The sequence below is a fragment of the Falco punctatus genome (genome assembly GCF_963210335.1).
Source record: "Falco punctatus genome assembly, chromosome: 6".
NCBI lineage: Eukaryota > Metazoa > Chordata > Aves > Falconiformes > Falconidae > Falco > Falco punctatus.
This window is the reverse complement of record NC_137585.1, coordinates 911969-1153423: the sequence shown is the minus strand read 5'-3', so window position 1 is coordinate 1153423 and position 241455 is coordinate 911969. Positions and strand designations below refer to the sequence as shown.

Below are 241455 nucleotides of genomic sequence, written 5' to 3'. Positions count from 1 at the left end.
TGTTCTAAACTCCTTTGTAACAGATGTCAGTCACAAACCGCAGCCTCTGGGCTGACTGGAGCTCGGTAGGGCAGTGCTCACAGAACGAGGGCATTTCATCAAAACCCGAGCTGCCTGCCCTCAGGCAACGGTGCACAGCACTGCTGAAACAAATCCTGTTACTCACTCTTCTGAGCTGAAGGTAATTGCCTACTACAGGGCGGCTAACTTACCTCCGTGTATTATCTTACTATAGGAGTGTCATCTTCTGGTGGGAGTTCTTCTCAAACGTTCCTAGAAGGAACGGCAGTACTGGGTTATACTTCACTGCGTAAGATTTGAAAAGGCGGCCATCAAAACCCTGAAGCTGTAGTCAAATGAAAATAGAAGAAAAACTCATAACTAGTAGCAAATTAAATGGAAGAGCCTTAAAAAAGAAAAAAAAAAAAAGAAAAAAGGCAGACTGAGACAAGAAGCTGCCCAAGGGCAGTAAGACGGTGTGGGAGCCGGCGGGAGGCTGGGACTGGGGCAGGGAGGTCAAGCCGATGTTTTGCCATCAGAGGAGCTTCGGGGTATTCCCGGAGATTTTCCTCAGCGGTGACGGGACAGAGCCATGGTTGCGAACTGAAGTGCCGGGACCTGAGATGGCATCTGTGCCGTGAGGAGCAGTGACCCCTTGGTGCTGGGTTTGCTCAGTGCCGGGTTCGCTCGGGTGGGCTCAGCACCAAAAGGTTGAGCAGGTACCTGTGCTGGCAGTAAGGAAACATCACACCTGCCCCCCCCCCCCCAGTGAAAAGCAACCAGGTTTAGCCAAAAGCAGACTGGCAAAACTTTTCCAAGCCCCTGAACTGCCCCAGGACAGGGAAGACCACCCTCTCCGGGCTGAAAAACCAGTGGGGAGGCTGGTGGTGGCTGAGAGAGGGTGCAAGCCGGCCAAGCGCCTGGGGACATCTGCCCTGGGGTCGTTCCCATCCAGCACCTTGGAGCATGGGGCGCAAAGTTTGTTCGTTATGCAAAACGACGATGCGGGATGCTTGGCACTGCGCCGGCCTGTGGAAAGGGGCGGGAGGACCTTGTGACCAAGTGGCTGGGTTATTGAAACGGTGGGTGCAATTCAAGGGTGCTAAATGAGAATTAATGCGTGGGAGGGGACATGCACAACTCTGACGTGGCAGAGCTCAAAGCCCTCTGTAATGTTGCCCAGCTCTTCACCAAACAAGTGAGCAACCTTAATCTGCCTTGCTCTGAGCCCTGGGACAATTTTAAAAAAAAAGGTGGCTTGTAATCTCTAGCTTTTTAGCTACCAGGTTAGGCACGGGTTTACGTGCTGGACCTCAAGCAGACACGGAACGCTCACTGAATGGCCTCCAGCTTCCCCATCTCCTCAGACCCCTAGTACGCCTCCTCTGACCCCTAGTACACCTTTCTCAGCCTAAAACTGCCATCCAGACCAGCAATACAAAGTGACATTAGGCAATGGCCAAAAATGCTTACTCACTTTTTTTTTTTTTTTTTTTTTTAAAGAAGTAAACCTACTACACTTTTCGCATTCAAAACATTTTTCTCCAGCCTGGAACCACAGTCAGGAGTCTTTGCTCCATCTACTCCAACTTGTGATGCGAAGGAGGACAAAGCACAGCAATGTCACATGGGGATAAAAGACATTTAGGGCTGCCCTCGGCTTCAGCACCCGGCTGGGCAGTCACCCGAGGCTGCCCGCGAGCCCTGCTCACCGAGTCTTCCCAGCCCTCCTGCCGCCCTGGAGATGGTTGGTTAGTCACTATTTCGTACTCTTAGATGCACCCATTGCCAGCTTAAATATGTACGGCAACAGAACTGACATTTTGACTCTATTTAAAAATATATCTTAATGCCTCCTTGGCATGTTTGGCTGAGGTATTTACTCCTTTTGGGAGCCTCTATCCTTTCTACATATAAAAAGGTTTCATCTGTCCATTTGTCTCATCCCTCCATAAGTCTGTGCGGATTTTTTCCCGTTGCTCCGTGATTCCCATCCTCCTCCCCTCTCCATGGTTTCTCATTGGTGTCCCTACGTGGCCTGTCAGATTAGTCACTGACGTCACCCGCTCACCCCTCCACCCCATCTTTTTTAAGTGCCCTCCCCAGCACATCTGAAAATTGACATCAGCAAACCCTGGATCCCAGCAGCCAATGCTTTTCCAGCACCGCTGAGGCCAGGGAGCTTGGCCGAGCACTGTCTGCGGGCGACTGCGCTGTGCTTTGCCCCCCCAGCATCACTCGCTCTGTCTCCCCAGGCAGCTTCAGGCTTCGTGCGCGCCCCAGCACCTCCCTGCCTCAGCGCGCCCCAGCACCTCCCTGCCTCAGCGCGCCCTGGGTCCCCTCGCCTGGAAAAGCCAAAGTGTTGATTCTGAAAAGATCCTGTCAAGGATCCTCCTTAATTGCTCGTGGCCTGGACAGTGCTTCGTCACCCCCCTCTGACCACATTCTGCTCTTTCCCGATACAGAACAAACATATCTGGTGAGTACTTCTCTTTTTTTGCTGCATTTGGATCATTTTTTTTCCCAATTCCAGTCAAGCAAAAAGGCTTATATTACTGCTAGAATTGATTTTTCTTTAAATAGAACAAGAACAACCTGTTAGTGTCCTCAGCCATCTAGCTATTATTTTTTTCTTGAGGTGGTGTGAGTAGCTGAAGACCATTTTTATACAGCTGAATTTTTCTGTTGTCCTTCTATTCCTTTTCCCTCACCCACAGCTGCTGGAGTTGTTGCAAGGGTTTTTATTAATTAGGGTCAGGCTTTCTTATTATTTTTATTAGTTATTCTAAGTACTAGTGTCACATGGCCACTTATTCAAGGAAGCAGTTTACTGAAAGCTATCTTCTCATCCATACTAAATCACAGCTTTTTGGATGACTGGAAAAACTCTCCTCTTTCCCAAGGTTTCCCACTTTGAATCGTACTTTTTTAACACTTCCCCTGAACAATTTCATGGTGAGAAAAGGCTACGTAACACCAAGCTGTTATCTGTTATGGCATCTGTCCTGGGTGGTGTCCTGACGTGTATCTCAGCTGATCCCTCACCTTTAGGCACCCATCCATCCCATCCCAACCTTCGTCTGTTGCAAGGACACAGAAGGCCATTGCCACCCACGGACACGCCGATGCCACCATTTCTACGTGGATCAGAAACTCTTCTGGCACAGCAGATCCTTCGGCACCCCCGGCCAAAGTCTCCCACCACGACATAATTTTCCTTTTTGCACAGAGCACGGAGGTACTTAAAGCAAATCCCTGTGCTTTGTGATTTGGGGATACAAAAGACCCTTCGATGCCTTCATGAAATTGCGCGTCAGAGCACGTCGCTTTGCTGTTAGCTCTAGAGGGAACGTGATCTTTAGCGCAGCTTGCAGCCCCCAGTCACAACTGCTCTCGCCTGTCCCACCGCTACCCGAGGGGTTGGACTGGTGAGCTAGTTCTGCGACAAGGCTGCGGGTGTTAAAAATATCCATTAACCACGTTTCTTCCTACCCTGAGGATTTGTACTGGCTCTTGCCCCCTGACCAGGCACAGTCTGCTGTCCAAGCTGATAACGCTGCCCCTTCCCATCCCTCGCCGTACTGCTTCAGCTCGATTGGGGTGCCTTTTGGTGGCCCCTTGAGCGCCTTTTCCTTAGTGTTCCCTTAGCACCTTCCCAGCTCTCACAGCTGCTCCCCAAGCTGTGAAATCTATACCCTTTTTGGGCAGAGGACCGACAGCATCCTCTCCTTGTTCCCATCCCAGCAGAAAGTGGCCCAAGCACGTAGAAGATTCCTAAAACACCTCTCACAGTCTCATACATCCACTGGAAGATTCCCAGTGCTGACTGGGCATCCCTAAAGCTGTCGGCAGCCCATCTAGTCTCGGTGCTGTCTCACAGTCACTCCAGCACTAATCGCCATGTGTAGGGGCTTGGCAGACGTTTCCAGGAGCCTGTCCATGCATCATCCAGGCGCACCTCCAGGGAGGCAGCACTCTGCCGTGTCCTGCGTTAATTGTGACCTCTCCTCTCGAAGGGTTTCTTACCTGTAACCATAACCAGAGTGTTTGACGCACTTGATCATCATGTGCAAGTTCTGAGACGCTGTGCCACAGGTACCCGAGAAGCGACAGCCATAACGAGCAATGACCTTCTCAAGAACTAACGAAGCTTTTCTAGCAGAGGTACGAGGCTTAGGAAAGCAAATCCCTCAACTCAAATCCAGAAATGAGACCAGCTTCCTATGCAGCTTTGATCTCTCCTACCTCTTGGCTAAGAAACAAGATTAAACGGAATAATAAACAGGTTATCAGGGAATCAAAAGTTGCTCCAGCAAAGGCTGTCAGAGTAATGTTTAGGTCCATCTAAGGCCTCCTGGAACGGGGAAGAGCTGACTCACGGAAAGCCATGTGGGACAGGTGCCCCAGCAGAACCTTCCTTCCAGCAGAAGGGTGCTGGGTGGGAATACAGCACCTCAGCTGAACGGGCCGACAAGTCGGGCTCTTTCGGCTCCGAGATACAATCTAAACTGGACAGGATCCAGGAATGAGAGAAGGGAGGGTGCAGGCTTGCTGAACACAGGGAAGATCTGGGCTACGTCGTGGTTACTTCTAGAGCCAGTAAGAGCATCCCACCCCAGGCGGCAAGGTGCGAGGAGGGCGATGCTCCCCAGCCTCTCCGTGAGAAGGTCTGGGAGTTTCCATCAAGAACCGCAGTGGGCTGGTCTGAGAGCTGCCTTGCCAGACGGGGTCTCGGAGGATGAGGTGACTCCTAGGGAACATCACCAGGGAAGGGGCAGGGAAGCCACTCTGCGTGCCACAGCAGCGTTCAGCAGGGAGCCAGGGCTCGCTTCTGCAAAGCCCCTGGCACTGTCTCTTGACAGCCCTTGCCCAGAGGCTGATCTCAGCGCTGGGAGCATGGGGCACAGCGGCCACGGCAGGGAACCACATCTCGCAGCACAGCTCGAAGGCTGATCACATCCCTCAGTGCCTCGTGGAGTGGGTCTGTCCCACCCAGGGACAGCTCTTGCCTCAAGGGATGGGTTTTGTGCCAGCCCCACTGCTGGTCTAAAAGCTGTGCCTGCCCTCACCTAGACACAACAGCCCAGATGCTGGGCAGGGAGAAGCCAGAGCGATCACCAGCACATTTCCAGACTGCCCAGGTCAGTCTCCAACAAGACGGATTGCTGCAGGGTGGGGAGGCTGAACCAGCCCACCTACATATCCCATGGGAGGACCTCACTGCCAAGCCAGAGAGACATGATCCTAAAAGGATGGTCTTGGACAAACGTTTGTGGAGGTCAGCAGACAGCAGCCACAGTCCCGAGATGGATGAGGGACCACCCAGATGCATCCTGCCATGGGACTCCATGCAGTAAGACACATCCGTGCTTGGACCGTACTTGGGTAAGAAACTTTGACATTAATGCACAGACACCAAGTGAGACAGGACTCTCTCCCCTGCCTGCCACGGTTCGCTCTGGCGCACTAAGGACCATACCAGACTTGGCTGCGACACGCTCACGGGTGAGCACGGGCTGCTGGGAAGCACAACTGACCCACTCTGCCAAAGCTCGTTTCACCAACTCATCATCTTGGTCAAGAGTAGAAGGCCCACTCCATCCATGGCCAAGCTGCCCTGAAAGCAAGTCTTTCAGAAAGCTTAGGCCAAACAAAGATTTTTTTAAATGGGCTGGGGTCTGAGGGTGATCAGGATACGATTGTTCCCAGTGAGATGAACACAGACCAGCAGATGTGCAGAAAGCTCAAGCAGCCAAGACCTGGGTCTTTGCTAGACAATTTCTTCCGACGTTGCTTCCTGAGCAGACACGGCCAGGAGGTATCCTGGACAGTGAAGGGAGCCAGGGGCACGGGAAGCAGCACAGCACCGAGACACCACAGTTCCCAGCAGGGCTCATGGTGGAGAAAAGCAGGCTAGATGCTCCCCAAAGAACGGATGGAAGTGCACAGGGAAGGGTTAAGCAAAGGGAAGGTTCATGCCTCCTCCTATCCAGCACCAAAGACCCGGGGTCACCACTGATGGACAGGCAGGTGCAGGGCAGACGGGCTGACCCTGGGCTGTGCTCCCACACTGAGGAATTGCTGAGGCAAAGGATCGGCATTGTGTGTCCTGCCAGTGAGACCCTGGGGCCGTCCCACCGGTGGGGGAACAGAACCTACTGCTGGTGATGAGGCTCACCAGAGAGCAGCACCTTGCGCACGTGGGCAGGGAGATCTCAGTTTCACTGCAAACAATGTCAGCGTGGGACTGGGGTCCCCACGTGTCCTGGCACGTGGGTGTCTGGCAGCACCAGCTGCTGCCCGGGGCAGGGCGGTTGGTCCTTCTGTGCTTCACGCTGGAAACCTCTCAGGGCAGATGCTCTGCAGTCCTGTGGGTTTCCAAAGCAGCTCCAAGAGGCCAAGGTACACGTCATGGATTATTCACGGGGGAAGCCGGACTTAGCCAGCCACTCAGAGATCTCTGCAGCAGAGAAAGAGCAGCAAATGCCACAAAGACACACATGGAAAAGGGGGTTTGCACGAACCAGAGGAGCCTTCAGGCAGGGCAGAAAGTGATCCCTGATCTGCTGGAGTGTGAGGCAACATCACTTGAAAGAAAAAGCCCAGATTAAAATATTTCCTCAGGCTTTAGCTCTTTTAGGAAGAAAACCAAAAAGGCAGGAGGGAAAGAAACTGCAACAGGCACTCCAGGGGAGAGCCCTGTCTCATGGCAGGCACGGAGGCACGCACCGGCCAGGCCGGGAGCACACTCTGCTGTCCCGCTGCTCTGCCCCCCCCGGGGGTGCCCCCCGGCTCCCCTCTGCCAAGCAAAGCCCGTGCTCACCCATCGGGGCCCAGCCGCCCAGAGCATCACCCGAGGAGCTGCCATGGCCCAGCAGCCGAGCCCCGGCTGTGCCCCGGCCCTGAGCTTTCCCGGCTGCTTTCTCCTGCCGTGCGCACGGCCTCGCCTCCCCCTGCACCAACCGGCCAGCCTGGCCCCCGCCAACACGCCAGCGCACGCTTCTGCAGGCACGGGCAGCACACCCCCCCCCCCCTCAAATGCGGACCCTCTGCACCACGGGGCACGGGTGCGCTCACAGCTCCGGTGCATGGCAGCATTAGCGACCCAAAACAAACCCACCAACACAGTAAGCTGTTGCATCCCCCAGCCCCTGTTCTATCTACCTTACCTAATCTTAGAGATGATCCGAAAAACTCTACTGCAATCTACTTTCTCTTCCCTCCAGATGCTTTTGCGAGAAGCATTTTTCCCTGGAGCATCACCTGCTTGGCTGTGCTGCCAGGGTCTGCTGCTCAGCAGCTGCCTCTGCAAACACTGCCCCTGGGCAGGCTTCTCGCCCCCCCAGCCTCCCATCGCTGCAGCAGCACCGGTGACAGCCAGCAGGCAAACGCTGGGACAGGGGGATGGGGGAACCCCCGCTGTGGTTACGCCGAGGTTGGCTGTGGGGCTGAGAGCAGGCGAGAAGATGCTCTGGGATGTCCTGGTGCAGCAGAGGAGACCAGGCACTGGGAGGGGATGGCCCACAAGTCGCGAGCCACGTCGCTTTGTTTCCGATTCCTCAGCACCAACGATGCTCCAGGTTAAGAACAAGCCAGCCCATGCAGCACCGACACCACACACAGCCTGTCGAGGGCCAGTGGATCCCAGAACAGGGATCTCCCACCATTGTCCCACCCACCACGCCCCCAGGGGACGGGAGTGTCCCGTGGGAGGCCCCCATTGTGGGCTTGGGGGTCCGGTGGAGGGCACCCCCTGCCTCAAGCCGTGCGATGCCTGCGGCAGCACAGGGAGAGCGCACACCCAGCGCAGCTGTAGAAAAGGAACCTGTCCCATTTAATGACCCCTTGGCCCCCGCAGCACAGAGGAGCGCAGTGCCAGCATGCGGCAGAGCAAGGTGCACAGTGAGCGGGACTCAGCCCCTGCCCTGGGCAAGGCGGGGGGGGGGGCGGGGGTCAGGTTGCCCCGGTGTGGCATGGGGACCAGCCAGGTGCCGGGCCAGCAGCAAGGACAGAGAGAGCCCAGGGCTCAGTCCAGTTGGCACCAGTGTCAGGTCCAGTTTGCAGGGAGGTACAGCTCTCGGTCGGCTCCGCGTGGCACGGGGAGGGCAGGGGGCAGGCCAAGAGTTCCAGGACGGAGGCTGGAGGAGGTGAGCCTGGGGGGGCTGCGGGACAGTCCTGGAGAACGCTGCCGTGGCAGGTTTGGAGCCTCCCTGCCCGAACCGCAGTTTAACCAAAGCAGGGGAAGGGAACAGAGAAGGGGCTGGAGGCTGAGCGGCCCAGGCAGGGACCCTCAGCTCTATCTAGCTATTCCCACTTGCAAGGTATCTGGTGCTGTAGGGGGGTGGGATCTGCCAAGCACCCCAAAACGGGAGTGAGCCTGGGTGACAGATGTTTACCAGCAGCTCCACGTCCCCAAGTCTCTCTTAGGTGTGGCTCAGGCAGCCCCGTGCCAGGAAGGGGGTCCAAGGGAGCGGGGCTTCCCCTCATTATCTGATGGAAGCGTCGCTGGGGGGGTCACGGTCAGACTCCTCGCTCTCCTCGTTCAGGGCCGACTCGCTGTTGGAGGCTGGGGTGAAGGCAGGAGACTTTCTGCTGAGAAGAGCAAAGGGCAGCGGTCACAGCACTGCACCGGGTGAGTGGAAGGACCTGGTTCAGCGCGGCAAAGAGGAGAGAAGCTGAAGTGCCCCTCTCGCTGCCCTGGGATCCACGAAAATCCTTGGGAGCTGGGGAGGGTGTCCCAGAGAACCCAGCTGAGAGGTCCAGGGATGGAGCAGCGCCGGGGGAGACGCCCAGAGCAGGACCCTGCCCAGGCATGCGGGGCTGAGGGTGGGTGGAAGCCCACCCCAGAGGTCCCCAGCCTGGAGTCCCTACGCAATGGCAGCTCCTCTCTCCGTCAGGGGTGTTGAGCTCCACCAATCAAACCCGCCTCCTCCTGTGCGCGGCGGCGGAGGCTGGTCACCAGGAGAGCCCAGCCGCCTCTGGGAACTGCCCCCCCCCGCCAGGCAGGGCAGGGCCATGATCCATCCCACCATCCATCCCACCTTCAGCTCCCGCTGCCTGCGGCTCGCTCCTTGCCCAGCGCGCGCCACCCCGGGCCTCCTGCCGAAGCTCACCTGTCCCCAGACTGGGTGATGAGCCGCCGGCAAGTCTCCATCTGCACGTCCAAGCCTCGCTTCATGCTGCACATTTCCATGTACTCGTGCAAGTGCCGGTTCATGTCGTTCTTGGCTGTGGCCAGCTCCAGCTGCACGAGGGAAATGGTGCAGAGATGGGTACAGAGCACGGCCAGCCCCGAGGCGGCCACCCCCCTGTCACCACCCCCCTGCTCCAGCACGGTGCCTCCCTCCCGCAGGTTCCCCATTTCACCCTCTTCTGTGCCACGTCGGCCCCGCTTCCCCCTCCTCCCACCTCTATTTGGTCGATGGTTTCCTGGTACTCCTTCTCACGGCTCTTGAACAGCGACTCCGTGTCCTTAATCACCTTCTCCAGGCTGTCGTCCTGCTGTTGGGAAGAGCAGATGGCATGTTTAGAGGCAGGGAGGCACCAAAGATGAGGAACCAAAGGCACACGATAAGAGAAATTAGAGAAAGAACGGGCAGCACTGGGTAAAAAGAGGAAGAAACAGAAGCCCTGTAGTATAAATAAGGCACAAGTCAGTCCTGCCAACAAGGGCGGAGAGACCCAGGACTGGGCACTGAGCACATCAGCCCAGGACAAGCTCAGCAACGCACAGAAGCTTTGACAGGCACAGTCCACCCCCAAGCACGACACATCCCCAGGGAACTGCTGAGGGTCAAAGCTGCAGCTGGCGAGGGCTTTGGCCACAGAGGACACTGTTTGGGCAGTGCTGCTGTGCAGCAGGCAGGTGGGCTGCAGAGCCTGAGCAAGGGACCCCCAGAGACCAGCCCAGCCAGAGGAGGTCTTCTCCATCATCCCAGAGGAGATGTGATGCCCTCAGCACATCTTTCAGGCTACAGGTCCCCAGTCTGTCTAACAAGACCTTCACAAGGATGCAGTAACGTATTCCTGTGGAGAAGATGGAAGCATCTGCACAGGCCTGCAAGGGCTGGAGGTGCTGAAGTCTGGTCTTTGAGGGAGCATCTTCCCAGTGGCAGGCAGGACGGAGTGTCCCAACCCACGGCTGGATCCCAGAGGGGACCTGACACCACCGTTACCTCCCCCTGCACCTCTGCGGCTGCAATGGCGTATCCGGAGAAGTCCTCCCAGAGCAGCAGTGTTTCTTCTGTCTCCTCCCACGTAAGGCTGTCACAGTCATCCTCAAAGTCATATTCCCTCCTGGGGACAAGGGAACAGCGTGTCAGGACAACCCCAGCGGGCAGGGGGCCGCGGCAGCACCAGAAGTCTTGCCCCTGCTCACAGGCAGGGCTGTGGCTCTGGGGGATCTGGCCAGGGTGGGCTCACATGTGCTCAGACCCAGCAGCTGGTGGGGAAGGGGCTGCCTTCGTGTTCAGGAGCCCTGGCAAACCCAGGCAGGGACCCCCCAAAAGCAGGAGCAGGGGGCAAGAGGAACGGGCACTGGACCCACTCCCACCCACGGCACGGGTGGGCTCAGGTCTCCGGGGAGGTCAGTCCCCCCCATGCTGCAGAGCGGGGGGTGTACGTACCCCGCAGCTGCACCCCCACCTCACCCTCCCCTGGGAAAGAGGAGCTGCAGCCCCCCCCGCCCCTCCCCATCCCAGGCGCCGGCGGGGAGCCGGGTGCCAGAGCCTGGCTCGACGCCGGCAGCAGCGGTGCGGAGCGGCCGCACTCACAGCTGGTTCAGCATCCTCTGCATCTCCTCATTGATACTCATGGCCGTGGTCTCGTCCTCCTCCTCCTCTTCGGGTTTTCGGGAGGCGTCGCTCTCCGACAGCGAGGTGTCTTCGTCGCTGACCTGCTTGCGCTCCCGCTTCCGCCCCACCGAGGCTGGGACCTTAACGGGAGACAAGTGCAGAGACTACAGAAACGAGGCCGGGTCCGAGGTCAGGAGCGGGTAGTTGGGAGGAGATGGAGGGGAAAGGGATGGCAGAGGGACAGGAAGGCAGGGGGGAGAGAGAGAGAGAGACAGAGAGAAAGGAAGGAAAGCGAGAGAGAGGGAGAGAGAGAGAGAGATGGGCTCATTATGGTCAGGTTAAAGATGGTGCAATGGATAAAAAACATGGGTTTAGCATTTTCTAAAATTAAAACTAAGCAACTGAAGATGGTGTCTATGAATCTGATGAGAAAAAACAACGTGGTTTTACTGCAGAAAAACTCAAATCGCCCACCACCCCAGTCCAGAGACAGGGAAACACAGCAGTGACAGAAACAGGAAAAAAGAGACAAGAGTCTGAAAAAAGTGAAATATGTCAATATTTACAGTTCGACCTGATTTACAGAAAGCTTAAAATTTGTACTCTTTCCCAACTGAATGGAACTAACCAATTGCTTCTGTAGGGACAAAGAGAGCGAGACAGAAAGGCAGCGACATCCAGAAAGAGAAAAAGAGACAGAGAAGAGAAGAGAGACAGAGAGAAGATGACGGAGAGGGGAAGGGGAAGGAGAGAGATGGAGTTAGAGACAGACACTCGAGTAACTCATCTCCCTCCTGCAGCTGCTCCCCTACCAACTGCGGGGTCCCAGGGCCCGACACAACAGGTCAGTGAGAGGTTGAGGGGACTCTTGATGCCCAAAGCAACATCTGGAGCTTTCCACCTCCTCTCCATGCCCTTTCACCTGGTCCTCCAGAGAGAGACAGAGAGCGAGGGACTGCACAGAGCAAGGGTGAGGGTGACTAAGCGTCTCCCCTAGCAGGGGGGCTGGTGTTGTCTCTTCTACCTCCTTCAGGAACTCTCCTCCCCAGAGCCAGCGGCCAAGTGTGGAGCAGCAGCAGGTGCTCCTCACCTGAAACATCTTGATCATGTCCTCGCAGTTCCGCTGCTGCGCCACGTCGCACAGCTTGGCAGTGATGTCGATGCGCCGGCAGATGTCCATGTCCACCTTCATGGCCTTCTCCTGGATCTTGGTGTCCAGCTCCGTGATGTTCTGAACCCACGACGCCACAGGAGGGGGATAAATCAGAGGGGCAATCAGAGCCCCCAGGTTCCCCACCACCCCATGCTGCAGGACTGCATCCACACCCCTGCTCTGCTCACTGCACCCTGGGCCAACCCTGCCCCAGACTGCCATGACGTGTCCCACCAAGGAACTGGTTTTCTACGCAGCCCCACTGCTCGGGCAGGACACCGCTGCCGGGTCGGAGAGGGGTCAGGGACTCACATTGCTCATCAGTCCCTTGAAGACAACAAGCTCTGCCTTGAGCTGCTCCACCTTCATGGCCAGCTCCTCCTGGCAGGCTTCAGCCTCCTGGGCTTCCTGCCCCGGGCAGAGGGAGATGCGCAAATCAGCGTCAGCGCAGGGCAGCGGGGCTGCAGGGGAAGGGGGGGATGGTGATGCTCACCTCCTGCAGCTCGGTTACGCGGTCCTGAAGCTGGACACGAACCGTGTACTCCTCTTCCCATCTAGGGAGACAAACACGCCGCTCAGATCCCGCCGGCCTTGCCGGCTGCCAAAGGGAGAGGAGGGAGCAGCAGCTGCTCACCCCAAAGCTATCCAAGAGGGGGTGATGACGGCACCGGGGCGGGAAGGAGAACGTGCCCAGGAATGCATCACTGCTTGCTTCCAGACGCCCAGCAGCTGCCGAGCCTGGCAGCGCCCCCAGCCACGAGCCCTGCCCCACCAGGCTCTCCGCCGTCCCTGCTCACCGCGGGGGGAGCTGGGGACACCAACCACGGGCTCTGCATGGCAGCGGCACTGCACAGCCTGCCACGCTGGGGCTGGTGGCTACGCCCCGACGCAGCCCCCCGGCCCCTCCACCTGCCCCCTCGCCCCTTGCCCTCAGGCCACGCTAGGCTCAGCTCCAAGGCTCAGGACGGGGCTTGCAGATCTCGCAGAGCTGCCCCATCAGCATCGTATTTACGACCACATTTGTGCCTCTGCAGCGCTGCAGTCCGGGCTGTGCAGAAGCACAAAACCCAAAGCGATGCTGAGCCGTGGCGCGAGGGGCCGTGACGTGCGCCGACGCGAAGGGCCGCTCTTCAGCCCGCAGCGGTGCAGAGGCTGCCCCGCGCCCCAGCACGGCGCCCGGCCAGTGGCACGAGCCTCCTTGGCCATACTGGCGCGTAACACATTGGATTAAAGAAGGTTGCTTCACCCTACAAGGAAGCGGGACAGATTCTCCCAGTTATGCCAGGGTGGCTGGTGGGCGCTGTATTAGGCTCCACAGCTTGGCCAGAGGCTGAGCCGCAAAGGTGCCCAGCCGCGCCACACAAAGGCGCATCGCCGAGCTATTATATTATATTTCGCTGCATGAGATCATCGTCTTGGGCCATGCTGCGGTGCTGGCCTGGCCCACGGTCTGTCGGGAGGCCAGCCGGCCGTGCTGCGCTTCGCTACGTGGCCGTCACGTCCAGCAGCCGGGCTGGCACACGCCGCGGTGCGGCACGGGGCAGGGCTGCTGCATCCTCACCCGGCTCTGCTGGGAGAGCCAGATTTCTCTGAGAAAGCGGGATTTCTCCAGGAAAGCAAGCGGAGTGGGCCCCTGCCTGGTGCAGCCAGCTCCCGTTGCTGTTTAGCGCTTGCAAACGCAGAGACAGGCACTGCCACCCTGCAGGAGGACCTGAAGAAACGTCTCCTCTCCCTTACTCCCACCAAGTTTGAAAAAGAAATCCTAAGGTCTAGGGGACCAGATAGCATGTGAAAAGCGCTCTCGGGGTTATCTCAGGGTATCAGGACAATGTCCCGGCGTGGGAGAGTCCTGGCTTAAGAATTTCTAAGCTCTTAAGGCTGGCAACGCTGCTCCTTACTCAAGCAAGGACAGAGCGTGCAGTGCTCGTGCTGGAGTGAGCTCCACACCGCAGCTACAGGGAGTCAAAGGGGGTTCCCGTCCCTTTGGGAGAAGAGGGAGACAAAGAGAGAGGGAAGGAGAAAGTTAAAAGGTAGAATTGCCCTTATACGGGAACTGTTCAACCAAGGCCTCCCTCCCCAGGGAGAAAAACGCCTTCCAACATCAGAAAAAAATTTCAGCATCTTTCTCAGCATGGTGCTGCCTCCTTTTCGGTCCCTGCCTCCCTCCGGGTGTCTCTCAAGCCTCCCGGACTCACTGGGGACGTAAGGCACAGCTGCAGACCCCGGGCAGAACCCGCTTCACGCCAAGGCTAAGGGAGAGAGCGCAGATCAGATAAAAAACGATTTAAAGGCAGGAGGAACAGCGATTGGCCCTGCGAGTGATGAATCCGCAGGAACCTCTCTCCCGCTCACCTCCTGCCTGGCTCCTTCCCTGCTCCCTCCTGCAATGCACCACTCCTAATAATAACCTGCCTGCGGCGCGGCACCCCCGGCCCTGCACGGCCGGCGGGCGCTGCCAGCTGGACCCACGGCTGCCCCACACCACCGGGGTCCCTCCCGCACCGCCACACGGCAGCGACCTGCCCAACGGCTGGAACAGAGGCAGAACGCCAGGGCAGGAGGGTCCCAGAAGCAGACAGACCTAGCCACCTCCTTGCCAGCCCTCTCAAAGCTGGGAAGGCAGCGAGATGCAGCGCCATCCCCACCGCCTGCCCCCCCCAGAAGGTTGGTGAGCAAAACAACCAGCCATGCACATCTTTAAAAAACCCTGTTCGCTGCAAGAAGCACCGGGGCGCCGCAGCCGGTGCTGCACGGCCCGCAGATGCTGTGGGGCAGCCTTCGGGCCGCTTGGGGCACGAAGCTGCGCGTGTGCCTCTCTTGCCATCTTCCAACTGTTGGAGCTTTACCTTAACGGCGAGGGCTCTGCAGCCAGCTGCACCCCCTCGCAGGGCAATCGCAGTAACAGACCTTCTTGTGGCCTCTCGATACATAAAGGGGGCTTATAAGAAAGACGGAGAGGCAATTTACTGTGGCCTGTAGTGCCAGGGCAAGGGAGAACGGTTTGAAACTGGAAGAGGGTAGGTACACTTAGATCAGAGATAAGGAAGAACTTTTTTATGATGACAGTGCTGAGACACTGGAGCAGGTTGCCCCAAGAAGTTGTGGACGCCCCATCCCTGGAAGTGTCCAAGGTCAGGGCTTTGAGCAACCTGATCTAGCGAAAGCACACAGCGGGGGTTGGACTAGATGGTCCTCAAAGGTCCCTTCCGACCCATTCTGCGATTCTAACGCACACTGTGCCGTAACACTACGCATCCCACACCTCTAGCACGTCCTTGCAGCATCCAAGATAAAAACTACTTGGGAATACAGGTACAGCAGACGGCACTAACCCGGTGAGACTCAGATCCCCCATGCTTGGTGGGTCTGTATGACACCTGCAGGCACCTTCTGCCCCTCTCCAGGCCACCTAGCCTCAGCCTGCTCCTTCAAACGCAGAACTTGCGAGCCCCTCTCCTGCTGCTGTGGCTCCTCTCATCCCTCCCTATTGCCCCCACACCCCTCCTAGATTCCAGGCTTGAATTTCAGGCCCTGTATATCCAGAGAGAAGCTCCTGCTGCACCGCTCCGAGTGCCGTGGGGTGCACGGTGGCAACGCTGCCCTGAAGCAAGCACGAGCTCAAGCCATGGCCAAGGAACCGAGAAGTCCCATGTTAACACGGTCTCTTCCCTCGGCCTCCAGGCAGGTGGCAAATGGATGACACTGTCCCCACAGCAGATCAGAGCCCAGCGCGGCAGGGAGCTCTCTGCTCCCGGGGGATGTCAGCCCTTAGCATGGGGAAGGGTGTGGAAATGGGATCCTCCTGTCCCATTCCCCTGTTTGGGATCCGGCTGTACCCGTCAGAGTTCCCGGTGCTGGAAAGGGTCTGGGGGTGGGGTCTGCTTTCCCCCAGCTCCTGGTAACACAGTCCAAAAATAGATCCCACCACCAACATTGGCCCGCAGTGGCTTGTGGTGCCCCCCTCCCCGCCTCCCCAGCGTCCCTGCTACCTCCATCGCCCCCCAGCCTGCCCCAAAGCCCACTTGCCAGAGCGAGACCACCCCGGAACCCCCTCCTTTCTCCCAAAGTTTCGGCAGCACCGACAAACCCGAGGTGAAAACACAAAGTAAGGAGAGCTGCCCGCCCGCAGAAGGAGCCGGAGCCCAACGCCTGGCTTAATGATAAAAGGCCTTAGGTACGGGCAGCGGTAGGTGGGAAAGGAGAGGTGCCAGCTCTTCCTTTCCGCCTGCCTTGCCTGGTGCCCTCGGAGCATCCAGCCGGCACGCGTGCTCAGCCGCAGCCTTATAAAGCCAAGCCCGTAAGGGTCATCTTGGATCCCCAGCCTCGGATCTCGGCACCAGAGCCCGCAGCTGCAGAGTGCAGGTTAGCGGCACGGCTCCTGCGGGTAGAGCACACTTTTGCTCGTTTGGGCACATAATCACTGACTTTCTAATTCCTTCTAAAGCACCACAAAGTGACTTCTGGGGGAAAAAAAACACAAAACAAAACAAAAAGAAAGATAAAAATCAGTTGCTTGAGTGGCATCAGTCCCCAGCACTGGCCACACGCTGCCCGGCGCCATGACCCAGCGACGCCAGCCCCTGCCTGATCTCATCCTACGTGCGGAGCCGAGAGCGACCTCGGGAACTGGCCTGAACCACAAGTGCCGCCGGTGCGATGCGGGAGCTGCGGCTGCCCCGCACGGCAAAGAACGGGCCGAGAGATCAGCCCTGCATGCTGCTTCGCCCTTCTCCCAGGCACATGCCAAGCCGCAGCTATTTTGGGTCGGCAGGAAAGCCCCCTAGGAGCGGGGTGCTCCCAAAGCCCCCGAGGAGCGGGGTGCTCCCACACCACTCGCTGCTGGGAAGGCAGCGGGGAGGGAAAGGGCCGGGGCAGCTGGCTGGCTTCTGGGCACCTTCCAACGGACCCAGGGAGCCCTCCTCCTCACCATCCTCCTCACCATCCTCCTCACCATCCTCCTCACCATCCTCCTCCTCCCAGCAGCCTTTCCCAACCCAAACACGCTTGCTGCACATTCACCTTCCTCACCTACTTTCCTGCTGCTCCTCCTTCGCAAGTGTTTCCAGATCCCCTCCCGTTTAAAGCACCAGCTCCTGCAGTCATGTTATTTCCGTCCCTGCTCAGAAAGGCCTTCCCAGTCTGTCACGCCACGTCGGTAAGACGGAAAAACCCTCAGCGAGCATCCCGGGAGGGTTCGAACACCGGGAGGCCGGCAAGGAGACCCCGGCGCAGCCAAACGCGCTGAGGGGCCCGGGATTTTTGCCTCGTGGGACCCACCCCCCGCCAGCTGGAGCCCCCCCGCTCCCGGGCAGCCAGGCCAGGGCTGCCCCCCCTGCTCAGCGGGCCCCGCAGCCACCCTGGGGGGCCCCTGGGGGGCTGCAGCCCGGAGCCCTGCTCCCCCCTGCCCCTCCTCACCTCCGCTTGTACTCGTCGCGCTCCCGCTTCACCTTGGCCAGCACGTTGTAGAGGGCCCGGATCTCGGGGGTGATGGTGTCGATCTGCACGCCCACCCCGTCCGGGTGGACCCAGGAGACCCCCGGGCCCTGCACCAGGGTGGTCTCCGGCCCCGGGCCCAGCCGTCGGGCTTGCGAGAAGGACCAGATGGTGCCGGGCATGAAGCGGGAGGCGGTGGGGAAGGTGGGGGGCGGCTGCCCGGGGGAGCCCAGCGCCCGGGCCGGCCCCAGCCCCAGCCCCAGCCCCAGGGTCCGGATGGGCCCCACGAAGCCGGTCTGCACTGCCTGGTCCCGGCGCGGGGGTCCGCGGCCCCGGCCGCCCCCCTCCTCCAGCGCCTGCTGCAGCTGCTTCTCCAGCTGCCGGTTGCGCCGCTCCAGCTCGTGCACCTTGGCCAGGAAGCAGCGGAACCGCAGGTTCAGCGTCTTGAGGACGCTGATGTTGGAGCCCAGGTCGTTGCGGAGCGCCATGGCGGCGGGCGGCGCGGGGAAGGGGCCGGCGGGCGGCGGCGCGGCCAGCTCGCCCCCGAGGGGCTCGGCGGGGCGGGCGGCGGGGGGCTCGGGGCCCGGCAGCCCCTGCTGCTCCGGCGGCAGCAGGAAGAGGTTGGGGCCGAAGAGCGGGTTCATGGCGGCGGCGGGGGAGAGCCCAAGCAGGGCCCCGGCGGGGCGGGCTGAGCCCGGGGGCTGCGCCGGGCCGGCCCCGCGGTGCGGCTTCCGCTGCGGCGGGATGCGGCGGGGCCGGGAGCCGCTCCCCGCCGGGGCCCCGGGCGGAGCGAGCAGGGGAGGGGACGCGGCGGGGACGGGAGGGGACGCGGCGGACGCCGCCCTCCTCTGCCCGCCCCCCCGCCGCGGAACGGGGGGGCTCGGGGCCCCGCGCCGGCGGGTTGGGCGCTCCGGAGGGGGTCGCGGGCGCCCCTGTCCTTGTTGCTGTTACCGTTAGCGCAGCCCCCAGCGTCGCCCCACTCAGACCCCCGGAACGCTCCCTCCGCACCCCCGATGCGCCCTCGTTACCCTCACTCGAGCCCCCCCATCACCAGCCCAGGGCGCCTGTGCTTATTATTGTTGTTATTGTTGCTGTTATTGTTATTATTATCGTTAGCACAGCCTTCAGCGCCTTCCCCAGCGCTGCCCCCCTTCGACCCCTCATAACTTTCCCTCTGCATCCCCAAAGCCCCTCGTTACCCTCACTCGAGCCCCCATCACCGGCCCAGGGGGCCTGTGTTTTCTATTATTATTGTTATTGTTGTTTATTATTTTATATGTTTAATATTGTTATTGTATTATTCTTATTATTGTTAGCACAGCCTTCGGTGCCTTCCCCAGTGCTGCCCCTCTTTAAAACCCTCATAATGTTCCCTCTGCACCCTTGAAGCCCGCTAGTTACCCTCACTCAAGCCCCCCCATCACCAGCCCCGGGTGCCTGTGCTTTCTATTATTATTATTATCGTTGTTGTTGATACTGTTATTGTTGCTGTTGTTGTTGTTAATATTCTTATTATTATTGTTAGCACAGCCTTCAGTGCCTTCCCCAGCGCTGCCACCCTTCAAACCTTCGCAACTTTCCCTCTGCACCCCTGAAGCCCCGTTACCCTCACTCGAGCCCCCCATCACCAGCCCAAGGTGCCTGTGCTTTCTATTGTTATTGTTATTGTTGTTGTTACTGCTGTTATTGTTAGCACAGCCTTCAGTGCCTTCCCCAGTGCTGCCCCCCTCTAGAGCCTCACAACGTTCCCGCCGCACCCCCGAAGCCCCCCGTTACCCTCACTCGAGCCCCCCGAAGGCAGCCGGGCCCCTGGGAGCCGCCAGCACGAGCCGCGGGTGCAGGAGGTCGCAGGAGCCAGCCGGCCTCAGCCTTGCAACACCCTGCGCTCGGCTCGCTCCGCCGCTGTGTGCCCGGCGGCCTCGGCTCTGCCCTCCTGCTCCCTACCTGCTCCCTCGGTAGGTCTTTTCCTACAGTCTGTCCCCCTGGCCCTGCCCTCAGCCCCAGGCCACTGCTGCAAAATGCTCTCCACGCTCCCTTGCCCTGCTGTCCGGCGGGAGGGGACTGCATGGATGGATGCGGATGTGGACACACACCTGTGTCACATGCTGCCATCGCGGCCCATTCCCCGGGGTGTCCACGGCCCGGCTGAGTGCCCTCCGAGATCCCAGCTGAGCGGTCGGCAAAGGGGGAGCAAGCAATGGCTTTGAATTGAAGGAAATGCCCGGCCTCCACGGCAGACAGGCGCTGGTGGGGGAGGGTGCTGCAGAGCCCTTCCCTTGGGATCTGACATACGGCTCAGTCCATGCATCCAGAAACTTCCCAGACCCACCGAAGATGGCCAGCTTTGCTAGTCTTGACCGAGAACCTGCCTATTGCATTTTCTCTGCTGCTTCTCCTGCAGGCCTACAGGGCTCCTCCGTCCCTCTCCTGCCTTCCTTGCCTGGGAGCAGACCAAATCAAATTTGTTCCCCTCTCCTGCCATGCTGTGTCCAGCATCACCTCTGCCCCGTGACCTGCCTGTCTCCCCTACCCTGCCCCCAGTGCTGGGCTCCCTGCAGCAGCCCCCATTCGCACTGATAATACCTCCTCTCCCACCAGAAACGGGGCAGCATCCTCCCCGGCACACCCGTGGCTGCTGGAAGCTGTAACTGGATTTCAGTCCCTCCCATGTGGGCTTAGGGTAGGAAACGAAGCGAGCTTTCCTTCTTCTGTCACCTCTTAACACTCTTTCTCTGAAGCAGCGGTTCCCTTGCTCTGCTTCTGACCAGAGAGGCTGAGCCATGGCCAGCAGCGCTTTTGCCAAGGGAGAGGCAGGTGAGAAGGTGTTCCTCACTGGCGGGTGCAGGACCATCTCCCAAAAACCCTCGCTGCAACAGCAGCCGGCAGGGAGCCACGCACCCAGCAGCAAATACCACCAAATAAACAGCCAGGGAAAAGGGAAGGACAGATGGACAAAAGGGATTCCCAGTCAAGAAGCTTGTTTTGAAGCAGCAGTGGCAGCTCCAGCACGGAGACCTCCCAACACGTGCCCTGGAAGTCATCACTGACTCCCTCCTGCCACGTCCCTTCACCCGCCCCGCACGCTGCTGCAGCCTGCCCACACACGCGGCAGCCCCCCTTTTCCACCAGCACCCCGTCCCCTCGCACACCCCGGATTTTACCCCCCGTCCCTGCCAGCCCGTCCGCAGTCCCCTCCAGTCGCGCGCAGGCGAGTGGGGCTGGGCAGCAGGGAGATCCGCTGCTCCTGCGGCCAGCGGGGAGCATGGCCAAGAGCAACGGCTACAAACGTGGAGCAAGCGCTTTCCCAGGCTCCGCTTGGCCTGCTCCTGTCCTGCTGGGGAAACCCGGCACAAAATCAGCCAGGGCTGATTAATGAAACGCCAGCAGAGGAAGGTGTCGCCATCCATCAGGAAAAGCTGTTTTGCCGGGAGGCCAGCGCAGCGCTGGAGCAGGTGCGGGAGCTCCATCCTTGGTGGCTCTCAGGGCTCAGCCACAGCGACATGACCTAGTGCCGGGACAGTCCTGCTGACAGCGGGGGGCTGGGCTACAGACCCCCAGAGCCTCTTCCCACCAGCACTCCAGCTGTCTCCTGGAGAGGACAGGGCAGTGTGGAGCCTCCTTATTTTTTTTTTTCCTGGCTTCTCCTGCTCAAGCTACTTGCTGGGGTAAAGGATTCCTCCTGACACAGAAGATGGCTGGGGCAAAGGGCCAACTTCTTCTAGCTGCTCCTGAGGAAGCCCAGAGACAACCCTGCTGCCCAGGGAAGCACAACGCTCCTCTACCCCAGCACAACAGCTCCTCCTCCTCATCTTCCCTTCTTGGTTCACCAAAACCCCCGGCACTTCTCCCGACCCTCCAACAGCTCCTGCCCTGAGTTTGCCAGCTCAGGCTCAGCAGTGGCGCTGCTGGACCCCACCAGCTGACGTGCAGAGCTCCTCACTGCAGCGCTTCAAATTTGTGCCCGTAGCCAACGTAAAAACAGACACTTATTCACAAACATGATGCTATTTATCTTGCACAGATTTTTAGGCTGAGAAAGCACTATTGCATTTTCTTACCCTGTGCAAAACACACGGTGGAAATTTCTGCAGCTCAAGTCAGGTACTCACGTGGGACTGTGTCTCTGCTGACCGCACGGTGAAGGGACTGAGCCTCTGCCATTGCCCTTCATAGACAAATCGAGGCAGATTTGCCAGGTGGCTGATCACCTAATAAAATCCCAGACCTTGCCTTGCCTCCCGCGTGAGTTTGCCCAGCTTTAACATCCATTGCCAGTTTGAGGTGCTTCCCCCTCTCCCAGGTCACAGAACCTCTTACTAGCTAATGCATCCTCCTTGCAGCGGTGCTTCGTAGGTGAAACCTGTTCAAATTAGCTCTACAGCTTTCCTCGAGGCTCTGGTTTTTAAGGCATGGGTCACGCTAGCGTGTATATACCCCATCTCCCCGCTCTCCATCCCTCTGAGTGCCCCCCATGCTACCTCCTCCCTTGCACCTCACTGCTGGAGCATTTCACTGTGAACCCTCCGAGTCTTCCAACTTCCAGGATGCTCCACTAAAACCCCAAAACTGGGGAGCAATTGGCACCGAGGAGCAGCTGCCAACAGAAGCTGAGCCATCACCACCCAAACCAACGCCCAGAAACGTCCCTGTCCCACAGCAAAGGAGGGAACGGCTTTGCTTTTTAAAGACCCTGAACACCAGTCCCCAGGAGGGAGTTTTGCAGCCAGGTGGTGCACGTGAAGGCGGTTCTGGGCACTGCAGCCGAGCACCAGGGGCCTCACAGACCTTGCTCCACGCAGCATCCCCCACTGACTCCAGCAGCAGGGCAGGGAGCTGCAGACAGCCCCTCCTCAGGGCTCTCCAACCCTCCCTAGCAGGGATGGACAGCTCAGGGGAGCAAAACCTACCGACCTGGGCTCGGTCATTTATGGATTCAGCCCCTACAAAAGCATGTACATCTCTGTAGGGTTACACGCAACAGCGCACGTGCTCCAGGATCTACTTTTCATACCCCAGCCCCTGAAGCACGCGGCGCAGGATTCACTCCCTTCCCCCGGCTGCAGCCGGACACGAGGCCCCGCGACCGCAGGCTGCCTACCCGGCACAGAACAGGCGTTCCAGCACGTGACACCACTGGAATTAGTGACCGACCCACATTGCTGCCGGAGTCTCTTTCCATGATGCACCGTTGTCCCCGGAAGCCTCCGGTTTCCTCCCCCCACACACCGAGGGCACCTCCCGGGTGGCAGGGGGGAGCTGGTGGCATTCCCGAGGCTGCAGCCAGCATCCTCAGCGTACCCCAGGAGGGCTTCTCCAACAGACTTGCCTCGCCGTGGAGAGGCGTTCGAAGAATCCCCACCAGAATCAAGAACTTACAACGCGCGTGGTGGTTTCGTCCACCGCACTGGCAGCCCTTAGCAGCGAACCTCCCCTCTCCCGCACACCGGCTGCGCCTCACATTGGCCTTCTTTAGCCTAAATAACTTCTACTTAAGTAAGTTGTCAAAATCAATAAGTTCTAATAACAGAACTGCTTGCCCATTTTTTTTTTCTCCAAGTCATTAAATGCCACCCCAGTAACATCTGTGTACAGCGCAGTATCACGACTTCTCTCAACCAGCTTTTAATTTGTAACAGCATTTTTACTCCTCAGACCTGCTTTCAACCCTTGCTTTGCCTCAGTTCTTCCTTCACTTCGCTCTGCTCAGCTCTCACAAACCACATTACCGGCAGCTCCCAGATAAACTACATTAAAGGTACTGGACAATGGCCCAATCGTCACATTTTCCAAAAATCTCAGCTTTCAGGTAACAAAAGATGCCCAGTGCAAGGCGGCAGCTGCAGACACAAGCCCAGTGTGACCAGCAGCCTCGCACCAGAATGCAGAGGGAAGCCACCAACTCGATGGCAGCATTTCACCGCCCCCCTCAACATTCCCTGAGCAGTGCTATGCAGCGGCTGAAATAAAGAGCAGAAGGGGAGCAAGCACCAAGGAGGGCTGAAAGCCGCCTCTGCCTCTCCCCAGCTGTAACAGCAGGTTTGCAGCAAGCAAAGCGTGCAGAATGACGTACAGCAACAGAGGGAAGTTCTGCTGAGGTGGTTAAAGCAGCATCTATTCCCACCTCTCAGAGGGGACCGACATAATTTGCAGATCCATTAGGAACCAGGCAATTACACTGGGATCCCAACCAAGAACATCCTATCCCTGCTGCCGGGGTTATCAAGATAAATGGGTTATCCAGCGCGGTGGGACCCAGTTAGCGTCGCTAACAGGACAGGTTAGCCTCGCTCCCCAAAGGACGGGCTCACGGCTTGCCAGAAGCAAAAGCCCTGCCCGGTGCAAGCCACCCTACAGCTGGAAGATCGCCACACGGCTCCACTTTTGAATTGTACACTACAGTCCTGTATTGCATCCCTCCTAGGGGAACCTCCTAGAACTGGAAAAGAAATGAGGCTGGAGGAGCAGAGGCAGGGCTCAGCCTGCCCCGGAGCCGCTGCTGCCACAAGCCATGCGAGCCTGGTGCAGCGAGGACCCAGCTGAGGGAAACGAGGTGCTGGGCAGAGCTCAGGACTCACCTCGCGAGCACTAAGGGGCAGGCGCAGCAGTGGGACCACCTCCCAGCAACACCAGAACCGCTCAGGTCTGCAGGTCACAGCAACGGTCCGTCTATGCCCAGGAACCAGTTTCCAGCACAGGACGAGGACAGAGGGTTTGTGACCCGGGCGAGCGGGCAGCGGTCGCCCCTCGCAGCACTCCCAGCCAGTTACACCTTGTGGATCTCCTCAGGCAGCTGTGTTTAGCAGCCCTTCCAAGAAATATTTTCCCCTCGTGAATACAGCTGGCTTCTCAACCCGCCTAAGCTTCTAGCACCCACCACACCCTGCAGAAAGGAGGGTCGCAGCTACCCCCACCCCTGGTGTGTTTGACGGGCCCCAGGGTTTTTGTTTACTGGAAAAGAGCAAGAAGTTGCTCCCTGTTCATCTTCTCCATGCCATTAACGATGTCACACATGCTGTAACACTTCTTTCCCAGGCTCCAAGAGGCCTAGGCTCGAGCTGTTCCTCCCACAGAAGCCACCCCCTAACTTCGGGTGTGTTTGTCCTCCCCGATTGCTTCCCAGTGCTACAGCCCTTACTCAGAGAGGGCACCAGCAACACGGGGCTGAAGCGCGCATACAGGGAGGCAATTTTACACAGGGAGGGAACAGTTGTCTCCATTCTGTTATCCAGCAATTCCTTTCCGAATGGCACCCAATATTTAATTAATTTTTCTGAAAGACCCCAGAAAACTTCCTTTGGGTCCTGTATGTCAGGCAACCCAGAGACCTCACCACACAAGCGTGGGATGGGACGGTCGCATTCAGAGGCTCCTCCCTGCCCCGCTTCACTGGGAAGCGTGGGGAAAAAGTGATTGTCAACTATAAGGACATTTAATTAATAGCTGTTCAACACAAAAAGACAAAGTCAAAACCAGAGTTATAAAACACACAGATACATAAGCCCCAAAAAGCGGAAGATAAGACAAGCTGTAACAAAGGCCAAGGGCTCCCGAGATGGTGACAGATCAGACGACTACAGGAACCACTCAAGTGCAACCTCAAAGAGCTTCAGCTGGAAACTTCACTACCAGTAAGAAAGTAAAATTCTTCATGGGGAAGAGCAAATCTCTCACAGGATGTTTGAGGGGAATTGTGGCGTAAAGTTTATCATGCAGTGTTTAAGGAAGATTATGGGAGAAAAACTTACTGTGGGATGTTCAGGGGAAGGATCAAATGAGGGGAGAGGGAGGCATTGAGCTACGTCAGAGAGAAGCGAGCACAGGAAACGGAGAGGAGGGATGAACAGAAGGGGCCAGTCACACAGACACTGGCTGCTGGTCAGCGTGCCTGCCTGCCTGAGCCCCGCACCCGATTCCCACCATCTGTCCTGGCCTCGTTATTAAACTAATCCCTGCCGGCTCCTCTGCACGCACGCACGTGTGCGACCTGCCAGCAAGCCGCACGCTGGCCTAGCCCACAAGTAGGGCAAGAGATGCGAGAGCCGGGTACCGGGCAGGGCACAAGCCTGAGGAGCTGCTGCCAGCGAAACACACACACACAACCCACCAGCACGCTCTCGGTGTGACGGGCCAGGCAAGAGCAGGATTTGGCCTTTTTTGCCATTCCTGTTTGGCGAGTCCCATTTGTGGTTTCCTGGGCACCCGCCACAGCGCTTTTCTTCAGTTTCTGCTAATCGGTCCGTGTCTGGTTGCATCAGCAGCGCGTGTGCGTGTCTCAGGGAGTTCCTGGAGTTCACGCTCAGCCTCACCACTTGCTGAAGCTCATCACATGGGAAAGCAGCAGCCTCATGCGTAGCGGACCAGGACAAAGGATTCCCGAGATCCTACAGTCCACTGCGTTCATCTGTTCTCAACAACAAACACGGGAATAGCGCATCAACTTCTCCCACGAACCCAGAGCCTGGCAAGGAAAACAAAGCAAGGCAAAGCCTCAGGTGAGCTGAGCTAGCAAGACAATTACAGAAACAAGATTTATGCCTCAGGTCCGTCACACACCCAACTTCACACACACTGTGGTGGAACAGAAGCTGGAGAGGGTGCTTGGTAGAAAGTTTATTAACGAAGTGTCTCTAGAGATTTATTCACTAGATGGCAGAACCAAAGAAGAGAATAATCAACTCACACTGGCAAAGGAAAGGGACCTGGGCTGACATTTAAACAAAAGCAGCCCAGACCACTGCCCGTTACGTCTTAAGGAGGAGCAACCCCCTCTAGGTGAACAAAAAGGCCGAAGGAAATAGTGACCATAAGCTCCAGTGGCAATCGTAAGTCATAAGACCAGTGGCAATCCCTGCTGCAGTCTGGGAGGTCAAGAACCAGGAGACTGCTGGGGACCAGCACAAGGCTCAGTCACAGCGGTGGACTGGATCAGCACAGTGACCGCAGGGAACTAGGGACCAGCACAGGCCCACGGGCCCAGGAGGGAGATCCAGCCCTGCCCCAACAAAGCCCTCTGCTCTCCGGCACCACAAACACAGCCCGCACCCCCGCAGCCAGGATTTCAGCTCTCACTGCTTCTTCACAAAGAGAAGCACAGCAGGGCACAAGAACCAAAACCGCCAGAGCGTCAGACAGGAGTGGAAGGGGTTTCTGTTGCAGAGGAGTAAGGGGACGTGGCAGAACTCTGTATTCAGCGTTCCAAGGGAAAAGGCCAAGACTTGAGCAAGAGTATAAAACCTTTAATGTGTCAGTGCACCAGTCCTTGATGCAGAGGGAAAGGAGCAAACAGGCCTATAGCTGTCCCAGGCGTGCAGCGCTGCAGAGGTTCTCTGCACAGAGCAGCAAAGACAGGCGGTACACGCAAAGCTGTGGCAGCCTTTGCGCTCAAAGGAGGGGGCCAACACCTGGGAAAGCAGTTCCTCTCACGCTCTGTTCTGTTTCATCCTATGCCTCTTCTTGGCAGGGGCTTGAGGACGCATCATTTTGGGAGAAGGCCGGCCAGCCTTCAAGGGTCTCCTCTGTGCCTGCAATGAATGTCTCTTCTTCAAAGCAGGCTGTGGTGGCTTCTGCTCTTTGTCAGCTTTTGATCCCTCAAGTTTCTTCTTTTTTGGCTGAGGCTCCACAATGGTATCAGGGACAGTGGATGGAGGTGCTGCTTCCACAGCAGGCTCTTCATCTGAAACAACAGAGAAAGGAGCTGTAAGAAGAACCTGCCTGGCTTCCGCAGGGGAAGCAGCCTGGCAAGAACAGGCCCAGCAGCTCAGCCGAGCTCCAGCACCGGGTTACCTGTCTGTGCCTGGGGGATGGCGTTAGAGAATTTCTTGAACTTGGCAATGAAGAACCCATCCATATTGTGCGTGTGGGGATAGAAACGCCTCGTAGACTTGAGGGAGGGGTGGAAGCGACGGTCTTTGAACCTGGAGGAGGAAGCAGGGTGAGAAATGATAGAACACCTCTGCTCAAACCTGGCCACCAAGGAGCCTGCGCAGCTTGTGACCCGGCACACACCTAGTGAAGCCTTCCTTGCCAAAGTCCAGGCCTGTGGCCACCAAACGAACGTTGCGTTTCTTCAGTGCATAATCCACAACCCACTCATTCTCCTCCACCTGCCAGAAATTAAGCATTAGGATCCGAAGCTCAGCAGTCCTCTGAGTGGGAGATGACCACAGCAGAACGTGGAAAGGACTTACCATGATAGAGCAAGTGCAATAGACAATGTAGCCCCCTGTCTCTGAGGCAGCATTGACTGAATCTATTGCGCTAAGAATCAGCTCCTTCTGCAGATGAGCACAGCGCAGGATGTCTTTCTCATCCTGAAAGAGAAAGATAGGTTAGTGTGCCAGAGGGGCACAGGGAAGCACTCCAGGCCTCTGCTGTGGACGGAGGGATGACAGGAGAGGAAAGCACGCATGATATAGAAGGTTCCAAAGTCTTCTGCAAAACTAATCTCAAAAAAAACTGGCTCTGGTACAACATGCAAAATAGGAAAGAGAAGGAAAAATATATCAGTGTCTCCACTGCAAGCATCTCTGAGAACAAAGCTGTCCCAAAGTCCTTCCTCTTGTGACTCATACTTAAGTCCCCATCTTGTGTCCCCACTGGCCACTCACCTTGTTGGTTTTGACAGCAGGATCCTTAGAAATGACACCTGTTCCACTACAAGGAGCATCAAGCAAGACACGGTCGAACCCTCCAAGCACCTACAGGAAGACGTACGTTTGGAATTACACTCACAGGCAGGGACTCAGAATAAGACTAAGACTAGAAGGGGAACCAGAAGACTAGGAAGGCAGCAAGGATCCCTTGCTCCTCCCTGTCCACCTTCCTGTCTCCCTGTCAAGTAACAAACACACTCCTCAGCAGCTTTGCTCATCCTCTTGTGACAAGTGGCTTTGGAGAACACCCATTTAACTAACGGGACAGCACAGCAGCTCTAGGTAAGCAGGATAAGGACACCCCAGCACAGGCAGGAACGTACCTTGGGGAACTGGCGTCCATCACAGTTACTCACTACAGCATTGGTGACTCCCAGCCGATGCAAGTTCCCTACCACACTATGCAGCCGCTCGGCATTGCTGTCATTGGCCAAGATCATACCCGTGTTCTTCATTAGCTGAGCTGCCAGAGGGCAAAACACATCAGCAAGGGGCGGCAAACCCCCTGCACTTTTGTCCGCAGGGAGAGCCACCCCTCTCCTTTCCCCAGGTTCAGTCCCTGCCTCTGTCACCCCTTTCTGTATAGACGAGTGAACTCGTCGCTTCACAGGGCACCCCTCCCAGCCTCCCCACCAGGGGCTGCAGGGCGGTACCTATGTAGCTGGTCTTGCCTCCTGGGGCACAGCACATATCCAGGATGCGTTCGTTCTCCTGTGGAGCCAGAGCCATGACTGGGAGGAGACTGGAGGCTCCTTGCAGCATGTAGTGCCCAGCCAGATACTCAGGGGTGGCACCTAGGCAGGGAAGGCAGAACAAAGTGCGATGACACGCAAAAAAATGGGAGTCAGGAGTGGGTCAATGGAGCCCTACAACACGAAGGGTGATCTCACCAATGGGCACAGAGGAGTCATAAATAACAAGCCCCGTTTTCGACCACTTCCCCAAGGGGTCGAGATTCACACCACGGTTGATTAGAGCCTGCAAGACAAGGAGATGGGACTGAGATGCTGTCCCGTATGACAGGCGGTGCAGGAGACAACCACAGGCTCCTGCTCACCTGTGCCAGGTCCCGTCGCCGCGTCTTGAGTGTGTTGGTGCGAATGGTCACAGGGCGGGGAACCTCATTAGCTTCCAGGAAGTTTACCAGCTGGGTGGAAGACAGGACAGAGAACAGAGATAAAAACGAAGGCCCAGGAAGGCAGCTAAATCCTCATCAGTCAGCAAAGATACAGGCAGGGCAGGATCCTACCTCAGGGAGTGGGAAAATGTCCATAAGCTTCATGAGCAAGAAGTCGCTGTAGGAATAATAGGCAGCCATGTCCCGGCGCAGCAATGCAAGGTACTCTTGTCGCGTGTGTCCTTCCTCCCGCTTCGCCCCAAAGTCCTGCAGCACCTCCATGTTGCCCTTGATGCGCTGGTGAATGATGTGCAGGTCAGGCGGCTCAGCAGGTAGAAAGACCATTAAGGAACCACGAACAGCCAACAAACTTGCACACGCACAAGCTCTTCGCAAGCACAATCAGTCATGCAGGACTCCTGCATCACAGCACCCGCACCAGAAAGGCTCTGTTGGAACAGACTGTCATCAGACCTCAGCAGAGTGGGGATTCACAGGATGGGACCGGACAAAAAAAGTTCACAAGGCAGGAGCTACAAGGTATTTACAAGAATTTGTTTAGTTACTTTAGATAAACAGAAAAAACTAGGAAAAAGACAACAAAAAACATCTTCTAATGCTGAAAACAATACCTGTGGCAGAAAAGAGACTAGAAGTTCCCCAAGGGCAACTACGGGGTACAGAGGAGAAGGAGAAGAGGCAGGATTAGATGTACTGGGGGGAGGAAATCAAAATCACTAAAGCCCAAGAGCAAGTACTTTGGGTGCTGGAATTGCTGTCATCAGAGGCTCTAGCAACGGGTTAGACAAACACCTACCAGGAAAATCAGGGTACAGAGGAACAAACTACTGATAAGATACCCACATGCACTCAGGGCTAGAAAGGAAACCGGGGCAGGCTCCAAGCTCTGTACAGGGCCCAACAGATTTCCTAACTGCGCTGTACAGAAGCACAGCATTGTATACTATCTATTTGGGCAGCTCATCTAAAATACCTCATCGCGCACAGAATGCTCTTGCTGAGCAACACTCATGATGAAGTCCAAAGGAAGCCCTTTAGTTGTATCCAGGCCCCGTGCTGCTGCAGGCACATGGCTTATGGATGTCACAAATAAAAAGGATATCCTCTCTCTCAATCTGTTCATTAGTTGGCAGTTTAAACTGCTCATCTATATCCAGGTTGAGCTGCAGATCTGGGCCCTCTTCCTCCTTCTGTCCCGTTTTCTGCCCCCTTGCCGCCTCTGCCATCTCCTCTTCCTCCTCCTCTTCACTGTCATCTTCACCAAGGCTTCCCCTAAGGACAAAGAACAGGACAGATGTTTTACAGAAGAACAGCATCACACAGGTACTTCACAACTACCATTTCTTAGATGGCAAAAAGGACAGAAGAACAGACAACACATGCTCCTTGTCTAACCAGGAAAGACACTGCAGGCTGGCAGTATTATCAAAGCCTTACCTATCAGAATTCTGCTTCAGGGCAGCTTTTTCAATAGGCAGCAACTAAAGAGAGACAAAAGAATAATGAAGCAATATCCCCAGGTACCCCCTTACTTCCCAGCATCTGTGAAATTTATCTGTTCTGTTTAAAAAAGCAACAAACAAAAGCACCAAATATTATCCTGGGATCAGCTGCTAAACTGGAAATTGTTATTGTGAAGGGAAGAAGGGGAAAGCTCTCTGCCACCTCACCATCCACCCACCCCTTAGTAAAGTCACTCTTGTTTCCCCAGGCCTGACGGGTCTTTTCAGCCAGCAAAGCCAAGTATTTCTTGCATAATTAAGGGTAAAAAGCTCCTACCTCTTCCTCCTCTGATGATGAAGTCACACCATAATCATCCACCATCTCATCGCTGCTCCCATCCTCCTCCTCCATCTCCCAGCTGCCTCCTTCCACCTCACCATCGCTGGATAACTCCACATTGTTTCCTTTAGATGGGATTTTCTTGGCTTTGGCTGGAGCCAGCCATTTTGAGTTGCCATCACTGAAGCCAAAGCGGCCACGAGTGGTTTGTCCCGCTGCCTTTACAGCACGTTTCTCCTTCTGCGGGGATATCTGCTCTTCAGCTACAGGCAGATGCAGCGGTTAAAAGTTAGGCGTTATTCTCAGAAGCAGCTGCCCTGTTTTTTCAGTTGTGATACAAGAGACCTTCACCCTAGGGCTGAGCTGCCTGGCCAAGAGAAGGGATTCCTTGCTTTCCACTTCGGTTTTCTCAATCGTAAACAAGGGCATGTTACCACCTCTACTCCAACAAAGCTTTAAAGAGAACTAACTAGAGTTACCAAAGAAAAACGTGGCCACAAAGTTCTTATAGTGTTTGCCCTGACGTGTTACGGTACCCCCCTTCCCAAATCTATTGTCCATCCTTCCCTCCTCCTGCTGTGACACCTTCCTATGCGCCGTGGCCTGAAAGGCCTCAGCCGCCCAACCTGCCTGCGACAGCAGCGGCGACCCGGGAGCGGCACCATGGACCGGAGCGTCCTGCCGGCCTGTCCCGCGGGCAGCACCGCCGCCTGGCACGGCGGGTCTGGCAAGCAGGAAAAATTCGTTTAAAATAATAAACCCCCCCACCTGTCTCGAGTCATATAAAAAAAAAGGGGGGTGGGGGGGTGGTCTGGGGGGCAGCAGGACAGGCTGTCTGCGGGAACGCCCCACCCCGGCCGGTACTCACCTGCTGGCTCCTGGCCCGCTGCTCCTCCTCCTCCTCCTGCTGCCCCCCGGCGCCCCCCGACCGGCGCGGCGCTGCCCGCTCCCAGCCGCCTCTTCGCAGCCCTGCGGCGAGAGGGGAAGCGGCAGTGAGCTCCGCCCCGGCCCCCCCGGCCCCCCCGGCCCCCGGCCTCACCTCCTCCGCCCGTGGCTGGAGAGCTTCTTCCTGCCGGGCTCCGGCTCTGCGGAAAGACACGCGGCCGTCAGGCGGCCCGAACCGGCAGCGCGGCGCCGGGCCGGGCCGGGCGGGGCCGGACTCACCTGGCGGCAGGAAGCGGGCCAGCTCCACCTCCGCCCCGCACTGCTTGCGGGCCTTGCGCCCGGGGCCGCGCTTCTCCTTCCTGCTGGGGTCCAGCCTGCGGCCCATGGCGGCGCGGCCCCTCCGGCGGCCCCGGGCCCGCCGCCACACGTGCGGGCCGCCTCTGGCCCCGCGCATGCGCCCGCCGCCGGGCCCGCCTCCGCCGCGCTCCCATTGGCTACCGCCGCCTCTTCTGCTCGCTGAGTGGATGCGCCCGGTGACGTCAGCCGCCCGGAGGCCGCCCCCAGGGCCCGGGCCCGGCCGGCCTGAGCGGGGAGCGGGCGGGGCGCAGCCGGCAGCCCCAGGTGCCCCCCGGGCCGGGGCCTGGGCATCCCCCCCTCCTCCCCGGGGGTCTGACTCCCCGGGGAGGGGCGCAACACACCAAAGCGGGGAGCAGGGAAGGGGCTTAGGGCACGTGCCCGAGTTCAGGGGGGTGCAGGGCCCCCCAAGACCGGCTGCAGTACAGGCCAAGGACACGACTGACCCCTCCGCGCTGCAGGGGAGGCACGTGCTCTCTTCTGCTAAACAGAGGTAACAAAATAAAATACAAGGAAACTTTATTTTTCAGTTTTACCAAGGTTTTGCTCTGTTTTTTAACTTTTTTGTTTTGTTTTATGTCTTCAAGCTGTTTATTAGTGGACAAGTCCGGTCAGTTTTTGTATTAAAAAGGATATTGATGGAGGTAGCTTTGTCTCTGTCCTGGCTTTTGCTTGGTCTTGCCTGCACACTCATCTCAGTAAACAAACTCAAAATAAAATTAAAAACAAAAAACTGGAATTCCAGGTGGAGGCAGCAAGCAATGCAGCCAGGTTCTCCGTGTAACAGACATGGCGCTGTGGCCTCCAGTCACTATATACAGAGTCCATCATACATCCCCCTCTCTCCTAAGCACACTCCTTGCTCCAACGGGCTGGCTGCAGCGGAAGGAGTTTCTTTTCCTCCCAGAGACCTGCACAGCAGCTTCCACGGAGGGAAACAGCACCCAGTCAGGAATGTCAGGCAGAGGGGTAGAGTCTGAACAGGGGAGGGGGGTGGGTGGGGGGTCACTTCAGCTTGGCCGAAAGGTCAACAGCACTGGGCCAGGGACTCACTGCTGCTGGGCCACCTGCAGGGCGAGAGAAGATCATCTGAGACTCAATGGGCTGGTCAATGGTCCCTGGCTCCCCCCAGGGAGCCCCCCCCCGAGGTACCAGAGGGGGTACATACTTGTTGGGGAGGTGGTGGTGGAGGGGGCTCGCTGCTGCGGTTGGCCAGCCGGCTGAGGATGTTGCGTTCTGACATCTGGAGGCGCACTGCTACAGGTGGGATACGGGCAATGGTGGCAGGCAAACGAGTCACATCTGCCTTCATGTCACTCAAAAGCTCCTCCAGCTGCTTCAGAACTGGCAGAGAAAGGGACATCTGTTCTGAGGAGAAAGGGATGCCCCAGAGGGCGGAGACCACAGGGGACAGAGATGCTAAACACCTACCCCACCCCTGTTTAACACAGGGCGTTACCTTTGTGCAGCACAGCATTGGCTGGTTTATTCCCAGCCATTGACTCCTTGGATAGGTGCTGGTGGCTCTCAGCCAGGCATTCCACCTCCGCAAAGCGCGTGTTCAGAGCCATAGATGGGTGAGATGGGTCTTCTGACATGTTCAGATAGGCAGCTCGCCGCAGCTGCTCCTCTATCACCAGTGCTTGCTCCAGGAGCTGCAAGATAGGGCAGTAATGAGAGCAAGTCTTTCATCAGTTGCCTGAAAACCAGCCTGTTTGCACCCCCAGTCTCCCCTTGATCCAGTTCTCCACTATCTCATGAGGTGAGATTCTGCAGCTAAGCCTCCTTCCACCAGCTTCTGTTTATACTGAGTAAAGCCTAAAGAGCCCAAAACAATTAAGGGCTCCAATTAAGCTAGGCCAGGTACACAAGAAAACCAGGCTACATCTAGTTTAACAGACTACCACAAATCCTCTAGGATTCTCATTCCTCCTCAGGTTCTTTTTAAAGACCAAGCTGTCTGCTATTTTACTCTGCCTTTATGGAGCAAAGCAGGTGGAGTTTTTTCTTTGAACCCGAGTGAGAAGTATCCCATGCTACTTCTAAGGAAGTCTAAAAACTGTTAAGCCTGTCAGGGAAATTTGGAGAAAACAGTCTGAGTGCTGTTAGTGCAGGACTGATCAGCTGAATTGCCCCACCACACTGAACTGCCCCAAGACTGAGAACAACGTGGCTTGTTTTAGGGTTGGTCTTAAATGGCTCCCAGAACTAAGCCCCCAAACAGGCCGAGGCAGAGACTGAAGGCAATGCATTCACCGCTCCTTACAGCATTTCTGACCACGCCAGTGGGGCTGGCGCACACCAAGCAGATGTTGCAACAGAAACAGCCACTTGACCCTTAAGCCTCCTGCAAACCAGTTGTTCAATAAACACCTGGAGAAAGCACTGAACCAAGCTCCGCAGCACCATCTCCAGAGCAAAGGGAGCTCCTATCACACAGCTACTGCATGATCCCAGGAAATAAGTGCTCCCCCCACCAAAAAGCACTGCAGAAGCCTTTGCTTTTTTATCAGAAACTCAAGACAGCAAGCTCTTGTTCTCAGAGGTCCAGCTGGCTGAAAAGGCACTTATCACACTGAAGAGAAATCCTTACCTTAAATCTCCTTGCCAAGAATTTATTCTTTATTTCCAGGAAGTTACCCCTGTTCATCTCACCCTTGAAGGGTTCATTGAGGATGGCGTAACGTGGATCATTCTGAATATCCTGCCAACGGGCATAGCCATGACTGAGATGGGATGAGCTCAGGCAAACAAAGGCAGCGAGAACAAGGGAATACACAGCCCAGGCAGATACAGTTCTCAAGAGGGGGTGGGGAAAGGGGGTGCAGAGAGGGGAGGAACAGAAGCCAAGGAAGAGGAATGACAACTATGTCCTGCTAAGTCTTAACTATGCTGGCAGGAAACTCCTCCTCCCACCATCACTTTCACTCTTGTGAAAGGAGATAAAGCACTCTCTCAGTTAATGTACTCCAGTCAGACCCAGGACTGTCACCTTCACCATAAGTTCATGTACAAGGGGGGAGAACTGGTCCATCAGGGTAAGGATACTTGATAATCCCAGCAAGAAGCCAGTAGTCGTGACGCCGATGCCAGATCTCGTAGGTCTTCTTTGTGACAGTTGCAGCCCGCTCTTCATTCTGCCACAGGGAGTGGAGTTCTGGAAAGGCAAGACACCCCGTAACAGTTGAAAGTTATTTCACAAACACAAGCAGGGGCACATAAAGAAGCTCAAACATACAGATTTCTCATACCAGTGAAACCGCCATCTGCTATGTTGAACATGAAGCGCTGCTTTACTGCCTTCTTGTGCCTTTCATCTACTGACTCTTTCAGCATCTCTCCATTCTGCAGCATCACCACATCTCTCTTATCGTCATCCTTTTTCTCATCTGTACACACAGGAAATTTTTAGAAAGGACATGGCAGACACCCCAGCAAGCTGGACAGACATGGGATCCTTGCAGGAGAGGGGTTAAGGAAGAGAATGGAATTATCGTGACTCGCCTTTTTCATCCAGAGTGATTATAGGAGGTTCAGGGGCATTCTCAATAGGTGCTCTGTCTTCCACTTTCTCCACGTCAGCTGCAGGAGAGAAGGGGAACATGAGACATAGGGGAACATGGCAAATCCAAGGTCTTGTTCTTCAGCCTGTGAAATTTAATACCATTCCCTAACTCCCTGTTCAAAGTCCTGGAAGAGCCCCACTGGTTATCTACATTTACATCTGTTTCTTCAGGATGAATTGCCGAAGCAAAGACAATGCAACTTTAGGAAAGCTTGAGGGGGAGGGGCACATATCACCGTTTAAGGTGTTAAACAACCTCCCCCAGAGATACCTTTGCTTTCTACTTCCATTGGCTCGTCTGGTCTTTCCTTCACTTCTGGCTCCTCTACTTTTTTTTCATCTGCTTCTGCAGGGTTCACCGGGGATTTTGCTTCCTGTGGCGGTGTCTCCACAGGCTGGGTGCACTGCTGAGGACAGAAATCAATGAGAAGCGAGGTAAAGCAGTGCCTGGAAAAAGATGATAGTCACAACAGTTTGGAAAGCAAAAATGCACAAAACTGTCAGGCCAATTCTGAGAACCAGAGAGTTATCTTTAACTATCATTCCAAGAACTCACCTCTGTCTCAGCTGCTGAACAACACGAAGAGGGGGCAGAAACAGAGACATTTGCATGAGGCAAACAAGCATCCCAACACTCACCTCCATCGGGACCTCTGTTTCAGTAGCAGAGGCACCAAGCTCTTTCTCCGGTTCAGATGACTCTCCTTGCTCCTTAGCACTGGCACCTTCTTCTACCTTTACTCCTTCTTCTGTGTATTCCCCATCCCAGAGCAGCACAGAAGGCAAAAAGAAGAGAAGCTATCAGTAAGGTCTTCCCACACTGTTGCCAAGCACACCTCTCCTCTGCTCCCAGAGATTAAGGCCATCAAAGTATGACCAACATCACTCTCTCAAGATGACCTCACTTTCCCTGCCCACTACAAATGCTAGGTGCTTCTCAACGATGTCAGCTCATCCGAGGAAAGCTAGTGTCCTCTCTTGCCTTTAAGGGCTTGCACATGTCTTTGGCAGCCCTCCTAACACGAGAGTAAGTTGATCTGCGTCCACCCCCAGACCCCACCACCACAGATCCGGTGAGGGGAAGAGCCAGGATGAGGTCAGGACGCAGAACTGTACAAGAGGGGAGCTCTCACCAGCTGGAGGGACAGGGGCAGGCGTATTGGGCTGCGTGTCCCCTGGTGTTGAAGGAGTTGGAGTTTTCGGAGACGGCGAGCTTGGCTGTGAAAGTTTCTTGTTCTCTTCTATCTCTGCCAGCTCTGGCATACTCCAGCGGCCATTCACATGCTCAAATTCCTGCACCTACACGAGGAGGCGAGAAAGACTTTAACACTGCAGGAGTCGTACAACGCTTGTCCTCAAACCAGAAGAGACAGACCACTTGACATGCAACAAAGGCGTGAAAGGAGAGGTACCTCACTAGTTCAGGACCCTGGTTCAGCTCAGCACTACAAGTTGTACAGAGAGCAAAACCCACATCGCTCTGCTAGGCACCTACCTTTTTGCGTATAAGTGACATGACCCCAATGCGAGTAAGGACATGCTGTCGAGAAAGACCTTCCCGTGGGACCCCATCTGCAAAGGTCTCTGCACCATCAGCTCCAGGTTCACATAAGTGGCGCATGAACAGCGAGACATAAGCCCTGGAGCAGTTAACAGACAAGCAATTAAACTATAAACTGGCTTAGCTGGAGACATGTTATCAGAGCCCTTCCAGTAACATAAGGGAAGTCACCCCAAGACTCCTAACCCACAGGAACACAAGCCCTGGGGTTCCAGGCTGCATCAAGGGAGTTTCCCAACAGAATTACTAGGTGTATAAAGGACACACAGCTGACTCAGGCTTGAGCCCAAAACAACCATAAGCCCAAAAAGGACTCTGGGAGAGTATTCATAACTTGCTTGCATGGCCATGCTACTCCTCTAACAGCATTTGCTTTTTATGACCGATGGGTCAAGTCCAAGGAAGAACAGCTAGGAACAACACCCTGGTCTCTCCCAGCTTATACATCAGCCCCTCACTAAAAAATTGAACTAATACATTAAGGAAACGTAGTCTCTAAGGAAGTGCCAGAAAAAGCCCCATTCTTACTCTTCCCCAAAGAGTCTACATGTTGCCCATCTTCCATCCCTGCCTAACGCAGACTCACTTGAACTCTTTCTCTGACTTGCCACGGAGGTCCCGAACAAGCCACTGAGTGGTGAAGGCATCCTGAGGTGGCATTCCATAGCGCATGATAGCATTGAGGAAGGCTTTCCGCTGGCGGGCATTGAAACCCAAGACCTAGAATGGAGAAGACAGATACGGCAAGAGCCATACAGAAGCAGCTGGGATGCAAACACCTACCCTGGTACTACCTACCTCAATGTTCCCTCCCACACGGGCAAGTAAGGGAGGCAGAGGCTTATCCTTATCATTTCTCAGGCCTTTGCGGCTAGGCCGACGAGCTGCTGAAGAGAGAAATGCAGCTAAGGAGGAGAGACAATGCACAGCATATTGTTGTGTGAATATTTCCCTTGCAGAACAGCACCACAAAGTGTATAAATCCCCAAATCAAGCCCCACCTGTTCCCACGCTCAGAGAAAGTGACCCAGGAACTCTGGCTTCACCAGAACTTACCTTCAGACCTCTCATCAAAGTCCTCGTCTCCTTCTTCAGAAGCAACTGAATAGTCTGACTGATTATCTGACTGGTCATCCTGCCAGTCTGAAAGAAAAACAGCACGTGAGCCTGAGACGCTACTCCGTCACTTCCCAGCAACACATACTTACACCTATTTCTCCCTCAGGTTCCTGTGGATTTGTACCTCTATCCTCCTGCGAGCCATCGTTGTAGTTAACTTGCTTGCGAATACGCTTGCCCTTGCCCAGATTCCTAGCCAGATCCTCCTGCTGCTGTTCATAATGGTGACGCAGCAGTTTCTCCCAGTAATCAGGATCCACCGATTCCTCCTGCTTAATGATCTCCCGTTCAACCTCCTCTTCCTCCTGTCAGACAGGTCACAAATTTCAGAGCCCTACGCTCCAAATCCCAACCTGTCTGAGCAGATATATGCCTGCTTGCCCTTAAAAACATCAGAGCTCAGTTTACTTAACTGATCCTACTTTGTTCACCAGAAGATGCTAGCTGACATCTACCTCATACTCACCCCCATCTCCTCTTCACGAACCACATACTGGGCCACCTTGAAGGAGCTGAGATACTCATTCATGCCCTGAAGTTCTGTATCTTCTGTTTCATCCTGGTTCCGATCCAACAGACGCTCAATTGCTTTGTCATCGTAGTGGATGACACTGCTGTCCTCACCTTCTTTGTTATCCCCTGAGGGAAGAGCACAGGCACAGCTGCTGTGTGGATCTCGAGGGACTAGGGAAGGGAAAGCCACCCTAGACCTCTTCGTAGACCTATAGTCAGCACTGTGCCTACAGCCACTTGCTAAACATGGAGACAGACCTCCCCACCTCCTTCAGTTCTACTCCCAGGCACTCACCCCCCTCAGTAGCCTCATCCTTGAAGAGCTCTTCAGTGCCAAATTTGAGAATGTCATCAAGTTCCTGTTTGGACATGGAGCCTGTCTTGGAGCCCAACCCTGGTCTCACTACCAGATGAGTTAGCATCATTTTCTTCTTGGCCACCTGAGTGATACGCTCCTCCACTGAGGCCCTTGTCACAAAGCGGTATATCATCACTTTCTTGTTCTGTCCAATTCTGTGTGCACGACTGAAGGCCTAAAAGAGAGATGTGCTCTGAACAGTCTAGAGTTACACAAGTAGTAGTCTGATACACTCCACCTACCTCCACAAGTTTCCCAGACACCCTCATGTTGACTCTTAACATTAGCAAAGGCTGGGCCCTGGAAGAACCCTCCACTACTTCACTTCCCATCTCTACCCATCCTCACTGCTCTAGTTTTGCGTATTTCTAGAGGGGAAGTCTCACATTCCTTCACTCCTCATGATAGTTTCATTTCCTCTCTTCCTCAGGATTACTCCATAGTGAGTGGTCTCATTCAGACTCACCTGGATATCATTGTGGGGGTTCCAGTCTGAATCGTAGATAATCACAGTATCTGCTGTGGCCAAGTTAATGCCAAGACCCCCAGCTCGAGTCGAAAGCAGAAAGCAGAACTGCTGAGCACCAGGAGCTTAGGTAAAAAGGAGAGAATAAAAGTAATCAAGGGAGAGTGCATTACTCAAACGAGGCTTTGTGTCAGACCCACATCACCTGACAGAGAATCACTACTAATTTAAGATTCCAGGACAGCAACAATAGACTTGGGCCACGACAATTCCGTGTCAACTGCTAAGCACATACAAGCCAAGTTCTCCGTTTTGCAAAGAAAGTAGGAGACTCCATACCATTGAAGCGATCAATAGCCTCCTGACGCATGTTCCCTGTGATTCCTCCATCAATCCGCTCATATTTGTACCCTTCATGTTCCAAAAAATCTTCTAGAAGGTCCAACATTTTAGTCATCTGCGTAACAGAAAAACACCCCACAGAAGAGTGAGGGTCAAGGGGATACCAGATCAACAAGCTCTTCTCAAAAAAGAATGCCTAGTCTCAAGGTTTTCCTCCCATATACCTGAGAGAATATGAGTACCCTGTGACCTCCTTCCTTGAGGTTCTTCAACATCTTCTGGAGCAGCAACAGCTTTCCAGAGGCTCGAATAAGAGCACTACCGTCATACATGCCATTTGGCATTTTTGGAGCTTCCTGAAAAGAGAAAAGAAAAGGTGTGAAAGGGGTGGGGTGGGATGAGAAAACAGCTTGAAGGGATGTAGCTTGGTCTTAGTCCCTAGCTGCATTGATCAGATGCTGACTCACATCTGGTCATTTAGCTTGGCACAACTGTGCAGCACTAGTTACAGGAAAACATCAGTGCTACCCTGTGCCTCTTTTCTCTTGCAATTTGACTCCTAGACTCCCTCTTCTTTCTCATGACTCAGTCCCTACTCTTACTGTCTTCACCATCTTGCATGAGTCACAAGATAGCTCCTACCTGTCACACAAAGGTACTGGAACAGCCTTCCAGCATGTTGGGTTTACATAAAAAACAGGACGAAAGAAAAACAGAAGCAGAAAGAAAGGGAACCCCTCCATGCTTTGCTAGGGAGCTAACTAGCCCCCTGATAACAGCCAGCAGGGAATTTGTTTGTACAGAGTAAGTGACTGGACATACCATAGCAGCTACAGGGAAGAGGTAGGGGTGGTTACAGCATTTCTTCAGATCCATAACAACATTGAGCAAGGAGACTTGGTTACCACCACCCCGTGCATTCAGTGCCTCAAAGTTTCTTGTCAAAATGTATTTATAATATTTCCTGAAAAGAAAAAAACCAAACAAACAACTCAGACACCCCTCACGAGAATGACTAACATACTCTCTTGCTAAACTCTGCACAGCTCCTGGCACTACCTGCCAGCTACCCAGGCTCTGCCAGTGGCATTCACCATCTCTTCCTCCCTTACACCAAAGCACAGGAATTAGTCCTCCCTCTGCTACAGTGGCAGCAGGAAAACTTCCTCCAACCCACTGTGCAGAAAGCCCTATAGTGAGGATGAGGCTGTTTCAGCATCCCCTTTGAAAGAGCAGGACAGAGCAACATCAGTTCAACAGCAGGTGCTCTCTTCAACCTCACACTCACTTCTGCATGGGGCTCAACTCCACTCTGACAATGAGTTCAGTCTTAGATGGCATATTCTTGAAAACATCAGCTTTGAGACGCCTCAGCATGTGTGGGCCCAGCATGTCATGCAGCTTCTTGATCTGATCTTCCTTGGCAATATCTGCAAACTCTTCTAGGAAGCCCTCCAAGTTACTGCAGAGAAACAGACACTCAGCAAAAGCCACAAAGGAAAAAGAGCAAAAACAACACTGAAGGGGGTAGGAGTGACAAGACAGACAGGCTGACTTGCACTGCAAGACATACTGGAATCTCTCTGGCGTCAGGAAGTTCAGCAGGTGGAACAGTTCTTCCAGGTTGTTCTGCAGGGGAGTTCCTGTAAGCAGCAGCTTGTGCTGGAGGGAGTAACCATTCAGCACACGGAAGAACTGGGAAGTAGAAAGCAGGGAAGAAGTGGTGGAGAAAAACAAACAACACACAAACATGTCAAAGGCTTATTAAGTCATAGGCCTACAAAAAAAATTAACTTATCCTAGGGGAAAAAAAAGCTGACACCAAGCTAGGGTTCAATTTAGATCACATCAGCTGTTTGGACAAGAGCTCCAAGTATTCACATTCCAGTCAGGGTCACTAGACTGATCTCATTTGGATCATTGCTCTGCATAGCTAAAACACAACTACAGCACATCCTGCCAGCACCTGATGATGGCTTGTAGGTTTCCTCTGCTCTTCTAAGTTACAAGCTTTTTCAAGACCACCAATCATTTCCAGTCTGCTATACTATGTATTTTTTCTTGCTAAATTAGCGTTCCACATTCCTACAACTACTCTGCCTTGAGAATTCTAGAAATAGCTAAGTCACTCTTCCTATTCATATCAATCCTGGCAATCTTCCAGAGCTGGGAGCAAGCTGAGGAGAAAGAAAGCTTAGGGTTTGCCAGTGTGCCTTTAAGATAATTTGTGCTGGTTTTCACAACAATGAAGTAATTCCAGGCAGAGGGAGTGAACAGTTAAAAGTACTGAATTGAAAGACACAAACGTACCATGTTCACCAGCACAAACTGACAATAAAGCGGTAATTTATTTGTGAGCTCAGCGATTTCTTTGCTTATTTTACACTTAACATGACACCAGGTCAAACTTAATGGAAGTAGCTTTTACTATATGACAAACAAGAAAAAACAAACACAAAACATATGAGAAACCCACCATGAGTTATGGCTTGGCTATCACACCAGAAGGATCCTTCTAGTGGCCTGCATAGGGATTTATCTCTACTTTGTTACAGGCAGAAAAACATTCTCAGTTTGAAATCAAATATGGAAGTTAGTAATTATATCTGCAAAACTTTAGTAGATAACCAGAATCTGTCAAGAAGCATCTGACCCTTCTTCCAGCTAAACACCTGAACTGTCCTTACAAGACAGGAAGCTGCTCTAGAAAAAGGCACATTTAATGGTCTTGGTGGATAACTGATTGTAACTGTTAGTCATAGTGTAACCTTCAGCCTTTACATCCTTTTTCAATTAATAGTAAGCACTCATTACTACTTCCAATAATGTCAACACCGAGCATAGAACGGCATCCAGTCTTAGTGCCTACATTAAGAAGAGATCTGCAAACTGGACTACAAGCACAGCCGTAATGTCATGGAAAGATGCCTCATACAAAGACACAAAAAGCTTTAAAAAAAAGAAATCAAGAGACAATTTTGTCTTGCGCAGTCTCCAAGGACCTATAAAACAAGGATTTCCAGTAACAATTGTTTTTAGTGTACCAACCACTAGAACCCAGCTGAAGACAGACAAATCAATACCTGAATTAAGGCAGCACAAGGGCTTAAGGAGGAGCTGGATTAAGAAAGTACAGTCAACTCTACTGAATTCAAACAGGCTTAGTTAAGGTGCAGCCTCAATATAAAAGCAGCTATGTGGCTTTCAGCATCTACCCAGGTGTTTTTGAACACCTCTGCCCACCTCTCCCATTTCTGCGAGTTCTGCTACAGAGCTGGGCGAATACAGAGCAAGCCTACTCTGGAAGCAGGGCAATTTTTGCTCGTGTAGCTTGTTTTATGCTCAGTACGGTAAACCTTTCCAGAACAGAGGTGGTGCAGATATATGATCTGCTTTCAGAGAAGCCAGGTTCTATTTGAGAGCAACAACAACCACCAGGTTTTTCTGTTTTCCAGTGTACACCAATTGCCAATTCACCCAGAGAGAAAGCCATTTTAACCAGTGACATGTATAAAAGTGAAGTCGTTGCCAGTGATAATCAATCTCCAAGTGAAGGCTGTTTATATTTTTTTTCCCCAATAACAAATCAAATTTACTATTGAACAAATGACTAAGAGTTGGCAGACAAACTCATGTGCTTAGGAGCTGCTATCTGAACACTCTCTGTCCATTCCCCCCTGCAACACATGCCACACCTAGAAACCACCGATGCTTCTCTGTACCTTCGACTGATTGTTCTTCAGTCTGTGAGCTTCATCCACAATGAGACAGGCCCAGTCGATAGAGCCTAGTATGGCCATATCAATTGTGATTAGTTCATAGGAGGTGAGAAGCACGTGGAACTTCACAGCTGCCTCCTTCTGCAAAGGAAAAGGATGAACAGGGTAACAGGATAGGGGAATGCCACAGGACAAAAGCAGAAGATACATCAAGTTATTCTGACGAGCCCTGGTCAAACAGCACATCAAAAAATTTTCATACCAAGTTTCCCGTCACAAGATTCAAAATGCTATCCAAACCGTTCCAGTCTTTTAATCCCCCATTACTCTCTTAACACATCTAAGTCTCCTCAGCCCCCTCAGTACCCATTACTTCTGAACAGTTGCCAAATATTCTAACAGAGAAGTTTAACAAACAAGCAGCAAATAGAGGCACGTTAGAAAAATGAGATTTGAAGCAGAGTGGCTCATCAAAAAGTCAGCTAAGACTTAAAAAGATAAGCAGTTTATCATGGAACTTCAAATTACTGCTAGTACTTAAGGCAGCTCAATTTCAAGGGAAGCAAAGGATTCTTATCTGTCACCGGAAAAGCTTTGAGCTCCCATCTTGCTTTCACTGGGAAGACTGAAGTTCTACAAGAACTAGCCACCTAGATCAGGCTCTTCCTTCCTGTCAGCCAGTTCCTCAGAAGATTAAAAGTTTCATGCTTTTTTGGTATGTTTGTCCTTCTCATACAGTAGCGATTCTGACATTGACTTAGATCTGTAGAAATGATGCACAACTTCACTGATTAAGTAGAAGAGATAGAGGGACTTGCCTACAGTCATTACCTTAGTTAACTCTTTTTCCAGAGCTAAATTAGTTCAGACTGTTTAAACACCTACTAGTCTAGAGCAGGAGCCTAAACACCCACTAGTCAGCAATTTGCAGTTATTTCCCCCTGGAAACTGCAAGTATAATCAGTTCCTAGGGACATCAGAGTATCTGAACCTCAACTGCCAAAAGCCAGTCTGGTGCATCTGTTCCTTCAGTTCAGGCTTGCATTACAGCAGAGTTCTGTACCTTCATTCTGGATGCTTTTTTGCCTCCACGTATGGCATTATCCTCAAAAGTGAACTCGTTCTCACGGATGATGGCCCGGCTGTCTTTGTCCCCCACATAGGTCACTACATACATATCTGGGGCCCACATCTCAAATTCTCGCTCCCAGTTGATGATTGTGGACAGCGGGGCACTCACCAAGAAGGGACCCTTTGAGTGGCCCTACAAACAGAGTTGGTAAGAGCATCAGACGAATGCAACCACTAACACAGGCAGAATCTCTCTGGGTAGTGATCTCCCAGCTCTCACCTCTTTGTATAAGGAATACAGGAACACAGCTGTCTGCACAGTCTTTCCCAGACCCATTTCATCAGCCAAGATTGTATCTGTGCCCTGAGCCCAAGAGAAGCGCAGCCAGTTCAGTCCTTCCAGTTGGTAGGGATGCAAGGTCCCCCCTGTTACATCGAGGTACTCCGGTTGCCGGTCATATTTCACTGTGGGCTACAGCAGAAAAAGGAAGAGTTGAGATCATCTACCACAGCTAGACAGCTACCAGACTCCTCTTCCTAGTCACCCATATATTCCCTAGTGCAGATGAAACTTCACGTGACAACCAGACTAGCACCAGACAAAATTCCCAAATGGCCAAAAGGCATCCACCATAAAGTTTTGTGCATTTTTGTTTGGTTGGTTTGGTTTTTTTTTAATAAAACCCTTTTACCAAGAGCCAGTCAGTGTCAGACCTGACAGACAAGGTAGACCTTTGTCTCAAGGCTCCATAACCCACTGGCTCTTTGGGCCAGGAAGGACCTCTAAATCACACGCTTTTCACTCTTCAGCTTCCTATTCACCTGCTCCCTCCCCAAAATAAGCAGCTGTATCAGATGGCTCCTAAGCAATAAACAGTAACTTACATCTACTGTGGGAGTCTCAGGGGGCCTTTCCAGTTTCCGCATCTTCACTTTCTTTAACTTCTTACCAGGCCTGCCCTCTTCACCTCTCATCAGCTCCCTTTGCAGAGACAGTCCCAAGAATGTGCAAGTTTAGTGGCTTTTGTAACAGATCAAAGAAAAACTATTGCCAAGAGTAGGAGGGCAATCACCCAATCCAAACAGGCTCAACAGAACAGGGCTGGAACCCTCATGAACTGGCAGAGACACACAAGGTCCCTGCCCAAAGGAGTAAGGAATCAGCAACAAGATACTGCTTGGCTATCTCCATATATTAATCCAGCCAGTGCTAGGAGCTGACACTCCAGTATTTTCTCTTGAGGCAAGGGAAAGGAACACAACCTCTAGACACTCCTCTTACCTGTGATTCCAGTAGGCTTGCTTGTAGAGGTCATAATCTTGGATATCCACATCTTCGCTTTCCCAGGATGCCTGGTCATAGGGTAGGTCTCTCCATTTAATCAAATAGTGGACGTTTCCCTTCTTATCCACACTGTTGAAGAAACCAGTAAGTCTTAAGAACGGTGAAATGACAGTGTTCACCCAATCCCCTCAAACGGGAGGGAAGGAAAAGATCCCTTAACGAAGCAACAGAAACAGAACGTCGTTTATCATCCCAACAACAGAACTCCCACTGTTTCTCCCAGTCATATCGCACTTGGTTCATCCACTCTCCCTTAACCCTGGACTTCAGATCTTTGTTGAAAATCCTCTTTGCTACTCCCCCTACCTATGATTAAGGATCCTGTGGATCATCATCCACTCAGGCTTGATCCCGTATCTATAGAAGCGCTCCTCCATCTCAGCATATTTGGGATCCTTGTTTTTTCTCTTCCGGCTTTTCTCCTCTTCCCCTCCGAAGTCCCCTGAGGGTGGCTCATCCATATCATTTTTGCGTTGATAGTTACGAAACATGACCTGGCAGTGCAGCTCCAGCTGGAGTCAGGACAGAAGCAGTTAGTAGGTGTTTTCCCCTCAGCTATCCGAAGTATCTCCCCCCACAACTATCCACCCTTATGACACTGTTGAGTCCTCCACTCACCTGCAACTCCGACACCCAAGAGCAGTGCCAGTAGGACATGCCCTGCCATTTGACAAAGAACTGCCTTTCAGGCCGACCCTCCAGCGGCTTAGGGGGAGGAGCATTAGGGTCTGCATCAGGTGGACGTGGTGGCGGGGGGCCAACTGGGGGCTGACCCCATTTCCAGATCAAGATCTTCTGCACCTTTCCTTTTAAAGCTGGGCACTGAAAAGTTATTAACAGAGCCTGTTACATCAGAGGGTACACATTCTAACACACAAGTGCTGAGGAGCAGAAACACACAGTTGCAGCTCTCTTCCTTAGTTATAGCTTTACTGCGCAGATGGAATTTGCTTTTTGGACTTGGAAGCCTTCATCCCCTTATCTCCAGTGTTTCTTGAGCTTTCTCCAGTTTGCCTTTTTTTCTAGGACTCACAAACACCAAACTGAATTCAGCAGCTCAATTTAGTTGTCTCCCCAGGGCCACACCAATTCAGGAATTCTACATGAAACAAATTGCTAGGCTTGATGAACCCAGTAATCCGTCCCACCCCAACTCCACTGGAAGTTTGTACAGAAAGTATTTTGCTGTAGAACTATCAGCCCAGTACAGGGATGTATCCTGACGCAGCCTTTTTACTCGTCATCTTAAAAGTCCTTATCACTCAATGAAAGCACCTAACACTGTTTCCAATGCTTCATTTCAAGAACTTCCTGGAAAAGTGTGACATTTTTCAAAACCATCTACTAGGAAAGGGCTTGGTGTTACAGAGCTAGCAGTCCAAAAAAACCTGTTTGGCTCAGCATCAGTTTAAAGTATTTTTTTTAAGCACTGAATTTGATTGCAGTCATTCTCCTGCTACTACATATGTACAGGATCCGAGAAAATTGAGCCTTGGCATCCTGGATCCAAAACTGTCCAACTGCTCTGCACATGGGCAAAACCCATGAGACTCAATGGCTTTAATCCTGTCCCTTTCTGCTGTCTGGAAGAAGCAGCCAACTGACAAGGCGCAATCCAGCTACAAGCCAGGCCTTGACGTTTTATGACAAAAGTGTGAGAGGAGATAGTCTCTGGAGAAGACTGTTTCTGGGAAAAGATGATGATCCAAAGGGATTAGATCTATCATCTCTTGTAGCGATAGGAGAACAGTACTAGCAGAAACTCACAGTGCAGCGAGGACATAGCCACTCTCCATTGGGAATCTCTGGCAATGGGGGATTCAGACAGTGGATGTGATAGGATGAAGGACAGGCATCACAGCACAGCAGCTCTCCTCCATCCTTGCAGACTCTACAGAACTCCATATGGTGGTCATCCTCTTCCTCAGCATCCCCCACAACATCCTCCAGGATTTCCTCACCTTCAGAGTTATCCTCCTTTGCTTCCCACTGAATACCCTCTTTTTCCTATAGGAGAGGGAAATCAGAAAACCAAAGTCACATTATTTTATTACCGCAGAAGAGCAGCCCCAGGTCACTTGACACCCTCCTCCGTGATCTCTTTCTCACACAGTCTGGGTGAACCCAGTACTCACACAGTGCGGGCAGCTCCATTTGCCCTCTGGGGCTTTCTCCATGTCTGGGTCCAGGCAAACCATGTGGTAGGCACGAGGGCAGGTATCACACAGAATAATCTCTCCACCCTGCTGGCATACCTCACAGTAGTCCTGGTGATCAGTCTCATAGCCATCCACAGCCACTGTGGAGTCCTCCTCACCTGCAGAGGGTGGTGAGGAGTTACAGCAGTACAAGCCACAGGTACAGGCTTCCTACAACAAGGGAGGGCACTCTCCCAACAGCCTGCATCCAGAATCCAAAACTCTTGCTCTATCTAAGTAAACAAGGCAAGAAGCAAGAGCTGGAACAGGAGTAAAACAAGTCCCGTAAAACTGTGCCTCCTTCCACCCATTAAATTAAAGGTGTAGTTGAGGCCAGGAAAACTCAGTACTGCCTGTTGCCCTACCAAGGTGCAAAAGAACTCCTCAAAACCCTTTCCTTATTACAAGTAGTATCAGGTTCTTCCTCCGTGAAGAGTTCCCCTCCCTCAAGTACACTGTTAAATATGCAAATTCTGCACATACATTCCCCTAATCTTTCTACACGCTGTACTTCTGTCTCCAACTGACAGCAAACATCAATACCTTTCTTTTTCTTTTTCCCAGCTTTGAGTTTTTTGCGACTGCGGCTACTACGGCTTGTAGATCCATCTGAAACAGAGTAGCTGTTGATGCTGGCATCATCAAAGTCTGACTCCACATCCAGATCATCATCTTCACTCTGTGATAGGCAAGAAAAAAAAAACAGCTATACTACTTCAGGCACATGTGTTGAGGGTGGCAGACACATCCTAGCATCTTTAGCACATCACCAGCTCTTTAGAAGGTCAAGAAAGGAGTTCTTAAAAGATCACTTACTGATGACCTTTTACGCTTGGAACCAAATCCTCCCAGTTTGATCTTCAGAGGTGCCACCTTCTTTGTTTTAGGTTTCTTGATATCAGGAATACGAGGACTGGCCTTTGGCTTCCGCCGGGCATTGGGTCCTGGGAACAGAGAAGCCTGGGAGTCAGAAAGACTACTGCCTTGACACCCTCGCTTTCTGCCATCCTGCCAGATTCTTCATCTCACCTTTGCCCTCCTTTGTCTTCGCTTTCCTGAGCGGCACATCTACAGGGGGCTGCGGCAGGACAGCATCCACATTTGTCACCATGCTTTCCACCACTGCAACAGCTGCAGCTGCAGCAGCTGCCACAGATGCACCTGAACTCCCCTTGAAGGGGTTGTTCGTGCTAAACTCCCTCCATTTGGCTCCCAGTACCATCATCATCTTCGACACTGCTATTTTAGGGTTCTTGGCTGCAATAAGTGGCCTGTGTACAGTTAAGGAAGGAAGAGTTAACCAACCACACTGAAATCTAGATCATTATTCTGCCCCTCCACCACCCTGCTCAGCACCTCTAGCTCAAACTACATTCCTTTCTAATCTTTGATCTCAAGAGCCAATGAATCTCTCCACTCCCATCCCTCACCTTGTGGAGGATGCAAATGCTCAGGGGCTTGGAAAGTGAGACAGAATTTAGCATACTAGGGAAGAAAGGGGACTGGGAGTGAGAACTTGCATCATCTCAATCACTGAAAACCAAAGGGATGCGCATCAATTATTTTACTGTTGCTTCAGTTTTTGCTCTAGGTAGGACGCTTGTCTCTAATGTGCCTCGATGTTCCAAAAACAAGGAACCTAGTCTTTGCCTCATGCCATTTTTTTTTCCCCACTCCAACATCCTTCCAAGTGCAGGCTTGCACTTCACCTGACAAACTGGCTGAAAGCTTTGTAATTGGTGAGAGTGCGGTAATCCTCCTCTGTGAAGACATGATCAATATCCTCCATGCCCCAGTCTTCAAGAAGCTGAGCAGATGACTTCGGCTCCTGTGCAAAGAGAATCACAGCAACTCTGAGAACCAGCTCTAGTTCTGCTCTAGGAAAGAGCAGACCTTCCACACATCTACAAATGACCCAATGAGTCAGGACAGAGGGGCTTTTTTCCCCCACCATCAACTTATCACTGCCATAAGACATAGTCTTGATAGAAGATCAGTGGGGGAGGGAAAAGTCTTTGGATTCAACATATGTGACAGGTGTGTTTAAGGCAGGAGAGGAGAAGGGATGCAAGGTGGGAAAATGGTCAAGTCAAACAGGTCCAGTGGAGGAGAAGGAGAGTGAACAGCCCCAACTCCATGTGCTATCACAAATGCAGAGCACAATGATCCCAAAAATCAGATACATGGGAATGAGAACCAGGCAGGCAGGCAGCAGCACAGCTTCTCACCTTTGAGTCATCGTCTTCTTCCTCTTCCTCCTCCTCCTCCTTGCGCTTGGCTTTGTTTTTCTTTTCCTTCTTGGGCCCTAATTTCTTCTTTTTCTTCTTTCCAGGAGTGTAGTCACTGCCCTCACTGTCAGAGCGCAGAACCTCCTCCTCTTCCTCCACAAACTCATTCCCCTCACCAGAGCTGTCCCCCAGCTGGGGAGGGAGGGAGAGAGAAGATCAGGCAGCTGTGAGGAAATACCCTGGATAAGCACTAAACGCCACACTCTTCCCAAGCTCTGGAGGGTTCATACAAAGGATTGCTGCTGTAGGACAACTACAGTAATCACCCTCACCCCCTATATCCACATGTTAAGAGTGTGACCTTAGGCATCCTTTCCCTTACCTCCTTCTTCTGACGCTTGCTGAGTTTGGGCACTTTGGGTTCCTTCAGTTTCTTGGGCTTCTTCTTCTTCTTGATTTTGGGTGTCTCAGCCTCTGACAGAAGCTCTTCTTCTGGCTCTTCTTCAGGCTCTGGTGGGGAAGTGGCAACATGTCTTATTCAAACCCCATCTGTGCACTACAGCATAGCCCACTTCTCACAGAGATTACCCAACTTGTCTACTTCTTGCTACACACAAACACAGAAGCATTTACAACCGTTTACTCTGTTACTGTTCACAACAAATACTAGGAATTCATGTCAGAAGTTATCACTGCACAGGATCTTCCCCCCTGAGCCCCAAACGCCACCCATTTCTACAATATTCCTTCTCCAAGCAGAGCTGGCGCTGATCTTGGGGACCAGAAATTTGCCATAACCAATGACAAGGTGAAAGAGCATGGAATACATGTCCACATCCAAAGAAGCAAAACGTTGGATACATTTGAAAACCCGACAAGGATACTGTTTCGGTCCATGAGTCTCCAGGGAAGAGACCACAATTAGGTAGCCTCCTCAGCAGTACAGAGCATCCTACAGCCCCGTGCAGAACACAGGCCAGTAAGCCACAGCTTGTCCTCCTCCATAGAAAAGTTGTTACTCAGCAACTCTATTCCGATCCAGATTTGACACAACCTTCCCCAGCCCCTCCCCCCGCACCAACAGCTAGCAAGCTCACTGCCCAGGCAGAGGAAGGCATGCCAGCTCCCCACCGCCGCCTGCTCCATCTGCGCACCCCCCCTTGCCTGCCTGCCCCCCGGCCCCAGCCAGCCCTCCCCTTTGTGGCAGGCTGCGGAGCCTGCCCTCCCCTGCCGCCCCGCCCCCCGCACACAGCCAGAGTCCTCCTTCTCCCTCCAAGGGAAAATGGCCTCCTGACCACAGGAGCTGGGCAGGATGGAGAAAGCCACTGGCCAGAGGAGCTACCGCAGCCAGGGGTGGCGCGGCAGAGGTTGAGCTCTCTGAACCCGGGGTCCTGTGCCTGGCCCCTGCCATATTCCCAACTGACGGATGTCTCTTCACTCCCACAGTCCTGCCACACCGAGTCCTTCAAGGACCCCACCTCTTCTCCTCCCTCAAGGTCTGATATGGAGCCTCTAATGTCCCATCCTTTCCAACACATTACCTAAAGCCCTCCAATTTGCAGGGATTTAAACACTTTTCTCCACCAAGACTTTCCTTACAAGGCTTACTGACAGTCCCCTTCTGCCTAGTGTTTCAGAGGTGCCAGAAAACCCTGGAGTCAAAGCCTAAGAAAAAATGCCAACCAAACAAAACCACTAAAAGCCCACAACACCATTTTCCCTTTCCAGCTGCAACATTTCTCTTCTACAAGAATACAACACTACAGCATGAGTTAGTAGGAGCACTCAAACTTCTCTTACAATCCAGCACATCAGGATAGACATTATTGCTTCCCACAAGGAAGCAGAGAATCCAGATGTAGGTGCAGAACAACTCATCAACAACAGCAGCAGCAACAACAGAAAACCCAAAACAGAAGAGCGTCCAGGACTCTAAAGTCTCAAGTCGATGATAAGGATGCAAACACGAGGGAAAAGGTAAGGTGCAAAGACTACAACAAAAGCAAAGGTGAGCAAGCAGCAGGGAGAGAGAACCACAAGAAACCTCAGTAATTGGGTGTGGTGATGAAGGAAAGTGGGTCACGCAACAGCCCAGGGCAGTTTGCTCTGGACGTCAGTCGGTCTGAGTTCCCAGACGAAAGCAAGCCAGGCACCCTGCCCTTTCACTTACTACCCCCTTCCCCCTCCCCATTCACGAAATATGAATCTCACAGGCATTTTGGTACCCTGTCAGCCTCGGGTGCTCTGCCTCCACCCCTTACATCTCCTCAAAGCACAGGCCCTGACAACCTGCAAGGGCTCGGAACAGTCAGCTCCACCTGACACAAAGTCACAAGCCTTGCGCTTTAAAGTAACCCTAGGACTCAGACATCAAAATAAAAAATGAACATGTAACTCGTAGTAAAAATAAATAAATATATCGCATTCCCCGCATTGAGCTCGAGAGCGGCACTGCCCTGTCACAGGCCTGCCCCGCGGGCTCGCTGTACCTGGGTGCTGGGGGATAGCGTTATTCAACAGGATCTCCATCTCATCGTCATCGCTGCCCCCTGAGCATGGGGATGGAGATCCAATGGCCGACGCCATGTCCTCCAATCTGGGGGAGGCCTGGACTTATACAGGGTGTCGTCTTCTTGCCAGCCAAGCCAGTGCTTCAATGAAAAAGAGAAAGTTACAGCAGACCTGAACTCCGTTTTCCCAAGCAATAGTGCTACCCAGAGGATCTGTGAGAAAGCTTAGGCAGCAACTTTACTGGATTTGGAGCCTGCGGATCATAGAAAGAGTGGCGGCAAGTATCAGCTTAGAGTTGTGATGAAGCAGGCTCTGAAGACACCAGATATTAAACTGAGTCAGCAGCTCATCCCTGGCGAGGCAGCCAGCACAGCTGTCCTGAGGAAAATCCTCCTGGCCCTGCAGCCGGGCGCCCTCGCTCAGTGCTGCCCACGGCCGGGCCAGGGCAGCGAGGCAGGGCAGGCGGCCGGGCTCGCCAGGGACACCCGCGGCCCGCGGGAGGCTGTCAGCCGGCGCCCGGCGGGGTGGACAGCGGCGGGGCTGGGGGCACCGGCGGCCCCCAACCCACCCGAACTCGGCGGGCCCACGGCGCCCTGCCACCGCCGCGGCCGGAGCGGGAGGCCGGGAGGCCGGCCGCCGCCTCCTCCGCTGGCAGAGGCCCCACACAAAAGGCAGGGCCGGCTCGGCAGCCCCGCTCGGCTGCCCGCCGCCCCCGCCCGGAGCGGGGCTGCACGGCGCGGGGCGGGGGCGGCGGGGGGGGTACCGGCTCCGAGGCGGGGGCGCGGGGCGGGGCCGGGGAAGTCCGGCTCGCGTGCGGCTGACGGGCCGCCCCCCCCGGGCCAGGCGGCGGCCGGGGCGGCGGGCGCGGCCGCTCCGCGCCGTGGGGGCGCGGGAAGGTCCTGCAGGGCGGCTGGGCAGGGGCACGGCGGGGCCGGAGCTGCGGCCCCGGGGGGCGGCAGCGCGGCCGGCGGAGTGGGGAGCCGGCCGGCAGGGACCCCCCAAGAGGCGGCGGCAAGGCCCTACCCGCCCTCGTTCCCCTCCCGGCTTCCTCACCCGGTTCCAGACCCTCAGCTCCTCTCTCTCGCTGTCGCTGCTGAAGGGAAAATGGCTCCCGCCCCGGCACCGCCTCTTAAAGGGGAAAAAACCCGGCCAGGCCCCGCCCCGCTCCCGCCTCCATCCCATAATATGCCCCGGGACCCCAGCAACAGACCCTGCCCCCATCTCCCCGGCAACCTCCCCCCCCCCCGCCCAACCCGAGACATCCCATAATACTCACCCTCCCCTCAGAACTTCCCACTCACTGCCCGGCCTGGCATCCCATAATAATAACCCCCCCCGCAGGGAACATCCCATAATACGGCCCCCACCGCCGAGAAACATCCCATAATACTCCCCACGCTCGCACCCCTTCGCTCCGGCATCCCATAATACTTCCTCCCCCCCTTCCCGCACCCGGGACCCCGCGCTGGGGCAGGGCGCCCCCTGCGGCGCGGCCCCTCGCCCTGCCATCCCATAATAGGCACGTCCCTCCCGCGGCGGGGGGGGGCGGCACACTGTAGTAACCCCCAGAACATCCCATAATAGTCACACCCGGGACGCACATCCCATAATACTCCTCCCTCCCCCCCCCTCCCAGGCAGGCATCCCATAATAGTCGCCGGGAGCCACCGTCCAGGTCCAGCCAGGCATCCCATAATACTCACGGCTGCGCGCCCCCCCCCCTCCCCCCCACCGCCACTGCCCGCCCCACCGGGGCCCTGCCTGCCCCACCTGCCCAGAGCCCTGCCTGCCGCCCTGCCTGCCCCACCAGGGTCCTGCCCACCCCACCTGCCCGCCACCCTACCTGCAGCTCTGCTGCCTGCCTGGGGCCCTGCCCACCGCCCTGCGGCCCTGCCTGCCCCACCAGGGTCCTGCCCGGAGCCCTGCCTGCCCCCCTGGCCCTGCAGGCTCCCTCAGGGCGCTGGGGGCTGCCACGCAGCACTCTGGCACCACCCTCCGCTGGGCGCCCAGCCCTGAGGCCCAGTGTCCTGCTCACTCCCCTTCCCACACGCACCTGGGGCACATTTCCACCTCTGTGCACGCATGGGGGGCCCCGCAGTGCCCCTTCCCACACGGCTCCCTCCAAGACTCCCTCCGCAGCCCACAACACCCTGCAGCACAGCTGCTGTCACCACCAGCACGTGCGTGGGCAGCCCGCGGTGACTTCCATCTCCTCCCCACACACTGGCTACACAAGGTCTCCACAGCCAACTGTGCTACCCACAGGACCAGCCGTACCCCAGGGAGGCACAGTGGCTCTGTGTATCCCGTTCCTCCCTCTCGCCCTGCACCTAGCTCCGCATGCTGCTCCCTGCTGCAGCCCTCCGGCAGGAAACTCTACATCGTGTTATACAGACGTGAACAGTCCATAGGTATGAACATAACCCAATTATGCACGTGAAACTGTATCATTAGTTTCCCATTAAACAAAATCACATCCCATCATGCCACCTTTCCCCTGTCCTAATCCCCTGTTTAGCATCTTCACAACACTATTAAACTCAACAAAGAGGCACCATCCTGTCCATCTCTCCCAGTAAGTACATGGTGTCAATGACTGCGCTCCTTCCTCTTCAAACAAACGCCTCCACTGTCTCGTGCCCAGTGGTGCATGTGCACATTTTGTCCCACCACAGTGAAACATCCCAAAACACGAGTGGAGGATTTACTGCTACAGACTGCAACAGCTCGTTATGGATCCTGTAACACAATCCGTGCTTTGTCTGCCAAACCACACCAAAGGCACATCCACACGTACACTGGGCACACAGGTATTCCATTACACCGTCCCATCGCCTCTGCCACAAGCATCTTGGACTGTTAGCAAACTTGCCCCTACCTGCACAAGCAGCCCCCGACTGCCCACCTCCTGTTGCCGGCACCTCAACGCTGAGATATCAAGCTCTGCCATCCTGTCTGTGTGCCTTTCACCACTGCATGCTCCAGCATGGTCCTGCAACACATGTGCAGCCACTGCACGGCACCAACCACTTATCCCGTGCATGTCCATCCCGCCTTGCCAGCAAAGACTACACTGTACATCCCAAAATGCTGTTGCATTTCCTTCCTGCATGTATAGAAATCCCACTAACCCTCCAGCTGGCCGCGGTATGCACGTGTGTGCTACCCCTGCCTGTATACCTTTGCTTGAGTGATGGTGATGCCATCATTTATCTCAGATCCACAGAGGAAAAGTGGTAGGCAAGAGCCACACTACTATTCCACAGATGCTATCCATCCTCCACACAGATCAAGTGTAGCAGAATATCCAGCACCACAGAAACATCAGGTGGATAGCACGCCACCAAACTCCCGCAGACCCCTGCAGGACTTTTCATTCCCCCTTTTGTGTGCTGACAGCCATAATCCTCTCTAATAGGAGCCAGATGGGTGGCCATGCCAAATTCCCATGCCAAGCAGCCTGGCCTCAAGCAGTGACCGCCGCACTCTGCGCGTACCTCTTTGGTTGGTTTGGCGAGAGGTGGCGAGAGGTACGAAGCAGGCGAAGACCCTGCAAAGGCAGTTAGTTACTGGGGCTGTCTCTACAGGTGCTCCCTGATGCTCTTGCTGGCAAGGTTGTATCTGCAGAGGGCCATTTGCTACGTGCAACACGTACCCCGAGCCTCAGCCACTGAAGCATCAAGCTTCCCAAACAGCCACTGCTTCCTTAAATCTGTCTCTGTACAGCACCTGAACACATTTTTATCATGAGTGCCTCCAAGCTTCCCCACCTCACCTCCAACTCCTTGTTCTCTGTAAGTTGAGGTTTCTCAGTCTGCAGAAGCCTTAATTTTCACTCTCAAAAAATCCATGCAGGATGTAAGTGATTATGATTAAGGTGTTTTTAGTGCTTGTCAGGGCCAAGCAGATTAAATGGATTTTTTAAAAATGAGGCTTCTAAATCTTTTCCTTTGATGATCATAATGTGAGATACATTTCCAGCTGTTTGGCTGCTTTAAATGTGGGAGTTGCTTACCTTACTGTGGTTTGCTCGCTTACCTGGTTTAACTGAATTTTCTGAGTTCATAGCTCTTGGCTTCGAAGCAATTACAGCTAGACCCGTGGAATATAATCTTCCCTACCTGCTGATGGGCATCAGTGCCCCAAACAAGCCCACAGCACGCTTCTGTGGGGAAAACGCCTGCAACATCGCTTCGCTTCAGTGCTGTGCCTGCATTAGGGAAATTCAAACTAACCAGAGGACCCTCCCCACACCCCTGCCCGGTTCTGCTTCCAAGGACAACTGGGCAAAGCGGTCTCTGTACCCCCCACAGCAATGCTGGCGTGGCCTCTGAATTATTTCTGTAGGTTTGTGTGTGGACTGGGTCACTCAGGGTTCAGGTCCTGCCCCACCTGCCTCCCCTGGCCAGGCTTTTATCAGGCCCGCAGCCCTTTCTCGGTTTCACTTTCGACAGAGACATGTTTCTCCAATGTAACAAGAAGAGCAAAGTGTGACATTGTTTCACCGTGGTACTCAGTCCGTGTTTTCCCTCAGACGCAGGTGGAGGTGAGAAACTCTGGTCCACGCTATTTTGTTGTTGCCAGGTGTGGGAGTCCGGGGCCAGGGGGAAGGGACTCCAGAGCATTTTGGAAATAAGGCAGACTTTCCAGACCAGTGTGAACTGTGTATGTAGGACACAGATAACAGACTATAATCATGACCTGCTGCTGCTGCAGACAATGTGATCCTAAAGGTCAGTTTATGGTCTCTCTGTTTATTTTTTATTAGCTCCTTTCATGTCCAACAACAAAGCACAGGTGTTAATGGTTCAGATGCCAGATGTGATGCTGCCACTGCATTGTTTCATTTGGGATCCAGGATACAGACATACTTCTGTTTTACTCTGCATTCTTGCTGTTCTTCTGACTGAGGGTTTGCTCTAGCCTGACTGTAATATTTGTTTTGTCAGGTTACATGCAACTAGCAACGTTAAAAATATCTTTCAGTATCTTTATTAAACTGGTATAATCCAATGTATTCACAAACATGGTGCTGTTCCTCAAAGGCTGCAGGTACACTTCACCTTTTCCTTTAACCTGGTTTTGACATTCCATTTGTAGCTAATGTGAACGGACTTAACCCTCATCTTTTCTATTCAGCAGCCCTGTAGGCTCTCCTGATCATACTGATGCTTGCCATGACTCTGAGTCAAGGTCTTACAGCTTCTGCCAGGTAACCTTGAAGATCTCAGGATTTCTGAGAAGCCTTGCCTTTTGATTTTCTTTAGTGAGGCAGAGAATTTTGCCTTAGACCATTCTGAGTGTGGAGGGGTACCAAACTCCCAGATAAGTAACTTTTACTTTGAAATTAGTAAGAGACTGGTCCCAACTTTCACTTGCTGTCCGGTTATTGTCCCAGAGTCTGTCTCTTCAACCCTCCTCCCTCCCATTTTAAATTGTCTTGTGAGAATCCTGTCCCCTCAACACCAGCCAAAGCAATTGTCCTGAATTCTGCAAGTTTTCCTCAACACCACAAAGCTCTTTCCTCTGCCTGAGGTACTCTTCTGCACTTCCAGACTTCTGCAAAATCTCCGTGGCAAGCTAAGCGAATCTAATCCATTTTCATTGTTGCTTTCTTCATCCTGCCCCCACCCCCACTTTTTTGGTTGTTTGTTTTTTGTTTGTTTGTTTTTCTAACAGAGAAGTGTGAGCTTATTTGTTTAGCACAATGGCAGTGTCTTTGCTTTGGTGTCAGACATGGAAGAAAACAACACGAGAAATAGTCTCCTCCTCTTGTGGACAAGAGACCAGAGCCTCTCCTGTCATGTCCAAAAAGCTGCTCCTGCAGCAAACAAATGCCACTGCAACGAGAGGCAGAGAGACTTGCACACAGAGAATTTGGGAGTATACAACCAGAATGAGATAAAGAACCACTGAACAGACCATGTGGTGCTTCTTTTTTGAGAACAACATTCTAGCGTCAGTGGAGGATCCAGTCTCCCTAATGGGCACCTAGGTGAGGACTTCCCATATGCCAGCATGACTCTGCATCTACTTCCCGTCAGAAGAACGGCAGTTCAGGCTTCGCTCGGCACTCGTTATGAGCCTCATCTCCTGTTCTGCCAGGAGGAGGGGGCAGGGTGAATGGTGCGGCCGTGCAGCCAGAGCCACACCGCACAGGCACAGTGCATGAGGCAGCGCTAGTGGCAGAGCACTGAGGCAGGGGGAGAGATAGAGCAGATTGGGGATTGCTCATCCCCCTGTAAATCTGAACAGCCGATCTCCATCTCTGTATGCTTTGCTGGTTTGCTTGCTTTAAAAACATCATGTACTTGGTACTGATGCCTATAGCTAAGATTACTTGATATTTTCCATCACAAGTCCGTTTTCAGTTTCTCAGAACTTTGCCAGACCTCAGACATTCAGATCTGAATTTTCCATGTTTACCTTCACCTTTTTTTTTCTGAAGATGGAGGCACTTACTAAGATGTAAGAAACAAATACTATTTTGCAATTGTAAAAATACTACTTTGCAACATTATCAGTCTTTTAACACAGAATTTTGTATATCATGAATAACGAAAGCTGGAAGAAATACTCAGAAGTTAAGGATGCTTATTAGTTAGCAGTTTCAGGTTCCCACTTCCCTGAAGTGCCTCAGAGATGCCCTGCTCCCCTGCTCATGAAACAAACAGTTGGATACAGTCAGAGAAGCAGCAAGTGGTCTCAGAGGGACCGTAATAACAGCCTGGTGGTTCGAGCTGCCCCGACTGCAATCCTGTGATACCTATTTTTGCATCCTGTATTAACGCTTGTGCATGCTGGCAAGAATCACTAACACTGAAACACATCTCTTGAGCTCAGTAAGCAGAGATACCGAAAAAACAGGCTGGGACAGAATTCTCCTTCATCTCCTACCTCCAGCTGGATCTGGGAGAGGCGTTTCCAGCACTGCACCCAGCAACAGCTGTGCTACAGGGAACTGTATGTATGTCCCATTCAAGGGGGTTCGAACCCCACTGCTGCTGAGCAGAGCTGATGGACTTGGGTTTGCTCAAAAGAAGGATGTACAAGACTCAAATCTCATTAAGTCACCTTGGGCTCCAAAGCAGCCAGAGGTTTGCAAAGCGTCGAGAGCCCCGAGTGCCTGGAGGCAGTTTTCTCTTGCCTGTAACAGGGGACAACCAGCTGGGTAACTTTGGGGCTGTGCTGTAACCAAGTCACACACTGGGTCCTGCTCAGAGGTGAAGCACTCCAGGAGGGGCCTTGCTTTGTGCCACACATGTCCATGTTTCACCAAGTTGCTGGCTCCTAGCTTTGTGACACCGGGACTCGCATGGCAAGTTCCTATTTTAAAAAATAAATAATTGGGGCCAATGTTTAAGCACCTTTCTTACTGCAGGTCAGCAGGATGCTCTGGAGCCGTGGTTGGAAGGGCCGTGGGGTTTTTCCCTTCCTCCACCATGTAGGCAACAGAATCTGCTTTGAGAGCGAGGGGAGCCCGCAGGCGCCTGGTGGCAGAAGCGGCCACCACGGCGAGGGTCTGCGTAAAGCCCACCTGGAGCCGCAGCCATGGCCCCCCCTCCCCAAGGCCTGCAGGGCCCGGGCCCCGGGCAGCCGCACCCCACCGAGCTGCCCGCATCCCGTAATAGTTCACAAAGGCGAGTCCATCCCATAATAGCCACCCACGGGAAATGCTCCATAGCAACCACCCCCCCACACACCACAACCACCCCACCCCCATCTCCTCACCGTGGAGCAGCCATCCCATAATACCCTGCCGGATTTATTGGTTGGGGCTGTGTGGGGGTGGGGGGCACCGGGGCACCGGGCTGGGGGTGTCCCCCGGGGCACGAGCAGGAGGGCCGGGCAGAGGGCTGTGGCCCCCGCCGCTGCCATCCCATAATAACCCCCCACCCCCGCTCTGTCTGCTGCATCCCATAATATTTCCCAGGGCGGCAGCCCCGCCGTCGGTACAGGCACATCCCATAATAGTCGCCCGGTCACACACGCGGTGGGAATGGTGCCATCCCATAATACTCGCTCCCCTCACGCCGGCTGCGGCAGGCCCTGCCATCCCATAATACCCCCACCCTCCACCCCCTCCCCCGATGGGGCATCCTCATCCCATAATACTCTCCCGGCGGCAGGAGGGCCTGCCATCCCATAATACTCCCCGCCACCCACCTGCCCCCCTCCGGTCGCGGGAGGCCTCGCCATCCCATAATAGTCGCGGCTCACCCTCCCCCGCTGTAAATGCCTCGCCATCCCATAATACCCACCGCTTGCCACCTCCCCCCCCCCGCCCTCCCTCGGGCCTCGCCATCCCATAATAGCCGCGGCTGAGGCCTGACCCTGCGGGCCGGAGCTCGGCAGCCGGCTGGGCGCCCCGCGCCGTCTCCCGCCGCCACCGGCCCACCTCGCCCGGGCCCCCGCGTCCCCGTGCCCCGCCGGGCTCCCGTGCCCCGCCGCCGTCCCGGGGCGGCCTCACCCCCGAGCCTGCCGCCATCCCGGGCCCTGCCGCCTGCCCCGGGCCCTGCCGGCATCCCTGGCCTCGCCGCCTGCCCCTGGGCCAGCCTCGCCCCCGGGCATTGCTGCCTGCCCCAGGCCCACCCCCTCGCTGCCATCCCTGGGCCTCCCGCGATCCCTGGGCTCTGCTGCCAGCCCCGGCCCTCCCAGGCCACCCACCTCAGCCCCGCGCCCTCCCGGAGCCTCACCGGGGGTCCCACAGCCCACGCTGGGCCCTGCTGGGCCCTCGCACCCACTGCCCCAGCCCTGCGCTGCCAGCCCTTGGCCTCCCTCAAGTCAGCAGAAAAGCACAAAGCTGGAGCGAGTGCCGTACTGTGCCACGGCCACGTGCCTGCGCCGGGTCTGGATGGAGACCCTGGGGCACAGCGGGGACCCGGCTTACCACACCGCTGTCGGGAAGGCCTCTTGCCACCGCGGGCCATGCGTCAGTGAGCTCGTGGAAAGCTTTGCTGTCCACTTGCGGCTCCCTTGCCACATGGCTGCTGCTGTGGAAGATAACTCATCTTGCCCTCCGCTGATGTGAGTGTTTTTTACTTCTGAAAACAAGTTTTTACTGTTGTCTTTGGGTTTTGTTTTCAGCCTCAGCACTTCTCTTGTGCCCCTGTTGTACTTAATGTTTATTATGGGCTTATGGGAGTGTTTCTCAGCTGCTTGGTGGTTTTACTGGACACGCTTGCCACCCACCCTTCCCGGTGCGGCTCAGCACTTGAATCGTTTACTTCATATTAAAGCCGGCCAAAGTGCCCCAATATCTAAGGGAGGAACAGAACGTGTAAACTCCCAAAGCTGAAATAACAGCACATAAAAGGATTGTATGTGGAAAAGAACCAAGAAAACATAATTTCCCACCCTGAACGGCAGCTCCGAAATGATAGGTGTTGTGGATTAAAGGTATCTAGGCAAGCTGGGAAAAGGTAACATGCGGTGGTGGCACAGTGGAGTGTTTCCTTGGCGCTGAGCAGGGCGGGACGCAGCGAAGGTGCCTGCATCCATTCACTCGGATCCCGGCAGAACATGCACAGGGCTGAAGGTTTTCAAGCAGGAGCAGGAGCAGCAAGTTTGGGTGCTGGTGCAAGGAAAGGCAGGAAGGGTTCTGTTTTCCCAGTGAGGAATCCGCTGCAGCTGCGTCAGGGGGAAGGCTCTCTCCATCAGGCCTCGTCCCAGTGAAACCAGACAGGGTCTGCTGGCAGTGGGCCCGCAGCCGTGTGCCCAGAGGCAACCCCAGTGCCAGTCACCATCACTGGCAGTGCTGGCAAGGTGTGGTCCCTTTGTCTGGTGGCTTTCCGGCAGCGGATGCAGGAGCCCCCTTTGCAAACGCCGTGTTTTACAGGGAGTCCCCCTGTGGCAGATCTGTTAACAGGGAAAGCAACTGCAGGGCAGCGCAAGGCGGCGGAGGATGCAGCCTGCAAAGTGCCGCGTGTTTTCTTCTGCCTGTCATGCATTTTGTTCACAGTCTTCTGGCATCGGTTAGAAACAAGCAAGTGAACGCATGTGGCACTCCACGGTCTTGGAGAAGGAGCTCTGGACTCAGAGCCTGGAAGCACTGAGTCCTTTTGACAGTCCTTCCCAGCCACTGTTTTTCACGTTTCTGTGCACTCGGGCACCCACTAAGTAGGTCTCCAGTCTGCGTCCTTGGGAAGATAGCTGTCTTTCGCTGCTTTTGCATAGAGTGATGGAAGGGCCAAGTGAGGTCTGCTGGGCTGAGCCAACACAGAGCTTTAGTCTGCAGCGTATGGTCCGTACTACACCATCTGCATGTGACATGTTTAGATCAATGTTACATCTGTTTAGTAAAACACTGAGAATGCCTAATGCAGAGTAGGAACTTAAAACTGCTCCAAGCCTGGCTTTAATTGGGTAGATCTGTGGTCTGGGCATGCGCTGGCTTTGTGGAAATCTGCCACAGTCTGGGTGCTCCTGTCCCCTGTCTGTCCACTACTGGCCTACTGCAGTAGAAGTTGCTCCTCTCTCAGCTCCGGTGTCAGAGCAGAAGATGTGCATGCTCGGTGCCTGCTCCAGTGTGAAGTCCAGCACTTCACGACGCAACAGTTGCAGGAGGAGGTCTGAGCTAAGGAAGCTGGTCCAACCTCAGTGGCTGTGCTTGATGGCCCCACCGGGGCATCCCACTTCTCAGGGCCTGCCTGCCCTGCCAACAGCTGTTTCCTCCTCTTCTCTGCATGCCCTCCTTCCTCTTCTCCTGTCCTCCTCAGCTCCCACAGCAGGTCCTGCACCATGCAGCCTTCCTGCTCTTGCACCTGTGATGGAGAAACAGGGCAACTGCTACAACTGCACTGCTGCCCCAGGGATCAGGAGCTGTATTTCTGCAGGGGCAATAGCTGCTGCTCAGCGCTTGCGTGCTGCATGCAGGCACAGGAGGGGCGTTAGCATCCTGGGCAGCGAGCCACACTGGCCTGCAGGCTCTCAGTTTGATTGCAATAAGTGAACAGGTACCTCATCTTTTACTTTTAAGAAGTCACCAAATTTAATTACACCACTCCAAAATGTTCCATCTTAGGTGAGGCTCAAACATGTCCACCTTAGCTGTTTTTAGAGGCGTAACAAGACTGGTTTTAAATGGGTTGATTTACACTGGTGACACTGCTAACAGACCAACCACATTATGAAAAGCCTCAGGTTTTTCCTTCTCCCTTTCCAAAGAAATATTGCAGGCTTTGTGTATGAAGTAGCTGTTTCCAGCTATCAGGCCTCGTTTCTCCATCTGCCTCGCAATTCACACAAAGCTTCAGAGAAGGCACAATCTATGGCAAAGCAAGTGCTGTATTCCTGCCTTATTCTGAAGTTGCTAGGACAGTGATGTGACTGATCCTAGAGTGACAAGTTCAAACTGCAAATTTTTGCAAGGAGAAAGTTACCAGCAGAGTATGGAATTAGACTGTCTGGGCATTCCTGCTGTAAACTGTTCAGTTGCTTATAACTTCTACAATTGGAGCTGAAATTTTCTTTTCTGGTTGTCTGCCTACATCTGATTTTTTATATTTTTTCCCCTCTTCTTAAATATGGCTTCAGCCTAAACATTTAATCTACTCAGGGAGGAAAAAAAGTAGAGAAAAACATTCTGCTTCAGACCGTTAAAGTATACGTTAAAAAGAACAGCCCTTTACTATGAACAACTCCCAACTGCTTCGGAAGAGGAAGCTGAAGCCTACGAAGGAGAGCTGTCCTCACATCAGAGCTATGCTACTCACTATACCTTGAAACATTCATGTGAATTTTTTACAAATTATTAGCCTTTAAAAAAACCCCCACAACAAACCAAACCCAAAGCCGGTTCACACAGGCTCTGTAGGCACACTTCAGATTTTCCCTGTGCAGTTCTTCAAAGATCCACCATCCCTGACCACTTTCTCACAAAGGTGGGGTAAACGTGCATACATGCATGTCATAGGGCTGGGGGAAAAGATCCATCCCTGTCTTCTGCAACCACTGCTCTGCCTGAGCTGCCAGCGCAAGCACCCAGCCGACTGCTCTGGGCCAGGCAGGGTGAAGGAGGAGCAGGTACTTGAGTGCAAGGAAGACAAGTCCCTTGGGGAAGGGAAGCATGGAGGATAGATGAGGGTGAGGAGCCTAATGACATTAGGACTGGTGCAGGGATTAAGACAGAAGGAGTTACTGGAAACTGAAGGGGTGGAAATGGGAGAAAAGAACCTTGACTGGCTGAGTAACACAACTAGATTGAGAATCAGAGTATGTGGGGTTAAAAATAATCAAGATTGATAGCTGTAGTGGGAAACAGGGCCTAGAGGAAGGGAAGACTAAGACAAGTTGAACAAGCAAGATATTCTTGGGAGCTGTGGAAAAAGCAGGAGCAAGGAGCCAGTGAAACCAGGAGAAAAGGGGGAGCTAAATGCAGTGGGAAGGGTGTAACAACACTGGACTTGGTGGTAGGAAAGAACAAGCTGTGATAGACTCATTAAGGAACCAAAGAGCAGGAAGAGCACTCAGATAACAGAGCAAAGAGATTTGTGGCGGAAGGATGGGCAGGGAGCTAGCCAAGCAGACACCAGTATCTGTCCTGTTCTAGTGGCATAAGCAAACCCTCAGGTTCCTGCATCTCATCATCCCTGAGTCATGATTCAGGAATGCTGAGGCTGGCGGCACTGCTACCATGAAGCACTAAAGGAGACAAGGAAAATGAAGAAAGAGTAAGATGGAGTGGATTCTACAACAGCTTCTGAGCTGCCATTCTCCACATGGAAGAACACAAATGAGTTACTCCAGAAAAAGGTCTGCTCCTTCGCCAGCTGATAAATGACATCCTGAGACTGTCTTATGGGCAAAAGAGCATCCCGCCTGGTCCCCATATACTCATCCACTCCCTCGCCAGACTCCTTGGTAATGTCACAGAGACTGAACTGAATGAATGGAAGACTCATCTGTCTCAAAGTCTTTGGTTAACAAATTCTAGACTCCCCGCCACCGCCTGGGCAGGGGGACACTAGCAGACCAGAGAGAAAGCTCTTTATGTAGAAAAGGGGTAAGGTGCTCCCACGGTCTGTGCTGTACCTCTTCTCAATTCATACGTGCTCTGCCCTCTTCCCCTTCCAATTACCGTACCTGCCCTCCACCCTGGCTTACTGCCTAGGCTGTAAGGGGGTTTCACCAGAACTGCTGATGGGGCAGGTGACTGGAATGCCAGAGCTGGATGGGGTCTATCCAAAATCTGTTGAAGGCTGTGATTCTTCTTTACCCATCCTCTTCAAAAACTGTGATGCCATGGAGGACAAAGTGGGACAGGCTGAGAGTGACAGAGCCCTACAAGGTGTGCTGTTCCCAGGTGCGTTTCTCTCTCTGCAACACCACCTGGTATGTTTGTTGACAGATGCAGTCACCTAGACTTGAAGTAGAAACAAGGATGGCATTAAGAAAACCCCAGAGCTGCACATAGGAACAACGTCAGGTGTTAAAGCTTGTCTTCAAGTCTTTGTGTTCCTGTCTTCTTTAAAACAATTCTTTCATCAACAGCCAAATAAACTCCACCAGCCAGCCAAAGGACATCACACCTTACCAACAAAGTTTCCAGTTTACCCTTAATTAGTTGCACGTACAGCCAAGTGGAATCTCTGTAGTTTGTCCCCTTTTATGAATGCTAAGGCTTTTTTTTTTTTTTTTTTTTTCCCCCTTTTCTTTCTCTCTGCCCCACCTCCTCCTCCCTGGAGAAGCTGCAGAAGCAACAAAAAATATAAGAAAGCCATGCTGACTTTCCTCGACCAGCTTTCTCTTCAGAATTACAACCTGGGAATCACTTGCTAAGCTGTTTGGGGAAGGAACTTGAGATGGATTTGATGCAGGTTTGGTGCAGAACAAGGAGTATCAACTGGCACTCATGAGCTACATGAGATCGGGAAACTGTAAGCGCCAAGTGACTGCAGGTTTGGACACAAGCAAAGCCCCATCTCAGATTCCAAAAGCATCCATCACTGTGGCATGAGTCCAAAGAGCTGACACAAAAGGCTGCTCTGGACATTTTCCCTGACATCCAAGCACAGAGACAGTGCTATGGAGATCCCATGTTATTGGTAGGGTCACTGCGCTGTCAGCATCTCAAAATGTCCCTTTGGTGCTCTTGCATGAGCATCTTCTCCAGCAGGTCTCAGAGCCTTTCCTGTTCATTTCTGGCTTCATTGTAGTGCAGTGTCTGATGTCTCACAGGCAACCCTGGCAAACCGTAAGGCAAGACAGCTACCTGCCACAGCACTCAGCTGCTGCCAGAAGGTCTGCACGGGGAAGAGCAAGAGCTGTCTGTCAGACCCTGGGATCCCCACCCACCACCCTGCTCGGCCTGACAGGGAGAAAAAGCGGTACAAAACTGAGGCAAATCAAACCGTCAGTGCTGAGGAGGTTATTTCTCAAGACTAACCACTAACACCGTCTCTGCACTAAACCCAAACTAGCAGGTAACATTTTTTAATTTTTTTTTTATTGGGGAAGGCTACTTCCTATAGAGGGCTACAGAAGTCAACCCAAGGTCAGAAACAGAAGTGGTGGAAAAGGCAGGCACAATCAGCTTCATCCCATGTTTTGGTGCCCCTGGGAAGTTGCTCTCTCAGCTGAATTATATTCTTGCTGCAAAGTGCTTCAGATTTTTGGAGAAGAGTGGGGTTTTTTAGTACTTTCAGACTGCATGTCTGGAAAATGAGACAGGAGGAAGGACAGCATGGAGGGAACAGAGTAGCACAGGGTCAGGTCTGAAGAAAACAAAATGTTCAATTGTATGTATGACAGGGCCCTCCCAAGCTTCAAAACCAGCTCAAGCGATGAGCGTGACCATTTCCCTTTGAAGCATTGATGTCGCCCTGCCTGTGTCAATGATCTACTTATCTGATTGATGATATATTGCTACTGGCAGCTACTCTGAAACAGCTATAGTCAATAAATACCATTTCTACACTAAGTAGCCAGAGCATTTTTGTATTGCTTCTCCTATAGTTAATTCTTCCTTGTTGAGTAAGTCACAGTGCCTCACCCACCGGCTTTCCTTTCCCTCACTATTAGAAAGTACAAAGTGCAGAATGACAGAACCCATGTTGCCATTTTGTTGCTCTTACCCTTTTACTTTCTAAATTTCTCATTCTTATTACCTCTGACCTAAGGTGGCATTCTCCCATTGATTACAGTCGTGGGCTCTTTGGCTAGGTAATAAACTTTGTGCCACCAACCACCAGATCTTACTGGTATTTTTCTGTCACTGTGTTTCTTCCTGACCAATTCCTCATGTCGCTTCCCTCCTCTGGAGGCAGGTCCTTTTGGAGCACCGAGCGTGCGTGTTGGCCATTCAGGTTACGCTCCAGATGCGCAATAAGGCAATCAGGTCAAGGAGAAAACCGCCGATTCCCAGGCCAACAACGAATGCCTTGCCACCTGTTGCAACGCACCCCGAAACCGAGCCAGCCTGTGGCAGCGCTGATCCTTCCCCTGCTTAGAAATTGTCACCAATAATTTCGGCAAGTACTAACAGGGCATCCTTAGGGTGGCTGCAGGAGTCTCCCGCACATCGCCTGGATTCAGGTCTCCCACAGCATCCCCCTCCCTCGCCGCTCGCCCTCCCCCCCCCCCCCCCCCCCCGCCCCGGCTCCACAGCTTGCTGGGCACGCTGCAATGCTTTCAGCAGCTGTACAGCAGCAACTGCTGTCCCTAAGCCATAGCAGCATGTTTCCCCAACACTTCTGGTTGGTGTTTTTTTTTGTAACCTCCCTGTCCCCTCTGAATAGGCTGTAACTGGGGATTTGAGCGCTGCAATTATGCAAATCGTCCCACCGGGTTTTTTGTAATGCTAATTATATCAAATGCATGCTCATCAATGAGAACGCTAATTCCCCTTGCTCATTATCTAGATGTCGCACACTGATATAGAAGCATTTGAAAAAATTAATCTCCTTGCAACACAGTGTTTGTGAACCGCTTTCCACTACCTTTGCAGTCCTGCCTCTGCCCCAGAGCCCGCAGGTGATGCTGGCCATCAGCACGGGCACCAAATTGTCCCCAAAAGTCACTGCTCCTTTGCTTTGTCCCTTCTTATAAAGGCTCTCGGCGAGACTTTGGTGTTTGATTTGTGGGATTGCTGAGGTCTTGTATTTCTGACTGAAATCAGTAGGAGTGACACAAAGAATGTATACATGCTCTATAGCACTCCGAAAAGTGACATCTGAAGGAATTCAGAACATACATTTTAGCTACCAAGTTTCCTGCCTATAAAATAGTAATAATACCATATCGGCTTATGGGCCTCTTGTGAAAGAAGTTAATTCAAATTTATGAAGCCGTTGGATGCAGGAATGATAAATACTACAGAAAAGCACGAGATGCTCAGTAGCCCTTTTGCAGGATGGAGTTCGGGTACGTGCAGTAAATAGCTGGTGGATTTGTATACTAAATGGCAGAGGGGGGGGGGAGAAGAAAAATGGCAAATAGCTACTTTTTTTCTCTTTCTGTGAGCAGTGTTCTTCCTACACGGCAAACAAAGAAGGGACTTGGTGGGGAAAACAATCTGTCACTGCGTAACCAAGGACAACCGTGACACCTATGCAGAAGGAGCCCACAAGGAGACAGCTCAGCCTGGCACTGCTGAACCCCCGGGCAGGGCTGCGGAGCCCCCTTGGGTGCGTCCTGCCACTGAGTGCCACGCTCCCCGCGGGTGCCAGTTCAGTGTTCGCCGGGCTCTGGCCAGGTAAAGCCCTCACAGAAGGCCCGGGTAGTGCCGGGCAAGGTGACTGTCCCTGCTTCTACGGCTGCCCCTGCTTCTACGGCTCTGCCCCCCCCCAGTCTGCATTTTGCACTGGGGTGCTGCTGTCCTGGTCACAATGTTGGCTCCCCTTCTCTCCCCGCTCCCGGGGAAGAAGTCTCACACCTTTAATTCCTTCCCTTTTACAGATTCTCGCTTTTATTATCGTTTTTTAAATAGATGGCTGTTGCCCAGAGGCGGGGAGGACCAGAGCGGGGAGGCAGCGCCGTGCCCTGCTGCGTGACAGCGCCGGGCAATTAACCCTTGAGGGCTGCGGCGCCGGGAACCAGCCGCCCGGCTGGCAGCTACCGGTTCCCCCGCCCCCTCGGTCCCTGCCCCCTTGTTCCCCGCTGCCCCCTCCCGGTACTCGTTCCCTCCGCCCCACCCGGTACCCGCTGTCCCCGGCCCGCCCGATACCCACTGCCCCCTCCCGGTACCTGTTCCCTCCGGCCCGCCCGGTACACTCGTCTCCCTGGTATCCGCTGCCCCCGCCCGGTACCCGCTGCCCCCTCCCGATACTCGTTCCCCCCGCCCCACCCGGTATCCGCTGCCCCCGGCCCGCCTGGTACCCGCTGCCCCGGTACCCGCTGCCCCCCACCCGGTACCCGCTCCCCCAGCCGCACCCGGTACCCGCTTACCCGGTACCCGCTCCCTCGGCCCGCCCAGTACTCGCTGCCCCGGTACCCGCTCCCCCAGCCCGCTCCGTACCCGCTCCCCCCGCCCGGTACCCGCTGCTTTGCCCTGCCCCGGCGGCAGCGGCTGCGGGGCCGCCCCGCTGAGCCCTCCCCGGTGCTTCCCCGAGGCGCTGGTGGCGGCGGTCCCTGCGGCGCGGTCCCGCATCGGGCCGGGAGCCTCCCCGGCGGGGGGAGCCGCCGGTGCGGCCCGAGGAGCGCAGCCGCCGCCGGGGGCCGCTGTTGGCCGCGGAGAACGCGAGGCGGGAGCGGCGGGAGCGGGGGGAGCGGCGGGGCCGGGGGCAGCCGCCCGGCTCGGAGTCGAACCCCCGCCAGTAACGGCCCCGGGGCGGGGGGCAGCCGCCTGCGCCACCCGACGTGCAGCCGCTTCCCACCTTGGACCCGCCACCAAGCGCCCCACGTGTGTCCGTGTGCGTGGCCGCTGCGGGACGTGTAGCTGCAGGCGGGTCTCGGGGGGGGGGGGGGGGGGGGCTGGGTTTGCAAATTCTTTTTCGTTCGGAATTAAAAAAAAAAACCAGCCGCCTGAGAAGGTGAAGGGTGACGGGGGTCCCAGCAGGACCAGCAGCGGCTGTGAGCTGCAGCTGCCCCCCGGCAAGGCCTGCATCGGCGTGTTTTGCCCACCAGGCACGGGGGGCTCCTCGGGGGGCACAGAAGGGGCCGACCCCTGAGGTGTCCCCCTGAAGCTGAGCCAGACTGTTCCTGCTGTCACACCGTGCTGAGGGTCTGTCATCCGTGTCCATCCCCAACGTGGTGACAGGCTGCTTTATAGCCCAGGGATGTCTGTGCTACTTTTCTCCTTTTTATTTTTCCCCTTTCTTTATTTTTTTTCTTTTCTTTTTTCCATCCAGGGTCAGAAAAGGTCTTTCATCATCACTTTATGGTGAAAAGTTTGATCATTTCCTTTCACCCTGCGTCCTCCTGGAGGAAAGTACTTTCTTGTTCCCTTGTATTTCAGGAACTAAAGTGCAGAGCGACTGCCTGGGCTTGTGGGGGGGCTTGCAGGGCAGGGAGGTGCTACAGCTGGCACGGAAGACTGGGTCACCGCTGCCTTGTCACTCTTAGTGAAATAGGTTAAAGCAGTGATTGCTGCGTCTGGCTTTAACACATCCAGGCTCCCAAACATCATCAAGCAACATCAGCAGCATGGCAGGTCCTTCGGTGCTGCTGCACTATTTCTTCTTCTTTAGTTTGGGAGCCCTTCGAGACGGCTGTCTCGCTGTGCAAGGTGCTATGCGAGCCCAATTAAAAATGATGATGTGTGCCCCAAGATCTCTTAGAGCGTAACAGCAGAGGCAGTAGGTGGGATGGAAATGTGGGAAGCTGCAAAGAAACCCTGTGATGATTTTGGTCAGCAGGACCTGCGGCGGTACCGGCGCAGCGGCAGCCTGGCCTCTGCTGAGATTCTGTTAGCACTGCAGAAGGCAAGAGTTTGAAGGAAAGGCTTCCAAGAACTCCTGAAATACAGAGCTCTGGCTGCCCGTGCTCAGCACTGGCGCAGCTGGAAGGCAGGCGGGAGTGCCAAGTGTCTTCCAAGCACCAGCAACACCCAGAGGAAACCATAACGAAGAGGCTGAAAACCCGCTTGGGCTATCAGAGCAGCATCTAAAACACAAGGTCAGAGTTTCACACAATTATTTAGGTTGGAAGGACCTCTGGAGGACATCTGTTTCAACTTCCGGCGACTGGGGGGAGCGGCGGGGGGGGGTTAACCTCCCAAGCTCAAAGCGTGAAGAGCTCCACTTGCTCAGGATGTCCGTAACACAAAATTGGAGGGATACATCAAGCGGTGGGAGGCACACAGCCAGTATGTGGTGGAAGGAATATAACCAGTAAGAAAAACAATTTGAAGGTTAAGTCTGGCTTGTTCTGGGAGTTCTGAAACATCTTTTCAATCTGATTTAGAGCACCCAGAGCATCAGTGGGTTTCTGGAAAGTATAAAATACATTTAAGATCACAATTAATAGCGATAACAATATGTTTCTATACCCTCCAAGTAAGGAACTCTTTCCAGAAGTGGCTGGTGTGTCTGTTGCAGAACAAAATGGGCTTGAAATCCCAACGTAGTGCTGCGTTTTTGCAGATACCCTGTCTGATCCATGCAGAATACACATCTGTGCTCCTTTGCCATCTCTCTGACCTTCACTGGTTTAGTCTTACTTGATAAGCAGATGTTTTTGAATGACACAAAGTGCAGGGAAGCAGCGAATGGCATCTTTTACCCCTGACATACTTAGCAGGAATACTAATACAAGAATTACCACAGTAGGATGTAGAGGGTCAATTATACAGGTTGAAAAGGCTTTGATGAGCTCATATTCCCATCTAACTTTCCTGTCTTGAATATCATTGCTTCACATAGTTCATTCCTGTTGCTTTAAACACATGCTTTAAGGTGGTTCTGTTTTGTAGCAATCGCTGTTGTTGGGCACCATCTTACCCTAGGACTTCCCAATTTGTTTGTTTGGCTTTTTTTATATATACTCATTAAACAGAAGCTATAAAGCAAGGTAGTGTGAGTGACTCATTCCACTGAGAGACAATACATGCATATTCTCTATCGTTGCGTGATGGGATAAAAAAATCAGGCTAGCAAAGGCAAAAACGCAGAAGCAGAAGACTGCGCTCACACCGATTCTCTGTGGCAGACATGATAAATATCCAAAATCCTCTCTAGAATCCAAAGTGGTTAAGCCCGACTAGAATCCTCAAAAATGAAACAAAACCAATTCAAGCTGAAAAAGTTCGAAAACCCAAAGGACAAAACACAACAGCCCGCACTGGGCACACCATTGCCTATATATAACAGTTAAGGAAAACCTTCAGAAACCCAAAGTCAGGAACTTTTCTGCTGCGTGTAGCATGACCAGCAGCCCCCTTTATTGTTAATCTGGTTGAAGAGATTAATTAAGAGATCAGCTTTTCAGTTATTTATAATTTTGTCAAAATATTTAAGCAAAAATTTCCTCTGCTGGAGGTGGAATATTTAGAAAATGTTCCAGGTAAAAATAGTTCTGCTATTTTCAGGAGTGAAACTGTAAGAAAAGATTATGTTTTCTGATGTTCTTTTTGAGAAGTTCTGTGTTGTGTTTTTTGGGGGGATACTGTAACGTTGGCAGAGGAGCAGCCTCTTCCCAAGGAGTGGCGTCTGCCACCTGACATTCCATTCATCCTTGGCACGCTTGCCAAGAGGAGATGGAGCTGGACTCTGCTCACTGCGGCCCGAGAAACCAGAGGAGTCAACAGCCGTGACTCAAAACAGGGGAGATTCCTGCTGAGCGTTAGGAAAAGCCTCTCCCCGGGGCACGTTCCAGCACTGGAGCGGGCTCCTGGAGAGGTGGAAGAATCTCCATCCTTGGAGGAGCTCAGAAGACACCTGGGCAAGGTGCTGGGCAACCTGAACTGGCTCAGGGTCCCAAGCGCATCCCCCCTGCTCCTGAGCTGTGGCTGTGGGAGCTCGGTGCCAGGTCAGAGACGACGCAGCTGGGGGCTGCCCTTTCCCTCTGCTGACCTTGGGGAGAGTTTCCAGAAAGCTCTGCTGGAGTCTCAGCCAGGGCTGGCCCCCTGCCCCAGGAGCTGCTCTTAAGCTGGTGCTCTTGCCCTCAGCTCCTGCCTGCACAGTCTTGCCTGTGCCTGACCGCGCGCTGTGTTGATCTGGACCCACGGACGGGCTTCCTGGCTTGACCTGAGACCTGCCACGTTGCGACAGACTCGCTGGCAATCGCTGGGCTGCAGCTCACCCCGGTTACTGCCCCAGACCCGATCCTGAGGATGCTGACTTGACTTCTTAGTTTGACCTTGGACCTGCCTTGTCATCACAGGCTTGTCTGACAGTCTGGATCTTCAGCTGAACCTGCCTGTCATCCCCGTACCTGCCTTGCTCGCCTTGCTCACCTTGCCCCTTCCTCTGCCACCCCGTTACCATGCCTGGCTCTCAGCCGCCATTCCCTTGGGGAGCAGCCAGCCCTCAGTGCTCCCAACAGCCTGCAGTGAGCAGGGAGTAGAGACCTCCGCAGGTCCCTTCCCACACCAATATTTCTGTGAATTTAGGACAGTGCTCTAGCCAAGTTAAAAGGGAAGAAAAAAACCAGCTTCTCTGAGCAGGGAAGAAAGCATAGCAGTGAAGGCATTGCGTTGATGCTTAGGTGTGTGGTGTGTGAGGTCTGGGGAAGGGAGAAAGGAGCAGAGGAACTGAGACAAGGAAAGCAGTCTAGGAAAGAGGAAGGTGGGGAAAGATGTGGAAACGAGCAGCAGTGCAGCTGCTGTAATGTCACTCCACTGCCCCATAAATCCCGAACAAAAGAGTAACATCAGACCCCAGCAGAAGATCAGTGCACGGCTCCGTTCCCTCTCCAGCTGCACGATGTCACAAATGATTCACGCTGACATGGCAGTCCAGAATTTTCAAAATAGAAATACCGGCTGCCCTGCAAGCCCTCCTCCAGCTCTCTCATGGCATCTCTTGGACACCATTAGATGTCCTTCATCTGCAGACATATTTCAAGGCTGGTCTGCTGGGGGTGCACAGGCTGAGGAAGGGGTTGGAGCTGGCCTTCCTCAGGTGTACTTTTATTCCCACAGTAATCATGAGGCAGGGCCTTGAAATAAGATTCATTGCTAATTTACAAGTCTAAGCACCAGGACTTTACTCTGAACTGCATTTCTTGTCACTTTCCTTTACTTTTCGTTTAACATTTTCCAAAAAAATTAAAATATACCATAATGGACCCACTCCGGGATAGCCTAAGTCCTGCTGGAAGCCACAGAGAAGCTGTTTTACGGTCTGAGTGGAAAGGGCACCCTTGGTCACTGGCAGGAGTGAGTAACTGGGGCTTCTGGCACTGCCTCTGCAGCTGGATCTCTCACTGCTGGGGAGATTTATAGGGCTCTCGCATACAGTGCAGGCTGAAAAAGCATGTACAAACAGTGCAAGCAAATATATTTCACTGCAGCCTCGTTCTGTGACATCATTTCTTTTTAACAGCAAAAATCACCCAGAGCTAAAATCAATCACCGTATAGCTGAGCGACAGGGGAGTGCAAAGCACTGGTGTCAATGTCAGCTTCAGAAATGACCACAGTGTTGGTGTCTTCTCTTTTTTCTGGGGCCATTATGGATGTTGGGTGTGTTTTTAAGTATGCCAGCATTTCCCAAGCCATTTTGCTTTAGGTAAATGTATAGCCATTGTGCTGCATGTGCGTGTGTACAGCTGCACCAGCACGTTTGACATGCCTCCTAAAGCTTGTTTTGCTGAGGTCTGTGGCTTGCTATACAATTAGGAACCTATTTTCTCCAAGAACACTAAACACTCAGCTATTCTCCTTGACCCCAGCAAGGGTTGCTAAATGCTTCGACTCTTTTGGAAAATTAACATGCTTATTTAGGTGCCCTGAGCTGGACTGAAGACTCAGACTGAAGCATCAAGCATCTAGTAGAAAAACCAAGAATTTCCCTCAGTCATTACTACTAAATCCACTCTGTCAGCAGTGAGTACCGTATCTGTGTTCTGATTATCCCCAGAACTGCTTCAGGCTACAGTGCAGCTGGGAGGTGTCCGGTGGGATGGATGTGGTATAGGAATTTGTGCTGACCTGTCCTAGACACACCAGGATCGTTTCAAGTCCTTCTTCCCCCGCTATGTTTCCTGTATCAAAGGAGTCAGGTGGGACCATGTCACCAAGGCATCTCTGTTTATTCCAAACAGCCTTTCATTCTTCAGCTTCGCATCATCACGCTCACCCACATGCAGTCTGCTGCATTCCCTCAAAGGGTTTGCTACGTTATCCTGAGCTTTCCCGCAGTCCTGCTGTAATTATCAAATGGGTGATAATTATGACGGTATGACCTGTCTATTGTTATATTTCTGAGTCTTCAATAGGGCCATTCAAAAATATGGCAGTAGGAAGCGATGGCAAAGATTCATTGGGACGGATAAAGCTTTTAGTGGGGAACTGTTTTACTTTTGAAAGAGCGTGGTCTCGATTTGACTTGTTATCCACAACCTGACTCTTAAGCGTCCCTATATCTGAGTCCCAGGCTTGTCCCCGCCGCAGCTTCTTAAAGGTGTTACGGAAACCCTCAGTACTAAAGTAGTAGATCAAGGGGTCCAGCATGCAGTTCATGCTGGCCAACAGCATTGCCATAATTAACACTTGGCGTATGGAGGCCTGTGTTTCTTTCTCAACCTTAATCACCCGGGCTTTTATCATCCCATAAACTGCCAGGGTAGTGTTGTAGGGCACAAAGCAGATGATGAAGATGACCAGATTGACCAAGAGGAGACGGAGAGTCTTCTGCTGTCGCAGGGTCTTTGTTTGGCCGTCCTGGCAGAGCTCCTGAAAGATCCGAATTGAGCAGTACATCACAGAACTGAGAGGCAGGAGAAACCCCAAGATTTCAGCCAGGATGACTAGGGGGAAGAGGTTATTCTGCCACATGTTGTCACTAAAGTTTTCGAAGCACAGATAAATGGTCTGGTTCTGTACCTTACAGTGGGTTTGCTTGTGGACTATGGCTGTGGGGATGGAGCCCATGAAGATCACAACCCAGACAACCAGGCAAAGGAGCCTGGCTACCTTGCGGCGCCGCAGATGTCGCCAGCGAAGCGGGTGGACAATGGCAACATAGCGATCCAGGTTGATGCACATGAGGAAAAGGCAGCTACCATACATGTTGATCTGGAAGACAGAGCCAGAGACCTGGCATAGGGTGTTACCAAAGGGCCAGTGGTGGTTGGAATAGTAGTAGAGTCGCAGAGGCAGTGGGAGCGTGAAGGTGAGGTCGCTCACGGCCAGGTTGAACATGTAGATCATCACTACAGACTTCAGGCGCAGGTAGCGGATGAATATCCATAGGGCCATCACGTTCAGCATCAAACCTGTAATGAATATCAGGATGTAGCCAGGCAGGAGGAGGTGGTGGTTGAAGCTGTAATCCTTGCATGTCTGAGACTCATTGGGAGCTGACATGCCCAGCACGGATCAGGGAAGGATCTCGCTGAGATGGCTGAGCCTGCCAGTGGGCTACAGAGGCACAAAGAAAAGCACTGAGAGAAGTCATTCCCCTCTAAGAAGCTGTAGGCAGGTCATTCCCCGCATCTGCAGTTGGAGTGTGGATGGACTCATCTCTCTCCTGACTGGTGCTGGTCCGTAGTCATCTGGCAGGGATGGTAATGTGGTCACCTGGAGTCAGCTTCTGCCTCTAGTTCAGCAGTTCTGCCCAGTCGTCATGGGGACGGCGATGCGATGGAAGAACATTGCCAGTTGTCAGCACAATTCCTGGTCAGAGTGGAAGACCAAGGCAAAAGAGTTTAAGTTAGAGGAGAAAATCTCTTGAAATGTTAAAATCCCACCATGGTGGCTTCTACAGCAAGAACTCACAAAGAAACCAAAAGACTGAGAAAAATGGCCAGTAGAAAAGTGAGCAATTACATGGCAGAAGCAGCCAGAGCACAACAAAGGTAACTGTGCAGAATTTTGTGTCACTCAGCCCCAGAAAATGCACGTGGCTTTGATGGCTTCTGGGAGCACATGTGTCCCGGAAAGGGGGAGCGCAGGAGCACACAGGGAAAGTAGGGGAGGCAGCTCCAGAAAAAGAGAAAGAAAGAAAAAGGAGAGCGCAAGCATTTTGAGGGGAAAATGCTGACTGCAAGGAACTTAAAATAAAAACTGCATAGTATTGTTTTATATCAGAGAAACTGGACTCTGTACATCCATTGCAGATAAAAAGAATTACACTACAGTTAGACTCAGCTCCACCCGAGCTCCTTCCCTGGCTCAAACAACCCACAGAACGCTGAGCCCCAGCGAGCTGGGGTTCCTTACAGTCACCCTGGGGTTCTCGCTTGTGTGGGACCAGCGGTGCTTACTTGGATTTCATCTCCTCACATCATTTCCCCGCTTACAACACCATGAGGCATGAAACAGCCCGTGTCCTACAGACACGGAGCAGCACAGCCAGGTCGGGGAGCACGCAGGAGAGGAAGGGTCATGGGATTCACATGGGCAAACATACCTGGGACTTCAGCGCAGCGTGAGGCTGGTAACCACTCTAGACAGCAATGGTACCACTGTCCTGCCAAACACTGACCAGCTGGCTGAGCCCAGTGGAAGGCCATCAGAATGGTCTGGGGGCTGGAGAACTGGCCCGTGAGGAGATGCTGGGGGAACTGGTCTTGTTCAGCTGGAGAAGGGAAGGCTCCAGGGGATACAATGGTAGCCTCCCTGTACTGGGTTTGTGTGGCAAGGGTTTGGTAGTGGGGGGGCTGCAGTGGGGGCTTCAGTGAGGAGCTGCCAGAAGGTTCCCCCGTGTCCGACAGAGCCCACACCAGCCGGCTCCCAGCCGGACCCGCCGCTGGCCAAGGCTGAGCCCAGCGGTGACAGCGGCAGCACCTCAGGGGTGACGGATTTAAGAATAAGGGGGAAAACCTGCAGCGGGAGAGAGGAGTGAGGCTGTGTGAGAGCAGCAGCCCTGCAGCCCCCCGGGCCGGGGCAGGAGGAGGCAGGAGGGGCTCCAGGTGCTGCAGCAGATCCCCCCCGGCAGCCCGTGATGAAGCCCACGGTGAGGCAGGTGTGCCCCCAGCCCATGGAGCCCACGGGGAGCAGATCCCCCCCCAGCCCATGCAGGACCCCACGCTGGGGCAGGGCAGGGTGTGAGGACCCTCCCCATGAGGGGGAAGCAGCAGCAGCGACAGCGTGGGAGGGACTGGCCGCAGCCCCAGCCCCATCCTGTGCTGCCCAGGGCGTGGGGGGAGAGACGTCGGGAGTAAAGTTGAGCCTGGGATGATGAGAGGAGTGGGGGAAAGTGTTTGAAGATTTTGTTTTATTTTCTCATCATCCTACTGTGATTTGATTGGTAATAAGTTAAATTAATTTTGCCCCAAATTGAGTCAGTTTTGCCTGCGATGGTAATTGCTGAGCAATCTCCCTGTCCTTACCTCAACCCAGGAGCCTTTTGTTGTGTTTGTCTCCCCTGTCCAGCTGAGGAGGGGGGTGATGGAGCATCCTGGTGGGCACCTGGTGCCCAGCCAGGGCCACCCCACTGCACTCCCCGTACCTGCAAGGTGGCTGCTGGAAGAGGACAGCGTTAGCTGTTTGCAGCGAGGCATGGCAGGGCTACAACAGGCATGAACTGAACCAACAGATATTCAGGCTGGATTTCACCATGAGGACAGTCAGGAGTTGCAACAAGTTTCCTAGAGAGGTTGTGGAGCCGCCATCCTTGGCAGCTTCCAAGACCAGACTCTGGGTAGTCCAGAGTAACCCCATCTGATCTGACCGCTGACCCTGCCCCGAGCAGGGGGCTGGGCTAGGGGCTGCCTTAGTTGTTCCAGCATCCCCAAACCAGATGTCTGCCCTCAAAGCTGTTGCAGTGGAGTAGGGGTTGGGAAGGGGGACGTGGTTCCCCACAGCTGTTTGCAGGGTTCCATAGGGACTCCCTTGCAGAGCCCACAAAGACCTTGATTTCTTTCAAAAGGAAAGCAGAATTCTCTGCCTGGAGAAAATCTTTATATAAGGTTGATATTGCTGTAAGAGGCAGCTACTCAGCAGTTGGACAGGCACAACAAGCGTGTCAGACCTTCTGGGTGGCATGCAGGGCAACGCACAGATCTCGGGGGAGGATCTGTTAAAGCCAGAAGCGTGTGCTGGCCTCACAGGTAGGAAGAGATTCATTCCGGTAACGATGTGTTAAACGATGGAAGTGGACGTCTGATACGGGAGAGCAGAGAACTACCACTTTGCCCGTCCTTTTGTGTTGTTGGGCAGGTCCACCACCAAGACGGGGTTCTTAGAGGGACTTCTACTGCTTGTCAAGCTATATCTGAGCCGCCTTCACCCTTCCTGGTGGATGAAAACTTTGTGTGAAGACTTGAATAAGTTTGAAACGTAAGATAATCCAGCAAGGCAAATGGCAAGAATGCTGGTGGTTTCAAGTGAAATGATTTAGTGCCTCAAAAAAATCTCAAGGAGGATATGCCAGCTTTTCTAGAGCCAAAGCCCTGCAGTGACCACAGACTGACCAGACTGGTGAGACCTTCACCTTGACCAAGACAAAGCAAGTGAGACTGAGACTGTGAGAGACCATCACCTGCTCTACCACGTGTGCCCAGACCTGCCAGGTGTCAGGTGAAGGTGACTTGTCTCCACCAACAAGCTGTTTTTATCAAGGGATATTCCATAAACACCTCTAGACAAATAACATGTGGGCACTGACCACCTGTGCGAGGTCAGCGGTCTACCTACAACTGGCATTCTACCTCAAACTGCTGGTGGTGCAGGGATAACACGAGAGCAGTGCAATCACGTTGTTATGCTCCCCGAGTTCCCCTCCCGCTCCCAGCGTACCGTGGCACAGGGATTCCCTGAGCCAGAGGTGACCTGTTTGTATTCAGTCCTCAGGGAACTTTTCTTTCCTGACTTTTTCCAGCTGCTTTTTGAGTCGATGTAAAATTTACTATCTACAACATCCAGTGCCAGGGGTGCCAAGGAGTTCCACAGCTTAATCGCACCTGAGGAGAAGAACCACTTTCTTGTACTGATTTTTGAATCGCCACCTTTTAGCTTCAGTTCCTAGTTTTAGTGCTGGAAAAGACAGTGAAAACCCCACGCCTGCTCACCTTCACCCTATCACTGATGATTTTATAAACATCTACCACATTCCCCCATAGTAACCTTTTCCTTTTTTTTTCAGGCTAAGGGGTCCATGCCTTCAGAGCTGCTCCTCGCAGAGGAGCCGTTCGGTACTTTTGGACGTCCTCTTTGCCCTTCTCAGCACCTTCCCACGTCTGCTGCAGCCTTTATGAGCCTGTGGTGGGCTGCACAAAATGTACACCATGTTGATGATGTGGATGCACTGAGCTGAGTAGGCGCAGACCTCATTTGCAAGGGCTAATGGTCAGTTCAGATTGTTTTCTCTCATCACTTCGCTAGATGAAATTTCAGCTGCTATTTTAAGGCCAGTCACTCACACTTCTCCTAATCTCTGCAGTTCTTCGCGGCCAGCCCTCATCTTTTCTAACTTGAATAATTTTATGTCACCGACAGATTTATTATTTTATTATTCATCCCTCATGAATAAGTCAGACAGTCCAAGACCCAGCACTGGCATTTTATATCTCCACCCAGAAAACCAGCAATTTCCCCTCATTCTCTGGCCTGCCGTTTAGGTGGTTTTTGTCCAGGTAGGAACACTTTCTCTGAATTTCTTTCAGCCCCATTGGTGAGAGCCCTTTTGAAAGCCTTTTGGAAATCCACACGGGCCCCTGTTCACGCACTTATTGACTGCTTCAAAGAAGGACCGTGAGACGCAGCATCCCTTTATAAAAGCCATGATGACTTTTCCTCAGTAATTAGAAGTGACTGCACGCCAATTGATTTTTTCCTTTATAATAGCTTCCACTAATTTGTTCTGCACGGACATCAAGGTCCCTGGTCTGAAATCCCCCAAGAACCTTTTCTCAAATTGTGCCTGCTAGTGAGCCTTTACAAGCGATTTTGAGCAAATGTTTCTACACCCCAGTTACCAGGTCTTCCACCCTTCAGTGGCTTTCGGACCTCTGGAGTAGGAGCCATGTGGTTTCAGCCGCTGCTTAGTTCACCATGCTGCTCTGTAGCCGTTCCCACTAGCGCTTTGATCAGAGACAGCCCTGTGAGGAATTTCCCTGTCTAAAGAGTTTCTGCTGTGGAAATCTCCCAGGCTTTCCTGGGCGCCACCAGTGCAAGAAAGGCATCTAGGTTTTTGTCCACCATCACCTTTCCTTTTTTTCCCAGAGTTGTCTTTCCTGATGTACTAGCCCCTGCAGCCTTCGAGACACCTAACAGCGGAGCTCTAAAGTGGCATCACAGGTCACTGAGAGTGGAAAATAGCCTGAAGATTTTAGACTGGATTTATTTTTTTTTTGGTGGGCGGATGGAAACACAGAAGCAAGACTCCCACTGTGGTAGTTATTGAAGCTAAGCTGACAGTCTCAAATTTGACCTAGCAGATACTGCCATCAAGATCTCAGAGACCTGCAATGAGATGTGTACATGCATGGTCTTTGGAAAGACGGAGCTGTAGGAATGGAGCGTTTCTCCACAGAGCTCTGGAGGTACTGCTTCAACTGTCCCCTGCTGAAAAGGAAAGTTACGGGTAAAGCAGGCTGGCAGCTGAAACTGGCTTATCCTTGCTGGATATATCCTTGTTGTATCCTAGTTAATGTCTGAGAGCCCCAGGCCACATTCTTTGTGGTTGCCTCTAGAAGAACCTCAAGTACTCATTGCTCTACAGAAAGCTGCTGAGCGACCTTGTCACCAGCTCTTTAAGGAGGCAACAGAACCACAGCTGAATCCTCTTCCTCCTGATGATGAGGTGCTGCCTTGAAAACCTGAAGGAACTTTGCATTTGGTGACTGACCCTTATGTGGCCCAGGGGGTGGAGGAAGCATCCTTTTACCTCTGAAACCATCTGCCGAGAACGTGGCCTTTTCCCTGGCAGGGACAGAAAAGAGCAATTCAAACCCCAGATGAGACCGAGGCAGATGCTTCTTTCTGTTTTCAGGTGGAAAACAGATTCGTTGTGAGTATTGGTGCCCTGGGAGGGGAGGATGGGGGAATGACGTGCCGTGTGTGCGCACACACACAGACAGTCTGAGCGAGTGCTGTGGAGGAGGAGAAGCTGCAGAAACTAGAAGGAAGGAGAAACACAAGTGAGGGAGGAAGACGTGTAGGTGTGAGACGGAAGCACCGTTGACTGCTGTTGCTGTGTGATGGGAAAGGAGAACATGATGCTGGAGGATGGGTGGACAGTGTCAGAAAACAGTTGAAAAGGATGTCCTCTCTTCCCCCCCCCCCCCCCCCCCCCCCCCCGTGACCACCCCACTGGAGTGACAGCCACATGCCTCCCCCACGTGCCCCGGAGCTGCCTGGAGCCCTGCCTGGCATGGGGTGCTGGGCTGAGACGAGCAGAGGTCGGGTCCAAGGTGGGCATGTCTCCCTAGAGGCAGAAAACCAGCTGCTGGGCAGGGAGGCCCCACAGGACACACAAAACCCGTGGGGATTTTGAGTTTTTTCTTTGTGGGGGTGGGACACCCTAGCTGTGCTTGCATACAGCAGCTGAAACGGGCAGGCGTGCCCTGGGATGGTGGGATGCGTGCCTGGCATCCCGCTGCCTGGTCCTGGCATCTTCTCCCCTGATGCTGCCTCACCGGTGGCTGCTGCTGCCCAGCACCACAGAAATGATGGAGCACAGCGTGGTGGGACACAGCTTTATGCATGGGGCTGGGAAATGAGGTGGGAAAAGACAGCTGGAAAATACTTTGCCAAGCATGCTGTGGGGCCAGCATGTCCGAGAGCAACTTGTCATTTAAACCCTGGCGTGCTTGGGGGCTGCCCTGGGCGGGGGGCAGAGGGGATGCCCCTGGGCATGCAGGCTGGGGTGCAGAGTGGTGCAGCTGGAAATGCCAACAGCACGAGCTCTGAAACCAAAAGGAAATACCAAAGAGTGCCCCAAATCTCAAAAAAACACCCAAGTTTGCTTTAGAAATTTGAGTTACATTTTTTCATAAACGTGGATGCTTTTTACCTGCTGTAGGTGATATTTAAGCCCCACTTTTCACCTTTTTTTAAAAAACTGAGGAATTAGATTATTGTCAGATTAGAACTGTGAAGACATTCAAGACTTACGATGGCTTGTTTTTCATGAGATACGTGACATCAAAGCCAAGACCTCTGTATTTAACTCATGAGGGCTGGTCACACTGCTACTGCCTACTCCCTGGATCTGCCACCCCCCTTCGTCTACTGAGGGTCCTGTGGAAGAGGGCTTCCACCGTGGGCGCGGTGGCCGGTAAGCTCTGCAGGCTGCCCATGCTCTTAGTGTCGCAGGGTCCCAAAGCAGGCTGCCATTTGAACACATTTGCCTTGCGCCTCCTCTAGGTTCACCAGGCAGCTGAGGAGGCACAGAGGGTTCCCCAGTGTCCCGTGCTCAGGACCAGCAGCATCTGCACAGCAGCTCATGGGGACCAGTGCCCCCAGCCCGTCCTACTCTCCAGATGTTTCCATCTCACTCACCTCCGCCAGTGAAGAGCCGAGGGTGCGGCAGGCTTGCTAGTTAGCAGTCTGCAGGGGTCGGAGAGCTAGCTGTCGCTGCAGGGGTCTTGATCCAGGCACCAGAACTGCGGGTGGCTCGAATCAAAGCGGAAGCAGGGCAGGCTCTTTGGATACTTGGTCATCTAAATCACAGCCACCACCTGCCCCGCCGTGGCTGGCTCTGGGCTGTCGTGCTGCAGTTCATCCCCCCTGTCCTTCGCACTTCCTGGCGCACTTGTGGTTAGCCACAAAGCACGAACTTTGCTATCAAAAGCTGATAAGCTAAATGCATCTTATGAAAGCAAATATAATTGTGAAAGAAGTGATACCCAGGTGTCCTTGCAACTGAGGAGACCTGCCCTGGGTCATAGTGCTAAATACTTGCTCCTTTTCATTCCCATGCTCGTGCAGCCACCCCCAGAACTGACAGGGGAAAATGAAAATATCACAATTCCCAAAACATCGCTAAACATGAGGTAAAAGTGAAATACAGGAAGTGAGAGCAAAGCTGAGTCAACCCGTAGCCAGCGTGAAGGCTCAGAGCCCTGCCAGCCCCATGGCCTCCGGCACCGGGGGGCTGAGCTCCCGCCCAGGGCCAGCTGTGCGCCGCTGCCATGTGGCACCCAGAAAGAACCGGGATCTGAAGAGGTACCAGTGCCTGTGGCGGGCGAAGGCACGTTTGCCACAGACCTCAGCGGGTGTTTGAGGCTGCAGGAGGCACGGTGCTGAGAAGGTGCAAGGGTTGATTTAGTGAGAGCTGTGCGCCCCAGTGCCGCCACGGGTAGCTGGGAAGGGCTCTGTCCTCCCCAGAACCCAGTGCATGCTCTGGTCTTTCAAGTCCTATTTCTGCTTTGCCAGTCCCAGCCACAGCTGGAAGAAGACACAGGTCATGAGGGTACCCCTACTCCGGCCACCGTCCTTCCCCAGGAGCTGCTGCCCCATGCTTGCGGGCTCCCTCCTTCCCTGCAGTCCCCCGCCGGCTCCTCTGGCTGCTGCTGCTGCAGGTGTTTGACTTTCTCACTCCTGCCTCCTCGTTCTGCCATCACTGTCTCCTCATTCAGGGAGTGACGCGCCGAGGGATCTATGTTCCTGCCCCTCATAAATCCTTGGAAGGTACAAAAGCACCCGACCCATCGATCTCACCCTGCTCCTTTTTAGTGCCTCTCTGTTTTTTAACCAGCCCCCCTTTCTCACTTCCTAGTTGCTGGGATCTTTGTTCTTGCAGCCTTTTGTGTCTCTTCAGCTCCCATCAAGGCTCTGGTACCGATAAGGATTGCGAATATACCGGGGAATGTGTGTGTGTCCTTCTCCCTTTGCAACAGGAGTCTTGGACACCCTCTGTGGGAACTTCCCCCTCCCCTGTGGCCCTCGCCCCCTGCACACATGTGCACACATCTGGCTGAGCTGGGTAGTCCTGGCTTTACCATGCGTATCAGAAGAGGAGGACACTGACACTTCACCTAGCCCGCGAGCCCCGCAGCATCCCTCGCCCAGCCAGGGTCACTCACCTCACCGTGACTCGGTGCCTCAGCCCATGAGTTCCATCTCCCCCCGGGTGGGCTCATACCTCCGCCCCTTGCTGCCCGCGAGGGGCTCAGCCGGTGGGGAAGAGCAGCGCAACCCCTGGCATGTCCTCACCGCTGTGAGTCGACAGCAGGTAAGACCAGATTACCGGGGTGTGTGTCGGAGGCTACACCCCGACGCTGCAGATCCCAACACGCCTGCCACCCCGGAGCGCTGGCTCCAGAAAGCAGGAGCAAGGACCCGGCAGAGTGAGGGGCACTGGGAAGGCAAGGAGAGCGGTGGGAAGCGTTCTGCAGCGGGGGGGCTGCTCGGGGTGGAAGGGATGGCTGATGAAGCCCAGTGCTACCGAGACCCCTTTGTGCAGGGAGATGTGGAAAAGCACAGGGAAGGGGTGAATCCCCGTGCAGGGCCACACTGGGGGGACCACGGCCGGGTCGAGCAGCCGTGTTTTGCTTTCTGCGTGATTCGGGCAGGGAAAGCAGAAGCCCCGGGGCTGCAGGAGGAGTGTCACCTGCCAGGGTGGTGGGGACAGCTGGCATTTCCCAGGCTCACTTAGGGAATGGCAGGCTTTTCCCCCAGGACGTTTCAGCTCCCTGGGCACAGAGCTGACATTTCCCTGGACTCCCAGGGGCTCTTAGGAAAGGGCCACGCGCTGAGGCGGGCAGCCGCTCCAGTGTGCCTACCTGGGAGAAGGGCAAGGGCTGTCCTTCTTGCCGTGGGGAAGAAAACGGGGGGCACAAAGGGGGACCTGCCAGGGAAAGAGTTAAGAGAGCCCGGGAGCAGCTGGGCTGTGTTTGTTTGCTGTAGCTATGTGTGCTGCAGGGTAGAAAAGAAGAATCTCCAGCCTGGAGGAGGCAGATGAGGGAGGGTCCTCAAGGACGGTGGCTGGGGATGAGTGGGGCAGCAGGTCTTCCCCTCTCTGCTCCCACGAGCTGTCACTGCAGGGAAACCCTCTGGCTCCCCGAAGGGCTGGGTGACAAAGTGGGGACGAGCTGGACTAGCAGCAGCTGCTTGGAGCTGCCAGGTTTGTCTGGCGTGGAGGTTCTGTTTGCTGCCAACCGGGTCTCGGGCTGCTTCCTGCTGATGAAGTGACTTGGCTGTGGAGGAAGACCACCAGATCGTCTGCTGACAGGACAGCAGAGACCAGGGCTGTAATGCTGACACTGTTCCCAGCCACGTGAGCTGCCTCTGACGGGTGCCTACCCCAGAGCCCTAGCTCAGAGCTCTCCCACCACGCTGCCCGAGCTGTAGGCAGGGGACAGCACCGGCGTGGACGCCCACACAGGACCATCCCAGCAGGTTTCTGTGGGCTCCAGTGCTGGCACACCATGGCAGCCCATGGTCATTGCCCAGGGCAGAGGCTACCCACGCTTTGCAGTGCTGGGCCAGAGCTGCTGTGAGAGAGACTCCCAGGCAGAGGCAGTGGGAGGTCCAGGAGGGGATTCAGGCGGCTGCTGCACCGTGGCTGAAGGTGGAGTTTTGCCGGGGAGAGGATGGAGATGGTGAGGCTGTACGTGGTGCTGATCCCCATGCAACACGTCCTTGCCATGACCTGGCTGTAAGTACGCTTTGCGCTTGTACCGTCTGGGTTGGAAAGTCATCTGGGGAGGTGCTGTCTCCCAAGAAAACAGGCAGATCTCTGAGAAAAGGGTGGAAGAAGGAACTTGGGCAATCCAAAGGCAGCACATGAGGAGGGACATCCCTGGGAGCATGAAGGGAGAGGGATGGTGAAGCTCAAGAGGTGCAGACCAGGGTGGGGAGCAGGAATGTCCAATTTGGCACAGACAAGAGATGGCACATCTTCCCTGCCCCTTTTCTGCGCTAAAATAAGGCTACAGGGGGCGAGTCCAGCACAGACATGGCCCTGGCTCTAGTCCACCTGCAACTGAATCTCTCCCTTGCCCTACAGGTACCTGGCCGAGGAGACTTCCCTGCAGGTGGCCCTCCAGGGCCCCGGGGGCTGTAAGGGTCTGACAGGGCTGGTAGAAGAGCAGGTCCGCATTTGCCAGCGCCAGGTAGAAGCCATGGATGCGGTGAAGCGAGGAGCGGAGCTGGCTGCCAAGGAGTGCCAGCACCAGTTCCGCTCTCGCCGCTGGAACTGCTCCACTCTGCAGGGGCTGCAGGTCTTTGGCAAGGTCACCGTCCAAGGTCGGGGGGGGGGGGGGGGCGGGCAATGCAGGCAGACTGGGTACAGGGTCCCTTCAGTAAGCCTACACGGTCCCCTTGACACATCAGCCTTTCCTGGGGTAGTGTGCAAGTGTCACACTGGGCCCAGCCCCAGAATGGCCAGTGCCTTCCTCCGCATGCTGTATTAATAGTTGTCAACACAGAGCAAACTGAACCAAATGCATATGCTATTACAAATATTACTGTTCTGCCTAAACTTCTTCCTCATTTGGTCAGGTTTGGCTTTTTGGTTCCACCTGGCCCATTCCGGGTACCAGCTCTGCAGACTGGTAGACCTTCTCCCCCTGCCTGCCGCCAGCCCAGCCCCTGGGAGCAGCAGCAGCTCATATCAGACACTTTGCTCTGCAGCTGCAGTCCCTCTTTGCTGCAGCCAGGGAAAAAGGCTCTGCCTGTGCCCCCAGACCAGCACAGAACAGATTTTGCATGTGTTTGGCCGGGAGGAGCCATACGGGGAGCTGTGAGCAGGGTCTTTGGCTCCTGGAGACTTGGTGGCAGGGTCCTCCCTAACAAACCCCTCTGTGCGGGAGGCTCAGACCCTGATGCACCCCCCACCACTCCCCTTTCTCTTTCCTCGGGGGCTGCTGACTTCTCTCCCTTAATGGGACGCCTGGCCCAGGAACTCAATTGTGCCAGAGGCGAGGGCGCTGAGCCCAAAGGGCCCCCCAGAGCCATCGCCCTGCCGGCTCCAGGTCTCAGCAACAGCAGCACTGGGTGAACATCCCGACAGCAGTTTCTCCCCAGCAGTCTCCTTCTGGAAGCATTCCTCCAGCATGCCTTCGCAGCTCTTTCCCCAGTGCCGTGTCCCATCAGTGCCTTCCCCCTCTGCAGACTGGGGCCATTTCTCACCCCGCTGCAGGCACGCGGGAGGCTGCTTTCATCCACGCCATCTCCGCTGCCGGCATTGCCTTTGCGGTGACTCGTGCCTGCAGCCGCGGGGAGCCGGAGAAGTGTGGCTGCGACCGCCAGATCCGAGGAGTCGGCCCCGAAGGTGAAGGAGGGTGGCGGCGGCAGGGATGGGGTGACAGAGGGGAAGATCCATGGGGGAGACCCGCCCCAAGGGAGAAGGTTTCTCACAGCCCTCAGCAATCTGGGAGCTCCTCTCAGGGCTTCTACTTCCTCATCTCATGGCCGCTTTCCCTCTGCAGGTTTCCAGTGGTCGGGCTGCTCTGAGAACCTGTCACACGGGGTTGCCTTCTCTCAAGGCTTTGTAGACAACCCCGAGAGGAGCCGTGGTGTCTCCTCCAGCCGGGCGCTCATGAACCTGCACAACAGCGAGGCTGGGGGGAAGGTAAGGGCAGGAGCAAGGGCTGGGAAGCAAGCCCGGCTGCAGGGGTTTCTCCCTGGCTAGGCGGAGCTGGGTCCAGCCCCCTTACCCCCAGCGGCTGGGGGCACCCATGGGAGCCCAGGGCAGGGCTGCATCCTGCTGCCTCTCCTCAGCCCAGCCCAGCACCGCTCACGCCGAGCTGGCTCCTGGCCGCTGTGGAGCGGGGTCCCAGCCTCCCCCCGCCTCGGCGCAGACTCTCCTTTTCCTCACAGAGCCCAGCTGCCATTTACCTTCCTTGGCCTTTTCTGCAAAGGAAATCAGTTCCTCCATTCTGCCCCGAAGGGCTTCCCTGCCCCTCCTGAGCAAAGACACCTTCTGCAGGGGCTGCTGTGACATCTGGTCCCTGGAGTGTCCTCTGGCTCTGGGCAGATCCGTCCACCTCCCCAGAGCAAGTCCCTGTCTCTTCCCCTGTCTCAGGGATTTTTCTTACAGACCTAAGCCAGGCTGTTTTCCACAGAGTGGATCCCCTTCTGCTTCATAGTGATCTGGCATAAAAGACTATTTTGCTCTCGCTTCCCTCTTCCCTCCCCTCTTGCCTCTCCTCCCATTTTCCCTTCCCTCCTCAGCCGCCCTCCGGCCCCGGGCAGGTGGGGGCCCCCGGGGCAGGTGGGCTGGGGGCACAGCAGCTGGGCCCGCAGGCAGGCGGGCGAGGGCAGTGTCCCAGCTCTGCCTGGCAGCTGCCTCCCGCCCCACAGGCTCTCCTGGCCCACGTGAAGGTGAGTGCGAGGTGCGCGCGTGCTGGAGGGTCATGCCTCCCTTCCACAAGGTGGGCAACATTCTCAAGGAAAAGTTTGAGGGGGCCACAGAGGTTTACCCCAAGCGGGTTGGTTCCCGCAAGCTCCTGGTGCCCACGAACTCTAGCTTCAAGCCATACGCGGCTCATGACTTGGTCTACCTGTTCGCCAGCCCAGATTTCTGCGACCAGGACCCCGGGCATGGGGTCTTTGGCACCTCTGGCCGCCAGTGCAACCGGACATCCCCAGCCATGGATGGCTGCGAGCTGCTGTGCTGCGGCGGGGGCTTCCGCACAGCCCGGGCGGAGGTGGTGGAGCGGAGCAGCTGCAAGTTTCACTGGTGCTGCTCCGTCAAGTGCAAGCAGTGCCGGCACCTCGCGGAGGTGCACAGCTGCCGCGGCGGGGGCCAGGCCACAGGCAGAAGGCAGCTGGGGGAGAGGGTGGAGGAGCAGGGAAAGGTGTAGGGGAGACACAGCCCGAGGGGGAGCAGAGGAGCTGTGGGGTTTTCCTGCCCTGCTGGATGGCTCCGGGGGTCCCCGCACAGCAGCCTCTCGCCAGCCTCACTGGGCTTTTTGTGGTTTGAATGATTTTTCCTGATGGAGGGCTGGAGGACACAGGCCCAATAAATCCTTAAACTTTAGAAATAAACCAGCTGCAGTGGAAAGCAAATAGTGCGTCAGCTCCTTCTTCGCATGCTGTGTTTGGGACCTGGTGGGTGCCTGTCTCTGCTCCCTGCCACGGGCTGGGAGAGGACAAGGCCACGCTGGGGTCATCGTGCTCAGGGGACATGGGCTGCAGTGAGCAAAAAACAGCCGAGTGCAGAGCAGGGGGCCAGGGGGAGCCTGGAGGGGGTCACCGAAGGGTATAATAGAGCAGCAGCATCAGAGAGAAGGGAGCAAATTAAGTTTGTAGGGTGAACAGGCTCTTTATACAGTAAGACTCATCCGAGGGAGAACTATCGCCTGGTGTAATCCTGCAGGGAGAGGGAGGCAAGAGATGGCTGGGGATTTCAGACAAGGACACTTGGGCCAGTGGCTCTTAATCTAGGTGGCCAGGGCTGATGCCTTCTCCAATGCTCAGCTGCTCCTTTGTTTGGAGAAAACATTTTCAGGAGGAGTTCCAGCAAGTCCCACAGTGAGATGCTGTTTTGTGAGGCTCCCCTCATGGTGTGCCGCTGGCGCCGGCACAGAGCAGGTGCTCGGAGGGTGAGATCAGGCCACGATGAGCTGGCTGGCCAGCAAGAGGTCTGGGAAGAGCTGTCCAAGTCTATCCAGGCTCTCTGCCCCACTACAGCTCCAGATAGCCTGCTGTGGAGTCCTGTCCTTGCCACACATCCCCCTGGTATCAGGCATCACCCCTTGGCAAGGCTGAGGAACCTCTGGTGCCACAGCTGCACCTGCTCCTCTCCCTCCTTCTTACTCAGCACCCGGTATGTCTCGTTTCTGAGGCAGCTGCGACGAGTCACCTGCAAGGAGAGCCTGAGTTCATAAGGCTGCTACCACTGCCCATCCTTCCCCCCAAGGAAAGGGGACCCCGATGATGGATGGCAGCTGGAGGCTGGGGTGATGGGGGCACCAGAAGGAAGAGGGGAGAACCACCTGGAAAGTAGGAGGGAGAGGATGACAGCTGAACTGTGTGTTTCCTAAGGTATGGGCTAGTCCTCTGTCCTGCTCTGGTGGGTTTGGGTTTTGTACCACCTAGGAGGCACACAGCAGATGGGGGAGATTCCCCCTCTGCAGGGACACGCAGGGAAACCCTGATGGGTGGGATGCTTCCTACAGCTCCTCTGTCTCAACATTAGCGGTCGTCTCCACTCTTACAGCGTCTGTGCAAATCCCACCGCCTCAATTACTCACCAGCTGCACTTGCATCACTGTCACACCCCCAAACACACCCAACTCTGTCCTACTGGAGGGAAAAGCAGTGGGCTGGTGAGTCTTGCAGGGACTCGGTGCTGTTGTGGAGGGATCAGCCACAGAGAAGGCTGTGTGAAGGGCGCTGCAGCCTGCTTCTCACCCGCTGGTTGTAGAGGCTCTGCTGGAGGCATTGGTGGCTCTTGAACACGCAGTAGTTGGGGTGCTGAAGTCCATCTGAGTCGCAGATCTGGGAAGATGGGAATGAAGGCCAGAGAAAGAGGAAGAGGAGAAGGAGGGGTGGGAGCATCCACTGGGCACCTACCTGGCTCTGGGCATCTCCATCTTGGAAGGCGGCGTACTCTGCCTTCAGCCAGAGGCTCACACGAGGGTCCTCACAGCCACGGGTGGCTATCCGGCTGCACCAGTACTCTGCCCTCAGCCCTCTGAAAACCTCCATGCCATGGTACTCTGAGGTCTCTGGGGAGCTGGTCTGCAGAGGAGGGGGATAAAGAGAGTGATGTTTCTTCCTCCCCTTCCCCACCACCCAGCCTAGGCTGCTCCTCAGAGGCCAGCAGGACATGCAGCATACCCAGTACCTTGTCGCCTGCAGCCTGGTGCTGGGCTGAGATCTGAGGGTTGATGTAGGTGCTGAAGTTGCCTGTCTTGCAGTGAACACGGTTCAGGTTTTTCATATTCTGACACTGTTCCCTCTTCAGTGAGCAGAAAGCACAGTCAGGGCACAGGTCCATGTGACGCCGCCCAAGGCTGTCACACACCTAGGGTGGATGTAGTGGGGAGGTCAGGGGGGAAAAAGGAGACCGAGGACCTCCCATGTCCTTGCTCTGGCTTGGATCTTGCTGCTGGTCACCCAGGTCAGCTTCTCCCAGGAGGTGGCACCTGAAGGGACAGTGCTGACGAGCTCTGGCCACCAGAGCATTGTGGTCAGCACTGCAGAGAGGCCTGCACACAGTGGGGGTCAAATGGGGACATCAGCATCTTTACCAAATCTCCGAACCCGAGGACTCTTTCTTCCATCTCCTTCCAGATCTGGGTGACCGCTGATGAGACACAGTTTCCCTCCAGCACCGCATAGCACAGGATCATCACTGCCTCATCATTCTTCAGGGCTAAAAGGCTGACAGAGAAAGGGATGAAGTCAAGTCTCATCTCTTGTCACAAGCTGAAGAGGTAGGCCTCTAGTTAAAAAATGAAAGGGGAGAAAACACACCCTTCCCAAAGTAGCAAAAAAACCCTTCCCAAAGAAACCTTGGCCAACCTGCATGGAGGAATGGGGGTACATGCGGAGTCTGTATCTGCGTGTGTAACGTGGAGGCTCCGGGGGGTGTGTGTGTACATTTGGGAGCACGTGAGAGGGACCCGCTGAGGAGCACAGCTTGAGGAACTTCCCCAGGGATCCTGCAGCAGCCCCTGCCTGGTTTTGTCCATCTGAGTGCACAGCAGGGAGATGTTTGTTAGAGGTCTGCTGAGTGTTGACTGTGGGGCAGCCCCATTTGGGTCTGGAGTAGGTAACTTCCAAAGTCTCCCTCCTGCTTGAGCCAATGTATTTGACAGAAAGGGGAAAAAATCGGTAACAACGAATTAACTGTTCATCCAAACTGACATGGGAAGGAAGCTAAAGGTAGAAAATTTAATGACAGTGTGATAAGGACAATAAGAATATTCTGCCTCTCTTAGGAACAGTAGAAACTGTAGACATGGTACAGAAATGTTATTAGACAGGAATGGTGTCAGTTATCAGCAACAGTGCAGAAGAGGTAAAAATGCTCATTAGACATTTGTCTCCTGTGCCTACAAACAAAACCAGTGATAAATAAACAAGCATTGATCTGGCAGAAAGTAAGAAGATAAGAGCAACAATTGCTTATGTTAAAATGCTTTTAAAATCCACGCATGGGCTAACCTCTATGGAGAAGTTTTCCTAAGTGCAGCTGAAACTTCTTGGAGACCTTTAGATTAGCATTAAAAAAATAAAAATGATCTGGAGAACCTGGAGGGAGGTCATGAAGATGACATTTCCTAAGGCCTGGAAAACACTCAGAGCGAGAAGCTTAGCTGAGCAAAGACACTTGTGGGTGGCCCCTCAGTCTGTCAGTGATGGCACCAAGGTGGGGATCAGCTGGAAGGCTCTCTCCATCAGCAGACGGAAAAGCAATGACTTTTGGTGACTGAAACTTGGGGTGAGACCCATTCAAAGCAGAAGTTAGCTACACGTTCCTGACACAAAGAGTATTTGGTGTGGGAGTAGCTGATGGGGCGGTTTCTCCACAGCTTGGAGACATCAAAAAGATATCCTAAATTTCTCTTAGCAGAAAGGTCTGTACCTCAGCCACACAATGTTTCTCCTTCAGGGCTTGCCAGGCATGGCTCCATGCCCTGTGCTGAGCAAGAAGGCCAGGGTGAGTGATAGCAATTTAGCCTCAAGGCTAAAAGAGGTCACTCTCCCTGCTGTTAGGCTCTTAGGATTGTGCAGTGTGTGAAGAAGTCAAGTTGTAAGGAATGACTGGTGTTCACAGATCTATGGACATGTGAGAGGTACACACCATAAGCACAGGAACACACAGATGCTTGTCATTTGCACGGGGTTTGGCTGTGCATCCATGTAGGAGAACACGGGTGAGCATTAGGGCTAACAGGCAGAAGCTTTGTACAGCTCCTTCACAGATGCCTGGGCACTGCCACACACCGTGGGGAAAGGAGCTCACAGCACGCGTCATGCACTGGCAGCGGGTCAGAAACGAGTGATCCTGTACCCAAACTGTTCACACTAACAAGCAGCAAATGAGCATGTCAGTATCTCTGAAGTTCTCTCTCACTCTACAAGAGAATCTGGAAAATCTTAAGTCACAGAAAATACAATGAGTGCTATATTTTTTAAAAAACATTACAGTCAAGTTTGTTTTATCATAAAGCAGATGCTGCTCTAGCCTGCAACAAGGTGAGTGAAGATGTTCCTTTAACACACCATCCTGTACGGTGTACCATTCTGTACGGGCTGCAAAAGGTATGCTGTGGGGACAGACATGAAAAAACGCACAGCACATTAACCACATCCCCTGAAAAAACAAGAACGGATGAAAATCTGGAAATCTGCATATTGCAAGCCTGTGCATCTTACTGCAATGCACCACAGTGTGACCAACCTGGTCAGAGGTTTGTGGAGGGAAAGGCTGAGTTCCAAGAGGACAGAAGAGTGCAAACTGAGGACAGCGGTGACAGATACCAACCGTTTCAGGCAAAGCTGGAAAGAATTACAATGTGCTGGTAAAAAAAAGAAAGAAACCCCACCTATCCTGCAGAGAATACTTCCAGAATCTGTGAGATCCTTTATGTCCACTCCTCCATCCTGTGGCTCCACACGATCCTTTTTATTTTTGGTTTTTCTTTGTTTCCTCTATAAACATTCAGACCAATTAGGATACTAAGAAGAAAAGGAAATTTGAAATTTAGAGCAAAAAGTCAGTGCTCATCCCACTTGAAAATCTTGTCTAGAGTTGTTCAATTCAACCTTCTCAGCTTTTTTCTGTGACTGGGAGCTGGACATCTCTGAGAGAAGAACCAGTGACAGCCCCCAAGGCACACCTAGCATTTCTCTTTTGTAAAGGATTGCTGTCTGCGTGGGGATTACCTGACACTGACAATTTTCTCTTAAGCAGTTGTAGCCCTGGAGAACAAGTGTTCAGTCCACATTTCGCTGATAAATCTGTGACAGCCAAAGGGAGTCCTTGCCACCACTCAGATGCTTGACTGCTTAGGTGCAGCTGGATCTTTGCCTTCAAGATTTGGTAAACCATCTGGGTCATCTTGATGGGACTCACAAATTTCAATTAAGGACCCTGATCTTACTCTCCAAACTTATCTGAAAGAATTTATCCACAAATATTGGCTATTGTTCCACTACTTGCTTGTTATTCCAGTGGCACGTGATTTGATTGCTTCTTCATCACACCAGGATGATCAAACCAGTAAAGTCAGAGGCACATTAATAGCCATTAAAAATTATATGAATAGCTCTGCTGTTTTCATCACCAAGGTAGAAAAAAGAAGAAAACTGTCCACCTTGCTGGACCTTTTTAAGAACAGCAAATAAATAACAACCTGAGGCTTTGAAAGCAACTGTTAATAAATGGGTTTTAACAGGCTTTGTTTTCTCCAACACATGTACTGGTCCAACAAGTGCAGCCTAAACAAGATGCAAATAGATGATTACAGGCAAAACAGGCAGTAAAAGGGAACTTTTCTAAAAAGAGTGCTTCCATAAGTAGCTTATAAGTAGCAGTAAAACATCTGCTGAGTGTTGATGACCTACTTGTTCAGAACAAACACAAAATCAGATGTGGGTAGGAGCCTCTGCTGCACAGCAAACTTTAGATTTACAGATCATGTTCGATATGATCAGCTCATGCAGGTCAGAAAGCCTCATATCAGTATGCACCACCTACTGACACTTTGCCTTCGGCCACATATGCAGCTGCACATGAACTGTGTCCATAACATCCACTGACCCACCCAGGAAACTGAGTCGCACCATCAGCCTGAGGTTACCAAGAAATTCTGTTGCTCTGTCACATTCATTTCCTCCTCTATCTCTGTTCTCCATTTCCGCTGCGAGACTTTCTGACCTCACGGTTGCAAATTTATGAGTTGGTTTACCACCTTGGGGTGAGCGAAGGTACTTTTACATCATCCCCAAATAACAGCTAGTATCTTGAAAGCCACTGGGATATGTCGGGGGAATGGGTCTTACTCTGCATCACCAGACCCAGGGACGGGTCCTGAGCTCCTTGCTCGCTGGTGGGCATCTGCAATCCACCACGCCGTGGCACTAGGTGCAGCCAGGGCTTGTCCCTGGTTCCTCTCCTGGTGACGCCCAGTGCCCTGGCGCCGCTTTTCAGTGCATCCAGCCACTCTCTCACTGCTGCTGCCTTATGGCAGTGCTGGGGCTTTGTGTCCCATCACAGAGGCATTACAGGCAAGCGGTACGGACCTGGCAGAGCATAACAGCACTGCTGCTGGTCCCCTACACTTGTTGACATGCTGCTGAGCTGTTTGTGGATGTGCAGAAGTTTCACCATACTTCAGGGAAAGCTATAGGTCTGTCTAAGGTGATTTCGAAATGCAAATCCCTTCCCAGCTTAGTACCTCTGCGCCTTAATGTCCTAACCACTGCTCTAGGAAAAGCCTAACAGGTACTGGGAGGCAGTGTTTCAAGGGAAATGGGAAAAAATATAATTAAGTAGAATCTGTGGGCTGAGATCAGTAATTGCTTAAAGGCAAAAGGAGAAAACTTCAGATAAAAGCCTATTCTTGCTTTAGCATCTTGAGACATGGAGTGACACACATAGACCCTACTTCAGCGATATCTCGAGAATACCGGTTGACAACATTCACCTCTCCCTCAGCGTAATGACAAGGATTTGGGCCATTAACTTTCAGCTGCTGAACCTCCTTGATATTGGATGGCTGTGTGAGGTGGAGTGAATACCTGAGGCAAGCAGAAAAGAGGATAAAGAGCAAACAGCAGCTTTCCAGCACTTTGTAACTTCTGATTTTTTTTTTTTTGGGGGTGGGGGTGATTGCTGCAGGAAACTAAAACCACCAAGGAAAAAGCCATTCTTAGCAGCTTCAGGATAAAAAAAAGAGAACTTGGCCTGCAGGCAAGAAGGCAGGCAGGCTGGCTAGGTACCTGACAGATCAAACCCAGCAGGTAACCTAATGCAGGAGCTGTTGGGAAAACGGGAAAATAACGCCTGCCCAAGGGCTCAGGATGCATAGACAAGGGAAAAACTGTATTTTGTAAACACTTCTGTCCTGTTGACCCGCACAATATTGCAGCCTTTTACCTCTGCCCCCGGGACACTGAGAGACCCCTGCTTTGAGAGTCCCAAAAGCCTACAAGCATTTGAATTTCTTCTAGCTTGCTGGCGAGAAGACTACCTGCCATGTTACGGCTCCCCTTTCACAGCTAGCTGCACACAGTAACAATACGGAGGCACTAAACTGGGCCCTGGCCTCACTGAATGTCCAAAAGGTACCACTACGTAATCCTCAAGTGACAGCTAGTTTCTGAAAGAGATGTCAGGGGAACGGGCCCCATCCCGCACTGTCAGACCCAGGGTGGAAAAACAATAATTGTGAAAGAATGAGGATAATTCAAAAAGAGGTTTGTTTTTTTTTCCCTGGAGATAGTATTTTTAATAAAGGATCTAGTGATAAAATTAAAGCTGTTGGGGATGAAGTACATAAGCACCACAAGGACTGTTTGGAGGGGTAAAGCAGGAGGAGGAGGATGTAGCCCCTGGAGGGCTTGGCTCGTCCTTGCTGTGGAAGCAGGGCTCACATGAACCAAGAGCATCCACACGCAAATACCAACAGGATGAGGTCTGTATCCGGGACAGCCATGATGCTGAAAGGAGTGTAGGGGTCATAGCGGATGAACAACGCAACAGTGGGAAGCCCTGGGAAAAAGGGCAAATGCAATTCTTGTGTGCAAACAGAAGAGCAGGGAAGAGAAGGGAGGTTGACCTCCTCCTGTGTACCCAACTGCTGAAACCCATCACTGAATGGTGCATGCAGAGCTGAAGTGTGTGGATGTTTTAAAGGGACACTAAAAATTGCCGCAGAGAGCGAGAGTTATGCGAGCTTTATAATGTAGAAGCTACAGAGCTCTTTTTAGCTTATTGCAGGATTGAATCATGGTATATAGGTAACTTTGAGGAAAGGCAATAATGAGAAATAAATAGCTCTTTAATCACAGGGCAGAAAGCATAATAAGAACTAAAAATTGAGAGTAAGTGCAATAAGAGACAAATTTTCCACCCCATGATGATTCACTGCTAGCAGAAAGGCCACAAAAGTATGCTCCAAATTCTTCACCTTGTTATGTTACTACCTTTGCCCTGTCTGTCTCTAAAGGTCACAGCCAGCTTCATCAGGTACCATCAAAGCTGGTAGAGCTACCAGAGCAGCTGCCACAAGCAGGGCTGAGTGAGCAAGGATGGATGTCCTACTAGACATCAGACCCTAGGGAAGACACACAGCCCTGGGCTCAGTGCCCTCACAACCCTGCGCCCCTTGTGTTAAACCGGACGTCGAATGGCACCTGTGCATGCTGAACGGTCCCACCCAGCACTGCTCCTCTTGCTGGAATGGAAAAGCCTCAAAGCATTTACCCCTTTTTTAGGTCATACTTTGAAGTCCCTTTGAGAGGAGGTGGGATGTGGTGAGCAGCAAAGCTGACAGGCGTGGTCTATCTTGCCTTTTTATCCTCACTTGAATTTAAGCTTCGCTTAGTATGATTGATGGGGCTCGGCTGCCAGGTTACAGACACAGTCAGCATTAGTGTCTTTGAGAAACTCTGCAGCAGAATAGCGAGTGTCATCTGCAATCACAGCAGTCCCTCAATAATCCCAATATAACTAAATCAGAGCAAGGCTCAATTTCAGAGGCAGGGAAAATGAACATATCCTCAATGAAACACAGTTTTGCCTCAGAGTACGTACCCCAGTAAAAATTTGCCAGGCAGTAAAAGCCTCATACAATATTAGGAAGGAGGATGACATAAGTTACAACCTTGCAACAGAACAGTTACAGCTTTAACAATGCAATGCAATTCATTTTTACATGCAGAAGTGGGATCTCTGGCTCAACTGTAGTAGTATGCAGTGTGTTTAATAGGAACCACAGACTGCAACCATGCACAAAACCTGTGTGATAACAGGAACATCATTAGCCGGCAACAGAGCCAAAGCAAAACGACTTCTCCATGAAAATCCCATCTAGACAGCATTCTGTCTGCTGTTGGCAAGCAAAACAACCCTTGCATCTCAGTCAAGGCAAGTGATCCTCAGCCACAAAGTACTAAAGGTACAACAAGTAAGTTGAGTGAAAACACAGGATCCTTTTGCAGCTCGCGAGCCCCAGCTGCCTGAGGATCAAGGCAAATGGATCCTGGCAGATCAGCTGGGAAGAGCTCAAGATGTTCGACAAGCTCCTACAGCATCCCAAGGCTGGGGGAGCCAAGAAGGTGTGTAAAAGGAGTGCAGCAAGCTGGACTGTCGCAGGGCCCTGTGCTGAACTGGCATGCAGCTGCTTTCAAAGCCAGACCAGGCAACCAGGGCAATGCACAGCTCCAGCGTGCAGAGGTGCGCATGTGCTCGGGCAGAAGCAGTGGTCCTGCACAGCCAGGAGCAAGGCTCTGTGCTCCCGGCTCTGTCTCCAAGCCCAGGACTGCTTTTGCTCTACCTGGGCAAGGATGGAGCGCTCCTCAGGCCAGACTGTTTTTAAGAAACATCTGCCCCATGTTGAATGCAGAGAGGCAAGGAACACAGAGAGACACAAGCTTACTCCAGCAGCCCAAGGACCCATGTTGGCAAGGAAGCTATTTCTGCAGGTCATCCGTACTCCTCAGAGACGTGAGCTGGGGGAAGATGAGTGCAGATGTGGTTGCACGCTGCAGATGGCCACGGTGTGAGGACACACATGCATGGGAAAAAGCCCTGCCGGCATCTAAGGCCCAGCTTAAATGCACTTTGCTCATGACATGAGGACAGTAACGTTGTCAGGTGCTAGCAGCACTGGGTCACCCTCTCCCTGCTTTGCTCTGTGCTGGAGCAGGGGTCCCTGAGGGGCTCCCCGAGTACATTTCTGCTCTGTATGGGACAGCTTGCTCCAGAAAACCTTCCTGTGCTCACCAGCTGCTCAGGGCAGGGGCACAAATGCCATAGGATTACCATGTGAGGACAGCCCTGCACGGGTGGTGTGTGGTGCCCTGCCCAGAGGGGAGACAGGTCTTCCACTTACCTGCCACGGGGGGCTGTTTCCTGCACCCTCTCTGCAGTGCTGCCTGACATGCTCTCTGGGTGTGACTTGGAGTCTGGAGAAGGGCCCCCAGTGCCCAGGGATGTCTCCAAGGAGAGGGCTGAGTGGATCAGCTGCCAGACGTTGTTCTGTAGGCATTGCTCCCAGGCTTGCTCTGTGCGGTCAGGGGATCTCAGCCTGGGAGGCAAGGAGGCTGGGACCAGCAGGGTCGGTGGGAGCGCAGGCAGCCCCCTGTCCTGTGGGGGTCTCAGCACCCCTGGCGTGGCTGTGGAAACATTCCTCAGCAGTGGTTTCTGACTTGACAGTGCATAGGAGTACTTCAGGAGACTGTCCACATTGGCACGCAGCAGGGCATCGACATGCAAGAGAGAAGCCTGCTCTGGAGCTGGGGAGAGAGTGGGATGGGGCGGCTGAGGGCACCTTCCTGAGGCCAGCCAGAAAGCTGCTGGGGGGAGCGGGGGAAGAGTAGCTACAGGAGATATGCAGGCAAGCAGGGGCACACAGCACAGCTTGGTGTAGCCATACCTTCTTCTGTAGGGGAGCTTTTACCCCTTGCCCAGGAGCCCACAGCATGGGGTTGCTCTGTCATGAGGAGTTTTTTTTGAGGAGACAAACTGGAACATGGGATTCGCTGAGTGGAGGAGAGAGGGAGAAACATGAATCTCACTGTGTTATCTTCCCTTCCTCCTCACCCCTTCCATCTCCCAAGATATATTCCCCCTTGCCCTGTATCCTGTGCACCACCTTGGTATAGAACTGGCGTTTGAAGCAGCGGTACTGGGTGAACTGGCAGAAGGTCTGAAACCACGGAGCCTCAGGGAAGTCACAGCAGACTGGCCCTGGAGAGGGGGGAGAGAGAGAGATGTGGGATGGGGGCAGGCCACAGGTTTTGGCATCTGCCCCCTTGACCTGGGCAGAGCAAGAGCTGGGGACCTCTTGGCTGGCTGCTTTCAGAGTGCTAGTGGCTGAAGGGAAAGTCAAAGCTGTCTGACCCCACGTGGAGATCACAGCCTTGTGCTATTATGGCTTCCAATCCCAGGTGCCACATGCACTTTCCCTCCAAACTACCCACGGTTTCAGTTAGTCCTTCTGCCCTTTTTCACATGGTTATCTTCCCTTTTACAAAGACCCAAACCTCCTGTTTCCAGGATCTAATAAGGACTCTGTTATTAGTCCTTCAAGGGTTTAAAAAAAACAACCAACCAACAACAACAAAAGGCAAGCAGGTGTGTGATGGCTTAAAAAGATGACCAGGCTGTGACTGGGAACACCACAGGAGACGACCTCTTCAGGGAAAAAAAAAAAAAAAAAAAAAAAAAAGAAAGAGTTTGACATTGATTCCAGCCATGCAGGAGATGGAGGAAAGTCCACAGGGCCAAGATGCTGCTGGCAAGTCCTGTGCCTGTACACACGTGCACCATAATCCTGCCCAGTGCTGCCAACACTACTGCCTCAAAAGCTACAGCTCCTCCTGCAGCGATTGTGGGAGAGCTGAGGCCATGCAGGAGAGCAAAAAACTCTGGGACATTTGGGGAGGGGGGTAGCCTTGTGCTCCCTCTGCTCTGCGAGTGCATGGCCCAGCTAGCAGAGCCAGCCCTTTGTGCATGCTGAATGGGTCAAGCGCTAGCTGAGACGAAGGAGGCTGGCAGTAGAGTTGCAGTGCTCTCCTGTTGGTTATTTGTGCAGCATCTTTTATGCTGTATGTACTCCTTCACTTGTGCTGAGCACATGGATTCACCAGCAATAGTAGAATTTCAGGTATTCACTAGGATCCCAGCCCAGAAAATTACCCAGGCTGGAGGTAACATGCCAGATCCCCACCCTGTCCCTTGGTGATGCCTTACGCAATCTCTCCAAGACACAGGCGACAGGGACTCACCGAGAGCAATGCCCGTGCACATGTACTGGGAGCTGCAGAGTTCCAGTTCATCACATAGCCACTACTTATAAAGGAGCATTGCTACCTCCGAGCAGTGGAGGATGCCCAGCCCTTTGCTATCCCCAGCATTAGCCTGGCTCTCCTGGGCCAGGACTGCGTCCCCAGCAAAGCGTGCCAGACCAGGCATATTGGAGCTTGGAGTATTACAGCCTGCTGTGTCCTGTTACAAACCATTCCCACAATGACACAGAAACTTTCCATTTTGGGGTAAGGGGAGAAGAAAAGTACATCTTCATTCCAGTACCTGGGAAGTGAAGGAAAACTTGACACAGTTAAAATTTCCTGTGGGCTCTCTTTGCTGTCTCTAGATTTTCATTGTGGCTCAGCTCTCCCACAGCCTGTCGAACGCTGGTGGCATTGCCTGACGAGCAGCTCGCCTCCTTCAGCACTGATCCCCATCTCCTCATTTCTCTCAGCTCATCTCCCCTGCAGAGATACTAGTCTACCTCTGAATCCTCTGACCTTCCTGCCAAAGGGAGACATTCCCAGCACCAACTGCTTAATCAATATGATCTTCTGCCTCTTTCCTCTGCTCGTCCTGCCCATGTGTTTGCTGCAAACAGCACAGCTTCTGCTGAGCGTCAGGAAGCCACCCCCTTGGGCTTTGTGGCCAACTCCACCTGCATGAGATCCCAGCATGGGGGTGGGGAGGTGGGTGGGCAATTAATTAACAATTGCATCATCACTAAAAGGTGGAACCAGCTGAAGTATTTGCATACTCTCATCAGGAAACATCCTCCTGACTCTCATCTTCCACAGCAGTGTTGAAAGGCTCTGTGTAGGCTTCCCCTGTCTAAAACACAGCGTAGCTGCTCTCCTCAGCACCACGCCTAAAGAGGCACAATTAATGCTCACGAATATTTGACTGCAGACAGCATTGCCATTTATCTGTGGGGACAGCGGAGACAAAATATGTGAGGGCACATGCACTGCCACGTCCACTCAGCCTCTCAGCTGGTTTGTAACACATGCTAAAATAGCCCCAAAACTGGGGAAAAGGGAACACAGAGGGGAATAAAGTTTGCCAGATGGGCCTGTTGGGCTGAGGGCTGGAGGAAAAAGTAGCAAAGAGGGCATCCTGCAAAATTGCCCCATCTTCTGGCATTCCCAGATGCTCCTGCTGCTGGCAGCTGAGCCTCCGAAAGCAGCAGGAGTGGAAGCATGGCTGGATATGCCAAAAAGCGGTGCCAGTGTGCTGGGCATCACCAGGAGAGGAACCAGGGACAGGCCCTAGGTACACATAACACCATGGCATCATGGATTGCAGGTGCCCTCAAGCGAGGGAGGAGCCCAGGACCCATCCCTGGGTCTGGTGATGCAGGGTGGGACCTGTTCCCCTGACACAGCTGCAGAAACAAGCAAGAAATAGTTGCCCTCATGCTGCAGTCCAAATAAGCACAGTTGGCTGATCGTTCGGTTCATTGACGTTCATAGCTAAATATAAAGACATATTTTTTATGACAAAAATTGTTCCTATTTTTTTTCCTCTGAAGAAAAATACAACAGAAGTAGTCCCAAGTTTTTCAGCTGCACAGATATAATTATGCCACTTAAATTCTCTGATGCAGGGGTGCAGAGAAAGTATGACTGCAGAGATTTAAAGGGTGCTGTTGCTATGGTGTTTTCTGAACTGGGATGTTTCTTGGCTCCTGAAATGTTAAACACTTAAAAAAGCAGCTTATCAGCTCATGCTTTCTTAAAGGCCCACGAAAGCCCATGAGCCAAGCTTCTGTGTTAAACCCTAGCTGAAGCTGGAAGGAGCCGATCAGGTTGTAAGGTGTACTGTTGGAAGGAGATGATGAGCTTCAGTGAGTTTCAGAAAACTGCAGCCAGTTTTTTTCCCCTGCCACCCCACCGACAGACATGTGGAGGAACTGAAGAGCTCAGCAAAGGGCCACTGAAGTGGTCGTGGCTTTCAGCCCGTGACCTGTGAAGAGAAGCTGTACTTGTTCCGCTGGATGGAGAAGAGAGGCAGCCCACGAGGACCCAAAGGAAGGCTACATGATGACAAAGTCAGACTCTTCTTGGTGGTGCCAGATGACACAAGAGGGAAAAAACTGCAAATTCCTGCTTAGGAGGTTAGGACTGGCCATCAGGAAAAGACTTTTTCTTCAGGAAAGGTGTGCAGACTGGAAGGGCTACCCAGAGAGGCCACAAAACCAAACTCCCTTGCACAAATCCAGGGTGCCCTAGTGCTGGGAGTATCCTGCTTTGAGCTGGCTAGACACCCCAAAACTGAGCCATCCCACCACCATTCCCACAAGCCCGTGGCATTTTGGGGCAGAGAAACAGCTGGCGCTGCCCCAGCTGGGGCAATGCCCACATCTCCCCGTGGAGGTGGGCTGATACCTTCAGGGACGTGGCCGTGGTTCTCCTCCTGGTCCAGCTGCAGGATGGTGGAGCTGAGGCAGCCTTGTGCCTGGCGCAGCTGGCAGAGCATGGCTGCCTTCCAGGGGGGGCCCAGGCTGGCGAAGAAGAGCTGGTACTCGCTGTCCGACAGCGGGCTGCCTGGAGCAGGAGGCACCGGTGGAGCTGCAGAGAACGTCAGCACGGTCAGCAGCCCTGGGGGAGAAGCAGGCTGCGGTGAGCCCTGACGGGCGAGCAGCGGGTGGGAATGGCAGAGCAGCTGGCAGGGTGGCCTGATCCTGTCTGCTAGCGCTGAGTGGGGCACTGGGCTGAGCGGGCCTGGACTGCCACCACCACACCTGCTTGTGGGGCCCCAGGGGAACCAGAAGCCCTGGGGAAAAAGGGGGGGAAAAGAATGGAGAAGAAGGGAAAAAAGAGAAAAAGAAAAAAAAATAAAAGAAAAAAAAATGACCTGCAAATAAAAAAAGAAAAAAAAGAAAAAAGAACTAAGTACAAATAAAAGAAAGTAAAAAAGGGAAGAGAAGAAAGAAAAAAGAATGAAGAAAAAAAGAAAAAATAAAGAAAAAAGAAATAAAAAAGAATGAAGGAAAAATAAAAGAAGAAAAAGAAAAAAGAATTAAGAAAAAGAATGAAGAAAAAATAAGAAAAAGGAGAAGAAAAAATTAAAAAGAAAGAAGAAAAAGAAAACTTTTTAAAAGAATTTAAGTCAGGGTTTTTTGAGTTTGGTTTGGTTCGCACTGGGGGGAAGGTGTTTTGATCTTTGGATTTGTTTCATTTTTTGGGTTTTTTTTGGTCACCCCCCCCCCCCGAGCCCCTGCCCGGCTCCCCGCTGCCCCGGGGGCACCCACCATGGCGCAGCCCCGCCGTGAGCCGCCCCGCCGCCATGCCCGGCCCGCGCCCCCCGGCGGGCACCGTGTCGCCTTCCCCCCCCCCGACAGCCGCCTCCGCTCCTGCCCCGGCCCCCCCGCCCGGGGGCTCCAGCCTCGGGCCCCGGCCCTGGGCTGCCCGCCCGGCCGCGCAGGCCTCGCTCACCCGCCAGGCAGCGCCACCCCGGCATGGCCGCCGCAGGCCTCGCCCGCTCGGTGGCCCCGGTGACGGTGCAGGGGGCAGGGGCAGTGTAACGGCTGTGAGCCCGTGCCTGCGGGGGTGCGGGGAGACAGGCGCCCCCGGGGGGAAGGGGGAAGCCGGGCGTGGGGAGAGGCAAGGGGCCGGCACCCCCGCTGCTAGGCAACATGGCGGCGGCAGCTTGGCAACGGCAGCTGGGGCCTGGCCCGGCTCCCCGGCGGGCCTGCGCCCCGGAGCGCTCGGTGCCCTCCTGCAGCAGAAGGGAGACAAAAACCTGTTCCACTTGCAGGGGACTGAGACTCACCTCGTGCCCCCCAGGAGCGTCCCCACGCTGGCCTGCTTCGGGACGTGGGGGAAGCCAGCCTGATCTCCCCCCGCAGCCATGTCCTCCTGTGAAGCCCCAGCAAGTCCCAGGAGCACCGGCCAGCTTCCTCTGCCCCCCGCCGCTGCCCTGCGCGCCGCTCTGCGCGGGAAAGCCTTCCCAGGCCAAAGCAGGAATGGTGCCAGCCAAAGGGGCTCTGGGGTGGCCAGTGCAGAGGTGCCCAGAGCCCCACACGGCTGGTTTTGGGGGACACCAAACCCACGTGCCTGTGCCCAGTTCTTACGACAGAGACCAAAGCGTGAGGCACAGATGCAGTGACCCACGTGTGCACCCCACGAATTGCAGCCGACACGGCGCTTCCCACGGCTGGGCACTTTCTGACGTGAGAGGGAAAGACATGACCGTAACCGTCCTGGGCAAGCAGCTGTCAGGGTGCTTGGAAAGAAAATGCTTGGCACAGCAGCAACGAGAACTGCAGCTGTAAGCAAGATGCAGGGTGGCACAGCGGCTTTGTGTGTCCCCTGAATCACCCCACAGCCCCAGCTTGGCTGCAAAGCGACACCCTTGCAGAACAGAAGAGTTGCTGCAGGCAGAGCAGAGAAGTCTGCTGCTTCCCAGCGTGGCACGATGCTGCTGAAGAAGTCGCTTCTGTCTCAAATTGTGGGAGACTGGAGCAGCGCTGCTGGGTGCAGCAGCTGCAGGGAGTGCTGTGGGTGCGCCGGCTGCGACTGCAGGGCTGACGTGTCGCCTGCCACTGCCCGGGGTGGCCGTGAAGGCTGTCAAGGCAAAAGCTGAAACCACTGCAGCCACGCAGTCCATTAGAAAGGTGTCTGGCAACTGCATGTAGCTCTGTGAGTCCTTGCAGGAGACAGGCTGTAGTTTGTTATGAGATGTCTTGTTGGATGCCAGTGTTTCTGAGCAGCTTGAAGCTTGACCATTTAACGACAGCACTGAGTTTTAGGATGTTTTTCCAGCTTCTTAGAAAGACAGTGAGCTGGGGACATTTTCCAGCTAGCTCTTGCCGCTCACACTAAAACAGGCAACGCTGCTGGGGCTTACAAATTTTAGCATGTCCCTGGTCTTCCATTGCTTAGCTTGAGACATACTGCTAATTAGCTGATTTTAGAGAACTCCAGGGCCTTCAGCTCCCCAATTCTGTTAATCCCCACTGCTCCCCCATGACAACAGAGCCCAGGCTGAGTTCTGTTGTCCTGACCTGAGTGGCTTCCCAGGGGAGCTCAGTGCTGACCTTGGTGGCTGAAGGAAATGCATGACCTAGGAAAACATACTGGTACAGCATGTTATGCAGTGTTATTAACGTCTGGCAGATGCTGGCTACACAGCCTGGGTCTGCATGTGCCAGCAAGAGATTTATGGTGTATGAAAACAGGAAACAAGAATGAACGGACCAGAGCCCCCAGACGTACACTGAGAACTCAAACACAAGGCAGAAGATGAAAGAGCTGTCAAAGAAGTCATCCTTGGTTGATGCTCTAGTAGCAATGCCTGTGGGAGCTACTGTATATTTGGAAAGGGGGAGGTTAGTGATGTGAGGGCAGGTTGGCTGCTTAGCACTTGTCACGCACTGTGGCATACCCTGGATTGGGTTCAGATTGTCAAAATCCTTCAGGGAACGCTTACGGTCCACGAGTATGTTGAGAAGCTAGCTAGTCTGCAACGTGCACCCACAAGGTGGGGAGACTGCTTGTGCAGGAGGCACCGCTGTGCTGTTCGGATAGGTTTGTGCCAGCTGGGCACTTGTGTTTTAAGGTTCTGCAAAAAAGAAGTCATCCTTGGGGGAGGGGGGAGGGCAGGAGGAAGAGCAGTTTGGACAGGACGCATCAGTGCTGCAAGCGGTGGGGAGGTCTACTCCCTACTGCTGCATCAAGCAATTATACTGGTCAGTATTGCACGGTACAGGGGTGAGGCTGATTCCGGTGTTTTCTGGTTTCTGAGGGCTAACTTGGCACCTTTAAGGCTCTACCCCGATGATGCATTACAGGCTGTATAATTTTTGCACTGAAGCAAATTTGCAACCTCTTTTTCAGAGCCACCACAAAATGGAGTTTTCTGCAGATGGTGTTAGTGTGCTGGCCTGAGCTCTGTGACCTGATGATGCAGCTGCAACCCTCAGGCCTATGGAGTGCCTGATGTCACACTGGGATGGTAGCAGCAGCGTAACAGCTCACTGGAGTTGGATTTTCCATGTTGCTATCAGATTGCTGTGCTGATTCTGAGCTTTGGAAGAGCCTGTCTGGTTTGTGAGGGACCATCCTTCCGCAGACAAGCTCCTCTTCCAAGTTAGTCTTCTTGTCTTAAATACTTTGGCTATTTCGCAGCATTTTCTGCTCTGCATGTTCCACCACAAACACCAGTAATGTCTGAAAACCTCTTGAAAACCACAAGACTGTGGCTCACAGACCCTTCTTCCTCTGCTACAAGGGTTATATTGCTCCTTCCTTCATCCGATGATGGAAAACATCAGACAATCAAGGTGAACATCCAAAAATATCACCATCCCGGACACAAGGTGCTGAAACAATTGCCCATCCCTTTTTTTCCCTCGCTACCTCGTGCAGGTACGTGGTATATTGTGCACTGTTCCTTAGGCCGGGACAGCTGAGGGCTGTGACCGGTGGGGGTGCGTAGCACGGCTCCTCAACATGCACGCTGGCCTAACTTGCCAAGAAAAAAGCATGCTCAGGCACACAGAGCGCTTAACCAAAGAAGTAACGATGGCTATATGGCTATGTTAGGCTGTGTCAGCTCTGTGAGTTAAATTGAGGGTGTTGGCAGGGAAAGAGTGCCTGATCAGCTCAAAAACTCATAAAGATGCAGGCTACAAAGATTAGGTGTGAATTCCAGACTCAGTGCCTTGTCAGGCAGCATCCCTAGAAAGCATGTGTCTTAAATAATTTGAAATGTAAGCAGAGATGATAGAAAAATGCTTCCAAAAACACCTGTTGGGGGAGGGGGGGGGATGTGATTTCAGAAAGGAAATTCTGGTAAAAATACCTAAATCTGTTCTTTCATGTTAGCTGGAGTGAAAAAATCAGAGTATTAGTACAGGCATAACAGTGCTGTTAACTGCAATATGTATATTGATATGCTGCCAGGAAATAAACACCAGGCTCTTTGCTTATGGAGGAGGCCGTGAGTAATTCTACGTGTATAGTTGTTCTGGTGGGCTGAGGAAGGGGCCAGCAGAGCCCCTGAGACACACCAGGTTACGTGTTTGTTACAGAGCACCAAAGGAAAGGGAAAACTGTGATACCTTCATCTATTAAAACATATACCCAAGAGAGCAGGCAGAGAAGGAGGTCCGAGGCCCATCGTGGTCCCTCAGCAGCATGTTATCCCTTCCCCTCCACAGGTGACAACATCCAACAGCAATGGCTCCAGCTCTCCTCGGGGTCCCCTCCCTCTCCTTGCCCACCAGGCTCACCTTCTTGCCGGATCCCAGTTCCCAGGGCGTCCCCCCTTCTCCGCAATCGTTTGGCAGCTCCCGGGACCTCGGGCTTGCACAGGCGCCCTTGCTCCATGGGGGCTGTGGCTCTGTTGGTGACATTGCTGGGTCTCACTCGAGGCTGCAGCAGCTTCAAGCAAGAGCACGTTTGCTCTGTTCACATACGGAGTTGGACGGTACAGGGGACCCTCCCTGCTAAATCGATGCCGGCGTCTGCAACGTGCCGATCTCCCACCCCCCGCACCCCTCGGCACAGGCCCTACCAGTGACTATAAAGCCACGAGCAAAACCAGCTGCAGAGCCAGAGTTCAGCCGTCTGCCCACAAACCAAACATCCCGGTGGGGGAACCTCAAGGCGGGGTGGAAGATGGGAATAGCGTTGGCCTGCGCTGTGGGACAACAAAGCTGCTGGCTGAGACAGCAGTCCCTGCCCCAGCGCCTACAGGACACGGATTTAGATGTCCTCCAGTGCTGCATCTGGAGGCTGTGGAGCTGCATCTCAGGAGTGTGCCTGGGCTTCTAAGGCCAGCTGCCGTCTGGCACCAACGGAGGAGTGGACGGCCCAGCCAAGGCCACCAGAGCCACTGCACAGCAGCCAAGTGAAGGTCCTCTTCCAGTCCAGCTCTAGGTCTTCTGTGCAGCAGAAACTACTTCAAGAGCCCAATGCTGAACACCTTCATCCTGGCAGCTATGGCCCCGTGGGGAGGGACGTGGGTACCGGCCCCCTCAGAGCAGGACTGGGGTCTCCGTCTCCACAGACAAAAGCATTAGAGCATTCTGGTTTAAACCAAAATGATATGAATTGCTGACTTTAATCACAGGTTAAATAATCTTCATTCCACGTTTGTACTTTATTTTGGTAGGTTTACTGTCACTGGCTGAGAGCTATGTGAATATGCTGATAAATATAGACTTTACATAAAAATTGGCACTCATTTTAACTTGGTGGATATGTTAATCTATTCACATTTATACAAGCACTGTACAGTTATAACATGCATTAATTCAGATACTTAATTTACATTTTATTTTGTTAGGAAATAGTGAATGAAGCATTTTTTACTTGTCATTTAGAAAATAGAATATTTAATTGATTTCAAAACCAGCATTTAAAAATGGTTTCTTGCATTAATAATACAACCTAAAATGGAGTAGATTCAATAAAAGCATGCTTGAATGAACCGCTCTAGCCTTTTCAGGCAGGTTTTTTTAGTGCAAGAACAACCTGATCCAACCACAAAGTTACCTGTAGTATGAGCAGGCGCTTGGGCTACAGAGCCCTGGAGACATCTTTTCCCACCGAGATCTTTCTGTGGTTACTACATGGCTTCTTCCAATGACTGGATCCCTCAGGCTTTCAGAACAAGGAAGTCTCATGGTCTCACACTTTTTTTTCTTGCTTGTTGTCAATGTATAAAAAATAATTCCAGCCCTTTCTCCTCCCAGCCTGGTTTTCAGCTTTGAACGAATTATTCCTTCAATGGAGCAACCTAAACCACTGAAATTAAGTTGTACATCTGCAAAACCAGACCAAAGTGGGCAACCTGCTGAACATTTTTTTTGCACTAGGCTTTAGGAGCTTAGTATTTGTCACAGGTTTACCTGTCCTTAAGACTTGGGCAAAAATGTCTTTTTAAAACTAACACTTAAATTTCTTTTATGTATTCAGAAGAATAAACATAAATTAGCATAAATTAATCAAGATGTTTGACTATTTTTATAAATGAAATGCATTTTATTTGATAAAAGCAGCTATGCTTCTGATACGGTAATTACCAGGCAAAGGAGTTGGAGAAACTTTCTTCAGTAGTCTTTGGAAAGAGAGAGGACATTTTGTCTCATTCTATTAGTCTTTAACTCTTTTAATGCTGCCGTTTTCCTTGCCTACTGCCACTGCTTTAGAGCAGTCAGGCACCGCACACTCCTCAGATGTTGCCGCTCGGCTTGCCAATGTCTCCGTGGTTCGCTCTCCCGGCTCACGTGGCCGCGGCCGAGCAGCGCCGTGGCCGGTTGTACGGAGGGCGACGGGTCAGGCACAGCCAAACCAGCCGGGTCTGCTTCGCCCCTCGGTCGAAGCTCATTCGGAAGTTGGGATAATCCCGCTGCGTTAAACGTTCTACGACAAGTGCTTGGTACGTGACCAGCGTGCCTCGCCCTGCTCCAGGAGACAGGAAACCTTTGCCTTGCTGCTGCCAGTCCACGCGGGAGCGCTCACTGGGGGTGCATCGTGGCCTGGGCTCAGTCACCTCGATACCCTGCTCTGCTTTAGCTAAAGCTTTGCTTAGCCAAGTGAATGACGAGGCAGGCTTCGTATCCCTCCTTTCTGGGGCTTGGAGGAAGCATCGCCCATTTCTCTGTGGACATCAGAGGGGAACAATCCTGCTGTCACCTGTAACCACCACTTCTCAGCAACACATATCTGCAATGAGAAACATCCGGGGAGGACCTGGTCTTATTTTCAGCCAGTATAAGCAAATTATCTCTTGGGAATGCTTTTCTCCTCTGCTGCCAAGTGGAGATCTCAGGACTGATTTGGCCAGCATGTGAACCAAGCCTTAAAATCCTCAGCAACATGACCTTTCACCTGGAGCCACACAACTGCTGCTTCTTACCCTGGCTTGCTCTGCTACAAAGCGTCTTGCTACCCAGCATGTATCTGCCCTGATTTAGGACCGACAGCAGCCCTGCTTCGAAGGGGGAGTTGAACCAGATGACCACCAGCGGTACGGTACCTTCCAATCAGCGTTTCCACTTCTAAGATATATGTATTTATATCCAGTAATCGTCTCGTAAGAATTGATCCCCGATAATCTGAGTATCACCAAAACACTCTACAGCTGAGCCTCAGTCTGCTTAAGCATGGGAGCCTTATACAACCTGTTTAACAGAGAGTAAGAGGCTGCCTGCCACATGGCTCTGAGTGTGTAATTGGGTAAATGATACCTTAAGAGCACTTAATGACAAGCTGAATGTTGCCCAGCTACGGGGGCTAGTTTAATCGCTTGCTATGTCTGTAGCAGCTGAAGAAGGTGGTCCTGCTGGTGGAAGGTGACAGTCATGGCTGGGATGGTTTGGGTCCATCACGCAGCAGACACGGTGGTGGCAGAGCCCGGGGACGAGAGCTTGCTGAGCGTGCCTGCTCGCTGGGAATGCGAACACTTTGCTGAACAGCCTCATCAGCCACGCTCACCCAGCTACCCAGGAGCAATGCCCACGGATGGGGCAATCACAGCTGGACAAGATAAACCAGTTGTCTGCGTGCATGATCAATTATTATTAAGAAATGGGCTTAACAAGGCTGACAGAAGTCTTCCCTGTTGTCGTGCTGTACGGCACCAGCTTCCTGAAACTCAGGCTTGACTGTACTCATCAGCTAGGTTATTTCCAATGACTCCAAAAGGGCAATTTCTCCAGCTCCATTTTAGAAAGTGTTTATGTTGCACTGACAGCTGTTCCAGGAAATCTGCAAGCTAGCCAGTTCTTTAAAGGAGTTCATGATTACTTTAACTTAGCGTATCCCTTCTTTAAGCTCTTCAATTCTAGAAGAAGTAAACTTCAGATTCCGTTACCACTGCAGTGATACAGGTAACTATTAACGGTGATCTATTTAAAAAAATAATAAAAAAAAGAAAAAATCAACAAATTTTTGACTGACCTTTTTCTGCTACTTCCAGCCAAACTGATTTTATTTTGTTGACCTGGATTTCTTGCTTGTTCTAGGGAGAAGCAATTTACTTCTCTGCTGTTTCAGTATTTCACATCTGGACTGCCAGAGCAGCCTTCCCGACATTGTTAAGGACCAGGCTTTCCCTGGCAGTCCAGAGCCCGGCAGAGCGCAGACCATGGAGGCGCCTTCAGGTGGCTTTCACAGGATGACAAACACCGTTTACTGAAGACTGCCGGTCAAAAAGCGCCCTTGTCCCAGTAGATGCTATTTTAAATCCTCCTTACTGTTTGCCTAGGAAGTACATCATCCCCATATGACACCAGCACCAACAAAGAATAAATATTTACAGAACACTTCCCCCTCCCCTCATTACAAACAATTCTGCTATCTGCAGTTGGTAATGGACATGTGCCATGTTCAATTATATCAAAAACAAAAGGCATTCTAAAAAAAGCTGCTTATGTTTCTAGCCTTGTCGCTTACAGGCTTTGTTCCCACTGGCTTCATTTTTGTGCTTTGTAATTTCTAGCTTCTACAGACGCTTTTATTTTCCTCCTTTGGTGATTAAATATTGCACAGTTACTGCCCTTACTCCCTCTCTTCCAAGGTTAGCTTTTAACGTCTTTTCATTTGCATTTATACTTGGCCATTTAAAAATTCTCGGTTGTTGCCATATTTCTGTGTAAGTCCCCTCTCCCCGTAAGTCAGAGCATTCCCTCAGCTGCAGCAACATCCCCCGAATGCTCCACGCTGCCGGCTGAAGCAGCCCCTCGTCGGGCAGCAGCAGGACGCAGCGGCAGGACAGCGGGTGGGTGAGCAGAGCTGCCCACCTTGCACTCCACGCTGCCTCCTGCCACCGAACCAGAGCCCGGCCAAAGTGTTTCTCACATGTTTTGCACGAAATTGTCAGAACATTCCCATTCTCAGCATGCCAAGAGGCACAACAGTAACCCTGTGGCCAAGCCTGAGCCTGAAAACTGGAGTATTCTGGTCTGCCTCCCTCCCCCAGTGTCCTGCGCTGACTGCCAAAGCCCCAAGCCTCGTTTCCCAAAGCAGAGCCCCTCTGCGCAGTCGGCAGCACGGAACAGGCCACCTTGTCCCCTGCTTTGGTGCGTGATGCAGCCCAGCCTGCTCACGCTGCGTTCACGTTCCACCACATCCATTTATAAGCTACTTATTATCCTCCACCAGCAGTGGCTTGGTTACAGGGCCACTGCTTCAAACACCTCTCTAGCCCACAGCTCCTAGACAGCTTGCTATCGTAGTAGACAGTGGCCGCTACAATCCAGCGCCCTAGCCCACCAAAACCAACCTACCCCAACTTACCCCATGAAAACCAAACCGCTCAGAGGAGCCTTCGCATCCTTTGTCACCCTTGCACTTTTCCCATTTTCAAGTTCAGACCAGATCCTCCATTTGTCCTCTTAGCTGAGCACCCAGCTGGTACCCAGACAAACCCCAGCTGAAGAGTTTGCTCTCCTGCCACAGCCTTCTCACCCACCGGATGATGGCACCACGTCTCCTGCCACAAAGACTGTACCAGACACACAACCAACATGCAGAATTCAATTCCTCTCTGTTTAAGGAGGGAAGCCCCGGGAAATGGTCAAAGACAATCCGGGGACCGAGATCCAGACTGTGGCAGTGGTACCACAAACAGTCTGAGCCAGTCTGGGTAAGAACTTACCTCGCTTCTTTCCTGAGCAGAACAAGAACCTGAGCACCCATTCCCCAAGCAAAAGCCAAGACTGACTCAATGCTAACTCACCCCAACAGCGGACTCAGTGCCAGCTTCTGAGCTGGTGGCTTTGACGGGGTCCCCGTACAATTACAAGGTGAGAGTAGCACCACTCTTCACCTGCACGGTCCTCTGAACTAACCCAGTGACAGACCCCTGGAAGAACTTTGGCTGCACAACCACAAGAACAAAACTGCTCCAGTGATCCTCGTGCGAGTTATCTATGTGAGGAAAACACTTCATGTTCCAGGTGAAAAGCTTAAACCCTCCTGAACAGCAGAGAACAAGCAGGAAGAAGAGACTCAAGCTCATCCATCTCCAGGCCATGCCAATGGAATTGATAAAGGGCAGCTTCAGCATGGATCATCTCCTCTCAGTTACCTGCAGACACGGCCGAGAGAGACACGTCTTCAGTAACTGTTTCGGAGCCTAACATTACCTTAGTAACAGCAGCTGGAGTTTCTGGCAACAAGGTGATCCAAGGTGAAGGTGACCGGGGAGCAGGTTATCAGGGTATCTACAAAACCTGTCCACGTTCTTGGACACCTCTGGTTTGCCCTGAGGGCTTATTTTCTCAGCTGTGCTGCCCAACAGCCAGCGAGGGCTGGCCTTCTGGAGCTCCCACCTCTCATTTAAAAGACAACAACTCATGAAGTAAATGATGCAAAAACCTCATGAATAAATGTCCACCCTCTTGTGAGGGCATGATGGAAGGGGCAGATATTTTTCCCAGCTACTAGAAGGCTTAGCACCCTTTTGCAAGGGCATTAAGTACATTTTCAAGCCTGACTTGGATGGAATGTCACTTATTAACACTGTTCAGGACTGTTACAACAAAAAGTTGTACCACACTCATCATTTAACATGAAAGCGGAGCCGACTAAAGAAACCAGGTGCCGCAGTTTATTTTGGAGGTGACAGCAAGGCAAACAGAGTATCTGTTTCAATGAACTTTATTTACTTCCATATTATACAAGTGGGATCTGAATCCCCAAACTTCCCATCATCAACATAATGGAGAAGCACCATCGCACAAAAGGCAGGCAGAATTTTGGAGCCAGAGGACAGGCTAGATCCAGCCATTTCTCCCCATGTGGTCAGAAATTCTTCCTCCTTCACACAGCGTACTTCCCCGACCGGCAGGTTTACCCCAGGAATAAGAGAGACAAAGCTAGCTCTAAATACTCCCTCCTCCTCTCCCCAACAAAACAGGCTGCTCAGCACCAGCAGTGGAATGGTTAAAGACAGGGAGTACATTAGGTTTTCAGTCTCTCTACCAGCCCACTAGATTAAGAAGTGGCCGGGTTACTCCCTCTTCTCCTGAAAAAGATCCAGGAAAATCGAAGACCTAAAATGCTGAAGACTTACCTCCTTTCCTTCCCCCATCCCATAGCCTTGCTCTCTAAGCAGAGAGTAGGCAATGAACTCTGAGGAGGCTGAAGGAAAGCCAAGGCAAATCAGGGGCTACCTGAATCCCTGGGAACCTGGTGGCCACCCCGGTGCCCTCATTCATTCCCTTTGAGGTTCAGAGACCTGTTTGGAACAGCACACAGAGAGGGCCTCCCTTAGGGATTCGGAAGCAACCAGGGATACAGAACGCACAGGAACCGCTGTGAGGGTACACACCATTCCAGGGATGGCCCAAACCACAAACAGGGCAAGACTCCCCCCAGCCAAGGCCCCAGGGGCTGGGGGAGCTGCGACGAGGCCCTGGCAGGGGGAAGAATGCTCCTGCAGCAGTACTGAGGGCTCACGGGACTTTACTTCTTCTTCCTCTCCTGGGAACAGCGAGGGCAGAACCTGGTAGACAGGGAAGTAAAAAGCCGGCGTTTAGGGCATGATGTGAACCCCCAACACAGAGTCCCAAAGGACCTTTTCCAAGGTCCCTGACAAAGCCTTAATTAAAATTTTCCTTTTTAAGACGTCTTTAAGCATGTATGTACAGTACTCTCCCTTCTGCCACCCAGGACCTCCGCTTTCCAAAGGTCAGTGGGCCCCTCCAGGTTGCTTGTTCACTCACCATTTTCCTCTCGGTTTTGTCGTCAGACCCACACAGGCAAAATGAAACCATTCAATGGAACACTGTGGGGACAGAGAACAGTCCGTTAATGAGCAGTTTTCTTTTGAAATCATTGCTTCTGGGGTACCAGTTTCCCAGTCTTTGATCACAAACTCCTAAATCCCTAGCAGCAACCAGGGAATGACAACTCACACCCAACCTATACCTTGTTAGCAAGGAGAACTTGCTTTTCTCCCTTGCTAAGCGTGGGGGCAAGAAGCCTGACATTTTAAGGAAAACCCTGAAGAAAGAGGCACTTGACAGGTCATGGCAAGCCACCCCTCTGCCCTTCCAAACCGCCTGAGGGAAGCCCTCTTCCTGTCCCTGCTTGCTGTATCAGGCCCCACCCAAGCAGGACAAGACTTTCTGTGCAAGACTCTCTCCACAACCTTCCACCCCAGTTCCATCAAGTGCGGGCTCTTACATCTGGGTTGTCGCAGCCAATCATCTCCCCATAGGAGACCTGGTGGCAGAGGCAGTAAGTAGGCTCATTGGGGTCCACGGGCATATCCAATACATCCGAAGGGTGCACATTTCCAAAGGTGACGGAAGGCATCCCATACTCTGTGCTACTGCAGATAGGAATAAAAGAAAATCAGCAAAATAACTGTCTTCGAGTCCCTTCATGTCTCTCAAGGCAATGCCCTCGTTTGCCACTTCTCTTTTTAAAGCACATACATCCAACTCCACCAAAGTGACCTGCTTTCCCCTTCGTGCCATGCTCCCCTGAAAGAATTTAAAGGTCTCCTTCCTCCTGTTTCCCAAGAAGGGACAGGGGACACCACCTAGTCTGGGAGTGGGGATCAGATCCTTTGCCGGGGGAGTCTGGCTAGGCCTCCCTTGCTCTGACTTGTAGTTCTGCTTCTCATTCCTGCAATCCTCTTAAACACTTACGTGCGGACAAGCTTCAATTTCTTTTGGGCAGTTTTTGGCGCTTCCTCATCAGAGTTCTTCCCTTTAGAGCGAGCACGGGCAGCTTTCTTCTCTTTTTGGGCTCGGCCCTCTGGTAAGAAGAGAAAAAGGTGTTGCATCTGCCACCCCATCAAAATAGGCACCTGACAGTAACAACCTCTCCAGCACTAAAATACACTCTTGCTTTGGAGTGCATATTGGCTTTGGGCCATGCACCCCATCTTAATTTTATCTAGCAGCCTTGAATATGCTCACACAAGAAGAGCCCAGGTCACCATCTTTTTACCTGTCCTTCAGATTCCAGCGTAACAGTCTTTGATCTGTACCACTCCAGTGCCTGCCTTCATCCCCACCACTTCCATAGTCACTTGGCTGCCTCCTGTATCAATCTGCAGCCCAGTGGTGGTACTCACTCTTCTTGCCCTTGCTGGAAGAACTGTCATAGTCACTCGACTCTATCTGCTTCTCCTTCAGGTCTGCTTCAAAGCGAGCGAGGTCTGTGTCCAGCCGCCGGATGTGCTTATCAACCTGCAAAGACGACAGCGACCAGGAATTACCACAGAACAGAGCCCAAGAGGGCAAAGAGGAGAGGGCACAGGGCTTGAGCTAATTGCTGAGAAGCAAGAGTAGGTAGGGCCTAAAAGAGAGATCGGGGCCTTCCAAGACTGGGGCCTTTAGTACATCCTTTCATATACAATAAGCACCAGACACTTCCCTTCATACCATCTCGTAGGTCTGCATAGCCAGCTGAACCTTGTCGTCCCCAAACTCCTTGCATTTCCCATAGGCCTCCTGGATTTGCTTGAGAAGCCCCAGTTTTTCCTCTGAAGACAAAGTCCGTGCATTGCTGATATACTCCGTGGCCAACTTATCGATCTCTGACTTGAGGTCTGAAACAAGTTTACCGTTCAACACGTAAATACACATACACAACGCACACACTACAGTGCCCTGCGCTGAGAGAGACTGAAGGGTCAGAGCAGCTGGTGGCTTCCTCCCCTGCCCTGCGATCCCTGGGATAAAGGCAAAGGAAAGTGAACAAAACCATCGCTAATCCTCACCTTCCGTCCTCTGATCCAGATCTCGCATGAGCTGGAAGTTTCTCTGCAGTTCAAACGGCAGGTTCTCAATACCTGCAGGGAAAGGAGGATACATGGAGAAGTCAGGCTCCTGTCCCCCGTGCCAAGGCAGGAACAAAGCTAAACTGATAACACCACGCACACCACTCTGTTGATTCCCAACGCCCTTTCCTGGTGCACATTAGTGTGCTCCACTTGTTGTCAACATCAAATGAGACAGGCTATAAAAATGTGATATATTTAATCGAGGAGCATAGTTCTGTAATACGTATTAGTTAACAGAACTGCTGCCAAGCAGAAAGACCTACATTAAGAAAGCAGAAAACCAGAATTTGTAATGAAGTCACTCATTACAATACAACGTATCCACCCAAGAACTCCATTCAGTAATGAAAAAAAATAGTACAACAGCTGGTAAATAATGCCATTTAGTTATTTCTATAGAAGGAAGTAAAAATTGATCAAATGCTAATTCACTGAAAAGCGAGTCTGTTTTAGTGCATCTATTTTACATATAGGGACAGGAGACACTGCGCAGAGCCAAAGAGCAAATCTGAGACAGGACGGGGAGCAGTGAACAGCAGCCTTAACCCCCAACACGTGTGCCTTGTTCTGCCTTCTGCACTGTAATGACAGGGTGGTCTGTCCAACACCTGAAAGGATGCTACGCATCATGAATTATAAATGTTTGCAGGGCTCTGAATGAGCAATGTGAAGTAGGTAGTCAATTAATTTTCAATGCACTATGCTACTCGCCCCCCAGGCATCACCAGATGCTCAACTGACAAAGCTGATAAAAAACAATTCTCATTTTTCCACGCCTGTCTAATCAAACTGAGATCTAGTGTCACTGCATTAACCTGAAGTCCAAGCTTGATTATTGTCACCTTTGTATCTAATAAAATCAAAAAACCCTCTCTTGCAGGTTAAAAAACCCCAAAGGCGGGGTGAAAAGCTCTTCAGAAACACAACATAAGCATGTCTGCTTCCTGAACCCACTCTCCAATACACAGGCAGTGTAAATGAAGGTGTGTCTATCCATCATCAAAACTGTCTAATACATCAGTCCCAGCAGCAGTCTCTATTTTCACTGCCACATGTTTCGACAGCAGAGACATCTCCCTGAAAAGCAATCAGCCGGCAGGGAAGCTCTGTATGCAACAGGCAGGTTTTAACAAGTACTACACACGGGCCATGAAATTAATTCCTGTAAGAGGTAAAACAACTGTGGGCCTCGCTGTGCTCAGAAGCTGCTCTTTTAACTTTTTTTTTTTTTTCCCCCACAAACAGACTATAGTAAGTTACATACAGATTCCTTGTAAGTAATCAAGCTCTTGTTTCAATAGATTTCTGTTGCCATTTCCAATTTAAGTATCTCAGAAATGTTCAGGCGGTATGTGTCCGTAAGTGCCCAGATACATAATCACACAGCACATACACATCACCCCCTGCATCTAAGGACAGTTAACAGTGCAAAATCAATTTCTCAAAAAATTAGGAAGTGGCAAAATTAAGGCTGCCTGCACATTCCTAAATTTGATTACCTCTGTGTTTGTTCAGCGTGACAGACTTCACACAAGGTTCAGGAGCTGACTACCAGATTACATCCCTATGGCTCACAAAAGCATCTCAGAAGGCAGCAGGAACAGAATGCTGAAAATTATCATTGCTTACAAAGGGAGCTTAGGGCAGGGATGAAATCCAGCTTGGAAATCTCAAGACCATGCCGCCTTCTTTCCAGCGATCCCCAGCCTCGTCAACTCCAAACCTTTCAATTTATACAGCAAATCAAACACGGGTTATACTGCAGCACACTACTTTTCATTCCTCCCTAAAGCATCCTCTGCAGAAGACAAGACAGGTATCCTCTAGAGGAAAACAGTGTCTGTTCTTGCACTGCACACAGTATGTCAAACTTACACAGAGTCTCTTAATCCTGGAAGATCACAACTTCTAAACTCTTAACTTTGTATGTTTTTCAAAAAAAGATTAAAGTCATTTCTTTTTCTCTTTTAAAAAGGAAAGTTGGTAGAAGCACAAATTCCACTGGGTACAGTCAGTTTTCCCTCAGCAGAGCTAGAAAGACAGACAGAGCGAGCACCTGAGCTAGCACAAAACCTGGTAGGACACTGCTCGTGGGGCAGAACCACCCCCTCGAGGTTTTGGCCACATTTCACAGCGATGTTCTCGCAGCAGGAGGAACTCTGGCAGGAGTTTGCTTCTGCTACAGAACCTGAAAGGGACTGTGCTTTAGCTTTTCACAGCCGTTACTGTAAAAATCTGCCACCACCACTAATGCCAGCACACAGCCTCATCTGGAAAGCCCATCTGCCCCTTGCGTTTGTGCGCCTGGTGTGACCTTTCCAGCCCGTGCCATCTATCCTCCAGTGACCCCCAGGCCCTTCCCAGCCAGCCCTGCGCCCCTGCACCGCTGCCTCAGCGCGCAGGGCTCCCGGCAGCACAGTGAGAGGCCTCATCCAGCCCAGCTCTGGCCTAGCAGATGCCCAGCACAGACACCATTTACCAGTCAAGCAGGTGCCAGCAATGATCTTCCAGAGGCTCAATAGCTGGGCAGGTTTCCATGGGGACTGACGAGACAAACCCCTGTCATTTGAATTCCTTCCCTGCTCAAACCAGCAAAACGATTTCCTAAAACCTCAGGACAATGCTTCACTCTGCAAATCTATTATTGGGCCACTGTTCTGCAACTGCTTTGTCAATAAACTGGGAGAAAACGAACAAGTGACAGTACAGTGACTTTATTTTCAGAATTGTTACAAAGATGCTTTATCTATTCACTTCAAAGTGGGAAGAAGCTGAGCATACCATTACAAATTATGATCCAGAGAAAGTCTCACAAGAACAGAAAGCGTAACAGAATAAAGCTGCAGCTAAGCAAGTTTTAACTGAGCAAGAAAATATTTGCATAGTATACAGTTCAATCAAACTATGGGTAAGTTTTCTGCTATCTGCAGCTTAATTCAAAAGTTCTTGCATAACCTTAAACAAAATGATGCTCTGCGTCACAGAATTTATCACAGTGGTCAGAACACTTGCTGAAATTGCTTGGCCTGTGCTGTGCCGGCTATCCGACATCACCACCCTAACAGCCCCATTAAAAAATACAATAAAAATCTAAGATTTAAGTTTCCATTTCTTCATTCCTACCAATGCAACATGCTTTCTCTCAGTCTTTCTAAAAACATTCATGTTATTTATGCAATTTCATTTCCTCCTGAATTTCTCCTTTTTCCTTTACAATTCATTTGTGCTTTCTTATTTTTAGATGCACCTAAGCTTTTCATGACTAAATACTACCTATTGTAAAATACCCAAATAATTCTCAGATTCTTAAATGGATCATAGTAAAGAAAAACACCCTAGAGGCATTCCTTGATCACTAGAGAAGAGCACAGTGAAGGGCCGTCACTCTGTCCCAGACAGGCAACAATCTGATAGAAAAATAAAGGGCTTCTTGCAACACAAATGGCACAGCGGCAAGAGAGGAAGAGGACAGTGAAGGTGTACAGTGAGGAAGGTGCTAGCAAGGCCAGCAGCTTGGCCCAAAGTGTGGGCCGGCATGAATGCAACTGTGTCCACCTGCACAGAGCCACAGACAGCCCCACTGTGCCCCACTCATTCCTAGCGCAGCAGGATTACCCTGAAAATCATCGGCACAAGTCTCCCATGAAGGATTTTCCCACCTCTTCCTTTCCTTCCCTTATTTTCATGTCTTCTCACAAGCTAAAATCCCTCTGTCTACTTTCATCTTTCCTCAGTTCTTATCCCTTCACTACCCCCTTCCTTCCTTCATCTTTTTTTCTCCTCTTTCCTTGTCATTCCTTCCCCTGATCATTCTTCTGCAGACTACCACAACGACGTGCTCTCATTCCCCCAAAGTCAGAATCCATCACCACGCTCCTTCCCCTCCAATTATTATTTATTTATTTTTAGAAACACATGCAGGGTGGCAAGTGTAGGCATCTGGTATTTAAACTTCAGCTGCTTAACTCGGACACGCAGAGAGCAAGCCTACGCGACCTGGGAACCTGCACTCCACTTCAGCCCTCCACCGCACACCTGCCAGCTGTGCTGAACGGGGCTGTTCGGTGCTGCCTGTTGGTACTGTCCCAGTTCCTAAAGAGACCCTTTGCACCGAGCGCTACGTAAACACACTGGGACTCTCCCAAGCCATCTGCTCACTCACCATGTTCAGATGCATGTTTAAATTTATTAAAACATGTGAAAATGCATTTGGAAACATAATCACGGTTGCTTTATTGAACAGTACAGATTTCAGCAAACACTTTAAACAGCACATTGCTGAAGGTTAATTTACAAAGTCCTGCTTGTGCCAGGGGCTGCCACAATGAGAGGGGGAATTCTTTGCCCTCTGAGACAGGAAACTGGCTGGGACCTTGTTGGGGAAGCACCCAGGACTTCTCCTACAAGTGCTCTGCAATTCTCATAATTTTGTAGCATCTGCTGTATACTGCAGGACAAGTGCCTTACCGCAATCTTCAGGAGCTTCCTTGCTTCCTCCTTAGGGGGAAGGATGTCTTTTATATCCCTCCATCCCTCCTTTTTTGAGGGTGTAACCCTTTTAAACCGCTGCTTCTACTGTCTTGTGCTCTCAGCTAATTATTATCTTCCTACACAGTTTACTGAAGTTGGTGAATGAGCACAATACACACCTTTCTCGCTATTCATATATGGCTCAGCCCTACTGCAACACGCGCATCCTAAGCTGCAACATTATCCTGACACCACCTCCGTAAGGGATAGTACTACCTACACTTTTATAAACGGAGTACTCTGATGCATGGTGGACCGATGTAGCCACAGGCACCCGGGAATTCTGTGGCCATGTCACACACCCCAGGGCACTGCACACTAGTCCACCCAGGCACATCTGCTTCAGGCACCATGCAAAGAAATGGCATCACTCAGCAACAACAGTCAATGCAACAGCCACAGAAATGCAGTACTCCCCAGAGAGTGGGACCCTCTTCCCAGGGAGGGCTCTCCTTGTCTTACTACACGAGTTCAATGCTACAGCACCCACAGCCAGCAGACAGCAGGCAATGTTGTTAAGTCTCAGAAAAGGGATCTTTATTGCTGTGTTAAAGATCAATCTTGATTTCAGAAGCTTGGAGGAGGGAGTGGAAGACTGACATGTCAAATGAGACTTGCACCACTCCAGGCGTTTCCAGCCTGTCACAGACCTCCAAAGGCAGGGACAACCACCAAAGAGATCACAGGGCCGTTTGCCAAAATGGCCACATCAGATTTGCTGTTGGGTAAGTGAAGACATGCAGAGAAAATGCAGTATGCTTTGTCTGGTAAAGCCATCTTGTATCAGCTCCGAGAAAAAATACCAGTCAACAACAAAATCAACTCTAAATGAACTGGTCATTAACAATAATAGATGTATTAGCCTAGTGTGGGCTGTGCCAGTAGCTTTCACACAGAAACAAATGATGCCTATGAATCACCAAATTCTCTCCCCTGCATGAGATCTTTTGTAATTTTCCACAGATTGTGTGTGCTGCATCACAGATGCAACTAATACAAAGGCTCAGTAAGGTGAAAGGCATCTTTAACTACACTAAAATAGTGCTGAATATAGAAACGATTTATTGAGCAATTTGCATATCTGAAGTATGATGTGAGAAACTTTAGAGGCAAGAACAGGAGGGTATGGCTGCATGCTACACTGGGGATGGGTAGTGTAAAGTAAAAAGATTGCAGGTAAAGTGACAGATAAAAGAACTGCTGGGGAATTCAGAACGCCATCAGGACTGGGAAGGAATCAAGGGCTAGCCTAGAGCAAGTTCTGACATCACACCCATGCCCTCTAAGAGTACCAAGATGACAATACACATCATAGCCTCATTTGATGAAGCTATACAGAGGAAAATCCAGATGTAGCTATTGCAAAAGAACAACCCTATTTTACCAGGTTAGCCAGTGTTATTAAGGAATGAAAGGACATTCCCATGTCAGTTGTAGGAGAAAGAAGATGACTTTCAAGAGGGTGTATGCTGCTCCTGTTGCTCTCTGCTTATGCTGACGTAAGCTTTCCAGTACTGATGAGCCCCAAACGGGTGCAACTCTATTTGCCTACTGACATATGCAAACAGAAGGAGCAAAGGAAACTTGATGCCTCCCTAATCGGTATAAAAAAGGGGAAAAACCCAAAAGAAAATGACTACACAGTAACATGTTAACTTACCAGCTGAGGACTCCTCATCTAAGTCTGCTGTCTCCATCATCCTCTTCAATGAGGCAGATATGTCCTAGTGTCTGCTCCTGGAACAGGTCCTGACTGGTGGCCTCCAAGACAACGGAATTAATATCAAGCAGCCATCCAACTAGACAGGCCAGCGACATCTTTCTACCTCTCAAGCTCACCGAGGTTACTAGCCATCTGCTGATGATTCTCTCAAGCGTTTAGGTCTAATTTAGCCCAAACGCTGGCAGAATCTAGTATCTCAGAGGTTTGGGGTAGGGGAAGATGGAAACACTTTTTATGGTTTTGTTATCATTCCTTACCAACATTTTATGCTGACATTTATTCAGTAACAGACCAGTTCAATCATATGGAAATCTGAACTTCCTTCCAGTCTGGCACATACTTCCCAACCTGAACAAAGTGTGTTCCCCATTCAGCAAGGCAGATAAAGCAACAGCCTCATTAGTCCAGGCAGGAACATACGTAGTGGACAGTACAGCTGGAACCAGCGGGGAAGGTGCTGTTTGACTACTTCAGACAGCATACTCACAGACACGACCCTGCTGTTCACCTCAGCGACCTGAGCAACTGGGCAGACATGTCCTCAGCAGCAGAGCACAGGTATGTGAGCAGAGAGGTCATTTCGTAACAAATTCAGGCACCAGACAGTTGAGGAGAGGTATACGCCTTCCTCAGGTATATACCTCAGAGGTATTCTGTTGCTATAAAAAGATAAATTTGTGTGTTTTCACTACGTGTACTACTTACTTTATTCTGACACCTGCTAGGTGGGTAAACAGAGAAGCACTGATGGTAGAAAATAACTACATGTGGTTGCACAGCAGTTCCCTCTACTATAAAGACAATCCCTACCCTCATGGCACACTCACCTATAGACAGAGACTTGTAGGAAACTATTTGGGACTGTTTTCTAAATAGGTGTACTTCAACAATGTCTATTACAAACCAGGCCTGCAATCCTCTTGAAAATTCCGAAACAAAGAAAACTCAGTCTCTGCATCTCACCTTCAGGAAAAACTGTATTAGTCGCCCTTCCTTTCTCCCCCTCAAAGCCTCCACTACAGTATTTCTAACCCAGTATGAGAGCAAATACTGAGCCAAGCACAGTAACTCAAGTTTGAACAAGCACAAGCTCCTCTAATGAGTCTTCATGCACATTCAATCCTCTCATCACAAAATGCTCTTTTCTTCCTTCGTTCCTTTCTACATCTCTAACTCCTTTGCACCCACAGTCTTTCCCATACTAAAGCTGCACTGCTTTCTTGGCATGAGCAAAAGCACTTCAGTATCTTGCTTTCTCCCCTGAGAAGCAGGCATAAAATGGACCAGGAGGACGACAATATTTGATGAGATGGAAATCTTTTCATGCTTAACTTCAGCCACAGAAGAGAACTAAGGAAAGAGCCATGCCCCGAAAAAAAACCCACTTGGGAAGAGAGAAATGGAACAAGAAACATTCCTCCTCCTCCCCTTCCCTGAATCCTTTGGCTCAATATAGTCATTGAAGGGGCAACTTCAGTAAGATGAAAGATGATGATCAGACAAGAGACTGAGTTCCTCTGTCAGGATGTTCGGTACAGAAGGAATGTGCATATCTTTCTGCTGCAAAAACATCTGCTAGGAGCACAACATATCTCAGATATGCTTTGTAATTAGCAGCTTAGAGCAAAGGCAAGGGCATGTCTAATCCTAGGTCTAAACTCAGTTTCAAATTACAGCAAGGACTTGAAAGCTACTGAAATACCAGACCTAAGAAGCTGCCAGACACCTTTTACTAAAGGAACTGTTGTTATCTTGGCTATTCCACAAAAATCTCCTGGAAAAGAGCTTTAGATGCCCAGAGTGGAGGACTCAAAATTTATGAACTGAAACAACTAAGGCTGTATGCACAGCTTTGTCAGACCGCTCATACCTTTTAATGTATAGTTTTTAATTACATAACTGCACAAGATTTTCATACGAGGTGTTTCTCATTCCCAGTGACTGAGTGGTGATTCAAAGTTTTATTTTATTCTTTTTTGCTCAATACAGTCACACATACACACCCCAAAACCCAATCTGAAAAAAACTGACTTGGTAACCACCTTTTCAAGGTGTTCATTACTGTGACACTAAAATGCTTTTTCACAAAACTGCTGTGGAGTAGCCCACTTCCCTTATCAATAAACCAAAGGTCAATAGATTTACTGAGGCAAAGAGATTAAAGGCAAGAAGGCCAGCTAACTACAAACACACCTCTTGAAATGTCTAAGAATGCTACCTAGCCTGACTTCTCAGAATTATCTGTACAAACCAAACTGCAGTTGCAGCCACAAGCATATCTGCTCCTCTGACTACAAATTTTCACTCACTACTAATTTTTGAGAGAAGCACAATCCATGCAAGGACAACCTGTAAAAAGTGTGACCCCCAAAATAAGCAAAAACATCACACTCACTTTGTCAGAGTGGTATTCAACTGCCTCAAACATGAGGCCACTTTTTTTCTTCCTACAATCTTCACTTAATTCATTATACACCTTCCTTTCTTCAAGGATATGAAGAGGTCCTACAAACAAATGCCCTCTTTCATCACACATTCCTCATTCACTCCCTGAGCAGATCCAGCCAGTAAACCATATGAAAGAGAATCTCTGTGGGAGGAAAAAAAAACTCAACTGAAAACTGTCTGCATCAGCACTATAATATTAAAAGAATTCAATTTCAATAAGTAAAAGTAAATATTAGACATTTTGAGAAGAGTTGACCAAAAGTCAATTGTATCAATTTTCAGGAAGTTTTTTGAACATCAGTGAACTACTTTAAAACTGAACTGAATGTTTTTAAATTACTGGACTACTGGAGAAAAAAAAAGGAGCGGGGAGAGGGTTTGGAAGGAGCAACGGGGAAACTGAATGCTGTCAGGCAGGCATAAAAAGAAATGGAATAGCTGACTTGACACCATCGCAAAGAATTAGTCAAGGGTGAAAATATAGATTAAGTGTTAATCTTGCCTGACTGGACCTTTTTTGGTAAGAATGTACGTTTCATTAGTGAAAACAATTTTTTGTAGTTATTAAACTACAACTTGCATTAAAAACTTGATGTAGTTTGATGTCTTAATATGAGAAGTAGTACATATGCAAGAAAGTATCTTGCACAACAAGCTAGAATAAGAAAAAACCAAACATAAGATATATTAAAAGTACTTTAAACGGCTACATAAGGCTTTAGAATGCATTATAGAGAACTATCAGCAGTGGCTGCACCACTCATGCAAATCACACAAAAGCAATTCTTGATCCACCAAAAGTTAGTCATTAGGAAGTGAGATGCAGACTGGAAGAATGGGCATGGAAGGAACAGACCACTGAGACAGCAAGAGACAGCCCGACTGCAAACAGATACTTTCCATCAAGTCTTACAGACAGTAATACATTTAGGAACAAACAATATAAGTGATGGATAAAGGATGCTGGATCATATTTCTAAGAAACAGGAAGACTGTATCATATCAATATCATAGTAGATAGTTACCTGAATATGAGCTCCCAGCTGAAACGCAATGGTGAAGAGGGAAAAGGGCATAGCCAACAGAAGAGCAATAACCTGACTTCTTTAGGTAATACCATGAAGACTAGTTACTAAAAGACCGTATGCGTTTTCAGAGTCAGAAGTTCAAGCAGGATGTCAAAAGATCAGAGCAGGCTTGAAGAACAATATAAGTAATTAGAAAATGGAAAACTATATTATCACCGGCAATTATTATACTTTTTAAGTTTCCAGAAAGAAGGTTAAGATTTGATCAATTACAATCTACACAGGGAAGAAACGTTTAATAAGGGGACATGTCAACATGACAAGTAAAAGGTGTTATTGGTGCAATGACTAAATATTGGAACCATGAAAATTAACTACAGGTAAAAGCCACAAAACCATGACTGAAAAGCCTATCAGCAAACTAACTTACTCAAGACTGAAATGGATGCTCTTTGCCTGTAAGTATTACAATTCATACAATGTGCTTTTCTGAAAGAAACTCCAAATTAAGCACAGCAGCTGCCTTATAATTAGCTAACAAAGGGAAGTGATGTTGCATATACTACACAGAACACCAGACAAAATTGAATAAGGCCTTAAGAGCTCCAATAGTTTGCAAAAAAGGCTAAACCATCACACCAAAGTTTGCTTTGTTCTTCCTAACAAATTTGAGGTTGGATTTTTTTAAAGTACTTTTAGACTGTGCACATTATTTTTTGGATTTTCTTAAGCAAGATACCTTAAAAATAATAGCCTACACCACCATGTTAATATACATCCTCAACAGGACAAAGATCTTTAATTCAATTGCAGGACAACACATCTCAGCTGAGAGAAGTAAGAATTTGTAATTTTTCTCTGTATGCTTGTAGTAGAGGTGAACAGTAGAGTTTCCAGGGGGTTCATTGATTTTAGCTGACTGTGACAACGAGACCCGGAAGTGTTTGACTCTGGTGGGAACACTCTCTGGCCACCAAGCTCATCTACAGCTTCCTTTCTCTTCAACCTGATATCTACCGTACCCCTCCACACTCAGTGCTGCACCTTTCTCATCTCCACCTACCATCTGCAAACCCCAGTCTTTCGCTCCTTTATCTCTGCAGTGCAGCACTTACTCAAAATGCAGGTGCTCTCCCAGCAGGAAAACCCTGCATCCTCCCCATGCGCTCACTCCTTATCCAGTTGCCTCTTTCTTCTCTTGTCCAGCCCCTGTCCTCCCCAACTCCTGGCCACCTTTGCTGAGGAGCCTCAGTCAAGTGGTCTTCCACAACAGAATGAGAAGTGCAGAATTACATACATCTTTGCTCAGCAATCCTTGCTCCTCTCTAACAACTTGCCTCCTCTTCCAGCTCTTCTTCCTGGCTTTTTGCACCCTCCCCTCCTTGCAGCTCCCAGATCCTTGCCTGTTCACTTCCAGCTTCTTTTCAGCTTTAACTGAAAGTTATTATGGTTCTCGAACTTTCTTATTTTAATTCACAAGGCTTCCCCTCCTAATGACAAAAGGAGCACTGCAGAGACAATGAACGAACCCCCTTGTCTCCATATCAACACCAGAGAGCTCTGTGCTGGAGGAAACTTAGTGTAGCAAAATTTCTGAAGCACCAAGCTCCAATGTTTCCAAACGTATGCAGACAGATAGCAAGAGATTTGACTTGGCCAAGTATAGTGAATCACCAGAGCTATCACACTTTAAACACACCACCCCATCAACATCCTCCCCTGTCTCTAGTACTGACACCAGATCAGAAAGAAAACATAAACCAAGCATTAATCAAAGAACAAGTTACTAAATCTTAACCACCTGGTAGGTTCCTTCAAAAATAACTCCTCTGATTAGCCTACATGGCTATTTTAAGAACACAGGGTAAAAGACGCATTGAAAGTCTTAGCCCCAAAGATCAGAGTTTGAAAGTTACGAGCACCTTCAGGCAGGATGGTATCATAGGAGGGCTCTGATAATGTTACCAACTCCACCAGTATTTATTTACAGAGCTCTCTTCAACCAGCCAAACGGGGCTGCATTTGTAAAACGACATCAGAGGGAGCTATCGAAACTGCCTCCCTACAGACACAAAAGTTATCTTTGCCTGGGTTTCACCAGCCCTACAGCTTGTCCCGGGAACGCCACTAACAGCCAAGTTGCCGGCTGGAGCAGCACCGGGCTCCTCCCTCCGGGGACACACCGGTCGCTCGCAGCCGCTGCCAGCGCCACCGACCCGGGCTCCCCAGGAGCCCCAGGCGAGCCTTGCCCCACGGCAGGGGGGCAGCCCGTACCGGCACCCCAGGCGGAGCCGCTGCCACCGTTTCCAGGAGGCCCCGAGGCGACCTCTACGCGGCGGGCCGGGCCTCTCAGGACGGCGCCAGGAGCGGGCGGCAGCAGGGCCGCCACGGCCGGGCCGGGGACAGCCGGACAAGGCTGCCGCCCGAGCGGTCCGGACCAGGCCGCGGGCGGCCCCAGGGACCGGTCAGCACCCGGGCAGAGCTGGGCCCCCGGCCCGAGCCGCACTCCGTCCTTGTCTGTGCCGGTCCCCGCCAGGACGGCCCCAGCCACGGCCCCTCGGCCCCGTCCCCGGCGATTCTTACTATCCAGGTAGTGCTCCAGGTACATCCCCGCCGCCATCTTGGGCCCCGCACACACCGGAGCTTCCGGCGGGAGCCGCACGCCGGCACCTCCCACCGGAAGTGACGCTGCCCGGCTGCCCAAGCCGCTTCCGCTTCTGCCGCCATTTTGGGCTGTGCGGGGCTGCCCCCGCCCTGAGCCCGCCGCTTCAGGGTTCTGCTGGCAGCCCCCCCCGCCCCCCGCCCCAGCAGCACCGGCCGCGGGAGGCCACCCGGCGGGGCCCACTGCTGACTGCGGGGGGGAGAGGGATGGGGAGCGGGGCGGGCCCGGCCCGGCCGCAGGCACCGCGCGGGGAGCAGGCCCGGAGCCCACCGCCCTCGGCGGCCCCAGGGTGAATACCTGCTGCCTTCATATCCGCGCTAAAGGAACCGGGCTTCGTTTTTTGGAGGCTACGGAGGTCTCTCCTGGCTTCAAATAATTTTCGACAGCCTGGCTAGGCGCTCCCGCTGGGTAATGTGGGTGAGGAAGCGCTGATAGTCTGTTGCAGCACTCTCTGTTCAACATATAATTTGCCAGCGACTAGTAGTTGCAGCTATATTATAAACAGAGACTGCCTTTGCTGTAAAATGACTATGATACAAGTTGAACGTAACTAACAAAGCAAGGAAATTAAGTTAAACATGTGACCATGCTCTCTTTTTCTCCATCTTGCCAGAGCCACTTCGGTGACCACATCCCACGGGACGCATCTGGGTTAGTGATCCCCTGGCTGCGCCCCCCCCACTGCCCTTTGCTAGTGATTGCACATGCACGGTATATATAGTACTGGGCTAGGACAGCAGCGTGAGGTGACACACGCAGTTAGGGAGAAACTGAGACAAAATTACGTTACTTCTGGTCCTTCAGGCCTAGAATATTCAGGATCATTGTTTCAAGAGGCCAGCGTTAATTTAGCATCCTATCCAGTTCAGGAGGCACAGGGTTCTTTTGGCAAATGTTACGTTTCATCTGCCTTTCTCCTGCCTGCTCACCTTATGCTGCTCAATTTTCCTGATAGGCTGTGTAATGACAGTCATGCCCAAGACTGCACGCAGCTGGATTCTGGCTATGAGGAGAACTGACCGGGCTTGTTTCTTCTTTCCTCTCAGAGATCTTCCAATGCCTTTATTTATATGGATATACTGGGATTCAGTGTTGCAGCAGCCTGCAATGCAAGACTGAGGGGGGTTATAAAAATGAACTGCAGCTGTTTACGCTATCAACCATCTTGCTTTTAAAATATTTGGTTAATTCAGAGATCCTCTGTGTTCTGAAGATGCAGTGTTTCCCAGTCCTATTCCTACAGTCAATTTTTATGACATATCTTTAATTATTCAAAACACATTTCTTACTCTTTTCAGGTCCTGTGTGAAGCAGCAGGCTTCAGTTAGCTGAACATTATTGTTAAGCCCCACTTTGTTTTTAAAGTACTTCAAAATTCTTGTATAAATTTCCCTCCACTCTAATTAAGGGGAAGGATGTGGCCGTTACATACAAAAAAAATCTGCTCTGTGTACCCTGTCGCAGTACTAAACCAGAATCCCCCAAACGCATCCTGCTTGGAGCTACCAGGCAGTACAGAGCTGATACTAAGATCCATGGCTATGGAGCCAATACTAAGAAACAGGTACTCTTACACCACCAATTTTGTTAAGGGACCACCTTATCTTATCCACCCATCTTAGCCTCCAAGCCCAGGCTAGGGAGATGTCAAAATACTACACCACTGCAATGGAAAGACAAGCTCCTTCTGGACTTGTTGCCACTGTCAATACAAAAGATTGGGAAGAGAGGAGATACTTGCTTAAAATCTAAATGGTAAACCTTAGTAAAGTGTACAAATGTATCTTTTCACTTCATTAACTGCCACTGTAAAGTTGGAAAACAAAGCAGAGGTAGTTTTGCGTACCTGTGTGGTCTCATCGCAGTAGAAACTCTTCCAGTCCAGCAAAACCTAGTTTCTGAATCTGTACATTTGCTGTCTTTTTTTTTTACCACGGCAGTTATTTGGTGAAAGTTGTTAAGAGTAAACACTTCCGCAAGTGAAAGTCCTAGCATGGGTGCAGATGATTGTACAGGAAGATGCTTCCCCAGCTGGCATATACTTTAGAGTTACATGATGACTATTTAGGTCTCCCCTCTCCCCCAGCCTCATATATTGATACTTGGGTAACTACTGTAGTAACAAAGCCACATACGCTAACCCCAACGGTTGTCACATGCCACCCGCCACCCCGGAGTTTGCTACTTCCATTACATCCTATTGTTAAACCAGTAAGTACCTCCTAGTTAGATGAAGGACCCGACTGATGAGTGGACGCACTGCCCTGAAGGTCTACACATCTCACAAAGGGAAGCAGAACAGCCTACTGAAGCAGTCTAACGTGCTGGTTTTGCCTGGGGTAGTTCGTTTTCTTCACCATAGCTGGTATGGGGCTGTGGTTTGTATTTGTGCTGGAAACGGCGCTGGTAACACAGGGATGTCTGTCACTGCTGAGCAGCGCTTACGCAGGGCCAAGGCCCTTTCTGCTCCTCAGGCTGCCCCGCCAGCAAGTAGGCTGAGGGGCACAAGAAACTGGGAGGGGGCACAGTGGGGGCAGCTGACCACAGGGGTAAATCCTCCCCATATGGCATCATCCGCAGCATATAAGGCTGGGGGAAGAAGCAGGAGGGGGGGACAATCAGAGTGATGGCGTTACCTGCCTGCGGTGGGAAGTGGTGAATGAATTCCTTGGTTTGCTTTGCTTTAGTTTTACCTATTAAACCTGTCTTTATCTCAACCCACGAGTTAGCTCCATTTTACCCTCCTGATCCTCTCCCCCATCTCACTGCGGGGGGAGTGAGCGAATGGTTGTGTGGGGCTCTTGCCGGCTGGGGTTAAACCACATCATCTAGAGTAGTGGTTCTCAACCTTTATTGATCTACAGATGCCTGTGTATTTTCCCTTGTAAATGTAAACATCTGCATACCAAATTTAAGCCTCCAGCTTTTCAGTTACCTTACAGACCTCTTAAAAATGTTGTCCAAGGACCACAAGGTTAAGGCCAGCGCTTTTGGAGGGATCCTTATACGTACACCAGCAGGAGGCTTACAACTTCAGAGTCCTGTTGGTTCCCTTTTTGCTGTAGAGATACAAATTCAGCTCTTCCCACCCTTTAACATTCTCCATTCAGAGGTGCCTGCTCTGTATTTCCTTCTCTTCAGGAAAGACTAGATGTACCCACACTTCATTCTTACAAACATCAAGCAACTGATCTGCAGCACTTGCCCCCAGGATGGTTAATCAGCTTTATAAATGAAAAAGGATGCCAAAGGCCCCAAATTATAGCTGTGTCCACATTCCAACAACATACCCTAATTCAGGAGCAAAACTAGGCATAGACTCTAGTTCTTTGGTGTCATGATTTCTTTTCTTGCAGTTTTTTTTTTCCATTCATTACACAGACACTACATGAAATCGAAATGTTTGTTGGACCAAGTTACTACATCTCTCTAGTACTTTGGTGTTCTACTATACAGAAACAAGAAACCATGCACACAAATTTAATCTGTTGTACCTGAAATGACGATTGAACAGGTACCTATCTTGTAGTTAAGGAAGCGTACAGAGCAATTTCATTCTATGTTCTGAAACTGCACTAGTAAACTTCGGCAGCTTTTGGGTACATTACCTGCAAAGTATTAGAAGAAAATCCTAAACATGATATATATCCTTTAGTTGATATAAAGATGATAAAATAATCAATAAAAATATAGAAGACAGGCAGAATCTCATAATTATATTCTATATTAGGAAGAAAGTTGGATGATGTAGACAAATCTGTGAAATAATGAAATATTACCTATTGCCAATGAGATTTAGGAAGAAGTTTAGTTCCACCCATTCAATAAAACATCCTAGGAGTTGCATAGCTAGAAACTGACAATCATTAATTTTAAAAGAATTATCTGGCAAGCAGATGGAAGCAATGGGCTTTCTTTTCCAAACAACTTTGGAGCTCTGAACGTGTTCCAGAAGACCAGAAAATACTTTAAAAAAAGTATTTGAAAAGTAAATGGGATCATCCAGGTTGCTGTAAGCCAGTTAACCTAACACTGGTTTGGTAAAATCACAGTGTAATTGATCGGGGTTGCACTCAGCTAAGAAGAGAAACATAATGCTATTTGGTTTAATTTAAAGAAAAAGATCTCATTAGAAGAACTACATACCCTTTTATGGCAATGTAAGTTTGGAGGCTCAAGATAACCGTCTAGGCCTGACGCAGCGAGACTCCCAGCTGAGCACTACACAGCCTGGCCTGGCCGTTCATAAGGGAAAAAGAAAGGCAACAGGTAAGGACTACACGATGCAGCCAAGCCTTATTGTGAGACACCTAAACCAGCTGAATTTAATTTTAGCTGTTTGGAAAGATGAATACAGTGACTTGATCATGGCCTGTAATTCATTACAAAAGAGAAAAAAAGAGTTCTTATAGCAGAAGACTTTAATGTACTGAACAAAGCTATAACAAGACCCTATGGATTTAAAACAACAACAAAAAAAAGGAGTAAAATAGAATGGCAGTTTTCATGGCAGTGATAACCAACAAAACAAACTCTTAAAAAGGGACATGGCTGATTAACCATAAGGCTTTAAATTATCAAAGTCTTAAATCTTTCTTCAAGATTTAACTGAATTATAGACCAGCAATACTATCATTAGTCACGGCTGAGATTCAGTTCTGTTTGCGGGCGACTTTTCTAAATGATTTCCAGCCTACGTGATGTTTCCTTTTAAAGCAACAACAATTTGCAAAATCCAGCTAAGAACAGACAACCAATTTGGTAAAGGACAAGAAGAAAAAGCGCTACCACCTTCCAGCAAAGATACAAGATGCAACCTAATACAAAACTCCAAAGTTGCTGTCAAGTCTCCTTGGGTACAGACATACGGAAACAAATGGACAGGCATCACAAAGAAAATGCAGGGTCAAAGAATTCAGGGAGCTGAAAAGGAAGGACCATGGGATCTCGTTAGAGGATCTTCCACTCTTGTGAGTGGGAGTTCAATAATTAAACCATTGTTGCCTCGAGTGCACAAAGCTGAAAAGCTGCAGGCTGTGGAACCTGGGGCTTCATCTCAACAGGGAAGAATTTTGTACAGATACAACACTTTGCATCCCGCAGGTAGCAACTATACTTTTTAAACCACCTGAAGCATTCTGAATATGTTAAACAGCCTTGGGAATCCAAACAGAAGACCTAATCCAAACTCAAATAAGTGTCAAAGATAATGAGAGCAATCTTCAATTACTTCTACACCAGCAACAGCACTCTGGGTGAACAGAGAAGTAAGAAATTCTCATTGATTATGAGAAAAAAAAGCCTGGAACAAAGTGGCATTTCTGAAACTCGATGGGAAAGTCCCTTAGTGAAAAAACATCAGTTTCTTCCTGGGCAACAGTAAAAGCTATAGAAGCAGCAGCAAACTGCACAAACACAAGCAGTAATACCTTTGAAATAACTGGTAACACAAGAATTGTACAGCCTGAAAATACATGTGGATCCCCATGCTAGGTAGTAGATTCCAAGAAGGGGAAGGATAGCAGCCATTAGAAAACACCACGTCAAACCCGGGATGAGGAAAGGTGATTTCAAGCACCTTTAACATACAAAATGAAAAACCACTGCAAGGAATTTTAACTTGTGAGCCATTCCCCAGGGAATTTAACCAGTCGGCAAAACATCTTTCCAACTTTTAAAACTGTAGCTTTCTTAATACAAGACACTGCACCTAAAACAAGTCAACTTTTCACACTTCAAGGTGATAGATACAAGACAAGATAATAACTTGAGTGAAACTGGCAATTTTGTGCTGTCCATATAGAATATGGACACGCAGAGGAGAGCCACAGGCAGTAATAAACCTGTGCTGAGTCTGTGCTAATTTCCAAGGTGAGCAAAACTATTAAGCAGGTTGTCCATGAGAAAAAAGAAGTAAGGCAGAAACGTGTGAATTAAAGTCTTCTGTAAGAAAAACTTACTATGTGGCCAAAAAAGCCCGAATTCCACAATCAAGAAAGAGGAAAACTTTTGGTAAAAGCTCATCCTGGGTTCAGTGAGAAAGTGTGAGCAAGAAACAATTAAAACACCACACACACACCCAACCCTGAAACTTAACATGTGGAAAAGGGGAAGGCCAGACAGCAACTGACATAAATTAGACATTATAAAATAGAGAAAACTGTTAAGGAAATCTTTGTGGCTAGCAGAACTACTGGTAATAGGAAAGGGGTTTTGGATCGTCCTTTCTTTAAATAAAAAATAAACGAAGTAATCTTACTCATAGTACTGATCACTAGACACAAATGGTGAAAATGCTAGTGACACAGAACAGGAAAATCAGTCAACACATACTTCCAATTCCATATTCAGAAAGAAACGGGATGTGGCAGTCAGACAAAAATAGCAACTTCTATCCAGTACCTTAGTATCAAAGCAGGAGAACAGACAGTCTACTAGGGATGTATATTTTTAAGCCAGCAAAGAAACAGGAATCCTAAAAGAGTTCACTAACAAGCTCTCTAGCCCATTGATTCCAATTTTAATTAAACTTGGGATATTAGAGAAATACCTTAAGACATTCATGACAGTATTCCCAAAAGGCAAATAAAATGACTCGATGCCAAAATTATGGAAAAGCTGTAGAGATGAAGAATTAGTGAATGAAAAATAAAACCTCTAACCCAAAGATTTTATGAAATAGAGGTTTTGTAGAAAAAAAGGAAAGAAAAACCCCAAACCTTAATTTCATTCTTAGATGACATCATTATACATTTGGTTTAACAAAGGGGACTGCATAGGTGCAACATACTTAAATTTTTGTAAGGCATTGACCTAGCACCATAAGTCAAAAAGATTTACTGTACATAATCACATACTAAGAGGATTAAGAAATGCCTAGCCTGCAAGTCTCAAAAAGAAGCTAATAAAAAGTTGCACTGAATGATCCTTTTCAAGTTAGTGTAGGTCAGATGCAATATAGCATTTTCAACTTGGACCTCAAAGTAAAAAATAACAACTGATACAGTTTGTGGGCGACAAAACTGGGAAAGAGTTGTGACCTGGTCCATCAGGAAGCCAGGTCCATTCACACAAACTGGACTTCAAACAGCCTCACATTAAGTATCCAGGAAGCAAGAACTCAGACCACACCTGTAGAAAGGGGGAACTACTATCACGGAAAGCTGAGACGTCGGATGATCCAGGGGCCACACCAGACAAGAAGCTAATGCGAGCTCCTGTATAATGCTGCGAGAAAAGGACGAACGCAATCCTCTGCAGACTTAAGGCAAAGGGCAGGGGGACCTTGTCCATGGCACTGGGGTTTGAACACTCAATTCTGAAAGGAACATTTTTACAAGATACTGAAAAATTGTACAAGATGTAGAAAGAAAAGACAAGAATAATTCATGGGCTGGAGGAAATCCCTTACAATGGAAGATTTAAGCAGTTCCATCCATTTAGCTTGTCAAAAAGTGGACTGAGAAGTGACATTACAGTGTTTAAATACCAGTCCAGGGGAAAAAGCCACACTATGCTCTAAGGCTCTCTTTATCAGCGGGATGGACATATCCAGAACTAGAAACTGGAAGCCAAAGCCAAACAGATCCAAAGGAGAAATCAGGTTTCAATATTTAAACAGCGAGAACACGAAGCCCTTGCAGGGGGCTACCAATGGAAGGGATTGTCTGTGTCCCAGTGCCTCAAAATCAAGCCAATGCATTTTGTCAACACATACATCAAACACATGTTAATTCTTGGGGCTCAATATAGGATAAATGGGTTGAAATGTCACCTGTGAATAGCAGAAGTCAGATCAGACAGCTTCTTCTAACCTAACCTATGGATCTACAGAACACTCCAACCATTTGCAGCCAACCCTGGTGACTAAACGCAGAAGAAAATAAAGTTTCTGCCACAGGCTCCGCAAGGGCAGAGCACAGAGGGCAGAGCTCCTCGCTTCCCTTGCACCGACCGTAAGTCTGCCCCGGGGCAGCAATGTGCTACCCTCGATGTGCTACCCTCGTGTCCGCCCGCACAGCTGCTCGGGACCCACAGCAGCACGATGCTCGTGCCGTGGTCAGGTGCAGGGGGAAGGAACACACATCACAGGGGCAGGGTGCTTGCAGCAGCACCTTCAGGGAGCCTTTTACACCAATTTATTTCTATACAAGGTGGTTAAAAAAAAAAAGCCCCTATTGGTTGTTCATACAGAAGTCTGGGAGATTCTATAGGCTTTGGGTGGGTGATTGATTTTAAATCCCAACAACACATGCTTTTTCCCTTGCCTTCTCATTCTCTTCCGAGTCAGCCTCCATGATCCAAAGAAACTAACAAGTGACACACAAGACTGGTAGTCATGTGGACCAATAAAATAAAAAGGGAAGGAGAATTGAAGACGAAGAGAAAGGGAAAAACAAACAGATTGAAAATAAAAATTCGCCAGGATAATGCGTTTTATAAACACAGAGATAGAAACAGTTACAGCAAGGACAGAGCGGGCCAGGGGTGGGGAATAGATATTTATATATATATATATAAATTCAAGGGGCCTTCAGTTTATTCTTGTTGGCTCCCTCTTCTCATTAGATTGGTCTCTCTGTGGGGATCTTCATCCCCTTCTCTCCACTGTCCACCTTTTGGGGATTCTCTCCCATGACCAGGGTCCAGAAGAGGCCACCACTGCCATGTGAGTCCAGCCCGTCTTGGCAAGAGGGAGCCTGGGAGAGCGCTCTGCTGGGAGGTGAGCAGGAGAAGCTAGCCTTTCCCTGCCTCCTGCCGGCTCCTTGAAAAGACTCGTCTATTCCTCCTCCTCCTTCCCTTTGGGAAACTGGGGGCAGGACAGGTGTGTGAGAGTCAGAACTGCTGTCGTTCCGCCTTTCAGGAAAGGGAGTAGAGAGAAAGGTGATGATTATTTTGGCAGTCTCTTACCCTCCCTCCAGTTGCTTTTTGGTTTGTTGTTGATGCCTGCAGGCTTTTCTGAGGAGGTGGGGGGGAAGCAGGAGGGAGAGAAGGAGGAGTACAAGCTGCTAGGACATCATCCACAACAGGCAGGAAGAGCAATGAGCAGGAACCCACATTCCTACGGGGCCTTGGCCATCGTGCTGCTCAGACAGCTGGGAGAGAGAGGCAGCAGCCAGTTCAGACAGACTCCTCTCTATTGCTCTCCACCAGGGGAGGAGAAAGAGTGCAATACTCCACAGCCCTCGGGCAGTGCAAGCACCTGTCCGGCCCAGAGAACATGCCTCACCTCTCCCCCCTCACTGGTCTCACCTTCCACTGGGGAGAAGGTTTCTCCCATCCAGTCCTTGGGGCAGGACGAGCGACCCCTCCTCCCTTTCACAAGCAGGAGGGACAGGAATGGATATTTCTCCCTTAGACACTCAAGAAAATCCTCAAAGAATCCCATCCAGCTGTGAACCCTGCCACTTTCTTCTGTGGCCTGCTGAAAACATGTGTCCGAGCCCCTGTACGTACAAGGACCGTCTCTCCATCCCATCCACCATGCGTGGCTCGACACGCACCCCCCCTTCATACACATCCTACAGTGAGAGAAGGCAAAACCGGGGCCTTTCTTTGGGTTTGAAAGGGGGGCTCTTGCATGAGGAAGTGATCCCAGCACAGGAAAGGGGCTCTTGCACAAGGAAGCATCCTCCTACCAGGCAGGCTGTTGCACAGAAGGAGCACCCCCTTGAGACAGGCTGTTCAAGGGGCTGCCATGAACAGGGTTACACGGCCAGAAGAGGCTGTTGCAGGAGGAGAGGCCGGAGACTGTTGCACGAGGAGAGCCGCTGCGCAGGCGGTGCCCCTGGGCGCAGGCTATGCACAAGAGGCTTTCTGCTCCCTGGGTTGAGGTCTCTCTAGGAGCTGGAGAGGTGCTCCACTTGGATGGCGCTGGTGCTGACAGTGAGGCAGATGTCCTTGTGATGCTCTGAAGTCTTGTAAGGAGTCAGGTCAAAGGAGCACTGGGGAGGAGGGTTGGGTTGGTTAGTGTCTCCAGAAGGGCCCCCTGCCGCCCCTCCACCCTGTGGCTGGAAGTGCTGCTGCTGCTGAGAGGCCTGGGCTTGCGCCTGAACCACCTGCTGCTGTGGGTCAGGGATGTTGTGTTTCCGCATGTGCTTCATCAGATACGTCTCCTGCAACGGGAAGAACGGCGTGAGAGGAGGGGACGGCGTTCTCAAGAGCCAAAACCAACAGGGAGGGACACAACAGCTCAGGGGGCTGCTCCTGTTGGATCTGGAGGAGCTACTCCCGTGGAAGCACGTCGGCTTCTGCTACCCCCCAGCGCAGCAAACACTCACCGAGGTGTAGGCCCGGCTGCAGATGGAGCAGGTGTAGACCTTGGCGTGTTTCACTGTATGTGTAGCCAGGTGTACCTCCAACGAGGCAGCATCCGTGTACGCACGGTGGCAGTTGTGGCACTTGAAAGGTTTGTCTTTGTTGTGCTGCCGTCTGTGGGACTGAGGGACAGCAGGGGGGTGGAGAAAAAGCAAGTGCAGGGAAGGGAGCGAGTATTAGTACTGGCGAAGGCTTTACCTCCGACACCCCCTTCCAGCCCGGCTCCAAGCTCCCTGTGCCCCTGCCTGCTGAGAGATATGCCTGGCTCCTGGTGTAGGGGACAGAGCTTCTCCCTCCAGCCCACCGCGTCTTCCCCACAGATGCCTTTCTGTCTGAGGCATACCAGGCACATAAAGAGCAGAGTCTCCTAACGCTCCACAACCTCCATCTTCTCAGTCTCCACACAATCCTTTCTCAGTCTTTTCCTCTTCTCTCTTCTGCCTCACCACGTGCTTGCTCCCCCCATCTGCCACTGCCCTTCAGGGCAGGATCTGCTTTAACTGCTCACAGCCATTTACAGCTCTCTGCCGTTTGGCGCACCCTCCTCCAGGACACTGCAACAGGGCACACCACCTCTGCTTCCCTAAATCCCTACTCTTATGCCCTCCATTTCATTGTAAAACAAACAAAACCCGCAATCAGATATCCAGGTTTCACTCTGCATGATCTTTAGCAAAAGCCTGGCCCCAGCTAAGCTAAAAAACTCTGCGGCACAGATGGGAGGAACTTTACCAAGGTCTCACCGCTTTCAAGCCAAGTTTACAATTTTACAGGATGTGACTGTTTACACGACTTCTTTGGATCACTAGTGCCACAAAAGCCAGCAATCTCACTTCTTCCCAGGGCTCCAACAGCTTCTCTGTATTCCTTCACTCTCCTCCCAGCTGCCCCAATTTCTCCATCTCCTCCACCACAGGGCAAGTAGCCTCTCCCCTCACTTGACAGCCACCCTTGCCACCCTCACCAGCGAGCAGAACAAGTCCAGGCTCTTACCTGCAAGTTGGAGAGCTGGGTGAAAGCCTTTTCACACCCAGGGTGAGCGCACTTGTAGGGTCGGTCCCCGGTGTGGATACTGTTGAGGAGGAAGAGCACAAACGAGAGGCAGTGAGCAGGCAGGCAGGGCAGACTGCCAGGGCCTGACGCTGTGATCAAATCTCACAGCCACTCAGGAGAGCAGGGAAGGGGATGATGTTGCCTCCAGATGCTGTTCTATCTGGACAAAGAGAGCTCTGCCCAGCTCCTGTGTCCAGCTACAAAAGTTAGAGAAGACAGGCAGTCAAGCAGATTTCAGAGAGTGGCTAGGACTGAGGAGCAAAAGCTTATGAACGCCTGGCCAGCTTGGCACACGGGCCACCTGAAAATGGGCTGGGAAGGGGTCTGGAGGTCCAGGCTCCCCGCTCCAAGCCCAGGAGTCCCATATGACCAAGAAGAGTCTGTTCTCTTGCTCCTGCAGTACCAAGCAAGCAGGTTCCTTCTCAGGATAGACACACCAATGCTCTTCCCTTTACATCATCAGGCTGAGATCACCTACAGTGTTCATCTGTCCCTGTCCCCCTGCAATGCCAGGAGAAGCTTCCACACACTCAGTCCAACCCCCGTGGTGCCAGGCTGTGATCCCCTACGGCCAATGCCTCTCTCTCTATCGCTCTCTCTCTCTGTGCCCCCCGCGGTGCAAGACCAAGGATCCCCAGGGACAGCACGTGCCCACCTCAGCCCTGACGTGGTCAGTGTCTCCTGCGCAGCCTCCACTCCGTCCACTCTGGTGGGTCACCTCCTTCTGAGGGTGCAGCCGGCCGCATTCCCCGCCCGCCCCCCGCATGCTTGGCGCGCGTGCTCCACAGGTGCATGCCGGCAGCGCGGGGGGGCCAGGGCCAGGCCCCCAGCCTCCTCTGGCCCTTACCGTGTGTGCTGCTGCAGGTGGGAGAGCTGGCGGAAGGCCTTCTGGCAGTAGCGGCAGGTGTAGGGCTTGGCCCCCGAGTGGATGCGGAGGTGCTGGGCCAGGTAGGATGTGTTGGCGAAGCTCTTGGAGCAGTGAGGACACTTGTGCGGCTTGACAATCGCCGTGTGGAGCTTGGAGTGGATCCTGCCGAAGAGGAGGAGGAGCAGCAGCAGTTGGACATGACCGCCATCTGGCTAGTGCTGATGGAATGAGGGCACAAAGGGGGTGGGACAGCACCACGCTATCTGCTACATGGAGGAACTCCAGACACGGCACGAGCTCGCTCGGTCTCAAACCATGCTCCCCTTGGATTCAAGAGACCATGGTCTGTCTGCACCGGGGGAGGATCCAGAGAGAGGAACTATAGAGTCTGGACTGAGGGGCATTGGCGGAGCTGTGTGTGGGAAGCCTACGGCTGAAACAGCAGTGGGGCTGCAAGCCTGGACTGAGACGTTTGGCAGAACTATGCTGGGGTGACAGGGAACAGTCCTCCTACACCCACTCTACTCTCACACTGACACAACCAGCCCTACCTTCCGTCAGAAAGCGTCACTCCATTGCGGACGCCCCTTAGGGTGAGCAGTGCTAACCTCTGTGCATACCCAGCCCCTCACAGCAAGTGACAAGTCTCACACGTCGGATACCACCACTGCCGGTTCGTCGTGTACGAGACCTGACCAGCCTGCGGAAAAAAGTCCCCAGGCAGCCGCCCACGGAGGGTGCTCACAGCATGCTGGGACGACAGCAACATGCAGTGCGGAGGGCCCCCAGCCTCCTCCGGCCCTTACCGTGTGTGCTGCTGCAGGTGGGAGAGCTGGCGGAAGGCCTTCTGGCAGTAGCTGCACGTGTAGGGCTTGGCCCCTGAGTGGATGCGAATGTGCTGGGCCAGGTAGGAGCTGTTGGCGAAGCTCTTGGAGCAGTGAGGACACTTGTGTGGCTTTGTCTCCGTATGGGACTTGGAGTGGATCTGCATCTCCGACTTGGAGTAGAAGGTCAGCGAACACATCCGGCACCTGGGACCGGGGCGAGGGGAAGAGACAGTGTCACACGGGGGCAAGCCCCAACAGGTACCAACTAACTGGATGGGGTCTGCCACACTGAGTGAAGAAGGGATGTTTCCTCACTGTGTGGTTCTGGGGAGGTTTCACCCAGGACACTGTGCTTGGCTGCAAGTACTCCAGTCCCGGGGGGAGAAACTTAAGCTAGGAACTGGCAGAAGAGACCAAACGATACCTTGCAGCCAGACAAGTAAAGGTTTTGGAAGAACCAAAGATGTTGATTTATTAGGCTTACAAGGGAGACAGGGCAGCGCTCTGGAAATTTTCCAACAGTGATCCGAAGGGGACAGGAATAATAATTCCCAGACAAAAAACACTTTGTTCATCCGTGATTTATTTCAGTCAAAAAAAAAAAGTTGGAAGACCTGGAAGTTCCAGGTTAAGGTTCATCTTCATAATAAAAGTTAATTCCGTGTACTGCAAAGTCTGCAAAAGCAGTTATGACCAAACCCACTTAACTCTGCTCCCATTTCTGGAGGAGACACTCGAGTATTTAGAATACAAAATGCCAAGAATAACAGCAGTGCTGCTTTCCTAGTGGGTCTCACAAAGACACTCTGGATATTAAATGTGGTATTTCACTGGTCTAATGGGCTTTCATCATTTCAACCTTACTGATGTGATGCAAAATGTTTTGTCTAGGAGTTTGGATCCATCTGTTCCCATAATGATCAGAAATGTATTTGGTAACACAGACTCTTTGAACAGGAAGAAGCAGTTGGCATCTATCTGCTATGGATGCTGCTGTTAAAAACTGTTCCTCCATCATGACACCAGGCTGTTAAGAGAAGCTTGCACTGTTTCACAATTCAAGATGGTAAAAGCTTTTGTGGTTGATAATTTGACAGAGAGACAGAAGCTGCATCCAAGTTACCGGACTGTTTTGCTGGTTTGTTTTTGGTTGTTCCCCACCCACCCCCCCGCCCCCATATGTGCCAACCAAGGGGCAGAGTTAAGGTTTCTCTGAACTTAGTTCTTCCATTTGCAGACTTTTTGATTAAACAAGACCAAACTGAACCTGCACTTGGAACTTCCAAGGCCACATCTGAACAAAAGAATGCCACCCAGAAGTCTGGCTGATATGAATTTAGCCTTCACAGCAGGCTGACTTATGTTTTTGTCTGGGAATTTCCTCAAGTTTTACAAGTGTTTACAAAACTGCTCAGTGACAAAAGCCTCTGCAGGTATTACAAGCCACAAAGAATGGATCCTGGTCTTCAGGAAGATACTTCATTACATCTGCTGTTGTGATTATTTACGCTGGAGCCAGAAGCTTTATGAAGTGTGCAGTCTGATTAGCGTATGTCATGTAGGTAATATTTACCCAGCACCTACCTTAACTTCCACAGGCCCTTCCAAGCCACAGCCTGATTTTAAAGCATTTAACTGGAAGCCATGCCTCCCGAGCCAGCACTCTAACACACACCTGTCACTACATTCTTTCCTCTCCATCACTGTTCTTTTACAATCATTATCGTCTCTAACGGTTGCTCCCATGTTTCCTATCTTCATCTTTCTCTTAATCCACTTTAATCGCAAACCTTAACAGAACAAGCACACTAGATACAGCCTTACATGAAGTCCCTGCACATGCACAACGATCCCTTCTGGAATCAACACACAGAAGCAATTTGGCTGTTTATCCCTAGGTCTGTTAGGGATGCAAGGAGTCAAAAGGAACATCAGAATCATCTTTTTTAAAAAAATCACTCTTTGTTTATAAACCCAACTATCTCCAAACGCCTGTACAGTTTGTCCCAGACTTTCCAAAATGTTTAAAGCTAGACCTGAATACAGCGTATGCATTTTGCAGTTAACAAGTCACACTTACGGGATAAGGATTGTATCCTTGAAAGCAGCAACGTTAGAAAAAACTTTGAGGTGAATATGAACTGAAAAATACCTCTGAGTCGCCAAGTCCAGTCCCCTGCTAATGCACACCATTAGGGCACACTCCCACGCATGACTCTTATCAAGCTCTTTCTCAGCAGACGCTTCCTTCCATTACACTCAACTGAACTCTGTTCCAGTTGTCCAAGGACACCGTCGGTCCTCCGATAACAAACCACTCAACTGAGAACAAGCCCCCAGTGCGATGCTGTGCTAACACGGCTAACCATATTAGCTAACCCCCCATCAAGGGGAATAGCAGGTATGATTTTTGTAAACTGGAATGGTGCGACTATTCTTGCAGCAGCATGTCTAATTGTAAAGTCCACATAGTCAGCAATTATTGAAAAACTCAGACAAGTTCAGCAAACTTGAAGAATGATGGCATGTGGAAAATCGGCTTTGCAGTAAAGATTCACTGAGCCCAGTCTAGGTTTGGAGACAGGCTTAAAAGATAACTTGGTCAATACCCATATAAATCTATGCAGGGAGAAAAATATCTATTACTAGGGGCTTGTTTTATGAGCAAAGAAAGGTATATGATGAGAAACAATAACTGACTGTAGAAGTTAAAAAATCCAAGGGGAAACAGGATCTTTCCAACCATGAGAATAATGCATCTTTGGAACAATACTCGGAGGCTATAGTATGGTCTCAATCACTTGGCCCCTACAATCAGTATTCTGAGAATCCAGCTACCTTTCTGAGAGAAGTACCTTTCCAAAAGTCTTGCTCTCATTTAAATACGATGCTGGGCACTAATCTCTTCTGTGCTGTACACATGACAATATATTTTAAACAGTTTAGTCTGTTCTGAAGAATTCATGAACTTTACTATGTCATCAAATCTAAGCAGTCCCATGCATTAGATCTGCAGTGCCATAAAGCCATCTACTTTCCATAACTTCTGTGCAACCGTTCCTGTATTTATTTGCTCTGTCAGGTACCTGCTTTCAGGTCAGAAATTCCCAAAAACAAACTTTAATGAAGAGAAACAGACTGAGCGTCCTTTTCCAGTTTTGGATTAAAATTACAAAGAACGTATTTCAAAACCTCTCTGACACTTGCATAAAAATGGAAGATAAATCTGACAGTTAGCAAACCCCCCAACCCACCCACCCCTAAAACCAAACCCCTCTTGTCTGAATTTAGCAGCTATAAACGTTCCAGTATTGTTTTTCAAACAACATTTTTTTAAAAAAAAGTCTTGTAAGGACTCATTTTCCAATCATCTAATTAGCATCAGCCCTGAGAGGGCAGGAATGCTATGTAGCATTAAGAAATTCATGAGCCTTATGAGTTAAAAACAGCCCTGGAATACAGCAGAAAGCTGCATTTCAGAGAGTTTTGTATTGTGTGGTCTCAGGCATTTTCAAGGGAACAAACGATCCATTTAATTAAGGGCTTCACATTCTGTCTCAGACAACATCAAATATTAAAGGGGAAGAAGCAATCAGCCCTCTAGTGGGCAAATATGGATTCAAAAAAATGTTAAATCTATATGGATAATGAGATCACCGCATCTGACAGTAGCAGCATTTTACTGTTCTACTTCAGTGAAATTCTTCTGGCTAGGGAGAAGAAAAGTTGGCAGTGCTCCTTGCCAACCATGAACAAAACCTGCTATATGAAATAATTGATTTTTTTCCCTCTGTTTAATATCCATTTTTAATCTTTTCTCCCCACTGTGCTTCTAAACTACCACTACTTTCACTGTATTCTTTCTGAGAGCGAGTTACAGGAAATGACTGCAGCATTCCCATTGACTGTGTGACACAACATCCCTACAGCTGCTTGTTATGGCACTGTAAATTTAGACAGCCTAGGAGAACATATTCGTAATAACACAGAGGTTCATACAAATAGTTAATTTAGTACCCAGCCATATGCCAGAAATCAAAAGTAACCCCTCCCAATGTTTGTAATCCTTTCTTTTCATAGGGAATCCACAGGAAAATAAAGACGTTCAGAGAATGCTCGTGTTAGAAGACAGAGACACCCTCAAAAATCATGAAATGCCAGTAAAAGGTGGATGTACAATTCTAATTCTGCTCCCATATGAAAGTCATCATGATGAGTCATAAACAAAATGATGCTTATAGCAACGAGACTACAGCTCTGTGGCACACAGTGCCATATTTTTTTCCACTTTTCATGGAATGTTCCGCCTCATTCATCAGATGATGTTATGAGATAAAATACCATCTGAAATACCAACTCATAGTAAAATTTGCCTAACGTGGATTAACAGCATTTTTCAGTCAAGTGCTTAATTAATCACTATCACAGTTGTGAAAACTATGTAAGCTTTTACACGGCTATGAGAATTCAAATTCCTAGTATCTACTGATATTAGTTTTAGAAGTTAATTGAGCCCTTGCTCCTTCTGTTAGGCTACAAATACAAGTTAGACCACAATTTTTTTTAAAAAAAATTCAAATCAGGAAGGTCTGAAGTTAAACTTGATGATAAGAATAAGTTTAGGTTGTGGTTGTCAGAGTCAGCAGTTCATTTAGCAAGGAAAGAAATGTACTGCCTTTGCAATGCAGAGTTAATGAAGTAACTAATGCAAGCATAGCATAATAATGGATGCACAGTTCATGATAAATGCTAATTTAACCCTCGTATTCCCCGATTTTTTTTTAATGGCAAAGTTAAACATTTTCTGGCTAGGATTTTGGTAAAGGCAGAAAGCGACAGAACTAACATCCAAGATACACAGCTAGAAAACTCAGGTTAAGACCTAAATAAAGCCAGCAAGTATGAAGATGCCAAATGAAAGCATATGAATTGTACCTCTGCTTCCACACCCAGCATCAACTCAGATTCAAAAGTTACCACCATGCTTCCACTTACCAATTTACACTACTGGCATGTATGCTATCAAATCTATCAGCTATGCTCAGAGATCTCAGTCATCTTATTTCCACACGCCTTCAGTCATTTTGGTGGCTTGATGAGGCTGCACAAAAGCATACTGCCCTGGCAAGGCAGCAAGTGTTTTTAAACACTCTCACCATAAAGCACTTTTCCAGTTTTCAGATTTGAGAGTATTCCTGCATTTTGTCCGTTTTTCTGAATGATCTTAAAAATACCAGACCCAGAATTTTGTGGTATTTCAGCATGCTGCACAAGTTGCCCGTCTTCTTTTAATGACTGCAGCATTTAGGCTTTCAACAGTCGCCTTTACCCTCTTCTGTCACAGCCCTGCACCAGGAGCGCACATAATGTCACTTAATTCCTAAAAGTCTTTTTCAGAGTTATTGCTTTCCAGGATACTGTTTCTTCATATTCCTTATCTTTAGATCAAAACCATTCAATGGTATCCAACAGGACACTTCTGTCTGACAGCATTTCCCACTGTGTCCCAACACCTAGGCCTCAGTCCCTGGCTGCTGGAGAAGTCACACAGTACAACCCAAAAGGCTAAGTCTTCCATTGGGCTGTATTAAAATAATTTTGCTTGAATAGCTTCAGTTTAGCAACAACATAAAGCTTCTATATACATATATATGGTTTGGGTTTTTTGTTTTAGCTATCCAACAATATTGCTTCTATATGTAAATTATCAGCTGTGACTTTCTGTTGACCTCCAAATCATTGAACATCAGGCCTAAACCCCTGCCTGCTGATTTTTGAAATCAGTCACCGTTAGCAAAAAAGACCAACAAAACAATAAAACACAGTAAGGTGTTTCCTAGTATAGTGATAACATGCAAAAGCTAAATTCAAAATGATACAAAAGGTCTGTGAGAATGCATTAGCAAATTTGGAAATGCCAGAATTAAGGTTGTCAATGTCACCATAATTTGGCTCCGCAATGCAGGTACGCTCTGATACAGCCTTATTGACTGCTCCCACAGAACCGCAGCCTTATTATGTTGCACAGACAGACACTTAACAAGCAAGTGTTCCGTTATTTTCACCACCACACTGTGTGCAGCCTCAAAGCCCATCGACCACGCGCAATTCCAACCTCATGAAGCAGAATCACTCGTCTGTTGTGCCCACCACCAAAGTGTCAGCGCTCCGTAAGCGCTCAGCTAGCCCCACCATGTCCCTGGGTTATTTTTTCTAAGGGAAGGGAGCGACAAAAGACAGAGGAGCAGAACACGGTAAGACAAGACATACCCACCAATTCTGGGTGCCCAAACTGATACCTATTGCCTTTAAAGGAAAACTCATATAATATACATTCAAATCACAGCTCCTATAGATTTCTACGCTACAGCTATGAGATGCAATGCTTTTCTACAAAGCAAAACAGGATCTCACATGTAACAGAGGACTGTTCAACGATACTTAAGAAGACATTACAGTTTTGGGAACACCAAATGTTAATTATTTCAGGATGACTGCCTGTGGTCATTTTAAGCCTGCGGCAAATGCAAATCCACTGAAGACTAGATCTAACTCGCATTTGCACACGCTTTGAGGCAAGATTATCTGCAGACCTGTACCACACGGCTGCAGGATATCACAGCAAATCTGTGGCAGAGGCAACACAATCCACTGTTCCTCAGATTAGCAGTCAAATGCATTCCCCAAATAGGCCTTCTCAATTCTGCAACCCCATGTCAATGTATTTGGTTTTGGTTGTTATTTGGTTTTGGTTGTTGTTTGTTTGTGTTTTTTTTTAAATAGAATACTCCTTTCAGGTTCTTTGAGTAAACATGCAGGACCCTGACAGGCCATCCTGTACACGATAACCATAATCACATAATCAAGGATAGTATCAAAGTGCATTGACTCAATGGGGCCAAATTAAGGCACGATCAGATAAGAGGTGCAACAGAATAGTTTCGAAGCTCTCTCTCTCCAGCTGAAACTGTAACTGCTTCCCTCATTCTCTTGCACACACTCATTCCATTGACATGCAAGTAACATGTGCTAAAATTAAAACTCATGACTAGAGAACTCCACTGTTAATTCCTCCTGCTTGGCACTATGATGAGCTGAGAGTGCACACGCACACATACACAGTTACAACATCTCAGCAGAAGGGAGAGAACTTACCATAATGCAAGTTTTTACCTTATTATATCCTGAGGCACGTGGTCAGTCTTAATTCTGACATTTGCTAACCTCCAAGCACAGCATTCATATACAAAAGCAAAGCTTATGTGTACAAACTGCGTGTGCATGTGGATGTGCATGTGCACCTGTCCTCCTTAAGAGTTTTGAGATTATAAGCCAATTTCAACCAAATCTGGGAAACGGTAAGGATCTTAACATCATCACAAGTCTCATAAAAATACGCAGCTGGGGAAAGAAGAGAGACCCTCTTGGAGCCCCCTGCTGAGGGAAAGGCTAGTAAGCTCACCCTTGATTAGACATCAGAGAATCCACACAGGAGAGAGCCGCTGGAAACCAGGCTTCATTAGTTCCGCTGCTCACGGAACTACTTGTTAAAAAAAGCAAACAGAAATTCCAACATGTGGCATCATACTGACACCCACATTGGTCATCAGCAATCTTAAGATCCACTGCACAGATCTCTGCCACCGCAGCTAGGATGATAAATGACAGCAACAGTAGTGTGTCACCTTCCTCTGGCCTTAGAGGGGGTGAGGTTCTTTGCCAGATATGGTCACATTCTTGTGCTGATATCAGACACACAGCAAAATTTAGAAATACTGGCTTTAATATTTCTAGGCTTTGGAGGGAATGTGGTGACGCTTTCTGCCTGACACTTCAAGCTTCATTCCCCTTTTGCCTTTATCCTTCTGGCCTGTTATAATTCCCCCTCTCCTGCACCAAGACCCAGCCCCAAGCTCTTTACCCACATGCCCCAGCCCCTTTATCCTCTGTTGCAGTGGCTGTGCACTGTTTCATTCCCTCAGCTACGTAACATTCATCTCCTCTCCTCCACGCTTCTATCTGTCCACACCCCATGCTCTTGTCCCCATCTGTTCTGCTAATTCTAGGTATATCTCCTCAATTCCCAGCCCCTAGCAGATCTGGTTCTTTCCTCCTCCCCCCAGTCTTGGCCCTTTGTGTCTTTTCTCTGTGCCATCTCTCCCTTGCAAATAGGCTCCCCATCACATCCTTTGCCACATTCCCTAGTTTGTAGGCAATTTTGTCTCTCCTCCTTTCCGATTTCCATCTCTGCTCTACCAAGTTTCCAGACTCCCTGGACACAACCAGCTCCAGGCGCTGCCCGTATCTCATTCTCATGCCTACTACATGTGAACGAAGCAGCATTTTCTCACACCTTGCCTTTGCGCCCATCAGAGAGGAGAGGTCACTGTCAATGCTAGGCTCAAAAGACTCCCTTCTGAAGCAGAAGGAGGAGCAGTTGTGACTGAAGGAAAAGCATGTTTGGCCCTTCAGCGCCAGCCTAGAAGATGCTCATCGCTGCAGAGAGGGTACACGTGTAGTCCAGCCTCAAAAAGAAACTGAGAGAAGTTACGAGTGTATTCACCTCTTCTGTGACAAGTCTGGTCAGTGCCCACAGTCATCCAAAGCCTCAAGAAACACCAGAGAGGATATAATATTTGCAACTACCAAACTATAAAGCAACTCAGAGAAAGAGAAAACAGATTTTTTCCAAGCTTACAAGTTGGCCAAATTTGACCGTATTTTCACAGATATACGTGGCTTACAAAAAGCAGCCACCGGATCTCTAATCTATTCAAAACCACGGGAAATTCACCGAACAGCAATGCTAAACCCAGCACAGGGCAGAAAAAAAGGCTTAAAATGAGACATGGCCAAGGAACATGCCCACCTGCTGTATTCAGACTACTGGCTCCCCTTGTGTACCTAATCTCACTAAATGGGGCCCTCCATCTAGCTTCTTCACTTTCTACAGCTCAGCCCTGCTTCTTGATAAGCCTTCAATGGCTTCCGTATATTTCTGCACCCTGGACTCACCTCAGAAGCTTCCCATGTCCCTCTGCTGCTTACTGTCTCCCAAACTGCCTACTGCTCCCACAAGCTAGTGAAAGGAGGGAACCTCAGAATTAGTGGTGGGGAAGAGAGAGCTTGTTGGTTACAGTATGATGGCAAGGCCCTTCTCAAGCCTACAGCCCTTCTGCTGGTATCCTAGGCTCCAAAGCACAGCTTGCAAAACCGTTCCAGACTGTAAACTGGTATGTGGCCTAGCCCTGACAAACTTAATATTGGAACCAAGCAATGCCTACAGAGAGCTCTCTTCCTCTTGCAAAGAAGAAACTGCTTAGACAACTGTTTGTCGGAGACAGAACTGATGATCTGTCCCAGAGAGGTTGAACCACTTCATCAGTCTTGTCCACTGATCGTATCACACCACGAACTTCCAAAAGTACAGGTACAGGCACCAAAACAGCACTAAGAAACAATACTACTCTCTCCAGGACCCGTGCTTGCTCTCTCTTCCTCAGCACCTTTTAAAGTACTGAAAAGAAGCTACGTGCTTCACACTGCCAGCATCTTACTAGAAGGACTCTTGATGCCGATCTCATTTTCTACAAAGTAAATTCTATGAAGATGTCAGGGAAGATTAACAAAGAGCTGACAATGAATCCAGACAAGACTGAAGTGACATTACTCAGGAAGGAAGATGCTTCACAGGACTGGGTTAGATGCTGTCCCCTGCAGCTGCAAGCATTCTTCTAACAGCACAAAGCAAAGCACCAACGACTCTGCCAGACTAATCCGAAGGCTAGATGTCAAAGTTCTGCAAGCAACATGATCATTAGCAAAAGCCTCACACCTTTTCTTACAAAGAAAAAGCTAGTCACAAAGATTCTTCCACCACTTTCACAGCAGACTACTAATCCACTTCCAGAGATGATACAGCAGCAAAACAGCTGCCATTTGCTGGAGCAGGAATTTCTACATTCAGTAGAGAATGGGATAAGCTGCAATATGCGTATCACATTTGTGCTCCAATTCCTTCCAAGTCTGCCTTGCTGTGCTGCCCATTCAAGGCCTTACTCCATCTTCACTAACACGCTAGGAGTCTGGAATTATGGAAATTAGCCACCTGCCCAGGCACTTAGCACAAAGCGCAAAAAGAAACTTAAACCCAAAAAATAATTAAATGTGACAAAATAATCCCAGGCTTTAGGAACTGAGTATTAAAAAAAATATTAAAAAGTCATATTGATCAATACAGTACAACTCCTTCCAGACATCTGACTAGATTGTCCTTGGTGTATCATCACAAGAATGAGTGAAATCATACAAATGTAGACATACGAATACCACAAGCAATTGCTCCTCCAATCTGAGAAGGGAGCAGGAGTAGACGAACCTCACCCACAGTCTTAATTTAGCTAGGGTATGTCTACATACTGTAGCAATGGGAACTACACAAATCATCCTCTAGAATACAGAAGGAACACAGGATTCCTCAAAGTTTTAACTTGTAAGTCTATTCATATGTATATTTTGGAGAAACAGTATTAACTGTATTTCACGGAGGTTTTCTCTCCCACGGCTCCAAGAGAAGATACCATCCCCCTTTATTTTTGCAACAATCATTTTCCATTCCAAACTTGCACATAGAAAGCATCAGCCAAAGGAGAGACTCCCAAGGAGGGCAGAAGTACTCCTTGGTGGTCTTCAATAAACCTCAGTTTAGCTACCCTGCACCTTAGCACTGCTCAGAGGAAGGCCTGCTCGGGATGGGGGCTGAAGGAAGAGGCAGAGGGTACCACACTCAGACTAAATGTGAAGACAGGAAATCTTCCTGATCACATGTTCCTACATATAAACTCATTTGCTTTTTCCCTGCAAAGTCTTTTGCATGAGCTGCTACACAGACTATGCGTGTTCATAAAGTTTCTGCTGAGTCACCCCACCTGGTCTTGGGCATTTTTTTTTCAAACTTACAAGTAAACAAGGAGCTATAATTAAAGCCTTGGTTCAGCTTTAATTCTAGTGTTCACTGCCAATTGTGTCCCCTGTAAATACATATTTAACAACCTAATTAGCAACCCAGACTGTAAGCAGCTTGAGTAGTGTGGAATTGTGGCTATGGCCCAAAATAAATGGTGGGATTACAAATAGCAAGCCACCTAACACTCCCACCACTCTTCGCCATACGCTGATTATATTTTCAAAGTGGAAGAACTGGGACATTGGATAAAAGAATAAAAAGGCCAATCCAAGATCTGGTTTTGCACCCATTCAACTGTATTGACTTAAAAATGTAAACATTTGAAAAATGCTATAGTTAAAAATGAAACAGTGCCTGGGGTGGATGCACTAATTCTGTGTAGATGCCTTTGTATTGTTATGACCAAATTCCAGAAACAGAACTAAACCTGTACCAAAAAAAAAACCCCAAAACAAGGGTCTAGGATGGTAAAAGGGAAACGGAGACACGATCGTGGCCACACAGTAGGGAACTAAGAAGAACAAGGGACCATCTTCTATTTCTGTTTCCATCTGGCTACTGCTTTGCCCCAATTGATCTTAATCATCCCCCCAAAACACCTATTGTTAAATCACTCACACGTGCTCCTGCTTCTCAACCAAGACAGACCACCACATTTCCTCCCTAGCACTTGCCAGCTCTGTCCGGTTCCCACCCTCTCTAAAAGACCCACACTCCTTATCCTCTGGTTTAAGTATTCCCTCCTAGTTAATCTCTCCCTTTCCCACCACTCACATGTAAACTCAAACCACATCCCTCCAAGCTCAGAAAACCAATCTCAGGGCTCAGAACTCTCCCCCCTCTTCTGTGATACCCTTAGGGCTCGGGAACACCTTTACACATAATTCAGAAACACTTATTTTTTTCCTGGTCTGTTGGGAATGCTGAAATAGCAGATCACAAGGGGCAATGCACACAGGAGCAGACACTATCACCACAGTTCACTTCCTGCCCTGTGTGCCTCCAGTCTGTAGTCTTTACCCTGGACAGACTGGAGTCCTAGCTCGGGAGCACCCAGGTACACTAGGGCTCTCAGCTACACCAAAAGTGCTCCAGCTGTACCAGACTACTGCATTCTGCAGTACAGCAGCCATACTACCTGGCTGTGGCATCAAGGATACGGTTTAGCTGCCAAAACATCCTTGTCATTAACTAAACTAGTAACATTAACATTTGTAAATTCAGAAAATCAATTCGTTCACTACGAAGGAGATACTTAGTTTTGGGCGAGCCCACCAGCTTGTAAACACTCCTGATTAGAGAGAAAACTCAACTCTTTCTGCAGCTGAAAGATTCTCTACTCAGGGACTCTACAGGGAAAAGGCAGAGATCTCTTCTTCCCTATGTAATCCTTTGAAGGATTAAATAGACCCCCATCCCCATGCAACATTACAGTCAAGGTTTAACTCCGCTCCCCACCTGTATGTCTTGCCATCCTTGTGCTGGTCCTCATCATCCTCATTTGACAACACAAAGGGGTCGCTCATCTCTGGCAGCCCCGACTCCTGCAATCGTTTCTTCTTCCGGCCCCGGGGCGGTTTGGGAGCAACTCCCCCACCCCCGCCACCCCCACCACCTTCAGAAAGGGTGGTTGTCCCTTTCTTGGACAGGTCAGGAACCACCTGGAGGGCTGCCTGGGAGCCAGGGGGTAGCGCAGAGACAATCATGGGAGCAGAGATGGGAAAGGTTTGGGCAGAGGCGGCTGTGGTCACCAGGGAACCTGATGGGGAAGTTATCACCAGACCAGGACCTGCAAATGAAGAAAGATGGAGAAAGTCAGTTATTACATCTCTAATTATGTCCAACCTCCTTATCTCACAGACACATGCTCTATACACCTAATTTTTAACTACAACACACATAGAAGAGTAGCTCACCCTCCCCCACACATTCCTAGTCTCCACCGCTGGAAGTCAAATCTCCACAGAGGGTGGATGTATGGAGTGCCTAGAGATTCATGGTGAAAGCATGCCATGGCGGTCCACACCATCAATAAGGCTAGGAATAACCTACAGCCCGAAAGGATGCTCCAGGATCCCCCTGTCCTCCCCATCCTCGAGTCTCCTTCACAAGCTGCTGAAGTGTTTGGAGTCCCCTACCTGCTGTCATGAGCCCAGCAGACTGCACTGGTACCACAGTGATATTCTGAGTCACAGGGGCTTGGCTGTGCGGCGTCAGCTGCTCTGGCTTGGTGTCCGAGTCCATGGAGATACCAGTGGGTAGGGCCACAGAGGTGGGGACTGTCAGCAAGGCAGGGTAGTGGGGGGGAGCCAGGCTGCAGCCCTTCTCTGTGGGCAACAGCTGCTCCTTCATCTTGTTAATAAACATGGTGTTCTCAATCTGAACGGATGGAAAGAACAGCTTTTAGAATACCCCAGCACAGCTTCTCCCAGCAATTGGCTGGGCAAGAAGCGCAACAGAAACATGCATGAACTTCTAAAAAGAAGCAAGACCAGCGTAATAGGTTGGAAAAAACGTCTTACCTGTCCCGAGACGGTGGGCACTGCCGGCCAGAAGTACGGGGAGGAGTTGAAATGAGATTCTTCCATCCTAGCTGGGCACAGGGGGGAAGAGGAAGGGGGAAGGGAAGAGGAATGGAGGAGAAGGAAGACAGACAGACAGACACACACACGAAAAGAACATTAAACCCAAGGAGACTCCAACATGGAACTGACTCAGTCTAATGCTGTGACAGTTCCTTAATCTGCCCCATTTTACTTGAGCCGTTAACTTCTCCCCACTTTTGAGCTCTGCCCAAATCCAAAAATTATTTTCAGGGGAAAAAGGTGTCTGACATTCCCACAGGTTTGGGTCAGTCTCAAACGCCTCTTGCCCAATAGTCCTCCATGCAAAAACCAGGACTGACTACAAACCCAGAACACCTTCAGAATTCCCCGATTATCATCCACCCAAATGCATGGCATAAATGATGAACTCCGCGCCATCTGCAACCAGGCAAATACTGCTGCAAGCCATTTTTCACTGTCTCAGACAGTCTGACCCCACAAGCATTGAAAATTTTGGACCTTGCCTGTCCCTTCACCCCAGCTCAACATGAAGGACCCAGATGCAGCAAGGGGACATTAGCATTATGTTACACAGGAAGAAAGACAGGCAGAGAGAGGGAAAAAAACTTGCCCAAGATAACAGACAGCCACAGCAGACCAAGAAGTCAAAATTAAGGCTCCTAACTTCCTGCTGCCCACCGCGCTGACCACCCCAGCCCCACTCTCGAAAGCAACCCAGAAGAATCACTCAGTATTCCTGACAGACAAGATCCTCTGCTCTCGTCCAATGAGACCAGGCAGCGGGAAAATAACCTGACCGCCTGCTCCTGGGATACCCTGTCTCCAAGTGAGATCATGTCACAGCTCTCTACTGCCCATCTCATTCCCGTCTTTGGGACAAGATTCTGCAGGGCTCTGTCCCAAGTCAAGTGCCCACCACTCCGTCTCAAGTCCCCGTGCACCAGTTAAGACACCAAAAGGCAGCCCCCTGAAGACAGAAGCATAACCTCTTTAGGAACACCTGGCTGAAGCAGCCCCTTCTCTTTCTAATCCTTACACTCCTCTGTGTAACAGCATTAGCGGACAAAGTTTGTCACACTTGTGAAAATACTATTCAAAACCTAAAGAAATTAATAAAAGAGTATTTCCTGAAGCAGAAGATACACCTATTCCAGAACAAATATGGCAAAACCAGTATGTAAAATACACGTGATAAAAACTATGCTCGGAGATCATCTGGCAGAGAGAGCTGCTTGCAGAAGGCAAGCACTGTAGGTTCCTCATGCAGCTACCTGCAAACTGTCCCACTCCTATTCCTGTTATGATGCCGCAGTACTCTAATTAATGAGTAAATATTATTTCTGAAGGACCCCGAGTAGCACAAAACACTTACTTTCCAGAACTGTATTAGGGCAGAATAAATACATGTGGAATTGCTGCGTGTGAGCCAAAATGCAAAGATAATTTTCCTCTATGTAGAGAAGCAGTATAAATGAACTAAATTACCTGATAATTTTGTTTTTATGAATCGCTCATGCAACAGCAAACCCAAGTATTCTTGCCTCACTCACTCACTACAAATCAACCAATAAACACACTTAAGGATGAATTATTTACCTTGCATCAATGGCATGCAGTCAGACTGCTAGCTGCCTGACTGAATTACTCTGGATTTACATTGCTGTGATTCAATCAGAATCTGATAGGGCAAGACTCTTACCTTCCTTCCTCTGCTTTCCTTTCTCAGCCAAATGAATTATTAAGTACACTGCCCACAGCAAGGCCCTATGTATGTAACGTTTAATTATGTGACTTTTTTCTTCCACAGGATGGGCACACATGCAGAGATAATGCATTCCCGGCAATTAAGCACCACCAGGATCAAGAAGGGCTTTTTGTTTGGAATGTCAACTTTGGGTTTGGTGTTTTTGGGGGTTTTGTTTGTTTGTTTGTTTTATTTTAAAATAAGTAAGCCCTTATTTGCTTAGCTTCCACATCAAAAACATCAAAGCGTAGCTAATTCTGTAAAAACATGAAGTCTCATATAATAATCAGATGCATTTTCCAAATAAACTTTGTAATTGTCCAAGACTCCCTTGGATTCAACTGCAAACTTCAGGAGTTCAAACAGAATGATGCCAGTTTAAACAAAAAATCTCACAAAAGCTTTCTTATTTAAAGAATACAAGGAACAAAAGTCAACTCCATTTCCAGACTCCAAAATCCAGACTAGCACAGGCCCGGTAATTCATCGGCTGCCTGTCTCCATCTAGTTCCCTACCTGAACTTCACAGAGCACCTAACTTTTGTTTGCACGCTTTTTGTAAACTGAGCAAGTCAAAATAAGACTTACTGATTCCCAAAAGATGACTACACAGGTTTTGTTAAACCCTTTTAGTACACACCTCCCCATCCAAAAATCTCCATGCTTGAATGGTATCAGGTCTCAAAACTTTTGGCTTGAAAGGCTGAAGTGTGATGAAGTTGTAAGAATGTGGAGGAAAAGGAGAAATGGTTTAAGAGCTGAAGCTTTCATGCAATCTCACTAGCAAGCCAGTCTTCCAAAGGGAGAAAACAAAGGTAAGATTCCTCCACCAAACTACTGCCCTGATGCCCACAGCTGTCCCTCCCCTACCCCACTTTTAGGCTAAAGGATATTTTGAAAACATGCACCCCTATTCACAGCCCCCACTTTAATGCTGCTCACACTTACTTTACCAGAACTCTGCACGTAACCCTTCCAATTGTTCTATAACTACCAGACATGGGCTGGAGCTTCAACCCTGTACCACAGCATGTTCCCACTGCAGTGCCTTCATCATCCCAGCTTCCACAAACAGGCCAGAGATGGGACCTTCTTCCTATTCACCAGTCTAGTATCAGACAGATGTCAACGTACCCTCCTGATATAAACCAAAAACACCTTCTATGTACAGACCACAAATGTACATACACCAAATAAACAACCAAGTGAACCAGAGGAACCCACAAGGGACAAGGAATCTGGAGTTTAGATCTCAGAGAACTTCATAGAATCACATACTTAACGTGCTGGACTTAATACTTCTTTGCAGGTCTTGACTTTAATCATAAACAGATAAAAGAACGTGCAATTATACAGTGAGGTTGAGGCTGTATTTCTGGAAGGCACAATCAAGGTTGGACACACAGGTATTTAGAGGCTGAATTTTAATATGGCTTTCTTTATTCTCCAGATACCTAGCTTTTATTTTCTATTTGGTATAGAGTTTTCACCTGACAAAGGGCCCCCCAGTACGACACTCAGGAACAATTTACAATGTTGTGTTATGTCTGCCCAAGATCTTTGTTCAGTAACAAGGAGCTTTTAGGCTTAATTGCTGCAAAATACAAAGGATGCTGAAGGCCACACAGGCTGTTAGATCGAATGCAAAAATGCTTCCAGGAAGCTCTTAAGCACTGAAAAGTTCAAGCGCTGCTGCATCTTTAGAACTGGCACATCTGGATGCACATCAGGAATACCCCCAAAACATGCTAGACAAAGTGTCGAACCCCAAACCCGCACACCAGAGCTCCACCAACTTCAGTGCCGTTCCCCGACACACGCACAGCCCCCACCCCCACGGACCGAGCCTCTGTGGGAGCAGGTGCCTGGCAGGGGGGTACCCTGCGCCTCGGCTCCTTCCAGGCGCGCGATCCCCTCGCCCGCACCCCCAGGCTCAAGCGACTCCAAGCCCCCAGCGCCAGAACACGTGGCCCACCCGTCCCGCACCCCCGGCGGCGAGGGTCACTCACGCAGCTCCGGGAGCTCCTTACCCCTCTCACTCTCCCTCCTCTTGCATTTCTCCTCCTTCCAGGGCCGTCTCTGCAAACAAACCGCCAGGGTTACGGGGGTACCCGGGGCCCTGTAAGACAGCGGGCGGCGCTGCGCAGGGCCCCCGGACCCGCCGGCCGCCTCCAGCCCCCGCGGGCGCGGCCATGGGCGGGGGAGGGCGCTCCCCGCGGCAACCGGCCGGGACGGGAGGGGTGGCCCGCACCCGCCTCCCCGCGCGGGGCCCCGCGCACACACGGCGGCGGCCGAGGCCGGGACGCGTCCCCGGTGCCCCCCCCCGCAGCGCGGGGCCGGCCCGCAGCGCGCTTCCCTCGCGGCGGCGCCCCCGGGACGGCTCCGCGCCCGCCAGCGGGCCGGCGGGCCGGCGGGCGGACAGACAGACAGCCCCGCTCCGCTTCCGCTTCCGGATCGCCTCGGGCCCGGTCGCCCCGCGGGCCCGGGCCCCCCCGCCCGCACAGCCGCCCCCCCCAGCAGATTACCGGGCACCACCCCCCAGCGGCGACCCCGACCCCGACTCCAGCGGCGGCAGCGGCCTCCTCACCGGAAAGAGGAGCGGCGAGTCGCTTCCGGGTCAGGGGGAGGAGCGCGCCTCAACTCTTCCGGGGCGCGGAGCGGAACGGCGTCATGAGCCGGCTTCCCTCGGGGGAAGAAAAAAAAAAAAAAAAAAAAAAAAAAAAGGCGGAGCGGCGGAGGCCGCCGGCCCCGGGCAGGTTTTCCTCAGCACAAGGCGGGGGCAGGGGGGGTACTAGCGCGCGGCGGCGGGGGACGGGGCGGGCGGCGGCGGGCGCGCGCTTACCGGAAGTGCGGGCAGCCCGGCTGCGCGGAAGTGGCGGTGGCGGCGGCGGGCGCGCGGCGGACCCCAGCCCGGCCTCAGCGCCGCTTCCGGCCCAGCCGCCCGCCGGGCGTGACGTGCGCGGTGCGGGCCCGCCGCGCCATTGAATATTCATGAGCCGCCACGGGAGTACTCGGCCGCCGATTGCTCTCAGCCCCCCGCCCACCCGCGGGCGGGCGCCCCGGGGCCTGGCTCCCGCCTGAGGCGGCCTATGCCGGGTGCGAGGGGGGGCCTGGCCCATTCCGTTCCTCCCGCTCCCCGCCTCAGGGCTGCCCGCAGCCTTCCGGGGCCTGCGGCCTGCCAGCGGGCGGGGGCGGCACCGCGCCTCGGACCGGTGCCCCGGGTGGCCCCGCCGAGGGCCCGGCTGGAGCGGCAGCGCGGGAGGGAGCGCTGGGGCGGCCGTGCCTCGGCTGCGGCGGGCGAGCCGGCCCGAAGGGTGGTGGCCAGCGGCGGGGCCTTCCCCGCCGCCTGGCCTGGCTTTGGCGCTTCCCTGGCCAAATGCTACGCGCGTCTGCCACGCCAGCCCGGCAGAAAGGGCTGTGGTTCTGCGGGGCAGCAAACCGGGCCACCTCAGGTGCTGTAGGGGACAAGAGAGCAAGGCCGGGTGCAGAGAGGAGCTGGGCAACCCTCTTTCCACACTTGCAAGCCAGTGGCTCAATGCAACACCCAAATACTAATTATTGTTTGCAACCATTCACAACTTGACCCCAGAGGGGGCCACAACTCACCCTCCTCACTCATTGAGAATTCAGTTTCACAGATTCAGCCCACCTAAGTGTTGGCTGGCGGTTCCGCTGCCTCCCGTGCACAGGCACCACCAGGCGTGTTGCTGTGCAGTGTGACTTACTGCGCCCGGAGCAGCAGGCAGTCCCCTGAGCCTTGCTGATAGCACAGGAGAATGCAAGAGGCTGTTCTGGAGAAGGCAATGCAGAGGCACTCCACGAGGTCGCTAAGCCAGGCTGGCTGATCACCCCACACTGAACTGGATACACCCCACAAGACCTCTGAGCCAAGCTGGCTGTTGCAGCTCTGTTCTGCCTTGGACTCTTAAAACTGAGGTGAAAAGAGACTTTAGGTATCATCTGCTTAATTCTGCCACTTGTAGCAGGGCTAAATTTGGCACTGGACTGACCTCCCAAGTCAGGTTAGGATACCTTCCTCATCTGTGTTGCTCACTGGGCATTTGGCAGAGCTGTTTTGGGAGAAATTTTTTTTTTAATTGTTGTATGAGCTTTCTGCCAGCTTGGCATGCTGGAACAGCTTTTCAGAGCCAGCATGAGTAAGAGGGTGGGACCAGGGAGAGCACAACTATAGCAGCCAGCGGTTAGATTGGCTCAGGCGATCATGAAACCACAACATCCGGAGCAGCGGGCAAAGGGGAATCTCCCAGCGGCTCAGAGGCAGGCGGCTGGAGCCGCAGCACCCGTCGGTCCCCAGGAGTTGGGGTACTGGTCATCCCAGGCAGTACAAAACTGCCTCCTGGGAGGAGCCAGGATTAGCTCTGCGTTCTTCAGCAGGAGTCACATGAAGGCAATTGTTGATTTATTTAAATAAAAGGAGTTGGCAGCCTAATCAGTTTGGAAATTAATTTCCTTGTTAATTTGGGGGTTTTGACTTGCTCATGAATATTCACAAATGCTCACCTTTTCTCCCCCCTTCCACTGTGTAATTTATTTTTATGATTGTCAGATCACCTCTGAAGGTGACATTTCTCTCCTTGTTCTGCAACGCGGCAAATATATTCAATCTTATGCCTTGGAAGAGGCACTGTGGCCTGGCACTGGTGTCTTTTTTGCCTCCTCTTTGCCCCAGAGTCCCTTGCAGCCTCTCGGCTCTCCTCCTTCCTCTGTGTATGTTGCCTAGAAAGAAATAAGACCTAGAGTCTCCTCCAAGAAGAGGGCTGGCCTGGCCTTGGTAGCTGGGAGAGCTTGTCAAAACACTCTACCGGACAAGGAAAAGTGGTAATTGCCAGCCGAGGAGTGGGATAAAGTGGTTAAATTTTTCTTACTGTGCCTAGAGTTTTCTGCTCCCCCTCCCGCCCTGCACTGCCAAGCACCCTTCAATAGCACGTGAGGCAGCGTGACTAACATCTGTCACAGACACTTGATTTCTCTTATCTCCTTTCCTTAGGAGTAGGCAAAATCAGAGAACCACCGGTGTGCGTCTCTGGAGGGTACAGCTGATCTGTTCACCTTCTTTCCCAGCTCTCTGTTGCTCCCCTTTACTTATCTTGCCTGCCCTTGCTCTTCCACACCAGGGAAGAGCATCCAGGCCACTGCCACTGGTTTCTCCCCAGGGAGGCATGCCTGTGTCCCACATGTACGTGTTTAGGGCTTCTGGCACTTCGCAACACCTACTGGGTGAGCTCAACGGAGGGCTGCAGCGGTTAAAAACCTGGGTATAATTGCTGGTGCTGGGAGTGGGAGGAGCGGTGCAGGCAGCAGGGGATGAAGAGGTGCCCGCCTTACCCCATTATGCTTGTGCACAGGGGCCAGCTTGGCCAGGAGCCAGCCCCGGGGCGAGTAGCATGATGCACGTAGTGGAGACCCCCAGGCCCAGTGGCTGCTTCCACACCAGCTCATTTCTTTAGAAAAGTCAGTTTTGGTACAGTCTCTGTCTGTAATGAAGTTGTTGTTCAGAGAGTGCCGTCCCGGGGCTCGGAGCTGTGCAAGGAGGGGCGGCCACGCTGCACCAGCCGGGGGGTTCACCTGGCAGCACTGCCAGCCCGGGCTGGTGGCTGGAAAGGGGGTGACTGAGCGGGGCTTACAATTGTGCAGCAAGAAAATAAACCAGCAGCACGTAAAGTGACTGCAGGAGGTAACTGAGCCCTGGAGGGGGTGGTAGGTGGAGGTTAGTGGGGCCCCCCTCCTGGGAGCAAAACTGTGCGAATAGCGCAGCTGGGTGCCCACCTCCCGCTGAGGGCACCGGCTCCTGACAAGCTCAGAAAAGAAAATTTGTGGAGAAAGCCAGCTGAGCTCAAAGTTACCGCAGCAGTTGCTCTTACAACCTTTGTAACAAGCTCTTCTTGCAACAGCTTTGACCCAGGAGGGTGGCAAACACACACCTCCATGCTGGCTGCCTGTTCCATCTCCCATCCTTGTTACCTCCTCCACACTCACATCTGACTGTCACGTTGCCACCTCAGCTCTTCCCTTCTTTTTCTGCTCGCCTGATTTCTTCATCTCTCTCCTTCCTCACCACCCCAACAAGGCATCCACCTCTGGACCTTCAATAATGATTGCAGACCACCTGCTCATGGAGCCCCACTGTACGCTCGGTGCTTGAACCCCTTTTGCCTGCTGTCTGCATGTGAACTGCACTGCTCATGGTGACCATCCCAAAATGCAGGTGGTGCTCTGTGCCATGGGATCCTGCTTGGCTGGCTTCTAGGGCTGCTAACCCTGGCCTGACATGTTCGGTGAGCTGCCTCTAGTGGTACCTGAATTTGTTGGGGGTACCTGACCAGTGGGCAGAGAGGCACAGATGGGCTTGGAAGGTGTGCTGATGTAGTGACACACTTTGTAAGGATGGAGGCTGTTCATTCTTGCCCAAATTTTCACCTGCTTGTGGGACAATATTAGGTTTATCCTGAAGCTGGTATTTTAATCTTGTGAGTACATTTCTCAGCAAGGCGTGTTGTCCTCACTTTTTCAGGGAACTGACATCTCTTTGGCAATCGGCTGATTAAATCCCCTGGCAGCTCACAGCAGAGAGCATTTCAGCACGTCATTCCTACCTTTTTTTCCGCTGCATGGAAATAGATTGCATCTTCCCCTGCTTGGTAACTTCTCTGCTTAGTGTTGTTGTTTAAGGTTGGAGAAATACATGGTAATGGAGAAATATAGTGTGCATTATCCTGCATATGCTTGCTTGCCTGAATCATTGCATTAGAATGGCATCGGCTCGCTTAAGGGCAAGGAGCAGAAAGCACACACCTGGGATACGCTTTGGGATTTGAAGTATACGCAACAACGATCTGATGCTTTTTCACTGAGAGAAGTAGGTTGCTCTGGAACTGGGGATGTGGGGGTCCCTGTTGGGCAGGAACATGGTAACCCGGGATTGATCAGCCTTAGCTACAGACCGAGTTCATTTGGTTGCTGTAGTAAGGGCTATTAGTTGCTAAATCTGCTGGCCAATGGGCCACGAATACAAATGCCATAATTTGGAAGGAGGAAAAATTATTGCTGCATGTGCCAAGACGTCCAGAGGGGCTGTCCCTGCGGACCCTCAGTGGAGGGCAGAGATCACAGGCACATCAGAAGTGCCTGAGGGGGATCTCTCTTGCATGGTGGTCACAGCCAAAGCACACTGCGCGTGCACAGGCAATGCCTGTTCCACTGGGGTGATAGCTTCTCTGTGGAATAACCCCAACAGGCTCAAACCAAAGTGCATTTTATTAGATCACCACAAAAAGTCTCAAGAAGCACTTTGGACATGATGCAGCGGTGAGCCCTTCAAGCAATGAAGGATCCCTGCAGCCTGGGCTGCATTAGCAGAAGCAGCAGCAGCAGCTCAAGGGAAATTATTATTCCCATCCACTTGAGAGATGTGAGGCTCCACCTGGAAGACTGTGCCCGGGGCTGGCTGCTTAGTACAAGGTGGCCCTTGACAGGCTGCAGCACAGCCAGCAAGAGGGCCCCATGGCTGAGGGCTGGGGCGCACAGTGCACAAGTAGAAGGCTGGGGGAGCCGGGTTGGTTGAAGAGAAAAGGCCAAGGGGATGTCTGATTGCTGTCTGCTACTACCCAGAGGCAAGTTGTAGAGAAGATGGAGGCAGCCTCTGAGAAAACAGCACAGTGAATGCAGAAGAACCAGTGGACACAAGTTGCAGCAAGGGAAATTCTGAACATGTAAGGGAAAATTTCCTCCCCTTGAGGGCAGTTCAGCAGCAGGACAGGTGCCTAGAAAGGCTGGGGAATCCCCATCCTTGGAGATGTTCAGAAGTTGTGTGAGCAAGGCCCCAGGCAACATGGTCTAGCTTTGGAGGAACCCTGCTGTGGGCAGGGAACTGGACTAGAGACTTCTGGAGGTCCCTTCCCACCTGATTTTTTCTGCGGGTCAGTGTTTCTATGCTGCTGATCTCCCATGAGCCGATGTTCAGTGTCTTCATAGTGCTGGAAGCCCAAAGGGTGGGTATGCTTGCTTGGCCCTCTGGAAATGGGTCCGTGTTGATGGCAGTGTTGGCGCCTGTAAAGCCCTTCTGCACGGACACCCCTGCTCCAGCTGGTTTGCCACCCTCTGACCCATCCTACTCTGTTCCAAGTACGGATGAATCTCCTGACAGCAGGACCTTGTTGGTTTGGGGGTGACTCCTTAAGCTGTGACATCCATGCACAGCAGCAGTCACCCAAGTGTCATTTAAAACCATATATATTTACATTTATATATATATATAAAACTTAAACTGCAGCATTTAAGAGTTTCTCCCCGCCTCCCTTCACCTTTTCAGAAGCAGAGAAGCTTTAACTAAACTCCTTTACATTCTTGGCTTCGGTGTCTGCATGTTTCTGGGCAGTCAGAGGATCTGTGAGGAGTTTCAGGGGGTCCCTGCTCCCGTCGGGACGCTGTACAGTCACTTCGCGAGTTCCCCCTCTCTGGGAAACGCGCCTCTCGGCAGCCCGGACCGGGGCGTGCCGTCCACCGAGAGAGCCAGGGGGTGGGTGCGTGGCTGCTGCACCCCTCGCCCCACCTTCAGCGCCCACCACAGTGCTGCTGAAGCGCCTCTGGGTCTTCACAGGTGCCTCGTATCATTTCTCAGCAAGAAGGATGATGCTGAAAAAGGTGGGAGAAGAGGACAGAAGAAAGGGTGAACAGTAAATTATTGTATTAAGGCACAAGCAAAACTTGAGAAGCCTTATCGCAGCAAGACTGGAGCTCGCCAGCTCACCTCCATATTTGTGTTTTTTACAAAACTGGCTGAGGAAATTGCAGTTTTGGGAGCAAAGATTTGCAGCATATCCATCAAATTCAGGGTAAGCATGCCAGGGCTGGAAAAAAGGAGCTATATTTCAGGAAGAGAGAAAACAAAGTACTCTGGGCAGCTGCAAACCCATTAGTCTAGTCTCAATAGAGCATAAGGTTAAGAACAAATTACAGAAGGAAAACAAAATTAAAGCTACAGCAGTAAGTGGAAAATGGTATCAAATAGAGAATGGGTTTATCAACAAAAGCACTGTGTGCCCTTAACTCGATCCTTTTCTTTACCTTTTTTTCTTTTACCTGGATGAAAAAAACCCAGAAATCGGTAAAACTAACCTAGCTGGATTTCAGTAGAGCATTTGATACAGTAGAGGCTGGAAGGCAGCTAGATAAGATGAAGTGAAGGGAATTAGTAGGAGAATTTTAGGTGGGTGAAATGCTGGGGAAAGGCAGGTGACATGTGGAGTCAAAAGGGAGCTACCACCATGGAGGAATGTTACTGGCCTTGGGAATAATTCTGCTTGCAGTAATGGCTCTAGCTCAGCAAAAAGCATCACGAAAAGGAAGTTTGCTGATTAAATGCATTTAGAAGAATTACTCACAGTCTGGAGCGGGGAAGTGTGAGGTCCTGTTCTTCACTGCTGCTAACAGGAATGTCTTTTACACACACAGATTCACTGGTTAGAAATGACAGAGGAAAAGACAGATCTGGGTGCATTCATCATTCACAAGATGATTATGAAGCTCCGATGTGATGTGATCACAAAGACAACAGCCTTAAAGAGATCATTACGTTAATCTTATTTAGGACGCTATATACAATTTGTCACCTGTTTGGAAAGGGGCTCAGGGCTGGCAGCAGCGTGGGGGAGCCAGAATAACCGAGCCTGTCGTCCTGCCTCCCCCTGCTCTTTGTGCGAGCAGACGAGGAGAGGGGCTGGCTTCCTTAGCTCAGCAAGGGGCTGAGATGGGTGAACTTCTCCCTAGAAATCCATTTCATACAGGGGGATGTGCCCAGCAAGGTGAGCCATTACAGAAGGGAAGGAGCTCGGCCATGACAGGGTTGGGCAGTCCCTTCCTCCTCAGAGTTTGGCTCTTTCCAAGGCTGCACAGATTTACCTCTCCCTGCGGTGTGCTGAGCTTCCTTGGCAGGCAGAGCAGGTTAGCACCACGAGTGCAGCATTGTAAGAAAAGAGGTGCCGAACACAGGCCCGCAAGCCCACGTTCTTCTCCATCACCCAAAGAGCTTTTCCTTAAAGGCTGAGAGGTCAGTCCAGAGCCTTGCACTCTCTGAACAGGGGACAGCGTGGTGCTTCTCCCACCCAGTGCCCACTCCCATAAGCCCTCCGAGGAAGGACATTTAAAACCCGGTGTCTCAGAAAAAGCTGGGTTCTTTGGAGCAATGCGCAAAAGCCCATCAGAACTAAATGTACCACCATCCCCCGTGCAGACAGCAGTGCTGACAGGGTTTCATCGTGCTGATTTTCAGCATCAGGGGGATGAGTGATGGGTCCTGAATCTGGTTTCCACCTCGATGGGGTTTGAGCTGATCCAACGCCTGACTTGGGGGTGGATGCAGTGAGTACACGTGGCTGTGATTTGCCTCTGCCAATGATTTCTGGGGTTTATTTAATTTAATTGGGGGAAATGGAATTGGGACAGGACCCTGGGCAGTCATCTAATTCATCCTTCTGACGCGGCGACAGGATTAAGTAAGCACAACTCATCCCTAGCAGATATTTGTCAAACCTGCTCTCAGCAGCCTCCAGTGACAGGGCTCCCCTGGCCAGTCTGGTCCAGCGTTTTATTGCTCGAGTCTTAAAAAGCTGATCTCCACAGCCCCGCTGGAAAGTGCCTTTCCTCTCTGACACTGCAAACTGTCTCCCCAAACCAGCTGCATCTACTTTTTGGCAATTGCATGCATCTTTTGGCAATTCTGACTGTAGGTTTTTTCCATAGTTTGTTTATGAGACCTTCATGCTTTTCGCTCCATCAAAAGCCTTGAAGTCAAGATGTATCACATCCACCGCATCCCCCCAGCCCGCTAGGGCAGTTAGCCTGTCAGGCAGCGAGGTTAGATGGGCTTAACATGATCTTCCTGATGAATTGACATGGGAGGCAGTTTTTTTTAGGTTTGAAGCACACATTGGAGGAGAAGCTAGCTCATACGTACAGCTGCCTGACAGTGATGAGAAAGGGTCTGGGGGAGAAGGGCTTGGGGCTGTGGAAGCTGAAGGGGCAGGGGGCAAATCCAGCTGGGATAAAATGCAGTTCCAGACAAGTATTCTGCTGTTGGGGTTCTGGGGATAACAAGAGCCCCTTGGGTAAGCGCCAAGAGCGTGGAAGGACAGTCTGCTACAAGTGTTTTAATAGCCTGTAACATCAGGGATGCATCAAGCCTGTGCACCGTGAACCCCTCTGGAATTCATTACGGACTCAGACACACTGAGAGGTTTTCAGAGTAGCAGACTTGGGCTGCATCACTCTGGGCAGGCTGTCAGCTCTCAGCAGCTCTTGCCCCTTTATTGTATCCCAGAGCTTTCTCAGCACCTGGAGCAGATCCCGTTGGGCAGGGCTCCCAAGTTTCAGGTAAGCATAATGTTTAGGGAAGTAATTTTTCAGATGTGTTTACATCATCGGGGAAAACTCACCAGCTGCCTTGCTTCCTCCCACTGTACCACAGACGGCTTATCTCCCAGGATTACTTCATTGTCCTCCTCATGCTGTTGTTCCCGAAGAGCTAAGCTCAGCAGCAGTAGTGTTACCTAGTCACAGCACATCTTGCAAGCTCTCTACAGTTTCTCAACCCACATCACATACCTGGGCACTTCTTTTTCCCCAGCAGGCAAGGCGTGTAGCCATATGGCAGGAGGTGACAGCTCCTGATGAGAAGCAGAGCGAGTTACAGACACTTTCCCCACCACCATGTCCTTCTTCCCCATACCAGCTCCATCCTTCCCTCATCCCATCTCTGCCTGGGATGGGAAGCCACCCTGCCCTTGTTGCACGAAGACAGAACTGCGACAGCCCCAGCCTGCCATCTCCTGGGGTGCTCTCCCAGCAGCCGTGGCTGCATTTGTGCTACAGAGCGCAGAGGGCACAGGGTGCAGCCACCCATTCCGTCACCCGTTCCATCACCCATTCCATCACCTATTCCATCACCCATTCCGTCACCCGTTCCATCACCCATTCCATCACCCATTCCATCACCCATTCCGTCACCCATTCCATCACACTGCTGGGGTGGCTTTAGCCCAACCCAGCTACCGCCTGAGGCAAAGCCCAGGCACGGATAGGGGTGGCACACTGCAGAGGCCGTTCCCAGTAAGTGGCTTCTTGGAATCACAGGGTGGCTGGGATTGGAAGGGAGCCCTAGAGCTCACCCGGTCCAGCCTCCCTCTGCTCAAGTGGGGCCACCTAGAGCCACTTGTCCAGGACCGTGTCCAGGCAGCTTTTGAGCATCTCCATGGAGGGAGACTGCACAACCTCTCCGGGCAACCTGTGCCAGTGCTCTGCCACCATCGCCCTCCCGGTGAAAAGGGGCTCAGGGGGAGCCCCCTGTGTGTCTGTGTGCCCACCGCCTCTGGGCCTCTCGCTGGGACCGCTGAGCAAAGCCTGGTGCCCTCCCCCTCGCACCCCCCTTCAGGTGTCTGTATGCAGTGATAAGATCCCCCTGAGCTCTCTCATAGGAGAGATGCTCCAGTACCTTAATCACCTTACCATGTCTCCCTTGCACTGAGGAGCCCAGAACTGGACACAGGACTCCAGGCCTGGCCTCACCAGAGCTGAGCAGAGGGGAAGCACCCCCTCCCTTGACCTGCTGGCAATACTTTGTCTAATTTATCCCAGGATACCATTTGTCTTCTTTGTGGCAAGGGCACACTGCTGGCTTCCATTCAACTAGGTGGCCACCAGCACCCCCAGGTCCTTCTCTGCCAGGCTGCCTCCCAGCTGGTGGCCCCCAGCCTGTACTGGTGTGGGGGGGTCGCTCCTCCCCAGGTGCAGGGCTCTGCACTTCTTGAGCTTCATGGGTACCCTGTCAGCTCAGTTCTTCAGCCTGTTGATGTTCCTCTGGATGGCAGCACAACCCTCTGGTGTATCCGCCAGTCCTCCCAGTATGGTATCATCAGCAAATTATTGAGGGTACACTCTGCCCCATCACCTGTATGTGGTGGGGCAGAGATGAAGGCGTTGAACAGGACTAGACCCAGTATTGACACCTGGGTTACAGGGGCTCAGTACTAGGTACTGGCCTCCAACTAGACTTTGCAGCGCTGCTCCCCATCCCCTGGGCCCAGCCGTTCAGCCAGGTCTCAGCCCACCTCACTGCCTGCTCATCCAGCCCCTCCATCAACAGCTTGTCAGTGAGGATCTTATGGGAGACGGTGTCAAAGGTCCTGCTGAAGTCGAGGTAAGCAATATCCACAGTTCACCCCTTGTCTACCAGGCCAGTCACTTAATCGTAGGAGGTTATCAGGCTGGTCCAGCATGACTTCCCCTTGGTGGATCTGTGCTGACCATTCCTGATGATTTTCTTGTTGTCCATGTGCCTGCAGATGGTTTCCAGGACGAGCTGCTCCACCACCTTCCCAGGAATCAAGCTGAGGCTCACTGGTCTGTAGTTCCTGGGTCTTCCTTCTTCCCCTTCTGGAAGATAGGAGTGATGTTTGCATTCCTCCAGTCTTCAGGTACTTCTCCCAGGTGCTGTGATCAATTACAGATTATCCAGAGTGGCCTTACAATGACATCTGCCATCTCCCTCGGCACCTGTGGGTGCACCCCATCACGATCTGATGTGGTTGGTGGTTCTGTTCCGGAGGCAAGCGGGTCCAGCTGCCTGTATCTGTGTGTTCTGTCTATTTGACAGAGCACTGTCCTCTTCTCATTTTGTACACTCCACCTTTATGTTCCTCACACTCCACAGTGCCATCGGGTTTCTGGGTTTTCCACTATTCAAGCTGAGTACACAAGAGTTGCAAATTTGTTCCTGGGGCCACTTGACAGATTCAAAAGATGAGCTCCTAGATTATTAACCATTTCCCCAGGTGGAAGCACCTCTAACTTTTAAATATGTCTTTAAGGAATTCAGAAGTTGCCAGCTATTCCACCTGGAGGGGTGTGGGACGCAGGGACACACATTTCCCGTCCGGTTCCTTGCCAGGAGCAGTGAGCCCACGGTCAGGGCAGACGAGCCCCGAGCTGCAGCAGGCAGCACACTGCAAGTTCAAGTGCCTCCCTCCTGCTCGGCTGCCTGAACTCCTCCTCCCAGGCAGGTTGGCGTGATGATCTCCACATCCTCCAGGCAGTTCTCAGTCTCACTTAGATGCTCAAGAGTTCCTAGAAAATCTTTTGCATCGTCACTGGGCCTCATTTTAGCAAGGATGCTTGTGTTTTCCAGGGAGTCCCTCAGCACCGCAGTCACCTGGGGCTTTTTTTCCTCCAGCCTTGCAGGCAGAGCGAGCATCTGTCACAGAAGCTTTGGCTCTGTCTGGGGAGCAGCTGCCACCTGAGAAATTGCTCCGTGTTTATTCCCTCTCTCCTTTTTCTGGAGTGGAGCCCTTCAGGCTTGCCAGATGCCTGCACTAGCCTTCCCCGGATCAGCTCCTATTCTGTGCACATCCTTGCCATGGCAGGCACGGCCAGCGGCTCTTCTGGGTCAGCAAGGGGACCATTCTAGGCAGGGGGAGGCCCTGCGCACAATCCACATGTAAAAAACTACAGCAAAGAGGCAAAAAAAAAAAAGAAATGCTGCTTGACACCCCAAAATTGCTGGAGATCGGGAGCCCAGCACAATGCCTGGCTGGACAGAAGGATGCTGAGCAACCTTTCTAGTGCAGGACCAGATTTGTGGCTCCACTTTGGGCTGAACTCCTGTAAGGCACTGCTCAGCAAACATACCCTGCAGCAAAGACTGTAAGAAACTTTTTTAAACCTTAGGAGTTTCTAAAGCACTAACAGCTTAATGCAGTGAGGAAGGTGAGCTGGAAATGGCAGCAGCATGGATAATTGGGGAGGGGTGTGGAGAGGGAGTCCCTCTGGCCATTCTTTGCTTCTGTGCTTGAAGCTGCTGCAATCACTGCATGTTAAAACTGCTGAAGTTTTCAGCCCTGTGCGCTGTGCATCTCTGTGGCCCTGCCGGCAATCCTGGCCTGGATTCCCTGCTCTTAGCACGGAGAGCCCAGGATGGGGCTGAAGGTCATGGCAACCTCCAAGCATCCTTTGCCTTAGCCACAGCAGCCTCTCTGGTGGAAGCAACACGACTGCAGCTGCACATAAGGGCAAAGAGCTTGCTGCTGCCAGGAATTGCGTGAGTGCCTGGCTGTGGCAGAGCCAAATCTGCTAAACTCGCTGCTGGGGTTGGCACTCCCTCCCTCCCTCCCTCCCTCGCCCCAGTGGCTCTGCAGTGCAGGTGGGGCCGTGCTTTCGAGGTGACCGCCGGTGGTGGCCTCCCCAGAGCGCTGATGCCACACGGCAGCATTTTTGAGCTGACACCTGCCAGAAAGTTTTTCCTTTTGGTATTGCAGAACAGAGTGCCTGGTGAAATCTTTACCCCAGGACACCCTGACCACCAATCGTCTCCTTCTGTCCTTGAAAGTGCTGCACCGAAAGCTCTGGGGTGCCCCATGGGCAGAAACACTTGGCCTTTCGTCACAGCGGGAGGAGCCCGGCATGCCCCCCGCCTGCCCCAGGGGACTGGCTCACCCCCTCACGCTCCAGCAATGTCCAGGTAACGCTCCCTCCGCTCATCGCTCATCGCAGAACACTTTATACTTGACGCAGTTAATGCAGACAGAGAGCTGGCAGTCCCTCTGGCAGCTGCCAGCTCAGAAGGAGCAGAAGTGAGGTTGCCTGGACATGTACTTTAACTCTAAATGTCCTGTTTTTCCACAAGTTTGCATTTTGATGAACATAATGTTCTGGGAAGGAATGAGCTCTCACCAAGCAACATTAACTCTGTGTTAACAAAGGGGTTTGACATTGAGTTGAAGCCTGAGGACAATGCTGGCACGAGAATGAATTATCACAAGCTGGGCCGTGGGTACGCTGAGGTTGGAAATTAGAAGGAGCTTCCTACCTGCCAGTGCAAGGATCTGGAACAGCCTTTCAACAGCAGCCGTGAGGCCAGGAGACATGACTTGTTTGGGGACTGGAAGTCTCTGAGTAAGAGTATGCGACGGGGCGGCCAGCCACGGGCCAGGGATCGCTGCCAGCCTGCTCTGCTTGGGGTGCAGGACATTCTCACGGCGACTTTGCTCTTAAAGCAGCACAAGCCCCACCGGGTGCCTGGGGCTCACCAGGACACAGTGTGCGCTGTTTGGGGCTATGGGGACAGTGTCCTGGGGACAGTGCTGCCAGTGCTGTAGGGCTGCGGTTCCCCAGGGAGCACAGGATGTGCATCCCGGCCGCCTCCGACGCACCAGGAGCAGGCACGGGAATCGGAGGGGACAGCATGTGACAGGCAGACCCAGGACAAATTGCCTTCAGGTAGCGGCTGGGTGTCTTGCAGATCTGAGGGGATTTCTGATGAGCAGAAGAGGGCTCCCCCATGCCACAGCCCAGGGGAGTGTGCACTCTGGTGAGCCGGGTACTTGGGGGCTGGGGGGAGCAGCTCCTCTGCCATCTTCGCTCATCTTCCCGTCTTCACTCATCTTCATTAACGGGGGCTGAGTACCCAGCCAGGGCCCACTGGTCAGCCCTTTCCCAGAGAGGGCAGTCAGCTGGAGGTGACCAGCTTGACACAGGATGGCAAAAGGGATGAGGGAAGGGGATGCCCCAGGAGCAGCTGTCATGGGCAGAGATGGCAGCAGCTCTCCCAGGGCTGGGCGCTAGTGAACCAGCTGCAGCTGCCTTGGAGCATCTCCTGGCTCGCTCCCTCCGGCCACCAGCCCTGGACACCAGCAGCCCCAGACACCAGCAGCCCTGGGAGCAGGCACGCAGCCCCAGCCCCCCCTGCTCCCCCGGCATCCATCCGTGCTTGCCTGCCCAGAGCAGAAATCCTGCGGGAAATACTTCACTGCCAGGTCCTGGCGGATTGTACGAGCTGGGGATAGAATGGGAGTTACAGCAAACTCAGTTTTGGGTTTTTTAGTAGAAGATCAAGGCGTTGCCGGCGCGATGCCTGCACCCTGCTCGGTGATGGAGGTTAGGGGCTTCCAGCCCAGCTGTTGACTCACAACCAGGCAGAAGAGAGAAGGGAAAATTAGCATGAAGAATGTTGCTGAAATGGCTTGTGCGTGTGTGTGTTCAGAGATCAGTGTAGATATTGTATTGCTGCCTGTGTTATGGCTGCTGTGTTTAATAGATGTTTTTAATGGAATCTGATCTTTCTAAGAACACGGGCACCTCTGGGTAGAGCATTTGCCTGTATCTACAGCTCCACTGCCAGACAGGGCAGATCTTTAAGAAACAAGCTCCTCCAGAAAGCAACTTTAATTCCTGACTTTGTAACACCAGGGCTTTTTTTCTGAGCCTAGATACCTTTGGACGTCCCAGACAGCTATTGAACCACTGGATGGCACGTCACTGTACAGAGCCCGGCTGGGCCCGGCAGGGATACAGAGCGCTCCCGTGAGCGCATGTCTGTGGGCCATTCTGGGACACAAATTTGGGATTCCAGCTTCCCCATCAAGTCCTCGCTCTCTGACTGCTCTTAACTGACTGGCAGTCAGCAGTGGCCTGGAATGTGACCTTCACCTAAGCCACGTCACCTCCAGAGCAGGTTGCCTCTGGATCAAGGCTGAGGCAGGCAGGGGAGGCTCAGGCTGCTGCTCCTGAGGTAACTGGAAGGATCAGGGGAGCTGGGTGAGTGCTGAGCCTAAACAATGGCTTCAGAGTCAGAGTTGTGATCATACTCAAATTAATTTCAAATATGCGCAGTAACACAAGAAGCAATTTGCATAAGACGTCACATGGAGTTGCATACAATTTCGCATATTTAAACAAAATACAATAAAGCACAGCTCGGGCGGGTACGTGAAATCATTTGTGCCGCGAACCGTGCAGAGAAACGATGTACAATTATCACAGAAGAAGGAAACAAATGGCAGCAACCACCCAGGATGCAAAGTCAGCTCAGAAGTTGTGAAACACCAGCCTCTTCCTTCATCCACCATCCTGATAGATGCTTGGATGCACATTATTATTGCATGAGGATGCGCTGCTTTTCCACCAGACCTTTCTGGTGCAGGGGATGGTGCTTGCTGGATATATGCTGCTACTCGCTCCTTCACGTTTGCGTTCTTCGCTTAATTTTTGTAAAATGCTTTTCTCATGCGTCATTCTCCCTGGGCTTCCTAGTGCATTCATCTCCCAGTCTGAGGGACGACTCTGTCACCACGCGCCGCTGCAGGTGGCAATGTCCTTGCCCTTCAGTGGCAGGGGCCAGAGGCCACAACACTGGCTCTGGGTACCCAAGGGCAGACACTGGCAGCCTCATTTTTTGGTGGTTATCAGTGCTGCGCACGTTCAGAGTGCAGTCCCTGTGCCGTAGTTCTTGTTGCCTCTGTAGATCATAGACTCAATCACAGAATGGTTTGGGTTGGAAGGGACCTTAGAGATCATAGATCAGATGATGTGGCCTCCATCTCAGCTCCTGGAAAATTATGACCCAACAATTAACGTTAGAAAAGGAAGCTGGCAAGAAAAGGGAACAACATCCCTTAAGTGGGAATGCATCATCCTTCAGAGTGAACACCAGGAGGGCTGGCTGAGACCTTCAAACCTGCACAAGGGACTTTCACCCCCTGACCTACATTTTATGACAATCCTGCATCTCTGACACGTGGGCTGGGTCCGCACTGCAGCAGTGAGGCTGAGCTCTGAGGGCTGAGCCATGAGCATGTACAGTCGCATCTGCTTCCCCTTCCCTCCCCAGGAGGCAGGTGGGGAGGATCCGGCTGCTGCTCCTGAGACAGCTGGAAGGATCAGGGGAGCTGGGTGAGGGCCCAGGCTAAGCCAGGGCTTCAGCATCAGCAGCACCCTGGTACCTGTGAGCTCCCAGACCTCCACTTCACCCACTTCTCTTCATTTGGCCAGTTGTTTCCAAGCCCCCCATCTCTAAATTTCCATCCTGGTCCCTTCCTCTGACACTACTTCCCTCATCTTTTAATCCTAGCCGCAATTTCTGGCTCTGCCTGTTCTCTTCTCACCCTGCCTTTTCCTGCCCTCCTTCGTGCTCGTAACTCTCTTTAGGCCTTTGCTCAGCAGCTTTAGCTCCTCGTATTTGAGTGAGGTGAGTTGTTTCTCTGCCTGAGCATCGGCAAACAACTGCCACCAAACCTCTGAAAGAGGCAGTGTTATGCTGAGTCACCATTTCATCCCAGCCCTCCTCTAATCTGCAGGTACCCGGGGAAGATCTGTCCCTTCCTCACATGCTGCGCTCGGCATCACTGCACCGTGCAGCCAGCTACAAGTAAGCTGGCCGACCGGGGTGGCTACAGGGACCCCCTGTTTGGCCAGGGCAGCCTTTTTGGTCTTGTCATGGAGGCCCTGATGCTTGGTACGAGAGAAATATCATCACAAAGGAGGGAACGACCCCTCTGTACCATCCCTTACAACTCCCGCTGCGTGCCCAGCCAGTGCAGGGTAAGGCTAAGCAGCGCCTCGGACTTCACTGGCGTGACGCTCACTCACATGCGGTATGTCACACGGGAAAGGAATCTGCAAAGCAGAAAAAAGGCATCAGAGAGAAACCATTTCAGGCTTCAATAACTCATCCAGGTGTCGCCAGACGGGTCTGTGTCAATGTAACGAGACTGGCACAAACCTCCACTGTAGCTGTATTTAAGCATCGCGCTCCTGTTTCGGACGATGGACACGTTCAGCTGAAGCTGCGTGCGTTTGCCGTGCGCCAGGCTGGATTCCCTGGTGCTTGGGGACAGCCACCACTGAGTGCCCCCTGGTTTGGGAAGGGCTCGGGAAGCTCCTGCTTTCTGGGTCACCTCACCAAGGCTCAGCTGGTACCTGGGAGAAGCACAACGCCTGCCCAAGCATCCTGCCTTAGGCAAAGCACCCAGGAAGCCAGCCGCCCCTCAGCAGGCCAGGCTGTGCAGCAGAACTGACCAGTGCATGCTGGAGGCATCAAACGATGTTCCTCTGACATTCAGAAGATGAGTCACCCCAGGCTTGTTTGCCTGCTTGTTTGCTGAACCCTCGCGGTATGTCCAGCTGTTGACGGAGTCTGGACTTCAAACTAGACTGGCTGCCCTAGAGCTCTCCTGCCACTGGAGCTCTAACTGGGAGCCACGGGGATGCAGGACAGGTCCCCAGAGCAGAGGCTGGCATTTGTTTCCCTGCCAGATCCCTTGTGGGGATTGATCTGAAGTTGAAGATGGTTTTGCTTGTATTCTGGTCACTCCCAGAGAAAGCTGGGCTTTGGATCAATGTGGAATGCGTCACTGAATGGTCTATTATTCACCAAGTGCAATGTGCACTCGGAGACACAGCAGCCTCAATAAAGATTCAATTCTGCCTCCAAGGATCAAAGCAGGAACGAACCAAGGGAACTACTCAACTCCTTTACGTGATGCTGAAATGAGCGGTTGCTTGTTTCAGGGTGATTCTTCGTGGCGGTTTCCAGTCGTGCATTGCTCCTAATTAAAGGGCCATCTGCAGAGCCACATCCCTTTAGCAGGGCGCGGAGGTACCTCTAACTTAAGCTGCCTGTGCCCTCCGCACCGAGGCTTACACCGAGGTAGCCCAGCTGGCCCACGCTGCTGTGCCCAGCCCTGAGGAGCAGGTGATGCCCAGGGCTCCGTGGGTGCTCTCCCACCACGGCCCTCACGCCCTCAGCATCGTGCTGGCTCTCTCGCAGGGTGCGCTGCGGAGGCACACAGAGTGGTGGCAACCAACAGGGCAGGCATGGGGAGCGGGGCAGAGCTGGGCTGTGTGGACTCCTGACTTCCAGCCCCAGCCCTGGAGAAGCTCCTTGAGCAGGGAAGGCAAGCGAGCGCTCTAGCTCGCTGCCAGATCCCCGTACTGACAGGCGCTTCCAGCTGACAGTTGCCTGATTTTTTATTTTTTTTTTTTCATAATGGGATAATTTATTGCAGGTTATAGAAGGCACTCAGCTGGAGGGAATCCCAGCTTTGGGAGATGTTTTCATAATGTTTTTCTAAAGTACTCCCTTTCCTGGGAAATCACAGCGGTCAGCAATACCTCACGCTTGTTTCTGACCACTTGTTGGGGTGATTTTCATGTGTCTTGATGTGGTTGTACAGTTTTTAGGTTTTTTTCTTTGATTTAAATGGTTGCATCCACTCCTCCTGTCTCTCCTGTCCTCCTTCTGCATGCAGCTTGCCATTCCAGCTCCCTGTCGGAGAGCAAGATGCTAGGGAGATGCTGGGGAAAGAGGCAAGGCTGGAGACTGGAAGGGTGGGAGATGCTGGTGAAGGAGGCAAAGCTGGAGACTGGGAAGGGAGATGCTGGGGAAGGAAGCAAGGCTGGACACTGGGAAGGAGGCAAAGCTGGAGACTGGGAAGGGAGGGAGATGCTGGGGAAGGAGGCAAGGCTGGAGACCTGGAAGGGTGAGAGATGCTGGTGAAGGAGGCAAGGCTGGAGACCTGGAAGGTAGGGAGATGCTGGGGAAGCAGGCAAAGATGAAGACCTGGAAGGGAGAGAGATGCTGGGGAAGGATGTAGGGCTGGGACCAGATTGGAAGGGTGGGAAGTCAACACGAGTGGGTGGGCAAGAGTGATGTAGTGGGGAGTGGTGATGGGAAGGGACTAGAACAGCTTTTCAGGAATCCATAAGAAAATGGGGCAGCTCATGGAGCTCCTCCTGTGAGGCAGAGGGCGAGTCCTGGTGAGGAAAGGGACCGTTTGACTGAGTGCCTGCAGCCTCAGCCTGTGCCGAGAGGGCACCGGAGGGAAAGCACCTGATGACAGAGGAGTCAGCAAGAAAGGCTGAAGCTCTGGCTGGAAGCAGATGAGGTTTGTGCAAGACGTTCCACTGTGCTGATGAGTACACGAGGCTGTGATTTCAGCACAGTGAGAATCTCTCGCCTCCTCAGTCAAGTCTCTCCAGCTGCCCAGCCCCAGAGCCGCTCCATGTGGTTGACTAGACAGAATCAGCAGGGGGGGCAGGGAGCTGGTGACCAGCCACCTAAAGCAACAAGGGTGAGGGGCTTCGTCCTGCCACACTTGGCACAGGGGCAGCAGAGGTGCTGCCCAGCCTCCCATGTGTGCTTTCCCTGGGACAGCCACTGCAGGCACCTCTGCCCTCCGATGGGCCCGGGGCCACCTCCAGCCCACAGAGATGCTGTCCAGGGGACAGGGTGTCATGTGGAGGGGTCTGGCCCTGTGGCGGGACGTGGTCCTGGGTCCTTCCAGTGGGCAGAGACCCCAGGACAGAGTCCAAGGTCAGGGCTGGGGGAGCCTGCTCCTTCCTCGGACAGTAAAGCAGCAGGTCAGGGACATCTCCGATGCCCGAAGGACCCGGACAGTGAGCGGGCAAAGGGGGGGGGGGGGGGGGCGGGGACCGTCCCCAGCGTCCAGAAATCCTCCTACCATTGCTGGGGAGCCGCCCTTCAGGGCAGCCACCATGCCCGGTACTGGTCTCAAGGACCCTCTCCGTGCCCACCCCAGCACCCAGCACAGCCGGGACTTGTGAAGTGGGGGAGTTGCAGGAGACAAGGATGCTTAATTACAGAGCAGCCCTGGAAACCAGCAACAGCAGCGGCACTGTGGCCAGGAGGGGAGGCAGCAGGGCTGTAAATAGAAATTGCGGAGGCAGCCGCGGGGAACAGCGAGGGAGGCTTCTGCGCCAGCATCACTCCATCTCCCTCCCTTCCCCTCAGCTTCTCTCACCTCTCCTGGCCATCCTGGCTCCCAGCACAGGCTGGTGTGGGACCAGCAGCCCCAAAGCGTGGCTGGGAGGCAGTAGCTCCGGAGGTAGAACAGTCACCCTTGGTGGAGAAGGGGATGTGCAAGGCCTCCTCCATCAGGTGCCACCTCCCATGGAAATGCAGGAAGAGGGTCAAAGAGCCTCCTTGGCCAGCAAGGAGACCAAGGCAAGATGGATGTGGGGCCAAACTGGCCCATCTACCCCCCGCCAGGAGAGACTGTGAAATGCCAGATGCCTGAGTCCCTGCCCACTGCGGTCTGCCCAGGGCGAAGTCCCCCTCATCCCACCCTGACATCTCCGTCACGGCCTCTGCCACAGCAGCAAGTGCTCTGCTTCCAGTATTTTGCAAAGGTTTATTTAAAAATGTTGAAACTAACATCCCACAAGAATTGAATATTTCACCACAAGGAGAAGAGAATTCCTACAAAAATATATATCACAGCGCACAAGGGCAGGGGAGGAGGAAGAGCGAGACTGAGCGGGGAAGCAGGAGGGAGGACGGAGGGGAGGATGGGAGCCGCAGCAGAACGAGACCAAGTGGCAAAGGGAGAACAAGAAAGGAGCGGGGAGAGTGAAACAGTAGGAGAGGAGAAATAACTGGGAGGGAGACTGTGGCGCAGGACAGGAGTGGGAAATGGGGAAACAGTGGGAGAGGGAAAACAACAGGAAAAAAGGAGTAGAGAGCTGGCAGTCGGTGAAGGAAGGGGGTCCCCCTCTATGGTCTTCCCAAGGTAGGGGCAGGACTATGGGGAGACATCAGCAGGGGTGCAGCTGGGGGCTGGAATTTGGCCCGGGGCTTTTGTGCTGCAGGACTTGGCTCTAAGGCTGTGCCATCGACGTGGTTTGTCAGAGTGAAAAACCAAAACCGCAGTTTAATTCAGAACAGTGTGAAGGTGGTTGTGTTTGAGAACTTGTGGGGAATGAACAAACCGCTCCTTTCCAAACGTTTTTCCTTATTGGGAAAGGGAGTGGGGAATGAAGGGGCCAGATTTGGAAGGGCACTTAGGTGCCGTTGAGGAAGAGGTAGATAACCCTCTCTGAAGCTGTGGGATGCTCAGCTGGATGCGAGTCCCTGGGAAGTGGACCGGAGGAGTGATGTGGAAGCAGTGCCTTCTGTTGCCTACCAGTTACCACCAACCAGATGGGAAAGCCCAAGCAGGATTTGGCCTTCTGGTCATACACTCTGGTGGGTCAACAGAGGGAGACTCCAGTGTCTGCTCCAAACCAGTACAAGGCAGAGGAGAGAGATCCTTCCCCAGACCTTCCCACTGCACTCATGGAAAGACCACCTTTGCACTAACAAAGCCAGGACCCTCAAGGAGCTGAGCAGAGACATGGTTCCTCCAGCTCACCCACCCACCTGGATGTTCCCTTTTAATTGTGCAGAAAGGTTAGGCAGGCTCAGCCCAAGGCTGTGAACATTTTCCATTGGTTTCCCCACCCACTTCTCTCTCTGTGAAATTCCCACTGGAAAAAATGAATCCAAACCTTTCTCTTCCAGTCACCTAGAAGGCAGGGAAACCTGATAAGCTGTGACTGGGAAGGTGCTGGCCTCTGCCCTGGTTTGGAACTTGGTGCCGTCAGCCCATCCATGTGCGCATCTCGCAGTGTCAGCCTGGCCCAGGGCGAGGGGCTGCAGGCACGCTCTGGCTCCAGTCCGTGGTGGGGAAGATGGTTTCTAAGGCTCCAGCCATGGAGAAAACAGATCCAGTGAGATTATTTATTGACTGGAAGAAGGTTTGTGTGCCCACATGTGTTTTGAACATTTTGTTCCAGGGACAAAATGTAGCAGGGCAGGACAATGAAGTTGTTTCCCGTATCTAACCTGTTTCATGTGAGAGAGTGGATGACTGTTCTAAAAACGTGTTTGGCTAGAAAAATTGGTCTTGGAAAAGATGTTCAGCTTATCCAAGCTCCTGTCATTTGAATAGTTTTCTCTACTGCATTCTCCAGCTTCCCCCTTACCACAGTATCCGTGAAAAGCTTTGCTCCCTGGAGGTGCTTTGACCAAAACCAGAGGCACGTTAAAAGCGGAGGAAAAAACCCAAACCACCAAAATCTGATTTGTTTGCAGAGTTTACAAAAGCCTGGCCAGCTGAGCGCAGGGCTTCCCCACGTCAAGTGTTGGAAAATATTTCCACTGCATCTCCTGCAGCACCCTGCCGCTTTCTTACAGACCTGCTCTGCACGCCACGCGTGGGAAGGGAAAGTCCAGGGACAGCCCTTGAAGTGGTAGAGTCTAAACTCTGGCCTTATTTTTCAACAAGCCCTATTGATCAAAGAGCAATCTAATTAATCTGGTCTGGAAGATTATTTAAACCAGTTCAAGGCATTGTATTGTAAACTGCCAGCGCTGAGCAGCGCAGCCCCTTGCAGCCCATGTGTGGCTGCGCCAGCCGGAGGGGCAACAGCCCCGAGCTGCTCCCGGTTGGCAGGGGCAGCGGGCTGAACGTCCGCCAGAGCCCTGAACGGAGCCTGAGTAAGGAAAAGGCTCGGTAATAGATTGATCCAAGGTAAAGCAATAATATACCCTGCTATAAGCGGAGACTCAAACTGCACTTAGACTGGAGACCTCCAGAGTCCTTTTCCGCCTACATCTTTCAGCCATTTGCTGCTTTTAATAAGCCAGTAATTTTATTTGACCTGTCATTTTCTCCAAATCTCTACTGTTTTTTGTGAAGCTTATGGCAATTTACACTCTCATTTAAATGTCCTTCACGGTGAGTCAGATGGGACCCATGATCACCCAATAGTTCAGCTGGGTAAATGGGCAGAACCAGGACTCTTATGAAATTCCCTGCGCTTTGTCCTATAAAGAATAGGCTTTTGCTGAAGAGATAAAGGATGAAAGGGCCATTTCCTCCTCTCCAAGATGACTTTTGTCAGAGACTTTGAATGGTGCATTTGGGCCTTCAAATTGTGGGTGACTCTCCTGACTCTGGGCACATGAGCCCAGCAGCTGCAGGTGTCGCACGGTGCAGGGACAACCTGCCCTAAGCCTGCATCGCTGCCGCTCAGTGCCTCGTGGTGTGGCATCTGTGAATTGCTTCAAGGGTGCCCACAAAAGCTGATGGAGAGCAATGACTGTCATGAAGCTGAAATTTGCCATTTCGCAGTTCCTCAAAGGGACACCCAGGGGTCCACATGTAGGAAGAGGTTGAGATGGGCTAATCTGGCTCACCCACACAGCTGACAGTGCGGCCGCCTGCCCTACGGACCACTGCAGCCCCGAAGTACACGCTCAGACAACTGGTGTGCACCCGTACCTGTGCCATTGGTTTTGGTCCCCAGCCATCTGGAGCAAGACACTCACAAAAGTTGGCACCCCCCATATACCCTCTCTCATGCCCTTGGCAAGTGCTGCCTCAGGGGTCTCCAGTCACCTTCCAGGAGAGACCTGTCAGCAGTACGGGGCAGCCCTCCAAACGTTCCCAAGGTCAACTCAAAATTGCTCTTTGTCATCCCAGGCACAGTCACATCTGCTGCTTGTTGCCTGCGGCATGAGCGTCTGAAAACAATTCCCTACCTCAGCCTGGCCAAAACTCGAGTTCATCATGCCCAGCTGTGTCTGCGTGCCATGCTTTAGCTGCTTCAGCAGCATCCCGATGCACAGGACGCTTGGTGAGTAACGTGATGGGCAGAGGGTCCACCTCGAATGTTCTGAAGGACATCACCATAGAATGATGTTCTCCAGAAAAACCTTGCTGAAGCAGGCTGGCGGGGTGGAGGGGGACAGCAAGGAGGCTTCCAAGAGATCAAGACATTTGGAAAGCTAAAGGAACGTTTTCCAACTTTAACTGGCAAGAGAAGTGGTGGAGGGGAGTAACCGAGAGAAAAAAAATTGGGGACAGAGAGATGAAGAAAGATACAAGCTGAAGAGAAAAAACAGAAGAGTGTTAGGCAGGAAGAAAATGGAAAGCCGTCAATATCTTCTGTCTAGGGGGGAGGTCACATTTCCTTCAAGGAAACGGGTTGCTGGGGGGGGGCGGGTGCTGTGCAGGCCTCTTCTGCCCAAGCCTCACCCCCACTTGGGACCCGCGGGAGGGCCAGCGCCTTGGGAGCAGAAGAACCTGCCATTACCCAAGTCCCGGCTCAGGGGAGCCCCAGCCCCGGCAGGCAATCCTACAGCACCCAACTCCAACGCTCACTTCAAAGCACATGACATGGGAAGGGACACAGAGGGGGTTGGGGCCCACGGGGACAGGGGTACACCTTTCCACCTTGCCTACCCCCGATGTCAGGCATGCACTGGTGGGAGAGTCACAGAGATCCAAGCGTGTGTGTCTGCGTGTGTGCTAGGAGAGGGGCTGGGGGGCAAGATGTCACACCACCACCAGCCACCTCCCCTCCCACCATCCTGCTCTCTCATCACCCTGTTCTGCATGGGCTGGGGTGGGGGTGGGGGGGAGTCCCCAACCTTCCCCCAGCAGGTTGAAGGACCAGCCCATCCATTTGCCCAGGCACGTCCTGGTGGAGTGAGTGAGTAATGGTGGTGGTGGGCCGTGGCACAAGGAGGTCTTTTTTTTCCTGGGGTAGCAGAGGTGGCGGGAGTCTGTGCTCGCTGGCTGTGACGGGAGGGTGGGGGGAGCCAGCTCTGCTTCTCCCGTGAGCATCACAGGTTCACCAGTGGGATTCTGGGGGCAAAACGGAATTGGAAATCAATTAGCAACGGGTGCTCACACTGCCACACTGCCCCCGTTAACCGGCTGGCTCCTCTGGCCTGCCCCAGCCCGCCCATCCCCGCCGCCCCGGCTCACCGGCCACTCACCGGTTGAGCTGGAAAGCCGTGCTCTTCCCATGGCCCCCCAGTTTCTCCTGGCCCTGCCTGGACTCCTCCTGCTCAGGTGTGGGGGCCAGAGAGTCTCCGTAGGGTCCCAGGATGCTGACGGTGGTGGGGGAGAGGTCCGTGAGGGGCTGCTGGCTCTCCTGCTGCCTCCCACCGCTCTGCTGCCCCGAGTGACGCCGGCGCTTCTGGTTACGGTCCCAGCTTCGGAGAGAGACCAGGGGTGAGGCAGAGTGCCCACTTGGGCAAGCAGCAGTGCGCGCAGCAGAGAGGTTTGTGGGATCCCGCTATGCTTGGCCCGAGAGCCCAGCTCGCCATGTGCCAAACTTCGCAAGGGTTCGTGGCACCAGACCTGCATCCCTGGGGCAAGCGGCTCCCAAACCCACTGGCCCTCCTGCCCAGACACATGCAGGCACTGGCGTGGTGACACCCTCCACCGGGCCAGCCCCCACTCACCAGAATTTGAATATAATCCCGGTGGCAACTAGGACAATGATGATGGAGATGGTGATGGTGACGTACAGCTGGGGGTCCACACCTGTGAGACAGAGGAGGAGAGGGGGGTGTGACGGCCACCCCCACCAGTCCCCGGAGAGCAGCAGTGCAAGGGGAGGTTGCTGCCAGGGCTCTTGTGAATTTCTGCAGAAGGAGCTGCTCCTGCGGGGACTGGGGGCAAAAGGAGCAAAGGGCAGATATACCTTCCCCCCGGGGCCCAAACAAGAAGGGCCGTAGGGTGGCCGGGGTCTCCCGCAGGTTGAGTCCCGCATTGTGCAGGAGCGAGTGGGAGTTGGGCTGCGCCGTTGCCATCCCGTGTGGTGACACAAAGGTGTATCCCAGCGGTGGGAAGCCTGGGTTGGCCGAATTGGTGTCCCCTCCATCCTCATCCGACACTGTGGGACCCCAGACGATGGCCCAGGGGTACTGGGAGGAGGGCATGCCGTCCTCAAAGCCAGAGGGGGTGGCAGGGCGGACTCCTGCTGCCTGGCGCCTCAGCCGCACGACGTGCCGCAGCTCTCCCCCCCGGGGGGGCAGGGACCGCTGGCGTGGCAGGGCAAAGCGAGCATCCCTCTCCGGCAGCGAGGTCCTGTCCCAAATGCAAATGGACCGTGGGGCTGAGGGGCTCCGACGGGTGCACAGAGGCCGAGTGGCTGCTGGACCCCGAGAACGAAGAGACCAGACGCCAGGAGGAGGGACGGCCAGGACCAGGAGGAGGAGATGCCAAAGCTGCAGGGAGTGGATGCAGGAGAGGAGTGGAGGCATCCTGCTGCAGGGTGGGGAGGAGGAAGAGGAGAGCCTTACGTGAGACATCCCTCCCATCAAAAAGCCAAGCCCGGAGCAGCCGGGAGCAGCCCACCACCCACGCTCCCGTCATCTTCCCGCATCACCAGTGAATGTGGGAAGCCGTGAACCTACCAAGCACTGGGCTCCATCTCAGATGCAACAGCGTCTTTGCTCAGCGAGGATCCCGTCTCATCTTCTTCACTGGGAACCAAAAGGGGGAGGCGTCAGCGTCGCCTCACCCGGCTGTGACCGCTGTCTCCCTGGAGGAGGCCACCTCCAAAAAAAGGGCAAGCTCCTGGCCCCAGTGGGAGGAGCAGCTGGGCACCCATGCACCTGCACGTGCCCCCGTCGTGCCCCCCATCACCCACGCGCTCTGCCATGCAGAGGTGCATCGTCCCCCAACCCCGGCACCATGCAGCAGCACGCGCGTCAGCGTGTGCACATGGAAGCGAGGAGCAATCTCTGGAGCACACGTGTGGAGGCACATGCGCAGCTTCCGTGGGGACTCGCCCGTCTGAGGGCCGAGAGGGGGATTCGGCATCTTTGTTTGCTTATTGCTGGACCAAGTTGGAATCTTAATTCCTGTGTTTATTTATAGTGTAAAGCGTGTAATCCGTTTATTTAAAAAAGAGCCTCTTCATTGTGTGCCAGTGAGGGAGCGAGAGGGGAAGCACGAGAGTGATAAACCAAGGCGACTGAGAGAGTGAATCAGCGAGAAAAGTCCAGCCTTACTAAAGAATTTAAGAGCAAAAATACGCCTATCAAATATTTAGTGTTTACTTTCCTCTTAGCTAACATGGAATTACCTTCCCACACTCCTTGTCCTAGTGTCCTCCGCACTCTCCTGTCCCACCCTTCCTCTGCTGTTCCTCCCCCTTCTCTCCCACCTCCCCAGGGCGAGCAGCACTAGGCAGCAGTGGGGACAGGGAGTGAGGGCTGGTCCCCCCCGGCCGGATTTCTGCACCGGCACCCTTTGGCATCGGTCCGGCAGTGGCACAGCTGCCCTTCATGCTGCCTGCCCCTTCCCTTGGCCGGGCACAGCGCAGTGCCAGCGCTTCCCTGCAAGCCATTGTGTGCCTGACCTGGGATCCTCTCTGCAACAAAGGCTGCATGCACACACGCACACAGAAATCATTCACGATATTCAGCTCGCTCCCTCCTCGTGAAGGGGAAAGCACGAATGCCGACAGCCCACGGTCATGCTCTTCCGTGGCTGCTGGGCTGCAGAAACGGGGATGCTCGGCCGAGGCAGCCAACGTGGAGGGCAAGCCCGCACCTCGCACCTCCCCGGGGGTTCCTGCCGTCCCCTCCTGCCCGGCTCATGCCCTGATCCAAAACCGCAGCCCCTCCCCGACGGGGGGCTTCCCCTTGCTGTGGGAAGAGCCCGCCTGCTGTAGTAAGGGGACTCATGCCCCTGCTGTCCACCTGAGGATAGGGGCTGGGAGGAACAGCACCCAAGAGCGAGTGGCTGTCTAGCTCCTGCTGCATTAACTGGGGATATTTTTAGTTTCTTTCTGTTAAATATTTAAACAAAGTTCACAGGGAAAAAAAGGAATTGTCAGCTAATGTGCCCTGCCCTTCCCTCCAGGGCAAGATCAGTCTCCGGAGGGATCCTGAGATGAAGATGAGGAGAAAAGAGCAGCTATTCTCAGCATTTCTTTGTACTTTGCTCCTGAACCTCTTTAGCCGTGGAGGGGGCTCAGTATTAAAATGCAGCTCTGCAGAGAAGCAGCAGAATGGAGCAAGTTTCTTCCCAGGCCAGAGGCTGGCGAGGTCTTGGCCATCTGGATTATGGTCACGATGCCATGGAAGATCATGACTGGCAACACAGATTCGTGACAGAATCCCTTTAGGACTTCGGAAAAGGAGGGAATTCCAAGCATCAGGGACCTCCTCAAGCGAGTCCCCAGGTTAGAGGGCACCCAAACGCCACAAATGATCTCAAGGTGGCCTGGGGCCATGCCTGGGACTCACCGTGGGACAGCAGCTCCCTGGGGTGAAAAGCCTGCTCTGCTCGTGGCATGGCACTCTCCGTTACAGCTCCGGTCCTGGGGGCTGTTTTGCATCAGGCAAGAGGAGACATGGCTCTCGGCAGTGCCAGCCTTGGAGCGGAGATCTGCTCCGGGTGCAGGCAGACCCCTGTGCGTGCCAGCCCCATGGAGGAGCGCGGTACGTCAGGGGTGTACTCCTAACGCGATGGCTCCACCAGCGCCTGGGTGTAGGGGCAAGGCGTGTTGGGTCACCCAGCTCACTGCCCCCTCCCTCCTGCCTGTTGGGATGTTTTATGATGAAGCCCTCGCTGTAGCTCTTGGCTGAGGTTGCGAGCCCCAGCAGCAGCACCCCAGGCCATAGATTCCCAGGGTCCAAAAGCCTCGGAATGAGCAACCCTACAGAGCCAAATCCTGAATTGCTTTCACACCCAGTAGTCTGAATTTCTGCCCTATCGAGCACGTAATGGCCCTAACGGGAGCTGAGGGGAAGGAGCGAGCCCCAGTGCCGGCCTCCTCGCGTACATGTAATGCTGTGGCAGTGACAGCCGGGCACCCTCAGACCCCAGGCGTCGCTGTGCATGGGTCCTTCTGCTGACGGTGAGGGGCAGGTGAGCCCCACATGCCCCGACCCCAACGGTGGCTCCAGCTGAGTGCCCCAACGAGGCCACGTCAGTCAGTCTCAGTCAACGCACCCCGGGTTGCTGATCATCTCGTGGCCAGAGAGCAGCTGGGGGAAGCACAGAGGTGTCTCCCCTAGCATGAACGCCGTGCGAGCGAAGGAAGGTGTCAGGTGGAGATGCCAGCCAGCGCGGGCTGGACTCCACGGCACACGTAGCGTGGATGTCCCAGCGGCTTGTTGACAAAGCAGCAGCCAAGGCGCGTCTGCGGCAGCCTGCAGTGAGCCGCCGGCAGTGGGCATTGCGCCCCGGGCACGGACCCTGCTGTGCTGGAGGGCAAGCGGGTCAGCTCGGTGTGCAGCTCCCGGTACGGATGCTGAGTAAACCCGTAGCTCCTCAGAGAGAAGAAGCCAATGCTTCCACTACCTGGATGTATAAACCCCAGTATCCACACAACCCTCAAGGGTTCAAGGGGCCTTTGTGTGCCAGAGCAGAGAGACTGGATTCCTGCACCAGTACCACATGGCATGGCTCTTGTTTTCAGATCTGTTTCCCAAGTCTAATTGTGATGAAAATGGACAAGGCTACGCCCAGGGTCCAGAGACAGACCTGGGTATTTTCACTCTAGGTACAGAGCCTTCATTGCAGCGTTCCAGTCCTGTGATGCACAGATGACAGAGTGTGAATGACAAAGCTATTTCCCCAGGGCACTTCATTGAGCTCAGTTTGTGAATCTTGGTGCTTGAAAGCCGTGAGTAAGAATTACACTGCTCTTTGCTTCTGCATATGGATCCCACTACTGGTCCAGAGCAGAGATCCCTGGGGCTAATCTATTAGGAGCCGCTCTTGTTGCATTTGCAGGATGGAAGCACGAATCCTGCTGCTGTTCCCCAGCGTCAGGGACCCAGCTGTGCTTCCTCCCTCTTTGTAAGCCTCCCGCAGCACAGACCCGCCGCTGCTGGGAGGTGAGAAAGCAGATCGCAGCAGCCATGCCCCAAAGCGTGTTACCCAGTTCACCAAGGGGGCTGGGAACTGACAAGCTAAGTGATGGCTAGGAGCAAAACCTGCTGCGCCCCTGCTCTGGGCAGGGAGCACAGACTAAACCCCGAATGTGACACCCTGGGCTCCAGAGTTCAGGGGCTACCACGCCCAGGGAAGCCCTAGGACTTGCTGCCCATAACTCCTCTGTGGCCAGGACTCTTGCATACTGTGGTCCCAAAGATAAATCCTCTCCAAACATAAAAGCCGTCACAGGAATAACAGAGCTGAGGTGCCGGCCGTGTGCAGGCAATACCCACACCGTAGATCCCTTGCATCAAATGCCATCTGTAACCTTCTGCTACAAAATGCTGAAGTTTGACAAATTCAAATGAGGAACAATACTATTAATAAAGAGGGTCATACACTAGCACAAATGCGCCCAGGCAGGCGGTGTGTTCCCTACCGCCTGGAGCCTTCGCGTGGCTGTATTTCTAAAAGAGATGCTACAGTTCGATCAGAAGTTATGGGCTTGATGCAGAAAATGAAATTGGTGAAATTCTCTGGCCTGTGCTCTGCTGTAGGTCAGGCTCGATGATCAAAATGGTCCCTCCGGCCTTAAAATCTGAGAATCTCCCAGCTTTCTGGCTGCCTAGGCAAGATCAGCCCTGACTGGAGAGCAATTGGATGAAGCCGAGCATACACAAGCCGTGTTAGCCAGGAGCGGGTAGAGTCTCCTTCCATCCGGGGATGGGAAACGAGTTGCACCCGATTCTGTCTGACTCGGCTGGCAGATGATGATCTATCTGTATTTTTGTAACATCTCGAGCTTGACTGCTGTGATACTGTGCCTCTAGGAATGAAGCTGTCTGCTCTCCGAGCGCTCCAGCTAGTTCAGAATGCAGCAGTCTGTTTGCTCGGTGACTCGAGCTGCCGGGAACGCATCACCATGCCTCTCTGCACCCCACATCGCATCACCTTCGGGCACAGAGTCTGGTCCAAGGTCTCCAAGCCAGCATTCAAAGCCCAGCATGGGACAGGCCCCAGTGACCTAAGCAATCAATCACCTCTCCTTATGCAGCGATGACCTCACATGACGGATATATTCCACTGGAACAATGAAATTGCCAACCGGTTTGGGGAGAGGGGTAAGGGATGGAAGAAGGGGAAAGAGGCTTATGACCCTGAGGAACAGAACATTCACAAGAGCTGGGCCAAGATTATGAAACTTACTGCCGGCTGAAATAACGCTCGCCATTAGCAACCCCACAGCACCGAGAGCTTCATGCAAATCCTTCCTTCACCCAGCTCCCCCCCCCCCAGCAATGATCCCACTCAAAATAGTGATAAAAAATCAAAACAAACCTGAGGAGGACCCAGCCCTCCTCGCAGAGAAAGAACGCTAGGTTGGTTGTCATTTTTTAACTCCCAGCCAGCATTAAGGGCTATGGTGACAGCTGCCGATACTAGGCTGTGCTCTGGGACTGTAGAACCTAGCAGCTATCTCCAAGCACCCAGCAGAGCAAGTTTAGGCACAGTGAGCCCCCCCCTCCACACTGCCCGGTGCCCCAGGCACCCCACGCCTATATTCTTCTCAGTGGCCATGAACATCCCAGAGCTGGTGGTCCAAGAGGCAGAGATGCAGGCATTTCTGGTTTGGTAGCTGGAAGCGTGAACCCCGGTGCCGGCGAGAAGGGGTTATATATATGTCCTGCTGTATTCGGCTGGGTGGGGACGGGGAAAGGGAGGAATCCCAGAACAGCTACCCCAGGGAGGTAATTCTGCTGCCCTTGGAGGAGTTTTGGCAGCTGGGAGCGGGAATCCGAATGCTGGTGCCCTGGGCTGGGAGATACCGAGGCCACCCAGGGAAGGAGTTCCCGCTGCGTGGGGTTCAGGGGGCGACAGCGCCGAGTGGGCTGGGGCTGGGGGATAGCAGCCTGAATGCAGTGGCTCACGTCAGGAGGCTCTACCTGGCATCTGAGGCTCAGAGGGTTGGTGGCAGCGCCCAGGAGGATCCGGCAGGACCGCGGAGGGGCTGACACCGCTTGCCCTGTGTCAGTGCGGGTCCTGCAGCGTTCGGTGACCGCCGGTGGGAATTGCTGTGCCAGGGCACCAGGCGAGCACTTACGGGCTGGGTCTGGAAATCCGGGGCTGGGGCAGAACCGGGGCTGGAAGGGCGATGGTGCATTTGGACGTCTGAGGGAATGAGCGTGTGAAGCCCATGAATGGTCCTCTGAGCTCAAGTCTCCTGCATTTGGGAACTGTGAGTGTGGCCCCTTTCCAAGCAGCACTCTAGGATGCCGGTCCCCTGCCATCTAGTGCCTGCCTGCAATACATGTCATGAGTCTGCCAATCTTCTGCCTCCCAGTTTCCTACTGTTCCCGGGCATCCGAGTGCTTCAGGTGCTGAGTCTCCACGGCTGAGCGGCTCCCCCTGGCACGGTGCACCCCCGGCCAGCCGGGGGAGGGACTGACCCCTCCGGTTCCTTCCTCCAGCTGCGCCAATTTGGCTGAAGTCGCCTTCCTCAGCGCAGGCTCCAGTGCTCCAGCACAACAGGTTTTGTGATGGAGCCCAGAGCTGGAGGGCGAGAGGCAGCGATGCCTCGGCTGTGCCCCCTCCCTCCCCGCCCCTCGGGCACCCCCTGCCCCAGACTGAGCGGGGGTGGGGGGTGGGGGGTGGTTAGGAAGGAGATAGCCGGCTAGAAGGAGACAGAGCACCTAGATGGGGAGAGGGAAAAGAAAAACGGGGGAGAAAGGACACAGGGAAGGAGACGGGGAAAGATGACTTGGAGCCGGGCGTGCATCCCTCCCTGCCCCTCGCCCCCGCAGCCCCATCGCCGCCCCGTCCCCAAGCCCGGGCTGGGAGGATGAACTTACCTTGCGGGGAGCCGAGTGGGGCGCAGCCGGGGCGGCGGAGCAGGGGGCTGGGGGAGCACAGCTGCTGCTGCCGGTGCCTCTCATGGCCAGGACGAAGGAAGGAGAGGAGGAGGAGGAGGAGGAGGAGGAGGAGGAGGAAGGTTTGATGAGGCTGAGCCCTGGCTGAGGGAGAGGGAGCGAGAGATGCCTTGAAATAAACAGCTGCCGAGGACTGGTCCAGCCCCTCTTTCTCTCTCTCCGTCTCTGTCTCTCTCGCTCGCTGCCTGCCGTTAACCCCATGGCTGCTGGCACGGGCGCGTCCGGCACCGTGCCCCCCGCTGCAGCCCGGGGAGCCGGGCGGGGGAGCCGGGCGGGGGGCACCGCGTGTCCCCCCCCGGCCCGGGAGCCCCCTGCCCCGCCTGCGACGGCTCCTGCCGCTGCCGCCCGCGCTGCGCTCCCGCCACCCCCGCCGCCCGCCGGACCTGCCCCCCGCCGCCTCCCGCCGCTGCCCGCTCAGCCCGGCTCGGCTCGGCTCGGCTCGGCACGGCACGGCACGGCTCGGCACGGCACGGCACGGCTCGGCCCGGCCCGGCCCGGCCCCGCTCCCCCAGCTCGTCGGTTATTTCGGGATCTTCACAGGAAGCGATTAGGTTGCCATGGAGAGAGGTGTCTCCAAGGGACCCGTCGCTCCAGCTCGCTCCAGCGAATGCCACCCCCGGACGGGTCCGTCCTTGGGGGCGGAGGCCCCCCGCCCCGGGATCCCCCTCCCCCGGGCCGCCCCCCGGGTTCACCCCCCCGCCGCCCCCTCCCCGCCCCGCAGCAGCCCCCTCGGGGAGATGCCACCCCCCGGCCGCCGGTCCCGCCCCCCCGTCGCCCCCGTCCCCGCATCCATCATCCCCGGGCTTGGCGCCGCCGTACCGGGGCGGCTGCCCGGCGGGTGGGCGGCGGGGGCTGGCCGAGGCTCACGGGCAGCGCCCAGAGCCGCCCACGCGTGGGCCGGGTGGGACACATGGGTGCTGTGGGGAGCAACGGGGGGTGTGGGTGTGTGTCTGTCCAAGGTGGGTTTCCCCGTTGAGGGATCACCCAGGTCGTTTGAACGTGTCCCCAAGCGTGTTTTATGCCGGGGATGGATGGGATGTGTCTGGAAATGGCAGGGATGTGACAGCGAAAGTAACGAAGCTGATTTGCCTTTGAGGGGCCGGGTATTTCATGGGGAAAATCTCCCTCCACCATCAAGTACCAGACAGAGAGCACAGTCCAAATCAGAAGGGAGCAGCTCAGCAACCAACAGGCGAGAGAAGAAAGTCAATGACAGAAAGACAGTTTCCACTCCAGGGTCTGAAATATGAGGAAGCAAAAAAGTAATTTCCTCAGATCCTCAGAAACAATCAAACTTTTCATCATAAAGCAACGAGGAAAGACTGCGACTGACCCTGGGAAAAAACAGAAAGAAATAGTAGAGACAGCACCGAGCTGTAAACCAACCTGCCGTTGCCTCGGGAGCGGGCACTGTGACAAATGGACACAGCACCAGTCCTGAGCACAGCAGGATGCCTGCGGCAGGTCATGGCAACTTCGGACAGAGTCCATTGTTCTCCATCAGGCCTCCCAGAGCTCCCGTGCTAACAAACCAGGCTGATCCAAGATTTCCCATGTTGGGATGTTCCGAGTTTTGCACGTGTTTGGGAGAGTCAACAGGTTTTTCACGTGTTTGAGAGTAACACTGGGGTGTGTTTGGGCGCATCGGCAGGGGGATGCAGTTGTGTTAAGGCATATGGTCGCTGGGAGGTTGTGGCCTGGGAGGACGGTGCTGGTGGGGTGGGGGAATGTCATGTCACGTCGCTATCTGGGTCTGTGTGAGACACGGTGCCATGGTGTGTCAACAGGCACGCACATGGCTGAGCCCCCCAGCTTTTGTCCTCTTCATGTACACGAGGCTTTATGTCAGAGATTATCCAGGCTTCTGTCACATTCTACAGCCTTTTCATCTCCAGCCCTCCCGGGACTTGTACAAATGATGTGCGCAGAGCTCGCTCAGCAAGCTCTCGCACGTGCATCCCAAGAAACCACCTGTACAGACACGGCCGGGGATGTGGCGGTGTGGCATGAGGCGGCATTCCTCTTGCCTTGCCTTCTGTGCTTCTCCTCCTGCTTTCTCACCCGGGAGTAGCAGAGGGTAGAAGGCTCTGGAAGGGGCTACATCAGCCATGCGGGCTCTTTCTGACCTTTTCAAGTCCTGACAAATGTGTTTAGTATAATTGGGAAGCACAAAACAGATGAGAAATTTCAACCAGGGAAAGGTCAGTTAAAGGGTGAAAATCCAAATGATGCAAACACTGAAAATCCCCTGACGAGCAAAACTACAGAAGGAAGTCAAAGAAGCCAGAGAGATGAGAGAGAACGAGGATGCAGGGACCAAGGAAACCCTGGGAGATGGTGGGAGGGGGTCAGGAAAGCCATCGAGGTGACAGAACAGGGGGCACAAGGGCTGATGGCACTCATATCCCTCGTACGTGCTACAAAGGGAATGGCTTGCTTGTTTCGGAGCATAGGTTTAGAGAAGCAGGGTGGCAACAGGAGGTACTCCGGATGGGCTGGGCACAGAGTGATGTAAATGTAAAATTGCAGGGAAACTTGAGGGGAGAGGTGGAACCAGGTGGGCTGACAGGGGAGCAGTTGGGTAGCTGCGGAAGGAGGATATGAGCGTGACATCTAGTATAAAGTATTACACTGAAAATGTTAACGTGAGAGTGATGTGGTGATGGAAAGAAGACGGAGATGTAAAAATTATCTCTGCCCAGGATTCAAATGAGGAGTCAGCATATGAGGACCATGAAGTACCTCCCTGCCCAGCCACACCTGGGAAGGATATGAGGCTGCTATTTCTGTCTGGCGGAGTCACTTCTAAATCACCACATGCAGATCACCTACACCCAAGAGTCCTGGGGCCAAGTGGCCCGCTCCTGCTGCTCTTAGCATTGGTTCTGAAGGGCAGAGAGACCCATGTGGTTGCCCTGCTATCTGCAGAACTTGGTCTCTGTTAGTCGCCACGGGTTGGACACAAGAACCAGAGTCTAAAAAGGTAAATAAGCACCAAGAAGTTGTATGAAAACTGTCAGCCTGACAGAGGAGAGAGACGCTATCGGTGCCTGCACTGGAAGAGAATCCATAGCCATGTTGCCGGGCAGCACCCCACAGGTCGGAGCAGCGCAGCCAGCAAGCCAAAATAATTAAGCAGAAAATACTGGGAAAGCTGCGTATGTTAGAGATCGGTGGAGGAGAAGCCCGGCAACACAGGCTGTAGACCAAGAGGAAAGAACTCAGATGTGGCCAACAGTGTAAAGGGTGTCATTGAGATACCCCAGTTGAAGGTGTGGTAGTGGGAAGTATAGAATATATAGGAAACAAGTCCATCGAGAACCCAGTTTCCTCGGCCCCGCTGCTCACCAAGCAACTGGTTAATAAGCTCTGGCGTATCAGAGACACCCCAGAAGACTGGCAGAGAGCTGTGCCCTGCCAATATTTGAAAAGAGCGAACAGAAGACCTGAAACTTTCTAGGCAAAGCAGAAAAGAGCTGATATGAGATTCTCCAGTTAATGCCAATCAGCCTGATTTGGAGGAAACCAATCTTGCTGCATAAACTTGTTTTGTTCTTGCCGGTCTTTGATGTGACTACAGATTTGTTTGGAAAAGATGATGGCTTAGATCTATCCAGGCTTCTGGTAGCATTAATATCTGAAAGCATGCTGATGAGAAAAAAGTAGCGTTATGCAATGCAGGAGGTTAAGTGGGCTGGTTAACTCCATTTAATGGCCTGCAGACGCCAAGGAGCTCATCCCTGAAAACCCACCATGGAGCAGCAGTGTTCCTTACATGGATGCCCAGGAACGAGTCCTGGGTCAGGTATGACTCACCATTTTATTCAGTGCTTGGTGAGCAGGTACAGTTCATTCTGACACAATTTACTGAGGACACAAATATTGCTGGAGTGTTAAAAATAATGAGGATAGGACCAGCACAGAATGACCTACTGCACTCGGTAAGGTGGTCATTCTCATAAAACGTCTCCTCAGATAGTCGAGAGCAAATTGTATGGCCGTGAGCAGAAAAAATGTCCGTATCTACAGAGAACAATTTCCCACCCTGAAAAGAGGTGATCTGAAAAGGATTTAGTGATCCTAACTGGCAGAAAAGCCCACCTGAGGCCAGGCTGCAGCAATGGATCTAAGTGATCCCTGGCTGTGCAGACAGAAGGAAGGAAGAGCAGTGCGGGGATGATCAAGCCTCTCCCTGTATCTGGGTAAGTCCCATGCTGGAAAACTGCACCGCTTCATGCTCCATATTTTAAAAATAACTTTGAATCAAAGGTGATCCGAAGGCTGGATATCTCAGTAATTTAAAGAGGTCAACCTGTTTAATGTATCAAAAAGCAGAACGAGACATGACTTGCTTGCAGTATCGCTTCCTTCCTGGGGAAAAGTCTACCAGGTATTTTGGCAGAGAATAACAAGAGCCAGCCACTGGAGAGTGATTAATCACGGAAACAAGCTACCAAGTGAAGTGCAAGATCCTCTCTCTCTTCTGGAGTCTTTGAATCACAACTGGAGGCCTGTCTGGAAGCTGATTCCTGGTCTGCAAAATCCTGCGGGCTGCGAGCGCGGGTCGGAGGGAGAGTTACCGTCCAGTTACACTCTTTTAAACTCCTGTAAGCAGCTGCTGTCAGGTACCTTTAGGTGCACCAAGGTAGAGGTCTTATGACCCTGTGTGCGTTAGGGCAGCACACGTTACAGGGTTAAAAACCTTCTGGATCATGTTGGTACCTGAGCGATGCACCCCAGCCTCCTTTGTTCTTACAGTGTTTTTTGTCTCGGAGTCTGTGCTACACACAGTTATGAAAAATAGTCTCAGAAGATGTGACCCTAGCTATGTTTGGAAGAGGACTGGGGAAAAAATATCATCAGTGTTTTGACAAGTTATTTGGATTCTGCGGTGGTGAAGAGAGAAACAACCTAGAATGAGCCAGTACGGCTCTACGGGCTTTAAAGTGGGACAGCGAGCGCATAGGGAAGAAGGTGGATCTACAGCGCAAAGAGCATGGAGGTTTCTTTCTGGGAAGATCAGAGTGAGATCAGAAGAGAAGGATGATGCGAGGGGTGGTTACAGCAAGGATTAGAAATTGCAGACATTCAGAAATAACAACGCAGAACCTCCCCGTGTCATGAGATTTATCTTAATATTATGGAATGTTGTAAAGACTTGCTTTTGCCTGCACTCTTTGCCTCCTACTTGAGACTCTTTAGGTTACATGAAAATCACATTTCACAGTTTCCCTGTGACCGTAAAGATAGGCGTTTGCTTTGTGAACGAAGTGGAAGCATGAGAGCTAATGACTCTGGGAGCCTGGAATTTAATCTCAACAGCCAGCAGCTTGACCTAGGGACGAGGCAAAGGCTTTGCTAGGTTGCAGGGATGTTCCCACGACGCGCTCTCACGAGAGTTTGCCTATTTTAGGAAAATGACAATCTTCTCATTTGGAGAGCTCAGGATCCCATTCATTCAAAGGACTTTCTGGTCTTTGCCCTTGTTTTAGCTCCATGTGGGATGCAGAAGGAGCAGACAAACGGCGGGGAGCCAGCACAGGGCGCGGGACCCAGGAGTCGGAGCAGAGGAGGAGGACAGAGAGCACCGCGTAGCTGGGATGCTCGGGCTGCCTGGCTTTATCTGACTAATAATGAAAGGCAGCAAGCATGTCAGGGAGTGTGAGAGAAGCAGATCGATAGGGAGATAAAACCGAGATGGAAGAAGCTGGTGAGGGGGTGGGGAAGAGAGTAATAAAACACTACAAATCAGCAGGGTTACGTTTGAACCTGATTTGAATGCACTGGGCGGTGGTGTAAGTGAATAGAGCAGGTGTAAGGCTACGGTGGATGAGACTTAAATACAGAAACAGAGAGGGAAAAGTAGGAAGGAGATAGTCCTCATGTTAATACCTCCCTGTAACCTGCCTTCACAGCTCTGACCCAACCTTACAAGCCCTGCTTCTCCCTTAATCCTGATATATGGAGAAGCCCAGATGTTGCCAGCTCGAGAACACAGGCTGATAACCTTTCCCTGCTTCCCTGGGCCACCATGATCTTCAGCCTGTCCTGAAGATGCATCTGTTGGGTAAAACGCGTCTCGGTGACATTTTGCCCAATAGAGTGCAGGAGATGCTCCTTACCGCCGCGCTCCCGAGGAGCTGGGGCAGGACAGCTGCTGGCGATGCCCTGAGCAGGTGGGTTCGGGTACACGGGTACATACCAACGGCAGCTGACCAGAGAAGCCTCTTGGTTCTGCTCCAGATTTTTGAGGCAAATGAACCTGAGACATCCCAAAGCTCAGGGGGCATCAGAGCACAAAAACAAAACCATGCTCTGCCAGAACAAGGCTGGGTACCTTCCCCTGCTAGGGCCCCTCTTTGCCTCCCTGGCCCAGGCACTGAGCTGCTTTGCTCCTTCTGTCTGGAATTACTTCTGAGTGATGCCCACCTAATTCCCGTGGCACGACCATCAATGTTAGAAGTTCAGTTTTCCACACTGACCATCGCTTGCCACACCTCTCCCTTCTGTCAGTAGCTTCAGTGCAGAGACCAAGCGCTGAAGGGGCCTCAGGGACTGAAGGGACCCCGAGAAGGGGTAGGATGGTACATATGGCCATTTGAATGAGCTTGGAGCAACTTCTCACAGGGAGACACAATGATCTAACTCCCCAAGGCAGCCACAGGTTGTATTTTCTAGCTCTAAAATTGTGTTTGGAGCAGTACAGTACCCCAAAGGAGCCTTGTCCATGACTCAGCACCAGCAGCTGTGTGAGAAGAACTAGAGTCAAAGCAAGTGATGAGGGAAGGGTCGTTGATACTGGCAAGTAAAACCTTAACAAACTTAGACTTTACCCAGATGAAGAGTTCAAGATATTACACTCACAGAAGTCCATCAAAGCACAATCAGCTGCCTTTAATACGTGCTGAACTGATCAAGCTGAATACAGGTTCTCTTGCTGGCAGTCACGTGTCGGAGCACAAACTTGCCCTGGCAGCACCAAGATTTTAATATGCTAAAACCATGTTGCCTGCACAGACTATACTGGGCTCCCACCATTTTGTTGCCTCCTTTGCTTTCACAGAAAATCATCGCTGATTTCTAAAGGAGCCAGCCATGAGGACATTGGTGCTGGACTGGAAATTCTTGGCCAAACAGCTTAATACTGGTCACTGAAATTAGTGTTTGCTGACTGCTGTCCTTCCCATCCCCCTCACAGCTCACCTCTGCCTACCACACGATTTACACAAGACAAGAAGAGCTATGAAGAGTTGTGTTTTTTTTTTTCCAAAATGACCCTCACTTTTTATTCCAATCATTGCAAAAACAGCTCTTTCACCTAGCACAGGGAAGCGTGCCCTCAGTGATGCCTCCTGATCGCATTACACTAACTCATTTGCCCATGAAGAGATACTTAAAGCACACCATAAACATTTCTATCCTTGTAGAGTGTTTAAACTATCTTTTTATGGCCATACCCTGCCTGCATCAGGGATGCATTTCTTGACAAGTGTGATGGTTAATGATTCAGCAGATAGTAAAGCGTTTTTTTTGTAAAAATTGATGCAGTAGAGGAGGGGGTGCATGCAGGGATTTAAGAAACGCACAGTTTAAATACATAAGTACAGTGCTTTGCAACATAAGATCTTTTACATTTACATATCCCCAAACCACTGCCCCAAATAGTGAGATCTTAATGGTGTGAAAGCAGAGCAAAGATGAGAGTGATGTGTAGGCACGCACACGGTAGGCTATGCATCTCTTTTAATTCGGGCATGGTACTTATAGAATATTATCATTGAAATATGAAAAATACTGTGCATATAGCAGTGTATCTGTTTCCTCATCAGTTATTTTAATGTACTTATTGTAGTGATGAAGAGCAGATTTTCACCAAAATGTACAGGAAGACCCATAAATACATGTACATTCAGGTGGCGCTGTGGCCGTTACGCCAGCTGCAGCCTGTTGGGACACATTTTGGTACAACTGGGCGGCTCAGGGGAGGGTTTGACAGGCGATGGGTGGCGAGGAACGGGAAAGCCGCGAGCGGGCAGGGAATGAAGCTGGTGGAGAGCAAGAGATAATGGCTGGCTGGTGCCTGTGGCCACCGCAGGCCAGGTGGAGGCTGCACTCCAGGGAACACCTGCACCCCTGGAACCCCCTGCACCCCAGGGAACCCCCCGTACCCCAGGGAGCCCCCGCACCCCCGGGAACAACACACACCCCAGCCCCTGCACCACAGGCAGCCCCCCGCACCCCATATAACCCCCCCGCAGCCCAGTCCCTGCACGGCCCAGGCCCAGCCCGGACGGGCCCTGCTGCCCCTTGAGGCCCCGGGCCCCGAGCTCCACCGTGCCGGGGCCGCGGGGGGCGGCTCCGTGGGCAGCGGCGCTGTCGGGGCCCCGCGGGAGCGCGGTGCGACGCTCCCAGCCGCGCCTCGGCAGACGGCCCCCCTGCCCGGGCCTCTCCTGCCGCCTCAGGCCGGGCCGCGCCTCGGGCCCCACGGGGCGGGGCGGCAGCGGGCACCCGGCGTGGGCCTGTGCCCGCCGGACCCCGGGGCCGGGAGGGGCCGGGAGGGGCCGGAGGGGCCAGGGGCAGCCCGGGCGGCGGCCCGGTGAGCCCGACAGACGCGGCTCCGGCAGGCGGCGCCCCTCCGAGCCGGCGGGGGGCGCACTTGCGGCGGGAGCGACCCGCAGCTCGGCTCTGTGGCCGGCCAATGGGAAAGCGGCGGGGGCGGGCTTTGCGGCGGCCTCCCCCAGTAGGAGGCGGGCGCAGGGCGGCAGGGCGGGGCGGCGCGGCACCCGGAAGTGGCCGTTCTATGCCGGCGGTACCACAGAGGAGCCGTGGCGGGGCGAGGAGGCGGCTGAGCCGGCTCCGGTGGCTGCCGGCGGCGAGGCCGGGGCCTACGGGAGGGACGGCGCGGCGGGGCGCGGAGCCCCGCGGGGGACGGCGGCAGCGCCATGGCGGCTGAGGGGAAGGTGACGGGGCAGAGCCAGGAGCAGTTCCTGCTGCTGGCCAAGGCGGCCCGCGGCGCCGCCCTCGCCAGCCTCATCCACCAGGTGCTGGAGGCCCCGGGTATCTACGTGTTCGGGGAGCTGCTGGACATGCCCGCCGTGCGGGAGGTGAGCGCGGCCCGCCCGGCCCCGCGGCGCCCCCCGGCCGGGAGGCCTGGCGGAGGGCAGCGGGGCCTGACGGTGTGTCCCCGCAGCTGGCCGACAGCGAGTTCTCCCCCGTGTTCCGCCTCCTGACCATCTTCGCCTACGGCACCTACGCGGACTACCTGGGTGAGGCGGGGCCCGGGCCCTTCCCCCCGCACGACGCGGCCCCGCCGGTGCCCCCGCTGCGGGCCGGGCCTGGGGCCGCGGGCGGTGGCGGGCTGCCCCCGTGCCAGCCGCGGCAGCGCCGAGAGCCCGTGGCACAGGCGGGCGAGGGGCGAGGGGCCGGGTGCGGACGGCCGCTGTGGCCGGCCGGGCTGCAGAAATGAGGCAGGAGACAGCCCGGGGGTGGGTTGAGGCCGGGGGGGAGGCTGCTCTGAAAGGGACATTTGAGCAGAGAGTTAACGGGGATAGCTTGGCGAGACAAGCATCGCTTGGGGATTGGCGTGCAGGTGCTTTAAGGAACAGGGATGGTGTAGGTGCACCGATGCGGGGCTGGGAAATGGAAAATGAGGCATAAATTCTTACAGCCGGTTCTTTCCCCTGACAACAGCTGAAGCAGCAAACCTCCCTCCCTTGACAGAGGCTCAGAAGAACAAACTGAGGCACCTGTCGGTCGTCACTCTGGCTGCCAAGATCAAGGTAGTGCCCCTGTTTTCCTCCCTGGCATACTCCTTTCGCTGGGGTTGCCTGATGCTAGTTACCCTCCTGTTTCCACAGTGCATCCCCTACTCCGTGCTGCTGGAGCAGTTACAGCTGAAGAATGTTCGGCAACTGGAGGACCTCGTGATTGAGGCGGTGTACGCAGATGTGCTGCGAGGGAGCTTGGATCAGCGGAACCAGCGCCTGGAGGTGGATTACAGCATTGGGAGGGACATCCGGAGGGAGGAGCTAAGCACCATCACCCGCACATTGCAGGAGTGGTGAGGAGGAAGCCCCCGATACTAACACCCAAAAAAGGTTGCAGGAGTGGCTGGTGGCTTCCCCAGATCCTCTGTGTGTCGCTGGGGGTAGTGTTGTGAGGTGGCTTTCTTGATCCCCTTTCCCATACTCCAACGGAAAGTAATTTTCCAAAAATAGTTTTCCACATTCTCCTGTTTGTTGCTGGAGCAGGGATGAGACTGCAGCAACCTTTGCACAGTCCTGGCTGCTGGCTGGAGGCTTCCTGAGCATATATCTGTAGTTCCTAACCTAATGTCACTGTATTTGTCCCCCTCCCAGGTAATAACGTTGCTGCGTTATTACATTGAACTGCTCCTGTGTCTTTCCTGCCTTGTGTAGCTGTCGCCTTCTGGTCCTCCTGGCCTCTAGAGTTGAAATCTGTCATCGTTCACATTTCATTCTGTGCTCTGTAAATTACCTGGCCTTCAGTTCTGCGTCTTCTCTCCAGGTGCCACGGCTGCGAGGTTGTCTTGTCAGGCATTGAAGAACAGGTTAGCCGGGCCAACCAACATAAAGAGCAACAGCTTGCACTTAAGCAGCAGATAGAGAGCGAGGTGAGTGGGCCGAGGAGGAGGCAGCTGGTGCCCCTTACTTTAAAGCGACTAGAAACAGTGCCCCACAGTTGGTACGGTCTTTGCTCGAGTAAGGCATTACCTTTTTCCTAGGCCAGACCCCGCAGGGGGTTGTGCCTGCAGAAGAGCCCTAAATCAGCTTAATGCTGCTCTGTAGTGCCGGGGTCTGGACAGCTGTTGGCTCTTTTGTTTGACCTGAGCTTGCAGCTCTTAACTCCAAGGCTCGCTTTAAAAAAAACCAGCCAAGCAATGAAACAAACTTAAAAATCCAACCAAACCAAGCTAAAAACCTTGGGAAATTCCTTGCTTCTTGCTTTTCCACTGTTGCAGGTGGCAAACCTGAAGAAGACAATAAAAGTGACGACAGCAGCCGCTGCAGCAGCCACATCCCAAGACCCAGAACAGCACCTAACAGAGCTCAGGGAGCCGGCCCCTGGCACCAACCAGCGCCAGGCGAGCAAGAAAACTTCCAAAGCCAAAGGGTGAGGAATGGGGGCAAACGGACAGAGCCGTGCTGTGGGTGTGTGCAGGAGGTGCACTGAGGGGAGCTCTCTGTTTCGGAGCGGTGAGGGTGCTGACCCTGCACAAGGGTTGGTCAGAGATGCAGCCCCGCCTGAGCTTTTCTCCTGCCGTGTTGAGGGGAAATCTTTGTGGCCCTTGATCTGAAGCAGAGTTCATAAGCCTTCCTTCTGTTCTCTAGCAAAGAACAGCTGCTCTTCCTTGTGTGCGTTTAGAAAAGAAAGTTGGAGATCAGCTTGAGTTTCCACTCTAATTTTTTCTTCCTTTTTTTTTTTTTTCTTCACCTCTCTCTACAGGCTCCGGGGCAGCGCGAAGATTTGGTCTAAATCAAACTAGTTGGATCTCCCTTCACATCTGGGAGGGTGAGAGGAGGAGATTTAGGGGATGGAGGGGTAGCAAGGGTCCCAAGTGTGATGCTTCTGAGCTCTTCTCTGAGATCCATCTTGCCAACTAATTCTCCTGCATGTTTCTTCTCTTTCCTACCTTTCTTACTAACTTTACAGACAGTGTCTCCCTCCTTTCCGTCCCAGCATTTCACACTCTTAAGCTTCCAGCTGTATGTGTTGCTGCTTCCCCTACCATTCAAGCCCCCATCGCCACGGCCGTGTGTTTTTCTCTCTCTCTCTCTGTCCCTGTCTTTTTGACAGGTCAATTTAAAGAGCCATAAAACTGTGTCCATCACCTCTGCGCCCACAGGGCGTCACAGAACCTTGGAAAGAGTGTGCTCAGCAATCATTTTGGCTCTATGTGACCCCTGGGATACTCTGCTCCAGGATGCAGCTGCCATCTTTGATTGTTTAATCTTTGTTTTACTAGGTGGGAGGGTAGATTTTGAAGGGATTATTTTAAAAATATATAAATATATTATAAATATATATAAACCAATAAAAATACAGATCTATGGACATATCTATACAAACTGGTGCTCCTGTGGTGGTGTCTCTTTTTCTCATATACAGATTCTGGATGTTCCAAAATAAGTCTTGATATTGAGAGCCTCTGTCCCATTTCTGGGTGAAATATCCTCAAAATACTCACTTTCCTTTCCAGAGGGTAGTGCCACAGTAGCTCTATGGGGACAAGAGTCCGCAAAGCAGGAATGAATCATAAATCTTATTTAAAGAGTTTCTTGTGTGATTGATTTTCATCTGGAACGTTCAAAAGAGTTTTTTTTCAGGTAATCTCAGAGGAAGGCACAGAGACTGAGGGAGAGGTGTGTGTCAGTACTATGTGCCCAGTGATTCTGGACAAAATGGAACGTGATGTGGGGACTTGTCTGACAGAGTTGAAAGTAACACAGTTGACGCCCGTCTGTGTGAGTTTTTGTAGTGTACGTGCTGCTGAAGCCATTCTTGGGTGATGAGGCAGAGTTGGCAGATGAGTCTGGTTGAAAAAAAGAAAAAAACAAACTTTTAATGAAATAGACTCCTGTTTGATGCCCAGAAAAAAACCCCATCAGATGCTGCAGGGGATGTATCCTCGAGATGGGCTTGAAGCAGAGTCAGAGGGATGCAAGAGTCGCACTGCTGTTCCACACGCGACAGTGTCCGCTGATGTAAATGTAAGTTGACGCTGTGACTCCTGCCCTGGCTCGGTTCTGCCCCTCTGTGCCAATGCTGAAATGGGATTCCCTGAGCCTGGGTTTCTGTGCCTGAGCAAACCGCTGAAAAGTTAATCCAACAAGGGAAAGCCGCGCTCTTTGTCTGCGTGGAGGCTGTTCCGATTCACTGGCCTGAGTGAGTGTTCTGCTGGGTCAGCTCCTCGTGCAGGCAGGCGAGAGCTGGAGCTGAGGCGCGTAGGTGGGAGCAAGCCTCGTTCAGGGGTGGGGAAGGGAGGGGAGACCGTGCGTGTTACGGTGGTAGCAATGTGCGATGCCACCTCAGTACTCAAACACCACAAAGTGCTGGTTTGTGCAGTATTGCTGTTGCACTCATTCTGGGCTGCTGTAACACAGCACTACCTTTCAGTGGGAGCTCTGTTGCCCAGACCCGTGAACGCATAAAAATTCCCAGCAGCTTCTTTCCCTGGGTGTAAGGTGACAGGGCAGGGCACACCAGCTGGCTGTCCTGGGGGGCTGCTGTCACCAGCTGGGGTCTCCAAGAGCTGGGGCAGCCCCATACCTTTCCCCCATTCTGTGCCCTGAGGCGTAAAGCCCCTTGGCTGTGGTCGTCGGGCACAGAAGTGCCAAGTAGGAGAGGCAGGACAAGCCCAGAGATGCAAATCTGGCTGCAGGGGCGCGTGGTGGGGCAGCTGCACCAGGGTCGTCCCAGCCCACCCGGAGGGCTCCGAACCCTCTGACTAATTCGCAGCACTGAGGAGACTACTTGACAGGTCCTGTTTTCCATAGGGGAGGGGTTGTGACAACGCTTCCAGCTTTTCTTTGAATTGCCTTGAGCCTTCCTCGGCATCACGTCACCACCTTCTGCTCCTCCCAGTGAGGAAAGTCGATGTGCTCTGCTCACTGCGTTTGCGACTGGGGGAAGCAAGAACGTCCACGTGCACCAGATTCCCGCTCCCTGGGGAGGGCAGCCCGGGACCCAGGTGCCAGCAGGGGAGGTGGGACCTGCTGAACGTCTGGCACCCCACACCCTTTGAAAGAGACGCTGCATGTGATGCGAAGGAGCGAGAAGAACGAGCTGGGGATGGAGCTGAGCAGCTGTACGAGGTGTGTGCCCGAGTTGCTGGCCGAGGTCCAGCAGGAGCTGGGCTGGAGCGGTGGCACCTGCGGGGAGAGCTGAAGTTAGCGATAGTGGAGGAGGAGCTCCGTGCCCCGCAGGGGTCTTGCTGAGCAGCCCAAACCAGCTCCTTGTCCCAAGTGTCTCCTCTCCAACCTCTTGGGCTTTGCTCTCTTTAACTGTGCTGTGGTTATTAGGTATGAAGGGTCTTTTTAAACACCCTGAATCCACAGTTTCAATCCAGGCTGCAGATCCCAGGAGCGGAGCTGGAAGCATCCCTGAGCCAGCACCGGGAGTCTGCGCTGGCCACATCTCACGCTCCCATGTGCGCGGCACTCGGCAAGGAGCGTCACCTGCGCTCCCTGCGCACGCTGCCATCAGCCTCGTGAGCACAACAACCCACGCACAGGTAACAGCAGCCGGAGCGTGGACCAGTGTGGGGTCCAGGGGGGCCTCGCCACGCTGACCCAAGGCTGTACTGGAGCCCCAGGCTTGGCCCCTCATGGCTAAATCGCAGCTGGTGCCCGTCTGCCTGCGCCCTTGTGCTGTGGCTGGTCCCCGCGCCGGGGCTCGGCTCCGCTCCCCGGTAGTGGCGCTTGCCAAGCGCAGCCGCAGCCCTGGCTCCCCCCGCCCGTTTCCCTACGTGCCCCTCTCGAGGCTGCTGGTGGTGTGGGTTTCAGAAGAGTTTGGGATTCAACGTATTTGATTGAGGCGTCTGCACAGCCCTGAAAGTCTTCCATTCTGTTTCCTTCTCAAAGGGAACACCTTTGCAGACCTCCACTAAGAGAAAGGAAGCAGAAGGCAGTGTACGAAATTACTCCAGACCTTTGAAATGACTGAAAAATAAATGAGAGGTGTGCAGTGCAGAATGGAAATATTGCTGCAAATTGCCTTTCTGGCTGGCAAACAAAGGGCAGGAGTGTAAGTTTCCCTTTGCCCTTCACCTGAAAACGGCGCTTTTTATTTTCCTGCTCACTTCAGCCGTGACTCTGAATTTCAGCCGGAGAAGATGTGAAGGCTAATTAATTGGTTAACATTTGTAAATCGCTTTGAAGGTGGCAAAAGTGAGATAAGTACTGAACATTATTATTGTAAGTTTTCATTTTAATTTTAAATGTCTTTGTGTTTGAACCCCGTTTTTTTCCCAAAGAAAAGACTGAGAAAACAGACCCTGAGTGGAGCAGGACAGAAGTTCCTGGACATGCGACACCCTAAGCCCTGGCAAGCGAGTGAGGTTTAGGGGATTGTAAGAGAGAGGATGTGGAGAGGCGTTAGTCCCAGCTTTAGGAGCAGGAGACCTGCCAGCCCTACCGCGGGAAGTGTAACGGCTCTTGTGCAATGATTCGTTGCAATCCCCTCTTTGGGTATTATACGAAGGCTTTCACGTCTGGATTCAGAAAAGGGAGGAGGCAGGATGGGACCTGAATGGCTCTGCCACCAATATCTGACTTTTGCGAGCTGCCTCCAGCCACCCTGTGCCAAGAGGTAACCATGGATTCTTATTAGGAATTGGCGTTAATGATGGTAATTCTTCTTACTGCATTACTGGGGGCACAATTTTTTCTTGGGAGCTTGCTGCTCCCCTTCCCAAAGGTGGCAGGGTGTCGGACACCGTGCTGCCAGCAGCCCACCACCAGCAGCGGTGCCCGTCTGTGCCCAGTGAGTGGGAAGAGGCGTAACGAGCACCCCGTGGGACCTGCCCGAGGTTCTCCCCAGCCTCCAGTGCTTTGTGCCGAGGGACCTTGGGATGTGGGGCTGGTCCTGGTGCTTACGACCCCGCAAAGGGAGGCAGCGTTTTGTTTAATGGGGTTGCTGAGGCCGCCCTCACCTCTGTTCCCCAAATGAGACATGATGGGGGGTGGGGAGTTGATTGGTTTTTGATGAACAAATGGGCTGGTGGGTATCAAAGTAGCTGTCAAACTGGGCCACCCTGGCCTGCTGCCTCCGTCCTCCTGTGGGGCCCTGGTGCCAGCTGAGGAGCAGGTGATGCTCATCCCATGGGGATGCTGCAGAGGTCACGGTGAGGCCGGCTGGCTTGTGTTTGCAGGTCTACAGGATGCTCACACGGCAGCATGGTCCCCCAGAGCGTCAGGTGGGGACGCTTTGCCTCCGCACCAGCGTGCCCGTGGGTCAGCTCCTCTCTGAAGGCTTTGTGTGGAAAGTGGGTGCCTGTCAGGCTGGTGTGCTGGGTGAACTGGCGCAGGCCAGGGGGTGTCCCGCTCTGCCGCCGCCTGGAAAGGGCTCCCTGGCAGCGGCAGCCCCGAGGGCTGTGCCTGCCTCCTGCCACGGCCGGACCAGCCGCTGGGCTGAGGGCCTGGCTCTGCAGGACTACAGCCAGAGCAAGGCAGAGGAGTTGGAGGAATCCCACTGGCCATGTTAGCAGCTGCAAATGCATCGCTTGGATCTCTGACATCCTTTTTTTCTCCTTTTTATGCCCCAGAGCAGCTGCTCAGTTTTGATCTGCGGCCCCTTTCCCTCTTTGCCGGCCTCTCCACCGGTGTCTGCCTGTGTTCCCACCTGCAGGGCTCCTCTTTCCTCATCTTTTTGCCTGGTACTAGTCACCGCTTAGCTGCAATACCCAGAAAAAAACACCTGCTTTCTCCACTGGTTCCTCAGCCACCCACCTTTTGGTTGTTTCTCTTTGGGGCTGCTGCAGTTTTCCGGGAACATCCCTGCCAGTGCAATGTGGAACTGGGCTGGTTTTTTGTCTGCCGCCTCTGCTGGTGGCCAGGCTCTGCCGCTGCCAGGGAAAGGAGCTCCTCTGCGAAAAATCTTTGTGCAATATGCAATTATACTTGTTGTTGTGATGAAGTCTATAGATACTGAAACGTCAGACGGCCTCAAGAGCCGTGACCCTTTTGTGGGTAACGAGAACATCCAGAATCACTGTAGCACTTGTGCGTTTACTAAAAGCAACTCTGCACCCTCCTGCTTTGAGGCACAAGTGAAGTCTCAGCCCCTTTGGCTCAAGAGAAGGTGTTTCTGGGGAGGCTTTTTCCCTGTCTCCTGCAGGTTTCCCTGCATCTGCCTGAGAAGCATTTAGCACTGGCTTCGGGATGCAGGAAGATGGATGATGTGCTTGGCGGGAGCAGAAGTGAGGAGGAGGATGCTCCTGGGGTGAGTGTGATCTCTTACTGGTACCATCTCATAATTCCTTGCAAAAGCTTCTCAAGTGCCACCCAAGAACTGGTTGATTTTATTGTCCCCACTAGTCCCCTTGGCAGGCTGCCCCAGAACCCGACTGCTGCAGTGATTAGGAAGTTTTTCTAATTTCCAGCTGAAATGAATTCACAGCCAGTTTGTATTCCCTCGTGCCAGCGCGGCTCCAGCTGAAGCTGTTCTTCCTCCCTGGAGTTTATTTCCCTGCAGTATGGACTGCGGGTTGCTTAACCACCCCAACCGGCCCCGCATGCGTTCAGTTCTCTGCAGCCGGTCAGCCCTCGGGCCAGCACGCTCCTACCCGCCTCAAATTCGGCTCTCTTGGCTGCGAATGTGCGTGGTCTCTTGCACGGGTGAAAGGGCTGGTTGGCACCTCGTGCAGCAGCAGAAGGGCATCGCTTGCTCCAGCTGCCCGACACCCCTGCCAGCGCCCGCCTCCCCCAGTGCCCAGCAGCTCCTTGCAGTGGTTACATGAGGTGCTGGTGATCCTGGCTCCGTTGTCTTGGGTGCTGCTTATGAAGATGCTCCTGTTCACAGCTAAGAAAGTCTTGATTTTTGCTCCTGTGTGCCTCCCCCCTTGTGCTTCATGCTACTGACTTTAGTCCCTGTGCCGTTACTGATGCCTTCAAGCCCACCTGTGCCCTCCTGTGTGATACCCCCATGCAATTTGGCAGTGGCCCTGGGTTTTATTTACTCACGTACTTATTTTGTTGCAATCTTTGTTCTCCTTTTCCCTTATTAGAAAGGGATGGCTGTGACGAGGCTAGTACCTCTGCTTCCTACCTCTGATGGTTCCGGCGCCTGCAGCTGGAGGCAGGTAATGTTTATTCCACACCCCTCCTTTTGTATCTCCTTCCCCCCCCGCCCCCCCTGAAGTTTGTAGTTTGTGTTAAGTGCCCTCAGAATTTATAAACCCAGCCGGACAAAACCGTCGGGTGTGAGAGCTGCGGAAGCGGTAATCACCTGAGTGGTGTTTCCCCGTGGGGGCATTTTTTGAAGTAGTGTCTTTAAAACAGAAAATTTCTAGGAGGAAAAAACCAGCTACATTAAAGACGGGGCTGAAAAGTAGTATCAAGCCTTCATTATTTATTTTTTTAGAGTGTTTTGGAAAGCAGAAAAATGTTGCAAAACCAAACAAGTGATTTTAACCTGGCCCCTGCAGCGAGGTCTGTTTTAAATCCTGTTGTTCTCCCAAGGCCGGTGCCGGTGCTGTGGGAGCAGCACTTACTGCAGGACCTTACACCTCCCCGCCACCCGTGCGTGGCTCCCCAACGAGCTGCCGTGCCTACACACACTGTGGTCCTGCGTGCTCCGCAGCCCCCAGCACCCCCCCCTCCGCTCTCCTCCGCGGGTCACAGGTTTGTCCAGCCCAAAGGGACCGGTACAACCGTGTCACCTGGCTGCTCATGTGGCCAAGAGCCACCGCAGCCCATCCCTGTGCCCACTGGCCAGCGTCTCCTCGGGCACCCACCCAGGGTTGGCGCAGGGTGAGCTGGAGCCTCCCAGTGGGTGCTGGGGGGCTCTCGGAGGCGCCACTGGGGTGCCCTTCCATGGCCAGCAGTGGCGGGTTTCCTGCGGGGCTGGAGAGCTGTCTGCCTCCACGCTGGAGCGGGTTCAGGCACGCTGTTGTCCTGCGGGGCCGGTCAGTGGTCCCAGGCTTCATGTGGCACCTGTCGCCCCTTCCTTCTGTGCTGGGGCTGCAGCCCCCCGGGCAGGGGCAGGGGGCTGGGAACTGCCCAGAGGAAAAGGCTGGGGGGTCTGGTTAACGGCCGGCTGGACATGAGCCTCCAGTGTGCCCAGGTGGCCAAGGCCAACAGCACCCTGGCTTGTGTCAGAGACGGTGTGGCCAGCAGGACCGGGGCAGTGACCGTCCCCCTGCACTCTGCACTGGTGGGACTGTACACCTCAAATCCTGTGTTCAGTTTGGGCCCCCTAGGGCAGGGGGGACACTGAGGGGCTGGAGCGTGTCCAGAGCTGGGGAGGGGGCTGGGGAAGGGGGCTGGGGCACAAGGCTATTGCAGGGCAGCTGGGGGGGGTCAGCCTGGAGGGGAGGGGGCTCGGGGCAGACCTGATTGCTCCCTACAGCTGCCTGGCAGGGGGCTGCAGCCAGGGGGGTCGGTCTCTGCTCCCAGGGAACAAGTGACAGGACAAGATGAAAGGGCCTCAAGCTGCGCCAGGGGAGGGTTAGGTGGGGGAGCAGGAAAAATTTCTTCACCAAAGGTGGTCAAGCACTGGGACAGGCTGCCCAGGGAGGTGGCAGAGTCACCATCCCTGGAGGCATTGAAAAGACGTGCAGGTGCGGTGCTCAGGGACGTGGTTCGGTGGTGGCCTTGGCAGTGCTGGGTTATCAGTTGGATCAATGATCTTAAAGGTCTTTTCCAACCCATGTGATTCTGTGATTCTAACCTTTAGTGTCCTTTTTAATGTCACATATCCAGATTTCACACAATGGGTTCACTACTGTGCTATAGGGGAGCAGCTTTACCTCCCTGTTTGGGGAGTGCAGACTGACGCATCCAGGCGTAACCTGCATCCGCAAAGAATTATGCAAGTACCATTCACCTGGTTATCTCCCAATCCCCTAATTCTTTCCGGAGTCCCTCCAGAGTTTCCAGAAAACTATTCTCCATCTTGAAAGAGCAGAGACTACGTTCATGCTCCTGGATGAACATCCTGCTGCTTTCCGTGCAGCCCAAACTGCTCACTGTTTGTGAATAAACCCCACACCGAGTCTGGGGCTGCTCCGCACATCTCATCTTCTTCCCTTGTTTATCACTTTCATCATTCCTTGGGTCCTCTGAAAGCTTCATCAGCACCGGTGCAGTATCTTCTCTCAGATCATTAATCAAGTTACTAATGAGCATTAGTTTCTAGTATACAGCTAGGAATAATTTCATATTCTGGGGTCTCTTGTTCTCCTCATTACTTGAAATCTGTCAGTGAACGAAAATTTACAGTATCATCCCTTTTGTTGTTTTAATACTTATTTATGTATTGTAAATCAGAGCAGACTCCTGGGTGGCTCAGACACCTCGCGCTACTGTAACCTTTAACTTTATGGTGCTGTAGTGCCTTTGTTAACCCAACCCATGACTTCATCAGAAAATATTACGGCTGTTGGACAAGAACAATTTAAAGAAAGTGAGACTGGGAACATTATAAAAACTGATATACAGTATTTTTAAAAAATGTAATGCATTTTCCATCTCTACCTTGACTTAATGTCAGTTTCCCTGGTTTACAGCTGTGGATACCATCTCATTTACTGTTTGCAAACTTCCCTAGGCTCGCTGCGTTTCCCTGTGGCTCTGCAACGCTCAAAGCAGCGCAGTGAAAGGCGCAGAGCTTCAGGGCTGCCAACAAAACCCTTCAGGACCAAGTTCCCACCAGCTTTAATGGCTTATTTTCATGATACATTTTCAAATACAGAAAACTGAACATATAAAACAAATCCCCTGACATTTCTATTCTATTCATGCGTAGCTAACACACTCTGATCCCAGGTTATGTCATCCATCTCTCTACCAGTGTTTCCAGCCACTCTCCACCGCATTCTGCCCCCCTTGCCCCAATCTGAGCAGGGCAGAGCCCCTCTGTCACACTCCAGGTGCCCCGCTTGCTCCTTGGGAGGATGCTGAAGTACCAGTGACCCGCGCTGCTTTGCTGCTGCAGTGGTCCTGTTTGAGGGTAATGGCTGTGGGAGAAGGAAGGAGAAGGGATTTTGCCTCTGTCAGGTGGGTGAGTTGGATACGCACTGCTTGACTTTCATGTTGGGAACGTCCAACCTGTTCTTACTCCATCCTGCTGGCAGAGGGTCACAGACACCTCGAGTGCAAGAGACTCATCCCAGGCCTTCCCCTTGCCCCAAACTGCTTTTAGCAGGAAACCTTTGCACCTGAGATGTAACTAGTAGGAAAAACTGAGGCAGACGCAGGTGTGGTCTGGATGCCGAAGCAAGGTGGTGTAACAGAGGTGGGCTTTCTGACTGTGCTGGTCTTCTTGTTCCCAGGCTGCTCACTTTGAGCGGCGCCACACATGCCCCCGGGCACCTGCTAATAGCAACTTACAGCTCCTCGCCACTTGTCTGGAGCAGTAAATCACAGGTTGCACACACGTACCTGTTTGTTGCCTCCGTGCAATTCTCTGCGTGCTCCTCCATGGGATAACCTACATCAGCAAGCGAATTCTCATCAAACTGGGGTGTCAGCGAAAGAGAGAGCCCCAAGCACGACTTGCAGTCACTTGTCAAAAAACACCAGCAGCAGCGCTTCTTGCTCCCACTGGGGTACGGCTCTGCCCTCCTTGCCTTCACATACTCCTCCAGAGCCCCTCAAGCCACTGACTGAAAAGCACCATCGTGCCCGGGTTAGTGCCAGCCTGGAGTGGCTGAGGTGGCTTCTTCAGCAGAACCTGGGGCAGCAGGTGAAGAACAGCCGCCTGGGACTGGAGCAGTCAAAGGAGGTTCCTTCCGTTCCTTGGGGGAAAAAAACCTCCTGCTTTTCGAAGTCAGAGGTTAACGTACCGTGGTAGGCTCGGGACAGGCTCCCCATACACTTCTCGTACTTACTTTTTTGGTTTGCGATCTCTGAAAGTCCCTGCTGGGCTCCTGCCTCTGCTTCCCAGACTTAACACAAGGTCCTTCTCGAACTGAACCTCTTCTGCCTCTCCCCAGACCACCAGAGCCATGCCACGCCGGAGAAGGCCGACGCCTTGGAACGGCTGCGCAGCAGCCGGGCAAATCCCACCCCGTCAGAGCGGAGGAGCACCAAGGGTCCCAGGTCTGCTAGCACAGCAGCACCCAACGGGGCGCAGAGGCTGAACGCAGGAACACAGACTAGGGACTGGGTCAAGGGTAGGCATTCCATGCCCAAAGAGGAAGGGATCCTCACAACTTGAAGGTCCACGTTAATCCCCCCGCCCCGTGCCCATCTCCCTGCCCTTTCCCACACATTGCCTTAAAGATTGCCCAGGACTTGGCTGCTGGGTACCACCATCTCACCGCTGAGCACCTTCCTGAGCTCAGCCGGTTCGTTGCTGGGATCAAACCATCGGGCCCCACACCTCGTGCCAGCTCAACACTGCCACGGAGACGAGGGCTGCTCTCGCTCCAGTTCCTCCTCCTGAAGTCTGGCAGCCCCAAGATGGCTTGTCTTCCATGACGCCTCTCCCAAGCCCTGCTTTGTTCTGTGTCACTCCTCCTTCGGCCTCGCTTAGTTCTGCGTCGCTCTTCCTTCACCCTCGCTCTCCTCAGGGCCTGCCTCGACTGGCATTTGCCGAAGCTCAGCCCGCTCCCAGGGCAGCCAGCCCAGCCCCCTCCGATCCACCTCACCCTCTCAGCCCAGGTGTGTCCCTTCGCGCTGCCGGAGACCTCACACCTGCACCCGCGCTGAGCTGGCTCCCCAAGGCCAGGGCGCTGGTGGGGGGCTGCTACGGGACAAGGTGGCGCAGGGGAACGTGGATGGAGCCCGCCCGCAGCCCAGGCCCTACCAGGGGCACAGCACATGCCGCTGCCCCAAGCTTCTGGGGGCTGCATTCTGCATCCCTCTTTCAGGGCAAGACAGATCTCAGCGAGGCGTCTGTCCCGCTGCTAGCGCCCTACTTACAACCCGGGGGTGTGCAGCAAGGTCCCGGCACACCGCTTCCAAGGGCGAGTCACGCTTCCATTTCCCACCTTCCCTCCCAAATGAGTTAACAGCAAGGTTTACTTAAGGGTGCATGCTGGAGCGGGAAACTGGCCCAAGAACCTTGGAGATCTTCCCTAGTCCTGTATTGCTAACGTCGCTCAAGTTTCACCTAATAGCAAAGAAGTTAAGAAAAGGTAATTTGTAACGTCAGCCGCAGTCGCAGAGAAATAATGAGATAATGAAAACATTCCCGGGCCGTGCAGAATCCCAGGGGCCCACTGGAGGGCTGCACAGCTCACCAGGCAGCAAGAAAGACCAACCCATCTCCCCTGCGTGCACAGCAGAACTACAGCAATTAAAGGGTATATTTTGCAAAGGGTGGGTTCTCGGGCCATCTTTCACCATTTCCGTGTGGAGCATCGTCTCACTTCGTAACTACAGGGGAAGGCCATAAGGCTATTTTCTGTACTAAAATAAAGCCTTACAATTTAACACCATGTTTTCCCTCAGCAACTTCCCAAGGATACAAAAAATGTTTACTTAATTGCACAGCAGGTACAATTAGGTCAGCTGAAGGTAAAGACGGATCCAACGATTCTTTACAGTTTGTTTCTTTATTCAGTAAACATCTAGTTACAAGTTTCACAAATTAAAAAAGTGGGGGAGCTGATTGAAGAGGGGTCGGGGAGGGGGCCCACAGGCTGATCCAGCTTTTGCTCAGCTCCTCCCTTCTCTAACGCACACATCCTTCTGCTTCGCCACAGCTGCACCAAGGAGCAGGAGGGGAATCGAAGCCTCTGTCCCGGTGAGGGGACCGACACAAGGTTCCAGCAGAATTCCCTCATATTTCTTTCACAGGGGACTAAACACAAACATCAGAACCAGCCCAACCCAGCACAGAAAGAGTGGGAAGGATGGAAGAGGCAAGGTGGCAGCTCCTCATGCCCACCACTACTGGCAGAAAGAACAGAACCAAAGGAGAGCAGAAAGGGAATGGGCAATTAATGCGTTCCTTGCACATCATGAGATTCCCCATGCCCCACTGCAGCACCCAAATGGGGCAAAAAAGAGCAATGCAGAAGATTAGTTGCTTTGTTTCAATTCTTAAGTGGGAGGGAGGTTAATACTAAATTTGAGGAGGGTCCAAGTAGTGTTTTGAAGGGGCTTCAGAGTTTCAACTGTCTGTACCTGGGAGGAAGGGAAACAGAGAACATAAAAAGAGAGTAAGCAGTGGCTAGAAAGCAGCGCAGAAGACAGATAAACGTGTTTAAATCTGATGTAAAAAAAAAATGGGGGGAAAAGTCCCTTTTTAAGCACTAGAACACATCCTAAGTGAACCCTATTCAAAACACAGCAGACACCAGCACTTACTTGGATTTCAGACTGGATTGACAGCAAAAGGTCTCTTAAGTTCTATACAGTGACAGCACACTCTACAGATTGTGATCCTACATCGTTTCATACCATTTCAACCATCAGTTAGGGCTGACACCACACTTTCTTTGTTGATGACAAAGCTAACTTCAACAGCTTCCACCTTCCCGGCTGGAACAGTATTTTCTCAAAATTTGCATCTTCCCCTGCTCTCTAGACTAAATGGGAAAACCCATTTCCAACCAACACATCAAAATAAGGCAAGACTGGGGCAATGAAAGAAAGTAATCCTGTGGCTAAGAGGCAACTGCACAGCAGAAGACGAGGTAAAGAGCTTGTTAAGACTTACAAGAGTGTGTAGGTAGATTTGGGGGTGGCCACGCTGCACCCCCCACCAGGTCTGCTCTGAGTTCACCAGTCATACCGACGGGACTGTCTAGAGGGAGAATCCTCAGGGCCCTGGATCGCAAGGCGAGTCCCTTCAGCCCGACGGCCGCCGCTGCCTTCGTGACGCCGGTATTCCAGCCCCCGCTGCGGCCGGAACCGGGACGTCTCTCGCCTCCACTCGTCATCGAATGCGGCTGCATCACCTGTGTCAGGAAAGAACAAGCTCAGATGGGGAGGAGGTGGGGAAGCGGCGCCTGGTTTTGCTGGGAGGAGGACAAGGGCGCTACTCACTTTCATCCATGTTGATGTAGTCCTGCCTCTCCTCCTGGTCACCCGTGCGATGGTTCCGGGACCGCTGCATGATGTGGGCCCGCTCCCTGATGTGGTGTCCAATTGACATTTGTTCCAAGCCGCTGTCAGAGTCCCTTACAGTCCGCCTGGTCTCGCGGATCTGAGGGCAGATTCCCATGTAGGATCAACGTTTCAATTCATTCTCCCAGCCCCGCAAGACACTCTGACTCTTGCCCACGGTAAATTGCACTGCCACCACTCCCAGCATGTCAGACACCAACATAATGAAGAGGGGAAAAATGGATTCCCCCACTCCCAGTGCTTCCCATCCCCTCCCAGTGGCCCTCAGCATGGTTCAGTGAGTCACAGCGTGCTCCTCGAACTGCAAGTGACTGCAAAGCAGCAGTGCTGTGGGTGGCCGGCACTGAGCCACCAAGCGAAGTCTATCCACCCACAGCAAACCCAGCAGCCTCGCGCTGGGAAGGCACACTGCAGCCTCCTCCTTACCCCGCCAGGTGCTGAACGCATCTCTGAGGTCTCCTGATACACTTTGGGTCCATCACCCAGGTTGGAATAGGAGATGACAGTTGAGGAGGTAAATGTCTGGCAGTTAGCACCACTTGTCATATGCTCCTGCAAGAAGAAATGGGGAATGGTATAAAGAAGGAAAGGGAGGGAAGAAGAGATGGCAGTTAATTCTCCCTCCCTACAGTGAAGCAGGAAGAAATTACAATAGGAGGAATATAATCCCCGTGGGTCCATCTTTCTGGAGAATCCATCTTCCTGTTAAATTAATGCTTGTTTCTCGCTAAGCAAGCCTACCCCCACACTTCCTTCCTCACCCACCTCCCCTCCCTGCTCTCAGAGGGTACGCCTCAGGAGCGAGGTCTCAATCACCGATTCCTGGTCACGGAGCAAGGCTGACAGCAGCTTGAGCACAGCCCACAGCAAAGCGGCGCAGTAAGATGGAGACAGAGGGGACAATGGCAGGAGCACTCCTCTCAATACAGACTGGTTTACGGGAGGGTTCTTACCATGTTTCCAATCATGTCGTTCATCATCCCAAACATATCTATAAAGCCACCTGCCTGATAAAAAGAAAAAGAGAACACAAGAATAGTCAGTTTGGAAAGATACAGGAGGAAAGAACAAAAAACTGTCTGCAAGGGACAAAAACCTGCTGCCTAGGAAGAAAAACCTTGCTATTTTCCCTTTCTTTCAGTAGTGCAGAATCCCCTGCCCCAAACAGACAGGATTTGGGGTTGTTGTTCTCTGCATTCTCTCAGGTTGGGTTGCTCAAGTGTTCTGGCTCTTCAGATCTCTGGATATGGCGAAGGTTGTTCTTTTAGTTTGGGTCTGACTCCCAATGCACTGGGGCTTGCGAGTTGAGGCGCTCAGCAAAGCTAAGAGAAGAAATCTCAGATGTGCACTAACAGTGATCTAAACCATAAGACAGTCATCCTTCAAGCACGTTTTCACCTCATCACTGTCAACTCTTAATTTAAACTGCAAGGAAGTTTCCATTGATTGTGTTCTTTCTAACATAATTACAAGTTTTCTTATTTTCCCTACAAACACCCGACTTTTTAATCCTGTAAACCTAAAGGCTACAGCAATATACTGGGCCAGCAGGTCTCACAGGTTAATTGTGCAATGTGTAAACAAAATTACTATGTCCATTTAAACTTGCTGATTTTTTTGTTTCCTTGAGTAGCTTCTTGTTCTCGTTTCCAGCAGAGCAGTGCTCACACACAATGTTATCCTTTGAAGTCTATCTGTTTGTACTCTTATTAATCCTTCTCTGAGCTACGATAATTCCAGGACGCGTAGTCTCTTTCACCAAGGCAATCCTGCAGAGCAAGGCAGCTAAAGTTGCTGGATCTGGAATAACCTATTTCCACTGCATTATTTTAGTAGTTGACGGAGATCAGCACACTCCAAGCACGGCGTTCTCACATACACACAGCCATTCTCATTCCAGTCCTGTTCAGTTGAAGCATTCAGCTGGCTTCTCCATCCGCCACCCCTGGCAAAGGAGGTTCAATAATCACCTCTGCCTACTGATGGCCAAGTCTTATCCTCACGTCACAGTTCCTCTATTACCTCCAAACAGATCCACTGCTTCTTTTCAGACATATGAGGTTATTAAAAGACTATCTGCTCTTCCTGAGTATTAACTGTCCCAATTCCTATGAAATATTGTGCTGTGACAGCTTTAGGGGTCTTCTCTGGTCAATGTGCAAATGCAACCTCCCCATATAAACAGTTAGAATCTCTCCTCCAAAACAGCTCACAGCCTAGATTAAAACATTAGAGGGGAAACAAGGGGAAGGCCTGAAGTCATACAGCAACTCAATGAGGTCCAAGAGAAACCAGCTGCCTCCAGTTTCGGTTCAATACCCTCTCCTGTACTGCATATAAATCCAGAGCTGGTTCTAGTCTCTTCACACCCTCCCACCCTCACTACCCCTTAGGATAGATGGTCTTGCTCACAGATGGCTACATTTTAGCACTGGTTGCACGCACTGCTGATGAATCTCAGCGTGGAGCCACTACTTGGAAAGCCTCTGATCTGACGGAGAAAAACAGAGAACTTACCATGCCGAGCATCCCAAAGGGTGAAACAGCTCCTGCCTGCCAGGACAACAGAAAAACAGAACAGAGAATGACCTTCCAACAACCAGACACCAAGATCCTCCTCAGAACACCCTCATACTTCTCAGAAACAGAACTGGGAACACTCAGGCCCGACAGACAGATGAAGGAACTGCCCCGCAGACCCATGGCAGTTCAAACCAGATCGCCTCTAGCAAACCAGACAGAAGGCAATGCTCATAAGTTTCCCCCAGTTATGTTGATTTAACTCCTTGAGAAATCGCACTTATTTCTTCCCTTCCCCCCATTCAACCCAGAACACAGTTGCGTTCCATGTATTAATGCACGCAAAGTAAAGAAAAGGACAAGCAAACCCACTGTTTTATTAGAGATTAATTCTGCACCCACCAAGCGTGCGAGGGCAAGGGATGCGCCATGCCAGTAACGGCAGCAGACAGGAGCTAACAAGGCAGTTCAAGCTAACAAACGCTGTCCTGTACTCAGCGCCTCACTTACCTGCATCCTACGGCCAGCCTGGCGAGCCCCAGGCGCGGTCCCATCAGTGATGCCAAGGAGCGGGCCGAACCCGAAACTTCCAGAAAGCATGCGGTTCATGTGCTGCCGGTGGATGGCAAAAGGGTCCCTTTCGGAAAGATCAGGAGAACAATGGTGAGGAAGGGATGACAGAAGACAAAGCCCCACATAACCCACCTGTTCTGACTTTGAGTGTCTCTTACATAACCGTACATTCTTTTTCAAGCTGAAAATCCAGAATCCCAAGAACTCACTGTTGCTTATGGTGATCCTTGGGGCTGGAAGGGACCTCTGAATCCCATCTTATTTCTTGCAATAGAAGATATTCTACCACAGAATTCCTCTCAGGCACTAACCGGTATCTATTTAGACAGTTTGGTGTTCTGCTCCCACTAACGCTTTAGGGCCAAGCATGGCTGAGGCACTCCACAACCTCACCGCCCTAACAAATGAAAGCCACTTCTCAGATCCACAGCCCAGGTACCACCCTTTCATACTCATTTCCTCTTGTGCCATCAAACCCCTTTACATTAACAGCTCTGCTAAACAATCAAACCCTTCTAGAAGAGCAGTTCTTTGTTTTGCAGGGAGGTGCATGAAGACTCTCCCAGCTGCAAATAGAGGTCTGCACTTAATGGGACCAGAGAGCATGTGATCCCAGATACCATCCTCTCACCCCTCCACACACACATTGCCCTGGTTTCAGCTGGGATAGAGTTGTTTTTCTTCTCAGTAGCTGGTGCAGTGCTGTGTTTTGGATTTGGTGCAAGAATAATGCTAATAGCACGTGGATGGTTTTAGTTGTTGCTGGGTAATGTTTATACTAAGTCAAGGTCTTTTCAGTTTCTCAGGGAAGAGGCCTGGAGGGGCACAAGAAATTGGGAGGGGACACAGTCAGGACAGCTGACCCCAACTGGGCAAAGGGATATTCCTCACCACATGATGTCATGCTCAGTATATAAACTGGAGGAAGAAGGAGGAAGGGGGTGACATTTGAATGATGCCATTTGTCCTCCCAACCGTTAAACGTGATGCAGCCCTGCTGTCCTGGCGACGGCTGAGCACCTGCCTGACAAAGGGAAGTGGTGAATGAATTCCTTGTTTTGCTTTGCTTGTGCATGCGGCTTTTGCTTTACCTGTTAAACTGTCTTTATCTCAGCCCACAAGTTTTCCCACTTTTACTCTTCTGATTCTTTCCCCCATCCTGACACACGCGAAGTGAGCAAGCAGCTGTGCAGTGCTTAGCTGCTGGCCGGGGTTAAACCGTGACACACACGCAGACACACACACAGACACACACACTCAAATCCAAGACTGAAACCTCCAGAGAGGACCGTATGGCCTGACACCCTGTGACAACCCTCTGCCCCAAGTAATCTTCACCTGCTATTTTGCTACATGTTATGTGTACGCCTGCTAAGAGCTTGAGACCACATGCAGCTTTTGCAGAGTTGAGGGAAAGGTAACAGTAACTGGGGTCCCTAACTGGTTTTCCTTCCTTTCTTTTCCTTCTTTTGCAACCTCCACTTTGAGGGCTGTACACATTCACACATGGTGGGGGAGCAAGGAAGGGAAAAAAGAAGAATAAGGACAAACTGTAAGCGAATACAGTAGATGCAGTAAAAAAAAAAAAAATCAAGGAAATACCACAGCATTACTCTGCACATCTTAAGAGTCTGTGCTTACCCTTCTTGAGCATGAATAACCTCAGCTGCCTAGAATACCCCTGAGATCACAAAAGCACCTACTACAAACCAATACTTTTCTGTCTCTACTGGAAATGCATCCCATAATAAAGGCCAGACTCATACCTGCCACATCAATGAGAGCAGTCATTCTGTGACTAACTGGGGCCTCAAGGTCTCCTCTCCTGCTAATCTGTTTAGAGCTGGTCAAATTCCTGCTTATTACCAATTTTATAAGCAAAAACCAGACTTTATTCTTCCACATAAATTAATTCCACCAAGTTTCTAGCAGCGCCATGCTTATTAACATAATCAAATTCTCAAGGTATTACTGTCTATTCCTCATCCGCTTTGGCAAGAACTGCCAACTTAGTTTTGCTGCCAAAACTTATCAATAGCATCCAATTTCTGGACTGTGGCCAGAATCAAAGATGTTCAGTACAAGGAATCCCATCGTGACCTTTGTTAGGTTCCAAAACTCCTATTTCAAAAGTTCTTGTTGTCTTCTCTTTACTTAGCTCCTTACAACTTGACAACTCCTTTAGCAGTCTTCTCCAGCTCCAGTAACGATTTCCTGTGCTGAACAGCAACAAGCACCGGAGGGAACAGCTGATTTTACCTGTCTGAACTGAAATCCTACTTTGCGTAAGAAAAAACCCCAAATCCTTCCCCGCAGAAAAAGGTCAGGTACGCCAGCCCCCTCTTCCTCAGCCGGCTGCAAAGCCTTTCGGCCTACTTTACTTAATCACGCCTTCCTGCACGGCCAGGCTCCTCACTGCAGGAATCAGCCCAACGCGAACCAGGTTATTCCCTGCGCTGCCCGACCCCCCCCCCCCGTACGCTCCCCCGGCAGCCGCCGCGCTGCCCCCGCGGCCCAGGCGCCCCCGGCCAGCCCCGGGGGGGAAGGCCGGGCATACCGCCCCCCCCCCCCCCCGGCTCAGTGCCGCAGCCCCCCCCGGCGGACGCCCGGCCCGACTCACATGGCAAACATGGGGTCCTCCGGCTCGCCATCCCTCATCAGCCGGAACATGCTTCCCTCGGGCGGGGGCGGCCTCTGCGGGGGAGAGGGGGGTGAGCGCGGGCAGCGGCCCCGTTCCGGGCAGGTGACGGCCGCCCCAGGCCGCGCCCCCCTCCCCGCCGCCGCGGCCCTCCCGCCGCCGGGCCGCGCCCCCGCCCGCCCTGCCCCGCCCCGTGCCCTGCCTGCCGGCGCGCCGGTGGGTGCCGAGCGGCGGGCGCTGCCCCTCCGGTTCCGCGGCAGCAGCACGGCGGGACGCTCACGCCTCCGCGGCCATCGCGGCCCGGTACCGCGCTCGCCCTGCACCCCGCCCGCCCCAGCCGGCTCGCCCCGCGCATGCGCCCCGCGCGCGGCTGGGGCGCCGCCCCTCGCCGGCGTCACCCTGTAGCCCGGCCGGGGCCGCTCAGCACAGCGCCCCCTGGCGGCAGCCGCTCCCCGCCGCGCCGCGGGTGGCCGGAGACTGCCACCCTCGCAGCCCCCGGAGCTCAAGGACCGGCCCGCAGCCCCGGGGGCCGCCACCCCCGCAGCCCAGGGACCGGCCCGCAGCCCCGGGGGCCGCCACCCCCGCAGCCCAGGAACCGGCCCGCAGCCCCAGGGGCCGCCCCGTACAGAACGCCCCGGGAGGGGGCCCGGCCCCGGCCCGGCCGCTGCAAACGCGCCGCACTCACAGGGGCCGCTGTTCCCCGGGCAGAGGTGGTGCCCGATAGGCACCGGGGGTGCTGCTGGCCTCGGTAAACCGGAGGTGAGAGGGAGCGGGGCACCGGCCAGGGGACAGGTACCGCAGCGATGGAGGTTGCCACCTGGCAGCTCGCAGTAGCCACAACCCAGCGGTCCGAGCTCGCAGCCGTGCTTGGGCCACTGTGGTGACAGCACCCGGCCCAGGCATCCTGCGCGGTGCCAGCGCATCGGGCGTACCGACAGATTGCCCATACCGAGAGCACCGGCAGCATTTGCACCTGGGTGCTCGGCCTGGCAGGAACGGGGAGGGTGTGCCATCAGTCAGCTGCGGGTTGCCGCTGGACCCCGGGCAGCTGCACAGGTACTCGGTGTGCAGGGGAACCCCCACAAATCCGTGGGTGACAGCCTGTGTCACCGTCCCTGGGGAGCGCTGGCTGCCTCCCGCTACCGCCGGCTCTGCTGGATGGACAGCGGGCTGGGGACTGGACACACTTCCTTGGGGGGGCTGCTAACTGCTGTATCCTGCCCACTATGTGCGGGAGCCAGACCAAACCCCTACCAGAGGACTGGAAATAGGCAGGTTGCAAGATGCGGTTGAGAAATCAAACTCCTGGGTTGCGGCAGGAGCCATGTCCTTGGATTTTGGAGTCTGACCGAGGAAAATGACCTGGCAGCGCGGTTTACGCGGGGGGATGCACAGGGGATTTGGCAATGCTTCTTGCTACAGCAGGTCTCAAACCCGCACGGTGTCCAGAAAGGTGACTTCTCACCAGAGTCCCGTGCCTGCATGCACGCAGAAGGCACTTCAGGTGTCCCTGTGTCTAGTAAGTGCGTTTCACGGAGGCTGAAACTAACACCCACAACCTAGAAGCTGTGGAGAGCACAATGGTGCAGAACGGCGAGGTGGAGACATCCTACGGGCAGAGCATGGGTGCAGTGGTGACAGACCTCGGGCAGCACTCCTTCGGGAGTGCTGGAACACTCTCCTGCCACCAGCTTGGAGCTTCTCTGTGAGCACTGAAGTTCATACAGAGCCTCTGCTAACGCTGCCTCAGCCTCCCTGCCACTGCTTTTGCAACCCTGAATCATCCCTCAGACACCTCTGGTCTGGAAAGCCTTTCCTGTCCAGTATGTTTTCCTTTTGCTTTCAGGCTCTCCTGGTGTTTGATTAGTGTGTGGCAGCTGACCTCGCGTGGCAGGACTCAAAGGCAGGTAAAGAGGTTCTTGGGCAATAAAATAAGTATCTCTCTCTTTTTTTTTCTTCTTCTTTTTTTTTGTTTTCTTTTTTTTTCCTCAGAGCTGGGATAAAACAACTGGCTGTCCCCCAGATACCAGTGATCCTCCCACTCCTGGAATGTCCTAGAGATGATAGGACTCCCTCAGTTTTTCCCATATGCTAAGTCAGGCATTGCTGCCTTCCAAACAAGAGGGACAGGGAAGGAACAGAATGGAGTCTGGAACAAGTACTGCTTTGCAGATCCTTTTTCTGTCCCTAATGCTGCTCCTCTGCAAGTGGCCGGTGACACAAAGGGCTGTGTTGCTGAGACTGGGGGCTGAGGCTGTGGGGCTCATGGGGTATTTCTGTAGCCTCGCAGGCAGTCCTTATGCTTGGTGAACCTGTGTTACCCAAGACTACGTTCCCAGTGGTACTACCAGTTCAGCAAATCTTGAGGGAATCCAGCTTGCAAAGAATCGCGCTGGTGGCAAGTGCTGGGTGAGACCCTGGAAGGAGGAATTGGAAATGCAACCTTTTTCTGGAACGTGGACAAGCCCACAGTTCTGAGGAATGCAGACACTGTGTTACTGCGCTATTTGTAGGACAGAGGTTTCTGTATAGTGCTTGGCACGTTGTGTCTAACGCGCACTGAGGGGATGGCCATTTTCTGGGTTAGAATAACGAAGCACGTGGGGGTGCGAGGGAAAAGCAAGACTCCCATCTTGCTCCAGTTACATTCTCTATACTCAGGTTGCTTCTGTATTCGTCATGAATAAAAGCCATTAACTACATCTCTCTGTTTCCTTCCTTTCCTTTTTTTAAGCTGCCCAAGTTGTGCTGGAGGCGGTGGAAGATGGGGGGGAAGGGGAGGAAGAAGGAGCTCAGCAGGCAGCCGGGAGAAGGCAAGTGAAGGGCAAAATGGAAGAAGGATGAATGGTACTGCTGCCCTCAACTCCACCTTCTCCCGCCTACTGCCGGCTGCTGCCAGGCAGCCTCCCCCCAGCATCCCCATTGCGCTTCGTGTGCGGTCAGCCAAAGGGGCAGCCACAGCGGAAGCATTTTAAAAGTAAACTGAGCATCACGTGATGAAGGTAAACAAACAGTACACTGAAAAATCATGCCTTGTTACCTGCTGCTTCCAGGGACTGATCATTTTGGCCAGGAAGACAGAAACAGCTTCTTAATGCGTCCAAATGTTCCAGGGCCCCTGTGGACGCCTGTAAGACAAAGAAATCCTCGTTAACAGAAGTCAGAGCTACCCACTGCCATTTCCTCATTGGTTCCCTTCGTCTGTGCCTTTTACATAATCCTCACCCAACAACTAACTCTGACCTCAGATGAAGGGCACCCTGCGTGAAGGACAGCTCTGATTTGATCCTCAAACGTAACAATTTGTATTTGGGATGCTAGAGCCAGCTTGTGGTGGCTGCAGCTTGCACTGCGCAGCAGCAATTACTTTCAGATTATTTTGCTTGTGTTAAGAATGTGTCTGTCGCACTGTGAGTGAGAACCACGACCTCCATCTGTGCTGTGTTAGCAAAGAGAGGTTCACAGAAATCATGACTGAAAATCTCCCTCCTCTTTCCAATCTTCTCACAGGCTGTGTCACCCCTCGTCACTCCCTTCTACTCCTCTTGCTTCCTCTTGCCATGTTACCTACCCTGCTTCCCAGCCCTCCGCAGTGCTTATTCAAATGTGTTGCCTCTCAGGAAGCCATTTCCCAATGCAAAGTTGGCTGGTGGTTGAATTCTTGGGTATTTCCTCTTGACTTCAGGATATACAGCATCATGAAAGAAGAACAAAACTAATTATCTGCCTGTATTTTTTAATGGATGCAGGACCAGAAGATGAATAGTGTGGATTAAATACATAAATGCATTCAAACATGTACCCTCCAACACACTGAGATTTTGCTAGTTTCACTGTAAGCGAAAGGAAAGAGAGCCCTCTGTGTCTGAATTTATGTAAATCTAAGAAACGTTAATGCAAATACACAACCTTCTGCTCTTTTGCTGTTCAGCAAAACAGTTTGGAAGAGTTTTGGAACCACTTACGAGTTAGTTCACCAAATAAAATTCTTGAAATACCCAGTATTGTGTTTTTCTTTTGCTCAGAGTTAGTTCAGCCTTCAACATAAATAAAAGCCCCCACATCCCCCAAGAGAACACAGTGACAAGTCTAGCAAGGTATTAAAACAAAAAGCATAAGCATCTGCTTCTAGGTGCATGCACCCTGCATATGCTACAAGCAGAAGACTACGTACCACACATGAAAGCCCAGACACACGTGCAAGCACGTGCTCACTTATGAAGACACACACCTGCAAGCTTAACACATGCCTCAGTAGAAAAGCACCATACGTTCTGTACTCACAAAAGTAAAACACATGTAACGGAGAGAAAATATCACCACTGTACACAAAGAGGTATGTACTGCATCTAAATACATGCATGCACCTGCATAAACACAAAGCACAAACAGGGTACAGCACAAAAACTGGCACTTATTGTACAGAGCAAACTGCATTCATATCAATGCCCAGGCTACAGACAGATGCGCACAGCATCTATCTTCCCAAAAAATGATGCATAATCTAACTTCTGCACCTCCCTCATACTGTCTAAGGACATAAGACTCCAAAAAGGATGGAATATATTCTGCTGAGTTGGCAAAGCCACTTCAGGCAAAGATTACAGAACATACCGAAAAGGGACTCGCATCTGCAGACCGTGCAGTAAGTACACTCGCATTTGCAACAAAAGGAAAAACACAGATGGGAGAAGAGCGCAGAGAAAAGTCACAAATTGATCCAGCAGATGAAATGCAGAGTAGCACAAATCAGAAGGAGGAGCAGAAGACACAGGGAAGAGTTAGGTGAGACAATTCAGAGATGCCCTCAGGGCTTGAGCAAAGCAGCTGCGTGCTAGAAGCCAAGAGACTCTCACCATCGGGATCTGAAGGGCAGGAAGAGCTGGGATGCAGAAACAGGCATGTCACAAGGTATGAAGAAGAGTTTCACATCAGGTTTAAGGGAAAAAAACATAGCTGATATAGGCATGCTGGGCAAAACAGGACACGTGGAAAATGAAGGGGGGATGTGAAACAAATTTTGTACGTGGGATAAAGGATGTTGCAAAGAGAAGCCAGGAAGAGGGGCGCAGGAAGAATGCTGCCAAGGATACAGTTAGAAGGCAGAAGCTGAGAAGCAACAGAGGAGGCAAAAATCACAGAGATAGATATGGTGGGGAGTGTGGAAAGCAAAATGTGAGGCTGCACACTGCAGATGCTAAGGGGGGAAGGGACAGGTGGCACACCAGTTTGTAGAGCTGACCAAACAGCCCCAACCCACAGGTTGCTGGAAACATGCTTCCCTTCCACAAAGAGGTGCCTGTCTGTTTGCATCCGTAGGTGTGCTGTCTGTGTCAACAAGAAGCTGGAGCACAGCAACATCACCAAATATAATTCTCACTTTCTCCTATCTAGGATGGTGTGTCAAGGCCTGCTTGTGCATTAATGTGAAAATGTCTCTGCCAAGGGATGCGTGTTGGTACCGTTCTGCATTTTCAACAGTTGAGCACGCTTAAGAAAGAGTAAAAAACCTGAACTGGTGAAGGGAACAGCAGATAGAGCCATGCATCTTCTGACAAGCAAAAGCAGAGAGGAACAACATCTGGCCACTTTATAATATGGGGGGGTTTTAGCTCTCCCTTTCACCTGTAGCTCCAGAAATTATGATTTTCTTCTCATACAAGAGAAGGATGAAAGAAGGGTACCTGAACCAAACCAGGACTTGAATGCTGATAGCAGCTAGACCTGTGAAGTTGGCCAGAGGGGCTTTGTGAAACGGGAAGGGGGCAGAAAATAATTAATGCATACATTTTCATGATTTGTTATTTTGGTACTAGTCTAGATCAGCGTGTCTGGGTTACATGACAATTTCTTTGGGGCAGGCACTATGTGTAGCTAGGAAGAATGTAAATTAGTCAGATCATGAGAGAAGCAGCTGTAGCTGCAGAGGAGACAAGATGACAAGGTGGGGATCTCCTGCCTCCCTGTCACACAGATATAATTTATCCAATCTCTTTCATACTTTACTTCAGGAGATGTGTACTTATTGCCTTCTCTGTTCCACAAGTACCAATCACTTTTTCTATTAAATGCTCAAACTGAAACACATTTGATTAAACTCAAGTTCTGGATCCTGACTTCACATGGAGGTTTACTGAGTTTGTATCAGGACAAGAAGGGCTGACACACCTAAATACATTTTCCAACCAGATGATTAATAACCTTGCCTTGTACCTGTGAGAATGGCTGTGTACATCCATACGTACTCACTTGCAGGCTCGGTTTTGTAAGTAGGCTTGCAAATGCATGCAGAATTTTTTGCACTTGCCTGTGACTAAGAGTGTGACAATACAAATCTTCAGGGAAAGGTAAAGGGAATTTAGTCATCCCCGTCTGCCCAGGCTGATAAACAACGCTCTGAAGCACATCTGTTCGGTTAACCACAAATCCCCTGCAGCTGCAAGACACAACCTGCCGTTCTGCTGAAAGGCCTTCGGCTTAAAGGCAGACTGAGCGCCGGCCAGCGGCCCTGGGCGGGCCGCCCCCTGCCCGGAGGCACCGGCAGAGCCCGCCTTCCCGGGCGCAGCGCTGCGGCAGGCGGCAGGGGTCAGTGTTGGCCGCCGCACGCTGCCCAGCCGAGCCGCCGCCGGGCCGAGCGCCAACGGGGCACGGCCATCCGCCGCGGCACCGGGCCGGGGGGGCAGGCCCAGCCCCAACACCCGCCGCGTCGCACCACACAGGACTGCGGGCAGTGGCCTCCCTCGCCTCCGAGGGCTCTCCCCCACCTGAAGCGGCGGAGCGGCGCTGCCTCCAGAAAAACCTCCAGCCTCACCAGGCGCCCCAGCCCCGCAGAGGGGCAGCCAGGGAGCGGGCAGCCCTGGAGCGGGCAGCCACCCGCGGCGCACCACGTCCCCGCCGCCGCTCGCCGCCGCCTCAGGCCCTCGCCCGCCGGCCCCACCGCCCCACGTGCCAGGGGCCCCTCCCGCCTCCCTGCAGCAACGCTCCCTGGGCCCCCCACCCCCACCAGCCAGCCTACCGCCGGCAGCCAATAGTAAACCTGTTGCCAGGCAGACGTCTCATTTGAATGTCCCAATCAGGCGTCTAGCCATTAGTTCCCTCCTTATATGGGGAAGCGGGATGCGCTGCCTAAACCTCCGCTCCCCCGCCCCTCGCCGCCGCGGGCAGAGCGCGGGAAAAGCGGCCTCGCTCCCGCCCCCACTCAGCGCGTTCCCGCGCGGGGCCTAGCGGAGGGGAAGGGGGGGGGGGGGGGCGGGGGGCTGGGGCCGGGGCCGGGCCGCAGGGAGGGAGGGAGGGGGGGGCGGGCTGGGGCTGGGCCGCAGGGAGGGAGGGGCCCTGCCGCCGGGAGCTCTTCCAGCGGGAGGGAAGGCGGGCGGGCAGCTGGAGTGGAAAATTCCAGGCAGGAGGCCGCGTGAGCCCGGCCGTCGCCAGCGCTGCCCACCCACACGGACCCGCACAACAGCTCCTCGCCCACCGCGGGTTCCTCCTGAAGGGACGGCCAGGCTGTACGGGCGGCTGTCCCCCTCCGCCTCCCTGGGCTGAGCTGCAGGGGCGGCTGGCAAAGGGCTGGGGTCCCTGGGGCAGTGCCTTGGTGTGGCGGCTCGGCGGGAAGAGCGGGGCTTGTGGGCTTCGCGCCCCCGTCTTGCCTCGACGGGCCGGGTGGGGGCTGCCGTGTGCCCCCGCCGCCGGGCGCTGCGCCGGCTGTGGTGGAGCGGCGAGCGCACATTGTTCTGCCGGCCGGGCTCCCCGCGGCGCAGCCCGTCCCTCTCCCCTCCCTCCTCCGCCTCCCGTCCCTCTCCCCTCCCTCTGCAGGTCCCTCCTTCCCTCGTCACCGAGCAGTGTATAAATCCCCTTCCCCGGCGTATCCCCCCACCGCGGGAGACCCTGGTACTTTGGCCCCCGGGGCGGGAGCCTGCTGCCTCCGGACCGCCGGGACTTTGCTGACCGCTTTTCCCCCCTCGTGGGGCCCCCTCACACGGTTCCCACCAGCCTCTTCCCTTCGCAACCCGGGTCAGGATGTCGGAAAAACGCGTCGAGGAGGCGCCGGCGGAGCTGAGCGCTAAGGTGAGACACCCACCCCACCCCACCCCCCCCGCCACCCCCCCGGCCCCTCGCCAGCAGGTCCGGTCCCGACGGGGAACGGGGAACAGCGGCCCCGCTCACCTCACCGGGGGTGGGTGGCGGAACGGCAGCGCGGTCTTTGAGGTGCCCGACCGCAGGGGGGCGCTCGTTGGCCCTTTTCGCGGCGTCTGGCCAATGGTGGGGGGCGCTCGCGGGCTCCTCGCGCCGGCCGGCCAATGGGGGGGCGGGGGCGGGGCGGGGGGCGCGCGGGCTCTGCGCGCCCCCCGCCCCGCCCCCGCCCCCCCCCCATTGGCCGGGCGGCGCGCGCGTTGCGGTCGTGCGCAGCGCGGGTTACGCGCCGGCCGGTCTCCCCTCAGGGCCGGCAGCCGTTAAGAGAACGGTTTAACGGCGGCGGAACCCCGGGCGAAAAGTACTGTGGACACAAAGTGCGGGCCTTGGGGAGGGAGGGGGGGGAAACGCCTCGATCCTACGGACAAGGTTCTTTTTAAAAAAAAAAAAAAAAAAAAAATTAAGACTCTTCCGTACTGCTGGTTTCCATATGTGTGTGGTCTAAAAGTAGGTCTGACGTGTTTTCGCTCCTTTTTTTTTTTTTTTTTTTTTGCTAGGGCGGGCGGATTTAACGTCTAATATGTTTTATTCTGTGTCTCCTCTAAACCCTCTTTGTTCAAGCATTCCAGTCTTTTCTTGCCGTTAACCACTGGAATTATTTTTTTTTTCCCCCCTCACCTCACGAATAGGAAATGAAAGAAAAGAAGGACAAACTTGAGGAAAAAACGGTTCACAAAGAAAAGAAGAAGGAGGTAGTAGAGGTGAGGCCCTTGTGAGGGATGAATTTAGGGGTGTTATATGAGATGTTTAGCCAGGCTCGCTCTGAGTAATGAACACTAAAGAAGTACGGGAGATTAAGAAGGGGGGCAGGCCCAGGGAGCTCACGAGGGAGAGAGGCAAATGAAGAGCGAGCTATAGGATAATTACGGAGAATGAGCCTTGAAGGACTGGGCATGGCCCAGTGAGAAGAAAAAAGATCAAAGAAGGGAGTGGAGACGAGCAAGAAGGAGTTAGGAGAAAGTGGCACAGGAGATGTGGTGCTGCACCCGGTGAAGTACCCTGAGGTGCGTAAGTTGAAGAAGGTGAGGGGAAGGAACAGTGAGGAAATGGACAGACTGGTGAAGGTCAGAAGGGATCAGGAAGCAGGTGTACTACGAGCATAGGCTAAATCATTAGCCTGTAGCCAGAGAGATGTTCTGTTTGTTGGGATGGAATGGCTGCAGCTTGTCGGGGTTGTAAGCCTGTGGAAGCTAAGGGGAGTTCATATTGGTGGGCAGGTACTGGAAAAATTGGTTTTGTGAAGAAGGATGGTTGGGAGGAGGGTTTCAGCTGGGATGGTGGGAATAACTGGTCTTGGTAACACTGCAGAGACCACTTGATGCACGTCTGAGGATGGAGTCTGAAGTAGCTGGAGCTCTGCTCTTGCACTTGCACCAAAGAGCACATGGAAGTATCACCCTGGTGCCAGTATCTGCTCTGACCAATTTGTTTCATTCAGGATGAAGAAAATGGAGCTGAAGAAGATGAGGAAGAGAATCCTGATGATGTGGATGAAGAAGGTGGTGATGAGGATGAAGGTAGGAATAATTGGTATAGGGAGAATGGGGAGGAATCGGGCTGTGGGGGAGTAGCAGATCAGGGAGGGAATTTCCTTCTCTGAGCCCTCTGACTGTGCGACTATGTTCCCTTAAATGCTACTTCCAAAAATTACTTCCTCTCTTCCTTCTGCTTAGAAGGAGACGAGAATGGGCAAGAGCAGGATGGTCATGCAGAAAAACGATCTGCAGAGGAGGAAGAGGTGAGTGATGGTGTGAGAGTAAATGACAGTGAGAAAGAATTAGGTTACCTGCTATGTGCTGATCAAATCCATGTGGATGCTGCTGCTGAATATCAAATCGGCCTCGGGTCTAGTTGCTTCAGCAGCAGATGGGTAAACAAATCTGTTGTGGCAAGGGGATAATAACCCCCTGTGGGCTCACGGTAGGATCTAGGTCCCTCCGCTAGCAGTCACAGTGCTGAGCATTTGAGAGTCAAGGTGCTTGAGATGATGCTGGGCAATGACCCCTGAAGCGATGTGAGCCAGGGCTTCGTACACCTCCCAAAAGGAACAGCGTGGGAGCCCCTCCCAATGGAGCCGTCCGGGTCTTAACCATGACAGTCAGCAGGACAGCTGTCAGGCACTCAGGGTTGCTTCAAAGAGGAGTGGGCCTAGGGTGGGTCAAACAGATTTCCACGTGGAGGAAAGAGCAGCAGTAAGAACTTTGTGGAGAAAGGATGTACCTTGGTGTGGTGGCTGATGGCAACCTTTTTTTTTTTTTTTCTCCTACCCCCCACCCCCTGTGTCCTGTGTAGGATGAAGTGGATCCAAAGAGACAGAAGACAGAAAACGGGTCTTCAGCTTGAGTCCTCCCCTCCCATCTCCTCTGTTCCGTCCATCTCTCCTCCTCCATTCCAGCCTGTGCTTGCACTGTCCGTTAGCCTCCGGCTTCACACAATCTCAGATGAGGGAAGATTAGAAATGCTCTCAAACAGAGAAGACAGCAGTTTCCTCCTCGCCTACCTGTGACATCCCCCAGCTGAAACTATTCCAGTCCCCCCATCCCTTCCGCTGTGCCCCACTGACAAGGGATCCTCTCCCCTCAAGAATCTCATCGTTTCCTCTGGCCCAGTATGTCCCCTTACCAGGCCTGTGTGCCAGGCTCCTCCTGCAGCCGGCACCCGTCCTCCCCTTCCCGCTTGCCCCTCTTTTTTTGTCACTAGTGCAAATGAGATTCTTGATGGCTTCTGCTCCCCAGGCGTACTGCTGTCAGAGGTCCTCCCTGAGTCCAGGAGGCTGCGGGCACACATCTCATGGTGCATTTTCCAGTTCTAGGCCTCCTCTCATCTGCTTTCCCACTGAACCCTGAGAGACAAAGAAAAAAGAATTATTACAAGCAAATAATGGTTCTGTTAAACCATACGTGGATACAGAATTTATTTTAAGCTTGCTTTTTTTTTTCCCAAGTTTACATGACAGCAAGCTGGCCCTCGTGAATTTTTCAGAAGATAAGCGTTGTTTTTATATATGAATTTCACCTGAATTGCATATTTTTCTAATTTGGAGGCTTTTTTAAAAGAAATCAAGAGAGAAACAATTGGGGACCAAACTTTCAATTCCATTTTTTTTCCCTTCAGATTTTCTTGTGACCAGTTTTTGTAAATTAAAGGCAATACAGCCACAGCATTTTCTATGGCACAGACATCACGAGGATGATAGATATAAATATATATATTGTTTTCAACTAGCACTGTAAATAAAAGCGTTTAAAAGTATTTCAGACAGCTTGTGTGGATGGTCATGGCTGTACATCTCGCATTACCTCCTGATTGCTGCGGTAGAAGTTGATTTGCAGGAAGATGGGGTGGCTTGACCAGCCTTAGAGAGGGGAGCCCTGCATTACCCCAAAGACCTATCTTAGTTATTCAAGTGGAACCAGTGTGCTGGGGTCCTGCTCCCTCTGCCAGCTGCTATGGCTGTGGCACAAAGGTTAATGGGAAGTTCCAGAGCTACTGGGAAGCTCGTGAAGCTGCCAGCAGGCCTTGGCATGGGGCAGGAGGGGCTGGGGATCCTGAGACATGGCTGCGCCTTGGGCAAAGTGCACGCTGCCCTGCGGCCTGGCGCTCACAGCAGCCGGGGAGCCTTGTGTGAGGCAGGAGCATCATTCTTGTCCCACCAGCTGCCTGGGAGAGATCTGTCCAGCGCTTGTCCTTTTATCTTTGCAGACCTTTAAAGCTGCTGTAAGTGTTTTTTCCTATTAGAATTTTGGCAATCATGCAACGAGCTGCCAAGAGCTGCACATAATGCCAACTTTTGTCGGAGTGTCAGCGGCTTTATGCTTGTCCAGCCGCAGCAACAGATCAGGTACTGGAAGCGCCAACAGCTGCTTGTCTCTGGAAGGGCAAAGCCATCGACCATCGTTTTTTCCAGATGCCTGTGCTTGGCTGGGTGCAGAGGGGGTGGTGTGAGCAGCGCAGCTGCTGCCAAGCCACTTCCCACCCGGAATGTGCCTGCCTAATAGGACACGGCTGTGCGGCTGGGTGTGGGTGCACTGCTGCCCCAGCACCCAGCTGCCAGCAGAGCCTTTGCTGGGTCTGCACCCATCCCAGCCCAGGGGCCGCCACAGCCCTGGTGCTCCTGCCTCAGCCGCTTCACTCCTTCCCCGTGTAGTGTCAGGGCCCTTCTCCTCCAGCAGGGATGGGTCTGGTTTGGAGAGGCCTCCCTGCTCCAGGGACATCCCTGGCCCCAGCTGTGACCTTGTGCTGGGCTCTGCATTCAGGGGTCTTTGCAGCACCTAGACCGCATTTCAAGAGCAGGTAGCTGCTGCTGCCGGGGATTGACTTGCAGCACCTCTCCTGCTCCCACCCGCCTTGGCTGCTGTGATCAATGTGCTGCTTCAGCTGGCATCTATCTTTTAGTTGTGCTTTGGCAATTTTGTATTCCTGCTATTGCTCCATTTTACAAAATTATGGATTCTAGTCTCTGAGATACTTGCACATTGGAGCAAGTCCTCAGGACTCCCCCAGACTTTCTGCTGACCAGTCACCTTTTACTGTTCCGTACTGAAGTTGAATTATTAGCAGATGATACAATCTCTGCAGAGGCTGATTACAGTTTTCACGCTCCTTCTCCACCGCTACAGCAGTGCCTGACCATGAGTAGTGCAGAATGTCCTTGCCAATGAGAAGTTGTGGAGAGAGAACTCCACCTCCGCTTCCTGTGTGGGTGCAACGCCAGTACCTCTGGTGCTACCCAGCCCGTCACCCAGCAGGCAGTGAGGCAGGACCTGCTCGCTAGGTCAGCACCAGAGATGTGTGCAGCCATCCCTCGTTTCCTCTGAGGGACATGCTGCAGGACAGAGGGAAGTGACAAAAGGCTGCCAGCCAGGTTCTCCATGTCTCTGTGGGGCCCTCGACTCCACATCTCCTGCTAGCTCCTCCGTCTTATTCAATTTCATTGCGCACCTTTGTCATCATCTATGGATAGTTGGAATATACAGCTACAGATACAGAAATAGAATATCTGCTTTGGTATTTTATTCATCTCAGTGACCTGCAGGACATCATCACTGACTTGAGGTAAGGGCTACAGATAATGCAATGGAAATTCACAGAGTTTCTTTCCTGTCCTTTGGCCTGCAAAAATCCATGCTGTATCTGGTGGGATTTTAGCTGACAAGATGATCACAGTGAGAAGTTGCGTAGACTTCCAGAAAAAGTTGAGGATGCAGTGTTTTGTGCTGCACATCAGGCCTGCTTGTGCTTGATTTATATCTGAACCTGCAGGTGCTTTTTACCATTCAGCCTAATTCTTCTTCCACAGCAAGATCAACCATGTCATGCTGGTGTCAGCAAGGTAAGAACAAAGCCCATCTTTCACCAAGGATTCCTCAGAAGTAATGATACCACTCTGGGGCCTTATTCGCCTTTCTTGGCTCAGTGCTAATTCTCCACCCATTTCATGTAATTCCTGTGACCATCTGTTGACCTCATCAGCTCAGGGCAGAGCTCCCTCAGCCGTCCCTTCCTCGCTTCCCACAGCACCTGCTCCAAGCTTCCAGCAGCTTCGGTCCTGCCGCTCGAGCGGCACCAGAGGTTTCCTTCTTTCTCATCCTCCCCCAGGGCTGCTTGCTTGGAGAGCTGTGGAGGTGGCACAGTCATGCTCTTGCAGGCTCTGCTAGACTTCCCTCTGGACTGGCGGTTGCTGCTTCTGGTGGCCTTTTTGTGTGCTTTAGAAAATCAGATGCCAGAGCAGAGAGCAAGTAAAGCCACCTGCAAAGTCTTAGCTGTGTCCCTGTCCTAGCTCAGGCAAGTGAGTGACCCCTGGCTCCTTGGCAGGCTTCACTGAACGATTGGGACCTGGACCCTCCGGGATGGTGAGCCCACCTCCAGAATGGCTGTGGCCGTGGCGTGCCCAGCCTGCCGAGGCAGCGCTGGTGGGATGCAAGCTGCCCCTCGTTGCGTGACCATGTAGGCGCAGGCTGCTGCTCTGGCTTGCAGATGGCAAGCATGAGAGGAGGCAGCTAATCTCCATGCTGGGGGAATAAAACCAGTTAACGCTTCTGGTTTAGCAGAGCAGTGTGACCCAGCTGTGCTGCAGCCAAGGCGCTTAGGCTAGAGGTCTCCAGAGGTCCCTACCCACCTACATCTTTCTGCGATACACGAAGAAATCGTGGCCTGCCATGGAAAGTTTGAGCTGAGTCTGGAGATATTTTGAAGTGCTAAGCCCAGAAATGAATGCTCTTTGCATCTTGTAGCCATCACCTCCTCGTTCCCCCACAGGCAAATGATCCCCTCCGCCCAGCCTCTTTGGCCTTTCACATCGGTTTTAAGCCAATAAGTGAAAGAAGGCTGGTGTAATCAGAGCCATCGCATGTGCAGAATTGTGAACCCTCCTTCAGACCTGGAAAAAGTGAGCCCTCCAGCCACTGCTGGTCTGGGAGGAAAACCCTTCTTGCTTCAGGGAAGTCCGTAATCACTCTGCTGTACTAGCTTGAAAAAAATAGCAAAGATTAATTACTTCTCCCCCCACCTTCCACGCCATTCCTCTGGGATCAGGGGCTTCTTTAGGCCCTCTGGTTAGGAAACCAGCATTGCTCAGCTGCTTCCCATACACCATATGGGAAACTGAAACAAGCCTTCCCAGATCCTTAAGAAGCCCGTGTACTTTTCCCTCCCACCTTTCTCCCTTATTTCAAGAGTGGAGTCAAAGGCAGACATGCTCATGGCTGATCCAGTCTGTGTGTTTTCTCGGGGAAGAAATCTGTGTTTACATCTGTGGGCTCCAACTGGGGACATATTGCAGATGGACAGGACTGGAGTGTGTCATCAGTGGATGAGTTTGGGGTTTGTTTCTGTGGTGGGTTGGCCCTGGCTGGGTGCCAGGTGCCCACCAAAGCCACTCCATCACTCCCTCCTCAGCTGGACAGGGGAGAGAAAATGTAACAAATGGCTCGCGAGTTGAGATAAGGACAGGGAGAGATCACTGGCTCGTCACCATCACAGGCAGAA

The 241455-nt window shown here is 52.3% G+C and overlaps 12 protein-coding genes and 2 long non-coding RNA genes across 56 annotated transcripts; 5 read left to right on the top strand and 9 right to left on the bottom strand.

Moving 5' to 3' along the window:
• Positions 1-7811: 7811 nt before the first annotated feature.
• On the bottom strand, positions 7812-18631 carry IFFO1 (intermediate filament family orphan 1). Of its 7 annotated transcripts, none has more exons than XM_080391089.1 (9): positions 17362-18631; positions 12440-12500; positions 12259-12354; positions 11884-12024; positions 10773-10957; positions 10188-10296; positions 9409-9498; positions 9114-9244; positions 7812-8592 (listed from the first exon to the last, which is right to left on the bottom strand). In XM_080391089.1, the coding sequence occupies exons 1-9, from the start codon at positions 18021-18023 to the stop codon at positions 8487-8489; spliced, it is 1581 nt and encodes a 526-aa protein (XP_080247215.1). In that variant the 5' UTR covers positions 18024-18631; the 3' UTR covers positions 7812-8486. The 7 variants fall into 7 exon arrangements, with proteins under 7 accessions (XP_080247215.1, XP_080247213.1, XP_080247214.1 ...); XM_080391087.1 differs by having other exon boundaries at positions 10176-10296; positions 17362-18630; XM_080391088.1 differs by having other exon boundaries at positions 9409-9501; positions 17362-18630.
• Positions 18632-26594: 7963 nt separating this feature from the next.
• On the bottom strand, positions 26595-32304 carry NOP2 (NOP2 nucleolar protein). Its single transcript, XM_080391065.1, has 16 exons — positions 32116-32304; positions 31991-32036; positions 31820-31920; positions 30949-31214; positions 30607-30650; positions 30272-30441; positions 29281-29480; positions 29089-29178; positions 28922-29009; positions 28685-28825; positions 28355-28494; positions 27987-28076; positions 27567-27689; positions 27385-27482; positions 27163-27293; positions 26595-27052 (listed from the first exon to the last, which is right to left on the bottom strand). Exons 1-16 carry the CDS (start codon positions 32288-32290, stop codon positions 26799-26801), a joined length of 2157 nt encoding a protein of 718 aa, XP_080247191.1. The 5' UTR covers positions 32291-32304; the 3' UTR covers positions 26595-26798.
• Positions 32305-32692: 388 nt separating this feature from the next.
• On the bottom strand, positions 32693-54395 carry CHD4 (chromodomain helicase DNA binding protein 4). Of its 7 annotated transcripts, none has more exons than XM_080391058.1 (40): positions 54240-54395; positions 53165-53326; positions 51058-51185; positions 50676-50867; positions 50157-50275; positions 49477-49718; positions 49264-49391; positions 48991-49126; positions 48385-48566; positions 48017-48256; positions 46868-47071; positions 46556-46761; positions 46187-46318; positions 45790-45886; positions 45185-45376; positions 44897-45097; positions 43837-43974; positions 41688-41809; positions 41403-41576; positions 40937-41078; positions 40339-40470; positions 40112-40229; positions 39773-39897; positions 39244-39481; positions 38902-39074; positions 38560-38740; positions 38373-38483; positions 38115-38221; positions 37903-38036; positions 37251-37395; positions 36889-37054; positions 36395-36504; positions 36027-36162; positions 35695-35772; positions 35442-35579; positions 35239-35347; positions 34784-34916; positions 33650-33845; positions 33359-33534; positions 32693-33257 (listed from the first exon to the last, which is right to left on the bottom strand). In XM_080391058.1, the coding sequence occupies exons 2-40, from the start codon at positions 53259-53261 to the stop codon at positions 33240-33242; spliced, it is 5796 nt and encodes a 1931-aa protein (XP_080247184.1). In that variant the 5' UTR covers positions 53262-53326; positions 54240-54395; the 3' UTR covers positions 32693-33239. The 7 variants fall into 7 exon arrangements, with proteins under 7 accessions (XP_080247184.1, XP_080247185.1, XP_080247186.1 ...); XM_080391059.1 differs by having other exon boundaries at positions 38115-38203; XM_080391060.1 differs by having other exon boundaries at positions 38115-38200.
• A 508-nt stretch (positions 54396-54903) lies between these two features.
• Positions 54904-60543, top strand: LOC308065299. The gene is made up of 2 exons (XR_013928733.1): positions 54904-57732; positions 57955-60543. It is a non-coding gene; the product is annotated as an uncharacterized lncRNA (long non-coding RNA).
• Positions 60544-75580: 15037 nt separating this feature from the next.
• LPAR5 (lysophosphatidic acid receptor 5) lies at positions 75581-85070 on the bottom strand. Its single transcript, XM_080391092.1, has 2 exons — positions 84672-85070; positions 75581-77900 (listed from the first exon to the last, which is right to left on the bottom strand). Exon 2 carries the CDS (start codon positions 77589-77591, stop codon positions 76479-76481), a length of 1113 nt encoding a protein of 370 aa, XP_080247218.1. The 5' UTR covers positions 77592-77900; positions 84672-85070; the 3' UTR covers positions 75581-76478.
• Positions 85071-85465: 395 nt separating this feature from the next.
• Positions 85466-90302, top strand: LOC308065300. Its single transcript, XR_013928734.1, has 3 exons — positions 85466-85584; positions 85751-85802; positions 85891-90302. It is a non-coding gene; the product is annotated as an uncharacterized lncRNA (long non-coding RNA).
• Positions 90303-90472: 170 nt separating this feature from the next.
• LOC308065521 (protein Wnt-4-like) lies at positions 90473-90922 on the top strand (the record flags this gene model as incomplete). The annotated part of the gene is made up of 1 exon (XM_080391581.1): positions 90473-90922. One exon carries the CDS (start codon positions 90473-90475, stop codon positions 90920-90922), a length of 450 nt encoding a protein of 149 aa, XP_080247707.1.
• Positions 90871-116529, bottom strand: ACRBP (acrosin binding protein). 3 transcript variants are annotated; one of them, XM_080391069.1, is made up of 11 exons: positions 113967-116529; positions 106491-112730; positions 105441-105653; positions 101897-101991; positions 101678-101783; positions 101135-101537; positions 93317-93449; positions 92911-93090; positions 92637-92804; positions 92475-92561; positions 90872-91923 (listed from the first exon to the last, which is right to left on the bottom strand). In XM_080391069.1, exons 2-11 carry the CDS (start codon positions 106690-106692, stop codon positions 91810-91812), a joined length of 1701 nt encoding a protein of 566 aa, XP_080247195.1. In that variant the 5' UTR covers positions 106693-112730; positions 113967-116529; the 3' UTR covers positions 90872-91809. The 3 variants fall into 3 exon arrangements, with proteins under 3 accessions (XP_080247196.1, XP_080247195.1, XP_080247194.1); XM_080391068.1 differs by having other exon boundaries at positions 106491-114269; positions 115305-116529; XM_080391070.1 differs by having other exon boundaries at positions 90871-91923; positions 105441-105623; positions 106491-116529.
• A 124-nt stretch (positions 116530-116653) lies between these two features.
• ING4 (inhibitor of growth family member 4) lies at positions 116654-132226 on the bottom strand. Of its 5 annotated transcripts, XM_080391096.1 has the most exons (10): positions 129538-129708; positions 128460-128654; positions 126002-126102; positions 119749-119820; positions 119411-119577; positions 119101-119215; positions 118670-118778; positions 118200-118347; positions 117737-117798; positions 116654-117516 (listed from the first exon to the last, which is right to left on the bottom strand). In XM_080391096.1, exons 3-10 carry the CDS (start codon positions 126039-126041, stop codon positions 117477-117479), a joined length of 753 nt encoding a protein of 250 aa, XP_080247222.1. In that variant the 5' UTR covers positions 126042-126102; positions 128460-128654; positions 129538-129708; the 3' UTR covers positions 116654-117476. The 5 variants fall into 5 exon arrangements, with proteins under 5 accessions (XP_080247222.1, XP_080247221.1, XP_080247220.1 ...); XM_080391095.1 differs by lacking the exons at positions 128460-128654; positions 129538-129708 and adding an exon at positions 132124-132179; XM_080391094.1 differs by having other exon boundaries at positions 128460-129708.
• Positions 132227-135036: 2810 nt separating this feature from the next.
• ZNF384 (zinc finger protein 384) lies at positions 135037-172418 on the bottom strand. Of its 10 annotated transcripts, none has more exons than XM_080391075.1 (11): positions 163387-172418; positions 162575-162623; positions 158756-158826; positions 158372-158612; positions 157692-158022; positions 152730-152807; positions 145247-145471; positions 144420-144602; positions 143513-143591; positions 142483-142641; positions 135037-142317 (listed from the first exon to the last, which is right to left on the bottom strand). In XM_080391075.1, exons 3-11 carry the CDS (start codon positions 158819-158821, stop codon positions 142042-142044), a joined length of 1638 nt encoding a protein of 545 aa, XP_080247201.1. In that variant the 5' UTR covers positions 158822-158826; positions 162575-162623; positions 163387-172418; the 3' UTR covers positions 135037-142041. The 10 variants fall into 10 exon arrangements, with proteins under 10 accessions (XP_080247201.1, XP_080247200.1, XP_080247199.1 ...); XM_080391074.1 differs by lacking the exon at positions 163387-172418 and adding an exon at positions 163132-163223; XM_080391073.1 differs by lacking the exon at positions 163387-172418 and adding an exon at positions 163070-163212.
• Positions 172419-172596: 178 nt separating this feature from the next.
• On the bottom strand, positions 172597-204488 carry PIANP (PILR alpha associated neural protein). 4 transcript variants are annotated; one of them, XM_080391471.1, is made up of 6 exons: positions 194806-204488; positions 189382-189450; positions 188667-189232; positions 188425-188506; positions 187954-188172; positions 172597-187819 (listed from the first exon to the last, which is right to left on the bottom strand). In XM_080391471.1, exons 2-6 carry the CDS (start codon positions 189396-189398, stop codon positions 187798-187800), a joined length of 906 nt encoding a protein of 301 aa, XP_080247597.1. In that variant the 5' UTR covers positions 189399-189450; positions 194806-204488; the 3' UTR covers positions 172597-187797. The 4 variants fall into 4 exon arrangements, with proteins under 4 accessions (XP_080247597.1, XP_080247596.1, XP_080247598.1 ...); XM_080391470.1 differs by having other exon boundaries at positions 195712-204488; XM_080391472.1 differs by having other exon boundaries at positions 188667-189229; positions 195712-204488.
• Positions 204489-204590: 102 nt separating this feature from the next.
• On the top strand, positions 204591-219679 carry COPS7A (COP9 signalosome subunit 7A). Of its 11 annotated transcripts, none has more exons than XR_013928778.1 (9): positions 204591-204893; positions 204980-205055; positions 205480-205568; positions 205647-205849; positions 206317-206422; positions 206771-206922; positions 207256-207321; positions 208137-208520; positions 209395-219679. XR_013928778.1 is itself a non-coding variant. In XM_080391475.1 (8 exons), exons 1-7 carry the CDS (start codon positions 204732-204734, stop codon positions 207293-207295), a joined length of 828 nt encoding a protein of 275 aa, XP_080247601.1. In that variant the 5' UTR covers positions 204591-204731; the 3' UTR covers positions 207296-207321; positions 208137-219679. The 11 variants fall into 11 exon arrangements, 3 of the variants coding, with proteins under 3 accessions (XP_080247601.1, XP_080247600.1, XP_080247599.1); XR_013928779.1 differs by having other exon boundaries at positions 209307-219679; XR_013928780.1 differs by having other exon boundaries at positions 208137-209624; positions 209879-219679.
• On the bottom strand, positions 219013-226645 carry MLF2 (myeloid leukemia factor 2). 3 transcript variants are annotated; one of them, XR_013928776.1, is made up of 10 exons: positions 226484-226645; positions 226264-226337; positions 225810-225857; positions 223581-223707; positions 223068-223103; positions 221504-221557; positions 220977-221102; positions 220470-220629; positions 220141-220381; positions 219013-219605 (listed from the first exon to the last, which is right to left on the bottom strand). XR_013928776.1 is itself a non-coding variant. In XM_080391468.1 (9 exons), exons 1-9 carry the CDS (start codon positions 226634-226636, stop codon positions 220203-220205), a joined length of 957 nt encoding a protein of 318 aa, XP_080247594.1. In that variant the 5' UTR covers positions 226637-226645; the 3' UTR covers positions 219013-220202. The 3 variants fall into 3 exon arrangements, 1 of the variants encoding a protein (XP_080247594.1); XR_013928777.1 differs by lacking the exon at positions 225810-225857; XM_080391468.1 differs by having other exon boundaries at positions 219013-220381.
• A 7012-nt stretch (positions 226646-233657) lies between these two features.
• On the top strand, positions 233658-236950 carry PTMS (parathymosin). Its single transcript, XM_080391476.1, has 5 exons — positions 233658-234342; positions 235098-235169; positions 235907-235985; positions 236142-236206; positions 236761-236950. The coding sequence occupies exons 1-5, from the start codon at positions 234295-234297 to the stop codon at positions 236809-236811; spliced, it is 315 nt and encodes a 104-aa protein (XP_080247602.1). The 5' UTR covers positions 233658-234294; the 3' UTR covers positions 236812-236950.
• The last annotated feature ends 4505 nt before the right edge of the window (positions 236951-241455 follow it).

Bases quoted from the DNA above. Each gene is read 5' to 3' on its own strand.
- MLF2 (XM_080391468.1), bottom strand. From the start codon at position 226,636: ATGCGCGGGGCGAGCCGGCTGGGGCGGGCGGGGTGCAGGGCGAGCGCG. The intron at 226,338-226,483 runs GCAGGGCACGGG...TCTCCCCCGCAG, and splicing joins ACCCACCGGCGCGCCGGCAG to AGGCCGCCCCCGCCCGAGGG. The intron at 220,382-220,469 runs GTGAGTAGCGCC...TTCCTGACACAG, and splicing joins CTACATCAACATGGATGAAA to GTGATGCAGCCGCATTCGAT.
- PTMS (XM_080391476.1), top strand. From the start codon at position 234,295: ATGTCGGAAAAACGCGTCGAGGAGGCGCCGGCGGAGCTGAGCGCTAAG. The intron at 234,343-235,097 runs GTGAGACACCCA...CCTCACGAATAG, and splicing joins CGGCGGAGCTGAGCGCTAAG to GAAATGAAAGAAAAGAAGGA. The intron at 235,170-235,906 runs GTGAGGCCCTTG...TGTTTCATTCAG, and splicing joins AGAAGAAGGAGGTAGTAGAG to GATGAAGAAAATGGAGCTGA.
- CHD4 (XM_080391058.1), bottom strand. From the start codon at position 53,261: ATGGCGTCGGCCATTGGATCTCCATCCCCATGCTCAGGGGGCAGCGAT. The intron at 50,868-51,057 runs GTAAGGGAAAGG...CTCCCTCCCCAG, and splicing joins GCAAGCGTCAGAAGAAGGAG to CTGGGGGACAGCTCTGGTGA. The intron at 49,392-49,476 runs GTGAGATGAAGA...CTCTGTTCCCAG, and splicing joins GAAGACAAAGGAGGGCAAAG to GACCCAATGCCCGGCGGAAG.
- ING4 (XM_080391095.1), bottom strand. From the start codon at position 126,041: ATGATGGAGACAGCAGACTTAGATGAGGAGTCCTCAGCTG. The intron at 119,821-126,001 runs GTAAGTTAACAT...CTTTCCCTGCAG, and splicing joins AGATGAGGAGTCCTCAGCTG to GTATTGAGAACCTGCCGTTT. The intron at 119,216-119,410 runs GTATGAAGGGAA...TCGTCTTTGCAG, and splicing joins CTATGCAGACCTACGAGATG to GTTGATAAGCACATCCGGCG.
- NOP2 (XM_080391065.1), bottom strand. From the start codon at position 32,290: ATGCGCGGGGCCAGAGGCGGCCCGCACGTGTGGCGGCGGGCCCGGGGC. The intron at 31,215-31,819 runs GTGAGTACCGGC...ATCTGCCTGTAG, and splicing joins AGCGGGCCAGGAGCCAGCAG to CTGAAGAGCAGATATCCCCG. The intron at 27,483-27,566 runs GTAAGTCCTTTC...AATTTCTGGCAG, and splicing joins ATTGCACTTGCTCTATCATG to GTGGAGGAGAATGAGTGGGT.
- ACRBP (XM_080391069.1), bottom strand. From the start codon at position 106,692: ATGTTGCCTAGCAGCGGGGGTGCCGGCCCCTTGCCTCTCCCCACGCCC. The intron at 101,538-101,677 runs GTATGGCTACAC...CTCTCTCCCCAG, and splicing joins AAGCTCCCCTACAGAAGAAG to CTCCAGAGCAGGCTTCTCTC. The intron at 92,562-92,636 runs GTAGGTGCCCAG...CCATCTTCCCAG, and splicing joins ATGGAGATGCCCAGAGCCAG to ATCTGCGACTCAGATGGACT.
- ZNF384 (XM_080391071.1), bottom strand. From the start codon at position 161,545: ATGTCTGGTAGTTATAGAACAATTGGAAGGGTTACGTGCAGAGTTCTG. The intron at 158,613-158,755 runs GTAAGACGTTTT...CCATCCGTTCAG, and splicing joins TGCCCACCGTCTCGGGACAG to ATTGAGAACACCATGTTTAT. The intron at 142,642-143,512 runs GTAAGAGCCTGG...GCTGTCCCTCAG, and splicing joins CCCAGCTCTCCAACTTGCAG to TCCCACAGACGGCAGCACAA.
- IFFO1 (XM_080391085.1), bottom strand. From the start codon at position 18,023: ATGAACCCGCTCTTCGGCCCCAACCTCTTCCTGCTGCCGCCGGAGCAG. The intron at 12,501-17,361 runs GTGAGGAGGGGC...TTGTCTCCCTAG, and splicing joins CGCGACGAGTACAAGCGGAG to ATGGGAAGAGGAGTACACGG. The intron at 10,297-10,772 runs GTGAGTGCGGCC...CCTTGTCCCCAG, and splicing joins CAGAGGATGCTGAACCAGCT to GAGGGAATATGACTTTGAGG.
- LPAR5 (XM_080391092.1), bottom strand. From the start codon at position 77,591: ATGTCAGCTCCCAATGAGTCTCAGACATGCAAGGATTACAGCTTCAAC.
- PIANP (XM_080391469.1), bottom strand. From the start codon at position 189,285: ATGGGAGGGATGTCTCACGTAAGGCTCTCCTCTTCCTCCTCCCCACCC. The intron at 188,507-188,666 runs GTATATCTGCCC...TCTGTCTCACAG, and splicing joins GTTTGGGCCCCGGGGGGAAG to GTGTGGACCCCCAGCTGTAC. The intron at 187,820-187,953 runs GTGAGTGGCCGG...TTTTGCCCCCAG, and splicing joins ACGGCTTTCCAGCTCAACCG to AATCCCACTGGTGAACCTGT.
- COPS7A (XM_080391475.1), top strand. From the start codon at position 204,732: ATGGCGGCTGAGGGGAAGGTGACGGGGCAGAGCCAGGAGCAGTTCCTG. The intron at 204,894-204,979 runs GTGAGCGCGGCC...GTGTCCCCGCAG, and splicing joins ACATGCCCGCCGTGCGGGAG to CTGGCCGACAGCGAGTTCTC. The intron at 206,423-206,770 runs GTGAGTGGGCCG...CCACTGTTGCAG, and splicing joins AGCAGCAGATAGAGAGCGAG to GTGGCAAACCTGAAGAAGAC.